At 37.5% G+C, this 231566-nt stretch overlaps 2 protein-coding genes and 2 pseudogenes across 5 annotated transcripts in view; 1 reads left to right on the top strand and 3 right to left on the bottom strand.

Annotated features, from left to right (window-relative positions):
• LOC311283432 (complement C3-like) overlaps positions 1–27711 on the bottom strand; it is a 69682-nt gene extending 41971 nt beyond the window's left edge. The window contains exons 1-23 of the mRNA XM_084397810.1: positions 27585–27711; positions 27305–27500; positions 26111–26279; positions 25604–25677; positions 25350–25438; positions 25085–25167; positions 21726–21813; positions 20132–20234; positions 13194–13314; positions 12950–13065; positions 12631–12777; positions 12284–12490; positions 10676–10867; positions 10449–10601; positions 10250–10379; positions 9924–9968; positions 8427–8532; positions 8211–8299; positions 7949–8091; positions 4012–4218; positions 3820–3880; positions 3459–3542; positions 62–265 (exon numbers count right to left, since the gene is read on the bottom strand). Coding sequence (XP_084253936.1) covers positions 62–265; positions 3459–3542; positions 3820–3880; positions 4012–4218; positions 7949–8091; positions 8211–8299; positions 8427–8532; positions 9924–9968; positions 10250–10379; positions 10449–10601; positions 10676–10867; positions 12284–12490; positions 12631–12777; positions 12950–13065; positions 13194–13314; positions 20132–20234; positions 21726–21813; positions 25085–25167; positions 25350–25438; positions 25604–25677; positions 26111–26279; positions 27305–27500; positions 27585–27658 — 2881 coding nt within the window. The 5' untranslated portion in view covers positions 27659–27711. The remainder of the gene's footprint in view (positions 1–61; positions 266–3458; positions 3543–3819; positions 3881–4011; positions 4219–7948; positions 8092–8210; positions 8300–8426; positions 8533–9923; positions 9969–10249; positions 10380–10448; positions 10602–10675; positions 10868–12283; positions 12491–12630; positions 12778–12949; positions 13066–13193; positions 13315–20131; positions 20235–21725; positions 21814–25084; positions 25168–25349; positions 25439–25603; positions 25678–26110; positions 26280–27304; positions 27501–27584) is intronic.
• A 6770-nt stretch (positions 27712–34481) lies between these two features.
• On the bottom strand, positions 34482–210249 carry LOC311283413 (complement C3-like). Of its 2 annotated transcripts, XM_084397780.1 has the most exons (42): positions 210137–210249; positions 209857–210052; positions 209577–209745; positions 209318–209391; positions 209024–209112; positions 208719–208801; positions 168434–168521; positions 167959–168061; positions 160362–160482; positions 160101–160216; positions 159511–159657; positions 157968–158171; positions 157643–157834; positions 156987–157139; positions 156763–156892; positions 148907–148978; positions 148520–148717; positions 130884–130986; positions 130606–130694; positions 130359–130501; positions 122649–122855; positions 122436–122496; positions 122248–122331; positions 109504–109707; positions 109309–109384; positions 108968–109127; positions 101255–101350; positions 100917–101073; positions 98931–99094; positions 84954–85118; positions 84673–84732; positions 84499–84589; positions 82573–82618; positions 73800–73890; positions 73598–73687; positions 69275–69380; positions 51489–51578; positions 51239–51319; positions 48970–49053; positions 42416–42551; positions 35355–35438; positions 34482–34901 (listed from the first exon to the last, which is right to left on the bottom strand). In XM_084397780.1, exons 1-42 carry the CDS (start codon positions 210205–210207, stop codon positions 34895–34897), a joined length of 4881 nt encoding a protein of 1626 aa, XP_084253906.1. In that variant the 5' UTR covers positions 210208–210249; the 3' UTR covers positions 34482–34894. The 2 variants fall into 2 exon arrangements, with proteins under 2 accessions (XP_084253906.1, XP_084253905.1); XM_084397779.1 differs by having other exon boundaries at positions 34699–35438.
• Positions 185625–187221, bottom strand: LOC311286507 (putative inhibitor of apoptosis; annotated as a pseudogene). Its single transcript has one exon. The product of its transcript is annotated as a putative inhibitor of apoptosis (transcript).
• LOC311286504 (putative inhibitor of apoptosis) lies at positions 192387–193979 on the top strand (annotated as a pseudogene). Its single transcript has one exon. The product of its transcript is annotated as a putative inhibitor of apoptosis (transcript).
• Positions 210250–231566: the final 21317 nt, after the last annotated feature.

The raw sequence follows: 231566 nt of genomic DNA, 5'->3' as shown, positions 1-231566 counted from the left end.
CCCTTTAATGGCAAAATGTGTCCCAATCAACCTGAATTGACCTTATATTTGTCCTGCTGACCTGTGTTGATCTGTTTAATGGCTTCATTACGGCGGTCTATTCCAACTGCCTCCCACTGATTGGTGCTGTCCAGATAATGAGTGGCAATGACAGGTAGAGTCATTAAGATCATGTTTGCCTCTCCATCACCACTGGGCTGGACAATAAGGCGACCCATGAAGTCTCCACTGATGGCCTGCTCGACTGTCTGAGAGATCTCTTCACCTGGAAGGAGGAAAGAGCAGGCTGAGAATTCATTTTTTTTATTATCTTTGTCAGGATGGAATATTTATGCAACATTTTGACACTGATTGGTTTTGTATCTGCACAGTTTCAAATTCTTTAAAGGGGTCATATAATGGTACATGCACTTTTACAAGTTGATTGTACTGAAATGTGTGTTGGCAGTGTCTGTACACAACCATCATAAAATGATAAAAATCCATCCAGTGTTTTTTTTTTTAATCTCCTTATATGTTTTCCCCCCTCTCAAATCAAGCTGTTCGACCTAGTGACGTCACACGGTCGGACGCCCCTCCCACGATTGATTGATTGATTGACAGGAGCGTTTCAACACAGACCCGCCCTCGCTCGCTCGCGAGCTGCCTGTCTGTCATCATACTCCGCGCATCATTTTTGATACTGGCACTGTCTAAGAGCAGAATGGCGTCTAAGCGATTGTGGTGTTCTGTTCTTGGGTGTAACAGAGAATGTCTAATATGGTGATTAGTTTCACTCTCAGTACACTTCCGGCTTCTGAAATGGTTGCAGTTCCACTCTGATTCCATATGAGGGCGCTCACAGGACGAGTGCAGAATGAATGGAGGTCTATGGCGCTACAGCCATCAAAATCCACTTTTCTCAGGATATAATTTATTGTCTAGTAATTTGAATATTGTATTCGAAAGGAGATGCAAAGAAATTACACATTGCTGGGTGTTAGATTTTTTAGAGTCACTTATTTGCTTTAAAAAGTCTTTTAAAGTGTCAATGACGTCATACACATCGTACGACCAGAGCTACTGCTTTATGGCAATCCTTCAGTCACTCTGGTGCTTTCGTGCTCTGCACTTTCTTTTCACTCGAGGCATCGACAGCACAGCTGACACAGGTAAACACACGTGCTAGAAGAGTTTTTGTTTTGGTTGTTTCTGGTCCTGCTTCGGATGCCACGATGCCATCAAGCGGTATCTCTGGTCGTAATCAGTCCTTCACTGAACAATCAGTGTTCATTAGCAGAATGCTAGCGTGTTATGGGCAACAACAACTCAACCTGTAAGAAATCGATAGGACATAAGTACTCGTTCATTCAACTTTCGACCTATAACCCATGTTGAACTTGCAAAACCTTTTCTCAACGGCAATCGGGTGAAAGAGACAAATTTAGCCGTCTAGCCCCATAGACTCCCATTCATTTTGCACTCATGGGCGATCGCCCCCAGTGGAACTCTGGTGGAACTACAACCAAAATTCGGTACAATAGGACTTAATAGGGAGTGGCCAGGCTCTCCGTAGACGGGCTCTGGGTGTAATAAGGAACACAGCAGTCATTTTGACGAACCGCTGAAGACGCAGTGACTGAGTTTTGTTTTCGAAGGGAATTCCCCACGATTAACGTCAATGCTTTCATGTTTGCTCGAATCATTTCACCAGACTGCTTTATAAACGAGGGTCAGTAACGTTATAAAGCTGGTTTTGCTAAGAAGCTGCTCCTGAAAAAAGAATTGGTACCAACTATTCGTGTTCCTGCTGCACCTCCAGAAGAACTGAAGTGAGTCAGTGTAACGTTTTATTAACCTTTATATTAATATTTATATTAATCTTTGCAAATCGCTTGCTGCAGGCTTCACGATGAATGCAGCTATTTTTACACTCAGGGTACATTACGGCATGTTTTCTATGTACGACGTTCTCGATATAATTCATAATCCCACGTTTATAATGAACAACGCGTTATGGTTATTGTGTTATTGTGTTACGGACGGTGTACGCACAATACAGAGGGGCGGGGTGAGCAAAGCTCATTATCATTTAAAGACACATGCACTCAAATGGCGTGCTGAAAACAGAGCTGTTTTCTGACCAGGTAAAATTAGTGTTTTCTTACAATACTAATGAGAATTTTTTATTAAAGTATATTACAAACTTTTAATTTAGACCCTAAAGGATCATATTAGCTTGTACAAAAATGGCATTATATGACCCCTTTAAGTTTAACGCAGAATACACAGCGTTTTTGATCATTTTCCCCAAAATAAAAAACTTTTTAATTCTAGCTTCATGCATTCTTTTTTATCAACATTTGAATGTGGGTACGTTTAATAAAAAAGCCATAATTTGATCAAAAAGCTAAGAATTTTTATTTATTTTTTGTCAAAGACTACATTCAGATTGGATTCAGTATGATCAAAACACAGATGGAGTAGATCGAGTCCATCAACACCCCTAAAGCTTCACAGTCCTGTAGCTCATCCTGGGTTGACATTTCATTCAGTAACATTAGGCAGTTTTGATTTATATGTTGTTTCATATTGATGATCATATTATTTTAAATATGCACATATGAGATCGCATGTTTCTGGATCTTTCTCGCATGTGTTTTGATCTGGAGATTCTGTACTCTTTCAGAAGATGTGTAATAGCCCTGCCGTATAACAGTGAAAACATGGAAAGCTGGAAAATTCACCCTTCACAGGGAGTTTGATTGGCAGGCGATCTGCTTGAAAACCAGTTTGATGTGTGTGGGCCAGATACGGCCCATTTGACCTTTCCCACTGCCAGTAATGAGCCATATGTGCCATAGTTGGCCCAGATGAGGCCCGGATATGTATGCTATCTGGGATTCTGCTGCTGCATTTCGTGCACACACAGACAATAGCACACATATCACATGATGATCGCGTGTACAGAATATTTCTGTAGTGCAGTAATGTATTGTAAACTCTGTTCTGTGATTTATCAATAAAATAGCTTAGAAGCTAAAAAATGTCCTGCCATATTTTTCTTAGTAACTAAAACCCACAGCTTCAGTATTAGTGGAGAGACGCTGCCAGGTCAAATTAATTCACACGCACTCTCTCACACTAATGCATTCATTTATATGTAATCTTTATCTATATCTGATTTAGAACGAGCAGAAATCTGTGATAAACATAATAATCCAAAAAGACAAAAGAACTGATAAAAATAAGCTGTTATGTAGGAGCGTCATATGCCATAGCTGATTTGTTCATCAATGACGTCATCAGCGACTCGACTTTCATCACATAAATGTCGACTTTAAAAAGTCTGAAGTCGTTCAACCCCAATTACAAACCAGTCCCAGCATTAAGTACTGAGGAACAATCTTCATACAAGTGCTAAAACTCCCGGAGGAGTAGATGGATGTTGCACATTCATGAAACATATTTTTCCTTACCAGTAATCGAGAGGTAGTTGATAGCAGGTGTGTCTGGAACCCGATCAGCTGGTGTTTCAGCTCTAATAACTACAGGTTTTTCCCCTGTTCCATTTGGGATGAGAAACAAAGACAAAGAGAAAGATGGAGGAAGAGTATTGAGTTGGTGAAATTTTGTACGCTTCTGGTGAGTAAGAGTAGGAGTAGCTACAAAAGTGTAGGAGTTCATTCTGATCTCTTGATTAACTCGAACTATAATGAAATTTAGAAAAGTTTTTTTTTTTTTATATATATATAATTGGCTGAAAGTATAATGTGTGTAATGTTGTATAATGCAAGTATAACACAGTAATGTAATTGTATGGTTCACAGTAAATCTCACCATTCTTAACAGGATTGAGCTCCACGTTTGGTCTGTGTAATGGAATCCGCACACCCTCAGACTGAGAGAGAGAGAGAGAGAGAGAGAGAGAGAGAAAGAGAGAGAGTTTATCTATTCAAAATATGACAACAATCTATTGATTACATTAATAAATGACCAAATCAAAATTGACAGAAATCCCATCAGACGTACCACCACCTTCAGGGTCTTTCTCACTCCATCCTCATACCCAGATATTGAAGCTTTCACCTCAATATCATGATGTCCCAGCGTCATGGGAATAATCACATATGAAACCGCTATGCTGGAGCCTTTGTCAATGTTTACTGTTGTTCTGTATTTGCCTTTCTTACTGGCAGAGCTGCAAACATCTTCTGTCTCCATAAACTCCACACGCACCTGTGAAAATAGGAGAGCGAGACACAAATCACTTCAATATCTAGAGGAAACTTCCTCCAAAGTAAATGCATTTCAAATGAACATGAAATGTGTGATGACAGAGGCAGGGTTCGTACGGGTGCTTGAAATCCTTGAAAATGCTTGAATTTTGATGTTGTGTTTTCAAGGTTTGAAAAGTGCTTAAATTTGGGAAAAAATGCTTGAAAATGCTTGAAATTTTAACTGTATTTCTTTCACAACTAATACCAATCTGACTGAATAGTTAATTTATTAAATGGAGAAATAAAATGTAGCCCTTCAGATACTGGTCTGAGCAAAAGTAGGCGGAGTTTTCATTTTGATTTCCGCGCTTGTTTGGATGCCCCGTTTTTATTGGCCGAGCTGGTAATCGTCACTGAGCGCAGCGGCAAAAGTTGAACTATTTTTGACCGCGGCGTGCGCTCGAGCTCGCCAATGCTTTGGTCGACGCAGCAACAAAACGTCCTCACGCGGCGCAAGCCATTGAAAAAAAACAAAAATGGGTTTCATAGCACAGCGCATTCTGTGTCCTGTCTGAAAGGGCCATTAGTGATTGAAAGTACTTGGTGTGATAATGTAATGTTAGTATTGCATGTGCGTTATGGCACATTCATTTGTGGAATATGCAGTGAACATGGCCAAAGTTACAGCACAGTAACCGTGACGTTAACTACCCGCAAATTAAAACCTGCAAACGTCAGCCCAGTGCATAACAACAATCGTTGATTGCTGAACAGAAATCGTGTCAGATGGAGTGTCATACAAGTAAGTTAGCCTACTGTAAGCTTGAGGATGGCCTTATGCAATATTTGCACTGCTCTATTCCAGTAGATAAATGTATGTCTTGGCAATGAAATACTTTTTTTTTTTTTATTAATATAGGCTATTTTTTTAATCAGGCAGGTGTCAGAGTCTTCTGGGTTCAAATGGAATTACAGGTTGTTGTTGCACTGTCTCAGATTTAGTTCAAACCTTGTCTAGCCTATATCAAGAATGTGTCCCAAAACCAAGGCCTGTAAAATATTTCTGTTCAAATCCCATGTCTTCATTTTTTTTTTTTCAGCCCTTGAAATTACTTCAGTTTTACAGCCTGAAAATCACATTATCTGGAAAGCAATATTTGGACATTAATATGATGAAAAGTATTATTCATAGCCATTATCTACTTAGACAGTGATACATTTTGAAAAATAAAACTTGTGATTTGCTTAAATATCTGATTACGAAACACAATTTTGGCTGTTTATAGCATTATCTCTTTTAATGTGATAAAAACGCTAAATAATAATTTTGACTATGTATTGGCATGTAATTTACGGTGGTTTAAGGTGCTGGAAAAAGCTTTAAAATGGACCTTGAAAGTAGTGCTGGGCGGTATGACCAAAAATCCACATCACGGTATTTTTCTTAATTACACCGGTTTCACGGTTTATGACTTTTTTTTTTTTTTTTAAGCATGACTGGGTGTAAAAAACATTTTTCACTGAGTGAGAGAGGAAATACTGCAGTAGATTGACTTAGAATGCCCTATTTTACTGTCATGAGTGAATATTGTAGAAAAAAAATCCACACTAGTATTAAAGGGATACTCCACTTTTTTCGGAAATATGCTAATTTTACAACTCCCCCAGAGTTAAACAGTTGAGTTTTACCGTTTTAGAATCCATTCAGCCGAACTCCGGGTCTGACGGTACCACTTTTAGCATAGCTTAGCATAGATCATTGATTCTGATGAGCCCAGTAGCATTTCTTTCAAAATGACCAAAGAGTTTCAATATTTTTCCTATTTAAAACTTGACTCTTCTGTAGTTAAACCGTGTGCTAAGATCGACGGAAAATGAAAAGTTGCGATTTTCTAAGCCTATATGGCTAGGAACTATTCTCATTCCGGCGTAATAATCAAGGAACTGTGCGGCTGTACCATGGGTGCAGCAGGCGTAATGATATGACGCAGCGCCTGAAAATAGTCCCCAGCTCGGTAACTTCTTCCAACGTGACCGGGACTAAGTTTGTCTAACCTATTAGACCTATTTTCAGGCGCTGCGTCATATCATTACGCCTGCTGGACCCATGGTACAGCCGCACAGTTCCTTGATTATTACGCCGGAATGAGAGTAGTTCCTAGCCATATAGAGCTGGTAAGTCCCGCCCCTTCCGCTAACCCCACTGGTTGAAAAATCGTCAATGCAAGTGAATGGGAGAAAATAATTATTTTCTGGTCACGTTTGAATTGTGCCATGAATGTGAACATATGTTGTCTGTGAATTTTTTATATAATTTTTCGTGTAAAGAATGCTACAATTTAGCGGGTAGAAGTTTGATACGGTTAGACTTTGTGTGAGAGCACTTTGTGGACTACAACTCTTCGCTGCTTTCGACGCGTTTGAAACGTCACCACCACTCGCACACGGACACTAGCTCACGGATCCCGCTAAACATGACTGTGTCTTTGGTGCACTTCGCCTTCTTTCAGGGAGAGGACAAAATCGTTGAGGTTGGCGAAAACCATGGGTAAGTCAACTTTATGGGGTGACGTCACATAGGCGACATGTAGTCTTTCTCGTTATGTCTTTTCCACAACTGCTAGCCGAAGAGTCATACCATATACTGTCAAACTCGTAACATGAAAGATTATATAAAGAATTCACAGACAACATATGTTCACATTCATGGCACAATTCAAACGGGACCAGAAAATAATTATTTTCTCCCATTCACTTGCATTGACGATTTTTCAACCTAGAGGTCCACTTGAGTTTTTACGGATGGGCGGGACTTACCAGCTCTATAGGCTTAGAAAATCGCAACTTTTCATTTTCCGTCGATCTTTAGTACACGGTTTAACTACAGAAGAGTCAAGTTTTAAATAGGAAAAATATTGAAACTCTTTGGTCATTTTGAAAGAAATGCTACTGGGCTCATCAGAATCAATGATCTATGCTAAGCTATGCTAAAAGTGGTACCGTCAGACCCGGAGTTCGGCTGAATGGATTCTAAAACGGTAAAACTCAACTGTTTAACTCTGGGGGAGTTGTAAAATGAGCATATTTCCGAAAAAAGTGGAGTATCCCTTTAATACAGGTTTGCAAGGCTGTTTACAGAGGTGCCAGCAGGAGGCGCTTTAGGAGCTGCAGAAATAGCGGTTTCCCCGGTAACGGCTGTACACAAAGCAGCAACGCTCACACACGCTGCTTTATCAGGAAAGATAAAGAAAGATTCAATCGTAATAACAAAGAAACTTTTCTAAAGACCGTCAGTTCACTTCAGATACATTCATATAAAAACACCCGCGCCGCGTTTTGATTTTGAAACGTGCAGTGCTCATGTTTATTCAACGATGTCAATGCCAACCACAAATAGATTTTCCAAAAGGCTGTGTTGATATTGTGAACCAATGTATGGGAAACAAACAGTGTCGCGCCGCGTTCTGATCGTTTTCAAAGCGATACACGGTACTGCGGTATTTTAAAAATTCATATCATAACAAAAATAAACACTGGTATTCGGTATGAACCGGTACACCGCCCAGCACTACTTGAAAGTGCTTGAAAAGTGCTTGAATTTGACCTTGGAAAAGGTGTACGAACCCTGCAGAGGATATTTCTGATATTTCTATGATTTGACTCCAGCAGAAATAGTTATAATGATGAAGATGGTTTTAATGTATAACATAAAAAAAAAAATAAAAAAAATAATATCAAATCAGGTCTACCCTCTTCAGATTCCTTGGTGTGTAGTTGTGAATAATGGCCTTGATTTCCAGTTGTTCACCGCGCACAGCTGAATAAGGGATCTTGAGGTCAATGAAAAAGCTCTTAAAAACGATCAGCTCCTCAGGTTCTGCCACACAGATGCCTTTGAGGAGGAACACAGACACACAGAAGGGTTTAAAGCAGCAGCTTGTGGATGATGATGATGATGATGATGATGATGATTTTCAGACCATGTATCCTGTGTTTGCAGCTTCATCTTACCAAGTGTTGGTGACAGACTGACAGCCAAGATCTGCCAGGTAGTAATAGAGTCTATCAGGTAGATCACTTTATCTCTGACTGGTGCTGGACTGGGATATGAGGAAAATACAAGAAGACTGTTGAAGTACTCTTTTAATGGTTGTTTACTATCAGACTCACACACACACTATGAACGATGCTCAACTGACGGCTTTTGTCTAAAAGTCTCCTACTCACCAATGCTCACATAGATCAATCTCTTCCCAAAGCCAACTCTCAGGGAACTGAGTACGTGACACGATCTCATCAGAGTCTGTATAATATTCATCATCATCATCATCACCTGTTGTAACAGATAAAAATGTGACAGAATATACATTTTAGAGCAAAAGGACAAACAATCAAGTCAAGTAAAAATGTATAAGGGTTCCAAGCCCTGATTGGTGCTAGAGCCCCACACAGCAAAAACTCCAGTGTTAAATGAACTCTCCTGGGAGTTTATCAAGAGTGTTAAAGTTAATGAGATAATTAAGTGATTCATTGAGTGATAATTGACTAATATTGAAGACACCTGATGGTAACAAGCAGAATCACTGAAGGAGAAAATCTAATTTTCTAAGACACCGTTATGGTGATCAGTGTAAACAAGATGTGAAAACAAAACCATCGAGCGAAATACCGGATCAAAACACATTCATGGCTCCCATCATGCATTGCGGTATGAATAAATTATGATCTGAACAGTCTTAGTAATTTTCTTTCCCTAATTGAATATTCTTTTTGTCACCATTGTTGAGATTCATACACTGATTCTTGATGTCTGTGTGTGCCTTAAAGAAAGACTTTGTTTTATCAGGACAACTTTTAAGAAATCCTTTAGATTATTTATAAAATTCTGGATCTTATGCTGTAGAATCACAGTGATACTGTAATGACCAATATACATTTAAGTCAGAGATTAGACTCTAAATGAGATCAGTGATTCAAGTCAAATGATGATTATGTCATAAATATAACCAACACCACCAGATCAACTTTTCTCTTTGTTCATCTGGTTGTTATAACTCAGTTACAACAGCCAAACAAAATCTAATTTTAACAGTTTAAGGGTCAAGAGCCCAACTAAAGCAAACACTGATCACCATAACGGTGGCTTAAAAAAGGAGATTTTCTCCTTTGGTGATTCTGCTTGTTAACATCAGATGTCTTCAATAATGCTCAATCATCACTCAATTAATCACTTAATTAGCTCATTAACTTTAACACTCTTGAGTGTAAATTTAACACTCATATTTTAATACTTAACACTCTTGAGTCTGGAGCCATATAAATCTCCCAGGAGAGTTCATTTAACACTGGAGTTTTTGCTGTGTATCGTATTTGCACTGTTTAATCAATTATTTATTTTCTGAAAGTTTCTCGGGGGAATGCCATACATTTGTGAGAGAAGCATTGAATGCAAAAGCATTTTCATATTATTTTTCTTCCCATCTCATATTTTTTCCGTTAGGGGCTCTGCAGCAGGACAGGACACAGAATGCGCTGTATCATAGCTGGATCAATACTAGCATGTTCTGATAATCCTCAAGATTATGTTAACTTTTATGTTAACTTTTCCAATACAGGGTTCATTCAAGCCATAATGACAGATAAACAACATATTTAACAGCAGAGATGAACTTTAAAAACATGTTTAATCTTTAAAAGGGTTGAATCATAAGAGCAGATTCTCACCCGGTGATCTCCGTCTTCTCTTTGAAGGGACGGGACACTCCGGCGCTAGAGGGAATTTAATTAGAATGAAATTAGCATATGGCGCTCTAATGTGTGTGAGGGAATTCACTACAATTGAACTTGGTGCAGTGCTTTTCCAGCACCGATTATACCAACTTAAATTAGTTAACATCATAGACACTGGAGACATTCATAAATGTGTAGAAAATTATTTTAATTGTATGTTCATGGAAACTGCCCCTATGGATTAATTTTAGCGAAATATAAAAATAAAATATACTGGTATTTTTATTAAAATTGAAGAAATTACAAATATACATATATACCTGTTCTGGTGTTGGTTCCTCCTGCAGTGCTGGACTCAAACATCAGACCTGCATCACTGAAAACCCCCATACTGTCCCTTCCACCTCCTGCTGTACAGCCGGTGTCATGCTTCTCTATGAAGTCCCAGATCTGAAGCAACAAAGATATCATTTATTAGCTAAATTACAAGCTGTTGAGGAGCTGATGAAGGTCCTTCACCTGAGTCTGAGTGAGTCTGTTCTTGTTAAGGACATGCACAGCCTTGTCAACCACCACCAGCCCAACTCTAGCTCCAGGATCTCCAGTTATCTGCAGCCTGACCTCCTCTCCTGTGCCATAGCTATTCATCTTGTCCTTCACCTGAAGCTTGAGCTGTTAAAACGAGAGACACTGAATCAGATCTAGTTGATTAGCATATCAATCATTTCTTGTGATGGTTGACCCACCGTTCCCATGCACGTGTCCTTCACGTCGACCCAGACTGAATCAGACACCACCTCAGACGAGCCCACATGGTAATAAGCCACAAAGCGGAAGGACGGCACCATGTCTCTGGTTACAGGTAGAGCCAGAGTCACTAGAGGTTGTCCTCTTCTCTTGAACCTGTCTGCTTTAACAATCTGACCTTTACTTAAGATCTGTAAATGAGGAAGATGAGTTAACAGTATTTATGATATTCATACACAGCAAAAACTCCAGTGTTAAATTAACACTACTGGGAGTACATATGAGACCACACTTGTAGAGTGTAAAGTGTTAAAATATGAGTGTTAAATTAACACTCAAGAGTGTTAAAGTTAATGAGATAATTAAGTGATTAATTTAGTGATGATTGAGCATTATTGAAGACACCTGATGATAACAAGCAGAATCACTGAAGGAGAAAATCTCAAATTGTAAGCCACCGTTATGGTGATCAGTGTTTGCTTTAGTTGGGCTCTTGACCTTTACATGTTTACTTTAAATTTTGCTTGTCTGCTGTTATTGATTTATAACAGTCAGATGAACAAAGAAAAAATGTGATTTGATGGTGTTGGTTATGTTTTGACATAATCATGTTGTGATCTGAAAAACTAAACTTATTGAGATAGTTTGGATTTGTTAATTACAGCAGCTCTGTGATTCTACAGCATATGATTTTCAGTATTTTTCATGTAATCCAAAGTATTTTATAAACATTGTTCTGATCAAAAGACTTTCAAATTAATTAATTTATTTAGAAACACAGACATCAATGATCAGCCTGTGAATCTCAACAATGGTGACAATAATAAAGCATGTTGCAGTGGCTGCCACCAATCACAACTCATTAATGGCTCCCATCATGCATTGCGGTGTGAATAAATTATGATCTGAATTGTCTATGTAATTTACTTTTCCTAATTGAATATTCTGCTCGTCACCATTGTTGAGATGCATATACTGAATCTTGTTGTCTTTGTGTGCCTAAAAGAAAGATTTTTTTTTTTTTCAAAACAACTTTTAAGAAGTCCTTTGTATTATATCTAAAATTCTGGATATTTATGCAGAATCACAGTTATGCTGTAACCAACAACATAAATCTAAGTCATTTAAGTCAGTCGATGATTGTCATAATATAACCAACACCATCAGATCACTTTTTTTTCTTTGTTCATCTGGCAGTTATAACTCAGATACAACAGCCCAACAAAATCTAAAGTTAATGATATAAGGGTCAAGAGCCCAACTAAAGCAAACAATCATCGCCATAATGGTGGCTTACAATTTGTGATTTTCTCCTTCAGTGATTCTGCTTGTTAACATCAGGTGTCTTCAATAATGATCAATAATCACTAAATTAATCACTTAATTATCTCATTAACTTTAACACTCTTGAGTGTTAATTTGACACTCATATTTTAACACTTTACACTCTACAAGTGTGGTCTCATATGTACTCCCAGGAGTGTTAATTTAACACTGGAGTTTTTGCTGTGTATGGTTTCAAACACAAGCTGTGGTAGTTAATCACATATTGATATAATAAATACATTTGTGGTGCAGCTTTATTTAGAAATAACTATAATCTTTACCATGTATGTGTAATCTTGATCTTTGACTCCTGGACTTTGTCCTGTGTTTAGATAGACTTTCATTTGATCACCGATCTGAAGCTCTGCAGCATCAATGCTGATGTGCAAGTAGTTCTTGGCGCTGGATACTTTGGGAATGTAAGCGAGAGCCGTCATCGTCTTCACTGCCTGCTGGTTGTCACTTAATTGTGGATCTTTGGTTTTTGCCTGAAAAGAGCAAATACACTGTTTTCTGATGTGCTGTGTAGTAAATACTCCATTGCTTGTTCAACATATTTTAACTGATCTATTTTCCACCAGTTCTTCAGTGAAAGTGACTGAACATTAGTTGAGTTTGCAGGTCTTACAGTGATCTGCAGTGTAGAAGATCCTCCTGGAGTGTTGACGGTAACCTTTGCAATGCCATTGGCTCTTGTTTGACCTCTGACCCCTCCAGGATTGACCTCCACTTCCACATTTTCAGCAGGAGTCTGGTCAGGATTTGTTACGTAAACCTGTTATAGAACCCATAATTTTATTTATATATATATATATATATATATATATACGCTGCACATCACAATAGGGAAGAAAAAACTATTGTTTCTATTGTTCTTCTAACCATTTCATGCAAACTTAAATAGTTTATGATGTTTACTTGTTTACTTTTTAGTCAATGTTTCATACCGAGACACTGAAGGGCATCCCAGGTTTGAAGAATTGTGGTGTTTTTTTGAAGTGGATGGTGTACGGTGACGTCACAATCTGAATGCCTCTCCTTTCTGCTTCCACCATTTCACTGCCTGAAACACACACACACACACACACACACACACACACACACACACACACACTCTCACGATTAGCCTCTCATATACAATCACACACAGGCATGTAAACATACAGATGTACAGTATCTGTTGAGTCTTACCACTTTCTGTTAAAAGACTGGCTGAAACATAGATTGATCGTCCAACCAGCTGCTTAATGTCTGGAAAGGTCTTAGTGATCATCTCCCTGCTCAGTTCTGCTGTACCTTCTCCTTCCATAATCTATTCATATGAGAAAGACAACAGCAGTCAACAAGACGCAGTAAAAAGCTTTTTAATGTTTTATTTAAATCATCCTTTAGGTGAAGAGAAATGAGATTGATCCCAGCTTGTAAACTGTTTAATGTCGGTCCGTGTATGTTTTGGTCATTTGATTTACTGTTTGGAATGGAATAACGAGAAATGAAAACCAGCTCGTTTATTCGTTTTTTTGTTTAGTTTAAAAAACGAAAAATGAGATTTTGGCTCGATTTTTCATTTTTTCGTTTGTGGTTTACAAATCGGTTTATGGGTTCGATATTTCATTTGCACACGTGGGCGGCGCTGAAACGCCCCTTTCATCTGATTGGTCAAAACACTCCGCCTTCAGTAAGCTACGAGCTTTTCTTTCTGTCAGGCAGAATAAGAGTCAGTACGAGTGCGGCACTGACAAATGCACTTTAATAAAATAATGTCTGAAACCACCACTCACTGTTAACTACGCACAATATTTGAAGCAGAAATATGTTGCTGGTCACGTAATTCGTGCTGCTGCGACTTGCAAGCGACCCCAATGATGTGAGCCACAGTATATGACAGAATATTTTAGCATGATGTATTTCCCATTGATAAATACAGTGCAAATAGTTCAAATATCTCTTTGGATAAAAGGGAAGTGGAAATAAAAATCAATAATAGGCTGAACTGTACCATGATAATATGTCCGAAACATTAGATGTCTGTAGATGACCTACTCATAACTGTTACATTAGAGTTAGGGGATCACACAATTTGTACAGTAAAATCATTATGTCTAAAGTTCCCATTAAACATGAAAACCCAACAACCCAATGGGAATATATCCTTGTTGTGTAAAACATCCAGAGGTGGACAGTAACAAAGTACATTTACTTGAGTACTGTACTTAAGTACACTTTTTGAGTATCTGTACTTTACTTGATTTTACTTGAAACTGATTTTCATTTTCCACGTTGGGTTTGGTCTTCTAAATGCGAATTTTGTCATTGTTTTGGTGCACACTAGCTTATACACTGTTAGCCCTTGCTGTAAAAAAAGGCCAAATTCTGACAATATTATACCATTTTCCATTAAAACAGTAATATACTGTAGAAAACAAAAATAGCCTACAGGAATATACTGTAAATGAACAGTGCTCAAAGTCGACAATCAGAGGCTGTTTTCCCAATCACACCCTATATCCTCATTCACTATTCCCTAGTTCACTAATAAAGTCCACTTGAATGAAAATAAGTGAGTGAATTGAGACACTGATGAACACCTGATAAGCAGAATCACTGAAGGACAGAGAAACAAGAACAGAAAAAAGAGAAACACAAGAACTACAACTGACTTCCAGCAATACTGAGTGTGAAACCAGTTTACAAACCAGTTTACGATTATTTCTTTCATACATGTACAAAAGTTCTTGTTGGGAATTAACAGAGATTCAGTTAATAATAAAATTTGTTGTCACCATGATGGAGATCAGTATTTGCTTTAGTTGGTCTCTTGTCCCTTGACTTCTTACCAGTCATCTCGCTCTGGCTGTTGTAACAGTGAGTTTATAAAACACATTTGTTATGACAAGAAAAAGTCAAGAGGAAGATGATCAGGTGCTTTTATTCTTTTGTGATGATGTCACAATCATCTTGGACATGTCTGTTTTTCAGATTTTTCCTGTATATATTCATTGAAATTATGGGAATGTCATATTTAGCATATATCTGTGTATCTACAAAGTGAAATAAAAATTTCTGTAATCATGTCTTCTGAAAAATAACAATCATATAGTGCGTTTATATTTATATATATTTAATTAAATCATGTCGCTTGAAGAGCACGGCATACCTTTAAAATGTTATTAGTTTTATTATAAATGAATAATTTATTATAAACGAAGAAAGAGACAGAAAAGAGAGAAGCTAGAATCAGTGAACGTACATTAATACTGACAAAATTACCAGGTTTCTCTTTTCTGTCTCTTTCTTTTCATGTGAACTGAGTAGACTACATTCATAAATATAAACTTTTTTTCTATTCAATTTTCAAAATTATTTATAGCCTACAGTCTGGCATATGTCACACACACACACACACACACACACACACACACACACACACACACACACACACACACACACACACACACACACACACACACACACACACACACACACACACACACATATGGGTGTACATATCCCAGTGGGCATTTGATGTCAATTTAACATCAATATGACATCAAATTGATGTCAAAATTAGGTCACGAAATAGGTAAAAAATGAAAGTCATATTGACGTCAAAGTGTTGATGTCAATTTGACGTCAAGAGTTTGACCTCTATCAAGAGTTTGATAATAAGTCATTTTGCCAAACAAAAAGGTGAAACGCATGGCCGTACACTTATTACCAGCTTCACTTACACTAACCAGATTTACTTTATTTAATTTCCGGTTTAATGAAATCATATTTTGCGTTTTAAAGTCACCATGATGGTGGTTAGCGTTTGCTTTAGTTGTGCTCTTGACCCTTTACTTCTTAATATAAAATTTTCTCTGGCTGCTATAATTGTGTATTTATAAAGCTCTGTTGTTGTAGCTAAAAAAGCCATGAGATCAGGGGCCCGTTCTTCGTACGTTGCTTAAAACATCCGAGATCAAATGAGACATCCAAGATAATATCATTGTGCTAATCATGATCTGGCTAACTCGGTTCTGCGAACACACTTGCCGGATATGAGTAGTATAGCTGGATTGAGTCATCTGAGATAATTGCGCGTTCATGCGCTGGTTAAAAGGGGATATGTATCGATAGTAGAAACATTGATCAGCAACGCTGCTATTGGCTGCTCAGCGTGGGCGTGGCCATGAGCGCTCAGTTTTTCTCCTCAGCAGAGCAAGAACTAATAGTCAAAGTTTATTCGGAATTTTAATGTTTAATTAAAACGCCAGGGAACACCTCAAAGTCTGCAAAAGCCAGGAGAGAGGGCTGGCAAAAAGTAGCAGACAATTTAAATCCGTTAGAAGTGGCCATGTTAGATGTTTTTATCACTTAATAGCCTATATTTTTGTATTTTAATAATTGCATAATTACTTTGTTCATTGTAATGTCAGAGTCACCACACTAGAACATGGGAACTAATAAAAGTGAAGTACAAAAATATTCTACATAATGGTAATTTTTTGTTATATAGTCTCTTTTATAAAAGGCACTGTTAAATAAATGGTTGTCTGATTATAAAAGCAACCAAGAAAAAGGCTGAGAAAAGAAAAGATCTTACTCTCCTACACTGTAAAATAATTTTTGCTGCATTAAATTAAGGCCGTATAGTCATTTCAACTGTTAAATCTTGAGTGATGAATTGCTTTGACTTGTGAAAGTGAAAACTGATAAACTTATGTTAATGTAAAAATATTAACACTTGTATCTGTTCCCAAGAAAGTGGTGGCTGAAATATGTGCAGTAAGTGGACATTTTCTAACTTTCCAAAATAAATAAAGTATAAGACTTTGTAATGTCCATTTGTTTCCATTGCACTGGACAGTGAATAAACCCTCTCAGATAACTGTCATATGAAGGAACTAGCCTACCTGCAAGTGCATAAATAACTTTACTTAATTTATACTTGTATGCTTTATGGCTGCAATAAAAGTTGCAGGATTCCACATCTACAGAAAGGCCTACAGAAGAGTCTGCACACACAGAGGAGACATAGGCCTACAGGTGGCCAGTGTATAGCCAACGTCTCCTTTTTATTTGTTGCATGAGGCATGTGTCTAATATCTCTTGTTGCAGGCACTTGACCACTGGCTTTTCTTTACAAAGAACAATTGAAATAAAACTCAAGGAACTAAGCATAATTGTATTTTATTAAACATTTAATGAAAAGTGTGTTTTTTTGGCAATGTTGTGTAATATGGCACATGCAACAATGTCACAGGCCCTGTCAGGTGTGCAACCCTCAGACTTTTCAGACACTGAAATCTTCCCTTTAGTTAGCCAAAGTTAATTTCATTGTGTGCCTTTGTCCTGGAGCTGCATTGTAACTGGTTTGGGTCAGGGAATGGGCTCATAAAACACCTGTCTGCAGGCAGGAACATGTCATAATCACCTATGAAAAAATGCAGTTCTGTTAGGATCAGCATAAGTGTATGTAATACAGTGAGCTTGATATTTAATTGTGGAACTTTCCTTACCACTTTCAAATAATGTGCATAAATGTGAATCTCTGAAAATTCTTAAGTCATGCACAGATCCTGGCCATTTTGCTTTCACATTTGTGATATGGAAGATTTTAGTCAATTGCCTTTTTTTTTTTTTTTATATATAATATTACTAATCTGGAATATTAAGAATCACAATAGTAACTGGGCTGCACATTTACATTGTGAACCCTCTTTCTGTTCACATAATCCCCTTCATTGAGGCCTTGATGGTAGTCTATAGCCTATAGTCTATGGTACCAATCACGTTAGTGAAGCCTGAGTGACATATACTGTAATCGGCATGGTCATGATTGCATGATCTTCATAAAAAATTATGATAGCCTAAAAAAAAAAGAAAAAGAAAAAAGGCTTTAAAAAAAATGCTTTACAACATTGTGTCTTCAGTGGCTTGGAAATGCCACAAAAAAACCTAAAACTGTTTTTTAAACCTAAAAGCGCCAGGTAAACTCCGAATGACACGACAGACAGCACTTTCCATCAAGTTCTCCGCATCTCCAATAGTATAAAGGAAAGAGCCACTCGCAAATAATCTTAGGGCAATGCAAACAGTTTGTGCTGTAGGTTAAAGCCCGACTCCGACAAGTCGAAAATAAATGTGCGTTTCCAACAAATTAATAATGTAAACGACAATCTCACGAGTCACGAGAAAAAATCTATATCTCAGAAAGTGCACTATCGCGCTGCGCTGGACTTCCCGTATCAGCTCCGCTTATGAAGCCGGGATCTAATCCTGTTAACATGAAATAAGCCTGCTCCCGAGCAGGTTTAAGATTGCGCACCTATTGCTATGACAGCAAGTCCAGGATGAGCGTCGAAGAACCAAACAATCCAAGATCATGCCAAATCCCCAACAATCAAATCCAGCTAACTGAGTTAGCGACGTACGAAGAACGGGCCCCAGGTGATGTTGGCTGTTTATTGATGATGATGATGACGATGACATCATCATGTAAATGCCTGAAGCCCTGATCTTATTCAGTGTCTTATGTTCTGATTATATAGGACTTGCGGTTTCAAAACTGTTTTATTCATAACAGAAGTCATTTGATTCTACAGCATGTCTAGCAGTTTTGTTTATCAAATAATGTACTTGGTTTTTAAAAACTATTTAGTGCACAAAACCCTGTCATCTATGGCATTACTTAGACGCACACAGACATCAAGAAACAGCGTATGAATCTCAACAATGGTGACAATCAAACAAAATATCCAGATAATCAGATCAACTCCAGGTGCATAATTTATTAAAGCTGCAATGCATGCTGGGAGATTTTGGTGAGTTTTGATTGGTGGTACCCAGCATGCACTGCGGCATGAAGCATTGATTGTCACCATTGTTGAGAGTCATACACTGATTCTTGATGGCTAAGTAATAATGTTGAGTTTAATGCATTAAATGTTTTTAAAATCCATTATAGTCTTCGATAAAAAAAATTGCTCTAATGCTGTAAAATTAAATAATATTGTAATACATCATAAAAACCATAAATTCTATATAATCAAAAAATTTGACGCTGAACACAGTTAGGGAATCAGGCATTTACATGATGGTATTGTCGTCATCATCTATAAACAGCCAACATCCCCTGACCTTATCTTCTCATGACTATTTTGCCTATAACAAGTATAGCAGCCAAAGAACTTTTATATTAAAGAGTGAAGGGTCAAGAGCACAACTAAAGCAAACGCTAACCACCATCATGGTGACTTTAAAATACAAAATTTTAATGATTTCATAAAAATGGAAATTATATAAAGTAAATCTGGTTAGTTTTAAGTGAAGCTGGTAATAAGTGTACGGCCATGCGTTTCACCTTTTTGTTTGGCAAAATGACATCAGCAGAGGTCAAACTCTTGACGTCAAATTGACATCAACACTTTGACGTCAATATGACTTTCATTTTTGACCTATTTCTTGACCTAATTTTGACATCAAGGTGCCCGCTGGGATGTCACACACGCCAACCTGCCTTTTGATGTAAATAAAAGACGAGAGTGGTACATGTTACAGACATATTATCATGGTAAAGTTCAGCCTATTATTGATTTTTATTTCCACTTCCCTTTTATCCAAAGAGATATTTGAACTATTTGCACTGTATTTATCAATGGGGAATACATCATGCTAAAATATTCTGTCATATACTGTGGCTCACATCATTGGGGTCGCTTGCAAGTCGCAGCAGCACGAATTACGTGACCAGCAACATATTTCTGCTTCAAATATTGTGCGTAGTTAACAGTGAGTGGTGGTTTCAGACATTATTTTATTAAAGTGCATTTGTCAGTGCCGCACTCGTACTGACTCTTATTCTGCCTGACAGAAAGAAAAGCTCATAGCTTACTGAAGGCGGAGCGTTTTGACCAATCAGATGAAAGGGGCGTTTCAGCACCGCCCACGTGTGCAAATGAAATATCGAACCCATAAACCGATTTGTAAACCACACACGAAAAATGAAAAATGGAGCCAAAATCTCATTTTTCGTTCTTTAAACTAAACTAAAAATGAATAAACGAGCTGGTTTTCATTTCTCGTTATTCCATTCCAAACAGGAAATCAAATGATCAAAAGATACATGGACCAATGTCTCCCACCTGAACTCTTTGAAGAGAGGCAGGAATACTTGTTTTCTTCTCACCGTCCATCACACCAAACATCACAAACGCATGTCCTTCCACCTTCTGTCCAAACAGGTACCTATAAAAGCACAGACAATTTCTGCTGTAAAAACTGAACGGTGACGACAACTGTCCAGTTTCATTACATAGAAAAAAAGCAGCTTGAATGTTTGTCTAACTACCTTCTTTCTCCACAGTCATACGTTTTGAACAACATGAGGGTTTTTCATGTTTTTTTTTTATATGAGCATGTACACTACTCATTTTGTATATATATAGTTATCTAAAATGTGTTAGTTAGAAGAACAACTGTTGGATTTTACAGTGTAGCCAATATACTCTGGAGCTGTAGCCTAGAAATCTAAATTTATTTTGCAGCTAGTGTAGTCTAGCAACTCTCCGTTGACTTTCAAGCTGGAAAAAACAAACTCTAGTCAGGCCAATCACTTCGTGTATAGAGTCGGTGAGCGGGCTCTACATAATGAAGACAGAGTTGTGAGTGTGACGGTTCCGCGTGAATTCCACTACTACTACTGAACTTCCGCTACTTGAAAACAAAGAAGAGCTGCTGCTGGCGAACAGCGGTCTTTCGAATCGGCTTTGGCCGCGACTCTGGAGGACTTGGAGTTAAGCTTTTCTTTGAGAAAAGAACAAAGAACGGCACTTAAGTCATTCTTAAAACAGGAAGATGTGTTCGTAGTTTTGCCGGCCAGATACGGCAAAAGTTTAATCTATCAACTAACGTTAGCTCCGCTGGTGGGAAAACGCTCCGGTTGGTTGTAGCGCTGTCCTATGGCATGCAGAGCGAATTTGAAAGACAGCCGTTTATCGGATTGATCGCCCCTCGGATTGAGCCCTGACAATGGTGAGTTAAAATCTTGATGTAGGTACGGCTTGCCAGGCCTCTGGAGCTGCTCTCTGTGCCACACACTTTGAAAACCCCTGGTGTAACCAACTGATGTCAGGTTGATTCAGTCATATTAAATGATATATAAAACCTGTTACGGCTTTCCCTTAAGCTGTTGTTGTTGACAACATTTAACAAATGCAAAGAGAGTCCATGCATTCAGATTTATGCAAACAACTGTTGCAAACCAAATATTGCCTCAAATCCACTTCTCATTCATGCTTATGAACATGTACACATAGAGTTCCTTTCAGAGACAGCATACATCAATATATTGTCCATAATCCATCATGTTCACACTAGCATCCCCAAAATCTGTGGGTGCTTCTCAATGCTCAAACTGATGCTTTCTTGTTTCCTCGCTCCTCCGTCCTCCAGCCCCTGGCCCGGAAACGATGGATCTCAGTCATCTAGAAGAGCATCTCAGTCCTCTAAGTGCACTGCGAGGAGGCGAGGAACGATGAGCGAGGAAACTTCAGTCATGAGAGCAGATACACAGGAGATAAATGTCTTTGTTACTTTTGGAAGTTATACTATCTCAAACACTCATGAAAAGTTTTGGTTGCTCACATTATTTTGTAGTTTACATAGAGATCTATTTTAAATCAGTGTGTGCACACATTAAAGATTAGTTTTGAATACAGAATACATATTTTGTCTTACTTGGCTTCAATGTCGACTGTCAGGCTCTCGTCATTCACATAGAAGAATGACTTACTGGGTTTTAATCTGACTCCAAATGTTGGCGGCACTATAAACCAAACCAGAGAAAAAACACAAATAAATAACCCAGTCAACACTTTGATCTCACAGTGATGTCACCATGTGGTCACACCGTCAGCAATCTGAGTTCACAGTGATCTAAAAGTGTAACCTCACAGCGCTCTCACTGTGTGCTCAAACTGTGACCACAATACCCACATAGCAACATTGTGTCGGCCCAGATCCGGCCCACATCTGACACACGTGGAAAGATGATCTGGCCCACATGCAGCGTGGAATTACGGCACTTGGGTGGGCCACTCCTGTTTGCCAAATCTGGGCCACAAGCAGGCCATAGCAATGCCACATGTCAGCCAAGAGCAAAGAAATAAACCAGAACTGGACCTTATCTGAGCCACAAAATCTGTGTATATTAAATATGAAGTCATCTCAGCCTGTTAACAAAAAGAATCACTGAAAGAAAGAAGAGAACAGAAAAAAGAGACGAGCAGAAGCACAAGAACTACAACTGACTTCAGCCACAGCCTCAGATGAAATCAACTGAAGAGAAAAGAAGACATTAAATCTGTGAAGATCTCAGCAGAGGAGGATTAAACAACTCCACAAACAGCATTACCAGCTTCACTTATTACTAACCAGACTGACTTTATTTCTGTCAGAAGTCTACAGAAGTTTTTATTGAGAATTAACAGAGGTTTAACTCTAATGTGTTTCATTTGAAGTCACCATAACAGTTGTCGTGGAGATTTTAAACTGTATATTAAACTAACCATGTTTATAACATCTAACCCAGTGGTTCCCAATTCCAGTCCTCGTGACCCACTGCTCTGCACATTTTGTATGTCTCCCTTATTTAACACACCTGAACCAGATCATCAGCTCATTAGGAGAGACTCCATGAACTGAACTGAGTGTGTCAGATAAGAGAGACCTACAAAATGTGCAGAGCAGTGGGTCACGAGGACTGGAATTGGGAACCACTGATCTAACCTTATTTAACATCTAACATTGGAACAGGATGTACTGTACGAAACCAATGGAAAACTTGTGTCTTTGACTGTGTGCGTATTTATGTAAAAATAACTTAGTTTTGGGAAATTAAACTAGACAGTCTGTTAGAATCTTGTGATTACAGATGAAGTCACCACAAGATCAGAGTTTGCTTTACCTAGTAACAGAGGGGTTTGCATATGAAGAACCAATCAAATAGTGGGGAAATTATGTAATGCAGCCTGACATTATGTCATACCTCTATACTATAAAAACTGTTGTATATGTGTTTTACGGTGGGATGTTTCAATGGAATTTGTCTGAGATCCTCCGGCCTTGATTCTTCTTGGGAGAGTTTCTCTGAGAACTGCTCGAAGACTCTCCCGGCCGTTATTAAAGCATTTAAAGGACAATTGCAGGTCTGTTTGTCAATTTATTCCTGCGCAGGAAGCTAGTTTAGGTAGGAAGCTAGTTTAGGAAGTAATTTAGTTTAGGTAAAGATTTCAAAGTGAGGACGTCGCCAGGAGACGATACTCAGAAATCAGCTACCCGAGTAGGGACGTCGCCAGGAGACGAGACCTAGGTAGTTAGGTTAAGTTAAAAGCTGGTGATCTATAGAGTGGGGACGTGAAGAACGGGAACCAATAAATGGAGCCAGGTAGTCCGGTGATCTATAGAGTGGGGACGTCAGGGACGGGAACCAATAGATAGAGCCGGATAGTTAGGTTAAGGGAAAATTCCTTTACACAGTGAATAGTGTTTCCATTAGTTGGGCTCTTAACTCGTATTATATCTTTTATCTTTTTTGGCCGCTGTGACAGTGTGTTTATCAAACACATTTGCAGCAGCAAAGAAAGTTAAAGTGAGACGAGATCAGGTGATGATGGTTACCTGTTGATGGTTTTATAATCATCATGAAGTAACCTGTTTCACTGAGGTAATTTGAATCTAACAATTGTGTTGTACCAATAATATATTCTCATCACAAACCCTGTGTTACTGCAGCATGAGTTCCAGCAATATTATAACAATTAATTAGAAGATTTTAACAAACATGAGCACGAAAAATTACTGTTCGCTAACAAACACAGACATCAATAATCAACGTATGAATCTCAACAATGGTGACAATCTAAAGTACCTTGCTGCAATGCATGCTGGGTACCATCATTGTACAAAACTCCCAGCATGCATTGCAGATGTATCTGCTATTTTAGTTGTTTTATGTTATTGTGTATTCTGTGTTGTATGTATGGTTGTACTGCTGCCTATCTTGGCCAGGACACTCTTGAAAAAGAGATTTTTAATCTCAACGAGTACTTTCCTGGTTAAATAAAGGTTAAAAAAAAATAAAAATAAAAAATAATAATTGCAACATGAATAAATTATGCAGCTGAATTGTCCTATTATTTTAATTCTAAATATGCGCTTTTATTTTTTGCTGTTTTTTTTTTGTGACATTTAGTAGGTTTTCAGTGATGTTATGAATTAATCTGTTTATCTAAAAAATATATATATATCACCCTTGTTGAGATTCATGTGCTGATTTTTGATATCTCTGTGTGTCACGGTGGATTCATTTTTCATGTTCATGTTTGTTAAAATCTTCTAACTGATTGTTATAATATTGTTGGACCTCATGCTGTAGTAACACAGGGTTTGTGATGAGAATATATTATTGGTACAACACAATTGTTAGATTCAAATTACCTCAGTGAAACAGGTTACTTCATGATGATTATGTAACCATCATCACCTAATCTCGTTTCACTTTAGCTTTCTTTGCTGCAGCAAATGTGTTTGACAAACACACTGTCACAGCGGCCAAAAAAGACAAAAGATATAATAAGAGTTAAGAGCCCAACTAATGGAAACACTAATCACTGTTATGGTGACTTCAAATGAAACACATTAGAGTTAAAGCTCTGTTAATTCTCAATAAAAACTTTTGTAGACGTCTGACAGAAATAAAGTCAGTCTGGTTAGTAATAAGTGAAGCTGGTAATGCTGTTTGTGGAGTTGTTTAATGAAGTTGGAGCCTGACATCAAATGTTTAGACGTCAACCTAATTTTCATTTTCAACTAAAATGTTCAAATCCAATAACATTTATAGCTAGGGTGACCTCATATTGTGGCCATAAAATGAGCACACAGCGAGTGCACTGTGAGGTTACACTTTTAGCTCACTGTGAACTCACATTGTGGTCATATGGAGAGATCACTGTGAGATCAACGTGTTGACTGGGAAATACATTATCTTAGTTTTTATTGCATTTACACAACACACATTTTATTGACACACATCTTACCATATTCTTTGACCTCAAAGTCTGCAGTAAACGTCTTCTGAGGAGTGTTTGTGTACCGAGTGACAACCTTCCAGATCCCAGTACTGAAACAAAAACATTTCAAAACACTTTAACAAAATATAAATAAGCATTATACAACAGATCAAATGAATCTTATAACACAGATCACATCTATGAGTATTGTGTAGATAAACTAAAGAGAAATCATTGAATCATTAAATAAAGTTCACTCAGGTTGAATATCTTCAGTCAGCGTTTCACACACCTGGCAACCTCAGGAATGTCGTATATCCAAGACCTCATCCCTTTCTCTGGATATAACTTCTCTGATGAAACTGTGATGCCTTGTGGATTCTTCAGAAACACAGAAATCAGCATTAACACTGTGTGTTTACTGAGATCAGCAGTGTACATGCTCATTACAGCTGAAATGCCACGAATGTGTGTGTGTGTGTGTGTGTGTGTGTGTGTGGTGTGTGTGTGTGTGTAATAACAGTGTGCACTTATATAAGTGTGTACCATGATCTCCACCGTGACTCCAGACTGACTGAGTGGTTTCATGTTGGGCGTCAGAGAGAAAATCCTGTATTGAACTGAAAAAGAGGTCAAAGCAAAAAAGGAAATATGAGTTCTGATGTTTTTTACTCAGATGCAAACCCTGATACACACAGCAGTCAGTTTAATAATAAACAATTATGTCATGCTTATGTATAAAGTTTTCTTTAAGCTAAAAAGGTTAAGTGTAGTTGGCTTGCTGTCCACAATGGAGGGCTCAATGAAGCGGCTTCAACTCGAGCTTAGATATACCCTCCAGTGGGACTACTAATGCTTACATGATGAGTATGGTAGCAACATGTTATAATTATGTTATTTAAATGATGTTGGTGGAGTTGGGGAGGTGGAGGGACGCCAAAACAGCTGATGCCAGAGCAAGGTGAGCGGCTGCTTATGCTCCAGCAGTTAATTGAAAGATTAGATATTCCTCCCGAAATTACGTTGTGAACTTTACTTAGCACATACTCGTACCTCTGCTAGCAGGCGTGTAGATGGGCTTGTCTGTCTGTACAAATATATATCCAGACTGGAATGAGACCATGACCACTTTCTCCAGGGTGTGAGATGGAAACTGAGCTTGTAGATACACATACTGCTTCTCCAGAGGATCATCAGAGAACAAGTTCTGATCATCAGGGATCTAGAGAACAGATAATCATTCAGCCTGAATTTATCTGATAATAAACTAATGAGAATGTGTTATGATCCCAGCCTGTGTTCCCCTGTCTCGTGTGTTCCTGGACTCTTATGTTATCTCCTGTCTTACACCATGTTTTGTAGTTCTTTGTAGGTTTTCATGTTGATTAGTCTCCAGGTGTTTCTTATTATCTACAGCCCCATGTTATCATGTTAAGCTTGTCTGCCTGTGTATATATAGCCCTTGTGTTTCACTTGCCCACTAAACAAAATGATGTCCAAAACACGTCTTTTCAACATCTTTGTCACAAAAGTCGTACGTTGAAAAGACGTCCACTGAGGAGCCAGAATGAAAGTTTTTATGACGTCTTTTTTTGACGTGTTCTGCACGTCCGATATAGACGTTCATGGAACCTCAAGGTTAAAAACTAGTTCAAATGTGGTCATTGTGGACATATTTTCAACATCATTGAAGATCTCATTAAATGAGTCTCAGCACAAGTGTCTGATGATTTACAGATGTGTCTTTTATGTTCATGATTGGACAAACACAAACTGTCTGTGAGTTGCTTTTCAATTACAAAAGGAAATTATATTGAAATAAATATGAGTTTTAATTTAATGCATCCTGAGAGTTTTTATTTGGTCCAGAAACAGTATAAATTGTCTAAATGAGACCATAAATGATGTTGAAAATATGTCCACAATTACCACATTTGAACTAGTTTTGAACCTTGTACGGAGGCTTTTGGACTAGCATAAACAAATAAAAACACGAAACACGATAAGCCAAAGAATGTGATTTCAGCGTCGCTGTACATATATATAGCCCTTGTTCTCTGTCAGTCGCTGAAATCACATTCTTTGGTTTATCATGTTTCGTGTTTTTATTTGTTTATGCTAGTTACCTTGTGTTCTATGACCTTGTGGATTATTTTAATAAACCTGGATGTGGATCTGCTTCCCAGCCTGCTCCTGACTCTCACCATGTTACAGAATGAAACATCACTGTATTTATGGAGCTCTCACCTTTATATCTGTAAGGATCTGGTAATTGTTTTCTGCAGTCAGTGTCACTGTTTTGTCTGTTATCTCCCTGTCTTTCTTTGGGAAGTTCCTCACTGAGATCCTCACGTCCAGGTTTCCTCCAGAGTAATCCTGAGCCTCCACAAACACGTTCTCTGAGGAACCCACTCTCAGCAAATTAGGAGCTGACAGAACAAACCTGAGGAGATCAAATCACAGCGTTTGAAATCTTAAAAACTGATTATTAGTAACTCTATGAACAAACGGTGTGTTTAATACTCACAGCGGGTCACACAGTGTGAGGAGGGGTGAGGAGAGAAGAACAACAGTCAGACACAGCAGCTTCACCTCCATCATGTCTGTGTGTGTGTGTGTGTGTGTGTGTGTGTGTGTGTGTGTGTGTGTGTGTGAACCTGCAGCAGCTCAGATTTATACCCGCCTCCGTCACCCTCACAGTCCAAACTTCTCTCTCTCTGTTTTTTTTGCATTTGTTTTGTAAGTAAACTGACACTTCAGTTCAGCGATCTACAATCTAACAGTATAGCAAGTAATATTTATGTTTGACTGTCATTCACTTTTCAAATCCTTATGAGATCTTTATGAATCTCCTGTGTGATACACAAATAACTTCTTTATTTTCATACATTTTATAAATCAAATATATATTTTAAGTTCATTTAACATATAGACTCTGAATAAATCTGAATCTTGAGTCTTTTGAATCAGTGCCTAATGAAAAACACAAATGCAAATTCAGTGCGGGAGATTCATAAAGATCTCATAAGCATATGAAGAGTAACAGCAGTCAAATTCAGATTTCCCGTAAATGACCTGCAAAAACCTGTTGTGTAAATTCAACCTTTGGTAAACTGGCAGCCGCTCTGTTGATCTTTGAGAGGTCGAAAGAATTACTGAACAGTATATAGCCATGGATATATATCAAAGATGTACATTTCAGCACAACACAAGTGTTTTTGTGTAAATGAGGTTTAAATGTTCCAAAGCAGTGATGGACTGGCCATCCGTCCAGTGTGTTTCCCAGTCTTCAGCCTGAGACGCTAGTAATAGACTCCAGCAACCCTACAGGACAAGCAGTTTGGAGAATGGAGGGATGTTTCAAAGCTCTTCGTTCATATGAATTGCATATAAAATCTCCATGCATTTGGATTACATAGTTTTAACCCATTTAATCCCACTGGTCACAATTGTGACCACAATTTTTCTTTGCATATTTTAGTGTGAAATTAAAAAGTAACTCATATTATGAAGTACATATTCATATATAATGAAAATGTAAGATGTCTATAAGAGTTTATGGCAGGTCTAACATGATTAGCTTGTTTGGTTATGTGACCACACACATTTATTTCTTGGTACTGTCGTCTTAACGGAAGGATGACATAAAAGCTCAGAAAGGACAGGTAAGAATACTAAGTTCCTTTTTGAATAGCTTATACATTTTTTGCACATATCATCATGAAAGGGTTACCTATACATACACATTGAAATTAAATTAATACATGCTTTATTCTGTTGTGAAACTGCAGATAAATGAAGACGGTTACAATAGTGACCGGTGGTAGAACACAGGGAGTCTATGTTCCCCATATGTAATTCTGTGCTATTTTTATGAACTCTCTTTCAGACTGACTTTAAGTCAAGTTTTGGATTTACTTAATAATAATAATAATAATTAATAATTTGTTACATTTATAAAGCGCTTGGGTACTTAAAGCGCTTCACATATGGAAGGGGGAATCTCCTCAACCACCACCAATGTGCAGCATCCATTTGGATGATGCGGCGGCAGCCATATTGCGCCAGAACGCCCACCACACACCAGCTTACTGGTGGAGAGGAGACAGTGATGAAGCCAGTCAGTATATGGGGATGATTAGAAGGCCATGATGGACAGAGGCCAAGGGGCAAATTTGGGCAAGATGCCGTGGTTACACCCCTACTGTTTTTCGAAGGACATTCTGGGATTTTTAATGACGACAGAGTGACTCTCTGAGCACCGTCCTTCTCATCCGAAGGACGGTGCTCTTTGGCAGTAGTGTCCCCGTCACTACACTGGGGTGTTAGGACCGACACAGACCACAGGGTGAGCGCCCCCTGCTGGCCTCACTAACACCTCCTCCAGCAGCAACCTGTTTTTCTCAGGAGGCCTCCCATCCAGGTACTAACCAGCCTCAGCCCTGCTTAGCTTCAGTGGGAGACCACTCTTGGGCTACAGGGTGATATGGCTGCTGGAGTTGGATATGCTCTGTCTTCCAGAGACTGGGTTAGGTCATGGGCCAGTGTAGTGATGGGTTTGGCTGAACAAGCTGGTGTTCAAGGTGGATGCATCTTCAAGCATGACATGCCTGGACTCTACACAGTGCTGTGGTCAACAGTTGGCTGTTCCACAGAGATGTCATGAATTGTGTCTATGATCTCCTTGGATTTCAGCAAGTAGTTGCCCAAAGTCTCCTGAAAATAGGCCATCCTCAATGTCAGCTGCTATGACTGATATACCCAGGTTTGATGGTGTTGCCCACTGGCTGATAAACACAGGTAGGCAGGACACAGTTGTGATTTTTTAAAAAAATATATAATTCCACTGTTCTTCTTTAGGAAGGTGATATATAATGAGTTCCACACCAGCACACAGTTGTGACTGTTGATTGATCATTTTTGTGATGCTTTCCTGTTATTCATGAATTGTTACATGTTCCTTGGCATTGTTACATGTTTCCTACCATAGGCTCATTTTTAATCATTTGTTTATTTTAATTTGTTTATTTTAATTTATTATTTTATTTCTGTACGTTTTTTTCTTTTCATTTTGTAATTTTAAGTATTTTGCATCATTTATAATGATTGCATTCTAAGCAATTTCCTATAATTTATTATTTCATCATAATTTAATTAAAATATTTGTGCCATGTTGCTGCATAGGATTGCTATTTTGTCATTTTTTAAACTGGGCCAGACAATGTTTAACTATTTGTTAATCGAATAAATCACTTCAACAATTTAATTCTGTCTTCAAACTAATTTCTGGAGATTTTTAATTTATTATATACCCCATAGACTTAGACTCCCTGTGTTCTACCACCGGTCACAATTGTGACCAGAGATAAAACTCTTATTTTCATGGACTTTTCAAATATTTTTTTACATTATTGACATTGATTGTTTAATATACTTGCAAATACCACACAAACTCATACATTTCATCTCTGGGAAAAATTTGGGATTAAATGGGTTAACATAAACCAATCAATAATCTGAATGTGATTCATATTGTTAAGTCATATATAAATGAAACAGATAAGATTTATGTAATTGTATTAATAAACTGAATGCGATTTATATTTGTCAGTCATACGTAAATGAAACGGGTAAGATTTATGTAATAGTACACAGTAGCACAGCTGCATAATTTATTAATGCCGCAATGCATGCTGGGAGATATGGGTGAGTTTTGATTGGTGGTACCCAGCATGCACTGCAGTATGAAGCATTTCATTGATTGTCACCATTGTTGAGAGTCATACACTGATTCTTGATGGCTAAGTAATAATGTAGAAGAGAATGTTTAATTGCACTAAATGTTTTTAAAATTCTTTATATTATTTGATTAACTGTTGGATCTAATGCTGACAGGTCACACAGCTACTATAATAAATAAAACAAAATCACATAACCCCAATAATCAAAGCATTAGACACTGAAAAAGATAAGTGAGTCAGGCCACAATATGATGATTACACCTTCATCATTAAACAGCCAACATCACCTGATCTCATTTTCTCTTGGCTTTTTCGGTGTGTTACAACTCGTGCTCAACACAACTCGTTGTGTTAACTAACCTTCCACTCAAAGCAGCCGGAGACACTTTTCTCTGTTTATGGATGACGAGACACGCTCGGGTGAGTGACGTATGCAAATACCTGCGATAACTATCCCGCTAGGTCTAAAATACAAACACTTTTAATAAGCTTACCATAGTGAATCAGCGTAACACTAAAACACATTTTGGAAGAAGGATTGATGATGTATTGACTCATTATTTAAATTTGGTTAATTTTGATTCATTTACATTTACATTTACATATTGTATCTTTAAGGAGAGGACTATAAATTGTTCAGACTTCCACAACAGTATTATTATTATTTCAACAGATCAAAAACAAAAAGTACCCTGTAAATGTGCATTCATGTTACACGACTTGATGATATATTTGGGCTGGTAAGCCTCCAGTTGTACACAAGTCAACTCTTCAAAGATGATGATCAAACAATATTGGAGTCTCGCTCTTCCAAATTTCTTCCAAATTCTAGAAAATGTCCTTTTTATTGGGCAGCTAATATCCAGAAAATATATGCATGATGTAATTCCCCAGATATTAACTGGCGTTTGATAGAAGCGAACTCCTGCATATCGTCCTCATTACCAGCATTAGTTTTTAATCCCAATTTGCAGCGACCCTCTAAATACACCACTAACCCAATTGTGCTTTCTTCACTCAAAATCTGGAAAGAGTTTCGTCTTCATTTTAGATTAAACACGTCATGATCCACCTTTATGCCTATTTGTGGTAATCTTCTTTTCGTACCCTCTACTTTGGATTCAGCTTTTGCACAGCTCAGGGAGAAGGCTCTAGTATTGTTTCATGATTTGTTTTCTCATCACACATTTGTGTCATTTAAAGATTTGCTGAGTAGATTCAATTTATAAAACTTACAAATCCAATTTATTCCACTATTTTCAATTACATGACTTTGCTAAAACACACATTGCTACCTTCCCTCACCAGCCAAAGAAAACTTTAATTGAATATATAATGTCACTTCCAAAATCACAGCCATATCACCTCAATTTATGGCCGGTTACGCTCTTCACTCTTCTTTTTGCTCTCAAGGAAACCTGGGAGAGAGAGCTAGGACTGGAACTTGATGAGGAGCTGTGGAATAATGCTCCAGCTAAAATGAGGTCTGTCCGCATCTGTGCTCGTTACATTTTTCATGTTCATGTATGTTAAAATCTTCTAATTGATTGTTATAATATTGCTGGACCTCACGCTGCAGTAACACAGGGTTTGTAATGAGAATATATTATTGGTACAACACAGTTGTTAGATTCAAATTACCTCAGTGAAACAGTCTATTTCATGATGATTATAAAACCATCAACAGGAAACCATCATCACCTGATTTCGTTTCACTTTAACTTTCTTTGCTGCTGCAAATGTGTTTGACAAACACACTGTCACAGCGGCCAAAAAAGATAAAAGATATAATAAGAGTTAAGAGCCCAACTAATGGAAACACTAATCACTGTTATGGTGACTTCAAATGAAACACATTAGAGTTAAACCTCTGTTAATTCTCAATAAAAACTTCTGTAGACGTCTGACAGAAATAAAGTCAGTCTGGTTAGTAATAAGTGAAGCTGGTAATGCTGTTTGTGGAGTTGTTTAATCCTCCTCTGCTGAGATCTTCACAGATTTAATGTCTTCTTTTCTCTTCAGTTGATTTCATCTGAGGCTGTGGCTGAAGTCAGTTGTAGTTCTTGTGCTTCTGCTCGTCTCTTTTTTCTGTTCTCTTCTTTCTTTCAGTGATTCTTTTTGTTAACAGGCTGAGATGACTTCATATTTAATATACACAGATTTTGTGGCTCAGATAAGGTCCAGTTCTGGTTTATTTCTTTGCTCTTGGCTGACATGTGGCATTGCTATGGCCTGCTTGTGGCCCAGATTTGGCAAACAGGAGTGGCCCACCCAAGTGCCGTAATTCCACGCTGCATGTGGGCCAGATCATCTTTCCACGTGTGCCAGATGTGGGCCGGATCTGGGCCGACACAATGTTGCTATGTGGGTATTGTGGTCACAGTTTGAGCACACAGTGAGAGGCGAGCGCTGTGAGGTTACACTTTTAGATCACTGTGAACTCAGATTGCTGACGGTGTGACCACATGGTGACATCACTGTGAGATCAAAGTGTTGACTGGGCATGTATGTCATGCATATATTGTCATTTAATAATCTGCTCAATAAAATATATATATACCAGGCTTGTGCACAATTCAGAATTGAATTGAGAATGACTCCTTAATTCCAATTCAATTCTTGAATTTGAATTGAATTTGAATTGATGTCAAAAACAGGATCTAGGATTACAATTCGAATTTGAATTAAACGAAGCAGAATTGCAATTCAATAAAAATTCAAAGAAATTCATATACATATTTTAAGTGAAGTGTTTAACAATGAAGCTTTACGTCAGATATGATTGCATTATAAATGATATTAGTTTGAACTACTTGTACAGATTACATTAAAAGGATATGTTTTCCCCCAGCGATGAATGTTAAAAGCAATGTAAAAAAAAAAAAACGAATTAAACAACATTGAGGGGGTAATTTATTTCAAGAATTTGATCAATATCTATTTTAGAACAAAATGTATTTTTGAGGAAATTTTTTTTGAGGAGTAAATAGTTACGTGAAATGAAATTTCTGTTAATAAATTACAAAATTAATGTAATTGTATTTAGTTGTATTACTGAGGTAAAATGTTTAATTCAATTAGTTAATCAACTTAAAACGAAATTGCTTTGCATTGATAAAGTTATCCAAATAAAGTAATCCAAACCACATTTATAATGGGTAACTAATAACAGTAATAAGCAAAAACATTTCCAAAATAACCTTCCTAACACTGAATGCATGTGAGACTCAACACATTCTTTCTGTTGTGTGACTGAGTGGAATTTCTTTGAATTGCCATGAATTTAATTCCACTTCCTGTCATTCCAATTCAAATTCAATTCAATGTCCTGTGGGGCGGAGTAAATTCAATTCAAATTCAAATTCATGAATTGAATGGAGGGCAATTCTCAAATTCTGAATTTTGCACAAGCCTGATATATACAAACAATGAAACCATGTTCTGCATTGTAAACTTCATAAATGTGCAGTCTACATTGTGACTGATTGAAAAAAAACTGATGTGTGTGTGTGTGTGTGTGTGTGTGTGTGTGTGTGTGTTCTGCATTGGGGATGCTCTGTAGTATAATTTCTTCATTTGTGTGTGTGTTCTGGATTATGCCAGATTTTTTTGTTTTTTGACCAATAAAAAAAATCCCATTTCCCATTCATTCCTATGGGAGTCAAATTGACCCACGAGGGAAGTATTTGTTACAATTTTTATTACAACCACATAAACAACTCGAATCCAGTCAAAGTTCAAGTGCGACAAATCTCCCAAGGTCTCGGACCAATCTGATGAACAGTCAGTTTTTAAAAATCTTGCCAAAATGCCTCATTCATCCATTCAAAATGACCAATTATCACTATAAATGAAATTCTGTCTTGATTTAGCATTGTTGGTGGTGATGCGTGCCCAAAAAAACATTAATTCAGTTTATTTATTGAAAAACAAATCAATAGACTACATCAATTTCCCGCCTGTGTGATGTTAGATTCCTCTTCTACAAGCTTCCAGACTGGAGATGCTCCACATCAGGCCTCCTGAGGTTTTGCTTTTTGAATGTTCTAGAATGTCATTTATCCCAATACCTCTTCCATATCTTTTATCATCCACATCAACTCCTGTCAGAAAGCAAATGCCAGGAATAATCATCTGAACTCATTTATTATTTTTTTTCTTTTGTATAATGTTTAGTCTATTCAGATATCCAGAAATTCTCCTTTAAAGTTTCTTATGATTATTAAAATGAGATACAGATTTGAAATATCACACAAAACAAATTATAATGTTGGATTTGTGATTCAGAATTGAAAAAGTTATAAGAAAATTCTTGCAGGGTATTAGATAGTCAGGATTCTAAATTGAACTTTTTGAAAATTAAAGTCACCATTTTTTCTTTTCTTTCTTTAAAAAAAAAAAACAGTAAAGTATTTCAGCTCAAACAATATTATTTAAGATGTATTAAGATTATGCAAGAGATGATGTTTAATTTCTAACAAATGTTGTTTATATATAATTATGTAGCACATCCGTATCTGAGGAGGCTATCCTGGAGCGTAGAGATGCCGATGTACCGCTCCTTGTATTGTGGAGTTTGGCTTTCCTCTCTCGTCGGCCAGTATTCAGCCCAGGTCTCCTCTCCAAAGACGTACTGCAGACTAAAACAACAGACAAGTGAAGACAAAACAGACACAATTACTGACTTAGCTACTACACTCTATACATTTGTGTAAGGGTCAATGAACAAAAAGGAGAATTACTTTAACAATATTTGTATTCGTGTTGGTTTTTATTTGTTTTTCTTGTCAAAGGTAATTGCCTCCTCCATAATGCTTACGGAGGAGAAAAGCTTCATACAATCTTTTTTTTTTTTTTTATCAACACCAGAATGTGGGTAAGTTTAACCTTTGCACACATAAGTTGTGTGCAGACCCCCCCAGCGTGAGTATTTCAAGACGACCGTTATTTAGAACGTGTCACTTTATTGTTTCCATGGTCACGGGTCATTACTTGTCACGTGACACACTGAATAGTTGTGATATATGACAGATATATGATCTGTCTCGGGCTAGGCACCAGCCAATGCGCGAAAGCAAGTTTAAAGGGATAGTTCACCCAAAAATGAAAATTCATATAAAAAACACTACGTTAACTCACTCGAGGCCCAGAGAGAAGGAATAGTGGAATAAAGTTGTTATTTTAGTTTTTTTTAGCGCACAAAAAGTATTCTCGTCGCTTGATAAACTTAAGATTGAGCCACTGTAGTCACTTGTACTATATTAACGATCTCTTTAATAACTTTTCTGGGCCAGCAAGTTTCAGTCCCATAGAAGTCTATGGAGGAGTGAGCCAGCACTCAGATTTAATCAAAAATATCTTAATTTGTGTTCCGAAGATGAACGAAAGTCTTACGGTGTTGGAACAACATGAGGGTGAGTAATTACTGACAGAATTTTCATTTTTGGGTGAACTAACCCTTTAAATTTAGCAGTTGATAATCTGATGCACTGACCGTTCTAATCACACTGGTGTGATCGTACATGCGAAAAGGTTAATAAAAAACAACATTTTGATTGTGTTTTGTCAAAGACTACATCTAGATCAGATTCAGAACGATGATCAAAACACAGATGCAATAGATCGAGCTCATCAACACCCCTAATGCTTTCACAGACCTACCCAGCGGGCACCTTGATGTCAAAATTAGGTCAAGAAATAGGTCAAAAATGAAAGTCATATTGACGTCAAAGTGTCGATGTCAATTTGACGTCAAGAGTTTGACCTCTGCTGATGTCATTTTGCCAAACAAAAAGGTGAAACGCATGGCCGTACACTTATTACCAGCTTCACTTACACTAACCAGATTTACTTTATATAATTTCCATTTTTATGAAATCATTAAAATTTTGTATTTTAAAGTCACCATGATGGTGGTTAGCGTTTGCTTTAGTTGTGCTCTTGACCCTTCACTCTTTAATATAAAAGTTCTTTGGCTGCTATACTTGTTATAGGCAAAATAGTCATGAGAAGATAAGGTCAGGGGATGTTGGCTGTTTATAGATGATGACGACAATACCATCATGTAAATGCCTGATTCCCTAATCGTGTTCAGTGTCAAATGTTTTGATTACATAGAATTTATGGTTTTTATGATGTATTACAATAGAATCTATTTATTTTTACAGCATTAGAGCAACTTTGTTTATCGAAGACTATAATGGATTTTAAAAACATTTAGTGCATTAAACATTTTCCTCTACATTATTACTTAGCCATCAAGAATCAGTGTATGACTCTCAACAATGGTGACAATCAATGAAATGCTTCATGCCGCAGTGCATGCTGGGTACCACCAATCAAAACTCACCAAAATCTCCCAGCATGCATTGCAGCTTTAATAAATGATGCACCTGGAGTTGATCTGATTATCTGGATATTTTGTTTGATTGTCACCATTGTTGAGATTCATACGCTGTTTCTTGATGTCTGTGTGCGTCTAAGTAATGCCATAGATGACAGGGTTTTGTGCACTAAATAGTTTTTAAAAACCAAGTGCATTATTTGATAAACAAAACTGCTAGACATGCTGTAGAATCAAATTACTTCTGTTATGAATAAAACAGTTTTGAAACCGCAAGTCCTATATAATCAGAACATAAGACACTGAATAAGATCAGGGCTTCAGGCATTTACATGATGATCTCATTGTCATCATCATCAATAAACAGCCAACATCACCTGATCTCATTTTCTCACGGCTTTTTTTAGCTACAACAACAGAGCTTTATAAACACACAATTATAGCTGCCAGAGAAAATTTAATATTAAGAAGTCAAGGGTCAAGAGCACAACTAAAGCAAACGCTAACCACCATCATGGTGACTTTAAAATGCAAAATATGATTTCATTAAACCGGAAATTAAATAAAGTAAATCTGGTTAGTGTAAGTGAAGCTGGTAATAAGTGTACGGCCATGCGTTTCACCTTTTTGTTTGGCAAAATGACTTATCAAACTCTTGATAGAGGTCAAACTCTTGACGTCAAATTGACATCAACACTTTGACGTCAATATGACTTTCATTTTTGACCTATTTCGTGACCTAATTTTGACATCAATTTGATGTCATATTGATGTTAAATTGACATCAAATGCCCACTGGGTAGAGCTCATCCTGGGTCGACATTACAGTACATTCAGTAATGTTAGGCAGTTTGAAGTTATATGCAATGCTTAATTATCACGTTAGCTTATGTGCGTGAGCAATTCTTCTTTTGCTTGTTTTTCCTTCTTCTTTGTCTGTGTTTTGATCAAGATATTATTTACTCTTTCAGATGCATAATAGCGCCCCCCTACTGTATAACAGTGAACACATGGATTGCAGGAAAATTCCATCAATGGCGGGGGAAAGAGTTTATCTCTGGGTAGTTACACCACCGAGACACTTTTTACTTTAAACCCCACAAAAATAATCAAAATAACTTAAACTCATGTTCATCACAGGAGATTTGAATTCAAGTAAAGGGATACTCCACTTTTTTTTTTTTTGGAAACTCCAAAAGACCATTAGCATCTCTCTCAAAAAAAAATTCAAACTTGACTCTTCTGTAGTTACATCGTGTACTAAGACGCCCCCAAATAGCCCCCAGCTCGGTAGACTATAGGGTCGACTATTTTCAGGCACTGTGTCATATCATTACGCCTGCTGGACTCATGGTACGGCAGCAAAGTTTCTTGATTATTACGCAGGAATGAGAGTATAGTTCCTAGCCATATCAGCCTAGAAAATCACAACTTTTCATTTTCCGTCGGTCTTAGTACACGATGTAACTACAGAAGAGTCGAGTTTTAAATAGGAAAAATATCAAAACTCTTTGGTATTTTTTTTGAGAGAGATGCTAATGGTCTTGTCCGATTCAATGAAGCTATGCTAAAAGTGGTACCGCCAGACCCGGAGATCGGCTGAATGGATTCGAAAACGGTAAAACTCAACTGTTTAACTCTGGGGGAGTTGTAAAATGAGCCTATCTCCAAAAAAAGTGGAGTATCCCTTTAACTCTTTCCCCACCACTGACAGGATATTTCGTTTTTCATAAGCAAACACTTCCCCGCTATTGACGGAATTTTCCCTGCTTTTCATGTTTTCAGTGTTATATGGTGGAGGAGCTATTAGACATCTTCTGAAAGAGTAGACAGTCTCCTGATCAAAAGACATGCGAAGAAGCAATATCATATCCATATTTTAAACAAAGTGATCACCAACATTAAACAGCATACACAGCAAAAAGTCCAGTGTTAAATTAACTCTCCTGGGAGTTTATATGGCTCCAGAGTCAGTGTTAAAATATGAGTGTTAAATTAACACTCAAGAGTGTTAAAGTTAATGAGATAATTAAGTGATTAATTTAGTGATGATTGAGCATTATTGAAGACACCTGATGTTAGCAAGCAGAATCACCAAAGGAGAAAATCTAATTTTTTAAGACACCGTTATGGAGATCAGTGTTTGATTTAGTTGGGCTCTTGACCCATAAACTGTAAACATTAGATTGTCTTTGGCTGTTGTATCTAAGGTATAACTGCCAGATAAACAAAGAGAAAGTTGATCAGATTTTGTTGGTTATGTTTTGACATAATCATAGTTTCACCTGAATCACTGATCTCATTTAGAGTCTAATCTCTGACTTAAATGTATATTGTTGATTACAGCATCACTGTGATTCTACAGCATACAATCTTTTTTTTCTAACTAGTCTAAAGGATTTCTTAAAAGTTGTTCTGATAAAACAAAATCTTTCTTTTAGGCACATACAGACATCAAGAATCAGTGTATGAATCTCAACTATGGCGACAAACAGAATATTCAATTAGGAAAGGAAATTAGTAAGACAATTCAGATCATAATTTATTCATACCGCAATGCATGATGGGAGCCATGAATGAGTTTTGATTGGTGGCACCCAGAATGCACTGCAACATGCTTTATTATTGTCACCATTGTTGAGATTGACAGGCTGATTATTGATGTCAGTATGTCTAAATAAAGTAATTTTCTAAGTATTTTTATAATAACAATTTTTAAGAAATATTTTGGATTATATTGATAATGATAAAAATCATTTGCTGTAGAATCACAGGCTGCTGTAATCAACAAGGTAAATCTGACTCTCTAAATGAGAGTTGATATTCAGGTCAAATTATGATTATCAAATCATAACCAACACCACCTGATCACCTTTTATCTTGTTCATCTGAGAGTTATAACTCAAATACAACAGCCAAACAACATTTAAAGTTAATGCTTTAAGGGCCAAGAGCCCAACTAAAGCAAACACTGATCACCATAACGGTGTCTTAAAAAATTCGATTTTTTCCTTTGGTGATTCTGCTTGTTAACATCAGGTGTCTTCAATATTGGTCAATTATCACTTAATGAATCACTTAATGAGCTCATTACCTTTAACACTCTTGAGTGTTAATTTAACACTCATATTTTAACACTGACTCTGGAGCCATATAAACTCCCAGGAGAGTTAATTTAACACTGGACTTTTTGCTGTGTATAATTCAAAATTGCCTAATGTTACCGAATGAAATGTCGACCCATGAAGATGAAATGACTATGCAGCTTTAGGGGTGTTGATGGACTCGATCTATTCCATCTGTGATTTGATCATCGTTCTGAATCCAATCTTATAACAACAACAAAAAAGCAAGACGTTCTCAGCTAATTGCTCAAAATTTCACTTTTTTTTCTATGTTGAAGTGTTGATAAAGAATGCATATACCAAGAATAAAATGGGCTTTTTGTTTAAAGGTAACCCAGTGGGCATTTGATGTCAATTTAACATCAATATGACATCAAATTGATGTCAAAATTAGGTCACGAAATAGGTCAAAAATGAAAGTCAACATTCAAAGTCAAAGTGTTGATGTCAATTTGACGTCAAGAGTTTGACCTCTATCAAGAGTTTGATAATAAGTCATTTTGCCAAACAAAAAGGTGAAACGCATGGCCGTACACTTATTACCAGCTTTCACTTACACTAACCAGATTTACTTTATTTAATTTCCAGTTTAATGAAATCATATTTTGCATTTTAAAGTCACCATGATGTTGGTTAGCGTTTGCTTTAGTTGTGCTCTTGACCCTTGACTTCTTAATATTAAATTTTCTCTGGCTGCTATAATTGTGTGTTTATAAAGCTCTGTTGCTGTAGCTAAAAAAGCCATGAGAAAATGATATCAGGTGATGATGATGATATCATCATGTAAATGCCTGAAGCCCTGATATTATTCAGTGTCTTATGTTCTGATTATATAGGACTTGTGGTTTCAAAACTGTTTTATTCATAATAGAAGTCATTTGATTCTACAGCATGTCTAGCAGTTTTGTTTATCAAATAATGTACTTGGTTTTTAAAAACTATTTAGTGCACTAAACTATTTAGTGCACAAAACCCTGTCATCTATGGCATTACTTAGACATCAAGAAACAGCGTATGAATCTCAACAATGGTGACAATCGAACAAAATATCCAGATAATCAGATCAACTCCAGGTGCATAATTGATTAAAGCTGCAATGCATGCTGGGAGATTTTGGTGAGTTTTGATTGGTGGTACCCAGCATGCACTGCGGCATGAAGCATTTCATTGATTGTCACCATTGTTGAGAGTCATACACTGATTCTTGATGGCTAAGTAATAATGTAGAGGAAAATGTTTAATGCACTAAATGTTTTTAAAATCCATTATAGTCTTCGATAAACAAAATTGCTCTAATGCTGTAAAATTAAATAGATTCTATTGTAAGACATCATAAAAACCATAAATTCCATATAATCAAAACATTTGACACTGAACACGATTAGGGAATCAGGCATTTACATGATGGTATTGTCATCATCATCTATAAACAGCCAACATCCCCTGACCTTATCTTCTCATGACTATTTTGCCTATAACAAGTATAGCAGCCAAAGAACTTTTATATTAAAGAGTGAAGGGTCAAGAGCACAACTAAAGCAAACGCTAACCACCATCATGGTGACTTTAAAATACAAAATTTTAATGATTTCATAAAAATGGAAATTATATAAAGTAAATCTGGTTAGTTTTAAGTGAAGCTGGTAATAAGTGTACGGCCATGCGTTTCACCTTTTTGTTTGGCAAAATGACATCAGCAGAGGTCAAACTCTTGACGTCAAATTGACATCGACACTTTGACGTCAATATGACTTTCATTTTTGACCTATTTCTTGACCTAATTTTGACATCAAGGTGCCCACTGGGAAATGGTCTGTTCTTTCTTTTGTTATATTGCATGTTCAGATATTCATACAACAATATTCTGGGGCCATGAAATGTTTGTAAAAAATGATCAAAAATGTTGGGGGGAACAGCCAACGTGAAAAAAAAAGTTAAAAACACTGGCGGCGGAAGAGTTAATTGTATATCTTTATTTATTCAAGTTTATTGAAGTCTTACTTTGTTCAAGTCTATTCTATGTTATTTAAAATGCATTTTGACAAAAAACAACTGTCCCAACACTGAGCCATGAACAACATTCTGCAGACTTTAAATACATAAAGCTCAGGCAAATCCTGTAATTTACAGACACAGAGTGGACACTTACGTTCCTCCTAGGTTTGGCAGGTCTTTGGATTTGCCCATGATGAGGTACGACTTGCCTTCTACCAATCCCAAATGTTCTCTGCAACCGGGACGACCCAAAAATTGTCTGACTCTCCCCTCAACATTATCATCAGTGCCTACAGGACAGAACAGTGTTTAGGGCACACTTTCACTGCAATTCAACATTAGCCTCATGCTGAATATGTATTTGAGAGAAGAAACTAGGGATGCACCGATACCACTTTTTCCAGAACGAGTCTGATACCGATACTCCCATTTTTTGGTACTTGCCGATACCGAAAACCGCTACCTGCATTTTCACTGCATTTCTACTTTTTAAATGTATTAGAAGATAAACCAAAAGAATATAAATCATATTATTTGGCTTAATTTGTTCATCAAATATATATTTCCTTGAGTTATTTTCATGCTTAATTAAGCCTGCTAAAATGCATTGTATGAGCTTCTGTTACTGTCACTGTTCACTGTAAAAAAGAATACATTGATTTTATTGATATCTAATTAATAAAAATGAGGCAACAGATTACAAGCAATATTATTAATTAAATTTAACAAATTAGAATTGAGTAATAATTAATCAAATGAATTCCTTTAAAGGTAACCATTTAAAATGAGTAAAATTTACAAAATATCTTTTATTGCCAACATTGAAGACACCTGATGTTAACAAGCAGAATCACTGAAGGAGAAAACCATAATTAAAGTCACCATTATGGTGATCGGTGTGTGTTTTAGTTGGGCTCTTGACCCTTAAATTATTAACTTTAAGTTTTGTTTGGCTGCTGTACATGAGTTATAACAGCCAGATGAACAAAGAGAAAAGGTGATGCAATGGCGTTGGTTGTGTTTTAACATAATCATTATTTCACAATCATTTGACTTGAATCACTGAACTCATAGAGTCCATTTATGAGTTAGGTGAACTATATTAATTATAGCAGCACTGGCAATTTGCACTCTCTCCATAGACATATACACTCAAAAAAAAAAATTGTGTCTAAACATAAGATTTATGTATTTGAATTGCATAACAAATTCCCATGCATTTGGTTTACATAGTTTTAACATAAACCAATCAATACTCCTGAATGTGATTCATATTTTTAAGTCATACATAAATGAAACAGATAAGATTTATGTAATAGTACACAGAAAAACGCCCATGTTAAATTAACACTTCTCAGTGTTCATATGTGTGCACACTACAGAGTTAAAGCAGTGTCAGAGCCCGTCTACGGAGAGCCTGTCCACTCCCTATTAAGCCCTATTGTACCGAATTTTGGTTGTAGTTCCACCAGAGTTCCACTGGGGGCGCTCGCCATGAGTGCAAAATGAATGGGAGTCAATGGGGCTAGACGGCTAAATTAGTCTCTTTCACCCGATTGCCGTTGAGAAATCTCAGATGTGATTGTAGATTTTGCAAGTTCAACATGGGTTTTAGGTCGAAAGTTGAATGAACGAGTACTTATGTCGTTTTGATTTCTTACAGGTTGAGTTGTTGTTGCCCATAACACGCTAGCATTCTGCTAATGACGTCAGCATTCTGACGTCATTGACATTTTGAAAGACTTTTTTAAAGCAAATAAGTGACTCTAAAAAATCTAACACCCAGCAATGTGTAATTTCTTTGCATCTCCTTTCGAATACAACATTCAAATTACTAGACAAAAAATTATATCCTGAGAAAAGTGGATTTTGAGGGGTATACCGCCATTGACCTCCATTCATTCTGCACTCGTCCTGTGAGCGCCCTCATATGGAATCAGAGTGGAACTGCAACCAGTTCAGAAGCCGGAAGTGTACTGAGAGTGAAACTTCTCGCCATATTAGACATTCTCTGGCAGTGTTGAAGTTAATGAGATAATTAACTGATGATTTAGCATTCATTATGAACACCTGCTGTTAACAAGCAGAATCACTGAAGGAAAGAGAAACACAAGAACTACAACTGACTTCAGCCACAGCCTTAGATGAAATCAACTGAAGAGAAAAGAAGACATTAAATCTGTGAAGATCTCAGCAGAGGAGGATTAAACAACTCCACAAACAGCATTACCAGCTTCACTTATTACTAACCAGACTGACTTTATTTCATTTCCATTTGAATGAAAACAATAGTTGTATTTTAAAGTCACCATGATGGTGGTTAGCGTTTGCTTTAGTTGGGCTCTTGACCCTTGACTCTTTAATATAAAACTTTCTCTGGCTGCTATAATTATGTGTTTATAACACACATTTGTTGCAGCGAAAAAGCCAAGAGAAAAAGAAATCAGGTGATGTTGGCTGTTTATTGGTCATCATCATGTAATTGCCTGATTCGCTGATCTTGTTCAGTGTCTAATGTTTTGATTATATAGGATTTGTGTTTTTTTTTATATAGTTTTATTCATAACAGAAGCTGTTTTTTTTTTTTTTATAGTTAGTGCACAAAAACCTTTCATCTATGGTATTACTTAGACTCACACAGACATCAAGAAACAGCATATGAATCTCAACAATGGTGACAAAAGCTACAAAAATCCAGCTGCATAATTTATTAATGCCGCAATGCATGCTGGGAGATATGGGTGAGTTTTGATTGGTGGTACCCAGCATGCACTGCAGCATGAAGCATTTCATTGATTGTCACCATTGTTGAGAGTCATACACTGATTCTTGATGTCTAAGTAATAATGTGGAAGAGACAGTTTAATTGCACTAAATGTTTTTAAAATTCTTTATATTATTTGATTAACTGTTGGATCTAATGCTGTCAGGTCACACAGCTACTATAATAAATATAACAAAATCACATAATCAAAGCATTAGACACTGAAAAAGATAAGTGAGTCAGGCCACAATATGATGATTATACCTCCATCAATAAACAGCCAATATCACTTGATCTCATTTTCTCTTGGCTCTTTCGCTGCAACAAATGTGTGTTATAAACACATAATTATAGCAACCGGAGAAAATTTTACATTAAAGAGTTAAGGGTCAAGAGTCCAACTAAAGCAAATGCTAACCACCATCATGGTGACTTTAAAATACAACTATTGATTTCATTCAAACAGAAATGAAAGTCAGTCTGGTTAGTAATAAGTGAAGCTGGTAATGCTGTTTGTGGAGTTGTTTAATCCTCCTCTGCTGAGATCTTCACAGATTTAATGTCTTCTTTTCTCTTCAGTTGATTTCATCTAAGGCTGTGGCTGAAGTCTGTTGTAGTTCTTGTGTTTCTCTTTCCTTCAGTGATTCTGCTTGTTAACAGCAGGTGTTCATAATTAATGCTCAATAATCAGTTAATTATCTCATTAACTTCAACACTGCTTTAACTCTGTAGTGTGCACACATATGAACACTGAGCAGTGTTAATTTAACATGGGCGTTTTTCTGTGTACTATTACATAAATCTTACCCGTTTCATTTACGTATGACTGACAAATATAAATCGCATTCAGTTTATTAATACAATTACATAAATCTTATCTGTTTCATTTATATATGACTTAAAAATATGAATCACATTCAGGAGTATTGATTGGTTTATGTTAAAACTATGTAATCCAAATGCATGGAAATTTTATATGCTATTCAAATACATAAATCTTATGTTTTGACACAAAATTTTTTTTGAGTGTGTATAAATGAATAGGGCTGGGCGATTTAAATCGCGATATTGTTATGCACATCTCATCAGTAAAGCCGGTTCCTTGATTAGTAGTAAATCGCCATCACCTGCTTTCAGATGGAGCGGCATTTACTACAAAGAGCCGTAGTTAACTGACAAGCTGAGCCATATCGCATTAATATCGCGGACGTATCGCCAGCGATAATTAATGCGATATGGCTCAGCTTGTCAGTTAACTACGGCTCTTTGTACACAGCAAAAACTCCAGTGTTAAATTAACACTCCTGGGAGTGTATGAGTCCACGCTCAAGAGTGTTGAAGTTAATGAGATAATTAAGTGATTAATTTAGTGATGATTGAACATTATTGAAGACACCTGATGTTAACAAGCAGAATCACTGAAGGAGAAAATCTCAAATTGTAAGTTACCGTTATGACGATCAATGGTTGCTTTAGTTGGACTCTTGACCCATATATTATTAACTTTAGATTTTGTTTGTCTGTTGTTTCTGAATTATAATCACCAGTTGAACAAAGAAAAAAGTGATCTGATGGTGTTGGTTATATTATGACAATCATCATTTGAACTTGATCACTGAACTCATTAAAATCCTTCTTTCTGACTTCGATTTATGTTGTTGGTTAGTGAATCTGCATAAATGCCCAGAATTTTTTATATAATATAAAGGATTTCTTAAAAGTTATTTAAAAAAAAAAAAAATCATTCTTTTAGGCACACACAGATGTCAAGATTCAGTCTATGCATCTCAACAATGGTGATGAGCAGAATATTCAATTAGGAAAAGTAAATTACATAGACAATTCAGATCATAATTTATTCATACCGCAATGCATGATGGGAGCCATTAATGAGTTGTGATTGGTGGCAGCCACTGCAACATGCTTTATTATTGTCACCATTGTTGAGATTCACAGGCTGATTATTGATGTCTGGGTTTTAAATGAATTTATCTGAATGTCTTTTGATCAGAACAATGTTTATTAAATATTTTTAATTATAAGTAAAGTACTGATGATCATAGGCTGAAGAATCACAGAGCTGCTGCTAATAAGTTAAACCAAACTATCTCAATAAGTTTCATTTTTCAGATCACAGCATGATTATGTCAAAACATAACCAATACTATAAGATAACATTTTACTTTGTTCATTTAACTGTAATAAATCAATAACAGTAGACAAACAACACTAAATATTAAAGTAAATATACAATGGTCTAGAGCCCTACTAAAGCAAACACCCATCACCTTAATGGTAACTTACAATTTGTGATTTTCTCCTTCAGTGATTCTGCTTGTTAACATCAGGTGTCTTCAATAATGCTCAATCATCACTAAATGAATCACTTAATTATCTCCTCAGACCTAAATGCTGCTCCATCTGAAAGCAGGTGATGGAGATTTACTACTAATCAAGGAACCGGCTTTACTGACGAGATGCGCATAACAATATCGCGATTTAAATCGCCCAGCCCTATAAATGAAGTATTGATGTATATTTGCATATATGACATGCAAACGCCCTGCAATAATGTAGGGCAGTGGTTCTCAACCCTGCCCCTGGAGTACCCCCAACACTGCACATTTTATTTGTCTCCCTAATCAAACACACCTGATTCAACTCATCAGCTCATTAACCCATGTGATAATGAGCTAATGAGTTGAATCAGGTGTGTTTGATAAGGGAGACAAAGAAAACGTGCAGTGTTGGGGGTCCTTCAGGGGCAGGGTTGAGAACCACTGATGTAGGGAACCACCCATTATACATAAATCAGGTAACAGTTCATGCTTTACTTACATATAGAGAATGAGGAGTTACGTCACAATCTTTTCAAGCAGCGTTGCATGGAATTACTTTTGTGCCAATAATAATGAACGTACGGGTCCATGTTGTTGATGCAAAGCAGTTTCTCTAAATAACGCTGCCTGGCGTTGTTATTTTGTCGCTCCCGATAGAGCCCCTTTCATTTTGCTTCTTATTTCTCCATTTATTCAACCGTATCGCAAAAATGCAAACAAATATCAAACTGCTCTTCTCTCTCTGTCGCTATTTCTCTCGGCCTCACTGTCGAAATAACCATGGTGACGGATAGCGTAACCACCTAATATGGTGGCGTGAAACGCATGATGTCACATTCTCATTCTCTATGCGATTTGGTTTTAATCCAAATAACGTTAATAAGCTACATGCCTCATTTGACTTTGTTTGCCATTTGAATTACAAACTTTCCACTGACTATGAAAAAGGGATGCGCGTCTGTGCCGCTGCACGCTCAATCCACTGCGAGCTCGCACACCACAGCTATATATAGGCGTTATTATATAGACTTTATGTAGCCCCGCCCCTTTTCAGCGCTGCGCTCGTTTTTTTTTTGTCTTCCGGTCTGTATTTTCACAATGATCTTGTGCAGGCTACTTATGAATCAATGAACGGCTCGTTTTAAAATTTTCCCGGTCGACTGACATTTGTTAAGACATCTGCTTTAAACATTACAGTCCTCATGATAACTTTCGTTAACTTTACATTAAGTAAATCCACTTCAAAAGCTAATTACTCCTGGACAGCAGCGCCATGGAAATATACAGAGCGACCGCAAAAACGGAAGTTCAAAGACAATATTCTAAAGATGGCGGCGCCCTCGTTTCTCTGGCGCATAAGGTCTATAAGGTACATTTACTTCATAGCCAGCCTTCTTTTTTATCCCCATTATACCCTCTTGTGTACACAAACACTTGTTTACACGCTTGCTGGTATCGGTTGTTGGCATTTTTACGAGTGAGTATACATGAGCTCAGTATCAGGCCCGGTATCGGTGCATCCCTAGAAGAAACCCCATTAAACAGATACATTTCAAATGCATTTCATGATCTGTGCAGAAACGTGGAGGGAATATTGAACCGTACCTTCTTTCAGCACCTGCTCCACCTTCAAGTCATAGATGTCAGAGTGCTGTGCCAGATCCATCCCCACCACTTTCGCTTTATAAACTGTCAAACATACAGTGAGGAAAATAAGTATTTGAACACCCTGCTATTTTGCAAGTTCTCCCACTTGGAAATCATGGAGGGGTCTGAAATTGTCATCGTAGGTGCATGTCCACTGTGAGAGACATAATCTAAAAAAAAATCCAGAAATCACAATATATGATTTTTTAACTATTTATTTGTATGATACAGCTGCAAATAAGTATTTGAACACCTGTCTATCAGCTAGAATTCTGACCCTCAAAGACCTGTTAGTCTGCCTTTAAAATGTCCACCTCCACTCCATTTATTATCCTAAATTAGATGCACCTGTTTGAGGTCGTTAGCTGCATAAAGACACCTGTCCACCCCATACAATCAGTAGGAATCTAACTACTAACATGGCCAAGACCAAAGAGCTGTCCAAAGACACTAGAGACAAAATTGTACACCTCCACAAGGCTGGAAAGGGCTACGGGGAAATTGCCAAGCAGCTTGGTGAAAAAAGGTCCACTGTTGGAGCAATCATTAGAAAATGGAAGAAGTTAAACATGACTGTCAATCTCCCTCGGACTGGGGCTCCATGCAAGATCTCACCTCATGGGGTCTCAATGATCCTAAGAAAGGTGAGAAATCAGCCCAGAACTACACGGGAGGAGCTGGTCAATGACCTGAAAAGAGCTGGGACCACCGTTTCCAAGGTTACTGTTGGTAATACACTAAGACGTCATGGTTTGAAATCATGCATGGCATGGAAGGTTCCCCTGCTTAAACCAGCACATGTCAAGGCCCGTCTTAAGTTTGCCAATGACCATTTGGATGTTCCAGAGGAGTCATGGGAGAAAGTCATGTGGTGAGACCAAAATATAACTTTTTGGTCATAATTCCACTAAACGTGTTTGGAGGAAGAAGAATGATGAGTACCATCCCAAGAACACCATCCTTACTGTGAAGCATGGGGGTGGTAGCATCATGCTTTGGGGGTGTTTTTCTGCACATGGGACAGGGCGACTGCACTGTATTAAGGAGAGGATGACCGGGGCCATGTATTGCAAGATTTTGGGGAACAACCTCCTTCCCTCAGTTAGAGCATTGAAGATGGGTCGAGGCTGGGTCTTCCAACATGACAATGACCCAAAGCACACAGCCAGGATAACCAAGGAGTGGCTCTGTAAGAAGCATATCAAGGTTCTGGCGTGGCCTAGCCAGTCTCCAGACCTAAACCCAATAGAGAATCTTTGGAGGGAGCTCAAACTCTGTGTTTCTCAGCGACAGCCCAGAAACCTGACTGATCTAGAGAAGATCTGTGTGGAGGAGTGGGCCAAAATCCCTCCTGCAGTGTGTGCAAACCTGGTGAAAAACTACAGGAAACGTTTGACCTCTGTAATTGCAAACAAAGGCTACTGTACCAAATATTAACATTGATTTTCTCAGGTGTTCAAATACTTATTTGCAGCTGTATCATACAAATAAATAGTTAAAAAATCATACATTGTGATTTCTGGATTTTTTTTTTTAGACTATGTCTCTCACAGTGGACATGCACCTACGATGACAATTTCAGACCCCTCCATGATTTCTAAGTGGGAGAACTTGCAAAATAGCAGGGTGTTTAAATACTTATTTTCCTCACTGTAAGTGTAATATTGTTACATCATAATAACTGATTAGATTAGAGAAGTCACATTTACAAAAAAAATAAAATTACACAGGGGTTAAAGGAATAGTTCACTCAAATAGGGAAATTGTCATAAATTATGCTCTCATGTTGTTCCAAACCTTTAACTTTATCAAGATATTTCCCAGTTTTAAAAAAATGTGATCAGACCGCTCACTGAATGATTTGGCTCCAACGCTTCTTGAGTTAACAACTCACATGAAGGGAATATTTACAGTGATTTAAAAGTGAAATTTGGGTCTTGTTCTCTCACAAAGCTTTCATTTGGCTTCAGGAGATATGGAATAGGTGCACAAGTTTGCCATTTTTGGAGCTTCTGTTTTGAACATCACATCTGTTTCAGTGAACAACAATGTGCCGACTTTTTGCATTTTTTCTGATTCATATTTTTTGGTTGTGTATTTTTGGGTGAACTAACCCTTTAATGCAGTTGTTTATTATAAAAAAGAGCAGCATGGGGAAAAAAATCATTTTGAGTTCCACTGAAAAACAACCGGATCATGTACTGTTCATGACAATGAATTACCCTACCATAATCCAGGCCAGCTTCACAGGATTTATTCATACGAGCATTTTCATCAACTTTGTTTTTCTTCTGGAAAGTGCAATTTTCTGCATTAAGAGAAGTTGATGTTAATACACTTGTAATCAAACACAAATTGTTTGTTTCCATAACTGAATGTTTAAAATTACAAGTAGACTGAAGGGAACCAAATAAAATACTACCAAACGATATGGTCACTTTATACTATTATGTGTGTGTGTGTGTGTGTGATAATACCTTCTGCACACGTGCACATATCTCCATTACACAGTCTGTATAGAGCGCCATCTACCCTTTCAGGGTGGTAGAACTTCATACAGCGTGCATCTGACAGAGAGAGAGAGAGATTTTTTTTTTTTTTTTTTACAATCAATTTATTACAATATTTTGTTAACATTAATACAAATTTACACACACATAAAAAATAAAGATAAAATTAAAATGAAAAAATTAATTTAAACCTCTTACAAAAACAATTTCTTCATCATCAACTGAACACAGAGCATTGTTGCAACACCACTGCATTTTGAAAGCATTTTTCGTGTTCATCAATTTATGAAAATTAAAATCAATAAGAATTCTTGATTTTACCATTGTCCTGGCTTCTCTTCTATCTTATTTCTCCTAGTGATATAAACAGCATATTTTGCTTGTCCAACAATAAAATTAATGACATGACATTTTAACTTTTGTTTTGAACTGTAAAAGAAACCCAAAATATAGTCTTGCTTTGAACAACAAATATTAAAAGAATCTAAAAAAAAACACTTAATAAATCAAAAAGAGGGTTAAGTCGATTACATTCCATAAAACAATGAAAAGTGGTCTTTCGTTCGAAACAAAAAGGACATTTATTACGTACACTGGGGTTTAAAATAGACACAAAGGCATTTACAGCAATAGCTCCATGTAAAATCCTCCATTGCAAATCACCAAGTTTTTTTTTTTAATGGTGGTTTGTAAAATGCTCGCCAAACAGGTTTAGTTTCAGAGTTGATTCCTAATTTTTCTCTCCATACTGTATCTGTTTTAATACTCAAATTATGCTGATGAATAGCTTTCACAATGCATTTATATAATGTTTTCCCTTTAACTGTACAAAAATCAATATACTCATTAATTCCACTTTTTAACAAGGGGCTATTAAGACAAGACTCCTCTATTAAAGGGCAAATTTCAAGATCTGGAAAAAGATCTTTACTACACAGCAAAAATTCCAGTGTTAAATTAACACTCCTGGGTAGGGCTGGGCGATTTAAATCGCGATATTGTTATGCGCATCTTGTCAGTAAAGCCGGTTCCTTTATTAGTAGTAAATCTCCATCACCTGCTTTCAGATGGAGCGGCATTTACTACAAAGAGCCGTAGTTAACTGACAAGCTGAGCCATATCGCATTAATATCGCGGACATATCGCCAGCGATAATTAATGCGATATGGCTCAGCTTGTCAGTTAACTACGGCTCTTTGTACGCAGCAAAAACTCCAGTGTTAAATTAACACTCCTGGGAGTGTATGAGTTCACACTCAAGAGTGTTTAAGTTAATGAGATAATTAAGTGATTAATTTAGTGATGATTGAGCATTATTGAAGACACCTGATGTTAACAAGCAGAATCACTGAAGGAGAAAATCACAAATTGTAAGTTACCGTTATGACGATCAATGGTTGCTTTAGTTGGGCTCTTGACCCATATATTATTAACTTTAGATTTTGTTTGTCTGTCTGTTGTTTCTGAATTATAATCACCAGTTGAACAAAGAAAAAAGTGATCTGATGGTGTTGGTTATGTTATGACAATCATCATTTGAACTTGATCACTGAACTCATTAAAATCCTTCTTTCTGACTTTGATTTATGTTGTTGGTTACAGCATAACTGTGAATCTGCATAAATGCCCAGAATTTTTCATATAATATAAAGGATTTCTTAAAAGTTGTTTTAAAAAAAAAAATCACTCTTTTAGGCACACACAGATGTCAAGATTCAGTCTATGCATCTCAACAATGGTGAGGAGCAGAATATTCAATTAGGAAAAGTAAATTACATAGACAATTCAGATCATAATTTATTCATACCGATGATGGGAGCCATTAATGCGTTGTGATTGGTGGCAGCCACTGCAACATGCTTTATTATTGTCACCATTGTTGAGATTCACAGGCTGATTATTGATGTCTGTGTTTTAAATGAATTTATCTGAATGTCATAACAATATCGCGATGATGCGCCTAACAATATCGCGATTTAAATCGCCCAGCCCTACTCCTGGGAGTGTATATGAGTCCACACTCAAGAGTGTAAAGTGTTCAAATATGAGTGTTAAAGTTAATGAGATAATTAAGTGATTAATTTAGTGATGATTGAGCATTATTGAAGACACCTGATGTTAACAAGCAGAATCACTGAAGGAGAAAATCACAAATTGTAAGCCACCGTTATGGCGATCAGTGTTTGTTTTAGTTGGGCTCTTGACCCTTAAATGTTTACTTTAAATTTTGCTTGTCTGCTGTTATTGATTTATAACAGTTATATGAACAAAGAAAAAATTTGATCTGATGGTGTTGGTTGTGTTTTGACATAATCCTGTTGTGATCTGAAATTTAAGATAGTTTAGTTTAATTTGTTTCAGCAGCTCTGTGCTTCTACAGCATATGATTTTCAGTATTTTTCATATAATCCAAAATATTTAATAAACATTGTTCTGATCAAAAGACTTTTGAATGAATTTATTTAGAAACACAGACATCAATAATCAGCCTGTGAATCTCAACAATGGTGACAATAATAAAGCATGTTGCAGTGGCTGCCACCAATCACAACTCATTAATGGGTCCCATCATGCATTGCGGTATGAATAAATTATGATCTGAATTGTCTATGTAATTTACTTTTCCTAATTGAATATTCTGCTCGTCACCATCGTCGCATAGACTGAATCTTGACGTCTGTGAGTGCCTAAAAGAAAGATTTTTTTTTGGTTTTTCAAAACAACTTTTAAGAAATCCTTTATATTATATCTAAAATTCTAGATATTTATGCAGAATCACAGTTACGCTGTGATCAACAACATAAATCTAAGTCAGAAATAAGGATCTTAATGAATTCAGTGACCAAGTTCAAATGATGATTGTCATAATATAACCAACACCATCAGATCACTTTTTTTCTTTGTTCATCTGTCAGTTATAACTCAGATACAACAGCCAAACCAAATCTAAAGTAAACATACAAAGGGTCAAGAGCCCAACTAAAGCAAACACTGATCGCCATAATGGTAACTTACAATTTGTGATTTTCTCCTTCAGTGATTCTGCTTGTTAACATCAGGTGTCTTCAATAATGCTCAATCATCACTCAGTTAATCACTTAATTAGCTAATTAACTTTAACACTCTTGAGTGTTAATTTAACACTCATATTTTAACACTTTACACTCTTGAGTCTGGACTCAGGGATTAAAGTCCCTGGACCAAACTCTTCTAAAAGTGTCTTCTCTTCAACAGTTAAAATTTTTGTTAGTTTGTCAATAACCTTCTTTGCAAACCGTATTGATCTGAACGTATTCCCACTAGTAGAGCTTCACTTTTCCTCCAATTGACTTTGGCAGAGGAAACACATTTAAAATCATGAACTATTTTTTCTAACTTAATAACATCCTCCTTTCCATTAAAAAAAAAAAAAAAAGTAACATCATCAGCATAGGCAGACAGATGTAAAGAATTATTACAACCAGGGAAAATCAGACCTTTTAAATGAGCTTGTAACTTTTGAAGTAAAGGCTCGATGGCAAGGGAATACATGGCACATCCCTGCCTAACTCCCCTCTCAACTTTAAACGGAGCACACTGTGGAATAACAAATTTAAGAATCTATTTCAGATATGCTTCCTTACATAACATCACAGTAAAGAATACTGATTTTAGCATTTGAGGTTTTATTTTAGATTCCAGTATAAACTGAGAAAGTTTAGCAGCGGTTATGATGATTATATCAAGAGATTCCTGCCAGTCCTTTTCTCTAAATGAGTCAATGGCTAAGACTCTCACCCTTTGTCCTTATGCATTTCCTGACCAGTAAGGTCAATGTACAGCTGTGCTTTTGTCTCTGTGATCATGCGAAGATATGGGTGATACTGTCAGGCTGATTGGATCATTTGAATGATAGTGTTATGCTGATTACCCAGCTATAAATGTTTTGTTCTAAAACGTTCTGAGAACATTACCACAAAGTTCTAATAATGTTTTCAGCGGGTAGTTTTATTTTGTTTCCCAGAATGTTCTCCTAAAAGGTACACAGCAAAAACTCCAGTGATAAATGTTAATGAGATAATTAAGTGATTAATTGTGTGATGAATGACCATTATTGAAGACACCTGATGTTAACAAGCAGAATCACTGAAGGAGAAAATCACTATTGTAAGTCACCATTATGAACATCATTCTTTTAAGACCATCTCTGGCACCATTTAAGTTTAAAGAGCCGATTTTAAAATTTGTCATTTTTGTTTTAGAGACCAGAACAAAAAAAAAACAAAAAAAAAAAGGGAAGAGCTGCCAAAAAAATGTTTTTTGGCAGACTTTAAGAAGGTGACAGCCTCATCATCTTTAGAATTTTTTTTTTTTTTTTTAAGTTTGTACACAAGTTTTCTAAGACGGTAAATCTCCACATCTTGAAAGGCTCCCTCTTTCATTAGATACCTTACATCATTGATGAATTGTTTACAATCAGGGAAAAAATGCTCAACTTGCATTCCTTTCAATCCCTTTGTTTTTTGCAAAAATGTACGTCATCAGCTTTATACAAACAAACTAAGTTTTCACTTTGAGAGATTTGAACCCTGAGACACGTTTGAATCAGAGGAATCCCTATCACTGTCTGAACCCATTCTCATTTACTTGTTTAAAAGCTTTTCCACAGCTTTTTTTCTTTCTTTTAACTGGGATCTTGAAAACAGATTTAGCTTCATTTTCAAAATCAACATCGTCTTCCACATCAATTTCATCTGCCTCTGTTACACAAACGTTTTCAAAATGTTCAACTTGCTCATCAGACATCGAGGGAGTATCAATTTTACTAGGCTCGGTAACAATCTCAAGTGGATCAGGGTTATTCTCGACAGCCACAACTGTGATCGGCTCGGGCTCAATCTCACCGGCTTCCACCACAGACATACCGGCAGTGTCGGTGTCACTCGCGATCTCAACCGGAGGAATAACAAAAAAAAAAAACAGTCCCATGCTTGTGCTCACACCTGCACTGTCCTTTTTACTAGGACAATCACGAACTAGATGTCCGATTCTACCACAACTAAAACATTTAATTGTAGTGTCAGATGTTGCAAACACTGTGTAAATGAACCCATCAATTTTGAACTTATAAACCAGATTGATCTCATCAATTCCATTTTTCAGAACCATGAAATCTTGGCTTCTGAATGAGACTAGATGCTTCACTTAAGGTGACTTGCACCCAAGAGGGATTTTCTTTAGGGGAAAACCAGTTTTCCAGCCTGGATGCCAGCCGAACTTAGCCCCGCCCACAACATTTTTAGGTCGGGAAGTTCGGTCTGGACTTGATCCGTTGAGGAGCTATTATGCCCGAACAAAAATTGTTCGGACCAATCAAATTGTCAGGGCGGGCTTTATACGATGATGGACAGATGAGCAACGTAATCATCTACGTCACCAACGAGCGCTTGGGTTGAATTCGTTAACAACAAAGACGACAGCCGCTGGAGAATTGAGATATCATTTCACACTTACAAATAAGTCAGATAGAATAAATGCAAATTTGACGTGCTGTCCGAGGAGAGGCTCCGGGCTCGGTATTCGGCCCGAACCCAAAGTACTCCCCCCGTATTCCTGGCTGTGGAAGAACAAGCCGAGAGTGAGTGGAGGGATGCTGAAAACTGTCAAGGAATGTTAGGTGAGTTGACAGAGTGAATATATGTTTCCTCTCATGCTGATAGGGTAGACATGGTGTTTGATGACAAGTTGATTGGATTGATTATTTGAACATGCTCCTCCCGAACTTTATGAAACATCATGTGTAGATTTCGCCATCGCGTCTGTTATAGAAGATATCGACAGCACATTCATTTTAAAAGAGGAACAGAGAACCGCGATCAAGGCATTTGTCGATCGGAAACATGAATGAAAACTTACTCCGTTGCTCTGATTGGTTGTAGGTCTATCCAATTGAGTGCAGAAGCATTTTCCTTCCTGGTTCGGTTGAAACACGCCCCATAATCAAAGCTCAATGGAGCAGTATCAGACTCATATTCTGACTAGAATCTGAGTATGACGACGTCAGGCTACCAGTTTTCCATACCGAGATAACTCATGCACCAGTATTTCATCATTAATAAACGGAGGTACGTTGGACAGTATGATCTTTTTTGACGGGGTACTCAAAGGTAAAACAGTCACGAGGGAACCATTCAACACAATGCCGCTTTGGACAACTTAATTTGCCTTTTCAACTGTTTAAAAAAAAATAACAATGGCATTGTTCATTCGCGGTTAAATCTTTAAAACTCATTAGCTGCGTCCGAAATAGCGTACTATGTGAGTAGGTACTACATTTAAATTAGAACGTACTTTGCGACCGTTAAAAAAGTACGTTCTATAGTATGAATATGGGTAGTATGAATGGAGTCCGGACGTACTACATGCGCCATGTTGATATTGTCACGTTACAAGCGCGGTCACATAAGCGCAAAAATTTAAAGAGCCCATTCCACTGACTGCTCCAACTTAGAGCAATGTTTTTAGTTCTTCTTTCGTCTGCGTTTTTACGTCGTTCGTGTTCACAATTCAGAGGAGTCATCGGTCAGCTGCTCGTAGATCACGCCTTTGTCGAGAACTTTTGTGTAATTTCTCCAATAAGTCATGTTTTGCTGTTCTTGTTGCATTTATAAGGCTTTAACCAGCAGATGTCCTCAGCATGCTATGGTTTGAGTGAAGCTAGAGTAGGCTGATCGATCTAATCATCTAACAGTGAATTTAGCTGACGTAGTCAATATAGTGGAGTAAAAACAACACCTAAGAGTTTTTCACCGCAACTTCAAGACAATGTTGTCGAAACGAGCGCTGGATAACTGAGGTAATACTTCTCACCATTTATTCAGAGGGTATGAACGATTATATCATAATCCATTTCCTTGAAAAGGGGCTTGACTTGTCAAACTGTTGGATTTTTTCTGGACCTCGGCGATAACTTCACTGCAATGTTCGCAAGACTTTAAATTAGAATGGTTTCTGATTGGCTGTCAGTGTTTTATCGTTCAACAGCTGAAAATAAATAAATAAATAAATAAATCGTCCCGAAAGTGATCCCAATGATATAATTTCTCTATAGGCATATCCTTATAATTATAGCTGTGGTGTGAACTCTGCTATTCTTTAACTTTGAGAATGATTTTAAGAACTAGCTTAAATCTTTATCTTTATCTTTATCATCCCTGGTGTACGGGCCTTTAGACATTTTCTTAATAGGGGCATTAAACTTAAGCTTAGAGTCTACAATGACATTGAGTCTACAATATTTAAATCACTTCCTTTATGTCCTTTTGATCAATTTTGATTTTAAATCCATCCAGCACTTTTGTTTTTTAGTAAGTAAAAAAATAAAAAATAAAAACACATTGAAGCGGTTTTGTTATTAAGCTGTTATCCTGTAGTCGCTGGGAAACACTGACCAGTTGCCTGGTTAACATTTCTGAAGCTTATCAACAGGATTATAAAACATAAACAAGGTTTTATTAAACTAGAAGGTAGCAAACGTAACAACATATGTAACACGTATGTAACACATATGTAACACGTACACACAAACAACCTTGGTTATTGTTCTGGACTGTGCTCCTCTTCCGGATCGCTGATCGATTGCTCCTGTCTGCCTCGCTGCCTGCTGTGAGTGTGTTTGCCTCGGTGCTGTAAGCTCCGTCTTAGCCTCGTATTTCTTTGTTTTGAACCATCATTTACTACAATTTGTAGTTGTTTATACTAAATACAGCTTACCCAACATCTCAGATTGACATCGCTAGCATCCGTTACTACTAACACAACACGCTAATTCGCTACTGCTAGCCTGTTAACGCGCCACCCGTGCGCTCAGCTGTTTTATTTATTTATTTTTTCTCTCGCGCGCTCGCGCCTTTGAGTTCATAAAAGCTCAGGTAAGTAATAATCAGTCAACAAACACGGTGAGTAATGTCTTGTCCTGTTATTGTCACCTGCACTTCATGTCACATGTTTAGCATAGACTTCTCTGTTGGCAATGTAGGATTTATATGTGATAAATGTAAGGAGACAGTTAGGCTGACAGAGAAGATTTCAGAATTAGAGACACGCATCCAAACTTTAATTGAGGATAGTAAGAGTGCTAGAGCTTTAGATACTATTTTGGATGCGCCTAGCATAGTGAACTCTTTACATGATTCGGTTCCAGCTGAAGTAGTGCCTGAGCAGCCGGGCAAATGGGTGACAGTGAGGGATCGCTCTAGTCGCGGATCAAAAAACCACTCTTCCGTTCCGATTACCACAACAAATCGATTTGCCCCGCTCAGTGAAACACCCACTGAGAATTCTGTTGATTGTGCCCTAGTAATTGGTGATTCGATCACACGGAACGTGAAAATAGAGACACCAGCGAACATAGTCACATGTTTGCCGGGAGCCAGAGCGCCTGACATCAAAGCAAATTTAAAAGTGCTGGCTAATGCTAATCGTAAATTCTCTAAGATCATTATTCATGTCGGCACTAATGATGTTCGACTCCGCCAGTCGGAGATCACCAAAATTAATATTAAAGAGGTGTGTGAACTTGCAAGTACGATGTCAGGCACTGTAATTTGCTCTGGCCCCCTTCCTGTTCGCAGGAGTGATGAGATAGTTAGTAGATTGTGTTCACTGAATCGCTGGCTGTCTGAGTGGTGTCCGTGTAATAATATAGAATTCATAGACAATTGGAAAAGTTTTTGGGGCAAACCTGACCTGTTGAAAAGAGATGGTATTCATCCCTCCTGGGATGGTGCTGCTCTTCTATCTAGTAATATGGCTCATAGTCTTAGAGCTCAAACATGACAAATTGGGCACCAGGTCAGGAAGCAGACAGACTGGCTAAACCAACCGTCTGCTAGCGGCCTCGCGTCACCCAGGTCAGATAAATCCCATCACATAGAGCCTCTTTCACCTAGCTATCATCATATAGAGACTGTGTCTGTTCCCCGATTTTGGAAATCCAAAAAATGTTTAAACCTATCTAAGGTTAAAAATTTAATTGATGTTCAACAAATAAAAAACAGCTATAATACAGATGAGCAAATGATAAAGCTTGGGTTGCTGAATATTCGATCGCTTACTTCAAAAGCACTCATTGTTAATGATATGATTTCAGATAATAACCTAGATGTGCTGTGTTTGACAGAAACCTGGCTAAAACCAAACGATTACATTACTTTAAATGAGTCCACCCCGCAAGATTACTGTTATAAACATGAACCCCGTCTGAAACGCAAAGGGGGTGGTGTTGCTGTAATTTATAGTAATATTTTCAAAACCACTAAGAAATCAAGTTTCGAATATAATTCTTTTGAAGTGTTAGTGCTTAATGTAAAAATATATAGTAAAAATGATAAATCACGTTTGAGATTTGTGCTGGCTACTGTATACAGGCCACCAGGGCACCATACAGACTTTATCAAAGAATTTGCGGACTTTCTATCAGAGTTAGTATTGGCTGCAGATAAAGTACTAATTGTTGGTGATTTTAATATACACATCGATAATGAAAAAGATGCATTGGGATTGGCATTTAAAGACATTGTAAACTCAATTGGAGTTAGACAACACGTGTCAGGACCTACTCATCGTCGTAATCATACTCTAGATCTAATAATATCACATGGAATAGATGTTGATGCCGTTGAAATTCTGCAGCAGAGTGATGACATCTCAGATCATTATCTAGTCTCGTGTAAATTACATTTAGCCAAGGCTGCAAAGCCGACTCCGTGTTACAAATATGTTAGACCTATCACTTCTGCTACTAAAGATTGCTTTATTAATAATCTTCCTGATCAGTTTCATCATTTTAGCATCCCGGATAGCTTAGAAAAACTTGATATTGCAACAGAAACTTTTAACTCTCTCTTTTCCAGCACTTTAGACACAGTTGCTCCTTTGCGCTTAAAGAAGATTAAAGAAAATAATCCAACGCCGTGGTACAACGAGCACACTCGGGCCCTTAAGAGAGCAGCCAGAAAAATGGAGCGCAACTGGAAGAAAACAAAATTAGAGGTATTTCGCATTTCATGGAAGGAGAGCTCGATTGCTTACAGAGAGGCTTTAAAAGCTGCTAGATCTGCTTATTTTTCAAACCTATTAGAAGAAAATAAACATAATCCTAGGTATTTATTTGAAACAGTGGCTAAACTAACGAAAAAGAAAGCTTCAAACACAGAAGGTTCCAAGCAGCACAGCAGTAATGACTTTATGAACTTCTTCACTTATAAGATTGATAATATCAGGGATAAAATTATAACTATGCAACCGTCTACTACAGTATCGCATCAGGCAGTGCATTTTAGTCTCCCTGAGGAAAAATTTGATTCATTCATTGCTATAGGAGAGGAAGAATTTACTAAACTCGTTAAATCATCTAAATCTACAACATGTATGTTAGACCCTATACCGACTAAGCTACTGAAAGAGATGCTTCCAGAGGTCATAGATCCTCTTCTTAATATCATTAATTCCTCTTTGTCTCTAGGATACGTACCAAAAAACTTTAAGCTGGCTATGATTAAACCGCTTGTTAAAAAAATGCAACTTGATCCTTCAGAATTAGTCAATTACAGGCCGATCTCGAATCTACCCTTTCTGTCAAAGATACTAGAAAAGGCAGTATCTTCACAACTATGTTCCTTTCTAGAAAGAAATGATATCTGCGAGGATTTTCAGTCCGGATTTAGACCATACCATAGTACTGAGACAGCTCTCGTTAGAGTAACAAATGATTTGCTCTTATCATCCGATCGTGGTTGTGTCTCTCTATTAGTGTTACTCGATCTTAGTGCTGCGTTTGACACCATTGACCACGACATTCTTTTAAATAGACTAGAAAACTATGTTGGCATTAGTGGAATTGCACTAGCATGGTTTAAATCATACTTATCTGACCGTTATCAGTTTGTAGCAGTAAATGAAGAGATGTCTTATCAATCACAAGTTCAGTATGGCGTACCACAGGGCTCAGTACTAGGACCGCTGCTGTTCACTCTGTACATGCTGCCATTAGGAGATATTATTAGGAAACATGGAATTAGCTTCCACTGTTATGCCGACGATACTCAGCTCTATATTTCTTCAAAACCTAACGAAACTTACCAATTCACTAAATTAACAGAATGCATAGCTGATATAAAAAACTGGATGACTCGTAATTTCCTACTTCTAAATTCTGAAAAAACAGAGATTCTAATTATTGGACAAAAAACTTCCTCACGTAATAACCTAGAATACTGTCTAACACTTGATGGCTGCTCTGTTAAGTCTTCGTCGTCGGTTAGGAACCTGGGTGTGCTCTTTGATACCAATCTTTCATTTGAAAGTCACGTGTCTAGTATCTGTAAAACCGCATTTTTCCATCTTAAAAATATATCTAAATTACGTCATATGCTCTCATTGACAAATGCGGAACAATTAGTCCATGCGTTCATGACCTCAAGGCTAGATTATTGTAATGCTCTACTGGGTGGTTGCCCTGCACGCTTAATAAACAAACTACAGCTGGTCCAAAACGCAGCAGCTCGAGTTCTTACCAGAACCAGGAAGTATGACCATATTAGCCCGGTTCTGTCAAAACTGCACTGGCTCCCTATTAAACATCGCATCAATTTTAAAATATTGCTGATTACTTACAAAGCACTAAATGGTTTAGCTCCGCGGTACTTGAGCGAGCTCTTAACGCATTATACTCCTTCACGTCTATTGCGATCTCAAAATTCCGGCCAGTTGATAATACCTAGAATATCTAAATCAACTGCTGGCGGTAGATCCTTTTCCTATTTAGCACCAAAACTTTGGAACAGCCTTCCTACCATTGTCCGGGAAGCAGACACACTCTGTCAGTTCAAATCTAGATTAAAGACACATCTCTTTGACATAGCGTTCACATAATACATTATAGACTTCTATAATTCAATATTAGGCTGCATAGATTAGGTCAGCTGGAACCGGGAACACTTCCCATAAATCCTGATGTACTTGTTACATCATGAGAAGAATGGCATCTACGCTAATTTTAGTGTCTTTGTTTATCCCAAGGTTTTCCCGCAGCCTGCCGGATCCAGGCCGTTTCCAGATCTGATGAAGGACCTTCGCCTGGACCCGATGTCAATGCAGTGCTGAAGGGCCAACTAGTCTCTCCCTATGGAGGATCCCTTTCCCACTCTACAGATAACGCGTCGTCGGGAAAACTCAATTTGCGTATCTACCCCGAATTGATAAAATAAAATAAAATTCTGAATCAAAACTATAAGGAAACACCAGTAATTTGTTTAGGTTTGGTTTGTAGGGAATTCCAAACCTGCACACATATATTCAAACGCACATAACTATAGAACCCGTTCTTAATGCGCATCTGAACGCCATCAGCGTTTCTCACAGGTTCGCGTTTAAAGTCTGTGTAGAGAGAATGGTGTCGTCTTGGCGGCCCTAATTTAAAAACAAATGATCGTTGCGACGGAAGCGAATCAATCAAAACTAACTTTAGCTGGAAAATAACTTTATTAAAGAACCGCTATAAAGCCAAAACAATCTTACGTTATATTATACATTTATCTCTGTGAAGCTGCTTTGAGACAATCTACATTGTTAAAAGCGCTATATAAATGAAGATGACTTGACTTGACTGACAACAAGCGACAACTGAATAATGAAGATGGAACTTACTGTAAAAAAGAATACATTGATTTTATTGATATCTAATTAATAAAAATGAGGCAACAGATTACAAGCAATATTATTAATTAAATTTAAAAAATTAGAATTGAGTAATAATTAATCAAATGAATTCATTAAAAGTTAACCATTTAAAATGAGTAAAATGTACAAAATATATTTTATTGCCAACATTGAAGACACCTGGTGTTAACAAGCAGAATCACTGAAGGAGAAAACCATAATTAAAGTCACCATTGTGGAGATCAGTGTGTGTTTTAGTTGGGCTCTTGACCCTTAAATCATTTACTTTAAGTTGTGTTCGGCTGCTGTACATGAGTTATAACAGCCAGATGAACAATGAGAAAAGGTGATCTGATGGCGTTGGTTGTGATTTAACATAATCATTATTTCACAATCATTGGACCTGATTCACTGAACCTCATATAGAGTCCAATTTATTAAGTTAAATTAACTTAGTTAAATTAACTTTATTAATTATAGCACTATAATATTTGTAGCCTTTTCAATGAAATCCAAATGATCAAATCAATAATAAAAAATAAAGAAATATGGTTTTTTTTTAGACACAAACACACATCAAGATTTTGCGTATGAATCTCAGCAATGGTGACGAACAGATCACCTCTGAACATAAGCTCATTATTTATTCATGCAGCAATGCATGATGGGAGCCATGAATGAGTTTTGATTGGTGGAACCCAGAATGCACTGCAACATGCTTTATAAATGTCACCATTGTTGAGATTCACAGGCTGATTATTGATGTCTGTGTGTCTCCTTTTTATGTAAGAGAAACTTTTTAGAAATTATTTGCCTTACATTGTAAAAGTTAAAAAATATTATGCCGTACAAGGACAGTGCTGCTATAATTAATATAGTTCACCTAACTCATAAATTGGACTCTATATGAGGTTCAGTGATTCAGGTCTAATGATTGTGAAATAATGATTATGTTAAAACACAACCAACACCATCAGATCACCTTTTCTATTTGTTCATCTGGCTGTTATAACTCATGTACAGCAGCCGAACAAAACTTGAAGTTAATAATTTAAGGTCAAGAGCCCAACTAAAACACACACTGATCACCACAATGGTGACTTTAATTATGGTTTTCTCCTTCAGTGATTCTGCTTGTTAACACCAGGTGTCTTCAATGTTGGCAATAAAATATATTTTGTAAATTTTACTCATTTTAAATGGTTAACTTTAAAGGAATTCATTTGATTAATTATTACTCAATTCTAATTTGTTAAATTTAATTAATAATATTGCTTGTAATCTGTTGCCTCATTTTTATTAATTAGATATCAATAAAATCAATGTATTCTTTTTTACAGTGTACTTTGACTGGCCTTCAAACCAAAGTAGATATGTCGAGGAAATGCTGTTGTTGTTTTTTTCACTGTGAGGGAAAAACATAATTGCATAGACTTCCAACGGCAGAGGAATTGAAGAATCAGTGGTTACAATTATTTTACAACCTTTTGCACTGCAGTTCGATGCAGGTCAGTGTGTTATATAGATACCGTGATATAGATAAATGACAGATAGGCCTATAACATCACATCTGAAATTTAAGAGAGGTATAAAATGAAATTACCACTGTGAAACGTCCTGCACAAGTCGAGCTTGTGAAGGTAGTTTGGGTCAATCAGCTTGTTCTTCTTGGCTGTCATTATTGGACTCAAACTGATACAGCAAAACTGATGCTATAGTTAGCGTAGTTACAGTATTGTTTACAGCAAAGCCTCCGGAGCTGATTTTCAACAGTTAAAGGTAGACCCATCAGAAAGGACTGGGACCACCTGACCAATCAGAACATACTGGGACCGGTTGACCAATAAGAACAGACTGGGCTTCTCGGAATGCAGGTTTTACAGAAACCGAAGGGTGGACAGAGGGTGAAAATAGGTGCTGCAACAATGTAAATTATAAGACAAATTAGTGTTTTCGAGATTAAATCATGTAAACCTATTCCAGTAGACCCCCTGAACAAAATTATGAACCTGTAAATGAGCATAATAGGGATAATAGGGGCTCTTTGTGTAGGATTGGGATCTCAGAACAAAGTACCCAGCAATGACTCTTTTTAGTGAACCAAAGACGCACAGCTCACAGCTGTTATGCTGCATTTGAGGATTGTGAGACTCAAATCTGTGTGGTTCCTGACTGGTTGTTCATAATGACAGCATGTAGGCCTAGTTTAAGATGTCACTAACATTGGTTTAGTATTGCTATTCCGTAGTTTGTGAAAAGTCTGTGTAAACACATTTAGTAAGAAGTGTTACCATCCGAACGATATCATCATTCGGCAATGGAATTGCATGTTTTATATATTTCTTCCAAAAAAGTAATCGTTGTTGCAGGGTTGCCAACTCTCACGCATCTGGTTTGACACTCACGCTTTCAGCATCAATCTCACGCTCTCACGCACACGCAAGAAATGTCACGCCAAAATCCACGTTTCTCCCCTCTCAATCCGTTAATTTTCTGTTGATGACTGACTATACTAGACCACAGCGTATTAATGACAGGAGAGGAGTTTAAGGCCCACAGCTGTAACATCTGCCTACAACGTTCTCGCTGCAGTATTCTCTGATCGTTGATTCACTGAAAACCTTGCACCTGATACGTCAGTTGCGTGTGAAAAGTTCAGAGAGAGTTCAGAGCATAGGTTCGGAGCATTTTTACAGTCTATGGTTCGGAGCATTTTTACAGTCTATGGTTCGGAGTCGGAGCCACTGATGAACGTTTGAAAGTTTGGATGACAATCAAGGTAAGCAGATAATAAAATGTGCCTTGTCACCACAGACGTAGCCTTGACTAATCAGTCTGTGTGCCGAGAGTACAGACTTCAACTTGCAAATGTTGTCTGACGTGCATTATGTGGGCTAGCTATTTGCTCAATAAAAATAGGCTCATGGTCAAGTGAATATTAATTCACTTGCCACAAATCGGGCAAGTGGCATTTTAAAATTCCCCAAATTATCAAAGGTTGCCCAGAATGTGTTGAGCCTGCCACAGTCAAATGCGGATGCTGAGCGAACCTTTTCAGTTATTGGCCTAAACAAGACAGACACCAGGAACAGACACCATCACTTGATGGCACCCTGTGAATGATGGGTTGTTCGCTTCGCTTGTTCTACCTCGTTCATTAAAATGAACAAATCTTTTTTCGAGTCATTTCGTTAATTTAAGGGGCTTTAAATGTTATACTTTTAACAGCCAAATTCCACAAACACATCCACCTACGCAGTCTTTATCATATTCTGAATTAAGAAATCATTATAATGCAGTCAAAAATAATTTACAGGGAACATAAATAATTACTTTACCTTCCGAGTCTTTCGTTCATTTGTCACGTGACAGACACATTACGGTTCATGAACAGATTGAACCCTGCTTCAGATACGAGCCTCCTGCAGAGGTAGTGAAGCAGGCCAACACTGCCACTGTGGCATAGGCTACAACAGGCCTAATGTGTGAAACTTGTGTTGTGGTTTTCTGGGGAGGTGGAGTAACTATTATGTGTCCCTTTTGTTTTGAGATTTCTAATTGTTTTGATGTTGTTGTTTTACATGTTTATTTAATCACCTCTATTTTAATTTTTTTTATATCAATCGATCAATCAATAAATTAGTTGTACATTTTGAAAACACGTTTCCATTCTATTCTTTTTTTTTTTTTTTTTTTTTCATAAATCAGGGTTTATACTAAGTAAACAAGGACTGACATTTTTTAAATTAGGGTTAGGGTTGCCAAAAAATTTCTCTGTGCGAAGTGGAAGAACTGGAAGTTTTCACTCCAGCCAAAGTCCCAAAGTTGGCAACCCTGTTGTTGTGTAACCTTAATACTCTGTTGATTAGTAAATGGCTACTAGGGGTAGTTGTTGTATTATGTGGGGAAATTATATGTATTTGAGAGGGAAGAAAAAGTATGTTTTGCATGAAAAAAAGTAAGTTTTGCATGCAATGCTTAAGTAAAGAGACGTGCATTACTTTGATGAGATCACTCTTGATTTATGTGACTACCAGTGTTGTAGTCGAGACCAGCTCACTCGAGTCCGAGTCGAGACCGAGACCAGAGAGGGTCGAGTCCGAGTCGAGACCGAGACCAGAGAGGTTGGATAACCTAAGGTTGGGTCTAAAAACCAGACCTAAAGATATCTTCAAGAATATGTAAAATATTTGGTGGTGACAATAAAATTGGCACCATATATATATATACCATGGAACCATGTACACTGTAATGGTAAAAAGGCCACATAGTAGGTGAAATAATCATGAAATAATTTTAAATGGGACTCGAGTGGACTCGGGAATAAGTCCGAGTCCTAATATGTTCGAGTACGAGTCAGTTCCGAGTCAAAATGCACACGAGTCCATGACAAGACCGAGACCATTAAAATATGGTCTCGAGACCGAGTCCGAGTCTCGAGTACACAACACTGGTGACTACACAACAATCGTTACTAATAATTGGAAGAGGAATCTTTCATTTTCTTATGATTCCCCTTCCCAGTTGCCTGTAGCAGCAGACAAATTCAAGCTTGAATTGAGCCATGGTACAAAATCAATTAAATTGTCAATTTTTGGGGCTCAGAAAAACGCACCGTTTTAGTGTGAATTCCTTTAAATGCAAATGAGCTGTTTCTGCCGGCACAGAGGGCGGAGCCTCACGAGCTCGCTCAGTAGCAGGACAGTCCATCAACAAAACACCTCAATCACTTAGGAGACATTTTTGTCTACAGCTGCGCCAGCGTCGAAACAATGGTGGACTGTGTTTAGCTCACTCAGGGCGTGTCTACGCTAAAACTGCAGCGTCCATCAACAGTCGCAGGAGGAGCCTGTGCAAAGTGATGTCACATTGCCCCAAATCTGAGAACGGCTTGTTCTAAGACAGTGCTTATGATTTATGGGAATTTAAAGAAAAGCACTGGGTGGATTTTTATCATTATAGGGTGGTTGTGTACACACACTACTACCACACATTTATGTTCAAAAGCCATGTAAAAGTGAATTTTGCATAATAGGTGTCCTTTAATATCTCACCTGGAGAGTAATATTCATATATTGTGACGGAAACAGGTTGAAGCAGACCCACATTAAACATCTTGTTCATTTTGAAGGCAATTCTTTCTGTCTCTTTATGAGAAACCTGATAAACAAAAAAAAACAAAAAAAAAACAAAGCAAATGTATGATATTAAATGTGAAACTGCCCACGTCAACATTTGCACAGGTGACAAATAATAATAACACAGTAAATTCCCCGGTGTTAAATTTAACACCGCTCAGTGTTTATATGGGAACCACCAGCAGGGTGTTTAAATAAACACTGAAGCAGTGTTAGAGTTAATTAGATAATTAAGTGATTAATTGAGTGATGATGAAGCATTGAAGACACCTGATGATAACAAGCAGAATCACTGAAGAAAAGAGAAACACAAGAACTATAACTGACATCCGGAGATGAAATCAACTGAAGATAAAAGACGACCAGAGGTGGAAAGTCCAACACAACCAAAATGACCTGATCAGCTTTTCTCTTTGTTCATCTGAGAGTTATAACACTGATAGAACAGCCAAACAAAATCTAACGGTATTAGTTTAAGGTTCAAGAGCCCAACTAAAGCAAACACTGATCACCATAATGGTAACTTAAAAAAAGAGATTTTCTCCTTCAGTGATTCTGCTTGTTAACATCAGGTGTCTTCAATAATGGTCAATCATCACTCAATCAATCACTAAATTATCTCATTAACTTTAACACTCTTGAGTCTGGAGCCAAATAAACTCCCAGGAGAGTTCATTTAAAACTGGAGTTTTTGCTGTGTGAGTTCATGGGTGGAATAAATATATGGCAGGACTTTTACTTTCTGACCCCTGGACTTTCCACCTCTGAAGACGACATAAGGGGTCATATAATGGTACATACACTTTTACAAGTTGATTGCACTGAAATGTCTGTTGGCAGTGCCTGTACACAACCATCCTATCATGATTAAAATCCATCCAGTGGTTTTGTTTTAATCTCCTTATATGTTTGACCATCTATGAAATCAAGCCGTTCGATATTGTGACGTCATAAGATCGTACGCCCCTCCCGCGATTGTGATTGACAGCCGTGTTTCAACACAAGACCCGCCCTGAGCAAGCTGTGACAGCCGTCGTCATAGTAGTCCGCCATTGTTGATATGCTGGAGGAGAATGGCGTCTACGCGATTGTGGTGTTCTGTTCTTAGATGTAATAAGGAACACAGCAGTCATTTGGATGTTCCTAAATCTGAGCCGTTATAGATGCAGTGGCTGAGTTTTGTTTTTGAAGCGATATGCCCAAAGGATTGACGCGGGGATTCCCTCACGGGGATTCCCCACGATCGTCCATGCTTTCATGTTTACGCGAATCATTTCACACCAGACAGCTTTACAAACGAGAAAAAAGGGATCGGTACCAACGTGTTACTGCTGAACCTCCAGAAGATATGAGTGTAATGTTTTATTAACCTTTATATTAGTATTTATATTAATCTTTGCGAAATTTGCAAACCTTTCTGCAGGCTTCACAATGAATGCGTCTAAGGTTTACACTCAGGGTACATTACGGCATGTTTTCTATGTACGACGTTCTCAATATAATTCATAATCACACGTTTATAACGAATAACACGTGGTTATTGTGTTAGATACGTGTACCCACAGAACAGAGAGGCGGGGTGAGCAAAGCTCATTATCATTTAAAGACACATGCACTGAAACGGCGTGCTGAAAACAGAGCTGTTTTTGACCAGGTAAAATTAGTGTTTTCTTACAATACTAATGAGAATTTTTAATTAAAGTATATTACAAACTTTTAATTTAGACCCTAAAGAATCATATTAGCTTGTACAAAAATGGCATTATATGACCCCTTTAAATCTGTGAAGATCTCAGAAGAGGAGGATTAAACAACTCCACAAACAGCATTACCAGCTTCACTTATTACCAACTAGTTATTGAGAATTAATAGAGGTGTAGATGTTTTTTTGGAATTAACATGTTTTAGTAAATTCACCATTATGGTGATCAGTGTTTGCTTTAGTTGGGCAGTTTGACTCTTGGCTTTGCTATTCAAATTTGTGGTCTTTGTAACAGTGTTTACCAAAACATATAATTTTGTTACAAAGTATGCCAGAAACAAAGATGATCATGTGATGGAGTTTTAACCATCATGAAGCAAAATGATTCACTAATCTCATAAATTAGCAAAAATGATAATTGTTATTAAAAGATTCATTTTTCACCAATGATAATTTCTTGCCACTGAACAGACATTCTGAATTATGATTTTTTTTTTCTTTGTGAACATTGTGGAGCAAATTATTTAAGACACACACAGACGTCAAGAATTAGCTTATGAATTGCAACAATTGTGACATGCTTCCTGCAGCAATGCATGCTGGGAGCCACCATATTATAAAACTAATGGCTCCCAGCATGCATTGCAGCTTGAAGCATGTCACAATTGTTGTGATTCATAAGCTGATTCTTGATGTTAGTGTGTGTGTGTCTTTGGTTTATTTTCTCGCAATGTATTTAGAAGTTAAAATTCAGAATGTTTGATTTTAGAAAAAGAAAATTGATGGTAAAAATCTGTTGATAACAAGTTACCTCTTTTGGTCAGTTATGACATTTGTCAAACATATTTTTTATGTTGAAGAAACATATATCATATCTTAGTTTAAGGGTTCCTTTGCAACAATTTATGTGTTTTAGTAAACACTGTTACAAAGACAACAACTAACATAAAAATATATATAAATTGTCAAACCACCCAACTAGAGGGAACACTGATCACAATAATGGCGAGCACGCCTTTTCATCTAAACATTTGTTTATTCTCAAAAATAACTTCTGTAGATGAATGACAGAAATAAGCTCAAACTGGTTTGTAATAAGAGCGATTTCATGTCTTTTCAGTTGATTTCATCTAATGCTGTGTCCGGAAGTCAGTTGTAGTTATTTTGTTTATCTTTACTTCAGTGATTCTGCTTGTTATCATCAGGTGTCTTCAATAATCCAACAATCATCACTCAATTAATTATTTAATTATCTAATTAACTCTAACACTGCTTCAGTGTTACTTTTAACACCCTGCTGGTGGTTCCCATGTGAACATCAAGTGGTGTTAATTTAACACCAGGGAATTTACTGTGTAAGAACCAAATAAAAAAAAAATGCAGTCAAAATGATTAATTATTATGTTTCTTATGAATTGTGATTGGTGTTTTTGTCTTGCAGTCATTTAACAATGTATAGCTGTATTCCAACAGTAAATAGCAGAAAACAAAATGCATGTAAATTGCATTTTCTTTTGCATAAACTTCTGCAAAATTCTAATGTGCAGTTTGTAATGTACAAACAGGTGAATATGCAGTTACACAACAAAACTCCATTGTTAAATGAACGCTCCTGGTAGTTTATTTGACTCCAGACTCAAGAGTGTTAAAGTATTAAAATATGAGTGTTAAATTAACACTCAAGAGTGTTTAAGTGATGAGATAATTAAGTGATTGAGTGATGATTGGCCATTATTGAATACACCTGATGTTAACAAGCAGAATCACTGAAGGAGAAAAAGCCCCATTTTAAGTCTCCATTATGGGATCAGTGTTTGCTTTAGTTAGGCAGTTGACCCTTACATTGTTAACTTTAGATTTTGTTTGGCTGCTGTAACTGAGTAAACTCAACCAACATCATCAAATCATCTTATCTCTTTGTTCATCTGACTGTTATAACTCAGGTACAGCAGCCAAACAAAATCTAAAGTTAATGATTTAAGGGTCAAGAGGCCAACTAAAGTAAACACTGATCACCATAATGGTAACATACCAATTATGGTTTTCTCCTTCAGTGATTTTGCTTGTTAACATCAGGTGTCTTCAATAATGCTTAATCATCACTCAATTAATCACTTAATTATCTCATTAACTTTAACACTGCTTCAGTGTTACGTATAACACTCTGAGTGTGGACTCATATAAACACTCAGAGTGTCAATTTAACACTGGGGATTTTGCTGTGTATAAAGCTTATGAATAACTGTTTGGATTTTCCTTGCTTTTATTTTGTGATTATTTTTATTCCTCTCTATGTAAAGCATTTTGAATTACCATTGTGCATGAAATGTGCTATATAAATAAACGTGCCTTGCCTTAAAGGTTTATTAAAAGTTATTGTTAAAATTCAGTTTCCCTATAGAGAAATTGAATGGAGTTTTACTTCTGGAAGCCGACTGTGCACTCTATACTGTGATAAGAAAAAACACATGGTTTCATGATAAAAAGAAAACAAATCTGTGTTTGACATCATCAGGCAACAAGGTCTGTTGAAATACCTTATCCAAGTAGAGGATGAGGGATCCTCGCTCTGACAGCACTTTATTCTTTTCATATTTCTGAATGTATCTCTCCTTCCCTGTGGACAACTGAGGGCAAGAAAATGAGAAAAAAAGCTCAATGCATCACATGATGAGCAACATGTTTTATGGCCTATCTGCAGATGTGAGGCAATTCTGCATCAGTTTATCATCATAATACCTCTTTAAGATCATTTTCTTCAACATCAAATCCTGTCGGTACGCCAATGTCCAGAATAGTCATAGTGGCATCGGTTTTATCACTTTTGTAGCTGTAAAGATGGTGATAAAGAGCATATTTTATTAACAGGTTTCATAGGTGTTAAGGCTGCTTTCACACAAGAGCTTTTGGTTTGAACCCGAGTCCGTTTGATGTCAGATCTCCAATATTGTTGTATAACACAGAGCTGCTCGTCTCTGAATTAACAGTCTTTGAAGAGCAAGTTACGTTGTCAGATGCGGTGAAACTGCATGTGAATGCAGTCACATTGGTAACCAGCTGTCACTAGTACTCACATTCATGAAGCAAACATACAACAGTCAACCTGTTGATCTCACAGTGATGTCACCATGTGGTCACACCGTCAGCAATGTGAGTTCACAGTGATCTAAAAGTGTAACCTCACAGCGCTCTCACTGTGTGCTCAAACTGTGACCACAATATGAGCTCATCCCAGCTAGAAATGTTTTTGTTCTATGAATGTTTTGAGAGCATTATCTTATGTTCTTGTATTGTTTTCTGTAGCTAATTTAATTTTTGTTAACAGAATGTTCTCCTAAAAGGTAAGATAACACTCTCTAAAAACATTTTAAACATGTTTAGTGATAACATCGATAGAACATTATCCCCTAAATGGCTGTGTTTGCTTTTATTGGACTCTTTGGCCTTGACCATTTGATTTTAGTTTTTCACTGGCTGTTGTAGGTGTTTATTATAACAAGAGAAAATGTGATCAAATATGTTGGCTACTTGTTGATTATTAAATTTATCATAATGTAGTGACCCAAGTCTGTGTACATTAACACAAACCTCAAGAATCAGTACATGAATCTCAATAATGGTGACATGCTGCAATGTAGTGATGTGACGTTCGGCACCGAGGCTTCGAAGCATGTATCAAAAAAAAAAAAAACATCACACACCGAAGCAGTGTATCTGAGCTTGATTCGTTTTGCCATAACCACGTGACTGCTTCGTATTCAGATTCAAAAATAGCACGAACCCCTTGAGCAGGTTTGGAGTGTCATGCCATTCAGTAATAGTAAATTAAAAAAAGAAATAGACTTAGCCCTCACACTGTTGAACAAGTCATTTATAATATAATATGACATTTACAAGTCATATATAAAACTTTAATTTATTAAATTACCCACAAAATAAAATGTTAGCTCCCCAGTTCACAACTTCACCATTCCACAATAATGTTCTTTTATTTTGATTATATGCCATGAGCCCTGCCTATGAACTCGTAGGATTAGGACTGAGGCTAAAGTTTATGTGAATAAGGCTGCATTTGTAGATCAAAGCAGATTCATAAGAACGGTTTCTGTACAAGTGAATTAGTCCCATATATATTTTTTTTTTCATAAATTAATTCATACAGTTGTTTGTTCATACATTGTATAAGAACTACATCAACACTAACACATGAATTATGAGGATTAATTGTATTGTTTTGTGGTTTACAGAACACAAAGTGATTTATTAAAATTAAACAAAAAACGGTCTTCTGGGACAGAAAGGCAGCTTTTCCACCTTTTGACCACAAGATGTCGTTAGTGTGCAACGTGTTGAAAAGCTTCGAGTAATGAACCATTTTACGATACAGTCGAGGGGGAAAGCCCCAGTGCTTCACAAAGCTTCATTTCACCATCACTACTGCAATGCATTATACAAAACTTATCAGTGGCTCCCAGAATGCATTGCGGCATGAAGCATGTCACCATTATTGAGATTTACACGCTGATTCTTGAGGTTTGAGTGTGTCTAAGTAAAACTCAAGTTCAAAATGTTATTATTGAATATATAAATCTATATATTATTATACAGATTTGCTTTTTTATATATAAATGGATGTCATGCTGTAAAAACATTACTAAAATCAGTTATATGAAACTAATAACACACATGACTGCTTAGAAGCTGATCAGTGCATTATATGATGATTATATCGTTGTCGTTATCAACAAGTAGCTGACATCATTTGATCATGTTCTCTTACTGTTTTTGCCATCACAAACATTTACAGCAGCCAGAGAAAAACTAACATTAGAACATTAGGAATCAAACTGCCCAACTAAATCAAACACTGATCACCATAATCCAAACCAAACTATTAATTTCAATAAACCATCAACATCTAAACCTCTGTTAATCTCGATAAAGTATTTTTGTACACGTGTGACAAAAATAAAGTCTGGTTAGTAATAAGTGAAGCTGGTAATGCTGTTTGTGGAGTTGTTTGAAATGAAGTTGGAGCCTGACATCCGATGTTTAGACGTCAACCCAATTTTCATTTTAAACCAAAATCCATGAGTCCATGTCCAAAAACATTTCTAGCTGGGGTGATTAACATTGTGGCCATAATATGAGCACACAGTGAGTGCGCTGTGCGGTTACACTTTTAGCTCACTGTGAACTCACATTGTGATCATATGGAGAGACAGAGGTGGAAAGTCCAGGGGTCAGAAAGTAAAAGTCCTGCCATATATTTATTCCACCCATGAACTCACACAGCAAAAACTCCCGTTTTAAATGAACTCTCCTGGGAGTTTATTTGGCTCCAGACTCAAGAGTGTTAAAGTTAATGAGATAATTAAGTGATTGATTGAGTGATGATTGACCATTATTGAAGACACCTGATGTTAACAAGCAGAATCACTGAAGGAGAAAAATCACAATTTTAGTTACCATTATTGATATCGGTGTTTGATTTAGTTGGGCAGTTGACCTTTAAATGTTTAACTTTAGATTTTGTTTGGCTGCTGTATCTGTGTTATAACAGCCAGATGAACAAAGAGAAAAGGTGAACAGGTGTTGGTTATATTTTAACATAATCATCATTTAACCTGAATCACTGAACTCATTTAGAGTCTAATCTCTGACTTAAATGTATATTGGTCATAACAGCATCACAGTGATTCTACAGAATAATATCCAGATTTGTCATTATAATCCAAATTATTTCTGAAAAGTTGTTCTGATATTAAAAAAAATATATATTTCTTTAAGGCGCACACAGACATCAAGAATCAGTGTATGAATCTCAACAATGGTGACAAAAAGAATATTCAATTAGGGAAAGGAAATTAGTAAGACAATTCAGATCATAATTTATTCATACCGCAATGCATGATGGGAGCCATGAATGAGTTTTGATTGGTGGTACCCAGAATGCACTGCAACATGCTTTATTATTGTCACCATTGTTGAGAATCACAGGCTGATTCTTGGTGTCAGTGTGTCCAAAAAAAAAAAAAAAAAACTTTTTTGATCAGGACAACTTTAAAGAAATCTTTTGGATTATTTTGAAAATGCTGATTATATTGATAAGAGTATACTGTGGAATCATAGACTGCTGTAATCAACAAGGTAAACCTAACTCTCTGAATGAGCTTTGTGATTCAAGTCAAAAGATGATTATGTTGAAACACAACCAAAATGACCTGATCAGCTTTTCTCTTTGTTCATCTGAGAGTTATAACACTGATAGAACAGCCAAACAAAATCTAACGGTATTAGTTTAAGGTTCAAGAGCCCAACTAAAGCCAACACTGATCTCCATAATGGCAACTTAAAAAAGAGATTTTCTCCTTTGGTGATTCTGCTTGTTAACATCAGGTGTCTTCAATAATGGTCAATCATCACTCAATCAATCACTTCATTATCTCATTAACTTTAACACTCTTGAGTCTGGAGCCAAATAAACTCCCAGGAGAGTTCATTTAAAACTGGAGTTTTTGCTGTGTGAGTTCATGGGTGGAATAAATATATGGCAGGACTTTTACTTTCTGACCCCTGGACTTTCCACAACTCCATAACTCTCAGATGAACAAAGATAAAAGTTGATCAGGTGGTGTTGGTTATGTTTTGACATAATCATCATTTGACCTGAATCACAAAACTCATTTAGAGAGTCAGGTTTACCTTGTTGATTACAGCAGCCTGTGATTCTACAGTATACTATTTTCAGCATTTTCAATATAATCAAAAATATTTCTTTAAAGTTGTTCTGATCAAAAGACTTAAAAACTGTGAATCTCAACAATGGTGACAATAATAAAGCATATGAATAAATTATGATCTGAATTGTCTTAGTAATTTCCTTTTCCTAATTGAATATTCTTTTTGTCACCATTGTTGAGAATCATACACTGAATCTTGATGTCTGTGTGTGCCTGAAAGAAATAATTCACTTTTTATTTTTATCAGAACAAATTTTAAGAAATCATTTGAATTATATTGAAAAATCTGGATTGTATTCTGTAGAATCACTGTGATGCTGTAATGACTAGGGCTGGGTGATATATCGCATCACATTGTTATGCGCATCTTGTCAGTAAAGCCGGTTCCTTGATTAGTAGTAAATCGCCATCACCTGCTTTCAGATGGAGCGGCATTTACTACAAAGAGCCATAGTTAACTGACAAGCTGAGCCATATCGCATTAATATCGCGGACGTATCGCCAGCGATAATTAATGCGATATGGCTCAGCTTGTCAGTTAACTACGGCTCTTTGTACACAGCAAAAACTCCAGTGTTAAATTAACACTCCTGGGAGTGTATATGAGTCCACACTCAAGAGTGTTGAAGTTAATGAGATAATTAAGTGATTAATTTAGTGATGATTGAGCATTATTGAAGACACCTGATGTTAACAAGCAGAATCACTGAAGGAGAAAATCTCAAATTATAAGCCACCGTTATGGCGATCATTGTCGGGGGGAGCTGTGCAAAACTTGGCCACTAAATATTTAATATTCAGTTATGTTAATGATCACAATTAAAGTTGTACTTTTATTAAATTGAACAAGCGCAACATTCAGCATTCAATCAAATATTCTAAAAGATGTAGGCTATTATTAATAATAATGTTATTTCAACACAATATCTCGTTATTTCGACATAATATGTGTGCGTGCAACAAGCAAGATGTGCATTTGTAAATCCGGTGACGCGTGTATTGATTTTTATTAATAAACAAGTGTTTTCTCTGACAGTGTCGACTCGGCTGCAAAGATGAAGTTGACGATCGCCATCTCCGTGTGAACGCGCCTATAGAGAGACATGCACATAAATAGGCCTAATGGATTACATAATCAGAGAGTAGCCTTTTTCTTTTTTCGTTTTGAATTATTTCGTTTAAAGACATTTCAAGCATTGTGTATTTGATGTATTTTTCATGTCTGTGTGTGAGGCATACACTGAGTTTCGTTAAGTTAGGATAAGATGCGCTCCAGTTAACATGCAATGCAAGTGACCGCGCGGTCGCCTCCATGATTGTCTGTTATATTTGCTTCTTATTCATTAAATCCAGGCAATTGGTTGATGAAAAATTGATTAAAATTAAGATACAATTTATACAAAACGAAATTCACTTTAAAGAAAGGCTTTCTACAAAACAACTTCTTGAAGTGGTCAAAATCATGTCTGACCCGCTCCATGTCTCATATTGCGCATCCTATCTTACTCGGTCGTGCTGTTCACTTTTCATAAATCAACATAAATGGAAAAAAAAAAACATTACAATATTTTAACAAATATGAAACTAAATGCGCTTATTTAATGGCTACAACAGTAAAGTAGGCCTACATAGTCTCTATTTGTACAAATTGCTGCACATTCGTTTAATTCTGAATTTTGCACACACAAGTTGAAAGGCATTTGTTCAAATCAAGTTCACGGATAATGCGTGCATTTATTAATCATTATGATACTAAAATCATAACAAATTAGGCTATGCTATGTAAAAAAATCAGATGAGCCCAGAATATGAACGCAATTACACGTTATGCATTTTCCTCCCATAGAAAACCATTATAAGAACGCTTAATGTGGCTTAATGCAAATTAGAATGTCCCCTTATTTTGTCGAAATAATGAGATATTATGTCGATACTAGGCTACTGTGTCCACCGTGGTCTCCTTCTTGATCAGCAGAAACGATTTTTGCTTGTTTGGGATCTGACTGGCCAGCGTATTTGAAAAAGTTAAGCAAACTTTTCTGTCTTTTTGACATTTTTCCCCTGAGTGAAACGATCGAGGCTAACAGCAATCTCAACTAGTACAACAAGCGCGCAAGTCATGTGTCACAAACATTGAACACTACACAAACAGTAATTTATTTATTTTTTTCATTTAGGCAATTAATTTTAGTGACACAGGAGGTGCCGGATCCAATATAAAAGGTTCCGGATCCAATGTCGGAGGTGATCCGGCTCAAATTAAGCCCTGGTTATAACTGCCAGATGAACAAAGAAAAAAAGTGATCTGATGGTGTTGGTTATATTATGACAATCATCATTTGAACTTTATGGTTTTGATTTATGTTGTTCGTTACAGCATAACTGTGATTCTGCATAAATATCCAGAATTTTAGATATAATATAAAGGATTTCTTAAAAGTTGTTTAAAAAACAACAACTTTCTTTTAGGCACACACAGACGTCAAGATTCAGTCTATGCATCTCAACAATGGTGACAAGCAGAACATTAAATTAGGAAAAGTAAATTATATAGACAATTCAGATCATAATTTATTCATCCCGCAATGCATGATGGGAGCCATTAATGAGTTGTGATTGGTGGCAGCCACTGCAACATGCTTTATTATTGTCACCATTGTTGAGATTCACAGGCTGATTATTGATGTCTGTGTTTCTAAATAAATTTATTTGAAAGTGTTTTGATCAGAACAATGTTTATTAAATATTAAAAAATATTAAAAAAAATACTGAAAATCATATGTTATAGAATCACAGAGCTGCTGCTAACAACATAAACCAAACTATCTCAAGTTTTATTTTTCAGATCACAGCATGATTGTCAAAACATAACCAACACTATCAGATCACACTTTTCTTTGTTCATTTGACTGTTATATAAATCAATAACAGCAGACAAACAAAATTTAAAGTAAATGTATAAGGGTCAAGAGCCCAACTAAAGCAAACATTGATCGCCATAACGGTGGCTTACAATTTGTGATTTTCTCCTTCAGTGATTCTGCTTGTTAAAGGGATAGTTCGCCCAAAAATGATATTTAAGCCATGATTTACTCACCCTCAAGCCGTTCGAGATGCATATGTCAATCTTTTTTCAGACGAACACATTTTCAGTTATTTTAGAAAATGTCTTAGATCTTTCAGTGGTTATAATGTGAAGCAATGGGGTCCAGCTGATTCAAGTCGCAAATTGTGCATGCATCCTTCACAAAAATAATCCATCCGGCTCCAGGGGGATAAACAAAGTCCTTCTGAGGGTAATCCGTGCAGTTTTGTCGTAAAAATATACATATTTAAAACTTTATAAACGAAAATAACTGGCTTCCGGTGGCGGTCGGCGCGCGTTCATGGAGATGAATGACTTCGTGACGTAGAGCGAACGTAGAGTTTTGTTTTGCTCTGCTCTCTGGCTGCGGTGTCACGCTCGTTCTACGTCACGACGCTTCCTGCGCTACGTCCTACGTCATATGCCAGCAACCATCTCCAAGAACGCGCGCCGACCGCCACCGGAAGCCAGTTATTTTCGTTTATAAAGTTTTAAATATGTATATTTTTACGACAAAACTGCATGGATTACCCTCAGAAGGCCTTCGTTTATCCCCCTGGAGCCGGATGGATTATTTTTGTGAAGGATGCATGCACATTTTGCGACTTGAATCAGCTGGACCCCATTGCTTCACATTATAACCACTGAAAGATCTAAGACATTTTCTAAAATAACTGAAAATGTGTTCGTCTGAAAAAAGATTGACATATGCATCTCGAACGGCTTGAGGGTGAGTAAATCATGGCTTAAATATCATTTTTGGGCGAACTATCCCTTTAACATCAGGTGTCTTCAATAATGGTCAATCATCACTAAATTAATCACTTAATTATCTCATTAACTTTAACACTCTTGAGTGTTAATTTAACACTCATATTTTAACACTTTACACTCTTGAGTGTGGACTCATATACACTCCCAGGAGTGTTAATTTAACACTGGAGTTTTTGCTGTGTAGTAAATGCCGCTCCATCTGAAAGCAGGTGAAGGCGATTTACTACTAATCAAGGAACCGGCTTTACTGACGAGATACGCATAACAATGTCATGCGATATATCGCCCAGCCCTAGTAATGACCAATATATATTTAAGTCAGAAATTCAGGTCAAATGATGATTATGTTAAAATAATCACACCAACACCAAATATTCACCTTTACTCTTTGTTCAACTGGCTGTTATAACTCATATACGGCAGCCAAACAAAATCTATAGTTAAACGTTTTAAGGTCATCTACCCAACTAAAGCAAACACTGATCTCCATAGAGGCAACTTAAAAAATGAGATTTTTCTCCTTCAGTGATTCTGCTTGTCAGTGCTCAATCATCACTCAATCAATCACTTAATTAGCTCATTAACGTTAACACTCACATTTTTACACTTTAACACTCTTGAGTCTGGAGCCAAATAAACTCCCAGGAGAGTTCATTTAACACTGGAGTTTTTGCTGTGCAGCTGATTTCACTAATTAGTTCTCTCTCCTGCTGAATTAACAAATCCAGGTGATTGGAACAAAATACTGAGGAGGACTTTACTCTCTGAAACTGGACTTTCCACCTCTGGGGGTGGGATCAAACTTATGACAACAAACCAAGTGTGAAAACAGCCTAAATGAGCACGTTGATTAATTACAAATAAAATGGTTTCTTGACATAAAAATAAATGAGGGTATTTGTTCACATACAAGAAATCCATAATGAAGTTGTAAGTTTCAGTGGCTCCTGGTTTTGCTAAAGGGAAACAAAAGTATTCAATGGTTTTAGTTCAGGTCAGGTCTTCCCCTTCTAAAGGGAACATAAAAATGTAATTATAGTCATTTATATGAAAAAGTAATAAAACATTTCACACTTGAACTAGATAACCCTGGGTCATTCAAAACCCTGAGTAAACAGAATCCTGGGCAGAGGTGGAAAGTCAGAAAGTAAAAGTCCTGCCATATATTTATTCCACCCATGAACTCACACAGCAAAAACTCCAGTGTTAAATGAACTCTCCTGGGAGTTTATTTGGCTCCAGACTCAAGAGTGTTAAAGTTAATGAGATAATTTAGTGATTGATTGAGTGATGATTGAGCATTATTGAAGACACCTGATGTTAATAAGCAGAATCACCAAAGGAGAAAATCTCTTTTTTTAAGTTGCCATTATGGTGATCAGTGTTTGCTTTAGTTGGGCTCTTGACCCTTAAACTAATAATGGTAGATTTGTTTGGCTGTTGTATCTGAGTTATAACTGTCAGATAAACAAAGAGAAAAGCTGATTGCTTGTTGATTACAGCAGCCTGTGTTTCTACAGTGTACTATGTTCAGCATTTTCAATATAACCCAAAAGATTGCTTAAAACTTGTTCTGATAAAAAAAAAAAAAACTTTGAAAAGATATTTTAATTGGACACACAGACATCAATAATCAGCCTGTGAATCTCAACAATGGTAACAATAATAAAGCATGTTGCAGTGCATTCTGAATCACTGTGATGCTGTAATAACAAATATACATTTAAGTCAGAGACTAGACTCTAAATGAGTTAAGTCAGTGGTTCTCAATTCCAGTCCTCGTGACCCACTGCTCTGCACATTTTGTATGTCTCTCTTATCTGACACACTCAGTTCAGTTCATGGAGTCTCTCCTAATGAGCTGATGATCTGGTTCAGGTGTGTTAAATAAGGGAGACATACAAAATGTGCAGAGCAGTGGGTCACGAGGACTGGAATTGAGAACCACTGAGTTAAGTGATTAAGGTCAAATGATAATTGTTCAAATATAACCAACACCACCTGATCAACTTTTCTCTTTGTTCATCTGGCTGTTATAACTCAGATACAACAGCCAAACTAAATCTAAAGTTAAGCATTTAAAGGTCAACTGCCCAACTAAACCAAACACTGATCTCCATAATGTGATTTTTCTCCTTCAGTGATTCTGCTTGTTAACATCAGGTGTCTTCAATAATGGTCAATCATCACTCAATCAATCACTTAATTAGCTCATTAACTTTATCACTCTTGAGTCTTAATTTAACACTCATATTTTAACACTTTAACACTCTTGAGTCTGGAGCCATATAAACTCCCAGGATAGTTCATTTAACACTGGAGTTTTTTTCTGTGCAGCTGATTTCACTAATTAGTTCTCTCTCCTGTTGAATTAGCAAATCCAGGTGATTGGAACAAAATACTGAGGAGGACTTTTACTTTCTGAACCTGGACTTTCCACCTCTGATCCTGGGTATTCATTAGCTGGTGTTTCACACTGTAGACTAAATTTATAAACCCTGGGTTGATGTTCTTATTTGCTGTGTCATTGTCATTGATTTGACTTAATTTTGTATATTGCCAACTATACTACAATTTTATTTTCTGAATGGACTTTTCAGGATATAAAGGCAAGACGTTTGTCACTGCAATGTGGGGTTAGCACTGCAAAAGCGGTGAGGTTTCATAACTTGTGTAAAAAGCAATAACCCCACTTCTGAATTAATTGTAGTTATAGTTACAAGTGTCAAACAATCCTCTACCTGGGGTTAAAAACAGGGTTTAGAGTGAAGATAACCCGGGGTTAAGCACAGTGTGAAAAGTGCTACAGAAAGGCTCTGAAATCAGTCAGTCTTACTTTCAGGGGCTTTTTCCATTTTAACAGTCAGATCAAAGAGTGTACAGTCAGACTTCTTCTCAACAGGTCTGGCGTAGTACAGCGTCAGAACCTGAAAAGAGCAGCACGTCTCAGATTAGATGTTCAAACGCTTTAATCTTGCTGTTGACCGTATAAACGCTCATAGACACTCACTGAGAGAGTGGCTGTTCCAGTTCCTCTCGCCGTCACATTGAAGTCCTTGTTGATCTCCAGCTGTTGAGTGAACGCAGATATTATCAGAATAATCAAATCCATGATAGTAGAGATACCTGAAGGTTTCATTGACCAAACACAACACTTAAACAATTAATTTGACATAAACAATTAAAAATGAAATTATGTATGACAAACAAAAAATCTCCCATAATACAACAAAAATCTATTGAAAAATTGAGCAGGAACCATTTGAACAATCTTGATGAGTTCCTCCTCACCCTGTCTGACCGTGTAAAATGCACATTGTCTTTTTTAATGGTCCATTTGACAGGTTTGCTTCTTCCTGGCACTGACAGCTCCACATCCAGATTGAAGTTTAGTTTGTCCTTCACCTGTGGCTGCGCGTGATACTCTGCCACGGCCTGGAACACCATGATGGTCGCCTGGAAAGCGCGGAAAAGAATTCAAAGACAGAACTCTGGACCGTGACTAAAATGTAATGATGGGAGAAACAAAGCTTTTAGAAACTTTGAATCAATTGCTTCGTAAAATGATTTGCTCTTTCAATGCACTCAAAACACGACACTGGTCAGAATGGTGTTAATGCAATGACATCCCCAAACATGCATAAAAAAATGCATCCCCCGAACCTACAAAGGATTGCTGTAAATAGTCCCACCCCTCTTATAGGTTAGGCTACTATGTAGGCCTATAGCCTATATTTTTTTTATGATACATGGCTATAGCACTTACTTTTAATTATTTGTCATTTTCTGCATTCATTTAATGATTTGTCATACAGTCAGGAAAGTAAAATACACATATTCTACACTGTAAAAGATTGCTATAAAAAACAGCCAAATCTTGACACTTGACTTTTAAAGATTAGTTTTTCTTTGGCTGCTGCAGAAAATATGGAGTTTTATAAAACATTATGCTTAAGACTTTAAACTTCTGGATCAGTCACACACACACAGACATCAAGAATCGGCGTATGAATCTCAACAATGGTGAAAATCAAAAGTTTCATGAAACTGTAGTCTAGTAGTATAAAATTAAGCTTTATTTAATATAACACATTGTTAAGAATGGTTAGACCAGGAATGGGCAAATGCTGTCCTGGAGGGCCACTGTCCTGCAGAGTTTAGCTCCAACCCTGATCAACTCTCCTGTCTGTAGCTTTCTAGTAATCCTGAAGACATTGATTAGCTGGTTCAGGTGTGTTTGATTAGGGTCCCACACAGTAAAAACCCCAGTGTTAAATCAACACTGCTCAGAGCACATATGGTCCCACTCTACAGAGTGTTAAAATTAGGGCTGGGCGATTTAAATTGCGATATTGTTATGCGCATCTCGTCAGTAAAGCCGGTTCCTTGATTAGTAGTAAATCACCATCACCTGCTTTCAGATGGAGCGGCATTTAGTGCTGATGAGATAATTAAGTGATTAATTTAGTGATGCTTGAGCATTATTGAAGACACCTGATGTTAACAAGCAAAATCACTGAAGAAGAAAATCACAAATTGTAAGTTACCATTAAGGTGATGGGTGTTTGCTTTAGTTGGACTCTAGACCATTATCTGTTTGCTTTAATATTTACTGTTGTTTGTCTGCTGTTATTGATTTATAACAGTTAAATGAACAAAGTAAAATGTTATCTTATAGTGTTGGTTATGTTTTGATATAATCATGCTGTGATCTGAAAAAGGAAACTTATTGAGATAGTTTGATTTAAGTTGTTAGCAGCAGTTTTGTGATTCTTCAGCCTACGATTATCAGTACTTTAATTCAAAATATTTAATAAACATTGTTCTGATCAAAAGATATTCGGATAAATTCATTTAAAACACAGACATCAATAATCAGCCTGTGAATCTCAGCAATGGTGACAGTAATAAAGCATGTTGCAGTGGCTGCCACCAATCACAACTCATTAATGGCTCCCATCATGCATTGCAGTATGAATAAATTATGATCTGAATTGTCTATGTAATTTACTTTTATTAATTGAATATTCTGCTCGTCACCATTGTTGAGATGCATAGACTGAATCTTGATGTCTGTGTGTGCCTAAAAGAAAGATTATTTTTTTTTAAACAACTTTTAAGAAATCCTTTATATTATATCAGAAATTCTGGGCATTTATGCAGATTCACAGTTATGCTGTAACCAACAACATAAATCAAAGTCAGAAAGAAGGATTTTAATGAGTTCAGTGATCAAGTTCAAATGATGATTGTCATAACATAACCAACACCATCAGATCACTTTTTTCTTTGTTCAACTGGCGATTATAAGCCAGATACAACAGCCAAACAAAATCTAAAGTTAATAATATATGGGTCAAGAGTCCAACTAAAGCAACCATTGATCGTCATAACGGTGGCTTACAATTTGAGATTTTCTCCTTCAGTGATTCTGCTTGTTAACATCAGGTGTCTTCAATAACGTTCAATCATCACTAAATTAATCACTTAATTATCTCATTAACTTAAACACTCTTGAGTGTGGACTCATACACTCCCAGGAGTGTTAATTTAACACAGGAGTGTTTGCTGTGTACAAAGAGCCGTAGTTAACTGACAAGCTGAGCCATATCGCATTAAATATCGCTGGCGATACGTCCGCGATTTTAATGCGATATGGCTCAGCTTGTCAGTTAACTACGGCTCTTTGTAGTAAATGCCGCTCCATCTGAAAGCAGGTGATGGTGATTTACTACTAATCAAGGAACCGGCTTTACTGACGAGATGCGCATAACAATATCGCGATTTAAATCGCCCAGCCCTAGTTAAAATTAACACTGAAGCAGTGTTGAAGTTAATGAGATAATTAAGTTAACACTGAAGCAGTGTTGAAGTTAATGAGATAATTAAGTGATTAATTAAGTGATTGGCCATTAGTGGTGACACCTGATGTTAATAAGCAGAATCATTGAAGGAAAAAGAAAAAACAATAACAGAAAAAAGAGAAACACAAGAACTACAACTGACTTTGAGTCATTACACATTGTTGCATTTATTATTACCAGTTTGACTTTATTTCTGTCATACATCGACAAAAGTTCTTGAGATTCAACAGAAGTTTAAACGGTAATGTTTTATGGAAGTTTTCTTTTCAAGTTACCATTATGGTGGTCAGTGTTTTCTTTAGTTGGGCTCTTGACTCTTTTCATTTTGTTAATATTAGTTTTTCTCTGACTGTTCCATCATTGTGTTTATAAAGCCCATTTATTACTGCAAGAGAAAACATAACCTGCTCACAATATGTTGTGATGATAATGACATTATCATCATATAGTGTCCTGATTCACTGATGTCATTCAGAGTCTAAATCTTTGACTATATGCTTGATGTCCCGTTTTATTATTGGTGATTGTAGCTCTGAGATTATACAGTTTGAGATCCAACAGCAATATGAAAAATTTTGAAAATACTTTGTGCAAAGAAGATATTGTGTTTAAATGCACAGACATCAATAATCAGCATATGAATCTCAACAATGGTGACAATAAACAAACTAGTGACGAACAGATCAACTCTGAACATCACAAAACAAGCTACTAAAGTCAGAACAAAACAATAGCAAAATAAAAGCAAACAGAAAAAACAATGAAAATTACAGGACAATTCAGCTGCATAATTTATTCATGCTGCAATGCATGATGTCAGCCATTGATGCGTTCTGATTGGTGGCTTCCATCATGCACTGCAACATTAAGCATTTGTTTGATTGTCACCATTGTTGAGATTCATATGTAGATTTTTGATGTCTGTGTGTGATTTTAAAACTTATCACATGTGTTGTCTTATCACATGGGTTAATGAGCTGATGAGTTGAATCAGGTGTGTTTGATTAGGGAGACAAAGAAAATGTGCAGTGTTGGGGTGCCGGCAGGACAGGTTTGGGAACCACTGTTCTATAGTATATATTTTTCCTACTATGGAAGTCAATGGGACCCAAAAACTGCCTGGTTACTGATATTCTTCTAAATATCTTCCTTTCTGTTCAGCAGAAGAAAGAAATTCATACAGGTTTGAAAAAACATGAGAGTGATTATATGATGACAGAATTTTCATTTTAAAAGTGAACTTCTCCTTTAAAGAGTTCAGTGATCAAGTTCAAATGATGAATGTCATAATATAACCAACACCATCAGATCACTTTTTTTTCTTCATTCATCTGACAGTTATAACTCAGATACCTCAGACAAACAAAATCTAAAATTAATAAGATAAGGCTCAAGAGCCCAACTAAAGCAAACATTGACCGCCATAACGGTGGCTTAGAATTTGTGCTTTTCTCCTTCAGTGATTCTGCTTGTTAACATCAGGTGTCTTCAATAATGCTCAATCATCACTAAATTAATCACTTAATTATCTCATTAACTTTAACACTCTTGAGTGTGGACTCATATACACTCCCAAGAGTGTTAATTTAACACTGGAGTTTTTGCTGTGTACAAAGAGCCGTAGTTAACTGACAAGCTGAGCCATATCGCATTAATTATCGCTGGTGATACGTCCGCAATATTGATGCGATTTGGCTCAGCTTGTCAGTTAACTACGGCTCTTTGTAGTAAATGCCGCTCCATCTGAAAGCAGGTGATGGTGATTTACTACTAATCAAGGAACCGGCTTTACTGATGAGATGCGCATAACAATATCGTGCGATATATCGCCCAGCCCTACATGTCATCCATCTCCATCTAATCATTATTTTTGTTTTGCTCTTCTGATGGTTTTCAGCTTTCTCTTTCTGCAAATTATATAGTTATATCATATCATGGTGTATAGTGATATGACCCAGCACCCAAAATACTATTAAAACACTCCAACACAGCCTCCACTCTTTGCGAAAGATGGATAAAAAAGCGCACAGGAAACAAAAACATTGAAAAAATTATAAACGACCCCGCCAAATTACAGAAATGCCGATTCGCACGGGACTAATATTATCACAGGACCTCGGTGTTCGGCGAAATATGGTAGGTCATTTGCGGGGGAATTTTTACTTTACAAATTACAGACATGACCGATTCGCACGGGATTAAGATCACAGACAACCTCCGCAATTATTACAAATTACTAGAGGTCACCAGGTAATACTTATCCCGTGCGAATAGGGCTATAGTCACAGCCTTAGATTAAATCAACTAAAGATAAAAAGAAGAGATTCGATCTGTGAAGATCTCAGCAGAGGATGATTAAACAACTCCACAAACAGCATTACCAGCTTCCCTTATTACTAACCAGACTGACTTTATTTCTGTCAGACGTCTACAGTTCCTATTGAGAATTAACAGAGGTTTAGATGTTGATGTTTTAAAGTCACCATTAAAAAATCACCATTATGGTGAACAGTGTTGCCTTTAGTTGTGCAATTTGACTCTTGACTTCTTATGGGAGTTTATGGTCTTTGTAACAGTGTTTACTAAAACACATAATTTGTTGCAAGGAAAGCCAGAATCAAAGACAGTCAGGTGATAGGCCTATAGTTTTCAACATCATAAAGTTTAAACATTTTATCATTGACTGAAAGTGATTATTTGTTATTAATATATATATATTTTAACAACATTAACTAATTTCTTCAGATCAGACATCAAGTTGATTTTTTTTTTTTTTTTTTGGAATTATTGGGAAAGTAATCTTTGGACAAACACACAGACATCAAGAATCCACATATGAATCTCAACAATGGTGACATGCTTTTTATGCCGCAATGCATTCTGGGAGGCACCATAGTATAAAAAGCTTGGCTCCCAGCATGCATTGCAGCATGAAGCATGTCACCATTGTTGAGATTCATATGTGGATTCTTGATGTCTGTGTGTTCCTAAAAAAAGAAATAAAAGAAAATAATGATTTTCCAAAAAATTCACCAATGTATATAAAAATAAAAATGTCTGCTCTGTATCAAGAAAGGTGTAAGCTATTTTCTAATAACAACTTATGATCAGGGAAAAGATTAGTGAATCACTCTACTTTATAATAATGAAAACTAAACCACCTGAACAACTTTGTTTTTGGCATTCTTTGTAACAAATGATGTGCTTTGATAAATATTGTTACAAAGACCAAAATTGTATTTAAAATGCCAAGATTCAAACTGCCCAACTAAAGGAAACACAGATCACCATAATGGTGACCAAACATTTTAAAACATCAACATCTAAACCTCTGTTCATAGACATATGACAGAAATAAAGTCAGTCTGGTTAGTAATAAGTGAAGCTGGTAATGCTGTTGGTGGAGTTGTTTAATCCTCTTCTGCTGAGATCTTCACAGATTTAATGTCTTCTTTTCTCTTCAGTGGATTTAATGTGACTGTCACTGGAAGTCAGTTGTAGTTCTTGTGTTTCTCTTTCCTTCAGTGATTATGCTTGTTAACTGCAGGTGTTCATCACTAATGTTCAATCATCACTCAAGTAATCACTTAATTATCTCATTAACTTTAACTCTGCTTCAGTGTTATTTTAACACTCTGTAGAGTGGGACCATATTTGCTCAGAGCAGTGTTGATTTAACACTGGGGATTTTGCTGTATAGATAGATAGATAGATAGATAGATAGATAGATAGATAGATAGATAGATAGATAGATAGATAGATAGATAGATAGATAGATAGATAGATAGATAGATAGATAGATAGATAGATAGATAGATAGATAGATAGAAAAGGTTTGAATATAGATAGATAGATAGATAGATAGATAGATAGATAGATAGATAGATAGATAGATAGATAGATAGATAGATAGATAGATAGATAGATAGATAGATAGATTATTAGTTAGAAAGAACATAGATAGCTTAAAGCTTAATTGAGTATCAATGGCTTCCAGCAGTTTACATTAAACATAGTTCAAACAGACATGGACTTTTGGCCAATGAAAGTCTATGGGATTTCTATGATTTTTAATATTAATTTTTAAGAAAACCGTAACTCAAACCAGTCTGAAAAGATATAGCAACTTGAGTCTTAATCATAGAAATCCCATAGACTTTCATTGGCCAAAAGTCCATGTCTGTTTGAACTATGTTTAATGTAAACTGCTGGAACTGAGTTTAAATTAATTCGAAGTTTAAAGTAGTTTAAATTTTGATCGATAGATTAGTTAGAAATAAAGAAAGATTAGTTAGAAAGAAAGAGAGAGAGAGAGAGAAAGAAAAAAGAAGGATAGAAGGAAAGAAAGAAAGAAAGAAAGAAAGATTGATTAGTTAGAAAGAAAGATGGATTAGTTAGAAAGAAAGAAAGAAATAAAGTTAGAAAGAAAGAAAGAAAGAAAGAAAGATGGATTAGTTAGAAAGAAAGAAAGAAAGAAAGAGAGAGAGAGAGAGAGAGAGAGAGAAAAAGAAGGATAGAAAGAAAGAAAGAAAGAAAGAAAGAAAGAAAGAAAGAAAGAAAGAAAGAAAGAAAGAAAGAAAGAAAGAAAGAAAGATTAGTTAGAAAGAAAGAAAGATGGATTAGTTGGAAAGAAAGAAAGAAAGATTTATTATTCAGAAAGAAAGATGGATTAGTTAGAAAGAAAGAAAGATTAGTAAGAAAGAAAGAAAGAAAGAAAAATTAGTTAGAAAGAAAGAAAGAAAAATTTGTTAGAAAGAAAGAAAAGATTAGTTAGAAAAAATAACTAAAGATTAGTTAGAAAGAAAGAAAGAAAGAAAGAGAGAAAGAAAGAAAGAAAGATTGATTAGTTAGAAAGAAAGAAAGATTGATTAGTTAAAAAGAAAGAAAGATGGATTAGTTAGAAAGATGGATTAGTTAGAAAGAAAGAAAGAAAGAAAGAAAGAAAGAAAGAAAGAAAGAAAGAAAGAAAGATTGATTAGTTAGAAAGAAAGAAAGATTGATTAGTTAAAAAGAAAGAAAGATGGATTAGTTAGAAAGAAAGAAAGAAAGAAAGAAAGAAAGAAAGAAAGAAAGAAAGAAAGATTGATTAGTTAAAAAGAAAGAAAGATGGATTAGTTAGAAAGAAAGAAAGAAAGAAAGAAAGAAAGAAGGAAAGAAAGAAAGAAGAAAGAAAGATTGATTAGTTAGAAAGAAAGAAAGATTGATTAGTTAAAAAGAAAGAAAGATGGATTAGTTAGAAAGAAAGAAAGAAAGAAAGATTAATTAGTTAGAAAGAGAGAGAGAAATTAGTTAGATAGATAGATTAGTTAGAAAGAAAGATAGATTAGTTATAAAGAAAGAAAGATAGATAAGTTAGTTAGAAAGATAGATTAGTTAAAAAGAAAGATAGATAAGTTAGTTAGAAAGAAAGATAAGTTAGTTAGAAAGAAAGATAGATAAGTTAGTTAGATAGATAGATAGATAGATATATAGATATATATATATATATATAGATAGATAGATAGATAGATAGATAGATAGATAGATAGATAGATAGATAGATAGATAGATAGATAGATTAGTTAGAAAGAAAGATAGATAAATTAGTTAGAAAGATAGATAGGTTAGTTAGAAAGAAAGACAGATAAGTTAGTTAGTTAGAAAGATAGATAGATTAGAAATAAATAAATAAAGAAAGAAAGATAGATAAATTAGTTAGAAAGATAGATTAGTTAGAAAGAAAGAAAGATAGATAAGTTAGTTAGAAAGATAGATAGATTAGTTAGAAAGAAACAAAGAAAGATAAGTTAGTTAGAAAGATAGATTAGTAAGACAGAAAGAAAGATAGATAAGTTAGTTAGAAAGATGGATAGATAGATTAGTTAGAAAGAAAGAAGGATAGATAAGTTAGTTAGATAGAAAGATAGATTAGTAAGAAAGAAAGAAAGAAAGATAGATAAGTTAGTTAGAAAGATAGATAGATTAGTTAGAAAGATAGATTGATTAGTTAGAAAGAAAGATAGATTAGTGAGAATAAAAAAGAAAGATAGATAAGTTAGTAAGAAAGAAAGATAGATAAGTTAGTTAGAAAGATAGATAGATTAGTTAAAAAGAAAGAAAGAAAGATAAGATAGTTAGAAAGATAGAGATTAGTTAGAAAGAAATATAGATTAGTTAGAAAGATAGATTAGTATGAAAGAAAGAAAGATAAGTTAGTTAGAAAGAAAGATAAGTTAGTTAGAAAGAAAGAAAGAAAGTTCTGTCAGGTCCATTAAGTCAAGAACACAGACAATAAAAATAATTAAAGAATTTATATTGAATAGATTGCAAACAGGTTGATGTTCCTGAATTGAAATTTGGCGGTATGGCTCTGTTCAGGGAGTCCTCTGACCTTTCATGAGCACCATGAAATAGCAGAGAGTCAGAGGACAGCAGCAGCAGCAGCATTAGGGAACGCTCACACAGTTTAGGACTGTGAGAGCTAAAATATCCCCCCTGTGAACAGAGCATGCAACATGACATAAAGCAAATGCACGTTGTGCATAAGGAGGAGCTGGGGAGGTGGCGGGCAGCAGAAGCGAGCAGCAAGCATGTATGAGCAACTGAATGTGCTTTAAATAGGGTGCCTTGTTTGAGCTTTGGCCATTGAGCAGCGAGGGGAGTTACGAGCTAATGCAGCTCAGCTGGAGCAGATCAGCTGACGGGACAGTGTTGTTAGCAAACAGCATTAGTAGCGTCTTGACTACCTGGCCTGCCAGAACTGACGCTGACGCTCAATATAGATAAGTTAGTTAGATAGATAGATAGATAGATAGATAGATAGATAGATAGATAGATAGATAGATAGATAGATAGATAGATAGATAGATAGATAGATAGATAGATAGATAGATAGATAGATAGATAGATAGATAGATAGATAGATAGATAGATAGATAGATAGATAGATAGATAGATAGATAGAAAGAAAGAAAGATAGATAAATTAGTTAGAAAGTTAGATAGATTAGTTAGAAAGAAAGAAAGATAGATAAGTTAGTTAGAAAGATAGATAGATTAGTTAGAAAGAAAGATAAGTTAGTTAGAAAGATAGATTAGTAAGACAGAAAGAAAGATAGATAAGTTAGTTAGAAATATGGATAGATTAGTTAGAAAGAAAGAAGGATAGATAAGTTAGTTAGATAGATAGAAAAATAGATTAGTAAGAAAGAAAGAAAGATAGATAAGTTAGTTAGAAAGATAGATAGATTAGTTAAAAAGATAGATAGATTAGTTAGAAAGAAAGAAAGCTAGATTAGTTAGAAAGAAAGACAGATAAGTTAGTTAGAAAGATAGATAGATTAGTTAGAAAGAAAGAAAGATAGATAAGTTAGTTAGAAAGATAGATTAGTAAGACAGAAAGAAAGATAGATAAGTTAGAAAGATGGATAGATTAGTTAGAAAGAAAGAAGGATAGATAAGTTAGCTAGTTAGAAAGATAGATAGATTAGTAAGAAAGAAAGATAGATCAGTTAGTTAGAAAGATAGATAGATAGATTAGTTAGAAAGAAAGAAAGATAGATAAGTTAGTTAGAAAGATAGATAGATTAGTAAGAAAGAAAAATAGATAAGTTAGTTAGAAAGATAGATTAGTTTAAAAAAAGAAAGATAGATAAGTTAGAAAGATAGATAGATTAGTTAAAAAGAAAGAAAGAAAGATAGATAAGTTAGTTAGAAAGATAGATAGATTAGTAAGAAAGAAAGAAAGATAGATAAGTTAGTTAGAAAGATAGATAGATTAGTAAGAAAGAAAGATAGATAAGTTAGTTAGAAAGATAGATAAGTTAGTTAGAAAGATAGATTAGTTAAAAAGAACGATAGATAGATAGAACGATAGATAGATAGATAGATAGATAGATAGATAGATAGATAGATAGATAGATAGATAGATAGATAGATAGATAGATAGATAGATAGATAGATAGATAGATAGATAGATAGATAGATAGATAGATAGATAGATAGATAGAATAGTAGTTTAATTGAGTCAGGGAGTTTAGATTTGAGTTTTTGGCTTGTGCACTACTGGGCCATCTTGGCTCAATTTGAGCACTCCGCAATGTAAATCTATGGGATTTTTATGATTTTTAATATTAATTTTTAAGAAAACTGAAAGTCAAATCAGTCTGAAAAAATATAGCACACCAAGTCAGAACAGTCTGAAAGTCTGACCCGAGTTTGGAGTTTGTAGAGTTAAAGCTCTAGGAGGAGTTAGAGTTGAAAATCTTTGGGTCAGAAGAATAATAATAAGTTTAAATAGGATTTCAGTAAGTTGGCTTTCTCAAGCCAACTTAATAATACAACAAGGTTTGTTTCTAGGACCTGAGACTCCATCAGGTGACCTAATGGAGAAAAAAAAAAAGAACCCAGGCTCAGGCTCAGTCGGGGGCCAGTTCTCCTCTGGCGTTTATGAACTAGAGGCCGGATTGTAGTTTGAACTGTAAGATTTAAAATATTATATGAATGCCTGGCTGAAAAGATGCGTCTTTAATCTAGTTTTAAACTGGGAGAGCGAGTCTGAGCAACGAACAGTATCAGGAAGGCTATTCCAGAGTTTTGGAGCTAAATGTGAAAATGCTCTCCCTCCTTTGGTGGATCTGGATATCCTAGGTATGACCAAAAGCCTTGAATTTAGTGATCTTAAAGAGCGCAATGGATTATAGGGCGATAGAAGATCCGTTAAATAGACTGGAGCTAAGCCGTTTAGGGCTTTATAAGTCAGTAGCAATACCTTGTAATTAATGGGTGTTTCTGCAACTACGGGCACTTTTGACTATCCTAATTTAAAAAAATAAACCTCTATGAATTTCAATTTTAACCATCACAGTCTGTAATACATATAAAGATTTACACAAAATAGAATGTATTTGTTAAGATTTTAATCTGGAACATGTTTATTTTTTATGTTTTTCGGGTCATCTTCTTAAAAAGTGTCCTTACCGCAATGTTACAATAACGTTCATTTTATACATTTTTCTTTAGTAATTTCTATAAAAAATGTAATATATTTAAATAGCTTTTTCAAATTTGATGCAGTTTTGTAAATACTGATATAAAAAAATAGTATACAAAATAGGGAATTTCATGTTTTTTTCTATGCCATGTAAAAAATTTACAGTAACCTTAGATGTCAATTGTTTCCATACACACAAAAGATAACATAATTAACTTTTTATGACAGATGTTGCAATTTCAATGTGTTAATCATCTCAACTTAAGTGTAAAAATATTTTTTTTTGCAAATGAAAATGTGAAAAAAAAGAAAATAGAGCAGTGCTGCGGTAATGACATCTTGTGTCGGTAAGGACAAAATGTAATTTTTAATGTAAAAAATGGCATGTTTATATATATATACTAATATAAATACTATTATATACTTAAGTACTAATAATATACTAAATATTTGTAATTTAATATACAGTAAACCTTGAATTTGTCTCTACCGCAACAAAAAGTCTTTACCGCAACACCCAAATTTGCTGCGGTAAAGACATGTTGCGGAAATGACATTTTTGCTAATATTTTAGCTAATTGGCAGCTAGCAAGGCCTACCACATTAGTTTTGACTCTTAACATCTTAATATATGTGAATTCAACAGTAATATACATTTATTTTTAAAATGTAGTTATAAATACACAATTATTAAGCTGAATGGTAAGGACGCACAATAAATACTAGAGCAGAAAAGATGATGTTTACCTTATTTTTTTGGTATCTTGTGAGTGAGGTAGTGTGGTGGTCCAGTCTGTCAGCAATGTGCTCATGTGATAATTTCTGTTTCCATAGAAACTAGACTTGTTTGTGTTCGATAAAATTTCATAATAAAAGCTTTTTTTCATTGTTGCGGTAAGGACTCAAAAGTGTGGGACAGGCACATTTAGTTAAAAAATCATAAAAATGATCAGTAAATAATACAAAGAATTTTAAGATGCTGTAAATGAATCTGTATATTAAACAATTCCATTTGAAATAATGTCATATTGTAAAAGAATGAGCTAATTTTAAGTATCTCAACATTGAAACCACGGGTGTGGGACATGAGCAAAAATGGTGTTTGGACCTATAAATGCTTCATAATTTTACATTAAATCATATTATTTATTCATCATTTTTTATGTCAAGGTGTGTATTGACACTACGTTTATATTTATGAAACATCAAATGACAAATTTTAACATAAATCTAAAATTTCACTCCTGGGACTTAAAAGTGCCCGTAGTTGCAGAAACACCCTAATACGGAACTTTATAGGTAACCAATGTAGTGATGATAAAATCGGTGTTATATGATCATATTTTCTTGATCTAGTAAGAACTCTAGCGGCTGCATTTTGGACTAACTGTAGCTTGTTTATTGAGGATGCAGGACAACCAGCTAATAAAGCATTACAGTAATCTAATCTCGAGGTCATGAATGCATGAACTAACTTTTCTGCATCAGAAACTGATAGCATATTACGTAGCTTAGCAATGTTTCTAAGGTGGAAAAAGGCTGTTTTTGTAATGTATGAAATATAATTTTCAAAAGACAGGTTACAGTCGAGTATAACACCCAGGTCTTTTACTGTAGAGGATAAAGTAACAGGACATCCTATATGTTAAAGTTGTATTGTGAGAGGTTTTGTGGGCGTTTTTTTGAACCGATAAGTAGTACCTCTGTCTTGTCTGGATTTAATAAAAGAAAATTACGCGTCAGACAGGAGAGAGAACTAATTAGTTAAATCAGCTGACTGAGTTCATAGGTGGAATAAACATATGGCAGGACTTTTACTTTCTGACCCCTGGATTACCCACCTCTGCCCCCGACAGGGTGATGAGGTCTTCCATCAGCCTGAAGGGGGTTATTTTGAGAGAACCACCGGCTTGATGTACATTATCCTGCTTATTACACGGCTACTTGCCACATAAGTAAATAATTAGATACAAAATATTGATTTGAGTCTAAATATTTTATTAGCTCTTTAAACGCAAAGCTTCCTCAGAGAGAACAGTTGCAGTACTACTGCTATATAATGCAGACACTGCCACCATCATTATATCCTTTCTATGAAAACACTTGGGCTGTGTTGAGGCTGCAAGAACCCCATTTTTTTGTGTTTGTAAGAATAGTCGTTACTGCTATTTTTAGCATTATATTGATAAAGAGTCTTCAGTCACAGTGCTCAACCAGGTCCAGTAACTCGGTGTTGCTGAGACAGCCTGTGGTTATAGTGCTGGTGGTGCTGCTGCCTTGCTCTCATTTTAATAAAAGCAGAGTCTTAACTCAGTCAGACAGCATATTTAAATTTCATCCTATGAAGTTTTTACAGATCTCCCTGTTTTTATTAAGCTGAAGCTACTGCTATTGTCAACTCAAGCTACAGTGAAATGACGAGATGTTAGTGTACCTGTGTGGTGCCGTAACCACCATAATCAGACTGTTGTCTGCCCAGCCAGTGCACTGCCTCTCCTGCTTTATCAAATTCTTCGGCCTTCACAAGTGCCAGCACAGCATAGGCCGTCGCCTCCAGTGAGTGATGATGCTGTCCAGCGACAGTCCAGGACCTACCGGCTGATTCAAACACAAAACAGCGATAAAAAAACAGGTGTGGAGATGAAGCTGGAGCGTTAAGGGAAATATGTTGCTCCACTCACATATGCTGATCCAGACCATCGAGCTTTATGCTTTGGATTCTATAATAATAATAATAATAATAATGTTTTATTTATATAGCGCCTTTCAAGATCCCAAGGACTGAAAATGGTAAAAGCCCTAACACCCACACTAGAAGGTCAGAACTTGGGCATGTACAGTTTCTCAAACGCATCCTAATTAACTCTAATGTGACCACGCGTGCACGAGCGATTGACATGCAAATGATCCACGCTGAGGAACGCAGACCTGTAAACGCCTCTTCACCTCAAAACAAAGAATCAGAAACTTCAGTAACTTACTCCTCTGCTTTTCATCGAGTTTGAAAGACTGTGTTTGTGCTGTGCTGTGCTGTTTACCTTGGATTTCCAAATCATTGGTCTTAAAAAGTGGGTGGGTCTTGTCCCACCCATATACAATGGTTCCGACGCCCATACTAATATCATACATGTATATGTATCTATAAATAGACAGAAACATGTTGAAATGTGAACTAGACTGGTAGGCAACCTTTCAGTGCTAAATGCATACATGTCCGACACGAGGATATTTTTATATTCTATAATAAAACACAGCATGATAAAAGTAGGCTAGTATACTGTATACTATGGTGAATATTATAATGTTTAGAACCATGTTTACTGTTAAATTCTGTGTTATCTGGTCAAACGTAGACGCATAATATGGCAACAATAATTAGTTTAATAGTTTTGAGCGGCTTGATCGCTTCGGTAAATGTTCCCTGCAGCCGTTTGCGTTTGAAAAGCAAAGTGCGCCAAACAATAGGCTTCTTTTTTTTTTTACACCAAATGCTTATTTTCGTTATGACATTATGAAATGAGATTGAAGTAACATATGATAATCAATATATTTTCTCTAGTGCAGTGTTAGTGTTCCTTTTTAACAATTTATAGGCTATTGTTATTATGTTATTATTGTTATTATTATGCAGCACTGCAGCTTATGCCACGTTACAACAAACCTGGTGTTCATTTTATATATACACTACTGTTCAAAAGTTTGGGGTCAGTAAGATTTTTTAATGTTTTTTAAATAAGTATCTTCTGCTCACCAAGGCTGCAATTATTTGATAAAAAACAAAAAATAAAAACAATAATATTTTGAAATATTATGACAATTTAAAATGACTGTTTTCTATTTTAGAAACTGTAATTTATTCCTGTGATCAAAGCTGAATTTTCAGCATCATTACTCCAGTCTTCAGTGTCACATGATCCTTCAGAAATCACTCTAATATGTCATCAGGTGTCTTCAATAATGGTCAATCATCACTCAATGAATCACTTAATTAGCTCATTAACTTTAACACTCTGGAGTATTAATTTAACACTCATATTTTAACACTTTAACACTCTTGAGTCTGGAGCCATATAAACTCCCAGGAGAGTTGATTTAACACTGGAGTTTTTGCTGTGCAGCTGATTTCACTAATTAGTTCTCTCTCCTGCTGATTTAACAAATCCAGGTGATTGGAACAAAATACTGAGGAGGACTTTTACTTTCTGAACCTGGACTTTCCACCTCTGGAAAAAGGCTTGACAAGCTAGCTCAGGGGTGCCTAGCTAGGTGATATGGGTTATATATTTCATTCCATTGCTGTTATTGATACGGACAAGCAGCGAACACCACAAAACTTTTTGTAATTTCCACTCTAGTTTATTTTATTGCTCCATGTTATATGAAGCACAACACATTTTGATGACTTCTTGGTGTTACTGACCTCCTTCTTGGGTGGAATGCCTCATCAAGATGCCTTTATTGAGTCTTTCAGCATTAGCCATGGCATAAGAAGTCAACGCAACAGCGTAAGGATTGGTCAGTTGTGGAAGTCGACCTTCTAAGAATGCAACACCCCTCCTGATACTTTCACGCAGACTCTATAAAGTGTGTGTGCAATGTTTAAATCAAGAGGAGGAGTAGGAAAAATCAACTGTTCATTTTTAATGTTTTTGGTAAACAAAACAGTGGAAGAGGTTAAACCCAAGAGAAAAAAAAAATCAACTGTTAATCTAGAATTTAATGTTTTAATGAAACAAACCGTGGAAGACCTGTACTTACACCAACTGATCCAGCACAGATCTCACTGCCCTCTTGCATGGCAATCACAACAAAGGCCGTCAGAGAGGCATCGGCATCTCTGCCCTTTACGCCACCCTGGAATAAAGCACAAATAAACAAAATATCACCAAAAAAAAGCATTTTTAAAGACTTAAAAAATGAGTCACCAGGATGATTTAAGAAAAATATAATTTTTTTTCATAAAATCATAGTCTATAGGGCTATATAAAAGAAACACGCGAAATATGGCTATTTAAACAATTAATAGATTAATAAAACGAAAGAAAAAACTGACAGCATGCTGCTGAGTTTGGTTCATTTCTGTGAGGCGCGGCGCCTCACAAACAAGTTGACGGAAAGGAAACCGAGACTGCAGTTTGTTTGTTTTCTTTATTTTACAAAAGCACAATGTTGTGTTTTATTGCAAGTGTACACAAATATAAATAAATACTTTGCAGTTTCGAATGATGTCCTGTATGAACAAAATAACGAAGTATATTTTTATGATTTAATCGCGCCGGCGCCTCACACACACAACATATTCCAGCATTGCAATCTTGACATCGCAGCTGGTTCATGATCAAAATAAAATAGTCAACCTAACACAAAAAGTACACTGTTTAAATAGTCAATAAAATTTTTCAAAATCCAGAATCCCATTTGCTATTTATTTATATAGTGTGCATGTGATGTTCCTGGACGTGGACGCGCACATCGACATATGCTCGGTCCGGCTCCTCCGTGGTATCACGGTTGCGGCACAGGCGATGAAACGCCAGAAACAACAACAGGTGACTTTAAGCTATCGTTATATGATCCTGCTCTTATTCATGCAAATGGTATACAAGATAAGACAAAAGAGAACACGCTGTCAGTGAATGTCCTCCTGACACACACACACACAGACCCACAGATAGACGCGCACCAGTATCAAGTTCTCTTTCGCACTAGAACGAACAACACGCGTATGCCAAAATGTCAGTTTTGTCGAGTATCCTCACAAGAACAGCAGCTAGGTCTAATTCTCTCTGTCAGTAAAGTTAACCAGAGGACAAAGAAAACAGAGAAAATTACTAACTGCTCTTGACTAAAGGATGCTTGTAGCTAGGGGCGGCTGACCAATAGAGGGCGCTAGGGCGACAGTTCAGTTCAACAAACGAAATATTAACCCTCTGGGGATCAAAAACGCGCCCGCGCGTTTTGCTCGTTTTTTTTTTTTTAGCAATGTAAATTAAGTTCATAATGCTCTGTTAATTTTGATCTTTCATTTTCGTGTTATACATCAATCGATCCTGTTCAGTTTCTATTTTTTTTCTGTGTACTCACAATAAAAATAAAGTGTTTTGCTTTTTGCCAAATAAAGAAAAATTAATATGATGCGAGTTCTGCACTCTCTCTGTCAGTGAACTCCAATTTGAAACGCATTCGAAAATGATCTGTAACTCCGCGAAAATTCAGTCAAACAGGCAAACATACCCACGGGCATCAAGCTTGAGATCGCATCTTTTAAATTAAGTAATTTTTATAAAAAACAAATATTCTCAGCTTGTGAAATCTGTATTAAAAGAGAGCGATTCCAGTTGAGCTCATTAGAGGTCATTCAAATATAATGTGACCACGCCCCGGAGAGCGCGCAGTATTCAAACACAAATTCTGAGAACCATTTCAGTCCTGTGAAACGCCCATCAGCTGTAAACACAGCACGCCGCGAGTGATGCATAATATACCCTACATAACAAACAGTGAGCAATAGATCCCGCTGAAGAGTGAGGTAGGCTAAGTTATCTTTTCTCAAGTGTTAATGTGGAATAACGTTATGGAATAACGTTAGTGTAGGCCTATGTAATCGCGTTTCTGTGAGATGAATGAAGGGTACATATTTGTAAAGATATGTACCCTTCAGGTTCTCAGAATTTGCGTTTGAATACCGCAAATGAATGTTTGCCTGTTTGAAACAGAATGTTTGCCTGTTTGACCTAAATATGAATCACGAGTCTGTGTGTGAAAGAATAAACTGCTTTAATCAACTAAAATGCTTGGGTATACTGAGATGAGTAAAAATCGACTGAAATATGTTGAAATAAAATGTCTGTATAAGCAACATATTAAACTGCAAATTAACATTTATATGCCCTAATATTTCATAAAAACAACGTTATAGTCAGGCGAAATATGAAAGACAACATTTTGTTGACTAGATTTGGGTACAGTTTTTACTGTAGAATATACTGCCACATCATATATATATATATATATATATATATATATACATACAGTATATATATATATACTGTTTTTGTCAAAAATAAAGTGATCATCTAGATGTTAAATATTCCAATGTTGGCTATATTCAAACTAATGAATACATATGATAAAATGTAGGCCTATAATCATTTTTTTTTTTTACAAAGAAAGTACACTTGAAATATTGTTGAAATTGTAATTATTGTTGTAATTGTAACCTTTTTAATAAAATAGCAAAACATATGATAAAATGATAAATGATAAAACCTGTTTTACACAATTTAAATCAATGTATTGTTTTATGTGAACGATAAAGCAAGACTATTTTCACATAATTTTGAAGCCAGAACTCGAAGCGACAACATCTATTTGTCAAAAGTCTTGTGGACACATATTTAATATGTGTTTTGTGGTCTTATTTCAGCAACTTTCATTTTTATTTTTTTCAATAACCACGCATAAACATTATTCTCTTAAAAATACAAACATATACATACATGATGCTCACATATTATGGTAGCCCTGTTTGTGCTATATAGAGTGAATTTACACCTTTGCCATTAACATGTTTATAAATAACTGAAAAAAGCACAAATGTCAGGGCATGTCAGAACATCTCAAGGGCCCCCAAAACACCTTGGTCCCCAGAGGGTTAATATTGTGATGTTCATTTTCAACACAGTTGTCAGTATTTTTGCAACAAAATAATAGCTCCAACGAAAGCCACAGCAGAACTGCAGCACACAGCAGTGTTTGTGAACAAATCTCCGGCTTTGAACGAATCATTAGAGTCAATGATTCAATGATTAATTCATAAATACAGCCACTTGCTTCATTTTTTATTTTGGAACTGCTCTTTCACAGTGACATTTTGGTGTGACATTTGTGATTTTATCAAATGTTATGTGAATAAGCAGTTTTAAGTGCAGGCACCCAGAGAAAAATTCTTACAAGAGCAGCGTGTATCTGAGAGCGCGCACCCAGTTCCCGCGCACGAGCAGAGAGATTCGCACTCGGCACATTATATTCCGCGCGCGAGAGGAGAGATTCGCGATTGCACTGAACACGTTTTAATAATCACTTACATAATCACATTCCTTTACATAATCACTTAATTATCTCATTAACTTCAACACTGCTTCAGTGTTAACTTAACTATCTCATAAACTTCAACACTGCTTCAGTGTTAATTTTAACCCTGTAGTGTGGACACATATGTACACTGAGGAGTGTTAATTTAACACTGGGGTTTTTGCTGTGCACTCTCTGCACAGCAAAAAGTCCAGTGTTAAATTAACTCTCCTGGGAGTTTATATGGCTCCAGAGTCAGTGTTAAAATATGAGTGTTAAATTAACACTCAAGAGTGTTAAAGTTAATGAGCTCATTAAGTGATTAATTTAGTGATGATTGAGCATTATTGAAGACACCTGATGTTAGCAAGCAGAATCACCAAAGGAGAAAATCTAATTTTTTAAGACACCGTTATGGAGATCAGTGTTTGATTTAGTTGGGCTCTTGACCCATAAACTGTAAACATTAGATTGTCTTTGGCTGTTGTATCTAAGGTATAACTGCCAGATAAACAAAGAGAAAGTTGATCAGATTTTGTTGGTTATGTTTTGACATAATCGTAGTTTCACCTGAATCACTGATCTCATTTAGAGTCTAATCTCTGACTTAAATGTATATTGTTGATTACAGCATCACTGTGATTCTACAGCATACAATCTTTTTTTTCTAACTAGTCTAAAGGATTTCTTAAAAGTTGTTCTGATAAAACAAAATCTTTCTTTTAGGCACATACAGACATCAAGAATCAGTGTATGAATCTCAACTATGGTGACAAACAGAATATTCAATTAGGAAAGGAAATTAGTAAGACAATTCAGATCATAATTTATTCATACCGCAATGCATGATGGGAGCCATGAATGAGTTTTGATTGGTGGCACCCAGAATGCACTGCAACATGCTTTATTATTGTCACCATTGTTGAGATTGACAGGCTGATTATTGATGTCAGTATGTCTAAATAAAGTAATTTTCTAAGTATTTTTATAATAACAATTTTTAAGAAATATTTTGGATTATATTGATAATGATAAAAATCATTTGCTGTAGAATCACAGGCTGCTGTAATCAACAAGGTAAATCTGACTCTCTAAATGAGAGTTGATATTCAGGTCAAATTATGATTATCAAATCATAACCAACACCACCTGATCACCTTTTATCTTGTTCATCTGAGTGTTATAACTCAGATACAACAGCCAAACAACATTTAAAGTTAATGCTTTAAGGGTCAAGAGCCCAACTAAAGCAAACACTGATCACCATAACGGTGTCTTAAAAAATGCGATTTTTTCCTTTGGTGATTCTGCTTGTTAACATCAGGTGTCTTCAATATTGGTCAATTATCACTTAATGAATCACTTAATGAGCTCATTACCTTTAACACTCTTGAGTGTTAATTTAACACTCATATTTTAACACTGACTCTGGAGCCATATAAACTCCCAGGAGAGTTAATTTAACACTGGACTTTTTGCTGTGTGGTACTCTCGGGTAGGCACAAACTGTTTTTTTTTTTTTTTCTCTTCAGATAGAGGATAGACTTTTTGTAGTAGGCTACTTAGCGTTTCCCATTTGATCTTGTTTGCTCATGCTGGATCTTTAACGCAATTTTTATTTTATTTTATTTGGAATATTATTAGTTTATGACAATGGTCATAAATACGTAATTTTTACTTTTGAAACCATACCTTTCTGTCAATGAGAGTGCTCGTTCTGAAGAATTAAGGTAGGCTACCAAAAACTTGATAACTGAAAGAGGAATGAAAGTCAGATAGAACAGACAAAAGGGTTAAAAGAATCAAAACGAAAAAGACTTTTACTCATGCCCTTGTACTCGTTACTTCTGGTTCTACATAATGTTGCAGAGTTAGGCGAACTACTGCATTTTGTGTGTTATTCTAGTTTCTTATGTTCTAATTGATATCCTGTTTCATACCTAGTTCTTCAGGTATTATAATTCTTGTTTAATTTTGTATGTCTTTGTCTTTATTTTCTTTAAATGCCAGGGGTTTGAAAAACAATATTAAGAGGAAGGCTTTATTTTTGTTTTCTAAGAGGCACAAAGTAGATTTCAGTTTTTTCCAGGAAAGTCACTCTACATCTAAAGATGCCAAATTTTGGAGGTCACAGTGGGGCAATGATATTTGGTTATCACATGGGTCAGAACATTCTGCGGGAGTAGGGATTATGAAGTATAATTTTAATGGTAACATTTTGGAAACAAGTATTGATCCTTCAGGACACTTCTTGTTAATGGTTGTTGTTGTCAATCATTTTATGTTGATTATTGTCAACATCTACACTCAAAAAAAAGATTATGTCTAGTGATGCACCGAAATGAAAATTCTGGGCCGAAACCGAAAATTTAGGATGCACTTGGCCGAAAACCGAAACTGAAGCCGAAAATGGCTTCTTTTAAAAACTTATATATATATTGCTTGAATTTAATGGATCTGAAATGAAAAATCACAATATAATAATCAAACTTTTATTAACAGTTACATAACAAAACATAAAATATTTTTAACAATAAATATAAATAATAATACCAAATAATATTATTCTTCAAGTTTTATGTTCCATCAAATAAAATAGTTTTTTAAAAGTTGTGCAAAAAAAATCCACAATTTTGGAGATTTTTGCAGAACAAATGTTACATATTGCAACTTTGGTGTCCTCTCGTATAGGGCTGTCACTTTTGTGAAAAAAAAAAATCCTGTTCGATTTTTCAGACATAGGCTAAGTGTTCATTGAATCGTTAGTAAATTGCCTATATTTGGCGTTGATCCGTTTTCAACGCCAAATATAGGCAAATCCACGGACAACTAAACAGGCATTAGGACGAACGTAAAGAGGGCGCTTGAGACGCGCACAAGTCAGCAACGTGGACTGCCATAACATCAATGAAAAACATTACTGAAGGCTACATATTATGCACTATATTATGCAGAAATAGGCTATGTGTGTGTGTGTGTGTGTGTGTGTGTGTGTGTGTGTGTGTGTGTGTGTGTGTGTGTGTGTGTGTGTGTGTGTGTGTGTCAGAACCTGCAGTTGCTGTGTGAAATAGTGTCCCTATTTCGTTTTCGAAACTTGTGTTGGTTGGTCCGATCGATTGTGCAATAAGTGACAGACGCGTGATAACAGCTCGACCGTGATTGAAACCTAAGCGCTTGCGCACGGATGGGAGGGGCGGGTGACATTCATTTTCGGTTTACATTTTCGGCTGTTTTTTTTTTATTTCGGCCCGAAACCGATAATGCCATTTCGGCCGAAAATTTTCGGCGGCCGAAATTTCGGTGCACCCCTAATTATGTCTAAACATAAGATTTATGTATTTGAATTGCATATAGAATTTCCATCCATTTGGATTACATAGTTTTAACATAAACCAATTAATAATCTGAATGTGATTCATATTTTTAAGTCATATATAAATGAAACAGATACGATTTATGTAATTGTATTAATAAACTGAATGTGATTCATATATGTCAGTCATATGTAAATGAAACGGGTAAGATTTATGTAATAGTACACAGAAAAACGCCCATGTTAAATTAACACTTCTCAGTGTTCATACGTGTGCACACTACAAAGTTAAAGTACCATTGAAGCAGTGTTGAAGTTAATGAGATAATTAAGTGGTGATTGAGCATTAATTATGAACACCTGCTGTTAATAAGCAGAATCACTGAAGAACAGAGAAACACAAGAACTACAACTGACTTCAGCCACAGCCACAGATGAAATCAACTGAAGAGAAAAGAAGACATTAAATCTCTCAAGAACTCTGCAGAGGAGGATTAAACAACTCCACAAACAGCATGGAGTCAATATACAGATCCACCGCTGGCATATCACTGGGAAAGTGAGTAGCTAGGGGCTATAGTATAGTGACATCCCACAACAAATCATTAGTCCTATTTTTGGACCTTCCGGCCCGCCATATGCTTCGGCCACTGTTATGAGCCGCGTCCCTTTGTAGTAAAAGGGTCCCCTTACACCATATCTGTGATGTCATGACGCAACAACAATCAAGATTGGACTAGTTTCACATGTGTTCAGACGCTATCACGCTGGACACGTTCCCAAAAGTGTAATTTTTGACACGGCACAAGTTCCCTTCTCAGGGAACAAGGGTTACAAATGTAACACGAGACTCTTTCTTTGTTAATAAAAACCATGGAAACATGTTCTGTGAAATAGCTTATTCAGAACAGTAATAAAAACAATGCAATTTTAATAGTCCATCTTTTTTAAAATGGTAAACCTGTTGCAGATTCTGCAAGGGTTATGAAAACTTAATTGCATCTTACAAATTAATTGTAGGACACTGCAATTTCTCCTCCACAGATGACTTCAAATACAGTCAGTCATAGCCGCATTTAACTTACCGCCATCGCACTCGAAAATACAGGTGAATCCTCTCTAAAGGAGCCGTCTGGCTGTTGTTTGTGGAGAACCAGCCACTTGAGGGCGCTGCAGACCACATTTCTCTCTATAGTAATTAAGTTACTGGCCATGGCGAAGACTTTAGCCACATATGCTGTCAGCCTTTAACAAACAGAAACAAAAAGCTAATAAATAACAAGTAATAATTTGCTACTATTAATCTAAATGTTATTAAATAATAACATGACAGAAGAAAGTGGGCATGAAAATAAAAACAAATAAAACTGATTGATTGATTGATTGATTGATTGATTGATTGATTGATTGATTGAAATGAAAATACCATGTGCTGCTCTTCGAGGATGAATAGGCATGGTAGGATCCATCCGATTGACGATGCTTCAGCTGCTTTTGATGACCTTAATACAAAAAAGAAATAAAGATATTATATTTATGTTTATTATTTGCTTTGTTTTTTATTCCTTTTTGTCTTTTCAAAACCTAGTCAGATTCTGTGTATCTGTTGTATCCTGCTGACCTGTGTAGATATGTTTAATGGCTTCACTACGGCGGTCTATTCCAACAGTCTCCCACTGATTGGTGTTGTCCAGATAATGAGTGGCAATGACAGGAAGAGTCATACTGGCCATGTTCTGCTCTGCACATCCACCGGGTTGTCTAATAAGGCTACCCATGACGTTTCCACTGATGGCCTTCTCGACTGTCTGAGAGATCTCTTCACCTGGAAGGAGAAAAAAGGGAATGGAGGCTGAGAATTCAGTTTTTAAATTATCTTTATGATGAGCTGTAATTTATGCAACACTTTCAACACTATCCAACATAGCAACATTGTGACTAGGGCTGGGCGATTTAAATCGCGATATTGTTATGCGCATCTCGTCAGTAAAGCCGGTTCCTTGATTAGTAGTAAATCACCATCACCTGCTTTCAGATGAAGCGGCATTTAGGGCTGAGGAGATAATTAAGTGATTCATTTAGTGATGATTGAGCATTATTGAAGACACCTGATGTTAACAAGCAGAATCACTGAAGGAGAAAATCACAAATTGTAAGTTACCATTAAGGTGATGGGTGTTTGCTTTAGTTGGGCTCTAGACCATTATATGTTTACTTTAATATTTACTGTTGTTTGTCTGCTGTTATTGATTTATAACAGTTAAATGAACAAAGTAAAATGTTATCTTATAGTGTTGGTTATGTTTTGACATAATCATGCTGTGATCTGGAAAAGAAAATTTATTGAGATAGTTTGATTTAACTTGTTAGCAGCAGTTTTGTGACTCTTCAGCCTACGATTATCAGTACTTTAACTCAAAATATTTAATAAACATTGTTCTGATCAAAAGACATTCAGATAAATTCATTTAAAACACAGACATCAATAATCAGCCTGTGAATCTCAACAATGGTGACAATAATAAAGCATGTTGCAGTGGCTGCCACCAATCACAACTCATTAATGGCTCCCATCATGCATTGAGGTATGAATAAATTATGATCTGAATTGTCTATGTAATTTACTTTTCCTAATTGAATATTCTGCTCCTCACCATTGTTGAGATGCATAGACTGAATCTTGACATCTGTGTGTGCCTAAAAGAATGATTTTTTTTTTTAAACAACTTTTAAGAAATCCTTTATTATATCAAAAATTCTGGGCATTTATGCAGATTCACAGTTATGCTGTAACCAACGACATAAATCGAAGTCAGAAAGAAGGATTTTAATGAGTTCAGTGATCAAGTTCAAATGATGATTGTCATAACATAACCAACACCATCAGATCACTTTTTTCTTTGTTCAACTGGTGATTTTAATTCAGAAACAACAGACAAACAAAATCTAAAGTTAATAATATATGGGTCAAGAGTCCAACTAAAGCAACCATTGATCGTCATAATGGTAACTTTCAATTTGTGATTTTCTCCTTCAGTGATTCTGCTTGTTAACATCAGGTGTCTTCAATAATGCTCAATCATCACTCAATTAATCACTTAATTATCTCATTAACTTAAACACTCTTGAGTGTGGACTCATACACTCCCAGGAGTGTTAATTGAACACTGGAGTTTTTGCTGTGTACAAAGAGCCGTAGTTAACTGACAAGCTGAGCCATATCGCATTAAATATCGCTGGCGATACGTCCGAGATATTGATGCGATATGGCTCAGCTTGTCAGTTAACTACGGTTCTTTGTAGTAAATGCCGCTCCATCTGAAAGCAGGTGATGGTGATTTACTACTAATCAAGGAACCGGCTTTACTGACGAGATGCGCATGACAATATCGCGATTTAAATCGCCCAGCCCTAGTTGATTGTCACCGTTGTTGAGATTCATACGCTGAATCTTGATGTCTGTGCTGGTTTAAATCAAGCAGTAGTTCAAAACCTTTTTTCTACACCATGTATTTTTAAAGTTCTTCAGATTATCTGTTGCTCACTTACAGATATATTATACTCAATAATATTAAATATTTATTTTTAATATTATAATTAATATTATCACTTGCTCAAAGTGAGAGATAAGACTCTTTATGAGATCAGTGAATCTGGCCACAATATGACGAGTATCTCATCATCACCTGATCACATTTTCTCACTGATTTTCATGCCATAACGTTTGTGTTATATAACCACACAGTTAAGGCAGTCAGAGTAAATCTAAAGTTAAAAAGTCAGAGAGCCCAACTAAAGAAAACACTCATCTCCATAATGGTAACTTCAAAATTTATTATTTTCAATAAAACATCAACGTCTAAACCTCTGGTAATTCTCAATAATTAGATTACAGGAAACCACAGCTGGCAGGTTTTTATTTTTTATATAAAAGTTCAGTTCAATGTTCAATGCCATAAAACCTAAAATATTACTAAAAGCAAAAAAAATTCTACCGTATTTTTTACGGTAAAGTACTGGCAACCACAGCTGCCAGTTTTTTTCCGTAATATTTAGATCACTGCCGTAAAACCTAAAATATTACTACCGTATTTTTTACGGTAAATCGCTTTCAACCAGCTGCCAGTTTTTTACCGTAAACTTTAGTTCAATGCCGTAAAACATAAATATTTATACCGTATTTTTACGGTAAAGTACTGTCAACCAGCTGGCAGTTTTTCACCGTAATTTTTAGTTCGATGATGTAAAACTTTGTAAAATTAGTAAACATTTGCTACCGTATTTTTTACGGTAAGGTACGGTAAATGCAACGGTAAGTTTTTTTTTTACAGTGTACTTCCAAAATCCGTACATTTAACAGTATGTTAATGTAAAATTACATGAAATGTCCCGTGAGAGCTATTACAGTTTTTCACTGTATATAGTAAGGGTACATACCGTTAAGGAATTAACTTTTTTTTTTCGTTGCTTTTTTACAGTTTTTTACTGTTAAAATTACGAAAATTTTTTACAGTGTAGTTAACTACATTAGTTAACATTAACTATTAATAAACTGCACGTCTACAGCATTAATTAATCTTTATTAATGTTAATTTCACCATTTAGCCTACATTATTTAAATCAAAAGTTGTATTTGTTAACATTAGTTAGCCTAATGCACTGTGTGAAGTAACAATAAAAATACAGCTATTCATTGTTTGTTCAACTAAGATTAACAAAGATTAATAAATACAGTAACAAATGTATTGCTTGTGGTTCATGTTAGTTAGCCTAATACATTAGCTAATGTAAACAAATCAAACCAGATTTAACACCTCTTAAAATGAGAATGTAAGTGTGCTTACCCCATTTTTTTAGTAAGAGTGGTTAGCAAGATTTAAACTTAATAAACTACTGTATTCAGGTTATCTATATGACAATGTGTAGAACAATTACCAAAACAATCTTTTAGTTTAGACTGTTTGCGGTAAATGCAGTTGGGTTGTCAATGTCAAAACTCGAAATAAGCTGTGAATCAAATAAACTTACTATAAATAATGTTATGTCGGTTTTTTTTTTACTCTTACACTGAATGTTTGGATTTTGTGAAGGTGTGAATGCTGGATTTTTTTCACATAGTAGCACAATATACTTAAATTACTCCGTCATTTATGGTCATACAGAAAAAAGAAATATGAAAAAAGAATCTGTGATATTTCTACTTTTGTATGTGTCCACTTACAATCAAATCAAAACATTGTGCTTTTGTAAAATAAAGAAAATAAACAGGGTGTGCTTTCTGCCTCTCCGTTGCAGTGAACTTTTTTTTTCTTGAGCACGTCTATAAACTGAAACAAAACTCAGCGAATACTTGTCACACATTTATGAGCCATATACCTTTATAAACATTTAAGTGTGTACTTTTAAATGATCGGATTCAAACTGAAAACAAATATTCTCTGTTTAAGTAATTTGTATAAAACCAACAAGATGTACAGTATCTCAAACGCTTGCTCATTATTTTTAATTTGACCACGCCCACGCGCGCAAAAGAGATTCACATGCAAATCTCCACATGGAACGCGAACGCGCTCGTTACTAGTGTTGTTTTTGGCGGCCTGTTTTAATTTTAGTTTTAGTCTAGTCTTTGTGTCAGGCTGTCATTTTAGTTTTTATTAGTTTTAGTCACATTCATACTCTTTTTAGTCTAGTCAAGTTTTAGTCGACGAAAACTGATGACATTTTAGTCTAGTTTTAGTCAACGAAAACTGATGACATTTTAGTCTAGTTTTAGTCGACGAAAACTGATGACATTTTAGTCTAGTTTTAGTCAATGAAAATTGTATTTTAGTCTCTTTTTAGTAATGCGATTCTATTTAACCCAGTCAATATAGGATTTCAAACAAGGCTATCTTATTATAGGCTATTTAGTAGGCCTATATTTAGGGCTGTGACGGTGGCAGGTTTTTTTACCACCGCGGTAAGGGACCAACTACCGGCGGTGGTTGGGGGGTTATTAAAAAAAAAAAAACTCGTTTTATATTTCCACACAAAGACGCGTGATACACTCTGGCTTTGAGAGGGATGTGGGACAAGAGCAGGAAAACACGAAGATATCGATCTCTTTATGATATCTTCGTGTTTTCTACTTGATGTAAATTGGTTTGAAGAGCGAATTTTATCCTCCACAAGGGCGAGATATTTAGGCTGTGTTTGAGATTGCGCTGCCAGAGAAAGTGAAACTAAAAATCACCCACACGTGTCAAACGCGCTTTACAACTAAACTCGCGCCCAATGTCTAATATAACAAGCACAAACTGTGTTAAAAAGAATTTGACATGCAAGTACAAATGTAGGCTATCTGTCCTACAGCGTTTTTCTGCTTTACCACAGTAAAGAATACGAATATAATAGGCCTAATTAAAAGCGAACCAAGAAACGTTTATAATACCTTTAGAAAATGGGTGAGACGAACCAAGAAATACTTCCCTCAGTCTCGTTCACTCAGATGTACGTCATTGCTTACGTTGCACGAGTGTCCACTACTGGTGGAACCCTTGCAATGTGCTGGATGTGGTGGAACCCTTGCAATGTGCCAAATCTTCACTCACGTCACGTGAGTGAAGATTTGGGAAAAGAAACAAGAGATTCCATGCAGGGATGAGTCATGATTTTTGGATATTCGATTAGTTTATTTAATTATAAAATATCGAATAGGTTGTGCGATTATATCTACTCTAAAATAAAATCTCCATGTTCTGGCGCTGATGCGGTGACGTGTTCATGTAACAAGAGACGCTGCCAATAACGCACATAACAGCTGTCACAAAGAACCAGCAAAAGTAATGATTATGAATGTGTCAAATATATCAATGAGACATTTTAATAGAATAACTAATGGAGTAATATATGGTTAAATTCGCTGATAATCGGGTGACCAGATCGCAATCCAGAATTTAAAGCCGACAAAGCTGGGTTCACGCACAACTCTCTCATTCGTCGTGACGTTACATTTCGTCTCGTCTCGTTTTGGTCAACGAAAATGAAGAGACATTTTAGCATAGTTTTTATTTTTTAAACCACATTTAGTCTCGTTTTTATTCGTCAACGATATTGCATTATACATGTATTTTAGTCATCGTCACATGACCATGCATTTACGTCTAGTCTCGTCTCGTTTTCGTCAGGTGATAACGGTTCGTTGACGACAATATTTCGTCATAATTTTCGTTGACGAAAGCAACACTACTCGTTACCTCAAAAACAAAGCACGAAAAAACTTCACAAGTCTCTGCTTTTCGTCGAGTTTGGAAGACACGCCTGAGCTTACATTGGATTTACCTCAGAAGAAGAAGAACGCGATTTGAAGACAAGAAAGATGTAAGGTAAGAAATTCTTAATTATTAGTTAGTTATTGTTGCATAAACTTCACATTGCAGTTGAACTGTTGCTAGATATATGGTGAATATTATAATATTTAGACCCGTGTTTACTGTTACTGTGTTTGTGGATATCTGCTCAAATGTAGATATGTATAATATGGTAACCATAATGTTTCATATTTTGGAGCATGCTGTGCGTTTGAATGTATCATATGTTGTGTGTGTATTCCTGCTGACTTCAACATTCACATGAGTCTCTGTACATGAACATGGTAAAGTGAAAATCAAACACCTTGGAAATGAAAGGTATGTACAATGTTTTTAGGAATGGCATGTTTTAGAAAGGTCTCTGTCTTTGGATCATTGTTTTTAATAATGTGCTTTTTGTCATTTGTTGTGTATCTTTGGATTATGTTGTGTTGTAAATAAATCCAAACAATCAAAAAGCCATTATTTTTTAAATCTCCTCATTCTTTGTGCAAGGTTGCTCAGAATGACAGGGCCTGATCGCTCCTAATAGCGCAATTAGGGAGGGTCTTTGTCTTTCTCAGGTGTGACTGAAAAATAACTCTTTTTCAGTATTTTTGTATAAAAGAAGGGCTCACAGGCTGAACTCTGGTTTTCATAGACTGAAGCGAATAAGCTCACGGCGCGACACGGCAGGTTACGCAATACTCGTTCCCTCTTCTAGAGAGAACCGAGGTTACGTTAGGTAACCGAGTACGTTCTCTTACGAGAGGTTCTCTCGTATTGCGTAAGTTGCTTACGCTATGGGAACCCCTTGTCAACGCCATGCGTGCCGAGCATCCACTGCATGAGTCCCAGGGGAGCCCGGGGAAAACAACATGCGAGAAAAGGCGGCCAGCAACGCGGGCCAGCACGTGTCATAAGCACTTCATAGGAATACAGAGCGGCTCTGCCTATTCATAGGAATACAGAACGCCTGAAGGCAGCGGAGCGTGTGATGTAAACTCTCAGCGCCCTGACGGGGCATAAGAGGTTATCACTGTCCTCGCTGTAGGATGCTGGCAGAGCCGACAGGGAGATGATCTGCGCCCTAAAGGGAGTGCGAATCGCTTTTGGAACATAACCATGTCTCGGTCTGAGGATGACTCTGGAGTCATTTGTCCGAACTCGAGACATGCGGGGCTAACAGATAGCGCGTGTAGATCCCCCACACGTTTTACCGACGACAGAGCTGTCATAAAAACGGTTTTGAGCGAAAGGTATTTCAGATCCACAGATTCTAATGGTTCAAAGGGAAACGCTTTCAGGGCCTCTAGGACCAAAGAAAGATCCCAAATATGAACCAAGGGGGGGCACGGGGGGTTCATCCTTGATTACCTGTGGTAACAGCGAGATCGGAGGGAAAGCATACAGCGGGCGGCTGGGCCAGGTTTGGGTCAGCGCGTCCTCGCTCTTTGAGAAGAACCTCGGGCAACGAGCGTTGTCTTTTGACGCAAAAAGGTCGACTTCCGCCTTGCCGAATAGACGCCACAGTAGCTGGACTGTCTGTGGGTGCAGGGACCATTCTCTCAGGGGAATTTTGTCTCTGGACAGTCTGTCTGGGCCGACATTAATGTGGCCCGGCACGTGTGTGGCTCTCAGCGAGCGCAACGAGCGATGAGCCCACACGAGAAGGTGTTCTGTCAGTTTGCAGAGATTCCTGGATCTGACACCGCCCTGGCGGTTCACATAGGACACCACGGACATGTTGTCCGAGCGGACTAGCACATGGTGGTCCCGTATATGTTGGAGGAAGCGCTTGAGCGTGTTCTCGACCACTATCATCTCCAAACAGTTTATATGGAGGCATTTCTCCTGGTCTGACCACAGGCCAAAGACCGGTTTGCCCTCGAAAAGAGCGCCCCAACCCAAGTTGGATGCGTCCGTCAAGATAACTTTTCGGTGCGAGACGGCTCCCATTGTCACTCCCCGCTGGTACCAGTCGGCCGCTAACAAGGGTCTCAGTGCTGAAACGCAGCTCTGAGTCACTCTGATTCGTATGCCGCCGGACGCCCAGGCTCGGTGAGGCACTCGAGCGTTCAACCAGCGTTGTAGCGGGCGTATATGCAGTAGACCCAGCTGAAGCACTGCTTCAGCTGATGCCATACAACCCAGCATCCTCTGAAATGTTTTTAGAGGTGCGGCGCTGCCCATCTGGAAAGACGTGGCCAAGCGTTGAATACAGCGCGCGCGCTGTGTCGACAGCCGGGCCGTCATTGCCACAGAGTCCAGTTCCAAACCCAGAAAAAAGGCTGACTGACTGGGCAGTAATGAGCTCTTGGTCCAGTTGACCGTGAGACCCAGGCTTTCCAGGTGGCTGAAAAGCACTGTTCTGTGAGAGAGAAGTTCTTCCTCTGACTGTGCTAGAATCAGCCAATCGTCCCAATAGTTCAAAAACCGCATGCTCTGACTTTTCAGGGGAGCGAGAGCCGTGTCCCTGCACTTCATAAATGTACGAGGTGCTAAAGACAGGCCGAACGGCAGGACGGTGAACTGATATACCCGACCGTCGGAGGCGAATCTCAAGAATGGCCTGTGACGGGGTATTATCTGGATCTGAAAGTAAGCGTCTTTCAGATCGAGGGAAATAAATCACCCTCGGGTGAATCTGCGCAAGGATCTGTCTGGTTGTGAGCATTTTGAACGGTCTTTACATAAGAGCTTTGTTCAAATATCTCAGATCTAAAATTGGTCTGAGAGCTCTGTCCTTCTTGGGCACAAGGAAGTAACGGCTGTAAAAGCCTGACTCGCTCAGAGAAGGGGGTACCGGTTCTATGGCCCCTTTGCACAGAAGTTTCACTATTTCTGCACGAAGTAGGTGTGCTACTTCCCCATTCACTCTCGTCTCGGTTTGCGCTTGAAAGCGCGGGGGACGGCGAGCAAACTGCAATAAATAGCCCTCTCTTACTGTGCTCAGCACCCATTCTGACGCACCTGGAATAGCTTCCCACGCTTTCGCATGTACGGCTAGGGGCAGAATGGCCTCCGTGCTCCGGTTGATGCATTCCGCGGGCTTGAGAACCTGATTCGGAGGCGCGGGCGCAGTGTGCGCGCTCTCGGTGCTTGAATACGGCGGCTCGCAGGCAGCGATGGCTGGCCGTTTTACACACGATGTCCCGGTGGCATTGGATGGGGAACATGTTGTGCGAGGAACGGAGCGCGAGAGCGGAGCCGGGGGTAAAGTGTTTGTCAGTATGGAAGGAAGGAAGGAGGTGGTAGGAAGTGGCCGTGTAAAAGAGCGGGTAGTGAGTAGGTGCGGGCACGGGGTTGTGGACACGTGACCTACATCTAACACTCGAGCGGCTTTTGTCCACTTTAGGAGAGTGGGCTCTGTGAGAGACACAGGGTTTATAGTGCTTGTGTGTAGGGGTGAACACAGAAACATGGGCACACTTTCTACAATTAAAACACCAACGGCGTGAGCCGGATACCCAGGCATTACACTCCTTTTGAGATTTCTCTGGGTCGTCGTGAAAACGGCGGTTGCGTGCAGGCGAGCGGGTAGTATTCCCAGCTCGTTGGCTGCCAAATACACTTCTGCAGTAGCCTTTCTTAAGGGGACTGACAAAGCGGATGTGTTGTGTATATCAGTAAGCGTGGGAGCTCACGGGCGGACACAAGACTTACACATAACCGGTGTGTATCGGCTTTATAGGTTCTGTCCCCTGGGATAAAAGTGTACCAGAGCGGGCAGTGTGTAGGTGTGGGCACTGTTTTGTGAGCACATTTCCTACATTCAACACTTGAGCGGCATATGCCAGCTCTAGAGTGGGCTCTGCATGAGTGAATGACACAGGGGGAACCGTGCTTGTGTGTAGGGGTGAACACTGGGAAGCGGGCACATTTTCTACACTCAAGACACCATCGGCGTGAGCCGGATAATCAGAATTGTACTCTTATGAGATTTATCTGGGTTGCCGTGGGTTGTTTGGGTGCAGGCGAGCGGGTTGTACAACGCGCTCGTTGGCTGCAAAAAACACATCTGCAGTCGCCTTCTTAAGGGGACTGACAGAGCAAAATGCTTTGAAGGCTCATATGTTTAGACACTCATAAATACTCGAGCACCATCCTGAGAGCGGGAGGGTGCGAGAGGCGGGTTCGCTTTCTGTATGTAAGAAGCTGGCCGCGAGCTCGGAGAAGCAAAAAGCAAAATGTTTATCTGCCGCCAGAGCCAGGATTCGAACACGGGTCTCTGGCGCGAAAGCCTAAGATTTCGCCACTGAGCCACAGGGGGAAAACACATAAGCTTTCAGTTAGCGCGAGCATATAAGAGAGCGTCATGTTCTGTCATGTTCGGCGTTTGTTTGCAGGCGTGCATGTATTATAACAGGCTCGTTTACTGCAATATTGATATTAGTGTTGTGATAATCTGAAGAATATTTAAAACATTGTGCACAATTAAGGTTTGAACTATTGTATCTTTAAGACACACACAGACATCAAGAATCAGCATATGAATCTCAACAACGGTGATGATAAAAGTGCAGTTGATGGGAGCCTTCAATCAAAACTCATCAGTATCTCCCAGCATGCATTGCAGCATGAATAAATTCTTTTCTTATTTTATCTGCTTTTATTTTTGATGTTGTTTTTGTTGCAACTTTTTAGTAGCCTGTTTTGTGATGTTCAGAGTTCTCTTACGAGAGGTTCTCTCGTATTGCGTAAGTTGCTTACCCTACGAGAAAATTGTCTTTTCTCGAGATCTGAAGCCAAAAATTATCCTTAATCTCCACGTGCCTCAGCCCGCCAGAATGGGTGTGGCTAGCGTGTATAAAAGAAGGGCTCACAGGCTGAACTCCTGAATGTCTTCAGCAAAGCTCTACGCATCGCTGGACTCTGAGAGAAGCTGCCGCCGTTGAAACAAGCGACCAGCAAGCCTTAGGACAGCGTCTGAAGAAGCCGGTTGTCTTCGCCGCCTTCAGCCATCCGTGCCTGCTATGCTATCCGGCGGCATATATCCTTTTGCTGCTGTGTGTGTTCGCCGCTGCGACACACACTCTTCTTCTAAAAGAGAAATTTCCTACGAGGCGCTGTTTCAAATGCCTCGCACCTCTCACTTCCCGCTCTCTCTCCCTCTGTTTGAGCCGCGCAAACTGCACCATTGGCAAGGAATGTCAGAAGCATGCGGTCTCGGGGCTAGCTCTCTTTACGTTACAAGAAAGCTACTTTACGTTGCAAGAAAGCCTATTGTATCTTTAATACTTAAAGATACAATAGTTCAAACCTTAATTGTGCACAATGTTTTAAATATTCTTCAGATTATCACAACACTGATGGATCACATGCTGTACAATCATAGGGCTACTACAATCAATAATGTAAAATTAATGACGCATATACTCAAAGATAAGACTCTATAAGAACTCAGTGAATCAGACCACTACATGATGATTGCCATCATCAATACATAATTATCATCACGTGATTCATTTTCTCTATGATTTACTGGCCATAACCAACCTGTCTTTTAAACACAGAGTTATGGTAGCCAGAGAAAAACTAATACAGCAAACACTGATCACAATCAGTGAAACAATAAATCATCAACGTCTAAACCTCTGTTAATTCTCAAACAGAACTTTAGATGTATGACAGAAATAAAGTCAGTCTGGTTAGTAATAAGTGAAGCTGGTAATGCTGTTTGTGGAGTTGTTTAATCCTCCTCTGCTGAGATCTTCACGGATTTAATGTTTTTTATTTTATTTTATTTTTTTATCTTCAGTTGATTTCATCTAAGACTGTGGCTGAAGTCAGTTGTAGTTCTTGTGTTTCTGCTCGTCTCTTTTTTCTGTTCTTGTTGTTTCTCTAAATTGACATTCCCAGAATTCCCTGCGTGATAGTTCACATGTGATGTTATTTCATTTAAATAATTATGTTTCTTCTTAGTTTTTGTTATCAGTTATGTACATTTGGGGTTTTATTACATCATATATTGTTTAATGAATGTTTATGGCATTATTTGGAGTCGTGTGTGTCACCATGATGGTGTTTTGTATTTATGCGTATGACACTGTGCACCTTCATTGTATTAACATGTGCCTCAGCTTGTGGAAAACTAATAGTGTATTTTAAATCATCATGTGCTTTTCTTTTTTACCACCTGTATTATTATGGTGGTTATCAGTATATTACAAAGGTATAATAAAGCAGATTTTAATACTTTAATGAAATTGAAATATGAGGGGTGTCCCGTGAAAACTAAAAGGTTACTACACTATTTTTTATGGTAAAGTACTGGGAACAACAGCTGATGTTTTTTTTTACCACACATTTAAATCCTGCTGATGTTTTTTTTTTTTTTTTTTTTTTTTTTTAAGTCCAAAGTAAGGTTGCTACGATATTTTTTACGGTAACCAAGCTGACGTTTTTACCGTAAATTTCACAGTTTTTTTTTGCATTGTGTTATTTTGCCCGTAAATTTAAGTCCCGTAAAACATAAAAGTTGCCACCCTATTTTTTACCGTAAATTTCACAGGTTTTCAATATCACCATAACATTACCGCCTGGTACCAACTTAAAGAATTCACTGATTCAAATATTGGTAGCATGCACACATTATATGAAAATAACAACAATGGCATAGATCCAAAAAAAAAAAAATATTCCACTAAGGATCTCGAAGCAACCACATATAGGTGCACACATACTACAACGCATAACAATACACATTTAAAGTTTACTGAACTTCTTTTTAATCTAACAAATAAGGTATAGGTATCTAACAATAATTTAAAAAACATTTGTTTGGACTGGCCGAAAAGAAGGAACATACTGTATGGGAAAATGCGAGGCAAATATAGATAATTATACTAGCCCTCACAATTGTTCATGGACTTTACATCATTGCTTTAATTTCAGCCACCTGTGATTACCAAAAACCCACACAGTGTCCAAAATTGTATACCACCCCAGGTTTCAGCTTTCTTTAAACAAAAAATGCACAACTATACATGACAGAAATAATCACTACATATTCTTAAAAACATATTTTTCCTTACCAGCAATCGAGATGTAGGTGTTAGCAGGTGTGTCTGGAACCCGATCCTTTGGTTTTGCAGATCTAATAAGTATAGTTTTTTCCCCTGTTTCATTTGGGATAAAGAACAGGAAGATGAAGGAAGAGTCATGAGTCATGTGCTGATCAGATGTTGTACAGTTTTGGTGAGTCTTGAGCAGGGAATCTCACCATTCTTAGCAGGATTGAGTTCCACAATATCGCTTTTTAGTGGAATCAGCACACCCTCAGACTGAAAGAGACAGAGTAAGTTACCTACCTGTGGTAATCTAGTTTATCTACTCAAAAAAATAGGACAAATATCTATTAATCATTATATTAACAAATGACCAAATCAAATAAAACAGGATTACTGAAAATTGGCAGAAATGCCATCAAACGTACCACCACCTTCAGGGTCTTTCTCATTCCATCCTCATAGTTCAATACTGAAGCTTTCACCTCAATGTCATGATGTCCCAGTGTCATGGGAATAATCACATATGAAACCGCTATGCTGGAGTCTTTGTCAATGTTTACTGTTGTTCTGTATTTGCCTTTCTTACTGGCAAAGCTGCAAATATTTTCTGTCTCCATAAACTCCACGCGCACCTGTGAAAACAGGAGAGTGAGACACAAATCACTTCAATATCTAGAGGAAACTTCCTCCAAAATAAATTAGAATCTGTAAATCATCTTTGGATCATGAGAGAAACCAGATCTGAAGGAAAGACTTTATGGCTCAGACACTTGTGCTGCCCTTAATGGATAGTTCACTTTGAAATTACATTTTGGTATGTTTTAGCTTACCTCAAGGGCATCCAAGATGTAGGTGTCTTTTTTTCACGCAGCAGTTTCAATTTTGATATTTTTAGGTCAAACCGTTCTTGTCTGTCAGTCATATAATGCAGGTCTATGGTCACTATCTCTAAGAGCATGCACAGAGAAGTCCAAATTAAACAATTCCCCATCGTAAGTACACATTGATGGCCTAAGACACGAAATGAGCGGTTTGTGTGAGAAAACGAACAGTATTTATATCGTTTTTACCTCTTGTTGCTACCCATCGTGCATTGCAGCATGATGCTTTTTTTATTGTCACCATTGTTATGAACCATATGCAAAATCTTGATGTCTGTGTGTGACTACATGATTAGGGATGCACCGATCCGATACTCAGTATCGGAATTGGCTCCGATACTGCCATTTTTGGCGGATTGGGTATCGGTCAGACAAGGCCGATCCAAATCCGATATTGTGCGTATACTATTCAGTGTTATTGTTAAGCCCCACAAACATTTTAAAGCACCATAAGTTTTCGTGCACAATATTATAAGTGTTCTGAAGCCATTATATAGTATAATGTGAGATATAAATTAATATTTAAGTCGTTAAATTTAAGATCACGTAAACGTTTCCCTCAGCTGCGGCTGTCAATCATTCTTCATTCAGCATCAAACAGCGCGTCGCGTTCGGTTATGACAGAACACACGATGAAACTCTCTCCAAGATGATTCAATGTTACTATTATTATACTTGATCTGTAGATAAAGGTCTATGGTTTCACATAAAACAACTTTATCTTGCTGGACTTTATTGCTGTACCTTAATCATGTTACTTTCTAAGGGTGTCTGATAGATCACAACACTGGAGTAAAGTCAGGTACTATTTGTTCTTCACGCGCACAGTAACTGAAATTTAAAAGAAAATGCTGAATAGACTATTGCATAGATAGATACTGTATAATACACTATGCATCAATATGTATTTTCTTTGTGCTTTAAACTTTTCAATGCGGACTCGACGCGCTGCACGCTGACTCGTGTTGCTTCAAGCGCATCATTCTGCGCTCGGGATGCGCATAAGCGCTCTGTGCCGCACTGCATTGGAGCCTTTCATATCATAATACAGTGACGAAATGAAAGATTATTAATAGCCGTTCTTGTCCTGTCCTATCTATTATGTTGCTACCTTATTAAACAGCTGTGCTATACATTTAAAAAATGTCTCAATTTTATAGTAGGATATAAAATAATTGCTATTTTTCAGATTTAGTGTTACACTTATTGTCTCTAATTTGTTCTCCACTAAACATTTTTTTCACAAAATGTTCAGATTTTATACAATTAATTGTGCACTCTTGATTTTTCTGGACTAAATTTTATTGCTGAATTATCCACTAATCTAGTTTATAATAGCATTTATGTCAGATTATGATCATATATTTTTTGTTTTTGTTTTTCTTTTTTTTCAGTTCTTATCAGTTTAACACAGAGTAATAGAAATTCTACTTGATTAAAAAAAAACTGCGCTGGTATCGGTACGGATCGGTATCGGCCGATACTCAGAATTTTTGGTATCGGATCGGATCGGTTCTGAAAAAATGGTATCGTTGCATCCCTATACATGATACACTTGCTCAAAATATTGTGTGCACATCCTTTTCATCCATCTCTAAATAAGTGATAATTTAAACGCTATTGGTGCCAATATTGCAGTTCCACAAGTTGAAGCTATAAATGCCAAACCATCTGGCAACAATAGATGCTTGTTTTGTGAAGATCCTGCTTTATCTTGGTTTTTCTTATTTTTCAAACACAGTTACAGCAGCCAAAGAGAAGCTAACAAAACTAATGGGGACCAAGAGCCCAACTAAAGCAAACACTGATCACCAAAATGGTGACTTCAAATGAAACAAATATCTAAACCTCTGTTAATTCTCACTAAGATCCAGAGGTGGAAAGTCCAGGGGTCAGAAAGTAAAAGTCCTGCCATATGTTTATTCCACCCATGAACTCACACAGCAAAAACTCCAGTGTTAAATGAACTCTCCTGGGAGTTTATTTGGCTCCAGACTCAAGAGTGTTAAAGTTAATGAGATAATTTAGTGATTGATTGAGTGATGATTGAGCATTATTGAAGACACCTGATGCTAACAAGCAGAATCACTGAAGGAGAAAATCTCTTTTTTTTAAAGTTACCATTATGGTGATCAGTGTTGGATTTATTTGGGCTCTTGACCATTAAAATAATAAGGTTAGATTTTGTTTGGCTGTTGTATCTGAGTTATAACTCTCAGATGAACAAGATCAGGTGGTGTTGGTTATGTTTTGACATAATCATCATTTGACCTGAATCACAAAATTCATTTAGAGAGTTTACCTTGTTGATTACAGCAGCCTGTGATTCTGCAGTATAATATTTTCAATATAATTTCAAAATAAAAATTTAAAAAAGATTTCTTAAAAGTTGTTCTGATCAAAAGACTTTGGAGTAGAGTTCTCAACGGGCCTGAAAATTACAACCCGACCCGACCCGGCCCGTGGCTTTTAAAGCCCGGACCCGATGTAACCCGACACATGAACATGAATTATCTGCCCGAACCCGGCCCGCGGCCCGACGCCGTGTCGGCTTATTTTTTTTTCTCATACACGTATTATCATGACCAGCAGATGGGAATTCAAATCAGCCTTTAATGTTCATGCCTTTTAACAATACAAACAATACAAACAACTGAAACAATAAACTTTAAATATATAAATAGGCTGTAGTAGCGAAGGTGAATTCACCTGCAGCAAGTTTACTTTTCACCAACTCCATCTTCTTCTCTCCAGGCTAAAGGCGTGCACGCAGCGGCGTCAGGTCTGCCCCCGCCCCTCTCCATGACGCACGTTGCACGCAGCAGCCAGACTTTCTTTACGATGCGATGATTAATAAATGTTTTTTGTTTTGTTTTGTTTTTCACTGAGCGGAAAAGATTAAGCCCGAGGTCCGACCCGACCCGAGTCATTTGATTATATTTTCGACCCGAACCCGGCCCGAACCCGCGGGTCCCGTCGGGTTTGTCGGGCCGACCCGACCCGTTGAGAACTCTACTTTGGACAGACAGACATCAATAATCAGCCTGTGATTCTCAACAATGGTGACAACAATAAAGCATGTTGCAGTGCATTCTGAGTGCCACCAATCAAAACTCATTCATGGCTCCCATCATGCATTGCGGTGTGAATAAATTATGATCTGAATTGTCTCACAATTGTAATTTCCTTTTCCTAATTGAATATTCTTTTAGTCAGTCTTTTATCAGAACAACTTTAAAGAAATCATTTGAATTATATTGAAAAATCTGGATCTTATTCTGTAGAATCACTGTGATACAATGATAATGACCAATATACATCTAAGTCAGAGATTAGGCTCTAAATGAGTTCAATGATTCAGGTCAAATGATGATTATGTTAAAATATAACCAACACCTGTTCACCTTTTCTCTTTGTTCATCTGGCTGTTATAACTCAGTTACAGCAGCCAAACAAAATCTGAAGTTAAACATTTAAAGGTCAACTGCCCAACTAAATCAAACACTGGTCCCCATAATGGTGACTATAATTTAGATTTTTCTCATTCAGTGATTCTGCTTGTTAACATCAGGTGTCTTCATTAATGGTCAATCATCACTCAATCAGTCACTTAATTAGCTCATTAATTTTAACACTCTTGAATGTTAATTTAACACTCATATTTTAACACTTTAACACTCTTGAGTCTGGAGCCAAATAAACTCCCAGTTCATTTAACACTGATTTCACTAATTAGTTCTCTCTCCTGCTGAATTAGCAAATCCAGGTGATTGGAACAAAATACTGAGGAGGACTTTTACTTTCTGAACCTGGACTTTCCACCTCTGCTAAGATCTTCTGTAGATGTCTGACAGAAATAGTCAAAGTAACTGTATTTTATGTCTGTGATTAAGGGCAGCACAAGTGTCTGAGCCATAAAGTCTTTCCTTCTGATCTGTTATCTCTCATGATCCAAAGATGTGTGATTTACAGGTGTGTCTTTTATGTTCATGATTTTTGGACAAACACAAACTGTCTGTGAGTTGATTTGCAATTATAAAAGGAAATAACATTGAAATAAACATGAGTTTTAATTTAATGCATCCTGAGAGTTTTTATTTGGTCGAGAAACAGTATAAATTATATCTAAATGAGACCATAAATGATGTTGAAAATATATCCATAATGGACACATTTGAACTAGTTTTTAACCTTTTACGGAGGCTCCATGAACGTCTATATCGGAACACGTCAGAACACGTCAAAAAAAGACGTCATAAAAACTTTCATTCTGGCCCCCCAGTGGACGTCTTTTCAACGTCCGACTTTTTGACAAAGACGTTGAAAAGACGTAATTTTGTTTAGTGGGATGAAGGACATTTCTGTTTCAGCACAGTTCAGTATCCTACACTTTTCTTCAGTTTGAGTCACAAGCAGCTCAAAAAACCTGAAATGCTTTTCAGGATAAAAGATTTGACTCAAGCAGAAAAGGTAATTAAGATGCACATGGTTTTAAGAGTCCCATTGCATGGATTATTTTATTATTTTAAAATATTTCCTGGGGTGTCCTTATAATGTTAGTATGTTTTTTAGAACAAAAGTTGTTATAATTTAGAAATAAAATGCATATTTCCTAGCCTGATTTTAGCCTCTGATTTGAACACTCTGTTTAAAGGGGCGTGTCTGCTGTGAGACTTCAGTGTAAATGCCCATTGCTGTGATTGGCTGCTGAGAGACTTCAGTGTAAACGCCCACTGCTGTGATTGGCTGACATGCTTGCATATGAAATATCTAGCATTACATGTGGAACTCTCTCGAAAACTTTTACTATTATAGCTATTATACGTTTTTACTATTACAGCTATCGGGATTAACAAATCGTGAGAAGTTTTTTTAACTATTTAGATCTATTCCCATCACATAAAAGGTTGCAGTGATGAGCATTGAGCAGATCACAGCCTGTTGATCGCGTGAATGAAGATATTATCATTGCAACGCAGTTTCTGCACTCTAATGATTTTACCAATGCAAACATGAGGTAAGTACAGTAAGAGCTTCGTTGTGCAGTGTATTATTTAGTCACTGGCTTGATTTACTGATGCATAAACAGTATTGAACGACTGAGAGAAAGATTATCTGTCTGTACTTGAACAATTACACATCAGAAATGCACATAAACCACTGGTTCTTCAGAGGCTCGGATGAAGGAACTAAAAACTAAAAAAGGAACTTTTGTGTTAATTTGTACATCCAAACACTGAGCAACTGCCATGCTTCGCTCGTTTGCAAGCCATGATGTCTCTCGAGGAAAAAACAATATCGCGCAGCTCATTTTCTTATGGGTGGGCCAAATTATTTTTGTGGGCAAAGAAGAGAAAGGGGAGGTAACCTTTCCCACATAAGAGGAAGATTTAGATTCGCCCGTCTGAGCTTTCATTTTCTCAAAAATACCCAGGGCTTGGTTTACACCCATCAAAACGTCTAGCCACTGGGGGACCATAGGCAGGCTACACAGCAAAATCCCAGTGTTAAATCAACACTGCTCAGAGCAAATATGGTCCCACTTTACAGAGTGTTAAAATAACACTGAAGCAGTGTTAAAGTTAATGAGATAATTAAGTGATTAATTGAGTGATGATTGGACATTAGTGATGAACACCTGCAGTTAACAAGCATAATCACTGAAGGAAAGAGAAACACAAGAACTACAACTGACTTCCAGTCACAGTCACATTAAATCAGATGAAGATAAAAGAAGACATTAAATCTGTGAAGATCTCAGCAGAAGAGGATTAAACAACTCCACAAACAGCATTACCAGCTTCACTTATTACTAACCAGACTGACTTTATTTCTGTCTAATGTCTATGAACAGAGGTTTAGATGTTGATGTTTTAAAATATTTGGCCACCATTATGGTGATTGGTGTTTCCTTTAGTTGGGCAGTTTGAATCTTGGCATTTTAAGTACAATTTTGGTCTTTGTATCAGTATTTATCAAAATACATAATTTGTTACAAAGAATGCCAAAAACAAAGGTGTTCAGGTGGTGCAGTTTTCATTATTATAAAGTAGAGTGAGTTTATAATAATGAGTTTATAATAATTATTGAGCTTATAATAATTACCCTAATCATAAGTTGTCATTTGTTATTAAAAAATAGCTTACACCTTTTTTGATACAGAGCAGACATTTTTATTTTTATATACATTGCTGAATTTTTTTGGAAAATTATTATTTTCTTTTATTTTGATTTTTTTAGGAACAAACAGACATCAAGAAGCAGCATATGAATCTCAACAATGGTGACATGCTTCATGCTGCAATGCATGCTGGGAGCCAAGCGTTTTATACTATGGTGCCTCCCAGAATGCATTGCGGCATAAAAAGCATGTCACCATTGTTGAGATTCATATGTGGATTATTGATGTCTGTGTGTTTGTCCAAAGATTATTTTCCCAATAATAATAAAAAAAAAAAAAAAATCAGCTTGATGCTTGACCTGAAGAAAGAAGTCAATGTTAATAAAAATATATATTAATAACAAATAACCACTTTCAGTCAATGATAAAATTTGTAAACTTTATGATGTTGAAAACTATAGGCCTATCACCTGACTGTCTTTGATTCTGGCTTTCCTTGCAACAAATTATGTGTTTTAGTAAACACTGTTACAAAGACCATAAACTCCCATAAGAAGTCAAGAGTCAAATTGCACAACTAAAGGCAACACTGTTCACCATAATGGTGATTTTTTAATGGTGATTTTAAAACATCAACATCTAAACCTCTGTTAATTCTCAATAAGAACTGTAGACGTCTGACAGAAATAAAGTCAGTCTGGTTAGTAATAAGGGAAGCTGGTAATGCTGTTTGTGGATTTGTTTAATCCTCCTCTGCTGAGATCTTCACAGATTGAATCTCTTCGTTTTATCTTTAGTTAATTTAATCTAAGGCTGTGACTAAAAAGTCTGTTGTAGTTCTTGTGTTTCTCTTTCCTTCAGTGATTCTGCTTGTTAACTGCAGGTGTTCATCACTAATGCTCAATCATCACTCAATTAATCACTTAATTATCTCATTAACTTTAACACTGCTTTAGTGTTACTTTAACACTCTGTAGAGTGGGACCATATTTGCTCTGAGCAGTGTTGATTTAACACTGGGGATTTTGCTGTGTAGGGGAACTCAAAACCTCAAAGTGAAATTTTCATGCAATGGGAGCTTTAATGTATAACATAAATTCTGAATGCATTTTTTAATATTAAATCCAATCTACCTTCTTCAGATTCCTTGGTGTGTAGTTGTGAATAATGGCCTTGATTTCCAGTTGTTCACCGCGCACAGCTGAATAAGGGATCTTGAGGTCAATGAAAAATGGTTTAAAAACTACAATCTCCTCAGGTTCTGCCACACAGAGGCCTTTGAGGAGGAACACAGACACACAGAAGGGTTTAAAGCAGCAGCTCCTGGATGATGATGATGTTTTTCAGACCATTTATCCTGTGTTTGCAGCTTCATCTTACCAAGTGTTGGTGACAGACTGACAGCCAAGATCTGCCAGGTAGTAATAGAGTCTTTCAGGTGGATCACTTTATCTCTGACTGGTGCTGGACTGAGATATGAGGAAAAATAAAAGAAAAACTGTTGCAGTACTCTTCAAATGGTTGTTTACTATCAGATTCACACACACTGTGTCACCAACAGCTCAAGTTGAATGAGATAATTTGATAATTTGAGATAAGTCACTAGTGGTGTGAACGGGGCTCAACTGACGGCTTTTGTCTAAAAGTCTCCTACTCACCAATTTTCACATAGATCAATCTCTTCCCAAAGCCAACTCTCAGGGAACTGAGTACGTGACACGATCTCATCAGAGTCTGTATAATAGTCATCATCATCATCACCTGTTGTAATAGATAAAAATGTGACAGAATATACATTTTAGAGCAAAAGGACACATCAATCAAGTCAAGTAAAAATGTATTAGGGACCCTATTGTATTTGTATGGCTTTACTCATTTTTTTTTCTGCCCTAAAAGGGTCTGGGCTGGTTTTCCCGATAACGTTGTCTCTTAGTGCGCTACGAAGACTCTTAAGGTGTAACTTAACTGAAGGTATACCATTTCTACACAGTAAAAACCCCAGTGTTAAATCAACACTGCTCAGAGCACATAAGGTCCCACTCTACAGAGTGTTAAAATTAACACTGAAGCAGTGTTGAAGTTAATAAGATAATTAAGTGATTAATTAAATGATTGGCCATTAGTGGTGACACCTGATGTTAATAAGCAGAATCATTGACGGAAAGAGAAAAAACAATAACAGAAAAAAGAGAAACACAAGAACTACAACTGACTTCGAGTCATTACACATTGTTGCATTTATTATTACCAGTTTGACTTTATTTCTGTCATACATCGACAAAAGTTCTTGAGATTCAACAGAAGTTTAGACGGTAATGTTTTATGTCAGTGTTTGCTTTAGTTGGGCTCTTGACCCTTTTCATTTTGTTAATATTAGTTTTTCTCTGACTGTTCCAACATTGTGTTTATAAAGCACATTTGTTATTGCAAGAGAAAACATGACCTGCTCACAATATGTTTTGATGATAATGACATTATCATCATGTAGTGACCTGATTCACTGATGTCATTCAAAGTCTAAATCTTTGACTATGCTTGATGTCTCATTTTAGTATTGGTGATTGTAGCTCTGAGATTCTACAGTTTGAGATCCAACAGCAATATGAAAAATTGTGAAAATACTTTGTGCAAAGAAGTTGTTGTGTTAAAACACACAGACATCAAGAATCAGCATATGAATCTCAACAATGGTGACAATAAACAAACTAGTGACAAACAGATCAACCCTGAACATCACAAAACAAGCTACTAAAGTCAGAACAAAACAATAGCTAAATAAAAGCAAACAGAAAAAACAATGAAAATTACAGGACAATTCAGCTGCATAATTTATTCATGCTGCAATGCATGATGTCAGCCATTGATGCGTTCTGATTGGTGGCTCCCATCATGCACTGCAACATTAAGCATTTGTTTGATTGTCACCATTGTTGAGATTCATATGTAGATTCTTGATGTCTGTGTGTGATTTTAAAACGCTCAGATCATTAAAATATTATTGGAAGTAACTACTGTAGTGAAAAATTAATAAAACATGTGGATAATCAGTTTATAATGATGGGTGCCATCATTGAATCAGGTCACTAGTAATTTCATCATCAAATCATAACCAGGGCTGCATTTCCAAAAGCATCTTAAGCCTTACTTGATTGCAGACCAACTGCAACAAATAGTCTGTACGATCAAATTAGGCTTGCGATGCTTTCAGGAAACACAGCCAAAGTCATAGCTTCTTTTGCCACAACACATATGCTTTATAAACACAGAGTTGGAGCAGCCAGAGAAATACTAATGGTCAAAAGTAAAGGGTCAAGAGCCCAACTAAAGCAAACACTGACCACCATAATGGTGACATGAAACGAAACATTCCATAAAACATTACCATCTAAACTTCTGTTAACCCTTTCAAACGTAAGTTTAAAATATTCTGGCTGACCCCCCAGCGTGAGTTTTTCAAGGCGACCGTTATTTAGACCGTGTCGCTTTATGGTTGCCATGGTGACGCGTCATTGCTTGTCACGTGACACAACGCAGCAACAACAGAGCTGAATGAATGATGATCTGCTTTTATGTCATTTTCCCTTTTTTATTCAAAATATTCACACATTTGTTAGATATGGCATGAAATATCTGATATTCCGATTGTCAAATATATGCAAGTGGAAGTGTTTTGTTGTTTAAACACCTTTATAACGATCGCGTTAGTTGAGCTGTATGCGCGATGGGCGCCGCCATTTTAGTTTGTGCCGCAGACGCAGAGAATAGGATCTGTTGGATTTACAACACGTGAATTCATCCACTTCTCCCGAAATGGCTTGTGAACTGGGAGAAGAATAGAGTAAACTTTAAAGTTACTTACACAATGTGTATCTTATTAAAACGTGTCTAATTATAATGGAAAGGATTATTATTGCCTTTTCCTTTGACATCAGTGTGTATTTTACAAACTCTAAATGTACTGTTTTTTTAGTACTTATATGTCTGAAATCTAAAATAAACATTATGTGGTTGAAAACACTGAAAAGTTGTGATTTATGACAGCTCTGAGCTCGCCTGTCTCTGGCTCAGCGCCAGCCAACGCGCGAAAGCACATTTGAATTTAGCAGTTGATCACGTGATGCACTGACCGTTCTAATCACACCGGTGTGATCGTACGCTCCAGGGACCAGCCAAGACTGATCACACCGGTGTGATCGTACGTGTGAAAGGGTTAAATCTAAATAAGACCGTGTGTAGATGTATGACAGAAATAAAGTCAAACTGTTAAAATAATAAGTGCAATAATGGCTCGAAGTCAGTAGTTCTTGTGTTTCTCTTTCCTTCAGTGAGTCTGCTTGTTATCATCAGGTGTCACCACTAATGGCCAATCATCACTTAATTAATCACTTAATTATCTCATTAACTTCAACACTGCTTCAGTGTTAACTTAATTATCTCATTAACTTCAACACTGCTTCAGTGTTAATTTTAACACTCTGTAGAGTGGGACCATATGTGCTCTGAGCAGTGTCAATGCCATGCGATATATCGCCCAGCCCTAATAGATATATGACAGAAATAAAGTCAGTCTGGTTCAGAGGTGGAAAGTCCAGGGGTCAGAAAGTAAAAGTCCTGCCATATGTTTATTCCACCCATGAACTCACACAGCAAAAACTCCAGTGTTAAATGAACTCTCCTGGGAGTTTATTTGGCTCCAGACTCAAGAGTGTTAAAGTTAACGAGATAATTTAGTGATTGATTGAGTGATGATTGAGCATTATTGAAGACACCTGATGTTAACAAGCAGAATCACCAAAGGAGAAAATCTCTTTTTTGAAGTCATCATTATTGTGATCAGTGTTTGCTTTAGTTGGGCTCTTGACCCTTAAACTAATAACTTTATATTTTGTTTGGCTGTTGTATCTGAGTTATAACTCTCAGATGAGCAAAGAAAAAAGCTGATCAGGTGGTGTTGGTTATGTTTTAACAATCATCATTTGACCTGAATCACAAAACTCATTTATAGAGATAGGTTTACCTTGTTGATTACAACAGCCTGTGATTCTACAGTATACTATTTTCAGCGTTTTCAATATAATCAAAAAGATTTCTTAAAAGTTGTTCTGATCAAAAGACTTTGAAAGAGAATTTTATTTGGACACACAGACATCAATAATCAGCCTGTGAGTCTCAACAATGGTGACAATAATAAAGCATGTTGCAGTGCATTCTGGGTGCCACCAATCAAACCTCGTTCATGGCTCCCATCGTGCATTGCTGCATGAATAAATTATGATCTGAATTGTCTCAGTAATTTCCTTTTCCTAATTGAATATTCTTTTTGTCACCATTGTTGAGATTCATACACTGATTCTTGATGTCTGTGTGTGCCTGAAAGAATTTTTACTTTTATTATTATTAGAACAACTTTTAAGAAATCATTTGAATTATATTGAAAAATCTGGATCTTATTCTGTAGAATCACAGTGATACTGTAATGACCAATATACATTTAAGTCAGAGATTAGGCTCTAAATGAGTTCAGTGATTCAGGTCTAGTGATGATTGTTAAAATATAACCAACACCTCCTGTTCACCTTTTCTCTTTGTTCATCTGGCTGTTATAACTCAGATACAGCAGCGAAACAAAATCTAAAGTTAAACATTTAAAGGTCAACTGCCCAACTAAAGCAAACACTGATCTCCACAATGGTGACTAAAACTGTGATTTTTCTCCTTTGTTGATTCTGCTTGTTAACATCAGGTGTCTTCAATAATGGTCAATCATCACTCAGTCAATCACTTAATTAGCTCATTAACTTTAACACTCTTGAGTCTGGAGTCAAATAAACTCCCAGGAGAGTTCAATTAACACTGGAGTTTTTGCTGTGCAGCTGATTTCACTAATTAGTTCTCTCTCCTGCTGAATTAACAAATCCAGGTGATTGGAACAAAATACTGAAGAGGACTTTTACTTTCTGAACCTGGACTTTCCACCTCTGGTCTGGTTAGTAATAAGTGAGGCTGGTAATGCTGTTTGTGGAGTTGTTTAATCCTCCTCTGCTGAGATCTTTACAGATTTAATGTATTTTTATCTTCATCTGAATTAATTTAAGGCTGTGGCTGAAGTCAGTTGTAGTTCTTGTGTTTCTCTTTCCTTCAGTGATTCTGCTTGTTATCATCAGGTGTCTTCAATGCTCAATCATCACTCAATTAATTATTTAATTATCTAATTAACTCTAACACTGCTTCAGTGTTAATTTTAACACTCTGTAGAGTGGGACCATATGTGCTCTGAGCAGTGTTGATTTAACACTGGGGTTCTCTTACGAGAGGTTCTCTCGTATTGCGTAAGCTTGCTTACGCTGCGGGAAAAGTCTTCTTTTCTCGAGATACTGAAGCCAAAAATTATCCTTAATTTCATATTTTGTCAACGCAGTGCAGCTGCGGGCAGCTGAGCTAGAGCGGCATACTGCACGCTCATTGGCTGCCGTGCGGCAACTGCTTAAGCCCACCAGTGAGCCTGGCGTGACGTCACGCCCAATGAGGGCGCGCGCGCCCTCGCGCGTCACAGCCCGCCAGAATGGGCGGCGTCAGAGCGTATATAAGGAAGGCTCGTAGGCTATATTCTCTGATTTCTGTCTTTTCAGCGAAGCACTCGCATCGCTGAACTCTGAGAGGAAGCCGTCGCCGTTGTCCTGCAAGGAACAGCTAACGAGCCAGCTTAGGACAGCCTGAGGAAGCCGGACGAATCTTCGCCGCCTTCAGCCTGCCGTGCCAGCTCAGCTATCCGGCGATATCCTTTGCAAAGCTCTTTTCTGTGTTTTTTGCTTCCGCAGCACTATCTAAAAGAGCGGAGGCGTTGTTGCAAATGCCTCGCACCACGTGCGGCTCATGCCGCTCTACGCTCAGCGACAGAGACCGCCATCTTATCTGCGCTCTCTGCCTGGGCCGGGACCACGCAGCCGTCGTGCTTTCCACGGGCGGCTGCGCCTTCTGTGAAGAGCTGCCGATGTCGACCCTGCGGGCTCGACTCGCCCTCTTCACAGAGCCTGCTCCAACCGTCGTTGGGCCGCGAAAGAAGAAACGCCGCTCTCAACGACCACCGGAGCCCGAGACTCGAGCCAGGGCCTCGCCGGAGCCTCTCCCGCGAGCCTCGCTCTCTCCCTCTCCGCCCCCGCTTCCCGACGCGCAGCCGACGGCTCTCGCCCTCGATGCCGTCGCCTCAGGGGATGAAGCGGATGACAACGCGCTACTGGACACGTGCTCTTTAATGGCGTCGGACAGCGAGGGATGGTCCGGTTCTGTCCGCTCCGCCTCCTCCACCAGAGCGTCCAGCAGGACTCACGCCAGTGTGGACGCCGAGCTTCTCCGCCTCCTCACTTTGGCAGTCGAGCACCTGGGCCTCGAATGGTCTCCGCCAGTGGTGCCACCGCCCAACAGGCTCGACGGTTGCTTCCTGCCCGCCAGTCGACAAGCTCCAGCGTCCAGACCAGCGCCTTTTCTACCGGAGCTTCACGAGGAGCTTGCTAAATCGTGGAATGCTCCAGTTTCGGCCAGACTCCGCTCTCCGGCCTCATCAGCTCTTTCCCGCGTGGACGGAGCCACGGAGAAGGGGTATGACCGGATCCCACCGGTCGAACAGGCGGTTGCAGCGCATCTTTGCCCCCCATCCTCGAGATGGCGCTCAAAGACTGCCCTCCCGTCTAAGGCCTGCAGGACTACTTCGGCGTTTGTCAGCCGCGCTTTCTCCGCCGCTGGACAAGCCGCCTCAGCCCTGCACACAATGGCGGTCCTTCAAGTTCTCCAAGCCGTCGAGCTCCGCTGCAGGCCGCTCTAACACTCAGCCTCCTGCACGCAGCGCCCGTCTCGACCTCCAGCTTCGCAGCAGCGCCAGCGCGGCCGACCCAGGTCCCGCTCCACCAGCCAGCACAGGCCGCTACCCCCGCGGGGTCCCCGGCCTAGAGTTTCGCTGAAACCCGAGCCTGCGAAGTCCTCCTAGCACTCGTCGGGAGGAAAAGACGGTTGAGTCCCGCCGCGGCCGGACCGCCGTCAAAGCTAACTTGTATCCCTCTGCCAGTCCCCTTGATAAAGGCTACTGCAGTAGTGTCCACCGCAGCCAACGAGCCAGTTTCTCAACTCTCTCGCCTGCACACAAACGCCGTTTTTACGGCGACCCAGATAAATCAAATAAAGAGTGTAAAATCTGGTCATTCGGCTCACGCCGTCAGTGTTATGAGTGTAGTAAACATGCCCACGTCCCAGTGTTCATTGCTACACACAAGCACAATCTCCCCTGTGTACCCCACAGAGTGCACTCACATAAAGCGTGCTACGGCCGCTCGAGTGTTAGTTGTAGGTCACGTGCCCACGCCCCAGTGCTCACACCTACACAGTGCTCGCTCTGTCTCACACATTCGGGGTCCAGAGCAATCCGCCACCGGCTGTGTGTTAATAAAGAGCCCTGTGCCCGCTACACAGCACGCACACTCTCATGTGAACACTAACGAGCCCGCCCCGCTTCTGCGCCGCGAGCCGTCACACACAACGCTCTCTCACAGCGTCACTCAGCCGGCTGCCGCTATCAGCGAGCCCCCGTCTCCCCTCACTGTCACTGCGCGACTCGCGCACATACCGCCACAGGCTCCCTGTCCCGCGCTGTGCGGCGGGCGGGACCCGGAGGCGATTCGACCCCTAGCTATGAGTGCGAATGCATGGAAAGCTATTCCGGGAGTGTCGAAGTGGGTACTAAACACAGTGATAAAGGGCTATTCGCTTCAATTCGCTCGCCGCCGCCCCCCGCGCTTTCGCGCCCGGGTCGAGACTCAAGTGAAGGCGGATGCAGCTCATCTGCTTCACGCAGAAATAGCACATTTGCTGCACAAAGGGGCGATAGAACGAGTTCACCCGCCGGTTACCGAGGCAGGCTTATACAGCCGTTATTTCCTCGTACCCAAGAAGGGCGGAGCGCTCAGACCTATATTAGATCTGAGACATTTGAACAAAGCGCTCGTGAAACGACCGTTCAAAATGCTCACGACCAGTCAAATCCTCGCGCAGATTCGCCCGGGGGACTGGTTCATCTCTCTCGATCTGAAAGACGCGTATTTTCAGATTCAGATTATACCCCGTCACAGGCCATTCTTGAGATTCGCCTTCGACGGTCAGGTATATCAGTACACCGTCCTGCCGTTCGGCCTGTCCCTGGCACCCCGTACATTTACGAAGTGCATGGATGCGGCTCTCGCACCCCTGAGATCGAAGGGAATGCGAATTCTGAACTATCTGGACGATTGGCTCATTATAGCGCACTCAACAGAGGAACTAGTTTCTCACAAGATAGCGCTTCTCGGTCATTTGGAAAGCCTGGGTCTTTCCGTGAACTGGGACAAGAGCTCTCTAACCCCCAGCCAGTCTATCACTTTTCTGGGTATAGATCTGGATTCGGCGGCGATGACGGCCAGATTGTCAACACAGCGCGCACGCTGTGTTCGACACCTCGCCGCTTCCATTCAAGTGGGGAAAGTTTTTCCCCTGAAAACCTTTCAGAGGCTTTTGGGCCATATGGCGTCAGCCGCAGCGGTCCTGCAGCTGGGTTTACTTCGAATGCGCCCGCTTCAATGCTGGCTAAAGTCGGAAGTGCCCCGCAATGCATGGTTTTCGGGCCGTGCACCAGTCAGAGTGACTCAGCGCTGTGTCTCAGCCCTGCAGCCCTGGCTGGCGGCAGAATGGTATCAGCGGGGAGTGACGATGGGGGTCATCGCACACCGCAAAGTGGTCTCGACAGACGCGTCCAACATGGGTTGGGGAGCGACTCACGAGGGCAGTCCGATTTGCGGCCCATGGTCGAATACGGAGAAAAGCCTTCACATAAACTGTCTAGAGATGCTGGCGGTCGAGAAAGCGCTGAAGCACTTTCTACCGCTTCTACGGGGACACCATGTGCTAGTTCGCTCGGACAACATGTCAGTGGTGTCTAACGTGAACCGCCAGGGCGGAATCAGATCCAGAACCCTGCGCGCTCTCACAGAGCGCCTCCTATCCTGGGCTCAGGGCCCGCTGCGCTCCCTAAGGGCAGCTCATGTACCCGGTCGTCTGAACGACGGCCCGGACAGACTGTCCAGGGACAACGTTCCCCCAGGGGAATGGTCTCTACACCGCCAGACGGTCCAAACGCTTTGGCGTCGTTTCAGCGAAGCGGAGATCGACCTCTTCGCCGCGAGCGAGAACGCTCAGTGCCAGAGGTTTTTCTCAAAACACGAGGACGCGCTGGCCCAGACCTGGCCCAGCGTTCCGCTGTATGCGTTCCCCCCGATCTCGATGCTGCCTCAAGTGCTAGCGAGGATCGGGGAGGCGGACTGCGCAGTGCTCCTCATAGCTCCGCGCTGGGAAAACCAACCGTGGTTCCCCGAGCTAATGAGACTGGCAGACACAGCCCCATGGCCGATTCCGGTGAGGAGAGATCTTCTCTCTCAAGCCCGAGGATCGATTCTGCATCCCCATCCAGAGCAATGGTCTCTGCATGCGTGGGAAATCAACGGATATTCGTTGATCTGCCAGAAGGGGTAATTAACACGATCACGCAGTCCAGAGCCCCCTCGACGAGGCGGCTCTATGCGTCTAAATGGTCGGTGTTTAGCAAATGGTGTGTGGAAAAGGGTTCTAATGCTCAGTCCTGTGGAGTCCCACAGGTATTAAACTTTCTCCAAGAGATGTTGGACGCGGGCAGGTCCCCCTCCACGCTCAAGGTGTACGTCGCGGCCATAGCAGCGTTCGCCGATTCGGCGCGCGGCCGCTCGCTGGGCAGGAACGAACTCATTACCCGCTTTCTGCGCGGGGCCAGGAGGATGAACCCTCCTCGGCCCCCGTCAGTCCCTATTTGGGACCTGTCTCTGGTCCTAGAGTCCCTAAAAGTGCATCCCTTCGAGCCTTTGGACTCTGTGGAGTTGAAATAATTGACGCTTAAACTGTTTTTCTGCTAGCTCTGGCTTCAGTCAAACGAGTGGGTGATTTGCATGCGCTGTCCGTCAGCGCGTCGTGCCTCGAGTTTGGACCTAACGACTCGTTAGCCATTCTCAAACCGAAGCACGGTTATGTCCCCAAAGTGTTAGGTACTCCCTTTAGGGCTCAAGTCATCACCCTATCGGCCCTGCCGTCATCCGGCAGTGAGGAGGGTGTTAACCGCCTTTGCCCGGTCAGGGCGTTAAGGTGTTATGTCATGCGCTCTGCAGCCTTCAGGCTCTCAGAGCAGCTTTTCGTCTCGTTTGGAGGGCGCGCTAAGGGTCGCGCCGCCTCGAAACAGACGCTATCCAGATGGATTGTGGATGCTATTGCAGCAGCATATGCGTCAAAAGACCTGCAATGTCCGTTGGGCATACGGGCTCATTCCACCAGAGGCATGGCCTCATCGTGGGCATGGTCCAGGGGGATTTCCATTCATGACATTTGTATGGCGGCAGGCTGGGCGTCCCCCTCTACATTTGTTAGGTTTTATAACCTGGAAGTTCCCGCCCTGCAGGCTAAACTTCTGTCAGTCTAGTCGTGTTCATGTCCTGCTCATGTGCGCAGGCTGTATTATCGATTAGCTTGTCTGTTGAGCTGCACGCTCAGGGTATCAGTATGCATAGACCGGCCATGCCGTTCTTGTGTTCCCTAGGTGTGCTTATGAACGTGTGTTGGCCCGCACCGCTGGCCACCTGTCATTTCACCTCTATGCTTTTCATAAAGAGTCATATGTGATCGTTAGGCGCGCACGGCGTGGACAAGGGGTTCCCGCAGCGTAAGCAAGCTTACGCAATACGAGAGAACCTCTCGTAAGAGAACGATACTTGGTTACTCACGTAACCTCGGTTCTCTCTAGAGAGGGAACGAGTATTGCGTTCCCTGCCGTGCTTAAAGCCTATAGATAGTGTCGCTTCATTCGACAGAAAACAGAGAATATAGCCTACGAGCCTTCCTTATATACGCTCTGACGCCGCCCATTCTGGCGGGCTGTGACGCGCGAGGGCGCGCGCGCCCTCATTGGGCGTGACGTCACGCCAGGCTCACTGGTAGGCTTAAGCAGTTGCCGCGCGGCAGCCAATGAGCGTGCAGTATGCCGCTCTAGCTCAGCTGCCCGCAGCTGCACTGCGTTGACAAAATATGAAATTAAGGATAATTTTTGGCTTCAGTATCTCGAGAAAAGAAGACTTTTCCCGCAGCATAAGCAAGCTTACGCAATACTCGTTCCCTCTCTAGAGAGAACCGAGGTTACGTGAGTAACCAAGTATCGTTTTTGCTGTGTAGGCGTGTTCCCCGAACCATACTATAGGAAGCTGCTTAAGATATACCTTCTTATGTGCGATGTTACCCGGTGCTGTCCGTGGCAATGGCGCTGAATTGGTTGATGTCGATGGCTCGAGAATAAATTATTCTCTCGTTATGTGAGAAAGCGGTGCACTTTATAAAAGAAGCACTTCAGAAATAGTTGAAATTGCATTTATTAGGACTCATGGGATATTATAAAAAAATAATCCAAACTATAATAGCCTATAATAGCCTAGCCTACATATTTTTAAATTGTATCATACACTGTTAGACCTTACCAGGTTTTTTAGTAATATACTGTTAATTGTACAGTTCTTTACTGTAATCTACAGTATGTTACTGTAAAAATGCACTAAAACTGGAGTTAACTAATTTCACTTGCAGAAACCAACTGGCTTAAATTGACCAACTGTCATTTAAATGTATTAACTACAATTTATAATGCATAAATAATGTGAGCAAAGTATTACTGTGAATTTATTTCATTTGAAACCACAAAAAACTATTGCACATAAAAGATTTCCACTGGATCAGCAACTACACAGTCACCGGCTGTTAATTAACCTCCTGAGGTCGGCTATCGCGCCGGCGCGATAGGCTCGTTTTTTTCCTTATCAGTGCAAAAAAAAAAAAAAAAAAAAAAATTATCTTATAACAGTGTTGCCAGTATATACCTGTTTTATAACTTACAGTTTATTACTGTTAAAATATATTTTGTGGGTGTGTCTTTTTATCTAACACTGTTAACCCTTTCAACTCCACAGGAAAATCCACACTACAAAGAGTAAAAGTAACACTGAGACAGTGTTGCAGTGAGATAATTAAGAGAATATGCAAGTGATTGTTGAGCATTAGTGATGAACACCTGCTGTTAACAAGCAGAATCACTGAAGGAAAGAGGAACACACAAAATACAACTGACTTTCAGCCATTACACATTATTACACTTATTATTAACCAGTATGACTTTATTTCTGTCATACATCTACATAAGTTGTTATTGAGATGTTTAATTGAAAATGTTTGGTTTGAAGTTACCGCTATAGAGATCAGTGCTTGCTTTAGTTGGGATGCTGATGCTAAAACATTAGTTTTTCTTTTGCTGCTTGAGCTGTGTTTTTGCAAGTCACACTTGTGCACACACAGTTTATGAATGACTGCAGTTATAATGATTATGATGACAAAATCATCATATTGTCTGTTTATTCACTAAGGAATTCATTCTCACTTATTCAGAGTTTAATCCTCAATCAAAAGTGTTACATTACCACCACTGTGAAAACGCAGCAATAAGATACAATGACTCTTTTTTTTTTAACACATGATGCACAACCAGAGAAACAGAGCTACACTGTGTTTTAGAAACACCGAGATATCACAATTTAGCACATGAATCTCAACAATGGTGGCAATATTTCTTTTTTATTATTATTATTATTCATGCAGCAGTGCATGCTGGGAGTTTTATATTATCCTGGAACCCAGCATGCATTGCGACATGAAACTTTTCACCATTGTTGAGATTCATATGCTGATTGTTGATATCTGTGTGTGTCTGAGCCAAGCAGGAGTAAAATAAAATTGAATGCACTATATGATTACAATATTCTTCAGAAGACCTGATTATAGAAATATTGATTTCATTTAGTAGATTCACAGATATATGCTAAATATGAGATAACAATAATTTCAATGACTATATACAGGAAAAATCTGAAAATCAGGCATGTCCAGGATGATTGTGACATCATCACAAAAAAATAAAAACACCTAATCATCTTCCTCTTGACTTTTTCTTGCCATAACAAATGTGTTTTATAAACTCACCGTTACAGCAGTCAGAGAGAAATTAATGGTAAGAAGTCCAGGGACAAGAGACCAACTAAAGCAAATACTGATCTCCATCATGGTGACAACAAATTTTATTAATAACTAAATCTCTGTTAATTCTCAACAAGAACTTTTGTACATGTATGAAAGAAATAATCGTAAACTGGTTTGTAAACTGGTTTCACACTCAGTGTGGCTGGAAGTCAGTTGTAGTTTTTGTGTTTCTCTTTTTTCTGTTCTTGTTTCTCTGTCCTTCAGTGATTCTGCTTATCAGGTGTTCATCAGTATCTCAATTCACTCACTTCTTTTCATTCAAGTGGACTATATTAGTGAACTAATGTAGGGAATAGTGAATGAGGGTATAGGGTGTGATTGGGAAAACAGCCTCTGAGTGTCGACTTTGAGCACTGTTAATTCACAGTATATTCCTGTAGGCTACTTTTATTTTCTACGGTATATTACTGTTTTAATGGAAAATGGTATGATATTGTCAGAATTTTACAGCAAGGGTTAACAGTGTATACCACAAATACAAGAAACGTTGTAACCGTTTGCAGGGTAAAAATCAAGACATTGAAAGTCCAAGAACGAAGACGAGAAGCACTCTACAAGTCTGTCCTGCCTCTTCATCAATTAGAAGAACTTTAAACTTCCATTATGCTCTCTTGGGGGATCTAAGAGCAAAGTACAAAGCAGACAAAGCCAAACAGGGGGTTGTAAATGTACTGACAGGAAAGCTGATAAAGAAATACAAATTCAAAAAGTTGTGCGAGCAGATGATTGGTTTTTCATACAAAGCCTGGAAGCCACAAAACAGAGCTCGACAAACAAGTTTGGCCGAAATAAACGAGAGCTGTAAGACAGTTCTACCTAAGAGATGATGTCAGCAGGCAAACCCCTGGCAAGAAAAACACAATCACACTAAGAAAAATTAAGAAACAGAGAAGGCTCCTTTGTGATTCCCAGAAAAACCTTCACAGGAAATTTGGAAACATTTCATATGCCTTCTTCTGTAGGGAGAGACCATTTTGGGTGGTGACACCGAAGGAGAGAGACCGAGAAACTTGCCAGTGCAAGACCCATGAGAACCTACAGTTTATGGTGGAAAAAATTCACAAACTTGGTCTTTCACTGTCTATCAATCTGGAGGAGATGGCAGATAGCACAGTCTGTAACAATTCAAAGACATGTGCTTATGGTGAATGCCAAAAATGTGAATACTCCACTGTACCACCGGCCAGACAGCAATCCAACAAAGAGGTGTCGCTCACCCAGTGGTGTCTGGAGAAGATAGAGCACACCAGAGCAAATGAAGAACAAGAGAAAAGTACACAGCAAAAACTCCAGTGTTAAATTAACACTCCTGGGAGTACATATGAGACCACACTTGTAGAGTGTAAAGTGTTAAAATATGAGTGTTAAATTAACACTCAAGAGTGTTAAAGTTAATGAGATAATTAAGTGATTAATTGAGTGATGATTGATCATTATTGAAGACACCTGATGTTAACAAGCAGAATCACTGAAGGAGAAAATCACAAATTGTAAGCCACCGTTATGGTGATGATTGTTTGCTTTAGTTGGGCTCTAGACCATTATATGTGTACTTTAAATTTTGTTTGTCTGCTGTTATTGATTTATAACAGTCAGATGAACAAAGAAAAAATGTGATCTGATAGTGTTGGTTATGTTTTGACATAATCATGTTGTGATCTGAAAAACTAAACTTTTGAGATAGTTTGGATTTGTTAATTACAGCAGCTCTGTGATTCTACAGCATATGATTATCAGTATTTTTCATGTAATCCAAAATATTTAATTAACATTGTTCTGATCAAAAGACTTTCAAATTAATGAATTTATTTAGAAACACAGACATCAATAATCAGCCTGTGAATCTCAACAATGGTGACAATAATAAAGCATGTTGCAGTGGCTGCCACCAATCACAACTCATTAATGGCTCCCATCATGCATTGCGGTATGAATAAATTATGATCTGAATTGTCTATGTCAGGGGTGCCCAATCCTGCTCCTGGCGATCGACTGTCCTGCACAGTTCATCTCCAACCCTAATTAAACACACCTGAAGCAACCAATTAAGGTCTTCAGAGCACGCCAGGATCACTTGAAAATTAAAGGCAGGTGTGTTTGATTAGGGTTGGAGATGAACTGTGCAGGACAGTCGATCACCAGGAGCAGGATTGGGCACCCCTGGTCTATGTAATTTACTTTTCCTAATTGAATATTCTGCTCGTCACCATTGTTGAGATGCATTGACTGAATCTTGACGTCTGTGTGTGCCTAAAAGAAAGATTTTTTTTTTTCAAAACAACTTTTAAGAAGTCCTTTGTATTATATCTAAAATTCTGGATATTTATGCAGAATCACAGTTGTGCTGTAACCAACAACATAAATCTAAGTCAGAAATATGAGTTCAGTGATCAAGTTCAAATGATGATTGTCATAATATAACCAAAACCATCAGATCACATTTTTTCTTTGTTCATCTGGCAGTTATAACTCAGATACAACAACCAAACAAAATCTAAAGTTAATAATTTAAGGGTCAAGAGCCCAACTAAAGCAAACAATCATCGCCATAATGGTGGCTTACAATTTGTGATTTTCTCCTTCAGTGATTCTGCTTGTTAACATCAGGTGTCTTCAATAATGATCAATCATCACTCAATTAATCACTTAATTATCTCATTAACTTTAACACTCTTGAGTGTTAATTTAACACTCATATTTTAACACTTTACACTCTACAAGTGTGGTCTCACATGTACTCCCAGGAGTGTTAATTTAACACTGGAGTTTTTGCTGTGTAGCTTAATCACTGTGAAGAAGGATATAACCATAACAGAGGAAGAGCTGGTGAACCAATTCCAAAATAGGCTCTTTAAATTCAGGAGACATCTGTTCAACATCAGATGGCAGTACAGCATCTACCGGACCCTGAGGGAAAACCTGACCAATGATTGCCTGATCCATATAGACTTTAGTGAGAACTTCACTTGCAAGTACGCTTCAGAGATCCAGTCAGTTCACTTTGGGGGGTCACACAAGCAAGTGACGCTCCACACTGGTGTCCTCTATGTGGGGAAGGAGCCCCCCATCTTCTTCTGCACCATCTCACCCAGCAGAAGGCATGATCCAGCAGCCATATGGGCTTACCTGGACCCCATCCTGGACATGATAAAACATCAGTACCCTGCCGTGCAACACCTTCACTTCTTCAGTGATGGTCCAGCCACACAATATAAACAGAAGGGCAACTTTTACATGGTTTGCACGGAACCCTACAACAAGGGCTTCCAGGGGACTACATGGAACTTTTTCGAGGCCAGTCACGGAAAGGGTGCCCCGGATGGAGTGGGGGGTTCATTAAAGAGGTCAGCCGACCTCTTGGTCCACCACGGGAGAGACATAACGGATGCAATGTCTTTCTACCAGGAGTTGAGGAACTCTGGCAGTCAAATACAGTTGTATTATGTCAGCGAGGAAGAGGTGGAAAGAAAGGCACAGATGATGTCTGGGGTACATCTGGTAACCATAAAAGGAACCATGCGAATGCACCAGGTTATAAGTATCACACCTGGCATCCTAAAATTTAGAGACTTGAAGTTGCATCTGCCAAGCAGTGGAAGGCGTGTGGGATTGCCCATGTTATGGACTCCAAGAAGTCACCCTCCCGACAGTGTTGGCTAATGGCCGTGATCTCTCACCTCCACATCAACCAGGTGTCATCAACCCGGATACCTCAGCTCCACTTCGTCCAGATGTCATCGAGTCTCACCACAGTGGACAGTGGTGCATTGTGAACTATGACGAACAACCATACCCTGGCATTATACTGGATGTCGAAGAACATAATGTGAAAGTTAAGTGCATGCACAGGAATGGAGTAAACAAGTTATACTGGCCAAGCCTAAGAGATGATATCAACTGTTATGGAGATGACCAGATTGTTTGTCTGATGCCAGAGCCGCTGCCAGTGAACAAAAGATCAGTTCAGATTGACCACAGTATCTGGAAGTACTTTAAGGAGCACCTGAATGTATGAAAGTGTCAGATGTGAACTGGCTACTAGTGAAGAAGCCATCAGTGGCTTCAATGGAGACTGGCTCGGAAATGATAACAGATGGACGCAGCACAATAACATGGCAAAGACAAACATATCTCAAGTAAAAGTGAAGAACAGTTAGTATAGGAAATATTTCATCAACATGTTTTACTGCATACAAAATGTTCGTATCAGTGCTGTTGGGAAAACAGTTTTAGTTTTGTGTTCAATGTAAGTGTTTCTAATATTCTAGTGGACATGTTTTGTTTATGACAATGTTGTGTTATGAAAGACACATTTTAGTCAGAAGGCTTGATCTTTCGGTCTTAATCTGGTCAATAACCTTTATTTTATTGTTCATATTAAATTTACACATTTTATGGAATATGAAATTATTTGTAATGTAAAATATTACTAATAAACGTATCAAATTGTTTGAAATAATCGTATGTTTTGTCATTGGTTTCACTTTGCGTCACTGGTGTTACATTGCGTCACTGGTGTTACCGCATGGCATATTGGTTTTCTGGCATCAGAGTTGCCCAGTTTCATAGAATATGGTTTTTGTATCTACCTAACTGTTGCTGCATTCATTAGTAAGCATTTTAAGGATATGATCATTCAATTTTGATCACTCAACCTCAATTATTTCTAATGTTACAACAAAAAACTTTTTCTGTATTTGATTATGTATGCAAATTAAATAGTCAAATTACATTCTGGGAAGCCTGAATTGTCATCTAAAATATAGGTAACACCAGTGACAAAAAAGCAGTGCAAGCATTTTTTAATGTAATGTAGTAAAAATATAAAAATACATTAATCAACCGAGAGTTCAGGGTATATTTGATGGTAAGATAACCTTGCTTTCTGGAACACTCATCAGTTGTTGTTCTTGTGTTTCTCTTTTTTCTCTTTAGTTGTTTCTCTTTCCTTCAGTAATTCTGCTCATTAGCATCAGGTGTCACCACAAATTATCACTTTATTAATCACTTAATTATCTAATTAACTTTAACACTGCTTCACTGCAACTTTAACACTCTGTAGAGTGGGACCATATGTGCTCTGAGCAGTGTAGATTTAACACTGGGGATTTTTCTGTGTACTTACTGCGAGCCAGAATCATTTCCTCTTCTTCTGTCTTCACGTTTTTGCGGGTTTTCATCTCTTTGCAGCATTGCAGGAAGGCCTGGACACACTCTGGCCCATCTACAATATACGTGGCTCTTCGTTCACAGGTGTAGCCGAGTTTATTATCCCTCATACCATCAATGCAGCACTGCTTCAATTCACCAGAGTATTGACCAGCTGAGAAGACAATGAACAATGTAGGTGAACATGGTGAGAATTACTGGGGGGAAAGACAATGTTCCCTAAAACATGAACCGTGAACAGAAAGGTTTGGGAACAGTAAAAAAAAAAAAAAAAAAAAAAAAAAACGATCCCTTTCTGATTTACATTGCAAAAGTAAAATCTGACTAAATTTCAGTTCCTCACCCAGTGTACCAGTGATCTGCAGGAGACTCTCAGCTCTTCGTTTTCTCTTTGCAGTGGCGGGACACTCAGGCTCTAGACGACAATTCATTTGAATGAATTAGTATATTTTAAAAATCACTTGGCAAAGTTTTTATTGAGAATTAACAGAGGTTTAACTCTAATGTGTTTCATTTAAAGTCACCATAAGAGTGATTAGTGTTTCCAATAGTTGGGCTCTTAACTCTTATTATATCTTTTATCTTTTTTGGCCGCTGTGACAGTGTGTTTGTCAAACACATTTGCAGCAGCAAAGAAAGCTAAAATGAAACGAGATCAGGTGATGATGGTTTCCTGTTGATGTATTTATAATCATCATGAAATAACCTGTTTCACTGAAGTCTTTGGAATCTAACAATTGTGTTGATCCATTTAATATTTTCACATAACAAACCCTGTATTTCTGCAGCATGAGATCTAGCAATATTATAACAGTCAGCTTAAAGCTTTTAACAAACATTAGAATTCCGAGGAAACTTGGAATTCCGGCACCACGACAGATATGATGAAGACCTTGACAGTGCACAGAGCAGAAAGTTGCTCCGTCTTCGACTGGTAAATGAAGAGATACCTTGTTGATCACTCTGACAGTGTTTATATTGCAATAATGACCTACTGAATGTACACTGCCGTTCAAAATGTGTTGGTTAGTCAGATTTTTTTTCAGTAAGGATGCATTAAAGTGATAAAAAATGACCTTAAATATACAAAAGATTTCGGTTTCAAATAAATGCTGTTCTTTTGAAATTTTTATTCATCAAAGAATCGTGAAAAAATGTATCATAGTTTCCAAAATATTAAGCAAGAAACTGTTTTCATATTTCTGAAGGATCATGTGACACTGAAGTAATGATTTTTGAAAATTCAGCTTTGACATCACAGGAATAACTTACATTTTGAAATATATTCAAATAAGATCTTAAATTGTAATGCTATTTCACAATGTTACAAGTTTTACTGTATTTTTGATCAAACAAATTCAGCTTTGGTGAGCATGAGCTCTTTATAAAAAAAATGTGTTCCTTTGTGCACTGGCTAAGGAGCATGAGTTAAACTGAAAAAAAGAAAAAGTTTTTCTGAGGTAATGTGTTATGTAATCTTGTTAAAATGGATTTCATAAAATTGGTATTGAAAAAAGTATCGTTCAGGAACCGCTATCGAAATCAAGGTATCGGTATAAAATTTTTTTGAATGATACCCAGCCCTAGAATCACCAAATGAGAAAATCCATTATGGTGATCAGTGTTTGCTTTAGTTGGGCTCTTGACCCTTAAACTAATAACGTTATATTTAGTTTGGCTGCTGTAACTAAGTTATACCAGCCAGATGAACAAAGAGAAAAGTTAATCAGGTGGTGTTGGTTATGTTTTGACATAATCATCATTTGACCTGAATCACAAAACTCATTTAGAGAGTTATGTCTACCTTGTTGATAACAGCAGCCTGTGATTCTACAGTATACTATTTTCAGCATTTTCAATATAATCAAAAACATTTCTTAAATGTTGTTTTGATCAAAAGACTGAAAAATGATTTTACTTGGACACACATACATCAAGAATCAGCCTGTGATTCTCAACAATGGTGACAATAATAAAGCATGTTGCAGTGCATTCTGGGTGCCACCAATCAAAACTCATTCATGGCTCCCATCATGCATTGTGGTATGAATAAATTATGAATTAAATTATTAGTACTTTCCTTTTCCTAATTGAATATTCTTTTTGTCACCATTGTTGAGAATCATACACTGATTCTTGATGTCTGTGTGTGCCTGAAAGAACCTTTTTTTTTTCTTTTTTTTTATCAGAACTTTTAAGAAATCATTTGAATTATATTGAAAAATCTGGATCTTATTCTGTAGAATCACTGTGATGTTGTAATGACCAATATGCATAGTTCCTACATGACGTCACAACATATGGGCATTTGCCGACCCGGCTCCATTTCTGTGGGCAGAACATTAGAAGAAGAAGAAGCTGAAATGAGTTAATTTCGTGATAAAAAGTGAAAATGGTCATCTCCTGCTGGGTCAATGGATGTTCAAATCGTGCCAGAGGTTCAGTTAAATTTGGATTTTACAGTATACCCATCATTAGACTTCATGAATGTGAGAAGACTAAGCTTTTGTCAGAACAACGACGGAGGTTTATGGCTGGCGAGGATAAACAGGAAAGAAACTCCCTCAAAACATGCAAGAATTTGCTCAGAGCACTGACAAAAACAACATTGTTTCCACTGTTCGATCGCGCCCGCGCCTCTCACTCACACACACACACATATTCCAGCATTGCAATCTCAGATTATGTCCCTAAAGAACCTGTGTATAAAGTAGTTCCGCATTACATTAATTAATTTGCACGCAAGTTTTATTTTTTATTTTTATACCGTGTATATTCATGCACCGAACCGTGACGCCCGTACCGTTTCGGTTCAATACGAATACATGTACCGTTCCACCCCTATTCTTCAGTGTACAAATAAGTACATGCATATTACAGAAAGCACCGATGACTGTTTTAAGGGGAACATAGGAATTAAGTTGTGCATGCTATGGCTTTTTAATAGACAGATAGTCTAGCATCATGCTACATACCTTCGCTATGATGACTACTTTTCCATTGATTGCACTTGAGCAAACGTCACCAACCCAACCCTCGGCAAACTGATTGTACGCCTCCAGTGATTTCCAGGCTCAGAATTGCACACATGTGTAAAAACTCCTAGCCAATATCAGATAATGGTACACATGATAATACTGTATCTGAGGCAAAGCTGCATAATCAGTGCTCAGTGCTTCCTTCGTTAGCGCATACGGATCCACACCATTTATGACTGAAATTTTCGCATTGTACCTCTCTCTGTCTTGTGTTAATAAAGTCTCTTTATAATCTCTGTCACTTTGTCTCTTCATGATTTTCGTAACATTATAAACAGAAAGAAATATTCGAAATTTGCTTGTAAAACTTTGTAAACACAGCAGCTTATGCCATCAAAGATGGTGTCTCCGGGGAGGTCACGTGACATTAATTGGCCTGTGGGAAATATGTATACATTTAAGTCAGAGATTAGGCTCTAAATGAGATCAGTGATTCAGGTCAAATGATGATTATATTAAAATATAACCAACACCACCTGTTCACCTTTTCTCTTTGTTCATCTGGCTGTTATAACTCAGATACAGCAGCCAATCTAAAGTTAAACATTTAAAGGTCAACTGCCCAACGAAATCAAACACTGATCTCCATAATAATGACTAAATTGTGTGATTTTCTCCTTTGGTGATGCTGCTTGTTAACATCAGGTGTCTTCAATAATGGTTAATCATCACTCAATCAATCACTTAACTAGCTCATTAACTTTAACACTCATATTTTAACACTTTAACACTCTTGAGTCTGAAGCCAAATAAACTCCCAGGAGAGTTCATTTAACACTGGAGTTTTTGCTGTGCAGCTGATTTCACTAATTAGTTCTCTCCTGCTGAATTAACAAATCCAGGTGATTGGAACAAAATACTGAGGAGGATTTTTACTTTCTGAACCTGGACTTTCCACCTCTGCGAGTCAGCATCGTCAACTTCATCTTGACAGCCGACACTAACATAGAAAACACTTGTTTATTAATAAACAATTAAAATGTCTCCTTGCTATATTTTACATTTACAGTGAGGAAAATAAGTATTTGAACACCCTGCTATTTTGCAAGTTCTCCCACTTGGAAATCATGGAGGGGTCTGAAATTGTCATCGTAGGTGCATGTCCACTGTGAGAGACATAATCTAAAAAAAAATCCAGAAATCACAATATATGATTTTTTAACTATTTATTTGTATGATACAGCTGCAAATAAGTATTTGAACACCTGTCTATCAGCTAGAATTCTGACCCTCAAAGACCTGTTAGTCTGCCTTTAAAATGTCCACCTCCACTCCATTTATTATCCTAAATTAGATGCACCTGTTTGAGGTCGTTAGCTGCATAAAGACACCTGTCCACCCCATACAATCAGTAGGAATCTAACTACTAACATGGCCAAGACCAAAGAGCTGTCCAAAGACACTAGAGACAAAATTGTACACCTCCACAAGGCTGGAAAGGGCTACGGGGAAATTGCCAAGCAGCTTGGTGAAAAAAGGTCCACTGTTGGAGCAATCATTAGAAAATGGAAGAAGTTAAACATGACTGTCAATCTCCCTCGGACTGGGGCTCCATGCAAGATCTCACCTCATGGGGTCTCAATGATCCTAAGAAAGGTGAGAAATCAGCCCAGAACTACACGGGAGGAGCTGGTCAATGACCTGAAAAGAGCTGGGACCACCGTTTCCAAGGTTACTGTTGGTAATACACTAAGACGTCATGGTTTGAAATCATGCATGGGACGGAAGGTTCCCCTGCTTAAACCAGCACATGTCAAGGCCCGTCTTAAGTTTGCCAATGACCATTTGGATGATCCAGAGGAGTCATGGGAGAAAGTCATGTGGTGAGACCAAAATATAACTTTTTGGTCATAATTCCACTAAACGTGTTTGGAGGAAGAAGAATGATGAGTACCATCCCAAGAACACCATCCTTACTGTGAAGCATGGGGGTGGTAGCATCATGCTTTGGGGGTGTTTTTCTGCACATGGGACAGGGCGACTGCACTGTATTAAGGAGAGGATGACCGGGGCCATGTATTGCAAGATTTTGGGGAACAACCTCCTTCCCTCAGTTAGAGCATTGAAGATGGGTCGAGGCTGGGTCTTCCAACATGACAATGACCCAAAGCACACAGCCAGGATAACCAAGGAGTGGCTCTGTAAGAAGCATATCAAGGTTCTGGCGTGGCCTAGCCAGTCTCCAGACCTAAACCCAATAGAGAATCTTTGGAGGGAGCTCAAACTCTGTGTTTCTCAGCGACAGCCCAGAAACCTGACTGATCTAGAGAAGATCTGTGTGGAGGAGTGGGCCAAAATCCCTCCTGCAGTGTGTGCAAACCTGGTGAAAAACTACAGGAAACGTTTGACCTCTGTAATTGCAAACAAAGGCTACTGTACCAAATATTAACATTGATTTTCTCAGGTGTTCAAATACTTATTTGCAGCTGTATCATACAAATAAATAGTTAAAAAATCATACATTGTGATTTCTGGATTTTTTTTTTTAGACTATGTCTCTCACAGTGGACATGCACCTACGATGACAATTTCAGACCCCTCCATGATTTCTAAGTGGGAGAACTTGCAAAATAGCAGGGTGTTTAAATACTTATTTTCCTCACTGTACATGAATGCGTCATCACCGCACCTGTGGGGGATGGTGCAATTTTTGTTGGTTACATGGAGATACATGGAAAGCTACATGGAGATACATGGAAAAATATGCACCAAACAAGCCACTTTGAAATTTTGCTGTTTTCATGAATACAAAAGTTGGGTGACTCTCCCCCTAGACTAAAAAAACATGGATGACCCTCCCCTCAACAAAGAATAAAAAGACATGAACAAACCTCCCCTATTTTCCTCAGGTGGTCCATTCCATAAATACCGAACGGTCCCTTAAAAAAACAAAACTTAATCCTACAACAGATGACAACTACAGAATTTTATTTTATTTATTTATTTATTTATTTTATTTTTTTCAAGCATAAACAATGAAAAAGTGTACAATATGTACAACATAAAACAATAATTGAAAAAACACTGATGATCCAACAAATAAAATTCACCACTGCTTGAAAAGGAGTGGGCTGAATTTTATTTGTTGGATCATCAGTGTTTTTTCAATTATTGTTTTATGTTGTACATATTGTACACTTTTTCAAAGAATAGTCTCCTTTCTTCCTTTTCTGTGAAATACTCCTGAAAGAGTTGTATTCAATCCACTTTTCTCTCACAGAATGACCTACTTGACAAAATTGGACACTCTACGAAGATCATCCATTGCAGTCTGTTGTTGAAACTCTTCAGCTGACAAGAGCAAACTCCAATGTCATATTCTATGCAGCTCGACTAAGCCTCTGCAGATAATCCAGAATGTGACAGCATGTCTGGTCTTCAATCAGCTAAAGAGGACCCAAAGTCACACCCCTCCTGATCTCACTAGACTGACTCCCAGTGGCAGCCAGGATCATACTTAAAATTTTGATGTTGACTTTCAAGACTGACACTGGAACTGCACCTCCATACCTCAATTCACCCTAAGAGTATGTGCTCCCTCCCTCCAGATAGGGTAACTGAAATAGGGGCGCCTTGGTGTTCCTTCACAATGAGGCACAAAGTCACTTTCCAAAATCTTCATGTCTGCTAAATGCATGTAAATATAGATACTGACCTGGTGACAACTTGACCCAGTCTTCCCTATTTACACAATTCCTGACAAATTATGACAATGTGATAGCCTGACGTTGTCATACTCAGATTCTAGTCAAAATATGAGTCTGATACTGGTCCACTGGGCTGTGATTATGGGGCGTGTTTCAACCGAACCAGGAAGGAAAATGCCACTGCACTCAATTGGATAGACCTACAACCAATCAGAGCAACAGAGTGAGTGACGTATGTTCTTCATTCATCTTTCAGATCGACAAATTCCTTGATCGCGGTTCTCTGTTCCTCTTTTCAAATTTATGCGCTGTCGATATCTTCTATAACAGACGCGATGGCGGAATCTACACATAATGTTTCATAAACAAAGTTCGGGAGGAGCACGTTCAAATAATCAATCCAATCAACTTGTCATCAAACAATTACCGTCTACCCTATCAGCATGAAAGGGAGCATATATTTATTCACTCTGTCAACTCACCTAACAATCTTTGACAGTTTCCAGCATCCCTCCACTCACTCTTGGCTTGTTCTTCCACAGCCTGGAATACGGGGGGAGCCCTTTGGGCTCGGGCCGAATACCGACCCCAGAGCCCTCTCCTCGGACAGTACGCCAAATATGCTTTTATTCTATCTGACTTATTTGTAAGTGTGAAATCTCAATTCTCCAGCGGCAGTAACCTTAGTTGTGAACGAATTCGACCCAAGCACTCGTTGGTGACATGGATGCTTACGTTACTGTTGTCATCGTATAAAGCCCACCCTGACAATTTGATTGGTTCGAACAGCTTTTGGACGGAACAGCTCCACAGCGGATTGAGTCCAGACCGAACTTCCCGACCTAAAAATGTTGTGGGCGGGGCTAAGTTCGGCTGGTATCCAGGCTAACAATGTGAAGTAATGAACATAAACATTCATACAAAAATTCATAATTCCAGTTTTGCATCAAAATGTGTTTTCTATATATCGCCAATCATCACCCAAAACTCAGTTTTAATACCCATACTTGTCAGACCAGAGATGCACTCCTTAAAATAACCCTCAGAAATCTATTTGTTCAGTGAATAAAGCTAATATTGTCATGGTTTGGGTTTTGTTTTCTTGTTCTTGTCATTGTCATGTTTATGTGTCTTGTCTTGTGATTCCCTGTTTGTCATGTGATCCTGTCATGTGTCTTGTCATTGGTTAATCGTCTGGTTCATTGTTCACAGGTGTCCCTTGTCTAGTAATTAATCTGTGTATTTAAGCCCTCATGTTTGCCCTGTGTCTTTGTTAAGTATTGTATGAATGTTTTGAGTTGTGAATGGTTCTTGTCCTGGTTCTTGTCCAGTTTCTTGTTCTTGTTTTGAGTTACCAGTTTCCAGCCTTTGTTTTATGTTTGATAATTAAAGTTGCATTTGGGTTCTCTATATCTTGCCTCTAGTGGATTTTGTTACAAATATAATAATTTTTTCATTAGCTGAAATAAATTTGTTTATTTGTTCATTTGTTTTTTTTTTTTTTTTTTTTAAACCTGTTCTGGTGTTGGTTCCTCCTGCAGTGTGTGACTCAAACATCAGACCTGCATCAGTGAAAACCCCCATACTCTCCCTTCCACCTCCTGCTGTACAGCCGGTGTCATGCTTCTCTATGACGTCCCAGATCTAAAGGTGCAAAAAGACACCAGTTATGTACGTTTTATGCCAGAAACGGGGAGATTAGATGTTTTCGCAATGACGTCTGAAGAAGGTCCTTCACCTGAGTCTGAGTGAGTCTGTTCTTGTTAAGGACATGCACAGCCTTGTCAACCGCCACCAGCCCAACTCTAGCTCCAGGATCTCCAGTTATCTGCAGCTTGACCTCATCTCCTGTTTCATAGGTATTCATCTTGTTCTTCACCTGAAGCTTGAGCTGTCATTAAAATGAGAGATGCTGTGTCAGTCAAACAGACTTAAGGGTAAGTTCACCCAAAAATGAAAATTATGTCATTAATTACTCCCCTTCATGTCGTTGCAGACCTGTAAGACCCTCGGAATGCAAATTAAGATATTTTTGATGAAATCTGAGAGTTACAGAGTACATCTGAGATCTCTCCATAGACTGCAACGTCATGGCAACTTTCAAGGCCCAGAAAGGTAGTAGAGACATCGTTAAAATAGTCCTAAATATGACTACAGTGGTTCAACCTTAATGTTATGAAGCGACGAGAATACTTCTTGTGCATCTTACGATAATACTTCTTAAGAAAGCTCTCGGATTTCTTCAAAAATATTATATATTCATTTGCATTCTGAGGGTCTTACGGGTCTGGAACAACATGAAGGGGTGTAATTAATGGCAGAATTTTCATTTTTGGGTGAACTATCAATTTAGTTGCTTGGCATATCAATCATTTCTTGTGATGGTTGACCCACCGTTCCCATGCACGTGTCCTTCACGTCGACCCAGACTGAATCAGACACCACCTCAGACGAGCCCACATGGTAATAAGCCACAAAGCGGAAGGACGGCACCATGTCTCTGGTTACAGGTAGAGACAGAGTCACTAGAGCTTGTCCTCTCCTCTTGAACCTGTCTGCTTGAACAATCTGACCTTTACTTAAGATCTGTAAATGAGGAAGATGAGTTAACAGTATTTATGACATTCATATGATTTCAAACACAAGCTGTGGTGGTAATCATATATTGATATAATAAATACATTTGTGGTGCAGCTTTAGAAATAACCATAATCGTTACCATGTATGTGTAATCTTGATCTTTGACTCCTGGACTTTGTCCTGTGTTGAGATTGACTGTCATTTGACCATCGATCTGAAGCTCTGCAGCATCAATGCCGACGTGCAGGTAGTTGTTGGAGCCGCCTTTGGGAATGTAAGCGAGAGCCGTCATCGTCTTCACTGCCTGCTGTTCGTTGCTTAATTGTGGATCTTTGGTCTTTGCCTGGAAAGAATACATTTGTTTTCTAATGTGCTATGTAGTATATGCTCCATTGATTGTTCAACATATGTTAACTGACATATGTTAACATGTGTGACCCTGGATGACAAAACCAGTCACAAGTAGCACGGGTATATTTGTGGCAATAGCCAACAATACATTGTATGCAGAGGTGTAAAGTCCAGGTTCATACACAGGGGGGTTGCTCAGGTTGCCCGGGCAACTCCCCATATGCCCTTCTCGACTCACGTTGCCCTTCCGAGGGGGAAAATAAATAAATAAATAAATCGTACAATGGATGCAGAATTTCACGTAGGCCTAGAAAAAAAAAAAAAAAATGCAAAGCCTCATTCACTTCCATTCGGGCACCGAAAGTGAAAGTCAGTAGGAGAAGGGCAAACTCTGTTTACATAGCTGTAGCGCTGCATGCGACCAGTGTAGCACGCAATCATACTACAAATCTTGCGTAGTTGCCCAGTTACCATACGTACCATCAGAACTGAATACAAGCAAGAAGCACAACTGAATGTACGGGAAGCCAAAAGGTTAAAAAAGGATTGTATTTTTTCCCGAAATTTAAGCGTTTTTTTTATTTATTTATTTATTAGAAGCAAGTTTTTCCCCATCTGTCAATTCAATCCAGATTATTTCTTTTCAAATAAAAAAATAAAAAAAATAAAAATAATAATAATAATAAATAATTTTTTCAGGTCAGAGCAACTGCCCCTCAAAATTCCTGTGCACGTCCCTGTTCATACAGTAAAAGTCCTCCTCAGTATTTTGTTCCAATCACCTGCATTTGCTAATTCAGACAGGAGAGAGAACTAATTAGTGAAATCAGCTGATTGAGTTCATGGGTGGAATAAACATATCTGCCATATATGAACAGACTTCTACTTTCTGACCCCTGGACTATACACCTCTGATTGTATGAGTCAAAATTATTGATTTTTCTTTTATGCCAAAAATCATTTGAATATTATGTAAAGATCATGTTCCATGAAGATATTTTTTAAATTTCTTACCATAAATATATAAAATATTTCTTTTTGTGAGTAAATGCAGCACAATCGCAATCATAAATGGACAACTTAAAAGGCGATTTTCTCAATGTTTAGATTTTTTTGCACCCTCAGATTCCAGATTTCAAATAGTTGTATCTCAACCAAATATTGCCCTAACAAACCATTATTTATGTATTCAGCTTTCAGTTGATTTATAAATCTCAATTTTGAAAAATTGACCCATGTGACTGGTTTTGTGGTCCAGGGTCACATATGTTAATTCTCCACTAGTTCACCAGTGAAAGTGACTGAACATTAGTTGAGTTTGCAGGTCTTACAGTGATCTGCAGTGTAGAAGATCCTCCTGGAGTGTTGACGGTAACCTTTGCAATGCCATTGGCTCTTGTTTGACCTTTGACCCCTCCAGGATTGACCTCCACTACCACATTTTCCGCAGGAGTCTGGTCAGGATTTGTTACGTAAACCTTTTATAGAAGCCAGAGCAAAAATTAATGAAATTCTTCCATAGTTTCCACAACCTTTCAGATTCTAATTGTAAAATTGTAAATCAGTGACAGATTTCCAGGATGAAATGTTGTAACATTGCCGGCAACTTAGCGTTACAAGCAATGGCATTGAGTGAGCCATTAATTTGAGAACTGCTCAAATATATGCAAATGACAGGTGAAAAATGCCAATTGCTAAAAGGTTCGAATAGTTAAATCTGTCATGAGTGTTTCAAAATCTGCCATTTGTTCAATATTTTGGTGCTGATGTGGGAATGTTATCTTAACAGTATCCTAATGGTAACATAAAAGCAATAGCTTGTGTGAACAGCAGATATGGTGTGTCTTACTAGAATAGCCAATCTGCTAATTTTATACTAATTTACAGAGTTTAATGTGTAAAATCAGCTACTGTTTCATACCGAGACGCTGAAGGGCATCCCAAGTTTGAAGAATTGTGGTGTTTTTTTGAAGTGGATGGTGTACGGTGACGTCACAATCTGAATGCCTCTCCTTTCTGCTTTCACCATTTCACTGCCTGAAACACACACACACACACACACACACACACACACACACACACACACGCACACACGCACGCACACACACAATTAACCTCTATAAAATCACACACATGCATGTAAACATGTGCATACAGATGTACAGTATCTGTTGAGTCTTACCACTTTCTGTTAAAAGACTGACTGAAACATAGATTGATCGTCCAACCAGCTGGTTAATGTCTGGAAAGGTCTTAGTGATCATCTCCCTGCTCAGTTCTGCTGTACCTTCTCCTTCCCTAATCTATTCATATGAGAAAAAGGCCAATTTCCGACAATATCATATCATAGTAATATACCATAGAAAACAAAAATAGCCTACAGGAATATACTGTAAATCAACAGTGCTCAAAATCAACACTCAGAGGCTGTTTTCCCAATCACACCCTATACCCTCATTCACTATTCCCTACATTAGTTCACTAATATTGTCCCCTTGACAGAGTGAATGAAAAGAAGTGAGTGAATTGAGAAACTGATGAACACCTGATAAGCAGAATAACTGAAGGACAGAGAAACAAGAACAGAAAAACGAGAAATACAAGAACTACAACTGACTTCCAGCCACCGAGTGTGAAACCAGTTTACAAACCAGTTTAACATTATTTCTTTCCTACATGTACAAAAGTTCTTGTTGAGAATTAACAGATATTTAGTTGTTGATGTTTTATTGAATATAATAAGGTTATTCACCATATTTTGCTTTAGTTGGTCTCTTGACCCTTGACTTTATAACATTTAGTTTTGCTCTGGCTGCTGTAACTATGAGTTTATAAAACACATTTGTTATGGCAATAAAAAGTCAAGAGGAAAGTTTATCAGGTGTTTTAGGCTGTTGAGGTGATGTCATAATCATCCTGGATATGTCTGATTCTCTGATCACACCAGTATATAAGCTTTGAATTTGTGGGTGTTTAATGTTTATGGTACATCTGTTAATCTACAACATGAAATAAAGCAATATATCTGTTATCAGTTATTCTGTAGTCACCATGATAGAGATCAGTACTTTAGTTGGGCTCTTGACCCTTGACTATAAGTTAACATTAGTTTCTCTCTGGCTGCTGTAATGGTGAGTGTATAAAACACATTTGTTATGGCAAGAAAAAGCCTAGAGGAAGTTGATCAGGTGTTTTTGGCAGTTGTGGTGATGCCATAATCATCCTGGACATGTCTGATTCTCTGATCACACCAGTATATAAGCTTTGAATTTATGGATATTTAATATTTGTTACTCATATATCTGTGAATCTACAACATGAAATCCAGCAATGTTTCTGTTAAGATTTATTGTGAAAAATATTAAAATAATATAGTGCATTAATACATTTCAAACTCTTTGATTAAGACACAGACAGACATCAACAATCAGCACATGAATCTCAACAATGGTGACAATCAAAAGTTTCATGTCGCAATGCATGCTGGGTTACTGGATAGTATAAAACTCACAACATGCACTGCAGCATGAATAAAAAAATATTGCCACCATTGTTGAGAGACATGTGCTGATTTTTGATATCTCTGTGTTTCTGCAAGACAGTGTAGCTATGTTTATTTGGTTGTGCATGATCTGTTAAAGGGTTAGTTCACCCAAAAATGAAAATTCTGTCAGTAATTACTCACCCTCATGTTGTTCCAACCGCGTAAGACCTTCGTTCATCTTCGGAACATCAATTAAGATATTTTTTGATGAAATCTGAGCCCTGTCTCACTTCTCCATAGGCTGCTAGGTGACTGAAACTTGCTGGCCCAGAAAAGTTATTAAAGAGATCGTTAATATAGTCCAAGTGACTACAGTGGCTTAATCTTAAGTATATCAAGCGACGAGAATACTTTTTGTACGCAAAAACAAACAAAAATAACGACTTTATTCCACTATTCATTTCCTTCTCTCTGGGCCTCTAGTTGGTTCACGTAGTGTTTTTGCGCAGCGCGTCTGTGTTGCACGTCACCACGTAGGCTCACAATTGGCCGAAGCTGGTCATGTGTGTGATGCGTGTTGACGTGCAACACAGACGCGCAGCGCAAAAACACTACGAGGCCCAGAGAGAAGGAAATGAATAGTGGAATAAAGTCGTTATTTTTGTTTGTTTTTGCGCACAAAAAGTATTCTCGTAGCTTGATATACTTAAGATTAAGCCACTGTAGTCACTTGGACTACGGTATATTAACGATCTCTTTAATAACTTTTCTGGGCCAGCAAGTTTCGGTCACCTAGCAGCCTATGGAGAAGTGAGACAGGGCTCAGATTTCATCAAAAATATCTTAATTTGTGTTCCGAAGATGAACAAAGGTCTTACGCGGTTGGAACAACATGAGGGTGAGTAATTACTGACAGAATTTTCATTGTTGGGTGAACTAACCCTTTAAAGAAATTCATTATTGTAAATGATTGCTAGTTTCACAGTGGTGATAATATAATCCTTTTGATACAGAATTAAACTCTGAATGAGATTAGTAAATGAACAGGTTGATGAATGAACTGCGTTCCGGCACCTCAGATAAATTAATAAATAAATAGATTCAAATCAAATCATTCTCATTAAATTCAATAATAATCATCATTCATCAAATCAAAACTGAATATCACCCCCTGCCCCGCATTCACAAACAAGCTTCCCGACGTTATGTTCTCAGTCACGATTCTCCTGTCTGATTTTAGTGCATCTACCGGTTCACTCCTCCCCTCCCCGCTGAACGCCACACAGCAAAATCCCCAGAGTTAAATTAACTCTGCTCAGAGAACATTCTCAGAGAGTTAAAATAACTCTAAACAGAGTTAAAGTTAATGAGATACTTAAGTGATTAATTAAGTGATGATTGGGCATTAATGATGAACACCTGCTGTCAACAAGCAGAATCACTGAAGGAAAGAGAAACACAAGAACTACAATTGACTTCCAGCCACAGCCTTAGATGAAATCAACTGAAGACAAAATAAAACATTAAATCTCTCAAGATCTCAGCAGAGGAGGATTAAACAACTCCACAAACAGCATTACCAGCTTCACTTATTACTAACCAGACTGACTTTATTTATGTCATACGTTTACAGAAGTTCTTATTGTGAATTAACATAGGTTTAGATGTTGACGATTTATTGAAAATGGTTGGTCACCATTATGGTGATGAGTGTTTCCTTTAGTTGGGCAGTTTGACTCTTAACTTATTTTTTTGTGAATTTGTGTTATTTGTAACAGTTTTTTTTTTTTTCTAAGACACAGACATCAAGAATCAGCATATGAATCTCAACAATGGTGACATGTTTCATGCCGCAATGCATCCTGGGAGCCATGAGTTTTATACTATTGTGGCTCCCAGCATGCATTGCAGCATGAAGCATGTCACCATTGTTGAGATTCATATGCTGATTATTGATGTCTTTGTCTAAAAAAATAAAATAAAAAAAATCCCTATAATGTATTTTAAAAATCTAAATTCAGAATGTCTGGTCTTTGGCTATAGAGTACTGTTAGTGAATATAATCTATTAACATCAAATAATCACTTTTAGACAGCTGAGATCTTGTTGACAGCAGGTGTTCATCATTAATGCCCAATCATCACTTAATTAATCACTTAAGTATCTCATTAACTTTAACTCTGATTCAGAGTTATTTTAACTCTCTGTAGAGAGGGACCAAATGTTCTCTGAACAGAGTTAATTTAAAGGGATAGTTCACTTTGAAATTAATTTTTTATATGTTTTAGCTTACCTCAAGGGCATCCAAGATGTAGGTGTCTTTGTTTCCGCAGTAGTTTCAATTTTGATATTTTTAGGTCAAACCGTTCTTGTCTGTCAGTCATATAATGCAGGTCTGTGGTCACTGTCTCAAAACTCAAGCACAGAGTCCAAATTAAAACAATTCCCCATCGTCCAAATGAAACAATTCCCCATCATAAGTACACATTGATGGCCTAAGACACGAAACGAGCGGTTTGTGTGAGAAAACGAACAGTATTTATATTGTTTTTAGCTCTTGAAAACAGCACACGTCCAAATGGTCTGACGACGCGGGCGAGTATAGATGTATACATAGATGTCGCCTTGGCTACGGTTTCGTTCCAATGAACTGCAGTAGCGAAGGCGACATCTAGTGTATACATCTATACCCGCATAGATATATACAATAGATGTCGCTTTGCTACGGTTTCGTTCCAATGAACTGCAGTAGCCAAGGCGACATCTATGTATACATCTATACTCGCCCGCGCCGTCAGACCATTTGGACGTGTGCTGTTTTCAAGAGCTAAAAACTATATAAATACTGTTCGTTTTCTCACACAAACCGCTCGTTTCGTGTCTTAGGCCATCAATGTGTACTTATGATGGGGAATTGTTTCATTTGGACGATGGGGAATTGTTTTAATTTGGACTCTGTGCTTGTGGTTTGAGACAGTGACCACAGACCTGCATTATATGACTGACAGACAAGAACGGTTTGACCTAAAAATATCAAAATTGAAACTACTGCGGAAACAAAGACACCTACATCTTGGATGCCCTTGAGGTAAGCTAAAACATATCAAAAATTAATTTCAAAGTGAACTATCCCTTTAACTCTGGGGATTTTGCTGTGCAGCGATTACTAATGCGTAAAATGCTCTCATGGTGGTTGAGCGCATTAAAGTTAGTTTTAGGTTCAATATTTGCCTGACATTTGTTTTCCCTTGTAATATTTTTTATTATTAGGGCCCAAGCCCTGAAAGGGCGAATGCCCTATTGTTTTCGTTAGGATTATTTGTTGTTATTATTATTATTATTATTATTATTATTATTTTCTACTTCTCTGGCACTTTTGGGGCCCTTAACATGCTCGAAAACTCTTGAAACTTTGCACACAGGTTAGAACCCACGGCCATCAGGGCCGGGCTGAAGCTGGTACCCGGGCGTGGCAGGGGGGCTCAACAGAGCCCCCTTGAATGGGGTCCGAAAACTTGGTCGTTAAGAGTCTCAAAAGCTTCAAAAAAGAATATTAAAGTTTGCCCTTCCGATATAATATTACAGTATCTAAGATATCAATAATCATTTCACAGGTCTACATCTGCCGTGTGTCTACATTATACACATAAAATCTGAAGCAAATCGGGTAAAAATAAGAGGGAGATTTCAAAGCATTTTGAAAATGACACACTTCCTGCTGCCAGTTGGTGGCGCTATAACTTTGACTCACAATAGTCACATCCTTGTGTTCGGCCTCTTACAACGAACACACTGCTGAAGTTTCATCAAGATCAGTCAATGTATGCTGAAGTTATAATACGCTTCTTGTTTCTCTTTTCTCACCATAATTTAGTTTCCTCGCCACGGCCAAACCGTTCGAGATATCAAAAATTCGCCCGCAATTTATCATCCTCAATGTCTTAACTTCATGTTGACCGAGTTTGGTCGCGATTGGATGAATTCTCTAGGAGGAGTATTTCAAATTCCAGAGGACGCATTTTTCAAAAAACCCTGTGAGGTGCAGGGTGCGAGGGCCCTTTTCATCACTGCTTGCAGCTTCAATTCCTTATGAATTTGTTTAACCTTCAAAAGCCCTAAAGATCACATATGTAGGTCAGAGAAATCCAAATTTTCTCGGGGGAGCATGCCCCTGAACCCCCCTAACTACCTCACATTTGAGTCCGTACACAGCAAAATCCCCAGTGTTAAATTAACACTCCTCAGTGTACATATTGTGGACACATATGTACACTGAGGGTGTTAAAAATTAACACTGAAGCAGTGTTGAAGTTAATGAGATAATTAAGTTAACACTGAAGCAGTGTTGAAGTTAATGAGATAATTAAGTGATTAATTAAGTGATGTCACCATTATGGTGACCAGTGGTTGCTTTAGTTGGGCTCTTGACCCTTTATTATTTAACATTAGTTTTTTCTCTGGATGCTCCAGCTCTGTGCTTATAGAGCATATGTGTTGTGGCAAGAAAAACTATGATTTGGGCTTTGTTTCCTGAAAGCATCGCAAGCCTAATTTGATCGTATAGACCATTTGTTGCAGTTGGTCTGTGATCAAGTTAGGCTTAAGATGCTATTGGGAAACACAGCCCTGGTTATGTTTTGATGATGAAATTTCTAGTGACCTGATTTACTGATGGCACCCATCATTATAAACTGATTATCTAAATGTTTTATTAATTTTTCACTACAGTAATTACTTCCAGCACTGTTTTAAAGATCTGAAGGATTTAAAATCACACACAGACATCAATAATCTACATATGAATCTCAACAATGGTGACAATCAAACAAATGCTTAATGTTGCAGTGCATGATGGGAGCCACCAATCAGAACGCATCAATGGCTGACATCATGCATTGCAGCATGAATAAATTATGCAGCTGAATTGTCCTGTAATTTTAATTGTTTTTCCTGTTTGCTTTTATTTTGCTATTGTTTTGTTCTGACTTTAGTAGCTTGTTTTGTGATGTTCAGAGTTGATCTGTTTGTCACTAGTTTGTTTTTTGTCACCATTGTTGAGATTCATATGCTGATTCTTGATGTCTGTGTGTTTAAACACAATAACTTCTTTGCTCAAAGTATTTTCAAAATTTTTCATATTGCTGTTGGATCTCAAACTGTAGAATCTCAGAGCTACAATCACCAATACTAAAACAAGACATCAAGCATATAGTCAAAAATTTAGCTTCTGAATGACATCAGTGAATCAGGACACTACATGATAATGTTTTTATCATCAAAACATATTGTGAGCAGGTCATGTTTTCTCTTGCAGTAACAAATGTGCTTTATAAACACAGAGTTGTAGCAACCAGAGAAAAACTAATATTAAAAAATGAAAAGGGTCAAGAGCCCAACTAAAGCAAACACTGACCACCATAATGGTGACTTGAAAAGAAAAATTCCATAAAACATTACCGTCTAAACTTCTGTTAAATCTCAAGAACTTTTGTCGATGTATGACAGAAATAAAGTCAAACTGGTAATAATAAGTGCAACAATGTGCAATGACTCGAAGTCAGTTGTAGTTCTTGTGTTTCTCTTTTTTCTGTTATTGTTTTTTTCTCTTTCCGTCAATGATTCTGCTTATTAACATCAGGTGTCACCACTAATGGCCAATCACTTAATTAATCACTTAATTATCTCATTAACTTCAACACTGCTTCAGTGTTAATTTTAACACCCTGTAGTGTGGACACATATGTACACTGAGGAGTGTTAATTTAACACTGGGGATTTTGCTGTGTACATTGTGAAAAACAAGGTTGTGTTCCATATTGTGGTGTGATGGTGCCACAGTGACACTCTTGTCCCGAAAAGTATTGCTATACCACGATACTCAATATGTAGTCCCACGGTGAGTCATTTTGTATGATGTATGACAGAAATAAAGTCATAGTTAATAATAAGTGTAATAATGTGTAATGGCTGGAATTCAGTTGTATTTATTGTGTTTCTCTATTTTCTGTTCTTGTGTTTCTCTTTCCTTCAGTGATTCATCACTAATGCTCAACAATCACTTACATATTCACTTAATTATCTCACTGCAACACTGTCTCCATGTTACTTTTACTCTTTGTAGTGTGGATTTCCTTGTGGGGTTGAAAGGGTTAACAGTGTAAGATAAAAAGACACACCCACTGAATGTATTTTAACAGTAACAAACTGTAAATTATAAAAGAGGTATATACTGGTGACACTGTTGCCAGTAGTTAAATGTAAAATGTATATATTTTTTTTAATTAATGTATCCAACCTGAGCTCTCTGCAGAGAGGCAGGAATACTTGTTTTCTTCTCACCGACCATCACACCAAACTCCACAAACGCATGTCCTTCCACCTTCTGTCCAAACAGGTACCTATAAAAGCACATACAATTTCTTCTGTAAAAACTGAACAGTGACGACGACTGTCCCTGATCCACATCCACTTTCATTATATAGAAACATTAGCTTGGACATTTTCTGTTCCTCAGAAGAAGGAAATAAGACATTTTACCATTTAACTTCGATCTGACCATTAAAATTACGTTAGCTGGTGTAACCCAATGATGTCAGTTTGGGCTTGCCCAGAGCAGAACCACACTGCCAATCCAAACTGTATGCTAATTGTTAATTACCTTTGACCGAAGTGGTCCTGACAGAATTACATACAAATCTATTTCAAATCAGTGTTTACTCACATTATAGATTTATTTTCAATACAATAAAGCAGAACATATTTTGTCTTACTTGGCTTCAATGTCGACTGTCAGGCTCTCGTCACCCACATAGAAGAATGACTTACTGGGTTTTAATTTCACTTCAAATGTTGGAAGCACTATAAACCAAACCAGAAAAAAGACACAAATAAAAAAAATAAATAAATAAATAAAAAAAATTAAAAGCATTCTAGTTAACACAGCCTGTATCACACAGCAAAATCCCCAGTGTTAAATTAACACTCCTCAGTGTACATATGTGTCCACATTACAGGGTGTTAAAATTAACACTGAAGCAGTGTTGAAGTTAATGAGATAATTAAGTGATTAATTAAGTGATGATTGAGCATTATTGAAGATACCTGATGTTAATAAGCAGAATCATTGACGGAAAGAGAAAAAACAATAACAGAAAAAAAAGAAACACAAGAACTACAACTGACTTCGAGTCATTACACATTGTTGCTCTTATTATTACCAGTTTGACTTTATTTCTGTCATACATCGACAAAAGTTCTTGAGATTTAACAGAAGTTTAGACGGTAATGTTTTATGGAATTTTTCTTTTCAAGTTACCATTATGGTGGTCAGTGTTTGCTTTAGTTGGGCTATTGACCCTTATCATTTTTTAATGCAATGTTTTTGGGAAACACAGCCCAAATCATAGTTTCTCTTGCCACAATAAATGTGCTTTATAAACACAGAGTTGTAGCAACCAGAGAAAAACTAATGTTAAAAAGTAAAGGGTCAAGAGCCCAGCTATAGCAAACACTGGTAACCATAATGGTGACATGAAACAAAACATTCCATAAAACATTACCATCTAAACGTCTGTTAAATCTAAATAAGACCGTGTGTAGATGTATGACAGAAATAAAGTCAAACTGGTAAAATAATAAGTGCAATAATGGTTCAAAGTCAGTAGTTCTTGTGTTTCTCTTTTTTCTGTTCTTGTTTCTCTTTCCTTCAGTGAGTCTGCTTGTTATCATCAGGTGTCACCACTAATGGCCAATCATCACTTAATTAATCACTTAATTATCTCATTAACTTCAACACTGCTTCAGTGTTAACTTAATTATCTCATTAACTTCAACACTGCTTCAGTGTTAATTTTAACACTCTGTAGTGTGGACACATATGTACACTGAGGAGTGTTAATTTAACACTGGGGATTTTGCTGTGCAGGGCTATTCAAATGGTGGCCTGCCAATCATCTCCATCCGGCCCGATGGCACCCGATGGCTCCCTCCTCCTCTTTTCCTGGCGGTGCGGCTAATTTAGTTTGATACTCGCTCCGATTGACCTGAGAAATGTTTTACATGCAAATATTTCAGCAGTTATTATATGTGTCCCGAATTTCTGTCGACTGAATAATCATTTGTGAATGAATCATTATTTTGGTTTGATTCTGTCTAAACGCGCTTGCATAATGGAACTATTCGGATTCATTTGGACCGCTCCGTCACTGAATCACCTGAAGCGGTTTCTCAGTCAGGACAGTAACAACAAATAGCGCTGTTTTCAGTTGTTTCACTAGTTGTTTCAACACGAACACAGAACAGAGTCTGTAAAACAAATTTTTAAGCAATTAAAGCTGTGTCACACACAGATACTCAGTGCAGTTACATGACCAGTCCAGTCTAGTCTAGTCATCTAGTCTGTTCTCCTGCTGTCTAAAACTACATACAGTCAAGTTAGTTTGACCCGAGAGCATGGTCATTCTGACTGAATCTGATATGATCTGACACTGATTACCTGAAAGAATCATTAATCTTTGTTTTAACCTTTTTAATCTTTGTGTTTCAAGTGTCTGTGAACACAAACATGCCGCAGTGTCGTGAAACCCCATCCCGCCCAGGCCTTCCACACAGGACCCCTCAAAGTAAGACATATTTTAGTGTATGATGTGTTTTATGTGTCTGTACTTCTTACTCTGTGTTATGGTAGGCTAGAGGCTCTCTCTGTCTCTCTCTCTGTCTCTCTCTCTGTCTGTCTGTCTCTCTCTCTCTCTCTGTCTGTCTGTCTGTCTGTCTGTCTCTCTCTCTCTGTCTGTCTGTCTGTCTGTCTGTCTGTCTGTCTCTCTCTCTCTCAATTCAACTTGCTTTATTGGCATGAACAAAGAAACATGTTGTTGCCAAAGCAGTTTACAGAAAATACATTACAATACATATCACATATTAAAAAATATATATATATACAAATAGAAATAGAAATACATATAGTAGGTGTCACATATATTATATACAGTGTCATAAACATACAAAATACTACATTACAAAAAAAAAGGTTTTCTCAGGTGTTTTCTTCTTTTTCCTTTTTTTTTTCCCTTCCCCTTCCCTTTTTTTCTCTTTTTTTTCCCCTTTTCCCTTTCTCTGTTGTTCCTTTTACAATATAATGACTGTACAATCCTAAACCAGTGTAATGTTGTGATCTTATAGTGGGGAGTCCCTCAGGCTGTGGCAGGCAGAAACATATTTAGCTGCCAGTGGGGCTGCTGCCCCTTCGCCTAGGAGGACTACCAGCTTCTCTTCTGAAGTTAACATTGGGAAATTTACTACTTTGTTGGCTATTTCTCCAAAGTGTAAGGCTCTTAGTGAAGAGAATTTTTCACAGTTGAGGAGGAAGTGTATCTCTGTTTCTATCTCTCCTGTTGAGCAGTGAGCACATATACGCTCCTCTCTGGGCAGCCATGTCTGCCTGAGTCTCCCTGTCTCTACGGCCAGCTGGTGGTCACTGAGCCTGTATTTAGTCAGGATCCGTCTCTGCTTTACATCTCTGACAGTGTGCAGATACTCAGCCAATTTATATTCTCTGTTAAGAGTTAAATAACAATTTAGTCTACTTTGTGTTTTTGTTTGACTTTTCCAATGTTCTAAATATTGATCCTTTGAATGATTCATAATCTGTTTTGTTCTGTTGAGTTGTTTTAAACCAGTGCTAATGGGAGCCTCATTAGTTAGCTTCACCATCAGCTGACTCAGGGCACTGTTTTCAGGATTCAGCTCTTGGGTTTTAAGTGCTTTAGAATGAAGTGTGTCTTTTTGGCTTAATTTAAGATGTGTCCAAAATGTAATAGCTCGTTTCTGTATATTTATCAGTATTGGGTAACGTCCCAGTTCTGCTCGACAGGCATTATTTGGGGTTTTCCTTTGAACGTTTAGAATTCTTCTACAGAATTCTGTGTGTAGGGTCTCTATCGGGTGTTTGTCCCAGGAGTCATGCTCCAATCTACTGAGTGGGCCCCAAACTTCACTTCCATAAAGTGCTATCGGTACAATTACCCTATCAAATATCTTAGTCTAGATTCTAATTGGGATGTTAATGTTGAACAGCTTGGTTTTTAATGCATACATTGCCCTGTGTGCTTTTTCTTTAAGTGAATGTATGGCTTTATTGAAATTCCCTGATGCAGATATGGTCAGACCGAGGTAAGTATAATTTTGTGTGTGTTTAATTTGGGTGTTATTCATAGTAAAAGGGTATTTGGTTTCAAGACGCCTGGCTTTTTTTTTGAAAGATCATAATTTGAGTTTTCTTTAAATTGACCTCCAATGCCCAGTTATGGCAGTATTGTTCCAGGATGGACAGGTTATGTTGGAGACCATCTCTGGTTGGAGACAACAAAATAAGGTCATCTGCATAAAGCAGGTATTTAATCTCTGTGTCTAGTAGTGTGAGGCCTGGAGCTGCTGATCGGTCCAACTGGTCTGCAAGTTCATTTATGTACAGGTTGAATAATGCAGGACTTATACAGCATCCTTGCTTCACACCGCGTCCTTGGGTAAAATATTCTGTTCTTTGATTATTAATTTTCACAGCACATTGATTGTGCTTGTACATACATTTGATAAGGTCATATACCTTGCCACCTATTCCACTTTGAAGTATTTTGAAGAAAAGTCCTTCATGCCAAATGGAGTCAAAGGCTTTTTTAAAGTCGATGAAACAAGCAAATATTTTCCCTCCCTTTTTTTGGTGGACATGTTTGTTAATTAAAGTATGTAAGGTGTATATATGATCAGATGTTCTGTAACCTGGAAGAAAACCAATTTGAAAAATCTCTCTCTCTCTCTCTCTCTCTCTCTCTCTCTCTCTCTCTCTCTCTCTCTCTCTCTCTCTCTCTCTCTCTCTCTCTCTCTCTCTCCTCTCTCTCTCTCTCTCTCTCCTCTCATCTCTCTCTCTCTCTCTCTCTTCTCTCTCTCTCTCTCTCTCTCATCTCTCTCTCTCTTCTCTCTCTCTCTCTCTCTCTCTCTCTCTCTCTCTCTCTCTCTCTCTCTCTATCAGAAGAAAGGCCTTAAATCACGGCCTATTCATCAGGTACTCCTGAGTAAGTCCTACAATGTGTTGAAGCAACATTCTGTCACTATTCAACCCATATGTGGTGTCTGTATTTATATCAGTTGTTCTTGATATTTATATACTGTCCTCACACTATTCTCAACCAAATGTCTTTTAAGTTTTTTTTTTTGTAAAATGCTCTGACTTTTCTGAATTGTCTTTATAGAAACAATCAAACGAAGATATAGACTTTTGTGCTACTGTCTTATTTTTTCCCCCTGTTGCTTTATTTTTTGTTTTTTTGTTTAGATGCTGTGTTAAGAAATCCTGCCCAACAAAATTCCACTGAGGCTCTGACGTAGAGATGACCGATGACCGTGAGGGCGGCAAAGGCGGGGCGAGCAAGCATCTTAAGTGAAATAATTGATTGGACTGATTTTTCTTTTTATTATTTTATTTACTATTTTGGAGGGAATTTTATTTTTGTTGTAGTTTTCTATGTGTGATTTGTGGAGTGTTAAAATTAATTATACTGCTTTTGCAAAAACAAAGTGAAAAATAAATTGTCAAGGTCCATCTCCCGGTGCCCTTCGGTTTTGTTATTTCTCCCTGAAAACTCCTGTAACTTAATTTTAAAATCACTGATCCATTCTTTTTTTCTGTTAGACTGACATTTCCCAGGTTGTCAGATTGTGTATGAAATACACCCTACACATAAACAATCACTTACTTTGTATTATATCTAAAATTCTGGATATTTATGCAGAATCACAGTTGTGCTGTAACCAACAACATAAATCTAAGTCAGAAATATGAGTTCAGTGATCAAGTTCAAATGATGATTGTCATAATATAACCAACACCATCAGATCACTTTTTTTCTTTGTTCATCTGGCAGTTATAATTCAGATACAACAACCAAACAAAATCTAAAGTTAATAATTTAAGGGTCAAGAGCCCAACTAAAGCAAACAATCATCGCCATAATGGTGGCTTACAATTTGTGATTTTCTCCTTCAGTGATTCTGCTTGTTAACATCAGGTGTCTTCAGTAATGATCAATCATCACTCAATTAATCACTTAATTATCTCATTAACTTTAACACTCTTGAGTGTTAATTTAACACTCATATTTTAACACTTTACACTCTTGAGTGTTAATTTAACACTCATATTTTAACACTTTACACTCTACAAGTGTGGTCTCACATGTACTCCCAGGAGTGTTAATTTAACACTGGAGTTTTTGCTGTGTGGAACAGCTGATTTTCAAGCATGCTGTGGCGTTTCCAGCGATACAGCCGAAAATCAGCTGTTCCAGTGTTAAGTCAAAGGGAGCGCCGCATAGGTCATAATTATTTCGGGTTTACGTTGGCTCACGGTCGGCGATCATGTCGGGTTTACGTTGGCTCATGGTCGGCGATCATTCTAATGCCACCATCTTCCCGATGTCTTGCTGATTAGCTACCGATCTCCCATAAGACATCTCACCGAAGCACTTTATGTCGGGCAGGCACACGCGCCCCGACGTCAGCAAGACCTAATTTGTTGTCTGGGACAGCTCGTTCTGGATCAATGGTATGAACCCAGCAAACACAGAACGTTCCCCTAACGTTCCCATATGGTTCCCATTTGGTTATTTTTTTTGGGAACCAAATAAGAACGTTCTAGGAACGTTCTCTGTAGGTTATTTTTAGGTTCAATTTTTATAACCTAAAGAGAACGTTCCCTGCAGGTTGTTATTTAATAACCTAAAGAGAACCTTCACAGAACGTTCCCTGCAGGTTATTTTTAGGTTTTATTTTTATAACCTAAAGAGAACCTTCCCAGAACGTTTCCTGCAGGTTATTATTTTAATATCACTTACTATTAACAGGCAGATTACCAACTGACATAGTCGTCAGTACGGTCCCCTAAGGTTATAAGATATTTTGATATTGATATTTTAAATTATGTTATATATTTTAATTCTATATGTTTATTTAAATGCTGCGTGACTTTGAAGTGTTTTAATGCGCATGCGCGTGATCAAACACTGGAGCACGTGCGCTGCGCGAGAGCAGATGGAAACGTGATGTCATCGACAACTGACAAACAACAAAACTCCCGTCTCTCGCTGTTGGTTTCACTGCTTTCAGGTAAGTTTAGTCAACAAAATCTCACAAATAATACACACAAACGTCCCTGACACATTTCTTACGTGTAATTGACACGCTTCTGTTGAATATTTACTTTAAAGAAATGATTTTGTGTCTTTGAAAAAGTCCGTTAGCATCTACGCTAGCAGTTAACCGTTTTCAGAAGAGAACATTAGGCCTAACGCCGCCTTCACACTGGCAGTTGAAATCAGCTCCGATACGGCTACGAAACGACCGGAAGTCATTCATTTCCTATGGAGATTCGCAGACCGCATGCGAATGGGTCCGAACGAGTGCGGTGCGAAAAAAATCGTGTCCGTTGGTCATCCGGATGCGTTCAAAAAATTGAACTCTTGCGAAAGGCTACGGACGGTTCCTATCCGACAATTCCAGCGGAAGTTAGCGTTGCTATGGTACTGATAAACAAACCTGAATTCTTAACTTTTAATAAAATAAATAATGATTTTATAACGATAAGTTGTCATGTCATTTTTTTTATTTTCATGATTTTCTAACGTTATTAGGGCAGTTAATACCAGAGGTGGAAAGTCCAGGGGTAAGAAAGTAAAAGTCCTGCCATATATTTATTCCACCCATGAACTCACACAGCAAAAACTCCAGTTTTAAATGAACTCTCCTGTGAGTTTATTTGGCTCCAGACTCAAGAGTGTTAAAGTTAATGAGATAATTTAGTGATTGATTGAGTGATGATTGACCATTATTGAAGACACCTGATGTTAACAAGCAGAATCACTGAAGGAGAAAAATCACAATTTTAGTTACCATTATGGATATCGGTGTTTGATTTAGTTGGGCAGTTGACCTTTAAATGTTTAACTTTAGATTTTGTTTGGCTGTTGTATCTGTGTTATAACAGTCAGATGAACAAAGAGAAAAGGTGAACAGGTGTTGGTTATATTTTAACATAATCATCATTTAACCTGAATCACTGATCTCATTTAGAGTCTAATCTCTGACTTAAATGTATATTGGTCATTACAGCATCACAGTGATTCTACAGAATAATATCCAGATTTGTCATTATAATCCAAATGATTTCTTAAAAGTTGTTCTGAGATAAAAAAAAAAAAAAAATCTTTTTTTAAGGCGCACACAGACATCAAGAATCAGTGTATGAATCTCAACAATGGTGACAAAAAGAATATTAAATTAGGGAAAGGAAATTAGTAAGACAATTCAGATCATAATTTATTCATACCGCAATGCATGATGGGAGCCATGAATGAGTTTTGATTGGTGGTACCCAGAATGCACAGCAAAATGCTTTATTATTGTCACCATTGTTGAGAATCACGGGCTGATTCTTGGTGTCAGTGTGTCCAAAAAAAAAAAAAAAAAACTTTCAAAGTGTTTTGATCAGGACAACTTTAAAGAAATCTTTTGGATTATTTTGAAAATGCTGATTATATTGATAAGAGTATACTGTAGAATCATAGACTGCTGTAATCAGCAAGGTAAACCTAACTCTCTGAATGAGTTTTGTGATTCAAGTCAAAAGATGATTATGTCGAAACACAACCAAAATGACCTGATCAGCTTTTCTCTTTGTTCATCTGAGAGTTATAACACTGATAGAACAGCCAAACAAAATCTAACATTATTAGTTTAAGGTTCAAGAGCCCAACTAAAGGCAACACTGATCACCAAAATGGCAACTTAAAAAAAGAGATCTTCTCCTTCAGTGATTCTGCTTGTTAACATCAGGTGTCTTCAATAATGGTCAATCATCACTCAATCAATCACTAAATGATCTCATTAACTTTAACACTCTTGAGTCTGGAGCCAAATAAACTCCCAGGAGAGTTCATTTAAAACTGGAGTTTTTGCTGTGTGAGTTCATGGGTGGAATAAATATATGGCAGGACTTTTACTTTCTGACCCCTGGACTTTCCACCTCTGGTTAATACAATTAAAAGCCCTATATACCACTATATCACATTTAGCCAACCTGACATGTCAACGTCCTGGGGAACTTTCCTCCACGCAGCAGCCTGTCTCTAACCCCCTCAACAGAGAGATCATACAGAATTGTACATTCTGACACTGACAAAATCAACCGTTAATCTCTCCGCCATTTTTGTTCTACTCGCTTCCGAAGCTTTTCAGCGGTGTAGTACGACGTCCGCTGGGGGCGTATTGCGTATTACGGAGCTGATTTCAACTGCCAGTGTGAAGGCGGCGTAACGTTAAGTAAGTTACGCTACGGTCTTATTTATGAAAGTTTGGGATTTTAAACACATTTTTAGTGTAGATAACAGTTTTTGATAGTTTTGCTGGTAATTTGTCAATGGGTGATTGGAAGTAAGCTAATTTATTTAACCTAAAAGAATGCTTTTTTTTTTTTTTATTGCAGAAAAGGTAACATACAGATAATAACACAAAAAAAAAAAAGAAAAAAAAAAGAAAAAGGATATCTCACATTCAATTTTAATAAATAAAGATATTACAAAATATCAGGGGTATTAAAGAGTGTATCATAGCATTTTAAATATTTCACAGACTTTTTGTTTTTTAACAGTCTTATAGAAGAAATATAAAAATCAAAGTCAGAGCAAAACAAATTTAACATAGGAGATGAATTAAGAAATTTTTGTTTATGTATGTGGAATTTTGCTAATAAAATAAAAAGGTTAACAATAAATTCCAGATCCTTATTGCTTTTGTTTTCATAATACAAGGTAACATCCTTTAAGGTAAAGCAGTAATTAATATTCATCAGATTAAATATGAATTCTGCCAAATCAGTCCAAAATTGGTTCACGACATTACAGTCAAAAAATAAGTGAGTCAGTATCTCTTTCTCATTATTACAAAAACAACACATATCATCAATATCAGAGAATCTTGATATTAAAGATTTAGAAGGATAAATGGTATGTAGAATTTTGAAGTGTATTTCTTTAATTTTATTATTAATACAGTATTTGAAAGGAATTAACCAAGCTCTTCTCCAATCAATATTTTCAATCTTAGAGTTCCAGAAAAATTTCCCTAGGAGATATTTTGTTTTGTTTTTGGAAAATATTACAAATATGCTTGTTATTGCATTTTTTCTCAATTAACTCAACACCTTCTAAAATTAAATTTGGGTTTGTCACAGATAAGGAATTGTAACAAATATGACATTTGATAAGTTGACTGAGTGTTACAGGAATAGCTTTAATAACTAAATTAAATTCCCTAAACAGTATGGGAAAATTGTAAGTTGACATGAATTGTTCGTAAGTTAAGATATTCCCAGAACTGTCAAACAGTTTTATAAGATGATTAATGTCTCTGTTGAACCAATTTGTTAAAAACAAGGATTTATTTGAAACGGTTATATTTCCATTATTCCAAATGAAAGAGGTGTGAGGAGAGAAATTGTGACAGTAGCAAATTTTCCAAGCGAGAAGAGCTTGCTGATGAAATTTGGATAATTTGAGGGGGATTTTAGAAATATTATAATCACATGTTAACAGAAATTTCAAGCCACCAATTTGATTAAAGAGACTATGAGGAATATGGTTCCAAAAAGAATTAGGGGTGATCAAACATCTCTTAAGCCAGTTAACCTTGTAAGGAATATGACTTAGCTCAAATGATTATAGGGAATCAAAATTATGAATCGGGTTGATTCATCTATATTCTTACAATATTAATAAATTATTGAAACTGAAATCTAGACCCATTCGTATACATCAATGTTCAATTACAATGAATTATAATTTAATCATTAATATACCAAAAAGGTCCCTCTTTCAGATCAATTAATCAGAATAATTTTTAATGGAAATTAATGTATTAATTAAACAGTTGTTTGTCCCGCAAACTGGTCGTAAAATTAATTCCATCAACTTCTCAACAAAATTATCTCTTTCTTATAATTCGAAGAAAGCTATATTTTCTGGCCATGAAAATTACTTTCTTGTTCTTATAAAATGTAGGTTACTTAACAGTAGCGCATTAGTAAAGCGTAGCTTGATCGTCGTTTCATTGACTTGTAAAATGAACACTTATACAGAGACAATCAAGGATATATGGAATTTTAATAATTGGACTAATACTACATCGAAACTACGAGTATACACAGAGTAAATACATATATTTACAACAGAAAAATACGGATGAAAACATTACAAGACCAAACGGATAACAGATGAGAGAGGGAGAGGATGAAAGGGAGAAAGTGAAACTAAAGTTCAGGATGAGAGAGATCACCGAGATGATCTCAGCATGGCAAAATCACAGGCAATGCAACCTTTTGAGAGACAGCAAGGAATCAAATCACATTAAAAGTTCAATAAACTTATCTTGCAAAATGGTTCTCTTTGTTGCTGAAGAACGCCGAGTTCGTGCGTGTGTCCTAAGAGCAGCGTGCGTGTGTTTCTTTAAGAAAGCAGGGCTTGCTTCGGTGAGCGTGGCCGCGGGCTGTTCAAGTCTCTTTAAATTTGAGGTTGCCGGAGAGTCCGAAGACGAAAATAAAGAAAAAACTCAAAGAAAAAGAAAAACGGAGAACGCTCCCAAAAAGGGAGCCATATGGATCTTCTCGCTGACGAAGAGGGTTCGTGAAAGTGCTCCGAGTTTCCGAAGGGGAGAGAGAGAGAAACAGGCAAGTTCCGTCTTTTGAGGGAATCCCGTCCCCGCCCCATTTTACGGGAAGGGCAAATCATCTGTCGAGATTTTTCGAGCGGGAAGATTCCTGTGTTTGTAGGGAACAGCCTCTTGGCTCTAATTAGAATTACAGTGAAGTTTGACTTGAGCCTTTCGGCTCCAGAAATATGAAATGTGTCAAACAATGTACATTACTGCATTCTGCTATCGAAATTCGACTGGATTTCTGGAATTCTAGATTGCAAGGATTACAGAGATATGAAACTTGTCATAGGAAGATTGTAGGAACACCAAGTTACATAAAATATGCATAATTACACACATTTAAGGTTTGTTCATTCAAATAAACGTCATAAACGTAGTGAATATGAACTGGGAAACACAGGAGTATATGAAATATGACATGCTTACTGTATATTCTAAGTTTAATGTTCAAAGTTTGTGTATGTGTGTGCGTTGGAATGTTGGCTCCTCGTTATCTCTTGCAGCCAGGGGCGGATTAAGGTGGTCAGGGGCCCCTAGGCTGCTCTTTGTGTGAGGCCCCCCCACTAAAAATGTATTTAGTGCCATACATGGCCATACGCAACTACAGTGAACTGGCATACACACACATTGAGACAGCCAACACTACAGTGTTTTCTTTACATTCCTTCAAGTGGTGGACCACAACAGTAAGACAATTACCACCACACCACGTAGGTAAAATGAAAAATTGAACATTACAAACAAACCACAAATACAAACAAGGCCCAGTGCTTAGAATCAACCATTTAATTATGATCAAGAAACACTGGCAGTACAACCAAAACTAACATAATAAACAGAGGTGTAATTGTTAGAGGTTTTTTGTTTGCGCCAGGCATGGGTGGGTGGGCCTGACGGGCTTAGGCCCACCCACTTTTCAACAGGCCCATCCAAAAATTTCCTTCAAAAAAAAAAAAAAAAAAAACTTTAAATATATTCTAATTTTGGCAGAAATTATAAAAATCGACAAAAGCTCATAATTTGTGCTAAAATAGTGTAAATATTTAGTTTTAAAAACAATTTTAAAAAGCTGGTTATGTCTATTTTGATGTTTCTGCGCAAGTTCGGCAGACAGTGAGGTTCGGGTTTGTTCCGAAATTTAATTAAATTAAAAAACAATGACGTCACATATTTTCCAACCCAGCCCTCACCCCTGTTGCAACAGTCGTTGTTTAGGTAGGCTACCTTAAACGCGCACCTACAGTCTCGGAGTCATCGCTGCAACCAGGAGATGAAGGAGAGCTTAGATCCACATCACCTAGCACATCTTCGTCTCTGCCACCCCAGGGTGCTAGCGCGGCAAGCGCCGTTGCTAGGAGGGCGCCAGCGCCTCTGCCTCGCGAGTATGAAAGCCCTGAAGACGCCTAGCAATGGTGTACCTTTAGTGGTAGTATACCTTTAGTTAAGTTAAGAGTCTTCGTAGCGCGCTAAGAGACAACATTATCAGGAAACGCAGCCCAGGTATGATGCGTAATGGAGATTCCAAAGCGCTCTTCTTTGGTCAGAACCATGGAGAGCGATCGCGGATAGGTCCGTCCTATGCACCGAACTTTTTTACAATGCAACAAAATATTTAAAGAGCATCAAGCTATTATGTATACTCACAGATAATTTAACAGTATATTAGTCAGTAATTTTTTTTAGGTTAAACAATGATTGGATAACGTTTTTAATTTAACGTTCACAATTGGTCTGGCCCATCCAAACTGGAATCCTGGCGCCGTTCCCTGCCTGGTTCGCGCTTAAGTAAATATATATATATATAAAAAATTGTCTGGCCAATCCGAGGCCCCCTGCACACGTGGGGCCCCTAGGCTGCAGCCTAGGCAAGCCTGTGCATTAATCCGCGCCAGCTTGCAGCGGAGCTGGATGAGCTGCAGCTTGGGAGTCATAAAGTTTTATGACTTAGCCCTGAAGATTCGATTCCAATGGGAGAAACTTTCTTCAAAAATCCATTTTAGAGCCACACACTTTGATCATAACTATGATCAAAACAAAACTAATCAAACATGCATGCATACCGGAAGGTCAGATACAAGTCTGAATTACATACAAAGGTCGTTTGTGTGTTGTATGTACGTGTGAGAGTGTGTGTATGTCACATAGAAAGTTTCGTTATCTCTCTGTCCAGAGAGGGGAAGGGGGTTTGGAATGCAGAACGTTGTTCTGCAGTGTGTCTAGGGTGCTATTAAGTGTCTAAAAGTCCATTTGCTCCAGTCTCTCTGGAGCCTGGCGTATGATTTGTAATTTTGAAGTCAAGAGGTTACAAGCTTCGGTAAGCTTAGCAAAGAACGTTTTGGGCAGGAATGTGCTTAGAAAACACAGAGAGTCCGAATTTGTTAATTCAGAATCAAACGAACGAATGATTCACATAGCCCAGTCGCTACAACCTTAAAGGTCTTATTTACATCCTCAAAATAAAGCAACTCTAGACCTCCTTCAGCCTTCTTATTAGTGAGAACCCTTTTTTTAAGTCCTTGGGATTTATTTCTCCAAATAAAAGAGAAGAATAATAACCTAAAAGAATGCACTGTATTGTTAACTTAATCAGTGACGTCACTTACCAATATTGCTAAAATGTGATTTCAGAATAACGAGAGAAAAAATAAAACTCTACAACAAGGGGTGAGTTATTGTTTAATCATGATAATAATTCCATATGCATTTATTTCACAATATATTATCAGTAGTTGATATACTATACCACCTGTCAAAAAATGATTGATTGACAGGTGCCCCGCCCCTTCCGGTGACATGTCCCGCCCCTTTTGGCATAGGATCAAAGGGATCAAAGAAGATGAGATGAGATCAAAGAGATCAAAGGGCTTTTGAAGTCTTTTTGACAGCTAGTATTGACCTATTGACCCTCCTAACCCTTGATCATGTAGTTATTGACAGCTAGTTTTGGGTTTTGAAGTCTATTGATGCCTTTTGATATGGACAGAAGGTTTTGAAGACGCTGTGATTAAATAATTATGTCATCTAGTTTTAATTGTTTGAAGCCTTTTGAACATGACAGTTAGTGTGTGTGTTTTTGAAGACACAGTTATAATAATTATGTCATGACAGCTAGTTTGATGCCTTTTGATATGGACAGAAGGTTTTGAAGACGCTGTGATTAAACAATACGTCATGGTATCTGACAGAAAGTCTGATTGTTTGATGACTTTTGAAGACACTGTTATAATAATATAACAGTTAGTCTGTGTGTTTTTGAAGTTGGTATCACACACGAACCTCCCTACATATTCCTGAGCGTATCCGGGCTGTACTGTGAAAACTGATAAGGAAAAAACTGTGGAAGCTTATCTCACACAAACGTTGAAAAGCCATTCAATTCTTTTAAAACAATATAAATGATTATACAATAAATAAAGATCTTACTAAAACCTCACACCAAAAGTTTAAATAAAATGGAGTCACAAAAAATTGCAATGAGTCTCTCAAAGCGTGTGTGTGTATGTGCGTGGAGATCAGACATTAGAGGAGATGTGACCATCTGTGTGTGTGTGTGTGTGTGTGTCACGGGATTCCCCTCTGACATCTGAAACGTGCTGTTCAGACACTGTGATTAAACAATGTCACAAAATTACAATCAGTTAAATGTTTAGGGGTATTAAACAAGTTTATGAATGGGTTCACAAAAATGCGTTAAATATAAAATCACATATTGGTTCTCCATCCCCCTCCGTCTGCTCCTCCACATTCCAGAGCACAGTGATAGTGAGAAACAGAGATTTTATAAAATAATGTATATTTCACACAAATAATATAATATACAATAATATAAAATAACATCTTACTGAAATCAATTCTTTCAGTTTTAGATAAACAAAAGAATAAAAAAGCATCTTACATAAACATTCTGTTCTTTAAAAGAATATAAATTATTATAAATAAATAATATAAAATAACGATCTTACTAAAACCTCACACAAAAAGTTGAAATAAATGTAGAACTATCCAGTTTAAATAAAATGGATTCACAAAAAAAAAAAAAAAAAAAAAAATGCAATGAGTTAAATGTTTAGAGAGTTGAAGAAAAAACATACAGCTCATGAAACAACGCAATGTATGAATGGGTTCACAAAAATAAAAAATCATTTTTCATGTTTAGAAATCAGGGCCCTCTGGCCTCTCTTTACACCAGCGTTTGACCTGCGGAGCTTTCAAAAAGCACCAGCCAAAGGGTGTGTGTGTGTGTGTGTGTGTGTGTGTGTGTGTGTGTGTGTGTGTGTGGAGATCAGACAACAGAGGAGATGTGACCATCTGTGTGTGTATGTGTGTGTGTGTGTGTGTGTGTGTGTGTGTGTGTGTGTGTGTGTGTGTGTGTGTGTGTGTGTGTGTGTGTGTGTGTGTGTGTGTGTGTATGTGTGTGTGTCAGAGAGTCACACAAATTCAGCGATCAGGATATCAGGTGCTGAGTTTATTTATAAGAAGTATAATCTTAAAAGTTTAAATGATATATTTTAAAAACAAAAGACTGTTTAAATAAAAATTTTAAAGTTTGAATACATACGCATTCTATTTACCTTTTAGAAGATTACTGTAATGATTTTGTTTAAATTGAACCTAAGGCTTAATTGTTATTAAACAATGTCTGTTCAAAAACTTTAGATGGATGAAAAACTGCACTTAGTCGTCTTAAATCTCATTTATATGAAAAGATTCAATCAACATTGTTTTTTGTCCATGCGGGGTTTCAATTTTGATGGCTTTTCATAGCCATAATGATTTTTGTACCCTAACTGCATATTCTATCCCGTACACCTAAACACGACCATCACAGAAACCTACATTTTCAAAAATGAAATAAATAAATAAATAATTCAATAAAATGTAAACAAAGTTTTAGCTAAATAAATATATATAAATAAAAACACCATACATTTTTAGAGAGTCACAAAAGTCATCTCACACCTGTGAAATGTTTAATAATTCCTTAAGTTGTATCTGTGAGAAAATGACCACATAGGCCTATCTTCAGAGAGAGCAACAATGAAAACATTTAGAAACTGTGAACCCTCAGGCTGTCTTATTGATAGGCTGCTAACACCTTTCCAGAGCCAAAGTTTTGTTCGTACTAAATTTATTTCAAAGCATAATCGTAAATGTGATCTTTTAAAATGAAAGATTGTTTTAGTCTGAAGTGTAAAGTTCTTAACTTTCTTTCTTTAAAAAAATCTTTAAAGTTTGAATACATTCATATCTTCTATTTATCTTTTAGAAGATTACTGTAATGATTTTGTCTAACGGTGACCATAAATTATAATTGTTGTAATGTGAGACAATGTCTGTTCAAAAACTTTAGATGGTTGAAAAACTGTACTTAGTCGTCTTAAATCAGCATTTTTTTTTTTTGTCCATGCTGGAGTTTAAATTTTTATGGCTTTCCATAGCCATGATGATTTTTGTACCGTAACTGCATATTCTATCCCGTACACCTAAACACGACCATCACAGAAAACTACATTTGTACATTTTCAAAAATGAAATAAATAAATAAATAATTTAATAAAATGTAAACAAAGTTTTAGCTAAATAAATATATAAATAAAAACACCTTACATTTCCAGAGAGGTGAAGTAGTTCTTTATGCAACAATAAAAACAATCCAAAAAGAAAATAGTTTAAGTTGTCATAATCAAAACAGCTCCAGATCCTTCAGAGATACACTACAGTGTGAAATAAATGTTCCAGACCCTCACAGAGACGAGAGGACTTACAGACCAGATGAGTCTCAGGGGGACAATGTCACAGTAAATCTAGTCTGCGTTCCAAAGCATACTACATCCAGAGTTTATACTAAATTCATTTAAAAGTTTAAAATTAAAAGACTGTTTAAATCAAATCTTTAAATTTTGAATACATTCATATCTTCTATTTATCTTCTTAGAAGACTTATGTATGATGTAAATGATTTTGCTTAAATTTAACCTAAGGTATAATTGTTACTAAATAATGTCTGTTCAAAAACTTTAGATGGTTGAAAAACTGTACTTAGGCGTCTTAGATCTTAGATCATAGATCTTTTGTCCATACAACATGTTGTCAAAGTTTGTCACAATGTTTTGTTGTTGTTGTGTTGTTTTTAAGAAATCTGAGGACTCCACATTGCTCTTATTTAGACTAAGTTGTATCTTTTTTTTTTTTTCTTTTTTTTTTTTTTGTTACATTGCTTTTATTCATCAAGTTAAATGTAAATTTGCAAATCCAAATGATAGGAAAACTTTATGATAGGAAAGTATGGACAGCGCCTTTGACCAAGCCTCTACATATGGGGCACTTGCGCAGAGAAGATGCACATTCTTTGCACACAACTAGGTGACCACAGGGGATGAAGACAATGTTCACTTCCTTATCCATGCAAACTTTGCATGTGCGCTCCTCTTGAAGTCTTCTTAACTGTTCCTCCATAGACAAGTCTGAAAGATCTTGACTCGGTGATGCAGCTTCATTGGTCTGGGCCATCAGTTCTCTCAGCATGCAGACATCATTCTTCTTGATCCAGTTGCAGAAGACTTCTGCTGCTGCATTTCCTTTCGACAGGACTAACTCAATGAGCTGCCCTGTCTGCTGCTTGACTGTAGTGCAGTTACGAATAATGCCATACTCTTTCTGTGAGATGACGTTCTCCTCTAGAAGAAGGTCCATTAAGCTCTGCACACTTTTTAGTTGCTGTGACATGGCAAGATGATGTTTCTTAAGAAAAGTAAGAAACTTACTTTCTCGCTCCTCCTCTCTCTTCTCATCTTCTGCACTTAGTAAAACAGACACCAACTCTTGAACGGTTTCGTAATTTTCTGCACTTGCGAGGATTTTGCTTTGCTTCACCAAAGGATTGTTCATCATCACTGCATCTTCTGAACGGTCTTCTCCAGGACCCAGGTGTACAACAGGTCGATCAACAAATTCTCTTGAGTCGCTGTCTCCATTAGTCAATAGCTGTTCTAATAGTCTGGGAAATCTTGCTTGAATCTGATGAACAAATTCTTGGCCCCTTTCTTGCAACAGGTATTCACATCTTGGAAACCACTTAGCATGTTCTCTCCATGGATCATCACCAGACTCCCAACATCTGAGTCCACCATCACAACAAAAGCACTTCACGTCATCATTACGACCAACATAGTAAAAACCAGCCTTAGCCAATTGGTCTGGTCGAATAGTTATTCTTGAGGGCCAGTTGACAAATGTGAGCAACCTTTCTTCACACTGTTGCATTGCCGATCCATTGGAAAGGCCGCCACCAGATAAAGGTACATTATCTGCACGGTCACCTCGAACGAAGCGGCAGTTGGGGTAATGCCTCTGGTGCTCTGATACTGCCCGATCTCCCGGTTCCCAGTTGCTAAGCTGGCCTCCACAACTGAAGCAAGCCACTCTGTCGCCCTGGCCAAGGTAGTAGAAACCGCTTTTGGCAAGCTCGGCTGGAGTTACTGTAGCAAGAGTCCAATTCTGAAAGGTGTCAAGGCGTTCCTGTTCCCGACGCATGCCAGGATTGTGACAAGCCGGAGGTCGCTGGTGAGACATAGGACTGGAGAGGGCCAGGTTGCTGAATGCCGTGTTTAAGTAACCCACCTGCTCCTCCATTTGGCCTGAAATGGATGCCGTGGTGGTCGATGTTATGGTTGTCGCACAGGCGGAAAGCTGTAGGATGGCTACGTTGCGAAGCGGGGGAAAAGGCAGAGTGAGAGGTTTGCGGTGGCGGGTAAAAATGTGACCACAGGGCGTGTCCACTCAAGCCCTTCTCTCTGCTGGACATCCCATGACTAGTGTCTAGTCGTCCATGACAGAACACATAATCTTATTAATCTTATTAAATACCCTCTATGATGCAGGAACCGATGCTAAGAACAAAATCAAATTTTGTTCAACACCACAATTTCAAAAATTTAAAAATCACCACACAATTTCAGGTATTCACATCTTGGAAATGGTTGCCACCTCAGGAATACAGTCATTTAAATGCAGAAATCAAATATTGAAATATTTAATCTTTTAAATCATGTAGTATTTTTTAATTATTCTAAATATTATTATTCTAAATATTATTATGTATACTATTTTATTTAATACCTCCTAAATAATAAGTTGTGTCATACTATTATTATGAGCTCAGACATTTTTTCATTCAGAAATTTTTATTTCAACATTATACTTTCATACATTGAAGTAGTGAAGTAATTTGAGTGAAAGACATTTACAGATGGTCTAACCAGAATAGAAAATCTCTGCAGGCTATCATGTCTTGCTCTAGGATGTAGTTGACCAGACTTTCAACTAATTCACCAACGTCAGTTTTTGCATTTTTTGACACCAGTGACTCACAGAGATCCGTTACAAAAGTACAAATAGCGAGTATCTCTGTGATTTCAAATTCATCACAACATGCACGCAGCACATCCAGAACTTTTCTGAGGATTACGCCGTTCGGCTCTTTGCCGTTAAAAAACATGGGCGTTACATCAGTCCATGACTTTGTCAAGCCTCTTACGACATCCATTTCATTTTTGAGATTTGTCACACGTTTGGTATCCTGTGCACAATCGTTTTTCATACCACACGCAGCATCGATGATCCTGTGCATCAAGCCAACCATCTGGCCTCTAAAATGATCTTTAAACATAGAGTCTAGCGTAGTTCTTAAAGGACACTCTTTGCCCGTGGCGCACTCACATGCTGGATGATACTTGTTCTCCATCGGGTTTTGCGTCGCCATTTTTTCAACTTTTCGAATAGTCCACTACTCGATGATGAAAGATGCTTTTCGTTCCTGGAATCGCCTGAGTGAGTCCTTGCGGTACAGTCGTCCAGGGTTTGTGCGTTAATGCTGGGAAGTTTGTGTTTTTGGGTCAGGTTCAGGCAAATGTTGAAGCGGGCTTTGACAGTCCTTCAACTTTTGATCAATGAGATGATGCAGTAGCACAGCAGTCTAGCTAGAGTAGAGCTAGAGCGTGCGATGTCCTGAAATATTTATCAGGACAGCGATTGGGGTCCGCCCCTTCGCCCACCCTGTTGCGTAGGATGTACGGGCGTCGTCATCAGGAAAGCCTATGTAAATTATAGTCACGATGCAACAGAAGTAGCGTCATGGAGAAGTTATGCATAGGCCACCAGAGAGAAGTTTATTATTTTTACTCAATCCAGTTACAAAATCTGATTAAACATATGCATGGGTGAATTGTTCGCCATAAGTTCTGTAACAAACATTTAGAAAGTAGTTAGGATGTATTTCATTTTGCGCATGCTTTAAGTTAATTTTACCAACTATTAAGATGTTAAAGTTCATAGACCTTTAGCGCATTGAGTTCAAATTAAAATCAATATCGCATTAAACACATCATTACCGTGTTTAATAACTTAAAACTATTGAAGTTTTTCTTCAAACAAAAGTAATTTTCTGATAAATCATCGTACACCTACATGTGTTTTGTTGTATGCACAGATTTTGAGGGTCCTTGTCTTTGTTTCACGGTATTTTTAAAAACATAGAACCAGAGAACAGAGAACCTTGTGTGGTATTCTATATCCGCATAAAGGGTTAAAAAATACTAAATATACATTTTAGCGCTATTTAAAAACTAGGACGGTATAATAATAATACAATGTAAATGTCTCACGTGAAGATGATGGTTTAAACCATAATTTTATCAAATCAAACCAATTCATGTGAATACTGTCGTATATGAACAAAGAGAAGACCTAGAGTTCACTAACATTACAGCTAACTGTAGGAAACAGATATCCGGGGGAAAGTGTAAAGAAAACGCCATACAAAACATTACAGTCACACCCAGCAATGTGATAAGTGTTACGCTAGTGATGTTAAAAAATTGTTAAACAATTTCAAAACAGGGTGTTTCAGAAGAAATGCAAACCAATGTTACGCGCTAATATTTGGTCTTGTTTCAGGGTCGGTATGCTCCGGTGAAAACTTTGATGAGGCCGAGAACAATAGCGCTGTGAAAAATGCGCTTCAATAACAATGTTCAATATAAACAAGAATCCAACTCTAATGCGACTGAGCTTGTTTCACATATAACTTTTGATTGTTAGATATAATAGTTAGATGATTTATCTAACCATTGAAATTTACGATATGTTAAAACATTTCGGCATTATGCAGAATAAAAAGAAGATCATAAAAAGAAGAACAATTATTAAGACATAAAACACAACGTCTGTTTTCTGGATCGAGCCTAAAAGACAGACGCCTAAAACTCAAAGTATTGGTGTGGACAGAATAAAAAATGAATCAACCCTCCTTTCACGTAAAAATACCACATATTTTGATACCACATGTTTAGCGACACACACAAACTAACTGTGTTATAATAACAAAATAAGTGTAATAGTTAGACGAGTTTGAAGTGTAATACTCATCTTTCACATCAATGTTTCGTATAGACATAGCAGAAAGATGCTCTAAAAGTGTCTTAAACACTCTCATACTAGAAGGACCGTCATTTAATTATCTTTATGCAATATTTGTCATGTTTTTCATACATTCCTATATGAACATGTTTGACCACGCTCTGAGACTATATACTTTTTGCAAACTGTACAAAAACCAAAAGAAACAGCATAATTGACTAATATGTAAAATGATGATGCATTTACTTTTAACCCAGTTGACCTCTAGAATTTACTTTTGGTGCAATTTTATCTGTAGGTTTCACCAAAGTGTGGAACTTTGTTTAACAGCTTCAAGTTTTGATGAATATGCATCTCTCGGTGCAATAGTCAGATGTGATTCTGTTGTAATAGTTTAAGTGTAACTTTGTTACTCATACTTTGTGTGATTCGTAGATAGAGGGAAAGTTGCACTAAACAAAGTATCAATTTAGTCAAACAGAAAGACTATCACTTAAATTCTTAATCTTCTAATCTAAAAAATTCTTAATACAATGTTTTGTATGGCGTTTTCTTTACACTTTCCCCCGGATATCTGTTTCCTACAGTTAGCTGTAATGTTAGTGAACTCTAGGTCTTCTCTTTGTTCATATACGACAGTATTCACATGAATTGGTTTGATTTGATAAAATTATGGTTTAAACCATCATCTTCACGTGAGACATTTACATTGTATTATTATTATACCGTCCTAGTTTTTAAATAGCGCTAAAATGTATATTTAGTATTTTTTAACCCTTTATGCGGATATAGAATACCACACAAGGTTCTCTGTTCTCTGGTTCTATGTTTTTAAAAATACCGTGAAACAAAGACAAGGACCCTCAAAATCTGTGCATACAACAAAACACATGTAGGTGTACGATGATTTATCAGAAAATTACTTTTGTTTGAAGAAAAACTTCAATAGTTTTAAGTTATTAAACACGGTAATGATGTGTTTAATGCGATATTGATTTTAATTTGAACTCAATGCGCTAAAGGTCTATGAACTTTAACATCTTAATAGTTGGTAAAATTAACTTAAAGCATGCGCAAAATGAAATACATCCTAACTACTTTCTAAATGTTTGTTACAGAACTTATGGCGAACAATTCACCCATGCATATGTTTAATCAGATTTTGTAACTGGATTGAGTAAAAATAATAAACTTCTCTCTGGTGGCCTATGCATAACTTCTCCATGACGCTACTTCTGTTGCATCGTGACTATAATTTACATAGGCTTTCCTGATGACGACGCCCGTACATCCTACGCAACAGGGTGGGCGAAGGGGCGGACCCCAATCGCTGTCCTGATAAATATTTCAGGACATCGCACGCTCTAGCTCTACTCTAGCTAGACTGCTGTGCTACTGCATCATCTCATTGATCAAAAGTTGAAGGACTGTCAAAGCCCGCTTCAACATTTGCCTGAACCTGACCCAAAAACACAAACTTCCCAGCATTAACGCACAAACCCTGGACGACTGTACCGCAAGGACTCACTCAGGCGATTCCAGGAACGAAAAGCATCTTTCATCATCGAGTAGTGGACTATTCGAAAAGTTGAAAAAATGGCGACGCAAAACCCGATGGAGAACAAGTATCATCCAGCATGTGAGTGCGCCACGGGCAAAGAGTGTCCTTTAAGAACTACGCTAGACTCTATGTTTAAAGATCATTTTAGAGGCCAGATGGTTGGCTTGATGCACAGGATCATCGATGCTGCGTGTGGTATGAAAAACGATTGTGCACAGGATACCAAACGTGTGACAAATCTCAAAAATGAAATGGATGTCGTAAGAGGCTTGACAAAGTCATGGACTGATGTAACGCCCATGTTTTTTAACGGCAAAGAGCCGAACGGCGTAATCCTCAGAAAAGTTCTGGATGTGCTGCGTGCATGTTGTGATGAATTTGAAATCACAGAGATACTCGCTATTTGTACTTTTGTAACGGATCTCTGTGAGTCACTGGTGTCAAAAAATGCAAAAACTGACGTTGGTGAATTAGTTGAAAGTCTGGTCAACTACATCCTAGAGCAAGACATGATAGCCTGCAGAGATTTTCTATTCTGGTTAGACCATCTGTAAATGTCTTTCACTCAAATTACTTCACTACTTCAATGTATGAAAGTATAATGTTGAAATAAAAATTTCTGAATGAAAAAATGTCTGAGCTCATAATAATAGTTTGACACAACTTATTATTTAGGAGGTATTAAATAAAATAGTATACATAATAATATTTAGAATAATAATATTTAGAATAATTAAAAAATACTACATGATTTAAAAGATTAAATATTTCAATATTTGATTTCTGCATTTAAATGACTGTATTCCTGAGGTGGCAACCATTTCCAAGATGTGAATACCTGAAATTGTGTGGTGATTTTTAAATTTTTGAAATTGTGGTGTTGAACAAAATTTGATTTTGTTCTTAGCATCGGTTCCTGCATCATAGAGGGTATTTAATAAGATTAATAAGATTATGTGTTCTGTCATGGACGACTAGACACTAGTCATGGGATGTCCAGCAGAGAGAAGGGCTTGAGTGGACACGCCCTGTGGTCACATTTTTACCCGCCACCGCAAACCTCTCACTCTGCCTTTTCCCCCGCTTCGCAACGTAGCCATCCTACAGCTTTCCGCCTGTGCGACAACCATAACATCGACCACCACGGCATCCATTTCAGGCCAAATGGAGGAGCAGGTGGGTTACTTAAACACGGCATTCAGCAACCTGGCCCTCTCCAGTCCTATGTCTCACCAGCGACCTCCGGCTTGTCACAATCCTGGCATGCGTCGGGAACAGGAACGCCTTGACACCTTTCAGAATTGGACTCTTGCTACAGTAACTCCAGCCGAGCTTGCCAAAAGCGGTTTCTACTACCTTGGCCAGGGCGACAGAGTGGCTTGCTTCAGTTGTGGAGGCCAGCTTAGCAACTGGGAACCGGGAGATCGGGCAGTATCAGAGCACCAGAGGCATTACCCCAACTGCCGCTTCGTTCGAGGTGACCGTGCAGATAATGTACCTTTATCTGGTGGCGGCCTTTCCAATGGATCGGCAATGCAACAGTGTGAAGAAAGGTTGCTCACATTTGTCAACTGGCCCTCAAGAATAACTATTCGACCAGACCAATTGGCTAAGGCTGGTTTTTACTATGTTGGTCGTAATGATGACGTGAAGTGCTTTTGTTGTGATGGTGGACTCAGATGTTGGGAGTCTGGTGATGATCCATGGAGAGAACATGCTAAGTGGTTTCCAAGATGTGAATACCTGTTGCAAGAAAGGGGCCAAGAATTTGTTCATCAGATTCAAGCAAGATTTCCCAGACTATTAGAACAGCTATTGACTAATGGAGACAGCGACTCAAGAGAATTTGTTGATCGACCTGTTGTACACCTGGGTCCTGGAGAAGACCGTTCAGAAGATGCAGTGATGATGAACAATCCTTTGGTGAAGCAAAGCAAAATCCTCGCAAGTGCAGAAAATTACGAAACCGTTCAAGAGTTGGTGTCTGTTTTACTAAGTGCAGAAGATGAGAAGAGAGAGGAGGAGCGAGAAAGTAAGTTTCTTACTTTTCTTAAGAAACATCATCTTGCCATGTCACAGCAACTAAAAAGTGTGCAGAGCTTAATGGACCTTCTTCTAGAGGAGAACGTCATCTCACAGAAAGAGTATGGCATTATTCGTAACTGCACTACAGTCAAGCAGCAGACAGGGCAGCTCATTGAGTTAGTCCTGTCGAAAGGAAATGCAGCAGCAGAAGTCTTCTGCAACTGGATCAAGAAGAATGATGTCTGCATGCTGAGAGAACTGATGGCCCAGACCAATGAAGCTGCATCACCGAGTCAAGATCTTTCAGACTTGTCTATGGAGGAACAGTTAAGAAGACTTCAAGAGGAGCGCACATGCAAAGTTTGCATGGATAAGGAAGTGAACATTGTCTTCATCCCCTGTGGTCACCTAGTTGTGTGCAAAGAATGTGCATCTTCTCTGCGCAAGTGCCCCATATGTAGAGGCTTGGTCAAAGGCGCTGTCCATACTTTCCTATCATAAAGTTTTCCTATCATTTGGATTTGCAAATTTACATTTAACTTGATGAATAAAAGCAATGTAACAAAAAAAAAAAAAAGAAAAAAAAAAAAAGATACAACTTAGTCTAAATAAGAGCAATGTAGAGTCCTCAGATTTCTTAAAAACAACACAACAACAACAAAACATTGTGACAAACTTTGACAACATGTTGTATGGACAAAAGATCTATGATCTAAGATCTAAGACGCCTAAGTACAGTTTTTCAACCATCTAAAGTTTTTGAACAGACATTATTTAGTAACAATTATACCTTAGGTTAAATTTAAGCAAAATCATTTACATCATACATAAGTCTTCTAAGAAGATAAATAGAAGATATGAATGTATTCAAAATTTAAAGATTTGATTTAAACAGTCTTTTAATTTTAAACTTTTAAATGAATTTAGTATAAACTCTGGATGTAGTATGCTTTGGAACGCAGACTAGATTTACTGTGACATTGTCCCCCTGAGACTCATCTGGTCTGTAAGTCCTCTCGTCTCTGTGAGGGTCTGGAACATTTATTTCACACTGTAGTGTATCTCTGAAGGATCTGGAGCTGTTTTGATTATGACAACTTAAACTATTTTCTTTTTGGATTGTTTTTATTGTTGCATAAAGAACTACTTCACCTCTCTGGAAATGTAAGGTGTTTTTATTTATATATTTATTTAGCTAAAACTTTGTTTACATTTTATTAAATTATTTATTTATTTATTTCATTTTTGAAAATGTACAAATGTAGTTTTCTGTGATGGTCGTGTTTAGGTGTACGGGATAGAATATGCAGTTACGGTACAAAAATCATCATGGCTATGGAAAGCCATAAAAATTTAAACTCCAGCATGGACAAAAAAAAAAAATGCTGATTTAAGACGACTAAGTACAGTTTTTCAACCATCTAAAGTTTTTGAACAGACATTGTCTCACATTACAACAATTATAATTTATGGTCACCGTTAGACAAAATCATTACAGTAATCTTCTAAAAGATAAATAGAAGATATGAATGTATTCAAACTTTAAAGATTTTTTTAAAGAAAGAAAGTTAAGAACTTTACACTTCAGACTAAAACAATCTTTCATTTTAAAAGATCACATTTACGATTATGCTTTGAAATAAATTTAGTACGAACAAAACTTTGGCTCTGGAAAGGTGTTAGCAGCCTATCAATAAGACAGCCTGAGGGTTCACAGTTTCTAAATGTTTTCATTGTTGCTCTCTCTGAAGATAGGCCTATGTGGTCATTTTCTCACAGATACAACTTAAGGAATTATTAAACATTTCACAGGTGTGAGATGACTTTTGTGACTCTCTAAAAATGTATGGTGTTTTTATTTATATATATTTATTTAGCTAAAACTTTGTTTACATTTTATTGAATTATTTATTTATTTATTTCATTTTTGAAAATGTAGGTTTCTGTGATGGTCGTGTTTAGGTGTACGGGATAGAATATGCAGTTAGGGTACAAAAATCATTATGGCTATGAAAAGCCATCAAAATTGAAACACCGCATGGACAAAAAAACAATGTTGATTGAATCTTTTCATATAAATGAGATTTAAGACGACTAAGTGCAGTTTTTCATCCATCTAAAGTTTTTGAACAGACATTGTTTAATAACAATTAAGCCTTAGGTTCAATTTAAACAAAATCATTACAGTAATCTTCTAAAAGGTAAATAGAATGCGTATGTATTCAAACTTTAAAAAAATTATTTAAACAGTCTTTTGTTTTTAAAATATATCATTTAAACTTTTAAGATTATACTTCTTATAAATAAACTAAGCACCTGATATCCTGATCGCTGAATTTGTGTGACTCTCTGACACACACACACACACATACACACACACACACACACACACACACACACACACACACACACACACACACACACACACACACACACACACACACACACACACACACACACACACACACACACACACACACACACACACACACAGATGGTCACATCTTCTCTGTTGTCTGATCTCCACACACACACACACACACACACACACACACACACACACACACACACACACACACACACACACACACACACACACCCTTTGGCTGGTGCTTTTTGAAAGCTCCGCAGGTCAAACGCTGGTGTAAAGAGAGGCCAGAGGGCCCTGATTTCTAAACATGAAAATTGATTTTTTTATTTTTGTGAACCCATTCATACATTGCGTTGTTTCATGAGCTGTATGTTTTTTCTTCAACTCTCTAAACATTTAACTCATTGCATTTTTTTATTTTTTTATTTTTTTTTGTGAATCCATTTTATTTAAACTGGATAGTTCTACATTTATTTCAACTTTTTGTGTGAGGTTTTAGTAAGATCGTTATTTTATATTATTTATTTATAATAATTTATATTCTTTTAAAGAACAGAATGTTTATGTAAGATGCTTTTTTATTCTTTTGTTTATCTAAAACTGAAAGAATTGATTTCAGTAAGATGTTATTTTATATTATTGTATATTATATTATTTGTGTGAAATATACATTATTTTATAAAATCTCTGTTTCTCACTATCACTGTGCTCTGGAATGTGGAGGAGCAGACGGAGGGGGATGGAGAACCAATATGTGATTTTATATTTAACGCATTTTTGTGAACCCATTCATAAACTTGTTTAATACCCCTAAACATTTAACTGATTGTAATTTTGTGACATTGTTTAATCACAGTGTCTGAACAGCACGTTTCAGATGTCAGAGGGGAATCCCGTGACACACACACACACACACACACAGATGGTCACATCTCCTCTAATGTCTGATCTCCACGCACATACACACACACGCTTTGAGAGACTCATTGCAATTTTTTGTGACTCCATTTTATTTAAACTTTTGGTGTGAGGTTTTAGTAAGATCTTTATTTATTGTATAATCATTTATATTGTTTTAAAAGAATTGAATGGCTTTTCAACGTTTGTGTGAGATAAGCTTCCACAGTTTTTTCCTTATCAGTTTTCACAGTACAGCCCGGATACGCTCAGGAATATGTAGGGAGGTTCGTGTGTGATACCAACTTCAAAAACACACAGACTAACTGTTATATTATTATAACAGTGTCTTCAAAAGTCATCAAACAATCAGACTTTCTGTCAGATACCATGACGTATTGTTTAATCACAGCGTCTTCAAAACCTTCTGTCCATATCAAAAGGCATCAAACTAGCTGTCATGACATAATTATTATAACTGTGTCTTCAAAAACACACACACTAACTGTCATGTTCAAAAGGCTTCAAACAATTAAAACTAGATGACATAATTATTTAATCACAGCGTCTTCAAAACCTTCTGTCCATATCAAAAGGCATCAATAGACTTCAAAACCCAAAACTAGCTGTCAATAACTACATGATCAAGGGTTAGGAGGGTCAATAGGTCAATACTAGCTGTCAAAAAGACTTCAAAAGCCCTTTGATCTCTTTGATCTCATCTCATCTTCTTTGATCCCTTTGATCCTATGCCAAAAGGGGCGGGACATGTCACCGGAAGGGGCGGGGCACCTGTCAATCAATCATTTTTTGACAGGTGGTATAGTATATCAACTACTATTATCTTTTAGATTTGTATATATGTATCTTTTCTGCATTTCACCTCTGTTCTAGCTTGGTTCCTTGTAATAAACCTATCCCATGTAATATTTTTGGCTCTGTGACAAATAACATGTTATGTTCCTAGATCATCATGCTGTGATGGCCTACTGCACTCCCTGTCCAAGAAAATCTCCACGGCAATGAACCATATGACTACTAATAAGTAAAACCACCTCAAACATACAGTGCACTACTGTTCAAAGGTTTGGGGTCTGTAAGATTTATGCTTTTGAAATAAGTCTCACATTTTAAAATCATTAACGGCAGGTTTTTTCAGTGAGATTGTCCTTGAGAAGCCTGTAGGCTAAATAATCAGCTAAATAATAGGCGACTAATACAATATTATAATGGTCATAGTTATAATAATAATTCATTTAACTATTATGATAACATGATATCCTGATCATTAGTATATTTTATTTTATTTCTTTAGGTCTGTTTTGAATTATGTTGGCCAATGAGACTGACACCATTCTGTCCAACTCAAAGGTATTTATGTATTTGTATGTTTTTTTTTATTTTATTGATCAATACTGAAATTCTTTGTACTTTTAAATGCTGAATGTGGTTCAGGGGGTCGGCAACTTTAGGCAGTTATTTTTCACAGATTTATTTATTTAATGTTTATTTGACAGGGACAAATGCATAGAACATTGCTTTATAAAAAATACAAAGTAGATGCCATGCATACAGGTTTATAGCCATGACTAATTTGCAACCCCTAGATATCTTGGGCAGCTGTGGCTCATACTCTTAGCCTTTAAAAATGTTTGAATTGATATCCCCAATGCAGTATCAGGGGGTAAATATATAATTAGAGTTATTAAAGTTATGGCTTTGCTCTTTTACCAGATGAGATATAATCCCTATTGTTTGGCCCTGTATTCTTCAGGACAAGACCTTGATGCCATCCACAGTCAGTAGATGAAGAAGGTGAGTTTAGCCGAATTCAGTCCTCTTTCCCTTTCTTTTGAGCTTAAACGGACACGTGCACGCAAAATGAAGTCAAAATGCCCATCTTGGCGAGTTTCCCCGTAAACAGTCTTGTGTTTTAAACAGAAAGAAAACGAATGCGTGTCATTTATATTAGGTCTGCGCATTCGTCTTAAAGCAGGGTTCGTACGTTTTGAAAAAACCTGGAAAAGTTATGGAATTTGAAAAATGCTAATTCCAGGCCTGGAAAGGTTTTGAAAAAATAAAAAGACACAGAAAGTTTTGGAAAAGTCATAACACAGCATAATATGTGATTAATACAAAAACTGTTTAATAAAAAAAATATTTCGCGTTGTCTTAACGTCCTTATATTCGGGCGGCATAACGTTCAGTTCACTTCTGAATCCGATTCACTCACTTGTTGCGATGTTGCCTGAGGCGAAGTCGGTGCTGACAGAAATTTAATTGAAATGCCAGGAAAGTGGCACGAGCATGCTAAAGTTTTGCAAGCACCGGTGGGTCGAGAATGTAGCGGAAAGAGGATTGCAGCTCTGGCCGCATGTGAAACGATACGTAGTATATTAGCCTACGTCTGTCTCCTCCTGCACGCGAGAGGAGAGAAGAAAACGAGTAAATGTCAGTTCAATTGTAAGTTCATTCTTTATGTGCTTAGGAGTGTGCGATATTGTCTATGAACTATGATGATATTGTAATCATTGTTTTAACTATGTACGAGGCACTGCGAGTGCGAGCTGACATCGCGTTTGTCTCTCATGCTTGCTTTCACTGCATGATGTGTCAGTGCAGTTATAGATGTCCCCAAATGAGTTTTTGTCTTATATTTATATTATGTTGTCATATTAGATAGGGCTGGGCGATATATCGCACAATATTGTTATGCGCATCTCGTCAGTAAAGCCGGTTCCTTGATTAGTAGTAAATCACCATCACCTGCTTTCAGATGGAGCGGTGTTAAATTAACACTCCTGGGGCTGGGAGTGTATATGAGTCCACACTCAAGAGTGTAAAGTGTTAAAATATGAGTGTTAAATTAACACTCAAGAGTGTTAAAGTTAATGAGATAATTAAGTGATTAATTAAGTGAAATTGAGCATTACTGAAGACACCTGATGATAACAAGCAGAATCACTGAAGGAGAAAATCACAAATTGTAAGTTACCATTAAGGTGATGGGTGTTTGCTTTAGTTGGGCTCTTGAACCTTAGATGATTACTTTAATTTTAACCTTCTTTTTTTGCTGTTATTGTTTTGTAACAGTTAAATGAACAAAGTAAAGTGTGATCTGATAATGTTGGTTATGTTTTGACATAATCATGCTGTGATCTGAAAAAGGAAACTTATTGAGATAGTTTGGTTTAACTTGTTAGCAGCAGTTTTGTGATTCTACAGCATATGATTATCAGTACTTTACTTATAATTCAAAATATTTAATAAACATTGTTCTGACAATGTCTCAACAATGGTGACAATAATAAAGCATGTTGCAGTGGCTGCCACCAATCACAACTCATTAATGGCTCCCATCATGCATTGCGGTATGAATAAATTATGATCTGAATTGTCTATGTAATTTACTTTTCCTAATTGAATATTCTGCTCGTCACCATTGTTGAGATGCATTGACTGAATCTTGACATCTGTGTGTGCCTAAAAGAAAGATTTTTTTTTAAACAACTTTTCAGAAATCCTTTATAGTATATAAAAAATTCTGGGCATTTATGCAGATTCACAGTTATGCTGTAACCAACAACATAAATCGAAGTCAGAAAGAAGGATCTTAATGAGTTCAGTGATCAAGTTCAAATGATGAATGTCATAATATAACCAACACCATCAGATCACTTTTTTTTCTTTGTTCATCTATCAGTTATAACTCAGATACAGCAGCCAAACAAAATCTAAAGTAAACACATAAGGTTCAAGAGCCCAACTAAAGCAAACAATCATCGCCATAACGGTGGCTTACAATTTGTGATTTTCTCCTTCAGTGATCCTGCTTGTTAACATCAGGTGTCTTCAATAATGTTCAATCATCACTACCGCTCCATCTGAAAGCAGGTGATGGTGATTTACTACTAATCAAGGGAACCGGCTTTACTGATGAGATGCGCATAACAATATCGTGTGATATATCGCCCAGCCCTAATATTAGAATATTACATGAGCAAGAGTGCCGTTTTCCTTTGCATATAATTGCAAATGTGCTATTTATTTTATACAACAGTTAAATTAACAATAAAGTTAACATTGTGAGTTACTTTTTGGACACAATATTGTCAATTTTCACTTTATATCGCAGACGAGAATTTCATAATGAAGCCGTAGTCCAACAGACATCGATGATTTTTTGTATTTATTTAATGAAATCCGCGTTTTGAACGAATCATTTTAACAATTCAATGAACAATCTCTTGTTTTTCTGAATGAATCAGCTGTTTGAACGAATCGGTTGAAATTACTCCAACAACTCGCTTATTAAGACAGTGACTTGCCGCCACCTACTGGTGGTTTTAGTTTCATATTTAAAGTATATTTTAATTAAAATGTTGAAATTATAAATCATTTCATTTAAATGTTGAATAGCTTTATTTATGCAATTGTAAATGAAGTGTAAATATAGTAGGCTAATGCCAGTTTTGATGCCGCTTCTGTGTCAGCTCTAATGTCGACTGACATTTTCAGGAATACATAGTCATGGAAATGTGCCGAAAAGTCATGGAAAAGTATTGGTTAAAATGTGTATGAACCCTGTTAAAGGGACAGCAGCCTAACTTTGTTTGTGTCGCCAACGGTGATCAAACATCAAAAGAGAAAATGACTTGTAGCTTTAGCAAAGATACATTTAATTAATTTATAGTTCTTTTATTTTTACAGTGAAGACTTATTTTACATTTTGATAATTCAATTTCTGTACCTGATAAGTTAGATTTAACTGAAAAACATAATGCACTGCTTATTTCAACTGTATCTTTCTTCTATTGTATTTATCTATGCTTGTTATCTATTGTAATTTTCTATGCAGGTTCACTCCTCTACAAAATCCCCCCAATAGAGGTTATGCGGAGTGCCCAGCGGTCGAACCAGAAAGAGGTCTAAGCATTTCCGCTTTTCACTTCCGTACACATCTGCAGCGGTAGGTGATCTCTCAGTTTACTGTTAATTTTCGCTTATTACACTAAAATTCTTACTTCTGTTTTAATTAAAATGTCACGAATGCTAAAATATCAGAAAAGGGAACATCCGAACAGCAGTTTTTGTTGTGTGCCGATCTGCTCTATGTCGGGGAAACCCACATAGCAACATTGTGTCGGCCCAGATCCGGCCCACATCTGGCACACGTGGAAAGATGATCTGGCCCGCATGCAGTGTGGAATTACGGCACTTGGGTGGGCCACTCCTGTTTGCCAGATCTGGGCCACAAGCAGGCCATAGCAATGCCACATCTCACCCAAGAGCAAATAAATAAACCAGAACTGGACCTAATCTGAGCCACAAAGTCTGTGTATATTAAATATGAAGTCATCTCAGCCTGTTAACAAAAAGAATCACTGAAAGAAAGAAGAGAACAGAAAAAAGAGACGAGCAGAAACACAAGAACTACAACTGACTTCAGACACAGCCTCAGATGAAATCAACTGAAGAGAAAAGAAGACATTAAATCTGTGAAGATCTCAGCAGAGGAGGATTAAACAACTCCACAAACAGCATTACCAGCTTCACTTATTACTAACCAGACTGACTTTATTTCTGGCAGACGTCTACAGAAGTTTTTATTGAGAATTAACAGAGGTTTAACTCTAATGTGTTTCATTTGAAGTCACCATAACAGTGATTAGTGTTTCCATTAGTTGGGCTCTTAACTCTTATTATATCTTTTTTTTTTTTTGGCCGCTGTGACAGTGTGTTTGTCAAACACATTTGCAGCAGCAAAGAAAGCTAAAGTGAAATGAGATCAGGTGATGATGGTTTTATAATCATCATGAAATAGACTGTTTCACTGAGGTAATTTGAATCTAACAATTGTGTTGTACCATTAATATATTCTCATCACAAACCCTGTGTTTCTGCAGCATGAGGTCCAGCAATATTATAACAATCAGTTAGAAGATTTTAACAAACTTGAGCACGGAAAATTACTGTATGATGACAAACACAGACATCAATAATCAACGTATGAATCTCAACAATGGTGACAATCTAAAGTACCTTGCTGCAATGCATGCTGGGTACCATCATTGTACAAAACTCCCAGCATGCATTGCAACATGAATAAATTATGCAGCTGAATTGTCCTATTATTTTAATTCTAAATATGTGCTTTTATTTTTTGCTGTTGTTTTTTTTGTGACATTTAGTATCTTTTCAGTGATGTTCTGAATTAATCTGTTTATCTAAAAAATATATATATATATTGTCACCCTTGTTGAGATTCATGTGCTGATTTTTGATATCTCTGTGTGTCACGGTGGATTCATTTTTCATGTTCGTTAAAATCTTCTAACTGATTGTTATAATATTGCTAAATCTCACGCTGCAGTAACACAGGGATTGTGATGAGAATATATTAATGGTACAACACAGTTGTTAGATTCAAATTACCTCAGTGAATCAGTCTATTTCATGATGATTATAAAACCATCAACAGGTAACCATCATCACCTGATTTCAGTTCACTTTAGCTTTCTTTGCTGCTGCAAATGTGTTTGACAAACACACTGTCACAGCGGCCAAAAAAGACAAAAGATTGTAATAAGAGTTAAGAGCCCAACTAATGGAAACACTAATCACTCTTATGGTGACTTCAAATGAAACACATTAGAGTTAAACCTCTGTTAAATCTCAATAAAAAACTTCTGTAGACGTCTGCCAGAAATAAAGTCAGTCTGGTTAGTAATAAGTGAAGCTGGTAATGCTGTTTGTGGAGTTGTTTAATCCTCCTCTGCTGAGATCTTCACAGATTTAATGTCTTCTTTTCTCTTCAGTTGATTTCATCTGAGGCTGTGGCTGAAGTCAGTTGTAGTTCTTGTGTTTCTGCTTCTCTTTTTTCTGTTCTCTTCTTTCTTTCAGTGATTCTTTTTGTTAACAGGCTGAGATGACTTCATATTTAATATACACAGACTTTGTGGCTCAGATAAGGTCCAGTTCTGGTTTATTTCTTTGCTCTTGGCTGAGATGTGGCATTGCTATGGCCTGCTTGTGGCCCAGATCTGGCAAACAGGAGTGGGCCACTCAAGTGCCGTAATTCCACGCTGCATGTGGGCCAGATCATCTTTCCACGTGTGCCAGATGTGGGCCGCATCTGGGCCGACACAATGTTGCTATGTGGGAAATGAGTAGTACAGAAGTACAAATAGGTTCTGTACTCATAAAGTGACGTCAACATCAGCAGTAGCATTCGCCGTCAGGCAAGTGTTATTTAAATAAACTCCTGATGTACTTACAAACTTTCCAATGCCTCGTTTAATGAGTACAGAACCTATTTGTACTACTGTAGAAGTTTGGTACCATTCTGGGCATTATTAGTGGGGTAATTTACGAGATTTAGCGCCGTTAGCGCCTGCACTAAACCATACGGCAGGTATCTCTAAATAAACTCTAAATTTTTCAATATCATGCAGCACTAATATTGAGCATATCTTAAAGTGAACCTGGAATGATAATTTGTGATACCAGATGAGATGTATGTATGATAGATTTTGAACTGTACTATTTTTTTTATTTCAGGTTTTCTGGGATCCCAGCGGAATGCATCAAGGCATCAGATGTTGTCTTGGACAGATGTACCTGTAAACTACACCGACCTTTGCTTTTGCATGGATGGCTGATTATTACCATGTTCTGTGAAGGTTTCATTATAGCAAAACTGAGCACCTGTGACAGTGGAATTTGTAGGTGTAATAAAAAAAATTGATAGCAGTTTCAAACTTTTTTCTCTTTCTCTCTCATAAACAACACAGCAGTTACAGGTTTTCAAATTCTTCATCGGAGGTGAGACTTATACGTTATATGTAGAGCGAATTCGCAGGTCAGAGTTCACTAGACTTGAATATTATTTTCTCTGTTTTTTATTTGACTTCAGAGTTGAAAGTGGGCTTAAAGGGTACATACACAGCAAAAAGTCCAGTGTTAAATTAACTCTCCTGGGAGTTTATATGGCTCCAGAGTCAGTGTTAAAATATGAGTGTTAAATTAACACTCAAGAGTGTTAAAGGTAATGAGCTCATTAAGTGATTCATTAAGTGATAATTGACCAATATTGAAGACACCTGATGTTAACAAGCAGAATCACTAAAGGAGAAAATCGAATTTTTTAAGACACCGTTATGGTGATCAGTGTTTGCTTTAGTTGGGCTCTTGACCCTTAAAGCATTAACTTTAAATGTTGTTTGGCTGTTGTATTTGAGTTATAACTCTCAGATGAACAAGATAAAAGGTGATCAGGTGGTGTTGGTTATGATTTGATAATCATAATTTGACCTAAATATCAACTCTCATTTAGAGAGTCAGATTTACCTTGTTGATTACAGCAGCCTGTGATTCTACTGCAAATGATTTTTATCATTATCAATATAATCCAAAATATTTCTTAAAAATTGTTATTATAAAAATACTTAGAAAATTACTTTATTTAGACATACTGACATCAATAATCAGCCTGTCAATCTCAACAATGGTGACAATAATAAAGCATGTTGCAGTGCATTCTGGGTGCCACCAATCAAAACTCATTCATGGCTCCCATCATGCATTGCGGTATGAATAAATTATGATCTGAATTGTCTTACTAATTTCCTTTCCTAATTGAATATTCTGTTTGTCACCATAGTTGAGATTCATACACTGATTCTTGATGTCTGTGTGTGCCTAAAAGAAAGATTTTGTTTTATCAGAACAACTTTTAAGAAATCCTTTAGACTAGTTAGAAAAAAAAGATTGTATGCTGTAGAATCACAGTGATGCTGTAATCAACAATATACATTAAAGTCAGAGATTAGACTCTAAATGAGATTAGTGATTCAGGTGAAACTATGATTATGTCAAAACATAACCAACAAAACCTGATCAACTTTCTCTTTGTTTATCTGGCAGTTATAACTTAGATACAACAGCCAAAGACAATCTAATGTTTACAGTTTATGGGTCAAGAGCCCAACTAAAGCAAACACTGATCTCCATAACGGTGTCTTAAAAAATTAGATTTTCTCCTTTGGTGATTCTGCTTGCTAACATCAGGTGTCTTCAATAATGCTCAATCATCACTAAATTAATCACTTAATGAGCTCATTAACTTTAACACTCTTGAGTGTTAATTTAACACTCATATTTTAACACTGACTCTGGAGCCATATAAACTCCCAGGAGAGTTAATTTAACACTGGACTTTTTGCTGTGTAGGCTTAATGGGTATCCTTTCCCCTATATAAAACATTCCTTTTTTGATTTGTAGTCTGAAATAATTAATAGTGCAATATAAAGAAATGCAATGTAGTGTTTTCAAATGTATACATTTTTCTATACACATTGATGCTGAAATATCTGAATAAATACACGATACCAGCAGCGCTCGTGCTCTCATATCTCCTACAGCAGGGGTGCCCAACCCTGCTCCTGCCGATCGACTGTCCTGCACAGTTTATCTCCAACCCTAATCAAACACACCTGAAGCAACCAATTAAGGTCTTCAGGATCACTTGAAAATGAAAGGCAGGTGTATTTGATTAGGGTTGGAGATGAACTGTGCAGGACAGTCGATTGGCAGGAGCAGGGTTGGGCACCCCTGTCCTACAGCTTGTGACACACAATCCCACCTCACTCTTTTCATTTGATCCGGATGAATATTAATGCCATTGCAGGGCTTGGCATGGGATTGTGTGTCCATGTAACGCGTTGTATTTTTATTTTCCTGTTAAATTTGCAGATGGTGTTGGGAGTTTAAATGTTTTGAGCGAAATGAAGATTGGCACATTCATGTATATTGTATATAAATTAATACTTTTTCAATTTTGTTGTAAGTTATAGGCTACAGTTTGCAAAAATATTGTTTTAATTAAAATGTTTGTGCAGTTTTATTTGAAATATTTTCATGTGTGAAATATTAAGTGTAAATTACTGTTACTGAATACCTGAATACATTTTGCTAATGCTGTTTTTAATGACTTATTTTAGGTTGATAATTAAACAATGAATCAACAAAAACATGGATTATGTGCTTATTTAATACAAACTGATTGATTTACTTATTAATGATAGTTTCTGTTAATTCAATTTATTGTAATAATAATATATTCATAGGATTCTTAAGTGTTTGAACAATAAACAATGTAGAATGTGTTGTTTGTAGAACGTTCCCAGAATGTTCCCAAGAACGTTCCCTATTGGTTAGCCAGGAAAGTTTTCTTTACGTTAATAGAACGTTCCTTATAGGTTAGGGGAACATTCCGAGAACCTTCTGGGAATGTTCTGGGAACGTTCCCCTAACCTATAGAGAACGTTCTATTAACGTAAAGAAAACTTTCCTGGCTAACCAATAGGGAACGTTCTTGGGAACATTCTGGGAACGTTCTGGGAACGTAAAATTGTTAGCTGGGAAGTGACGTCGCGGTACGAAGTGACGTAGCAGTCGTTTGCATATGACCGCCTCCAGCGTAGACAACTACGCTTCAAGCAAGATAACTATGCCTCATTTCATCATCGCATCTGTCACGCGCTTCACATGTGTCCAGTCGACGTGCAGCGAGTGTGTCTGTTTACAAGAAGATTGCGATGTCACGCAGATGTGCTGTTCCTGGCTGTGGACAAACAACATGTTTGAATAATATACGCTGCAGAAAGATCCAGACGTCAGGGGAAGATGGATGCAGTTTATTTTTTGCGGACGTCCCAGTCACGGCAGTGTTAATTTAATTTAATTTAAGCGTGTGTTCTCCACATTTCAAGGATGAGTGACAGTTGAGAACAATCGCAGTATGATGCTGGCTTTGCCAGAAAACTTTTGTATAAGATAAGGCCGTGTGGACTATTCTGGGCTACACAACGACGACGCAAACTAAGTAATGTAGGCTATTTAAAACTTAAAACTTTTTTAAAACGTTAATTGCAGTTTAATTCATTATGAATAATCACCGTGTTTTTACTTAGTTAAGCCTACTTATTGTTTTCATGACCGTCATGTTCATGCCCCGTACACTGAAAAAAATGTGGAGTGACATTTACTTAAAAAAAGCTAGGCAACTTTTTCCACACAGAAAGTGCTTGTAATCTTTACTCTGGCTATTTCAATTAGTAATTAATTGTAAAAGTAATTAAATTGAACAAATTATAATTGAGTAATAATTAATCAAATTAATTCCTTAAAAGTTAACCATTTAAAATGAGTAAAATTTACAAAATATCTTTTATTGCCAACGTTGAAGACACCTGATGTTAACAAGCAGAATCACTGAAGGAGAAAACCATAATTAAAGTCACCATTGTGGAGATCAGTGTGTGTTTTAGTTGGGCTCTTGACCCTTAAATTATTAACTTTAAGTTGTGTTTGGCTGCTGTACATGAGTTATAACAGCCAGATGAACAAATAGAAAAGGTGATCTGATGGTGTTGGTTGTGTTTTAACATAATCATTATTTCACAATCATTTGACCTGAATCACTGAATGGAGCATTTTATACATTGTCGTGTTTCTTTAGAAATAAATAATGGACAAATGAAGTCTTCAAACGCCTCAGATGTAAAGTTATTCGCTGTCAAAGTGACGCCAAAATGAATGGGAGTTCATCACCACCAACACCACCTTTCACCTTTTCTCTTTCTTCATCTAGCAGTTATAACTCAGTTACAGCAGCCAAACAAAATCTAAAGTTAAACATTAAAAGGTCAACTGCCCAACTAAATTAAACACTGATATCCATAATGGTGACTAAAATCTGTGGTGCCAAGAGTATGTGACTGTGATTTTTTTCTCCTTCAGTGATTCTGCTTGTTATCATCAGGTGTCTTCAATAATGGTCAATCATCACTCAATTAATCACTTAATTATCTCATTAACTTTAACACTCTTGAGTCTGGAGCCAAATAAACTCCTGGATAAAATACTGGAGTTTTTGCTGTGTGAGTTCATGGGTGGAATAAACATATGGCAGGACTTTTACTTTCTGACCCCTGGACTTTCCACCTCTATTGTTGAGACACATCTTACCATATTCTTTGACCTCAAAGTCTGCAGTAAACGTCTTCTGAGGAGTGTGTGTGTACCGAGTGACAACCTTCCAGATCCCAGTACTGAAACAAACAGAACACAAACATGAACATGTCCGTGTCCATGAACATGTATTTTATTATTATATTTGTAGGATATTAAAACAGACGATAACATCCAGAACAGGATAACATTTTTTTTTCTTATACAGTAATATATTGTCCTGAATTAGACAGGCAATCAAAATTAAGTTTTGTCAGTTCACTCAGGTTGAATAGCCTCCGTTCTGTCAGCGTTTCACACACCTTGCAACCTCAGGAATGGGGTAGGTTCCAGGCATCAACCCTTTCACTGGATTTATCTTCTGTGATGAAACTGTGATGCTTTGTGGATTCTTCAGAAACACAGAAATCAGCATTAACACTGTGTGTTTACTGAGATCAGCAGTGCAATGATGCTCATTACAGCTGAAATGACACGTGTGTGTGTGTGTGTGTGTGTGTGTGTGTGTGTGTGTGTGTGTGTGTGTGTGTGTGTGTGTGTGTGTGTGTGTGTGTGTGTGTGTGTGTTATAACAGTGTGCTTTATTAAACTGTATACCATGATCTCCACCGTAACTTTAGTCTGACTGAGTGGTTTCAGGTTGGGCATCAGAGAGAAAATCCTGTATTTGACTGTAAAGGATGTCAAAGCAAAAAAAAAGAAATATGAGTTCTGTTTGTTTGGTTTTCTGTATTCAAACCCTGATAAAAGTAGCAGTCAGTTTACAATTAAACATCCATAATGATCTAACATGTTTAAAGTTCACACTGTGCATTACTTCACTCTATATTTGTCATGTTTCAGCACTGAATCGTACCTGTGCTAGCAGGCGTGTAGATGGGCTTGTCTGTCTGTACAAATATATATCCAGACTGGAATGAGACCATGACCACTTTCTCCAGAGTGTGTGATAGAAACTGAGCTTGTAGATACACATACTGCTTCTCCAGAGGATCACCAGAGAAGAAGTTCTGATCATCAGGGATCTAAAGAACAGATAATGAATTAGTCCTTTGCAAATTTTGAATAAAAGAAAAAGCATTTTTCAATTTTCAAACAAAAATTTACATACTGTAAATTACATAAGGTGGCATCACCTTTATATCTGTAAGGATCTGGTAATTTTTTTCTGCAGTCAGTGTCACTGTTTTGGACAGTATCTCCGTGTCTTTCTTTGGGAAGTTCTTCACTGAGATCCTCACGTTCAGGTTTCCTTCAGAGTAATCCTGAGCCTCCACAAACACGTTCTCTGAGGAACCCACTCTCAGCAAATTAGGAGCTGACAGAACAAACCTGAGGAGATCAAATCACAGCGTTTGAAATCTTAAAAACTGATTATTAGTAACTCTATGGGCAAACGGTGTGTTTAATACTCACAGCGGGTCACACAGTGTGAGGAGGGGTGAGGAGAGAAGAACAACAGTCAGACACAGCAGCTTCACGTCCATCGTGTCTGTGTGTGTGTGTGTGTGTGTGTGTGTGTGTGTGTGTGTGTGAACCTGCAGCAGCTCAGATTTATACCCGCCTCCGTGACCCTCACAGTCCAAACTGCTATTTCTCTATCTATCTATTTGCTTGATTTTTTTGTTTGCAGTTTGTTTTACTGGAAATTACACAAGGGAGTATTTAAGTTCACCCACGTAGAATTAAACAGTATAGCACGTATTGCTATGTTTAAAATAACCTTTTTGAATTTTTATTTTGTAAATGGATACTTTGATTTCTCTCAGGGAACTGAATTTATTTAACATAAACATTCAGAATCAAAGACCAATAGTTCAGATTTGTCCACTAGACTTTGTTTAGTGACTCCTCCTGTAAGCTTATCATTGTTACTCCAGCAAATGGAGATCATTTCATGATCGGCAGGCTTGAAAACCACATAAAGATGTCTATCATGAAAGAAACACTTTTGCTGTTGTCAGTCAAATTGAGGGCAGTTTTCCCGTAAATGACCTGCAAAAAACAGTAATGTAAATGTAACCTTTGGTAAACTGGCAGCTGCTCTGTTGATTTTTTAGGGGTCATGAAATGTCTAAACTGCAGACCTGCAATGATGTCTGAAAGTTTAATTATTATTTTTTTCAGCAATGTCAAAACATCCAATGAGCAGCAGTTCTAATCAGAGTTGTATAGTCCAGGGGTCAGAAAGTAGAAGTCCTGCCATATGTTTATTCCACCCATGAACTCAGTCAGCTGATTTCTATCTCCTGGCTGAAAAACTGCTAATTAGCAAATCCAGGTGATTGGAACAAAACTCTGAGGAGGACTTTTACTTTCTGAACCTGGACTTTACACCTCTGAAGAGAACAGAAAAAGAGACGAGCAGAAACACAATAATTACAACTGACTTCAGCCACAGCCTTAGATGAAATCAACTGAAGAGAAAAGAAGACATTATGGTAAATCTGTGAAGATCTCAGCAGAGGAGGATTAAACAACTCCACAAACAGCATGTGTCTGAAGTCAGTTGTAGTTCTTGTGTTTCTACTCATCTCTTTTTCTGTTCTCTTCTTTCTTCAGTGATTCTGCTTGTTAACAGGCTTATTAAGGCTGAGATTACTCCATATTTAATATACACAGTTTTTTGGCTACGATAAGGTCCAGTTCTGGTTTATTTCTTTGCTCTTGGCTGACATGTGGCATTGCTATGCAGAGGTGTAAAGTCCAGGTTCAGAAAGTAAAAGTCCTCCTCAGTATTTTGTTCCAATCACCTGGATTTGCTAATTCAGACAGGAGAGAACTAATTAGTGAAATCAGCTGACTGAGTTCATGGGTGGAATAAACTATGGCAGGACTTCTACTTTCTGACCCCTGGACTATACAACTCTGGTTCTAATATCACTGGAGAACCTTTTTAAGTTTCACAAAGTTATATATTTTTGTTATTTACAAAACCATCAATGCACTGATTATGTAAAGAACCCTGACATAATAATAATAATAATGAAACTTCCAAAATGTTTTAATCTCCAGCCGCATCACTGCTATTGCTACTTAATAGGTACGTCTCTGGTATTTTTTGTGTTAAGGAACACAAAACGCCATAAGGAATATATTTAGATCTGAGTGATGGATTATGGTATGTTTGGGCTCTTTTTAATCGTGCGAGTCTGCTGAAAATTTTCCACAATTGATGCATGCTTCATTGAGTTATGTCCGTTAAAACACGACATAAGTGTTACATCTATAATAAAGATCTATGTGCGCATTTGGGGGTTCATGTGTTACAACTCCATTAGGGATGCACCGATGCATCGGCTGAACATCGGTAACGGCGATATTTGCCTCGTTAACTGCCATCGGCCATCGGGAAATAAAAATGACATTCGCCGATGTCACATGGGCGTCAGTTTGGTTTGAAATGTGCTGGGGACAGAGACGCATTCGGAAGTGCATTTTCAGAAGTGCTACAATGACGCATTCATTTTTTTTCTCTCTTTCGCGCAGGTTATGTTTTGAAAGACGATGTCCTGTAGCTCAGGCACGGCCCCACTTTTCAACAGGCCCACCCAAAACTTTAAAAAATAAAAAAAACAAAAAAAAACAAAAACTTTTACTATATTCTAATTTTGTCAATAATTATTAAAAAAATCGCCAATAAGCTCATAATTTGTGCTAAAATAGTGTAGTTTTAAAAAGCATTTTAAAAAGCTGGTTATATTTTGATGTTTCTGCGCAAGTTCAGCAGACAGTGAGGTTGGGGTTTGTTCCGATCAGAGCTCGTGAGTGCTGTTGTAAAGTTTTCTTTCTTCAAAGCAGAGACCAGTGAGACATTTGGGATCACGTTCAAACAGAAGTATTTCTTTATTGAGAACTCTGCTGTACGCGGCTGTAGAAACTTCCAACATAATCTAATCTAACATAACTTTACATGGTGTCTTATAGGCATTTTAGGAGGAGGGACTTTTGAAGGTGGAGACAAATTCAAACAAAGCATGTAAATGAGTATACAGGTTAAGGAACCCCCCCCCCCCCCCCCCCCCCCCAGACCGGCAGTCTCACTCCAATCAGCATAACCACTCAAATGATCCAATCAGCCTGACGGTATCACCCATATCTTCACATGATCACAGAGACAAAAGCACAGCTGTACATTGAGCTTACTGGGCAGGAAATGCATAAGGGCAAAGGGTGAGGGTGAGAGTCTCAGGAATTGACTCATTTAGAGAACAAAGGAAAACCAGGTCGGGCAAGAATATCTTGCTGTAAACTCAATAACCGCTTTCTCAGTTTATATACTATCTAAATTAAAACCTCAAATGCTAAAATCAGTATTCTTCACCGTGATGTTATGTAAGGAAGCATATCTGAAAACATATTCTTAAATTTTAACCCTTCAGTCCCCTCTTTGAGAGTTCTTAAAATAACTCTCACATAAAATACAAATTTAGACACATAAAGTTCATTCTTGTAACTGGTGTAGGTTACAGGCACATATAACTTGCTCTGTGTTGTTCATCTGTAATTGCATGCTGACACAGAAACAAAACATGCAATTTAGGGTTCGTGAATTTCTCTGCGTTGTGTATTTTTCATTTTCTTTTGTGATAGTTCGTTCTGCAGTGGGTCTGGTTGTCTTCTTGAGGTTGGGGCTTCATACGCAGATGAGACGGTCGTTGCATATGGAACTCGAAAAAGACATCAAGTTTTATCTGCACACTGTAAGACAGAAAACAGAAAAACAGAGAGCAGTATTTCTTCAAAACACTACGGTTGTAGCAGTTTAAACACTATGGTTCTATCGTTTTCAGAGTCTACTATTGTCGTTTCATTCTTTCCCTATTTCTTAATTGATTTGACACCTATAGACCAGTGAGGTGAGGATGGACTAAATGGGGAAAGGCCTATGAGGTTGTCTTCACCCTGGATTGGCCCCCGACGCCTGTTGCGTCAGTTCTTTCCAGGGCCCTCACTGAACCGTGTCCTATTCTGTCCCTGTGTTGTGTACACACTGTACAGTGTGTGAGAAAATTGGCACATTTCCATTCTCCAGTGAAACATCGGTCCTAATAAACATCATTAACAGAGGATGGTGTCTGATTGTAATATTCTGTGGCTTAACATTTAAGGCTGTGAGTCTTACTTAACCAGGGTCCCCTAAAAGAAGGCTGAGACAGTCACTTTCCTTTTGTTATATTAAACAAAAATCAGTCTTTCATCTTTGTTGTTGTTTCTGGGGAAATTAAGCACTCACAGCCCAAATGGTTAACACCTTATCAAGTTGCCCCACGAGTTTAACGAGGAGGGGAGGGGCTGCTTCAGAGTATCAAGCAGGCTAAGCAGAAGCTGAGTAACCTTATTTACATCTTTAAAGTTCTTTTTGCTTTTCCTACACTCATTTCCAAAATGTCCGTGCTTGCCACAGTAAGAACAACTGGCTTCTCTAGGACTTTTGCGTTTCTTTGGCTTCTCTGAGTTGACCTTAACAGAAACTGCTGCAATTCTTACTCTCTCTTTGACATCAGAATCTCTTTCCCAAATAGCTAAACTTTCTAGGTTACTTCTGAGAGTTCTTTTAGCCCACGTAATATCTAGGAATGGCAAGGCTGTTCTGTACTCGGCTACAAGACCATCTGCCCAAATTCGGATTAGAGCTCCTTTGTCAGCTAACACACTTTCGGAATCATCCACTATTCCACTGTACACTGCAGCTACCTGACAGAACCTCTCAGTATATTCACTCACAGTTTCTTCTTTCTCTTGTACACAGCTAGTAACTCTCGACCAATCGATTTTGGGTCCTAAGATATTCTTTAGAATTTTCAAAACACCTTCTCTCAATTCATCTTTTCTGGCATTTTGAAACTCAGAATTGTTTACAGCACTTTCAAAATCATTGAATTCTGACTCAGTCAAGATCTGTGATATTAGCTGAGTGACTTCAGCTAGAGACATATCGTAGAGCCGCATCTTTTTGGACAACTCTCTCCTAAACTCAGAAAAATTTCTTTGCACTGATGGCAAACTTTCAGCAATTCTCTCAATATCTTTAGGACATAAAGATGTTTTGACTGCTTGTGGCTGCAATATGGGGGTTGCAAATGAAACTGTATCAACACCTTTTCCCTGAGGCTTTTGTCTAGCTACGCACACTTCAACTGCATTTACATCTGCATTGACATTGTCCTCTATACTATCAAAAGACTGTAAATCAGGATAGCTTTCATCTGACTGTTGGTTTTCTGAGTCACATTTGGTTGAGGCCTTGAGGCCCACCGTTTTCGTGAAACAGGACACTTGAGTAAGCAATTTTTTGTTCTGTTCTTTCAAATTATCTATACAACGAGCTTGTTCTTGTACAATGGATAAGCTAAATTCTCTGTGACAGAAGATAATGCCTTTGACACTGTTCTTGCGAATACTTTCTCCTAGTACCTTCTTACAATCTTCGATTGACCAAACTTTGCCTGGATTAATGCCAAATTTCTTTGTTAAATTCAATCTGACTTTCTCAGTCACGATGGAGTCCATGTGCTCTGATAACAAAGACTTGAATTCACTGTCTGTCCATAAAGGTTTAATCAGTCTAGTACTTTTCCTAAACATTTTTGTGAATTTCTTTGTTACCACACAATCAAAAACATTAAAACTTCTCTCTACTGTCTACAATAGAGGGTACACTTGTTAACACAGCTTAACTATTGTTAACTTTCCAAATTACCACACTTAACTTCCCTGCCGACAAGAACAGAGAATCAACAGAAATAACTAGCACGTAAAGCTAATTCTTCTCTGCCTAAAGCAAAGGATACCAACTATTAGCACTTGATGCTAACTTTCTCTAGCTTACAGATAGGTCTTCTCTAGCAAGAGCATACACACAATATTAACATGTAACTGTTAATCTTCCCTGCCATCAACAGAGGATCAATTTCATCTCTAAAAGAAAACTTTTTAGAGGCTTATCTTTAGTTAACCAAACTCTACAGCTGTTTGTTAACTACTTCTCTGAACGGCGCAGAGGAAAACATTTGTACTGGTCTGCATTGGTTCTTTGAATGGAGTGTAAACTCACCGAATCGTTGGTTGTACAGAAAAATTTCGTCTGGAACTCAGTCAGCTTTGTTGAGATCTTTGAGCTTGAAGTTTCAAGATTCAGTCTGGAACCTCAGTCAGCTTTGTTGAGATCTTTGAGCTTGAAGTTTCAAGATTCAGTCTGGAACTCAGTCAGCTTTGTTGAGATCTTTGAGCTTGAAGTTTTCAATCTGGAGGAAGCTGGAAAGATTCAGTCTGGCAATCTTTGTCAAATCTTTTGTTGAGCTTGAAGTTTCAAGATTCAGTTCATTGAGCTTAAAATTCTTTGAGTTTCCTTCTCCATCCGGGTCCCGGCAGCATCTGTTGTAAAGTTTTCTTTCTTCAAAGCAGAGACCAGTGAGACAGTTGGGATCACGTTCAAACAGAAGTATTTCTTTATTGAGAACTCTGCTGTACGCGGCTGTAGAAACTTCCAACATAATCTAATCTAACATAACTTTACATGGTGTCTTATAGGCATTTTAGGAGGAGGGACTTTTGAAGGTGGAGACAAATTCAAACAAAGCATGTAAATGAGTATACAGGTTAAGGAACCCCCCCCCCCCCCCAGACCGGCAGTCTCACTCCAATCAGCATAACCACTCAAATGATCCAATCAGCCTGACGGTATCACCCATATCTTCACATGATCACAGAGACAAAAGCACAGCTGTACATTGAGCTTACTGGGCAGGAAATGAGAGATCCCGAGATTCTGAATGGTGACAAGCGCGTCGGAACTGTGATCTTGCACGCGGGAGTGAACGACATCAGGCTGCGCCAGACGGAGATTCTGAAGAAAGACTTCAGGAATCTGATCAATACGGTACGCACCACATCGCCTGAAACAATGATTATTGTGTCAGGACCGCTTCCCACGTACCGACTAGGACAAGAAAAGTTTAGTAGATTATTCGCGCTAAATGAATGGTTAATGTCATGGTGCAATGAGCACAAACTGCTCTTTGTAAATAATTGGAATCTGTTTTGGGAGCGTCCTAGGCTTTTCCGTGCTGATGGCTTACACCCAAGCAGATTTGGAGCGGATCTTCTGTCGGATACCATCTCCAAAATGTTAAATACCTTTTGACTAGTAACCAAAAGTCCAAATCATAGTCTTTGCTGCACCAATTTAACTGATATAAATTCTAGTGTAGAACATTGCATAGAAACTGTGTCTATTCCTCGTTTAGTGAGATCAAATAATAAATTTACTGCAGGAGCTAGGAAAAATCTAATTGTTATTAAAACAGAAAATGTTGCTATTAGTAAACAAAAACAATTTCTAAAGCTAGGTCTTCTAAACATTAGATCACTCACACCTAAGGCAGTTATTGTAAATGAAATAGTCACAGATAATAGCTTCGATGTACTTTGCCTTACTGAAACATGGCTTAAACCAAATGATTATTTCGGTCTAAATGAGTCTACCCCAGCAGGATACTCCTATAAGCATGAGCCCCGTCTGATTGGTCGTGGCGGCGGTGTTGCAACAATCTATAGAGATATTCTCAATGTTAGTCAGAAAACGGGTTATAAGTTTATTTCGTTTGAAGTACTTGTACTAAATGTTACGCTCTTAGATGTTAGAAAAACTTCCCTATTATCTCTAGCCTTGGCTACCGTATATAGAACGCCTGGGCCTTACGCTGATTTCCTAAAAGAGTTTGCAATTTTCTCTCAGACCTATTAGTCAATGTCGATAAAGCATTAATTGTTGGAGATTTTAACATACACGTAGATAATCCAAATTATGCGTTAGGGGCTGCGTTTACAGATTTATTAAACTCCTTTGGGGTCAAGCAAAACGTTACCGGACCAACTCATCATTTTAATCATACACTCGATTTAATTATATCACATGGAACCGATCCAACCGATATAGATATCATTCCACAAAGTGATGATGTCACTGACCATTACATGGTAACTTGCATATTACGTACTCCTGTAATATATCATGCTGCGCCGCGTTATCGATCAGGCAGAACAATCCTTCCATCCACCTTAGATAATTTTTCAAATTGCTTATCTGATCTGTCTCAGCTGCTCAGTGAACCCAAACAAGCAGATGAACTAGAGGAATTAACTAGCACTATGAGCACCATTCTCTCTGGAACATTGGATATTGTTGCACCCATTAGATTAAAAAAGGTCAGAGAGAAAAGTAAAGCACCATGGTACAACAATACTACGCATGTTCTAAAGAGAGAAACCCGTAATTTAGAGCGTAAATGGAAACAAACTAATTTAGATGTCTTTAGAATTGCATGGAAAGACAGTATGTCACGTTATAAAAAGGCCCTTAAAGCGGCCAGGGCTGAGCACCTCCGCAAACTAATAGAAAACAACCAAAACAATCCTAGGTTTTTATTTAACACCGTGGCTAGACTAACAAATAAACAGATGTCACCTGAACAAAATATTCCGTTACAGTTTAGTAGTAATGATTTCATGAAGTTCTTCACTGAGAAAATAGAAAACATCAAAACCACAATTGTAAACATTCAATCCTCAATCGCGCCTTATAATTCAGCCTCAATTATCACAACGCAAGAACAATTACAGTGCTTTACAACTATAGAACAAAAAGAGTTAAATAAACTTATCATTTCATCTAAAACAACAACATGTTTATTAGATCCTATACCAACTAAACTACTGAAAGAAGTGTTACCTATAGTGGAAGAGCCTCTCCTCAATATTATTAACTCATCTTTATCTTTAGGTCATGTTCCAAGAACATTTAAACTGGAAGTTATAAAACCTCTCATTAAGAAACCACAATTAGACCCGCATAATCTAGCAAATTATAGACCCATTTCAAATCTTCCTTTTATGTCAAAAATACTAGAAAAAGTGGTGTCCGCTCAACTGGGCTCTTTCTTGCAAGAAAATGACATCTATGAAAAGTTTCAGTCTGGATTCAGACCGCACCATAGCACTGAAACTGCGCTCGTTAAAATTACAAATGACTTACTTTTAGCATCTGACCAAGGCTGTATCTCAATACTAGTTTTACTTGATCTTAGTGCTGCGTTCGATACTATAGATCACCAGGGCTTGACATTAACTTTTTTGCTCACTAGCCAATGTGGCTAGTGGTTTTCCAAAGTTACTAGCCACACAGCATTTTTACTAGCCACATTTTTGTTGTTGAGAAATTACCTGATAAAAGTTGACTATGGCGTGCTAAAATTTACTTGAACTAGATTTACAACCCTTTTAAATGTAAAACCACTGTACACACCAAAATAAAGACTACATAAATATATAACAATACAGGTCATTATCATTAGCTCTGATAAGGTTGTGTGTAAAGCTCCTTTTTTTAAATAAAACCATGTATTATGTATAATACAGCATACGACATAACTCCAGCAGGGCAGCTAGCTGTCTCTTCGATTCTTTGTTGTCGGTCACTAGCGACAATATCATTAGGGCTGTCAAAATTGAATATTCCCTCTAAAAAAAACACACAGCTTATATTCGAACTATTCGAACATCTGGTTGCGCATGTCAATGTAACACAGTCTCACCCCCAAACGTCACATACTGACGCGTCTTGACCAAACGGCAATATACGACGAAAAGGGTACCCCTAAAACGTCCGTATGTGACTATTCGGGTTATGGGTAGGTTTAGGTATGCGTTAGGGTACCGCTAAGAGGCGCTGCTGGTGCGCTTATGTCTTCGTCTCATATGGACGTTTTAGGGGTACCCTTTTCGTCGTATATTGCCGTTTGGTCAAGACGCGTCAGTATGTGACGTTTTGGGGTGAGACCGGGCTGGTCAATGACGCGCATTACGTCAATAACAGGACAAATTAATACAAAGAGACATAACTTGTATAGGTAGTTTATTTAAGTTTAAACATATTTGACAACGTATTACCTACACGAAAACAAGTAAATCAACTAATGGCCAAGACCACAGACCTCACTCACTCTCGCTCGCTCGCTCACTCGCAGGCACTATTTCTCTCTCTCGCCCTCACCCTCAGCACCAAACGCGAATAGAGCGTCTGGCGCGAGTGTAAAGACGCGTTTACGCGCGTCTGGAGGTCTTGCGGCGCAAATGAGGCGCGCTGAATGTAACGCGAATGTAATGTAGCGCGAATGACGCTCTGTGCATAACAGTTTAAATGAACAACAACAATAAGCAAATGTTGAGTGCTGATCAAGAGTTTTGTGCAAGCAATTTAAGGTCGCGACTCTTATAGGCTATAGCAGGCTTCATTCAGTGATTGAAACAAATATTATTAACATTAATTGAAGTTTTACAGTATATATAACCGACATTGAACGCTCCGAGCGAGCTGTGCTGTGGTAAACATGGAACTTTTCCTTGACATGAAACGGTAAATAATCAAACCAGTGGAAGCCTGCAGTGCATGAAACTGCTGTATCTAACCTACCTTATTCATGCAATATCTATTCAGTCAGTACAGTAGCCTACACTTTAGTAATGTTTCTGTTTAACGTTAAATAAAATGATCCCTCAGGCAGCGCGCCCACTCGCAAAGCAGACAGCCGCGCCTCTGCTACCGCGGGCGTTTTTCCACATTCGAATATTAATTTTCACCTTCGAAATTCTGTTTTTTAAAACTATTCGAATTTATATTCGAATTTAGAATATTCGTTGACAGCCCTATGGGATTTGTAGTGTCGTAGTGTCACACTTATTTCAGATGCCTTTTGAAAAGACTACAATTATTCAACCCGCCAAAGTGGCTAGTTGGAGTGACTGTGTTACCCGCCACGAGCAAAATCCACCCGCATTTGGCGGGTTGGCGGGTGTTAATGTCAAGCCCTGTAGATCACACAATACTCTTAGATCGACTACAAAATTATACTGGTGTTCAAGGACAAGCATTAAGTTGGTTCAGATCATACTTATCTGACCGCTACCATTTTGTCTATTTAAATGTAGAAAAATCGATCATAACTCCAGTAAACTATGGAGTGCCGCAGGGATCTGTGTTAGGCCCTCTGTTATTCTCAATATATATGCTGCCACTTGGAAATATTATAAGAAAACATGGAATTAGTTTCCATTGTTATGCTGATGACACTCAAATCTATATTTCATCACGGCCAGATGAAAACGCTAAATTATCCAATTTGACAGAGTGTGTTAAAGATATAAAAGACTGGATGATGCACAATTTTCTTTTATTAAATCCAGACAAGACTAATCATTGGTTTAAAAAAACGCCCACAAAACCTCTCACACTACAACTTTAACATAGTAGGATGTCCTGTTACTTTATCCTCTACAGTAAAAGACCTAGGTGTTATACTAGACTGCAACCTGTCTTTTGAAAATCATATTTCATATGTTACAAGAACAGCCTTTTTCCACCGTAGAAACATTGCTAAGCTATGTAACATGCTATCAGTTTCTGATGCAGAAAAATTAGTTCATGCATTCATGACCTCGAGACTAGATTACTGTAATGCTTTATTAGCCGGTTGTCCTGCATCCTCAATAAACAAGCTACAGTTAGTCCAAAATGCCGCCGCTAGAGTTCTTACTAGATCAAGAAAATATGATCATATAACACCAATTTTATCATCACTACATTGGTTACCTATAAAGTTCCGTATTAATTACAAGGTATTGCTACTGACTTGCTCCAGTCTATTTAACGGATCTATCGCCCTATAATCCATCCCGCTCTTTAAGATCACTAAATTCGAGGCTTTTGGTCATACCTAGGATATCCAGATCCACCAAAGGAGGGAGAGCATTTTCACATTTAGCTCCAAAACTCTGGAATAGTCTTCCTGATACTGTTCGTTGCTCAGACTCGCTCTCCCAGCTTAAAACTAGATTAAAGACGCATCTTTTCAGCCTGGCATTCATATAATACTTTTAATCTTACAGTTAAATCCAACCTCTAGTTCATAAACGCCAGAGGAGAACTGGCCCCCGACTGAGCCTGGGTTCTCCCAAGGTTTTTTTTTTTTCTCCATTAGGTCACCTGATGGAGTTTTTCGGTTCCTTGCCACTGTTGCCTTTGGCTTGCTCAGTTGGGGATATTTGGGATATTTAATTTAATTAATCAATCAACAATACTATTGATCAGCATTACCAAACGTGGACATTATCCACTAGAAACAAGCATTGATGTATTATTTTAATTTAATACTGTGAAGCTGCTTTGATACAATCTGTATTGTGAAAAGCGCTATATAAATAAACTTGACTTGACTTGACTTGATTATTAGGGGGTCCTACTCATGTAAGATAAATATAGGCTAGGCTATTATAAGTGTTTATTTCATAAATATGAATTCACCTCACATCTCCCGGATACTAGTCATTAGTCTAACCCTTGCTGTAAAAAAAGGCCAAAATCTGACAATATCATACCATTTTCCATTTTAACAGTAATATACCGTAGAAAACAAAAATAGCCTACAAGAAAATACTGTGAATTGACCATTCGCTAAGCCACGCCCGAAAACCGCCACAGGCCAATTGTGGCTTATCAACCGTAACTAGGCGCGGGAGGTCTGGCAAGCTTTCGAGCGAGGGAAACATGCCGAAGTGTTGTGCGCATGGATTGTGCAAATCTGATACCCGGCATCCTAAAAGTTTGGACGGGGGGTGGAATTTTTTCCCTTCCGGAAACCTAAAACCCAAGGGGAGAAATGCCGGGATGACACACTGTAAAAAATGTTCGTAATTTTAACTGTAAAAAAACTGTAAAAAAGCAACGGAAAAAAAATGTTAATTCCTTAACGGTATGTACCCTTACTATATACAGTGAAAAACTGTAATAGCTCTCACGGGACATTTCATTTAATTTTACATTAATATACTGTTAAATGTAATATACTGTGGGATTTTGGAAGTACACTGTAAAAAAAAAACTTACCGTTGCATTTACCGTACCTTACCATAAAAAATACGGTAGCAAATGTTTACTAATTTTACAAAGTTTTACATCATCGAACTAAAAATGACGGTGAAAAACTGGCAGCTGGTTGCCAGTACTTTACCGTAAAAAATACGGTATAAATATTTATGTTTTACGGCATTGAACTAAAGTTTACGGTAAAAAACTGGCAGCTGGTTGCAGGCGATTTACCGTAAAAAATATGGTAGTAACATTTTAGGTTTTACGGCAGTGATCTAAATATTACGGAAAAAAACTGGCAGCTGTGGTTGCCAGTACTTTACCGTAAAAAATATGGTATAATTTTTTTTTGCTTTTACGGCACCGAACTAAAGTTTACGGTAAAAAACTAGCAGCTTGCAAGTGCTTTACCGTAAAAAATACGGTAGTAATATTTTAGGTTTTATGGCATTGAACATTGAACTGAACTTTTATATAAAAAATAAAAAATAAAAACCTGCCAGCTGTGGTTTCCTGTAATCTAATTATTGAGAATTACCAGAGGTTCAGACGTTGATGTTTTATTGAAAATAATAAAGTTTGAAGTTACCATTATGGAGATGAGTGTTTGCTTTAGTTGGGCTCTTGACCCTTGACTTTTTAACTTTAGATTTACTCTGACTGCCTTAACTGTGTGGTAACAGTTACACAAACAATAACACAAACGTTATGGCATGAAAATCAAAGAGAAAATGTGACCAGGTGATGATGGCAGGTTAATGATGACATAATCGTCATATTGTGGCCTGATTCACTGATCTCATAAAGAGTTGTATCTCTCACTTTATGAGCAAAGTGATAATATTAATTATAATATTAAAAATAAATATTTCATATTATTGAGTATAATATCTCTGTAAGCCAGCAGCGAGCAACAGATAATCTGAAGAACTTTAAAAATACATGGTGTAGAAAAAAGGTTTTGAACTACTGCTTGATTTAACCCTTGTGCTGCATTAGGGACATTTTTGTCCTTTTCAGTTTAATTTCTTTGACCATTTTGGCTGTTTTAATGCAAATGGTATGTAATTTGGCAAAATTGTGACTTTTTGGATAAATTAAAAAAATTTGATTCCATTTTGCATAATATGTACAACACACACTGTGTAGATCAAATAGGAACACTCAGCACCATAGTGGCCAAAAATGTCCCATTGAAACCCATTAAAACATGGGTTTAAAGCCGGGGCTGTCATTAATACATGAATCATGATTTATGTTGAAACATCCTTTCATTTTGAAGCAAAAGCATTATATTTGCATTATATAGTGTATTCCACCAGATGATCACTACATAGGTATTCCCTATGGGGGAAATGCACATTATTTTCCTGGTTTCCACTAGGGGTACAACTGACTGTGTTATGAAGCATTTTAATGGCTCAATGATCTAAAATTATGTTTCTGAGTATGTGTGGATGTCTGAGAGCAATGTGTGTCTGCGTTGTGTGTGTGTGTGTGTGTGTGTGTGTGTGTGTGTGTGTGTGTGTGTGTGTGTGTGTGTGTGTGTGTGTGTGTGTGTGTGTAGGGCCTAAATATAATACATGGTGTTTAGGTGAGTGACAAAAATCATAATATCCTGAAGGTCATATTTGACCCTTTCTGTCTATACTCTCTCTCTCTCTCCCTCTCTGTGTGTGTTTGTGTCAGTGGTGTAGGATGTGTGTGTGCATTTAGCAAGAGAAAGCGCTTCTCACTGCATTGTTTTCTTTCGGTTTGATTTGGCTGAACAATGACCCCATTTTGTTTTGAAGTTTTTGATATGTTTATACTTATATCATACATCGACTTGATGCAACCTGGACCACATCATCAGTGATGTTACCTGGGGTCACGGAGTGTTTCAGGTCTTTCGAGCATCATACACTCTCACCCAGGCAACCCAGCCAGGGTTGATCAGGCCCCAGCTTGTGTCCAGGTAGCCCTACCCCACCCATGGATCTCCTCTCCTTATCCACAGACTCCGTGACCTCCTTGATGGCCCTTCGCTTACTGGCCCCTATGTGCTCAGGATGTTATAGGCCCTGCAGAGAGACTGGCCAGCAAACCCTCTGCATCCCACCTCAATGGGCTCACACTGCGCTCGCCACCCCTTGTTCCGACACTCCTCCACTAGCTCAGCGTATTTTGCCCTCTTCCTCTCATTGGCCTCCTCGATACGGTCCTCCCAGGGTACGGTGAGTTCTAGGAGAACGATCTGCTTGGAGGTCTCTGAGATAAGTAACATGTCAGGCCACAGTGTTGTGGTGGCAACAATTTCTGGGAATTTCAGTTGCTTCCCCAGGTCAACTTTCAACTCCCAGTCTCGTGCTGTTGCTAGCAGGCCAGATTAGGCGGCCCTGGCAGCTAGTGGTGGCTTCTCCCCAGCCCGGACAAAAGCAATGACCCAGATAGCAACATTGTTTCGGCCCGGATCCGGCCCACATCTGGCACTTGTGGAATGCGGATCTGGCCCACATGCGGCGTGGAATGATGGCACTTGGGCGGACCGCTCCTGTTTGCCAGATCTGGGCCACAAGCAGGCCATAGCAATGCCACATGTCAGCCAAGAGCAAAGAAATAAACCAGAACTGGACCTTATCTGAGCCACAAAATCTGTATATATTAAATATGAGGTCATCTCAGCCTTAATAAGCCTGTTAACAAGCAGAATCACTGAAGGAAAGAAGAGAACAGAAAAAGAGACGAGCAGAAACACAAGAACTACAACTGACTGAAATCAACTGAAGTGAAAAGAGGACATTAAATCTGTGAAGATCTCAGCAGAGGAGGATTAAACAACTCCACAAACAGCATTACCAGCTTCACTTATTACTAACCAGACTGACTTTATTTCTGTCAGACGTCTACAGAAGTTTTTATTGAGAACTAACAGAGGTTTAACTCTAATGTGTTTCATTTGAAGTCACCATAACAGTGAATAGTGTTTCCATTAGTTGGGCTCTTAACTCTTATTATACCTATTATCTTTTTTTGGCCGCTGTGACAGTGTGTTTGTCAAACACGTTTGCAGCAGCAAAGAAAGCTAAAGTAAAATGAGAGCAGGTGATGATTTTATAGTCATCATGAATTAGCCTGTTTCACTGATGTCTTTGGAATCTAACTAATGTGTTGATCCATTAATACTTTCACATCACAAACCCTGTGTTACTGCAGCATGAGATCCAGCAATATAATTACAATAAGTTAGAAGACTTTATCAAACATGAGCACGAAAAATTCAGTTTAATATGACACACACAGACATAAACAATCAGCGTATGAATCTCAACAATGGTGACAATCACAAATATTTAGATAAACAGATTAATTCATAACATCACTGAAAAGCTAATAATTCATAACAAAAACAACAGCAAAAAATAAAAGCAAATATTTAGAATCAAACAAAATTATAGGACAATTCAGCTGCATAATTTATTCATGTTGCAATGCATGCTGGGAGTTTTGTACTATGCTGGTACCCAGCATGCATTGCAGCAAAGTACATTTGATTGTCACCATTGTTGAGATTCATACGTTGATTATTGATGTCTGTGTGTGTCATATTAAACTGACTTTTTCGTACTCATGTTTGATAAAGTCTTCTAACTGATTGTTATAATATTGCTGGATCTCGTGCTGCAGTAACACAGGGTTTGTGATGTGAAAATATTAACGGCTCAACACAATTGTTAGAGTCCTAAAAACATCAGTGATTAAAGGTTATTTCATGATGATTATTAAAACCATCAACAGGTAACCATTATCACCTGATCTTGTTTCACTTTAGCTTTCTTTGCTGCTGTAAATGTGTTTGACAAACACACCGTCACAGCGGCCAAAAGAGACATAAGATAAACTAAGAGTTAAGAGCCCAACTAACGGAAACACTAATCACTGTTATGGTGACTTAAAAAAGAAACACATTACAGTTAAAACTCTGTTAATTCTCAATAAAAACTTCTGTAGACTTCTGACAGAAATAAAGTCAGTCTGGTTAGTAATAAGTGAAGCTGGCAATGCTGTTTGTGGAGTTGTTTAATCCTCCGCCTCTGCTGAGATCTTCACAGATTTAATGTTTTTTATCTTCAGTTGATTTCATCTAAGGCTGTGTCTGAAGTCAGTTGTAGTTCTTGTGCTTCTGCTCGTCTCTTTTTCTGTTCTCTTCTTTCCTTCAGTGATTCTGCTTGTTAACAGGCTTATTAAAGCTGAGATGACTTCATATTTAATATACACAGACTTTGTGGCTCAGATAAGGTCCAGTTCTGGTTTATTTCTTTGCTCTTGGCTGACATGTGGCATTGCTATGGCCTGCTTGTGGCCCAGATCTGGCAAACAGGAGCGGTCCGCCCAAGTGCCGTCATTCCACGCTGCATGTGGGCCAGATCCGCATTCCACAAGTGCCAGATGTGGGCCGGATCCGGGCCGAAACAATGTTGCTATCTGGGGATGTTCTTCACTGGGCGAAGGCGCTTGCAGTGGCCAATTCCACAGCTGATGGTATTTGCTATGGCTTTCAGGACTTGGTCATGGCGCCACCAGTAGTGACCCTCGCCCAGGGCCTTCGAACAGCAGCTGAGGATGTGCTCCAGGGTCCACTTCTTCAGGCAGAGGTTGCAGGCTGGTGACTCCACCAATCCCCAGCTGAACAGGTTGGATGGGCTCGGTAGTACAGACAGCCTGGATTAGGAACCGTATTCGATGAGGGTCTGCTTTCCACAGCTCTGCCCATGAGACTCTGCGGTCCACTGCATGCTCCCATTTTGTCCAAGCTCCCTGCTGCCGCATTCCAACCATCCTGCTGGTCCGCTGAACAATGACCCCATTTTGTTTTGAAGTTTTTGATATGTTTGATATGTTTAGAGAATTTAGAAAAATAAAAATTCATGTTCATGGTGATCTTGTAGTTTTGCTTTCTTTCTAGAGCAAATTTTGATGTGTAGGGAGACAGGCACAGATTATAGTCACCTAGTAGAAATCAGGAAAATGTTTGCAATACTGCAGATGTTTGCAGTATGTCAATTATATGAAAAATGGTACCAACTGGTGGAAAACAGTAAAAAGTCAATATTTTACCCCAAGGCTTGGTAATGACAGGGTATTTGAAAAGAAATGATGATTTTATGATATTATGACAGTGGGTTCAAAAATTTATATTTTAATGGGTTTAAATAGGAACAAATTTGTCCTTAACGCGCTATGTGTGATTTTTTAAAAAAAATCTGACGTAGCACAAAAAATAAAAATGCACCAAAAATAATGTTGCTGCTAATCTTTGACATATTCAAGACTGTGATATTCCAAAGCCAAGGTTTTAACTTTGCATTTAGTATATGGAAAATAATTACATTTTTGTGTTTTTTCCTCTTATACAAATTTATGGTATTGTCACCAAAACTGGAATTTAAAGGGTTAAAATCCCAAAATTAAATAAATATTTGGTAGTTATGATGAGGACCGATGCTGGTTAAAAGATTTAACTCTGTGAAAGTGGAAAAAAATAATAACATATAATAGTTTTATGGCAGTGTTTAGAGTGGACATTTTTGTCCCTTAATGCACTCAACGTCATAAAATATATAATGCAGCACAAGGGTTAAACCAACACAGACATCAAGATTCAGCGTATGAATCTCAACAACGGTGACAATCAACACAATAATCAGATAAAACTCTGAACATCACAAAACAAGCTACTAAAAAGCTGCAACAAAAATAACATCAAAAATAAAAGCAGGTATAATAATAAAAGAAAATACTAAGGCAATTCAGCATAATGTATTCCTGCTGCAATGCATGCTGGGAGATACTGATGAGTTTTGATTGGAGGCTCAATCAAGTGCGCTGCACTTTTATCATCACCATTGTTGAGATTCATACGCTGACTCTTGATGTCTGTGTGTGTCTGAAAGATACAGTAGTTCAAACCTTTATTGTGCACAATGTTTTAAAAATTCTTCTGATTATCACAGCAATGATGGATCACATGCTACTACAATCAATAATGTAAAATTAATAACACATAAAATCAAAGATAAGACTCTATATGCGCTCAGTGAATCAAACATGGTGATTGCCATCATCGACACACAACCATCATCACATGATTCATTTTCTCTCTGATTTCCTAGCCATAATCAACATGTCTTATAAACACAGAGTTACAGCAGGCAGAGAATAACTAATGTCAGAAAGTCAAGGGTCAAGAGCCCAACTAAAGCAGTCACTGATCTCCATCATGGTGACTTCAAATGAAACAATAAATCATCAACATCTAAACCTCTGTTAATTCTCAAACAGAACTGTAGACGTCTGACAGAAATAAAGTCAGTCTGGTTAGTAATAAGTGAAGCTGGTAATGCTGTTTGTGGAGTTGTTTAATCCTCCGCCTCTGCTGAGATCTTCACAGATTTAATGTTTTTTATCTTCAGTTGATTTCATCTAAGGCTGTGGCTGAAGTCAGTTGTAGTTCTTGTGTTTCTGCTCGTCTCTTTTTTCTGTTCCTGTTGTTTCTCTAAATGAACATTCCCAGAATTCCCTGTGTGACACTTCACATTTGATGCTATTTCATTTAAATAATTATGTTTCTTCTTGGTTTTTGTTATCAGTTTTATACATTTGGGGTTTATATTACATCATATATTGTTTAATGAATGTTTATGGCATTATTTGGAGTCATGTGTGTGTCACCATGATGGTGTTTTGTGTTTGTGTGTATGACACTGTGCACCTTCTAAATATTAACATGTGCCTCAGTTTGTGGAAAACTAATGGTATACTTAAATCATCGTGTGCTTTTCTTTTTTACCACTTGTGTTATTATGATGGTTATCAGTATATTACAAAGATATAAAGCAGACTTTAATACTTTAGTGAAATTTAATGATAACATTTATCGGTTTATATAATATAATGGTTGTCCCGTGAAAACTAAAAGGTTCCTACTGTATTTTTTATGGTAAAGTACTGGGAACCACAGCTGATGTTTTTTTTTACCAAACATTTAAATCCTGCTGAAGGGTTTTTTTTTTTTTCAAAGTAAGGTTGCTACCATATTTTTTACGGTAAAATACTGGCAACCAAGCTGACGTTTTTTACCGTAAATTTCACAGGGTTTTTTTTACATTGTGTTTTTTTGCCCGTAAATTTAAATCCCGTAAAACATAAAAGGTTGCTACCTTATTTTTTACGGTAAAATACTGGCAACCACAGCTGCCGGTTTTTTACCTTAAATTTCACAGGTTTTTTTTAACAGTGTATAATAAAGATCTATGTGCGCATTTGGGGGTTCATGTGTTACAACTCCATGAGGAATATCTTTAGATCTGAGTGATGGATTTTGCTGAGTTTTGGCTCTTTTTAATCGTGAGAGTCTGCTGAAAATAATGATGTGCATTTTACGATCTGTGCATGCTTTGTTAAGTTATAAGTGAAAACCAAACGCGAGTGCTTCATGAGTATATACTAGGATAGGTGCGTCTGAGGTATTTTTTTGTTAGAACGCCATGAGGAATATCTTTAGATCTGATTGATGGAATATATATATGTTTTATATATCATTTTAATCGTGAGCTCCTGCTGTAAATAACGATGTGTCATTTTTCATGATCGATGTATGTTTCATGAAGATACGAATAAAAAGGCCAAGTCTAAGCTACCTTGCTTGGCTACGTGCTTCTATGGATTTTTTGTGTATTAGAACTCCATGAGGAATATCTTTAGTTCTGAGTGATGGATTATGTTGAGTTTGGACTCATTTTAAGTGTAAGCATCTGTTGTAAATAATGATGTGTCCTTTTCCACAATCGGAGCATATTTCATGAAGTTACGAGCGGAAATGTGTCTAAAATTCAGTATCCATATATGGGTCTCTTGAGGGGCGTCTTTTACAAAAACCTTGCTTAAGTTTAGTAAAGAGCCTGAAACAATTATGCTTGTTGTATTCTACTCATTGAGATCTTTCAAATGACATATGACAAAGGACTATCTGAGCTGTATGATGTATTTGACATATTACTGTATGTAGTACAAAAAAGTAGTTAAATATTCATTCATATAATACATTATGAAATTTTTTTTTTCTATGTATCAGCACATAACTCAGCACTACATAGGAGTTTATCAAATTGGCTACATTCATTGTAAATTTCAGACTCTAAGCTTTCAAATGACACCTATTTTAAGTTGATCAATGTAATATTTTTGAAAAATATTATGATTATATTTTTCGCCGCTAGGTGGCGCCTGCGGGGGGTACACTCCGTTTTAGAGTGATAACTCAGCACTCTTTAGGACAGTGGTTCTCAACTCCAGTCCTCGGGACCCACTGCTCTGCACATTTTGTATGTCTCTCTTATCTGACACACTCAGTTCAGTTCATGGAGTCTCTCTTAACGAGCTGATGATCTGGTTCAGGTGTGTTAAATAAGGGAGACATACAAAATGTGCAGAGCAGTGGGTCCCGAGGACTGGAGTTGAGAACCACTGCTTTAGGAGTTGATCAAAGTGATGCATTAAAAAACTGAGATTCTAAGCTTTAAAATGATACCTATTTTGTGTTATCGTGGCTGATTTGTAGATTGTACGCACAAAAAAAAACGTATTTTCATATTTTTGCCAATTTCCCATTCATTTCCTATGGGGGTCATTTTTGACCCGAAGGTCCTGAGTGTGACTATTTTTTTACCACCACTTAGACTTTTCAAATCCTGTCCCCAATTTTTTTGGGTGTTCATATGCCAAGTACCAATAAAGTCACCAAGTTTCGGACCATTCCGATGAAGCTACGTTTTTTAACAATTTTTTATTTAAACGCTTCGGGTCATTTTTGACCCAAAATACCCCAGAGCAGGGTTCACCAATCTCGGTCCTGGAGGGCCGCTGTCACTGCAGAGTTTAGCT

Source organism: Rutilus rutilus, assembly GCF_951802725.1.
Source record: "Rutilus rutilus genome assembly, chromosome: 2".
Taxonomy (NCBI): Eukaryota; Metazoa; Chordata; class Actinopteri; order Cypriniformes; family Leuciscidae; genus Rutilus; species Rutilus rutilus.
Note: the sequence above shows the minus strand (reverse complement) of the source record. Positions and strands in the feature narration are given on the sequence as shown.

Excerpts from the sequence above, each read along its gene's own strand:
- LOC311283413 (XM_084397779.1), bottom strand. The coding sequence starts at position 210,207 with ATGGACGTGAAGCTGCTGTGTCTGACTGTTGTTCTTCTCTCCTCACCC. Across the intron at positions 160,217-160,361 it reads CAGTCTTTTAACAGAAAGTG|GCAGTGAAATGGTGAAAGCA; the intron begins GTAAGACTCAAC and ends TGTGTGTTTCAG. Across the intron at positions 73,688-73,799 it reads AAGAAAATGATCTTAAAGAG|TTGTCCACAGGGAAGGAGAG; the intron begins GTATTATGATGA and ends TCTTGCCCTCAG.